The sequence below is a fragment of the Tenebrio molitor genome, chromosome 3 (assembly GCF_963966145.1).
Source record: "Tenebrio molitor chromosome 3, icTenMoli1.1, whole genome shotgun sequence".
Lineage (NCBI taxonomy): Eukaryota > Metazoa > Arthropoda > Insecta > Coleoptera > Tenebrionidae > Tenebrio > Tenebrio molitor.
Window position 1 is genome coordinate 9,050,321 of NC_091048.1, and position 265,326 is coordinate 9,315,646.

Sequence of the window (265,326 nt, forward strand, 5' to 3'; positions counted from 1 at the left end):
TATTTAATCTCTTTTCAATACAAATTACTTTTATTTTGTGTTGAAAGCCTTTAAAATGTGCTGGTTCGTCTGCTTGCTTATTGATTCTTTACTCCGTTTTGGAAATTCATTCATTTTGGCAGTGACAATAATAATGTAATAATAATTTTTTTAACAACTTAAATCATTGCTAACTGTCTAATTTTCATTTATTTTGTAAAATTTTTTTTCCGAAAATAGTCTAGGAAACAACATTTTCCTGCTTATTTACGCGCAAGAAAATTGAATTTTCCGGACTAGTACCTACTGCAGACTTTACAAGACGCAAAATAAATTTTTTCGATGTTTTTTACCTTGTAACTATAGTTGCCAACAAAATTGACAAACTTGATTTTTGTGGAATTTGTAAAAAATGTTTCTAAAATTTGTAAATTTCGTCTTTTTACGACTTCCGAAAAAATTTAATACAAAACACGTCAGTAAAATCTCTTACTTGACTCGGAGCTTTAAAATACTCGGCACAAGTGCCTCGTATTTCAATTTAGCTCCTCTTCAGTAATGTGAGATTTTCCTGACTTTTATGTAAATAACTATAACAAAAAAAAGTTCCAGTTAGTTCGTCATTACAAAAATGAATGCATTCTATTTTTTTTCTCTATACAACTGAATAAAAAGGTTCTAATTTTCTTGTGCATTGTTAAATGTTAAAGAGGAGGCAAAATGTCGATATCGCTAACAGAAAAAACCTAAAATATATGATCTTTCAATTTTAAAAAAATACATAGTAACGAACGTTAACTGTTTAGCACAGAAAAGCAAGTATCTAATCTGGTAAAACATAAAAACATAACTTACAATATCTTATGTTGTTTATTATTTTAAATTTAATTATATGTTCTTGGTTCATAATTCCCAGTTCAGTAATCTAGTTAAAGTTAAGTCAGTAGGAACATTTACTTATTTGTAAACAATTAAATAAATCCCCATCTAAATAAGATCCAAAATTAATTTATTCTCTGCCTCTACCTACACATAACTGATTTAATTCACATCAATCTAGGGAGTTAATTTTTTAACCTTTATCACTGATTTATACAGGGTCATTAAAAATGATTGTCCCATCGCAGTTGGCGTTGAAAACTTACACAAATTTTGGATGTGTGGATGTGTCGCCAGCCTCGCAACGTTACACAAACTAGTAGACAGATTTCCAATACCGGCGGTAGCGCCACCTATCGGCGATACTGGTCTCACTCATGTTATGAGGCTTGCGGCACATTAAACTACGTTACTAACGCCTACTACGATGGGACAATCATTTATAATGGACCCACTTAAAGGGTGGAGATTAATCTCGCGTTAGTCAAGTACTTCCAATTTCAAAAACGCCATTTTAACTCCCTTTATTTGTGAATTAAATCGTTTAGAGTTTATACTAAACTTGGAGAACAACAATAAACAATGACTTCCGCAAACATTCCTAAAGGCAGTCATACTACAAGAAAAAGAGGAAAAAATCGTGTTAATTTTCAAAAAGTATTACATAATTAAAATGCGCATATCCATGAAACAAATTAGCTTCACTGTGAAATTTTGGAGATTCCTGCAATTCCTTTTCAAATGTAGTATAAAAAATTTGCCTAGATGCATTTTTCCAAACGAAACCTAAAATTATTGCTAATGTTTTGCAACATATTTGCATTTATGGAAGTAAAGGCTTGCCAAATTTAAATTAATCGGGTATTTTATTACCAATCATTTATTCTTCATTCACTAAAATACCTATCTTCCAAAAATTGGTCCATAAATAACAGAGATATAAGACTTGAAAGTCTTAGGTGGGACATCCTGTATGTAAAATTAATTAAAATTAAATTGAAATTGAAATTATTTCCATTTGTGTTTCAATAAAAGAATAAGTGTATCTAAATTAACATCAATATATGATTGCTTCTGAATCGAAAAATCCATGTATTTATTTATTTATTCTTCAGGTGCTCGGCAGTAAAACGAAAAAAACTGATGCATGCACATGTTGACATGAAAACAATTTGAAGCATGTAGTCATAAAAACGCTTCCGTTTATCGTCCGATAACGTCTCCACAAATTTATACATGGCAATTATGCACGGTGTGAGGGCCAACTCCAAATAATAACACTACACCTTATTATTCCTATTTACACTTCCTGTAGACTATCACAGAAGAAGAATAATGTGGGCATTGTGCACGACCAGCTGTGTGATTAATCTTAAATTAGGCATTTGATATCTTTATTGCGGATACTATGAGAGACACCGTAAAAAAAAATACGACGACAACAAACAAAAGGTGCGAACTTTTACAAGACCACGTCTTCCGGTGATTTGGAGAACCTTCCACCACATAAAGACGACGATCAAATTATCTCAGGTAGGGTACGATAGAACTAATTTCATTAACGAAAGCGTGACACGTAATTGGAAGTATCGTTTTCCATTGGTGGTACCACTGCCACCTGTTTAAAGTGTGAAAATTTGACGGTACGTCGCCAGAAATTAAGTCATCAAGTTATTATTACTCATGTGTTCACAGCTTAATAGGCGAGAGTAGCTTAAAACGGGTACTCTTCAAAGTCATAATCAGTCAAGACACTTTAATATTTTAATTAATTTGGTGTCTGGTAAAGATAGCCAAAAGGTGAAGCGTTGATGACGTAGATGATACGTCAGGAACGGTGTCCAGAAGAGGAAATTGATAACAATTAAATATGCATTGAAATTAAGATTAAATTAAATTAAGACGCTGTTTGATTATGTCAAGTGTCAGTGGTCTAATATATAGCTATAGAGAAGGTCACGAAAACCTGCACCAGATGCAGTAAGAGTTTCTTCTGTTTCAAAATACGTACCTACTACGTTGATAAAAATTTCAAGCAATAACTTTTATACTTATTTAATCAATTACTTTATGTCGAGAAGGAAAAGTGGCTATGTATAAAATAAAGTTGGTCTTGGTTGAGCAAGTACCACTTTAAACTTCAACCCTTGTATAATTTTTGGAGTAGGTGCTTCTCCCAAGTAATGGAAGTCTAAAATTTTTGTTGAATAATCTGTTGACACCTACTTTTGTTAGCGAAATTCAAGAAATCTTAAAACAGTTCTTATTTGACTTTAGAATTAATTACAATATTTTTTTGGAAAAATCCGCGAAATTAAATTATTTAACATTTTAGAAAATTCAATAAAACTAACAGTTTGTTAACTTTTGATTTATTGCTAAAATACTTGCACATGTCAGACTTTTCGTGTTTTGGGTTTTTAAGATCAAAAATTACTGGAAACGAATTGCCTTTTACTTGTTGTGGCAACTGTCGCCAAAAAATATTTTTTCTGAGAAATAATTTCACTAATGTTGTAATTGTTGTTTATGAAACATTAAAGGCAAGAAATGTCAAAGATCGTAACAGAAACACATGCAAACGCGAAGTACCCTAAATTAATAAAAATAGTCTGGATCAAGTCTTCTTTGACAAATTCTAATTATTCAGAATTATTTAGCACTAATCATTCTTCAAATTACGAAGGTATTTGTTCTTGTGTCAATTTTGTCTCATTAAATAGTGACCTCATTTTTTACACTTGCACAGACATAAATTAAGCTGACATCCCATACAAATAACACCACGATCTTGGCATCTGTGTGTTAAAAAATGAAAGAAGCCACAGCAATAATTTCTAATTTAAATTAATTTGTTTTTTAATTAGCAAATTCTATGATATATTCTTTCCATCCATCATCGTTTTCTGTCAAGTCATCAATTACACAATTACGCCATTACTTAAGAGCAAGTTAGACGTATTCATTTAACTGCTTCATTAAATATGACATATTTTACCTAAACTATGCACATTAGCCTTAATTTCAGGCGATTTTAAATAATTTAAGAAATTTTATTTTTGGAGTTTTGATATTTAAATAGCCGGAGGCACGAATTATTAATGTTTTATCTAAAATTATACACATCAAAAAATCAAGATCGACAGCATTTTTTTCCACCACTCGGAGTAAAAGCCACTGGGGCATAATTTGTAACAAATCACTACTAATAAATTATGCATCACTTACCTGCTTTCTATTCAACTTATGAGATGACACTTTTACCTGTCAGATAATAAAACTATTTTTTCTAAAGATTTGTTTGTAGTTGACTTCTTACTGCTCAAATCGAGTTGTAGCTTCCATACTCACCCTTCTTTATTAGCATTAAACTTAGATTTTTTTTACTCGATCGTACTATAGTTCGAGCGTTCAGATAGAAGTGAAAGTTTGCGGAAATGATACACATACAGTTCATAACATATATTTATTTGAGCCTTCATTGCGTTCAAATACAACAAAATATTAAATAAAGTTTAAAAATTTTCAATAACATAAAGGAGCTTTGCCATGAATATCAGCTAATGCGTATACATCTTTTGTATTATTCAGTATAGTATAATTATTGATAAATATTTATTTAAAAACTTTCTTGGAAGATGAGATATTTACGATATACGTATACGTAGTGTTTGTGTAATTTCATTTGAAACTTTTACAATATTCGTACTTAATAAATATTTTTTTTCATGATGAATGAAATCAATGGTACCACAACTACATTTTTTTAATACGAATTTTCAATACTCCCAAAAGTACGATTTAATTTTTTTACCAACAACTAATTTAGGTTCTTTTAAATGTCTAAACGTCAAAGGGCCGAACCCGCACCGGTCCGATACCACCGCCCATCGAAACTACCTTGAAACATTGACAACCTTTTCACAACTAGTAATGTAAATAAATTGTTGGCAAAAACTGAATGACGGTGGCTGCCCCCAGCGAAAGTATACATCTTACAATACTGACTTACTCGATAGTATTTACAGGATTTTTGTGACTTAAAATTCGTATAACAATCATAATCACTTGAGAATTTGTAGTTCCGCTATGAATTTACAATGTAATATCACTATAGCTACCGTTATTACTATGGTTGACGATATGATAACATCACAATATTAAACCGCTCAAAGCGGCATGCCTTCGAGACTATACTTTACAAAATAGGAATGTTCTGCACACGCACAATATTTACACATACTTGCTAGACAGCTGCTTGGCCAACTCCGTGTACTTGAGAAACTTCGAATGGGGACTCTCCTCGAAACCCGGAGGAACTGGCGGACTCTTGCTCCCGGTGGAGCCCGGGCCGCTGGACCCGCTCGGCGGCGCCACCGAGGTACCCTTCAGCGGTACTCCTTCGCTGGACGTACTCGAGCCCTGGTGCGACGACTTGAGGGCGATCGGGTCCGGAATCACCCCGTCCTTGACGAAGTGCATCTTTGACAAGTGGTGCCTGTACGCGCCCTTCGAGATGAAGGGCGTATCGCAAAAGGCGCATTTCATTATAGAATCCGACGTCATCACTGCATCGTTGCACGCCCAGCTGAAGGCCAGAATCGCCCCGGGCGTCGTCCCGGCATTCGATGGAATATTATTCGTGTTGGCGTTGACACTAGAATTTGATGTCGAAGAATGTGTTCGGTTGTTTGTGTGGGTTTCAGTCTTATCACATAGTTTTTGTAAGGCTGCTAACGGATGACTCGAGCCCCTTTTGCCGCCTGACGGCTGCAGTGCGTCGCTGGTGGAGTTGTTGCCGGACAAGTTGTCGAACATCGAGCTCAACGCCCCCAAACTACCACCCGGTTTTCTGTCCCCGTTGGTACTCCGGGGAGTACCGGAACGGTCGCTGCTTGCTGGACTCGTGCTGTTCCGACAAGGACTACTCGCGTGAGCTTCGGCCGCTTGTCGGGGACTCGCCAACGGAGTCCCCGATCGTTTGTCGTCGTCGTCTTCCTTTGCGCAGTTGCTGTGAAAGCTTCGCTCATCCTCATCGCGCTCTTCAGCCTCACGCTTTATATTAACATTATGGTTATCTAACCTTTCTTCGTCGTCGATTTCCTTTTTCACTACGACGTCGCCGTCGTGGTCGTGAGCTTTGTCGGAAGTCGGTGATTTCTCTCGCTTGTCGGGAGTAGACCTGGGAGTACTGTTCATGGGAATTCCAGGCGGTTCCATTTTGCGTTCGGGTGTTAACGAGTCTACACGACTGCTACCTCGTTCTGATATTGAGCTCGATTCGCTGCCGCTCCTCTCTCGTCTACCGTAATGATGGCTCTGTTGCTGATGGTAGCTTCTCAACAAGTTCATCGTCTGAGCGTCTACTAAGGGTTTAGTATAGTCGACGCTCTCGTCGATTCCTAATCGTTTCAAGATGCTGGAACCCATGGGAGCTGCTGTAGGACCGTGACCGGGAAAAGACGAGTTTTGGCGAGATCTCGAGTCAAAACTCTTCTCGATTAGTTTTTCTATAGCGTTTAGAACGGATGGTGAAGATCCGTTGTTGCTTTCAGGAACATTGGTACCATCCTTGTTGGTACTGAGATCAGTGACGGAAGGCGAACGCTGTTGCGGCGACGGAGATTTGTCGCAATTTTGTTTGGACTTCTCTCTGGTAGGACTCTCCGGTGGTAAAATATTATTAGACATGAGCGCATTCTTCAGGAAATTTCTCTGATTACTTCCGATAGTACCCCCTCCAACGCACTGTCTTATGTGATCTACAAACAAAGAAGTCTCAATTTTGTTGCCGCATTTTTCGCAAGTTATTCGACCCGCCCCCGAGGGATCGCGCATCTTCTCGATCAAACTTGCGCTGTCGCAGTTTTTGAATTCATGCTGAGCCCTCTCCAGTTCTAAAAGTTTGCGCACGGGAAGGGATTTCTTGCGTTTTTCCCGCGTCTGTCTTCGTCGACCTCCACTTTCTGTGATCGACCTCATTATGTGTTCTTTGTAGTGCGAGTTTTTGACCATGTGATTGCTGAGTTCTTTCAACGAACTGAAAGCTTGATCGCAGACCTTGCAGGTGAGGACGGCGCTCACGTGGCTACTGGGACCTCCGGGTGGTTGGTTATTACCGGAGCCGCTCCCGCCCCCGCCACCTTTGGCGTCGTCAGTAGATCGCCACGAAATAATCTGTTCTTGAGAGATGATGTTCGTGTAGTGTTGAGTCTGTTGCATGTGGCTCGTCATCTCGGCTAGTGACCTAAAGCTTTGACCACACCACATGCACTTCAAAATTTGTCTGGTCTGCTCGGCTCCCTTGCCCAGCCAAACATCTTGTCCCCTCACTAGTTTTCGTGGAAGGGGCATCGTTTCTTTGATTAACATGTTGAGATCTGATGAATTAGGTTTGCTCGAGTTTGTCGAAGAGGTACTCGTGTTTGTGTTCGAAGGCGACGTTATTTGTGGTTGGGGATTAATAATTTGTGATTGCATCGGAGGGACGGGAACGTTTACTCCACAGTGTTTGGCTTCTTTCATATGGGTGGTCATAGCGGCCAGACTGGGAAAGCTTTGTTTGCACCACACGCACTTTAGCACGTCTTTTGCTTGCTCTGCACCCTTGTTTAACCAGTGCGATTGCCAGGCGCTATGTCTATTGCTGGCGGAATTTCCGGGGGCGGCGTTCGCCATACTGCGGAATAGATCCTCACCTCCGAGCTTGCTCAACTCGCTCATCTTTTCGAGAGCTTTGGTGGCATCGCTCGGAGTCGGTCCCCCGTGTTTCAGCTTACCGTTCCACAAGTCCGGCGAGTTGTTAGTCTTCGGCGATAAGTTGGACGCCGCCGCCACCGCCGCGGCGAAGTACGGCAGATGCGAAGCACCGATAGGCGACGGCCACTGGGGTAATACTTGTTGCGGTTTGAAGTCAGTCCTCGGTTTGCGATTTGGCGGTTGCGAAGCGGAGTCTTCAGAGGTGCGCTTCCGACTGCTCACGCTCAAATCCAGGGGACCATTCCCCGGCTCGCCTGCCGGCGGCGTGCTCGGCTTGCTCAAGTTCACAACGTCAGAGTCACTGTCAGCGTCACTTTTTTGGCCACGTTTACTAAAGTCTAAGATACCGTCACCGGGGGGCGAATGCATCGGCGCGTCCACCTGGTGGAGGGCTCCCGGAGGCGAAGACGAAGACGACACCAGAGGCGACACCGCCGCTCTGTTGTACCCGGACGGCGAGGTCATCATGAGCCGGTGGGACTGCTGGGCCGCTGCCGCGACTGCCGCCGCGTTGAGGTACGCTGCCATGGCGGCCGTCTGGGGGGGCAGCAACGCGGCGGCCGCCGCCGCCGGAAGGGTCGCCGGGAGAGTTACCCCGACCGGACTGAGGGCCGAGGCGGCGATGGGGACTCCCCGCAAGAGGGCGGCGCGTTCCGACAACATCGACTCGCCGGATGGACAGCGAGGCTGCACTAGTGAATCGGATGACTCGCGGGAGTTGCACCGGGAGTTGGCTAAATCCCTGCAAACAAAACGATCGGTTAACACTGCAAGGACGCCGGAACGCGACTGGCTACGAGAGCGGAAACGCATCACTATCAAACCGCGGCTCCATTGAGATGTTAGATAAACAGCGGTAATTTATGACAGGATTGCCGAAGATGTTAGAGGTGTCGCAATTATGTACCTGCAGTTGAGGGGATCTTCGCTGACGGAGCGCGGACTGGAGGGCGTGGGGACGTCGCCGGGCGTCGGCGAAGCTGCGTCCTCCTCCGGCGGTGGCGGAGAGGCCGCCGAGTTGGGCGTCATGGAGCCGGTGTCCTCGTCGCCCTCCAATTTATCGCCTTCTTCCGGTGAGCCTTCCTCGCCGCCTTCCCCTGCAACGAATATTTCCGTTATTTGGAGAAAGAATTCCGAACGGGAGAGATAGGATCGCCGTGGAACCGGCATATAATAACCTTTATACAGTGGAACAGATGTTGAATTGCAACTGCAACTTTCGAACCGAATAGGTATATCTGGAAATGAGATCGCATCATCACGAGTTTTCGAAACAATATCGTAATCAAATGTCGTGTTGGTCTGTATTTTCGAGGCGTGCACACTACTTATTTTAATTTATCACTGGTCTGGATCACATTGTTTCCTCTTTCTGTTGCAAGTTTCTTAATGAAGTCGCCCCCGGTTTGATTGACAACCGCTCGGAATTTTGACTCGCGCAATCAAAAGCCCATTGTCTCAACTTTGATTAAATTGCTTTCATGCTAAGTTTTTAATCATTTCAATTATCAGAAATCAATTTTTGGCATCCACGTATTATTAATGTTGTCAAGTCTTGCTTGGGGCCTGTTTTTATCCAACATCTACACAAGTTCAAACGTGAACACTACGCGCGACTTTCCTTCCATGAGAAATGACTTTAATCAAACGTAACACATTAATAAAGATTAATTTATTGCGGCACTTCCATTAAATCATTCAAGAAATGACATCTGCAGTTTGCCTTGAACTATCACGTTTTTCATCGTCTCCGTATATACCAGGTGTTACTCGTAATTGATGGGTCAGTTCACATTCATGTTTGCATTTCTTTTTCGCCGTACTGGAAAGAAATACCCAGGCCGGTGCAAACGTTACGGCTAGAGATTTATTACCACCTTAATACGCGAATGCAAATACGAAAATTACACACCACCAAACAGCTAACGGCGGCCGACTTGCATGCGGGACATAGGTGAACGATCTGTTCTAATAAAGACCTCGTAATTCACAAAAGACGAAAAATGCTAACCCAAACTGTCATCAGTCAACTGAAATTGCTACCTAAGCTGCCACATTACACAGGTGTTCTGTAATTAAGCTCTCAAATTTCAACACCACTTATCTTGACTACAAAATACCATCATTTTTACACATTTTTAAACATGAGTAATCAACTGAACCTTGATATACTTTGTTTCTGAGTCCGATGCCGCTAAGCCATGAAACGACCGAAGCGCTGACAGATTCCAGTGCGTCCAAAACATTTCATGAATAATTAATTAATATAAGCAGAATGATTAATATTTCTTCCTGCTCTAAAGTACTATTCCAAACATCATGTTTTCTCACTCTTACGCCCGCACACAGCTTTCAGAACGAAGATGGCCAATTTGTTAACGTGAGCCGAGCGCAAGTATCTCCCGACAAAAGAAATTTGCACGTGCGTGTGTTAAGCGGTGATTGTTATTGATTTATGACGACCCGGTTTAACGACATACCGGCATCGAACTCAGAAACGGAGTATATCTAGGTTTTCGCTTAAAAATTCTAAACGACCAGCTTTTGTGGCCATCGGCCATTGAAAGTGGCAGTCTGCGTGCCTTTGTGCGATGTTTTGAAGACGAGGGGTGTTTGATCACGTTAGGGAAATTTTTCGGTAATTCAGCTAGGTCGGTGGTTTTATCGGTGTGGTGTTGTTAGTGAATACCCGTGTGTGGACAAAGCCAAATGGGGTTGTAAATTCTGTCTGGCATCAAGTAACAATGTAATATGGACGTCGTAAGCTGGACCAGGGACGTGCAGGAAGAACGGGAGTGTTAGTAATGGCTCGATTAAATTGCTAAGGGACGCTAAAGAACGACATCATGTTATTGCATCAAATCTTCCGAGAGATATTGTCCATCATCAACTGTTTGTTTCTATTATTTTTCCCACAAGCTTATACCTACATTAATAACGGTCGTGTGTGCACGATACGAGCCGAATAACTATGGAAATAGGAAAGCTTAATGAACGGCGAAAACGTTACGTCGTGCTTTTATTAGATTGTTACTGCTGCGGGACCGTTTCTTGTTTCTTGCCGTCTTCTTCCAATCCGGAAGTGCAGTCGTTTTTTCCGCGCCGTGGTCAACTCCCAACCCGTCCCGTGCCCGAACAATGGCCGGCATGGTCCGCCGAGGTCGCCTGATTTATGCACCATTGTCTTTCATTTGAGCGCATATTTCTCGTATAAGGCATTCGTTGTGTGAGCAGCCGTATCTCACGAAGAGGAACGCCGTCCCGTATTTCCTCGCGGTCGCTCGCTATCTAATGCCCGCCTTATCAGCACCGTGTCCGTCTGTCACGCGCACCTGCAGCTTGCGCAGGATAGCGCGCAATTAATTCCGGGAATCCTTAAAAAGCTCCACGCTCGCGCTACCAACACACGGGCTCTCCTTTCGATCCTACTCCAATATCTTTCGTTCCGTTGGATATCTGATTGCTGTTAATGAATGTGAGACGAACGAATGTGTGATCTGATCTTTTGCCAATTTATAGAATCGCCAGGACACGGCGGACTCGCCTAAGTGTAACTGCCCCTTAACATGAACAATTCTGTGATAACATCGTTGACGTTGAAACAGAGGGCACTGCACAACGCAATTAATGGCGCTGGTTCAGGTGCGACCGAAGACGGCCGACATTGTGACAGCCACGTCGAAGATGCGAAAGACTCTGCGAAGAGCTTCAAACGCGATCTCGATTGGTCGCAACTTGCACATGTTGCATTTCTATTACCGCAAATTGGAACGTACAGTGTGTTCAATAAATACTCAAACCAGTAAACAGAGAAATCATCTTCAGGAAACTTTAACTTACTTAATACATCGATATTTTCTAGATTTTTTTTAGAAATTGACAAAAACCCAAATTGAGAAGGTGATCACGACCACGATGTATTACTTAAGTTGGAACTTTCCAAAACTAAGTAATTCATCAAATCCGGACATGTTTCAATGTGACGTGGGCTCGCCATTTATAACTGTACATAAATTTAATAAATGACGACTGCCTATAAATAATTATTGTATGTAAAATACCTGCAAAATCGTAACGTCAATGTTGCCCATAACTTCGACTCTACCTACGACTCATAAAACAATAGTCCGTCAAAATTTAATTGCTTTGGTACGTTCGTTTTAATGTCGATTGAACCGGAGATCTGCTGATGGTAATACTGTGTGGCCAAATAAATTGCATGCTGGCTATAACAAACGACAATCAACCGACTGACTCATAGGGGTTAACTGTCATCGACACCCAGATTAATCGAATAAGGGAAAAAATTGCAAAATGGAGTCATTCCGTAAATTTTTCTTCATGGCAAAGACAACTAGCTTTCTTCAACACATTTCTTTACTACTGTAAAAGAAAAGCTGCAGAGAGGCAACTCCCACGCAAAGGTATTTTTTCCTTCAAATGGTAACTCTTTTAATTCTTAAGAAATTAGAAACCATATTGTAGAAAGCTGTTGTGAATACCTGAAGAGATTTTTTAAGCCCCTTATTGTTCGTTAAATAAGTTGCAGGTTAATGTATGAAGTCTTTGCTTGGCAGGAAGACAAAAAGTGTGCAGCACTCTGGAGGAGTCAACACGTTAACTCCTCCTGTGTCGTAAATTTGGTGGTGCTTCCCGCGCAAGTATTTAGCCATGCGTGGAGTACTGAGAGTAGTTTTAAATTTGGGATGCGTTTTCAGTGGAAGAAGGTCCGGCCCTGGACGGCGCGGGGCCTGGCCGTCCGTCGAGGGCGTGCACGTATGTCTCCGACCTGTCCAAACACGGCCCAACAATGAACAATGGCAACATAAATCAGCGTAATTAGTTTGCAGCAAAGCTGCTGTATCTACATATCCTGAGTAGTCGTCGAACGAGGAGGAACATCGGCGAACCCATTGGTCAACGGATATGTGTCCTAGTCGACTTTACTCCGCCTTTCTCTCCTGCAATCGAATCCTGTTGCGTTCCTCCGCATATCGTTGACAACAATTATAGCCGTGTTTGCACTACGGATCGGCTGCTAAGCGGCGTAATGCCCCATGTTGGTACTCGTGTTCGCACTATCGCCAGCCGGCATCGCACCGGCTCCCGCCCCCCGTCCTGCCGCCACGGAACGGCATTCCTGCAGCATCTTTAATCCATAATCGGGTGCTTTTTGGCCGATCCGGAGACGTCCGGGGATGCGTGAGTTGTTTAAGGAGCGACTTGTACGAATAATTGATAATTAGTATGCACGGGGGTCAACACATGCCAATCAAGCGGCCACTGAGGCCAACAGGATCTATCGCAGACTCGTGAGGCATGGCTCACGTAGTGGACGGCGCCTCCGCGATTCCACTCGCAATTATTGCGCCTCCTCCCACGCATTTTAATGTCGCATTAACGTTACAGTGCGATGCAACAGTGCTGTCACACGTGACGAGCCAGTACGATGGTGGACGTCATGCGACCAAGACAATCGCGGGTGGGTACTTCCGCATTGGTGACCCTTTCTTCAAAGTCTCTCTCAGAGAGGAAAGTGAGAAAATAATTCACTTTCTTTCCTTTTCTTGGAACAATTAAGTCATCTATGTTCAGGATTCAGGATTCTCTAAAAAAGTAAACACAGTTGCCAACAGTCTGCTAATCAGTTTTCTTGTACTTCAAGATTTACAAAATTTTTAATTAAATTAAATTTGATTCAATGAAAAAGGCATAATGAATTCGTTCGTCGAAGATAAGCTTTTGCTAAAAAATAGACCCTCTGGTGCCAGTTGCACGAGTCAAATGTAGTATTCTACTCGCCTACGGCTCGTCACAAAATAATCCTCATCATTGTTTAGTTCTCTACCAAAAGAATTTTAACTTCTAAAATCGGGTTGAGGCTTGACCTACTACATAATATTGTTTAAAGAAATTGTATGTGTTTTTGCTTTTAACCCATGCTGTACAGAATCCTTTCAAATTGAGACGCAGTCACACTCTTCCCATGCTTGTAGCATTCTTCGCAAGGTTGGTAAGCAAGTTATGTCTTAGTCTGCGAGACCGAGAAGGGGAGACCAAAATTAGCAGTATCGATTAAAGAAGACTGCGCTTTTTGGTAAACAGCGTTTCCACCAGAAGAAATAATCCAAAGGAAAGAATCGCAGTGCAGGGATCGCCGTGTATCCTGACGAGGTGATGAGAGTGGCGAACGAGCAAACTTCATTAGACGTGTCTAGGTTCGATTACTGCGGTGTTGAAATAAGATTTCTCACCTATGACCGCCGTGGGGAGCAGGAAACAGTCGTATCCGGCGCTGTCCGACACTCTATATCCAGATCCAGAAGCAAAGCTCCCCCAGGATCTGAGCTCAGCTCGGGCGATAATCAGGTGGCGGCGCACACACGGCATATCAACCACCAAGAACGGCCCCCGATTCCGCCCTCATTAACCGAAATATACGTCTTAGTATTCATCTTTATGAGCCGGCCGGGGTGGAAAAAATATGGAGCGAAAGCCGGGAGTTAATTTCCTCACGTTCGTCCCTGATGCGCGTTCTCTTCCCCACCTGTCTGCTAAAACAAGCGATTCAGCCGTCATTCACCGCGGCCACAATGAGTCCTGTCACTCATCCATCTCTTTCCTCTTGCTTCAGACCGCAGTTTCCTTTGTTCATTTTCTTGTCTCCTTATTACTTCTCTCCGCCGTACGCCCCCTCGTCAACGCCAGACTTTTATAAAACTAAATTATTTCGCTTCTTTAACTGCCTCTTCTTTGACTGACGTGTGTGATTTACTGGCCAACAACTCCACACGTCATACGGCTTTTATTGTGTTAGTTCGGAACGCGAATGTTACTTACTTTGTTACAGGACGGGCCATAAAAATGCGCCGCCAACTGACGCTCAACAGCAAGACGTTTTTTTTTTTTTTGCCTCGTTCTCCACACATTTATAATAAAGACAAAACAACTAATGCAGCTATATCATATCTGACCAAAAAAAAGTATGTAACAGAAACCACCAAATGAGAGATGCAACGACAAGAAGAAAAATGACCGATACAACGAAACAAATTGAAAATGCTAATTTGGACAATATCACATTCAGAGCAAAATAAATTAATGAAAGGTGCATAATTTTCGTACATAATTGCTTTCATCACGCACTATATGAAGCAGCTTTCTTTAATGGACAACCTAAGAAGTTATAACGAAAAAAATATTGTCAACAAAGCAATGAATTAAGTCAGACATACCTATTTATATTTAAATCCTATTTTAAACATAGGAATATCGAGCAACAAGACAATACCAATCAATCTCTTAAATATTTTATACAGTGCATTTTTTTTAACTGTTGCCATAGGGAATTGCATGGTAAAACTTATACCCGCTGTTAACTTTTGTTCTGATGAAAATATTCAAACCATTTTTGGAACAAATTTGGAAGATTTTTTAAACTATCGGATAGATTACAATTCAATATCCTAAACTGTCGAAAAAATTGTGAAAAAAATATTTTCTAGCGCGCCGGAATAATAGTATGTCGAGCGGCCGCCAGAATAGCGCCCCTGTCGGCTCAACCAGCAGCTGACCATCTCCACTTTTGACTTTTGTCACTTTCATTTAAAAAATAGCGAGATCTCCGGGAGGCAGTGATTAAATTAGCTTTTGGAAGGCAGAACATGTAAACATTTATTTATGCGTTTTTTTAACTGTTGCCGTAGGGAATTGCATGGTAAAAATTATACCCTCTGTTAACTTATGATCCACTGCAGATTTGGTGCAAATTTTTATTTTTTGTAATAAATCATTAATAAGACTATGTAATACATACTGTTTAACAACGAACGACAAGCAGTTTTATTTTACTAATTTTACTCTTCAAAGTTGAAATTAATGAACGTAAATAATTTGACAAAAAACGTAGTAGGCGATATGGGAACAAAAATTAGGTTTTATATTTTTATTTATTATTTATTTTAATCATAGCCTCGAGGAGATCTGACTATTTATTTTTGAAATGAAAGTGACAAAAGTCAAAAGTGGAGATGGTCAGGTCTCAGGTGCTAGTTGAGCCGACAGGGACGCTATTCTGGCGGCCGCTCGACGTACTATTATTCCGGCGCGCTAGAAATATTTTTTCACAACTTTTTCGACAGTTTAGGATATTGAATTGTAATCTATCCGATAGTTAAAAAAATCTTCCAACTTTGTTCCAAAAATGGTTTGAATATTTTCATCAGAACAAAAGTTAACAGGGGGTACAAGTTTTACCATGCAATTCCCTATGGCAACAGTTAAAAAAAAATGCACTGTATAAATATGGAACATGATAGTTATTTGTGTATCAAGACCAAAAAGTGAATCTTTTTCGTCCGAGTCTTAGTGTTCTGGCCGAGGCGTAGCCGAGGCTTGAAAACAGGCAGAGGTGCACATTAAATTTTTCACGCGACCTCACGAACTAAACTACAAAGCAAAAGACATCATTGGAAAAATTACAAATTTATTTTGTATCAACCGTTTTCAAACAGAAAAATGTATTAAAATACATTAACAATTGTCTTTATAGTATTTTTTTATCAGCGTGTCAACAAAACGAGAAATTTACTATTTGGAATACAATTACTTATTACAATTATCGGTTTTGTCGGTTGCGTTGTAAATTACCAAACAGACCAACAGATGGCGCCATGGTCAGCGTCCGAAAAAGAGTTACTTTTCGTCCGTTTGCGAGTACGTAAAATTATCGTTTTCATTATTACCTAGAAAGGACCTTAAATGACTGTACTGGGAAACCCCGCTCTATGCCAACGTCATTATTAATCTTAATATATACGACAACAATATACATATTTGTTAATAAAATGAATACTTTGGCTAATTTTTTTACCGATTTTTTTAATGAGTTTAGTGTTTATTAAATAGTCGAGGCTATACAAGACTTTACTAATCAAGTTTTCTCTTGATTTAGAAAAGAATTCCGATAAATTAATTGGTTGGAGGGAGTGTTAGTATCGGTGAAAAATCCTTGTTAAAATGAAGATAAAATCGATTTGAAAGATGAAGATAAAATTTGTAAGTTACATGTTTCATAAATAACAAAACAGCGGGAACCCTAAATTATTACCTTGTGTAACGCCACCATATACATAAGTTATTTTGATCCTAAAACATAATCATCTGTTAATAAAATGAGAAGAGATACATTTATGATAACCACCACGTTTTTATATCAGATTTATAGGTCATTAACAAGTTGACGCGACAAAAAAACTTAACAAATTAAGTCTTGTCTTTTGCTGACATGACATCAATAAGTAATTTGAACAATTAATAAATGGCTAAAAATATTGCTTGGAAGATTAGAAAACAATCTCTGTTGAAACAGAAATATCTCGCAATCAATTGAAAAAAATTCAAAAACTTATATGGACATTTTTTCAACATCTTGGACAGATACCAAATGATTTTTTTAAACTCTTTAACAAAGCGTCAAAAAAGCGTTTTAAGAAAGTAAGAAATTTAAATATTATTGACATTTATTTTTTAACAAACTGTTTTTTTTTATTTTTAGCAGAAACATTTAAAAACTTTCAAAAATATGTAATAATATTATTCTGAACCATTAATTATGATTTGTAATGCCCTTAGCAAAAATTTAAAACACCCTTTCTTGATTTTTTTAATTTAAAATACCGGGTGACTTTTAATGATTGAGACAAATTTGTTGGGTTGGCACTCTCGAATAATTGGTATCCCAGTCATTTGTCAAAGAGTTCTCTGTTGATTCCTTTTCTAGGTTAAGATTCTACAATTAAAGACGGACAATTTGATTCATTTTGATTTTTCAAATGTTATATTTGAACTTGATAGTCAAGTGTACCAACATAAAATTGTAAATATGTTGTTGAACAAAAATAATCATTAAAAGTCACCCGGTATGTAAATCTAATAAGTATAAAAAATATTTGAAAAATAAGATTTGAGACACGCCGCCATTTTTATGAAAAAAATTATCCAAAGTACATATTCTGCACAGGCAGTCGATACAAAGCTTTTTAATAAGGAATTTAGTTTTAATAATTAAAATATGTACTCCCATTTTGAAAATTTTTGTTTCTCGAAAGTCATTTTAACTGTGTATATTTAAAATTACTGTAATTTATTTTTGACATGTTTTAAGTAGGATCTAAAATATATTTTCAATTATGGAATTGAATTTTACAAGAACAATTTTTTCACTGAAAACCAAGCTGGAAATTAAAGACATATTGATAACATAAATAAATAATTCCTGATCATTATTTAAATTTATATTGTGAAAAAAATAACAATGATTCCAAAAATGTTTAATAATAGCTTGAGAGAGTTTCAGAAATATTTATTGTATGAATTGTGAAAATGTTGTTTTAATATTCCTGTTTAAAAATTTCGAGTTTCCCCCTTGCGCCGCCACTGAGTATAAAAGAATGGAATAGTTATATCGCGCGTTCAAATGAAATCCTGGGCTGGGAAGGCGTTGGAAACCGTCAATTGTTGTGCTTTTTTAAAGCGTAGATTAATTGGAGTATGTTGACAGCTAACCTAAAATTTAAAGCTAAAAAATCTTTCTTTTTTTTCTCTTTGCAATGTATTACATTAAAAATAGAATAACTTAACGTTTCCTATTCTCGAAGCAAATATCTAAGGGCACCCTTTGCTGAAAACGAATATGTTCAATTATCTCCCGATTAAACATAAACAAATGTCTTTCGTATTAAACGGCGGGAAATTCAAACTTTACACTGTTCTGGACGGTTTAATTTTTCCGACGCCTACTCAGCCCAGGATTTCATTTGAACGCCCGATAGAATAGCAATTAATGACAGAAATAAACGAGATAAATTTAAGTAATTTTCCTTACTTCACATTCACGCTGTATTTTAACAACTGGTTAATAATTTAGCTTTTAATTATATTGTTTGCTTTTTGGGAGCACTAACAACTCAGTTGATACTCAGCTTTTGTAGTGATACTTCTCGTTGTAACTTTGAGGAGAGTACGAAAGAAACCATGATTCATTTAACGGAATCGAAGAGTGGTTAGTTTCCGAAACAAACAGGGAAACGACAAACCTCATCAACTTCATTATTTATTTAACAACGTTGGCGGACAGGGTTATTAATGAATATTGAATAGACCACAATTAAGGGACATCGCTAGACTTTTATTAGATGATTTTGCTACTATTAATTATCTGCCTTGAGCTTGATAAATAATTCCAAAGGCCCATGAATTATTCAACCTCCCATCGATTAACGAAAAATTCCCTTCCTTATCAGCACTTCCCTCATTGTCTCATCCAATAACACTAATTTACATTTTCGAGAACACTCGAACATCACACGAGACGTCGACGATTACTCCTCATTCTTCGATGATCGAAATGACCAAGTCGACATCCCAACACCATCATCCCTCGTCTCTTTCCCCCGATCGGGAAACGACAAGGAGGGACGAAGTCGACGTTCTTTCGACAGTTGATTAGCGCAATCTAAGAGTGATGGGTGGTGATTGACGTTGTGTATGTTTGAAAGACGACGACGCCTGTCTTTCGCCAACATGACTAGACAACTATTCCGGCTTTGTTGGTCGATGCAGGTAAAAGTCGGAGGCCCCGATGGAGATTGTCGACTGTTGAGGATGATGGATGTCAGGTGGCCGTGAAACAAACGTGATGATTGATTGAATCGCATTTAATTATACCGGGAATTGTGGCCATTATAATTAGTATGCAGGCTGCAACTCGCCGGGAGTGATGCTGACGCCTATCACTACCATTTCCAGATTCTTTGCTACAAGGTGGCTCCGGTGGAGGAGTTATGGTTTTGCGAATTTTGGAATAAGTGGTCATTATAGGTTATAGCACCCACAATGTTTTAATTCTTCTTATACTGTGCGTCACTAAAATAAAAAATTTGAAATTCAATGCATACAGCCAAAAACGGTTCCAAGTATGTACTTTAAAAAAATGTAACAGTAACTGTTAACATTTCAATAATTCGCAGTTTAGACGTTTAAATTGTATGTATAAAGAATTGTGAGATGTTTAGGGTTGTCTCGCAAATCCTGTTTTATTTATCAAAATTGAAAAGGGGAAATTAAGCCGTGTCCAAGCACGTTTCACACCGCTGGCAAAAAATAGGTGTGATTAATTTATTTTTTAAGGCACCCTTAATGTAACGGTAATTTTACATACTCACAAGCGGACGAAAAGTAACTCTTTTTCGGACGCACTTTGTCGGACGCTGACCGTGGCGCCATCTGTTAGTATATTTAGTAAGTTAACAACGAGACCGACAAAACTGATAGTCCACTAGTGCTTTATTACCGCACTAATGCCGTAAAAACTGCCATTACGACACTACAAATATTGTGAAAAATGGTACATTACACTAATACATAGCTCCATAATGTTCCAACGGAAACAGTTAGTTATTTTAACTGCGCCTAGTTATCATAAAAAAATTCAGATTCTTGAAATTGTAATATGATACTTATCTAAATTTAATTTACACCAAATGACTTGTAATTTAGTGATAATTGTGTAGAGAATTCCTTGATCAGATTTATTAAAATACTTCAGCAACTATGCGACATTTTGATCACGAAGAATATTTTATAATGGTCACAAAATTTCAAAAATTTTCTCCAATGTCATCTTTGGGTAGTTTACGCTTCCAAGAGACTCCGGAAAGAATCGTAGATGAGTCTACCGTCGTGATAATCCGGTTTCTTAAGTGATTTTCTCACAATTTCTTCGGCGGCTCTTGTATCTTCCGACCACCGCAGGTGCCTCACCTAGACGTAATGAGCCGCCTTGTTAGCAACGTCTATCATTCGGTTTCACGATAGTGGGCAAGTATATGGGCAGCGTCTAAAAGTTGTGGACAACGTGTCTGCACTTTTATCCGTGGAGATGCAGGTAGGTGCTCCTCCCGGCGTAAATACGCACGAGAAATATAATACGTGAAATATATTGACAGGCAGGACATAAAGTTAATGGACGCAATATCGTGGCAAATTATTTATTTATAAAAATTTCCATTTAATGGCGAAATGGTTCTCTATAAATTCCTAACTGATTAAAGATATTGCAAATAAACGTTCAACGTCCCGCTGCGGTCGAATCAGAAAAGTAATAGACCGAGCTGAATAAAACAAACGCAAATGAACTCTCCCGACACATTTGCGCAAAATTTTTGATCGGAAAAAGGCGGCAATAAAGTCGACCTCATTACGCGCCATAAATTATCCTCCTTGAAATCGATAGGGACGTTTCAATTGGGGAAAACTATTGTTAAAGTTGACTCATTGCGAACGTTTCATAAACTGTCATCAAAATGTTTTATTAGGCCCCGTGTATCTATCATATATCACGTATACTGCACACAAATAACAGGGGACTGGAAATCGGTTGGTGTTGTTATAATATTGCCATGCAATATAACCGAGTGTGTCAGTCGACATAAATCTGTCAATCGAATTTGTAATCGCCATTGATTCCGTGCATGACTCAGTGGTCCCCCTTTCCCGCCACTTTTGACATTTGATAGACTGACGTCCCATCTTTATGCCCGGGGGAGGCCCGCACGTCATTATTACCTTAATTTCCCGGATGATTTTCCGGATGGGAAACCAAACCGGCGCACCGACTGTTTTACCATAACCGTAAAATAGAAAGTATTTCTACATAATTAGCCATTTACTTGAATTAACCTCGACAGATGGATCGGTGGGGCGGCACGAAGGGGGCGACAACCACCGCACGGGTGCGGTTCTCATGAGAAGATTTACTGTTTTGTCAATTGGGACAGCTAATACCGATAATTCCACGTCATCTGCATACGACATGTGGGCAGGTTCTAAACTTCCCCCCGCAAAAAAATTTCTCGAAATTTTTTAAATTGGTCGCAAGTTCTTCAGTTCTACGTGACACCACGTCAATACGAACCATTCTTACGTGAATCAACTTTAAAATATGAATAAATACACCGACAGAATATTATTCCGGAGTTGCAACGACTCATTCCAGTAGACGTTTGTGATTAATGTCCACTAACTAACGATCGTAAAATTTCAGTGTGTAGTAAAGGGTACAAATTGAAATTGATATTTCTTTTTAATTTGTAGTTCTTTCAGTTGTTACCTTTTTCTGTACGATGTTGAACAGCTTTGACATGCAATGCGTCCAGGAAAATTATTAAACCTACATCCCTTACATAAATTAATAAACGAAGAGAATTCGTTAGGGGATTATTTATCAAAATGCTCGTCAAAATTCTTTCTTAAATGGACATCGACAAAGTCATGTGCGTATTCTTTCTCGACATTTTTGGAAGTTATTTGATGATTTTTATTAATGGATTTTATTCTTCAAAAATGTCGTGTTTTTTTTTAATAGTCAGGAAAAGAGAAGATTTCTAAAAGTTGTTCCCAAATTTGAAAATGCCATTAAATCGCGTCGAGGAAAATGTTTAAGAAAAACAAAAATCAAGTGAACATGTAACAACAGCAGAGTGAGTAATAAAAAGCAAAGATAAAATAGCCGAAGTTTTTCCTAATAAAGGCTTGTTAAACCAGTCTGTTTGAAGTATGTAGAAAATACAAAACCGTTTGGTTTTGTTAATTAAAAATAAATAATGAAAGAACAACAAAATATTATTTAACAATGGAAGAATCTTATATAAATAAAAAATGAATGGTAAAACTAAAATGGATGAAAACTTAGAAAGACTCCAGAGGTTGGAATATTATTTCAGAAAGAAGAAAGTGAAAATCTGATAAAGTGGAAAATAAATTTGAACGAAACAAGATACTCCTACTTTGGAGATTAAAAGTTTTCATTCAAAACTGAATAGAGAAGCTTTTAATTATATTCTATTAGACAGATAGATATTTAACAAAATTGATCGTAAAGTAACCGAGCAAAAGTTGGAAGAAGAAGGAACATCGTGATCTATAATTGGATTTAGACGTGTGGAGAATTAAAAATTACAAGAAAAAAGATATCTACGTAGTTAATATAAGATAACAAAAACAGAAACATTACAGGAATTACCTAAATGAAATGGTTGTACCGGGTGAGTCAAGTTTCACCGCCCGAGCAAAATAGGTATTTTTGTATTAGGGGCGTGAAGGAGGCGATTCTGGCCCGCGGCGGAATTATAAGCACGAGGCCCGAAAGGCCGAGGGATTATAAGACGCTAAAGGGCCAAAACCGCCGTTCACGCCCGAAATGCAAACATTATTTTTTGTAAAATCATTTAAATCCACTTTAAAGCTTTGAAAAAATAAATGACATGATACGTTCTCAAAAATCAAGAGTTATGTTGTTGGTTGCCAATGTGATGCAACAAATAAAATAGCTATTAAGGCTATTTATTAGGCCTTAGAGGGCAAAAGGCATTATTTACGCCCGCAAATTACTGTATAAATGACTTCATTTTGATAGGATTTTACAAAAACACCTTTTTCCAATCGATTTAAAATTCTCAAAGAAATTAGGAATGATTGTGTATCGTTGTAGAACAGTCTGTCAACATTTCAAATTTTTTAATGAAACAGGTAAATATTTCGTTTAATTCAATAGTCGCTGCATTAATTTACGTAATTTTTCACTGAGAGTCCTTTCAAACATTTAGGAAAAATTTGGTCTCATTGAAATCATGAAAACATCACTGGTTTTTGAAACAAATGGAATTTTATATTAAAGTGAAACATTTAGCTATGATTTATTATTAAATTGGGAGGTCACTTCCACAAAAGCAGTTGACGTAGGTTGTTTATAAGAATTACTAGAAAAGTTTTCAACAGATGTTTACCAACAATGAGGTATTTATTTATGACACTGTAGTTGCAAATCTTGGTCATTTTTTGTTAATGTTAAAATTGGAATATGTAATTTAAAAATTAATCATTTACTTTTGATTCATATTTCATAAATGTGTTCTTTAAGGAATTAATTGTGAATTATGAAAAAAATATAAAAAAAATTTTTTTTTGCTCAAAATCGATTTTTTTCAATTTTATGGCTCTGAATGAAGTGATAATGGAAATTGATTGCACACATTTGAAACCTTATTTCAAGGGAATGTAACTCTAAAATTTCGTAATTTGTATTAATTTTTTAATAGGGTTAATCGTGCGGGCGGTAAAGCTTGACTCACCCGGTACATTTAAGTAAAAGAATGACTGCGATACTAGAGAAAATGATTTTATTAAAAAAAATAAAAAGACCTTTTATTCTGAATGATGTATAAGTATTTACTATTTTATCTTCAAGCGGATCAAAGAAAAGTCATTTTGGTTAAAAATTTCGCTTAAATAGAAAAATTTCGCTTAAATAGAAAAATTTAAATTGATCTTTTCCGTAAAATAACAAAGATGTGAAGATTTATTACATACTCGTACATTCTCTCATTTCCGTATTAGGTATTAGATATCAATTAACGTCTTCCTATACGACGACAGTATCAGAATAAGGTCAAGACTTTTTCTTAGTCAATTAACTTTTACATTAGCAAAAACAGTTCCGAAAAATTTTGACGTTACGAAATCCTTAGATGGCTTTTATTCAATACCGATCATACACAAAAATGTGTTTTCTTCCCAAATCTGTAAATTAGCCACATTCCTTCCAGATGACTGTAGGTAGCTTCCCAGGTTTCCGTCTAAACCACCCAAAGCGTATTAATAGCTCGTAAAATGTCACTAATTTTTGTGTCAAGTTTTAGAATGTAGATCATCGCACTGCTCGCGTTCCAAAGGTTTTATTAAGATGATTTGTCAGGAATATGTTTTGGCTGCACGAGCTACATTGTTTGCTAAATTTACCTCGGCTGTGTACAGCGTATCGGTTTCGATTAAGTGTTGTTTATGAAAGTAATAACTTGGCCAATATTTTTTCTAAATAGTTGTAAAGTCATTTGCGTCCGGATAGGTTTACGGCACAATTTACGGTAGTCGTGTCCGTATTTCCCGTAAACATTCCGCAGCCTACTTTGACGTTGGTTATTTAATAAAATTCCATTAGGGAATCCAAATGTTTGCCCAGTCAAAGCACAACAGATGCTAACAATTATCTGTGCAGCATATTTACAATCCATAAAGTACAATAAAGCCGCTCTAAACGTCGGCCAAGAAGATCAGTTGGTACGTTATTTACACTGAGCACTCTTATTATGTACAGAGATCTGCAGCCGCTGCTCCTCTGATGTCTAATAGGGAATAAATCACAACAAATAATGAACAACAAACAGACGTTCATATTTATTGGTCATAAACGTTTGGCAATAAAATGGCAACACCACTTACAAAGTTAAATACGCTCCACTACCGGTACACCACCCGGTTGGTTTGTTTGCGCCGCCATCTACCGGCTACCGTCCAGATTTAAAGGAGCGCAAGGAGCGAAAGGAATCCCAGACCACCCATTTCACCGTCCGTTCCATCATCGTGTGTCATTTAGCTGAAGTGGTGGGAGCCATCCTAAGTCAATAACAACATTTAATATACATACGCAGAGGTCGTTCCGTGGTCCTACACAAATGTCCAGAGCACCTTTGTTGCCTGTCCACCTGCCCACTTACCATTGATTTATTGTAATTATGCGTTATCATGGGACCATCCATCTATCTCGGCTCCATACGTCACTGTCAACCGCTTGACCGGATCACGGACATAAACTTTACGTAATTAATAAATGGGCCTGGCTCCAAACCTGAGCTTGATTCGCACGAGACGCAATAATTATTTATTTTGGGAAGATCGCGTGGATAGGTCACATCAACGCACTCCACACGTTTTCACATTAACAGAAATTGTCCATACTACGAACTACAACAAATTTGGAAGCGTCAGGTACTCGACTCGAGAAGAAAAAAAAGTTCCAACACCTACGCTCGTACCATCAAAGCCAAACGTTTTGACAAGAGTAGCACAGGCTGCTTTTGTCGCTATTTTGTTTTTTTGAATTTTCTTCTGCTATGACAATGTGGTATGGTCATTCGATCAGTGGAGTTAAGAAATGTCGAGCGCGGTCAGTGTTTGGATGGGTCCCAGTCAAGGGAGACCGCATTGCGTTGTAACGTCAATTGCTCTATTTCAATGTTATCTGTAATCGGCAATGTATAAACAAATTTTGACGTGACGTAGTGCAAAAAGTAAATATGTAATATAATAAATAGTGCTTGATAAAAATATCCCTTATAACAAATCAATTCGGTCTGAATGCCATGTCTGCTTTTTTAATAATAATTTCCTAAATTGCTTTTCCACAAATGTAACCATTAAAAGAAGAAGAAAGGTAACGACAGACAGCATTCAGGTGGAAGATTAATTATTTAATCAGTAATTGGTACATGACAGCTGGGTTTAATTGGATTAAAGATCATAAAGATTAACAAAAAATTATGAAACAGTTGAAATTTGTTTAAATTATAAATTGAGGAGTAGACAGAGAAAATTTTTGTTATTATCGTTGCAAAATTTTATAGAAAAATGCGTATATTTGGTATCGGAAACAATATGTATAGGGTCCATGTAGACTCCCTGAGGGATAATTCAAAAAGTATTAATTTGGGAGAGGGCTAGCATTAAATCAAAAGGGAATTTTTTGTATCAAGTTCAAAATTTGGTTGGGTACGTTCCTTGAAGTCAATTCCTTCTGAAAAAATTGCTGAGGAAAACGTCAATATTGTGAAGAAAGATGTTTTGGAAGTGATTGCTAAATACCCAAAAAATCAGATACAACAAATATGCTTTTTTAAAAACAGACTTCTGCAGTTTGGAAAGAGTTTTGACTTTTGCGACGACAAAAATACCAGTGACTTCACAATTACCAAAGATTAAAGTTTCTTTTTTTGTAAAGAACAATCTTGACCAGCGGGTGCCATCTGAATTCATCACGTCTCAGAAAATCAATAACGACACCCCCACAATCCTCATTTGGCCCCAAGCGACTAGCATTTGTTTTAGAAATTAAAAGGAATCTGCGAAGAAGAATTAATAGATGACTAATGAAGAAATGTTTTTGTATTTAATGATTTTTTATCATGTCCGCATTCAAAATTTTGTTATAAAATGCAAAACAAAATCTGAACTTTAACGTAAGGATAAAACGCATTATTTATAATACTCGTATGTATTTTGGAACAGCCTGTATATGCGACAAAATAAAAATAAAAACCAAACGTTTGCTATGTAGAAAGTCATAAAATAAGTATTCAATAATAAATTTCAATTATGTTTATAATTTATTGTAAAAATTTTCGGAAAAAAAACTGTTTTAATATTAAACAAATATCTATAACTATTATTATTTACAAATCGGGTGTTCATTTAAATTTATTCTTAGAGTAGGCGTTGAAGAGTCGATTGTGAACGCACCACGGATTGCAGATCACAGATCTTCTGTTTAAATCTAACCTCACTTTTTGCATTATTTGTGTTTTACTCTACAGACTGACGAGTTGTGCGTTCACAATCGACTCTTCAACGCCAACTTTGAGGATAAATTTAAATAAACACGATATACCAATTTTTATCAGAAAATAATATTGTCAATAAATTTTCTATTTTTTAGATCGATAATTAAATTACATTTATCGACATTTTGCTCCAGCTGTATTCAAAATACAACAATAAGTGTCAGCCTGAAGCTTTGACTTAAATATTTAAATTCTGACTTACTAATGATACACGACCCAATCTCTCCTGTCGAAAGCGCTTACAACAGCGACATTTTCACATCGTTTGAGTCTACACAATAAATTTATTGCAAAATTTCTTTGTCCTTTCTCTCAACCAGAAATGTGCAATTAAAACCGAGTAAAGATCACGGATTTTGTTAAAAAGAAAAAACGTTGTCACCTAATTTGTGAATCGAAAACTATGTATGTAAATGAATAAAGCAACGGATCTACACTAGCACCTTGCGGGACTCAAACAGTCCCACGAGGAAAAAATATTGAAGTCGTGGTGGTTTGTCAATCACGGTGAGGGTATCTTTACTGGTAGTAAGCAATGGTGTTCATTGTCCGCTCGATAAATTAAGGCGCATTCACATCTCGGCCCGTCCTGCTGACATTATATAAAACGAGGTTAAGACGTAAATCACGTGAGAGCAGGGGGTTTGTGCACTGCAGAACGGGGGCTGTCAGTGCTGACCACAGCTAGGCTGGCACAATGAAGGACCCGGCCGGGCAGGCTCGCCTCTCTCTTCTAATTTACTAACGTTCGTTAACGTGATTCGAATTAATTTAAGCCCAGCACCGCCGACGCTACTGTGCTGATTATGTATTTGCTACATGTCTTGGAAATTTATTGCCTTCTGGCGCCGCCGTTGGGGCCGAGTTTCGGATGTTTCAGCGAATTTCGGAAGCCGTGCTGGATTTTTCGCCCGGTCCGGGTGGCCGCGTGATGGAATGAGTGGCAGGTGTTGACGTCCAGCTGTCTCTGGCATCGAGACCGTCCCCGTGGCTGCCAACTCGACCCGGAGACATTCCTGGACGGTGCTCCGTTCGCAATGGAATTAACATATCAAGTGATTTGCATTTTTGATCGGCGTCGAAAGAACCCCGAGGCATTCTTCCACTAGCACAATATTAACATTCTTGGTCGGGTCCGGTCGCCATATTTCACCTGAAATACAATAGTTGGCACACATACAATGGACGACCGATGCATAGCGCTCGCGTATTTTTCGCTGGCTGCACCAGGACTGTGACCTTTCGGTAGACTTGGGGGCAGCTTCCACGCCGCACGGTATGTTAAGTGTGACGTTAAACGAGCACACATTGTAAATCTAAATGTGTAATTACGCCGTGATACAACACTACCAAACCGAACCGTAATTGGTGCAATTACCATACTATAATCGAATTAAGACCACAATAAACACACCATAAATCCGCGACACGTCGCCACCGCGAGAAAATTTTCTTAAGCCAGATCCAGATAATGACATTATTTATGTCGCCGGGGTACGCGCCGTGAGAATCACAGCACCGAATAATTATCACAGATGAGAATCCCACTCTATGGGTGCCCATAATGCTAGACTTGCACTTTAACACAACAGCTTCTGGTTCTCAACATTCTTCAACGAAAGAGAAAGTAATTTCTTCAAACGCGATAGAATTCTGCATTTTCTTTCAACACACTATTTTGTACTGATCGACATCAAAACCTTCCCGCGCCAAAAACCACGTGGTGGTCTTAAGAGTGGACTGAATCCAAATATTGAAGTGAAATTACTTCATTACTAACCATTTTCGCGAGATATCGAACTTTGTAAAATAGTAGATTATATCATTAAGAGTAGAAGTGAGTCTTTTTGTGCTAAGCCCAGAGATTGAAGACCGAAACGAAGTCGAGGTCACCAACTGGGCGAAGCACAAAAGACTTTCTATACCTTGAATGATATGACCATTTATCTTTAAGGGGATCACAAAAAAAAAATCGTACACACGACAATGACAATTTTCAAATTTTAAGGTACCAGTAATTCCTAGTTCTCTTGTTGCAATATTACCTACTTGAAGGTTCAATAATATTACTAAAGTTTACTTTTTAACGTTGAACGGCCATCTTGCTATTTTTGATTTTGACATCTGTCATTCATGCACATGGGCGATTCATGTTACATTACAGTGTAATAAATTAATAACTTCGTTTTTTTAATAAGGATAATTTAATTATTAAATATTTCATGTAATTACTGATAAATAAATCGTGAGAAATGCTTCAAATGACCTATACATTTGACTCGGTCAAGCCGCCTGTGGATATTTCAACTCCTAGGATTTGAAGTGTTTCAAGTATGGTTACAAAATCTTGAGATTTCTCAACATCAGATTTTTCCAAATCTTAAGAAAAAAAATTAGACGTTCAACGAGAAAGTTATATGATTTACATAATCACTTATAAATAGCTAAAGATTGGGTATCTCGACAGGATATTGATTATTTGATTTTCGTGATGTCAAGACTTATCTGATAATTGCATAAAACTGTTGTTATAAATTACAAAATGTGTTATTTATTACTTTAAATAAATTTTTTTCTAAAATCACAAAGTTCACAGTTCAAAGAATAGGAACACGTGGTAGAATAATATTAAAAAGATGTGAATGAGAGACGACAAATCTCACAAATATTTTCACTAAGAAGCGAGGGAAAACACTTATGTTCTGCACAGATGTAACATTACTCTCTCCGATTGTTGTAAATTTTTCCCGGTAGTTATAAATAAGTTTTCACAACAATTTAAAAAAAATACATATTTCAGGAAATGAATTGATTCTCTTTTTGGCGCATTTTTGTAAAAAGAAATATTTTTTATGTGGTGCAGTTTAGGAGATAAATCGAAGAATTTGTCGTCCACCCTCTGCATATTTGATACCCGACCCGTCTTCGCTGTTGGCAATTCGTAGCCGTTATCCAGAGACGGATTCGGCAGAGCAATGAGTGACAACAGAGGCGGCCGTCCACCTGCCCGCAATATGTCATGTCAGTAGTAAATGTCGAGATGGGGATCAATTATTAAACTGGAAGCACTATTAGTAGACGTTGTGTAACGTCTAGTGCCAACAGGACAAATAATTTTAACACCACTTGTCAACCTCCATCGACGATTTATACAAAGACCACGGCTCCACTCAAAGTCTATTTGTGATTAAATTTACTCGAAGCAGGCTGAGACGAATCTGAATGCAATAAATCTCTCAGGCGGATTCGCAGAAGACACAGAAATGAAAATATAACTACACAGTTCTTCATCTGATTCGCGTTTATATCTTGAGGTGGCAAGTGAAGCTTTCGCTCAAAGAAAAGCTGCAATACAGTTAAAAACTTTGAAAAGAAAATTTTGAAGAGGTGGTTGAAATGGGACCGTTCCGTGACCATCTCCGCGGCATCCTTTCAGTACGATTTTATAGAAAGCTCAATTTTTGGCTCATAAATCTGAACTGGAATAAAATTTAATGGCCGCGATGATGGTTTGCGGTTTATGTTCGATATAGCCACATCTGCGTGGATCAAAATATAGATCGACATCCTTTACAAAATAATATTCCTGTCCGGATTGTGTACTAGTCAAATCAAAGTTGGAACCGAACCGTTGGTGGTGGTGGCGGTTTTGCAGCGGCGACCTCTATATTTGGTCGGGACGAACGGCCTTATGACATACACAACTCATAAACACTCCGACTGTGACACAATTTATTTGATTCAATGAAATACCGCATATATCATGGCGGTTTAGAGTGGCTGAAAGCGTCAGACGGAAATAATTCAGCGGGTTTATCATGCGCTTGCCAAAGACGAACGGATAAAAGCCCGTCAAATGACGGCTAATTATACGCGTATCTATGTCGCACAACTCTCGACCATCCAAAAAAATACATAACACAAGCTAGATTAGAAAAAATTCCAAAATTATTTTCATTTTCAACTTATTTTGTTCGATACCTCCCTAGGAAGTGAGTCTGCATCCATAGTTACCAGCGGGTGAAGGTTTCTCTTTCGTTCACTTCACTTTCGCTCATCGTTTTTCGCTCACTGTCTTAAAACTCACTGAATTTTTGATAACGCCTCTTCCAGGACATCATCAGGAACATATAACTCTTCATCATCCATTTCCACAATTTCCACAACGTGCACACAACCACTTTATTGACGTTACAGAACTTTGTTTATTTTGTATTTTTTTCCAAAAATGTGATTTATTTTTATTTAAAATTTTGAGTACAAAGTTACAGACTCACTGTCTAAGGAGGTATCGAACAACACCAAATACAGCACTCGAGAGTAACGCCGCTTTCGTTCACTTAAATTGCATCGTTCACTCAGTTGCGCTTCGCGTGAACGAAAGCTTTGCCTTCGTCACTCTTACTGTAAATAACTATTAATTACAATCAATGTGAACAGTCCGTTAATAGATTATTCTTAAACAATTGATACTACTCCTTTTTTCAAAAAACATTAAAAAAAGTGTGTAGGGTTTTCTCAAAGTAAAGAAGCGGTTCAGGAAAGAGTCGGAATAATGTATACCCTTTTATACTATTTTCGTGAAATTAGATGTCATTTAGTTAGTGAGAGATTGCAGAGAAGATACATCAGTTGTGCGATGAAATGCAATTAAAAAATAATCATTTCGTTTTAGTTTGGATGACAAAGTGTCAACGATCAAGTCCTGACAGATGCCGGTGAACCGCCAAGCGTCCGCTTATGCGTGCCTCGTCGGCGGTAAAAGTTAAGGACGAGTTTCCGGCGCAATTACCGTCCCTTCCGTGTTAGTTAGCCGGACCGATCCTGGAACACGTCTCGGCCGCGTATTGTTCTCATTTCGGGAATGATTCAATTTTATTTAATTCGTCTCCGTAGTACCACAAAACATTCGAAAACAGAGCGAGAGAGGGTAGGGCGCGGACGGAGGCACAAAGGGAGATAAAGAAAAGGAAACTCCGGGGCCGGAGAATAATGCATAATTCGGTCATAAAATATGTCGGGGTCTGTAGAATTGAACGCTATCCTTCAAAGAGGGCAGGTGGGGGGACGGAGGACCGGTAGATTTATTGGGCAATAAAGTATTATAATTAAACGCGCACAGAACCCGCGATGTCACTCGGGCAACGTCTATAAATCTAAAGGGCGCTCCACGCCACAGCCCGGACGGACACTCATGCAGAGCAAAGGTGAGCCGGCGGGGCCCGAACGCCCCTCGACGGCCATGTCGATGCTTTATTGAAACAATTCGGGCATAAATCACACCGATAAAACACGCACTGACCGCTTATGAACTTTGCAGGACCGAACGCCAAAGAAAATTCCAACAGAGGAGACGCACCAGCCGGACGACAGGTGGCGCTGCCCGGAAACGAAGATCCTACACCGGCAAAGATGCTTACCTGAAACAAAAGAAAAATCATTACTACACGAGAACCTAAATCACATGTGTCTTCTAAGTTTCACCGATTTACAAAAAAGCAAAAACGATTTCACGCGGAAATTTAAACTGCGCGCCGTGATGTGACGTCATTCTTAACTAAGATAACCTACAAATGTTTACATAAGTTTTCAAAATATTCCATCTCTCTTGGTCTACATTTTTACAGGAATTCTACGAGATGTTACAATGAGATTAGTCTGCCAAAGTATTATAATATAAGTAAGAAATTGTCTATTTCTTGCAGTTTTGAGATGTTTCCTTCTTGATGCAATTTGAGCAGTCGCAACGGTGCAATCTGAAATCTTTCAAGCCATCCAGCGCAACTTGATGCAGAATCTCCACATCCATGTTGACTCAAAGTATTGGCAAAACGGGATGCAATCGCAATATTGATATTACCGCCGTGAATAGAAGCAACCCCATCCCTCCCGGTCGTTAAAGTTCGCCGAAACCGTTCGAAGAATCACTCCCCTTGTATTATTAAGCTGATAATAAGAGTCCAAGACGGAAAGAGTGCAACGGGTTATCAGGAAACGCTGTCGTTCATTATCGATTAAAACTGACCGGAAACAAATTTATAACCGTCCAGAGCGAGTTCCCGGAGCGCGTGCTGCCATCGTATAAATGAAGATGATGAGAAATTGTCGCGTTGTTCACTCATGGCAGACAGTGTCGTTTATTGATTGGTAAGCGAGGTTAGCAAGCGTCTCTGTCCAAGAGTTGTCGCTCCAGACGTCTCCGAGAGTGACAGCGATGTCCGAGTGACATTTCATACACCCCCGACGTCTCCGCCGCCCTCACCCTCAAGTCCTGTCCAACAGATCAATGTTGGTGAGCTTAAAAAGAGACGGACTCTGACGAATGTGTCACCTGTACGTCAGGTCGCCGGAGGAGGAGAACGGCCTTAGGTGGCGGCTAACTCCCACAACTCGATATTTCTCAACAGGGTTTTTCACAAAACTACGAATACTCGCGGCCAGAGCGAGTACTCAAATTGTCGTAGGGCTAAGAAGGCTGATGACTTAAGCCGAGCTCGCTTTTGAGATCCAAAATATTAGTTATTGTAAGACCTGCCACACTACTGAACGTTGGTATACATTTACAAATAGTGCAGCTATAGACAATTAATGAAAAACAAAAAATTTGTCTACATTAGCTTTATATCGGGCGTTCAAATCTTGAGCTGGGTAGGCATTGGAAACCGTCAATTATTTTGCTTTTTTAAAGTGTAAATTGACAGTTGTAATTAGAGCATGTTGACGTCTAACCTAAAATTTATAAACCAGAAATCTTTTTGTTTTTTCTATCTTTGCAGTGTTTTACATTGAAAATAGAATAAAACTAACGATTCCTGTTTTCGAAGCAAATTTCTAAGAACACCCTTTGCTGAAAACAAGCATGTTCATTTATGTGCCAATTAAACATGAACAAATGTCATTAGTGTCAAACGGCGGGAAATTCAAACGTTACACTGTTCCAAATGGTTTACTTTTTGAACGCATGATACCTTATTATCAATTAGCGAATATAGATAGCAATTTTATTGTATTATATCTTGCAATAACAGAATTTATTTCAAACATTATATTTATACTTTCAAATAAACCTATGGTGTGGTAGATTCTTATAAAGGTGTGTCTTCGACGACATTTGAAAAATCAGAATAATCTAGGACTCCACTTTTGTTGTTAATGACATCCAGGTAAGGTAGTTGGTATCGCTTCTTCTTCGCATAATTTTTTTATCATTGGAGAACTGGCTCGAGTTATTGGAGTGGAGCTACTCATCGTCTGTAAGTGTCGGAATAATCATCTTCCCGCCTAGTGGATATTTTCCATAAATCGAATTAACATAACTCGCAGTCTTCCTCAATTAATTCCGTCGCTCGAGGACCAACCGATAATTCTTATTAATGATGTCACTTTTAATTGGATTAGGAGTTGATGTTTTTGCTAGTTGATTGAGTTACAATGACGGAACGCAGTGCTAGTGTGTGAATGTGGTGGAACCCCCGGGGTACGACAAATGATTCGGTGTCAAAGGGTCGGCACGCGCTGCCTGTCCGCCCGTCTACTCCTTACATCACTTCTGGGCTTCCTTTGCCTTCCTCGCCACATAACTACAATAACCCCATTGTGATATTGTGGGGTTCACGTGGCACCGATCGCTCCTTCAATACCCTTCCTGGCGTGGTTAATTGTTGCGGGGTCAGGTCGGAGAATCGACGAGGAATTCGCACCCCTTCGACGGTATCCATCACGACCGATGATTGACTTGCAGCAGGTAGGCCAGCGTGCCATCTATTAGAGGCGGCGGGAGGCTGTGGGAACTCTCGTTCCTCCATCACCTGGACTCCCCGGTGATGATGGAGCACCTCTCGCCCACGCCGTTAAACCCACGTGTTACCAATTAAGAATTAACACATGAATTATTGCCGCGATTAACCATAACACGCCTTATTTACAAATGCAAGCGGAACGCTCTGGGACTAGACCAACTGGGTCATCAGGAGGAATCGGATTTTGGGACAAATTTTTAGAGAAATACAAACAGGATTATAATAATTTTAACGCAAGCCAACGTCTTCTTTGAAGGTGCTGATAATTCGATCCGTGGCCACGAGAGGCAAAAGCGTGGGGGACGACCCATCTCGTAGGTGTTCCCCGGGTATCTGGGCGACATTTGTCAAAAGTTGATATTAAATTCCAAATGGGGTCATATGTCTTTCACAAAACGGTTCTGAATCTTTCGGTCGTGTAATTTAGTGGCCCTTATAAATCACCACGGCCATTGATTAATGAGACGAGAAGTTTGGAAGTTTGTTTGGTGACGGCCCTGTTCCGATTTGGTTTTTAATAATCCCCCATAAAAAAAATCTCGCCCGACGGACGTTCCCGACACGCGAAAAAAGACAAATAAAGGCGCTGCGGTCGTCTAAAATTTTCAATAAACGTCCCGCTCAACTCCTAGTCCTGTTTAATATACCGCAGTTCCTTCAACTCCTTTACATGTCCGCTGGATGTTGCTATCTGAAAGGACAAATACTTTTCTGCTTAAATAGACATTTGAAAAACATTGCATATGCAATGAACTGTTTAGACGTAAATGTCCCTAGCGGATGTCAAAAGAGATAAGGGTTGGACGAATTTTCCACCAACACACATAAAGTCGATGTAAAATCAGCCTTTACGGTCGCTGGCTTGGATCAAAACGGCCGTTTGCATTTTTCACACACCTCCGATGTGGCTAAAAGGACGGCATGATTCTCGACTCAAGGACCACCCCATAGATCACATTATGGGGTAAATAGGGTGCCAGCGGCCTCGATACTTTACGATTTTTTGCGATTTTTTTCCGCCGCAAACACTGAGCGGAAAATTTATTGAACTACGACAATGGTCATTTGCAAAACGATTTGTATGAACAAAACTCGGAAATGTATAAATTTCTAAAAATATTTCCACACATGAAAATAAATATCGTTGTGTGTGAAATAGTCGGCTCGAATATCCCATAAACTAGTAATACAAAAATTTTGCATCAAATTGTACCTTCTAGTGATTTTCAAAGCTTTGTTACGCCACTGCGTCCTAGAAATCACTCTGGACAAGTTTTTATAATAATTCTTTATTATTCACTTAGCCTTCGTTTTTTTGAATTATTGAACAAATAAATATTCCTGAACATGTAAATTTTGATTTTTGTCAAATGTATCTAAAATTTTCCAAAACACTCCCTTTTGTTGTTTTGATAGCAAGAAAAATGACAAACTCTGTTTAGTGTAAGGTTGTTAGAGGTGTTGGATTCTCTCATGGGCTGTGACCTTGGAAATATCTGCGCGAAGCGGAGCGATAAACCAGTGAAAAATCTGTAAAAGAAAACTGAAAACGTCGACTACTAGACGACACTAACGATGATGTTTTCCGGTCGGTTTGTAGCGCCGATATTCGTCGTTTGCGAGGATGTGACTCACAGCCCATGAGAAAATCCAACACGTCTAAATCTGTTCGATCTTTGGTGGAAAATCCTGGAACGCGTCCCGGCATCTCGGGAGTGTCCGAATAAGGATAACAGACAGAGGATATTGCATTTATACATGCGTCGGTTCTCCTCGCACGTAATAAAATCTTAAATTCGCAAATGTCAGTCAAAACATTCATCGATGTTGACTTGAAGATCTGTGGTGGCTGCATCAATAAATCTTATTGTTTAGCTCCGGATACTTATCCGTAAAACCTTCGTCACTTTTGTTACAACTGACATCATTAAAATCTCGAAAGCAATTAAAACGCGACCGTTGAGACTTCTGCCTGTGAATATCTCTCCAACGTCCTGAGATTAATGACGAGTTTCGACACTTTGTTCTTCAGACGGAGACAGATTAATTGGCGGCGATGGACGGAAATGGCGCCCCGATCAACTATCTGACCATTTTCATGGAAACAAGGCCGTCTGTTTGTGATTACGCAATTAATTCAATGCTTTAAGTCAACACCTTGTTGATTTATGAGTGAAGTTGACTTTTTGAAAAAGAGATTGTGGGAAAAATTTCCAGTTAGCATATTCATACCTAAATATCTATGGTAAAATAGCTCATCAGTCATCTAATAATAATAATAATAATAATGTGTCTTTCTTCAAATTAAATGAGATACAGAAACTAGTCATTCGTCAAAGTCTAGCCTACAGCTATCCCAATTAAAACAGCAACAATTTTGTCACAAAAAAATCAAAATATGTAATTATTAAAAATTATTGTTTTTTAAATAGCAAAGCACTGCATGTACTTTGTAGCCCAATTAACCTGCAGTACGTTTCTAAATAATAAATTATTTTTGTGTAGATGATTGACAGCCAGTACAAATGATTTTAGAAATTATTTTGTGAATTTTATCGTTAATTAAATATTTATCACAATACAAATTAAACAAAAAAAGGAAATATTTGCATTGAAATTGTAGACTGCAACGTAGATGCGCTAATATTTTTTGGCACGGAACTGAATAGTGCATTTCTTGTTCTTGATGAATCACAGACTTGTTTAAAATCTTCAGCGAGACGAACGGAGACAAGGCGAGAAAACAGTTAATACCGAAAAATTTGGCGAAAGTTCAGAAAAATTTGTTTGGATGTAATAAAAGTTCTTTAAATAAGTGATTCCGTATGTCCTCACGACTGACAGCTCATTTTAGTCAGCTTTTGCGCACAATGTCATAATAAATCGTTTCCAGTGGTCGCAATTTATGGAATTACGAAAACTGAACGGAACATTTAGAGGGATTAAAAAAATTCTAACTTCTAACAAACCGGTACAGGCGAAATACTTATTTCAAGTTTTGTTTTAGCGTAGGGGATTTGATTTTGTGTGTGGTGAGACCTTTTCCGAAATGTAAATTAGGAGGAAAGAACACAGAAAAGTACGAACCTTTCTCATCCATCAATCCTCGCCGAGTCCTATCATGGAGAGTCGTCTGGTTCGGGCGAAATAACGCACATGACGTTCACGGAACAACCCCGAGATTCACACTGTTTACAAAGGGCTGCAGAGGCCCCGTAGTCGCCACCCTCCCTACCCTATCCTCGGAGAAAGACCAGTCAAAAGTCAGTATATGAGTGGTTGTGACGCGTGCCCCCCTCGACCCTCTTTCGGGTCGGAAAGAAGACACGGGACAGAACTACGTTGACAAGATCCTGCAGATTCATCTATCTGTCCGTGGCAGGAGTTGTTCGGACATGTCATGTCAACGGAGAGGAGGCGGCGGCCATCCCCCGAAACGCCACCCTTAGACTGAGTGACGGTCTGTCTGGTGCAATATAGGAAAAAAGATTTTATTACCGACCGGGCTACGACGGCAAAGTTATGGTAAAAACGCTTTTAATTAGAGGATGCAGGATGCTAATCGGGACGATTTAGGAGGCGCATGCTACACTTATTACCAATTAAAGGTAAATAAACGGCAATCGTTAAGGATAACCGCGGGATCCCTACCTGGGACCCATTTAGCGAAACCGTTCGAAATGACACAAGATGCAATAACGTAATACAGGCAGCGGATTGTTATGAGTGGCTCTATCATAATTATAGAGCAGAGTAGAGCGGTGGAACTATTAGTGGAATGTGATCGTAAACATGAACTGCTTACTCGCAGCCCGAGTGTCTCACGTAAAAAGTCCACGTGGGACGAGGACATAACACGCAACATTACGCACGACCATGATTATTCTAATGCGGAATATTCTTCTGCCACTTCGGTTTCGTTTCGAACTGGTCGATTAGATCGATCAGGTGTAAAAGTGGTGATCGCTATCCGTAAAATTATAGATCGATACACGCCTCATTTAACTGACCAATGTTGTAAAATACTAATTCTTCTCCGATGGGAAAAACAGAGCTGAGAGGAAATGGTAATGGGTACATTTCCATTTTATGTTTTTGCAACTGCGGACGATGACTACTTTTTACACTCCCATCGAGTGCTTGGTCAAGGTGACGGTGGTTATGGGATACAGCACTTCGATTTTTGATTGGAAATCACTTAATAGATTACCATTGATGTTTAAAATATTACAATAAGAAGTGACAAACATCCACGGTGCAGTTTGAACATATCGGGCGTTCAAATGATATCATGGGCTGGGAAGCCGTTGGAAACCGTCAATTGTTTTCCTTTTTTAAAGTGTAGATAGATTGACAGTCATGTTGACAGCTAACCTAAAATTGTTTACATTAAAAATAGAATAACTAACGATTCCCATTCTCAGGGCACCCCTTGCTGAAAACAAGCATGTTCAATCATGTGCCGATTAAACATAAACAAATGTCCTTCGTGTCAAACGGCGGCAAATTCAAACTTTACACTGTTCCAAATGGTTTACTTTTTTCAATGCCTGCTCAGCCCAGGTTCTCATTTGAACGCATAATATGATTATTTAATTTTACTGTTCTTGTGATTGATATTTTAATTATAAATTTGTTTTTTCGAAAGAATAAGTGAGACCAGGCACAAGATAAAACGTCATAAAAGACGTTTTCAGGAGGTGAAACTTTTATAAAATCATATAGTGCGTGATTAAATTTAAAATGTAAAGTTTTTAACAATGATGGTGCAAGAAAGCTTTAGATATAGACAGGTATATGTACGGTACGATCAATTAAAAAATAAATCGAGTCGGTGTGTTACCTATGGCAACCCATGCTATAGCATAGACTCCAAAGCAAACTCGATTTATTTTTTAAATGATCGCTCGGTACTACAAAATTCAGCAAATTGCCTCAACAGAACTACAATGTGTTTTATTTTGTTACTGCGTTCCCAAGTGTAAAAAATTACATTTATTCTTACGATAACTGTAAAATTATTCTCTTTTTTTGCATCCCCTACTTGACAGAAACTTGACATTACGTACGGGCAGTTTAGATGCAAATTGATGTAAGAAATAACCTAACATACTTGTATTTGTTTGTTTGACGCTGAAAAAATGCCAGAATAAGAAGTTTTCTCAGCCAAGATTATTTTTGGTCCAAAGAAAAATATTAAAAAGCTTTTAATGTCATCATCGTCAACATTTGTTTATTCGTAACAACAAATAATTTATTTACAAAAAAATACATAAAAAAATCAAAAGTGAAATTTCTAAGAAATCTTGTTTTTGTGTATTTTTTAAATGACTGTCCACTCTATGATGGGATTTTTGCAAAGATTATTACGTTATTGTTCTTTCCAAATCTCGCTGTTAGTAGGATGTAGATTGCACCGAAAGTTTCTACATTCTAATACATAGGTGCAATAAATTTAATTAAAAAGAAATATATATCTACTTTCATTTTTGTCATCCAAAATATCATTCAATTCAACACAATCCAAATAATAATTAAATTCTGTTGAAGTTATTGCACAAACAATAAAAACAAAAAACAAAAAACAGTCACATGGTGTCCGATCAAGACTGTAAGGTGGATATCTTAATAGTTTTTAATCCTGAGGCCTTGAAAGAGGCCTCAGAGTCAGACAAGGCATTAGAGTGGTGTAAAACAAGCTTACTTTTGGAAGCTGTAAACTACACTTTTCAAACACCTTTAGGGGTCTTCCTGTATTATGCAAGAATTGCAAGGGGTTTACATTTCGAGAAAAAAAAGCAATTATAAGTACTTCTAAATTGCTTAACTTTCACTAGATTTGGCTTTTGCTGATTCTGTCAGGGCAGGCTCCAACCTTTCCAGTCGACGAGGCCAAGTTTTTCTGAAGCCAAAGTGGCCGAACAAGATGTTAATAGGAATTACTCCAATCTCCGAAATTCAAATTGGTCATTCTTCATATCCATCTTCACTGAGTGAAACCCTTTCAAAATAACATTCATTGCTCTTATACTGTTCTTTCAGAAGATGTTTCATTGTTAAAAGCAAAACGGAACATTTGGAAACATTGTTTCGACGTAAGAAATCTTTTTGAATCACTATAAATCATGGTATCGGGTGTTCATTTAAATTTCTCCTCAAGGTTGGTGCCGAAGAGTCGATTGTGAATGCACCACGGATTACGGATCACGGATCAGCTATTTAAATCTAACCCCACTTTTTGTGTTGTTTGTATTTTTACTGTGCAGACTGAGTGGTGCGTTCACAATCGGCTCCTCAAAGTTTAATTCTATAGATGCAATTGATATATTGGTTTATAGAAATTCTTTGCAAAATTTATCCTGTACAATTTATATTAATTACAATACATTAAAATAGGAATTCTGTTGCAAAATAATTTTTCAAAATATTCTTAATAGAAAAATATTTCTTAGAAATTATTTATATGATACTTGGACGAGTTGGACGATATTTCTACCTAGAGATAAAATATGTGCAAAGTTACACATATTTCCAAAACAGCATCGAAGTAATAGGTCTTGCATTTTTGCAACAGTTATCATGAATGAAAAAATATTCCATAAAAACTGTCACACAGAAGGCCACTTTTTTAAAAGTTTTGAGAATAATACTGTCAGAATTAATTTATTTCGAACAAGATTTTCCGACCTCTTCACTATACTGCCTTATGGAAAATGGCAGAAAAAAGAGAAAGGAAAAAATGTATAAACAATATTTATTACATATTTTTTATAATTATAACTTCCTTGACTTATTTATCTTCATTGTTTTCTTTATTTAAAACTAACTTTTATGACGAATTTGCATTAGTGATAAATTTGTCATGACTTCTTCAAAACCATAAATAAAAGCACATTAAATGAGTCAACTAAAATTAATCAACTTTGGAAGACACATAAAGGTGACTAATTCTTGTAATTTCAAAACCAACAACGTTCAATGATCAGAAGTAGTAAAGGAGTCCTCTGTGGGTATTAGTTAGAAAAAAATCAAACATAGATAAATGTGCTGTCATTTATTTTTGTGACCCTTATTACGTACGTCCATTAAATTTTACGTCAATTGACGCAATAAATTACGGGATTATCCGAGGAAAATCAAAAACGCCAACGATATTTCGTATGATTAACACCCAAGTCTCACCGGACAGCTGTCATCTTCCCGGAGTTAAAATTATTTTCAACAGTGGAACCGATCGTCGACCAATTAAAGCGACGATTTTCCACCGGGCCAATTTAATCAAAGTAATTCGAGTCTGACAGGTTGGACCCTTGGAGTCGACCAGTGCCCATTGTTCTCGTCACGTGATACCGTAATGGTCGTAAACAAATCCGACTGGAGAATAAAAATCCAGATTAATTCTATAAATTTCGAGATGGTTAAAATTACAGAGCGGTTGTGTTCCAACTCGGCTGACAAAACGTCTGGCTACGCCCATACCGCAAACTCCGAACGGCCACGGATTTACGAAAGCAGGACTCCGTAGACGTCAATCTGCGAATGCATCACCTCCACTTCTCCATTACCGATGCAGCTTTCAGGAATGGAAGTTTGCCAACGGCGCTGCAGAATGAAACTGTGCGATATTTCGCGTATTTTTATTATTAAGACGATTTCCCCGCTTCTTTATTGAGGAGGCAAATTTCCATCGAGCGGGAACTTCGACGAACTCACCATCGACGAAACAGACGAAAGGTGAGAGGCGGAACAGTTTATAGTTGGCAATTTCGCCGCTATAGTTGAGGTAGTTCAAGTAGGTACACATTGTCACCGAATGAACAGACAGGTGTCGGGAGATTCCTCCCCTTATTATCTCCCAGTTTTATGAGCCAACTAACTTGGGGGCTCCAGACGTGTAATTAGACGTTGGTTTGTCGTGATTTGCCGCGAATTGAGGCCAATCCTGATGAGGAAAAATCGCCTCCGGACGCACGATACGGAATCCAAAGAAAATCTAGCTAAAAATAGTAGATACCGGGCTTATTTGAGGTGGCGGAAACGTGTTAAAAATTATGGTTTTAGAAATTACTAAAGCGTCTTGAAAATGGCATTTGCGTGCCTTGGCAAGAAAATCGAAACAGGAATTTTTAATGAAAGATTTTAGGTTGGCGGCACTGAGTGTCAAAGTCATGTAGAGGCTGAGGGGGTTATCAGACTTACGGGCGGGCGGCCACCAGGTCGACAACTCTCATGGACAACTGGTGACGGTTTAGGAATAACAGCGACGACGGATCTTTTATGTTGGCAATGCAAAAAAAGCAAAGAAAAATAAATTCCCTATCCGTTAATATTTTAACAAAAATTATTGTCTTTTGCTTTAAATAAATTCTCAGCCGAATTTTTTTTGTGTATTTCAAGGCCAGAAACTGTTTTGCAAGTGCTCGCGCCTGTGGCGCCTCGGCTAACGCCTCTGCATGTGCAGTAATTGCCGAAAATGTTTTTTTTTTATATTATCTTAGTAGCTGCAATGTTTTATCTCCATTTTTATTCCCCTAAGGGTGAAAGTAATTGTAGTTTAAATATGTGGCGTATGTGAACGTTAAATAAATATTTAAACGAGCCCATATCTTAGTGTGTGGAAGTCAAAAAAGCGTTGGATGATTTCACGGCGTTTGACATTCCGTGCTTGTGGGAGGACCGGGTAGGGGGAACCCAGAGGGCGCCAAGGCCTCATTTACTATACATTAAGCCGATATATTGTTCCTCCTGCGAATATATTCCCTCACCGGCCGATTGTATCTCAGCTATCTGGGATTCCTGCAGCATACAGATCGCCTGTTCTGTTCAGGAGTCGATTTTTTATGGGCACAGGTAATGTTCCGACGTGGATATTGCCGCAGAATAAACCCCACCTATTTGCATCCAGACGGATCTCGGGAGACATTTGGAAAATATGCAATTAAACCGAAACGATAGTTAAAACGATTATTATGTTACATTAAAAATCGTTAATGTGGTAGCAGAACCGGTATCCGATTAGTGGGATTTCTAAAATTTTTTTCGTACCGTGATTTATTTCGGTATTTCTCAAAGTGGTATTTTAAATACTGATTTATGGACTTGTTGGATTTCCAACGTCAAACTGATGGACGAGTCATCGATTTTAATTAATAAACCAGACGAATAAATCTCGTAAACATCACGGGTCGCGTCAAGAAACAAACACCAACGTATCCTCCTCGATGTCCTACAAAAAGTTCAAAATGCCCGTGGAAAACTTTCTGGAAAACGCTCCAACCTTCCACCGTCATCGTCGACAATGTGGATCGATCGTGAGTCGTTCAATTAAATCGGTCCTCCACCGGAAATTGTCAAAAATCAATCACGACTCGTCCTTCGATTGAATGATTTATATCAATTATTATAACAGCTCTGTCAATTAAGAAATTGACACGGTCCCGCTGAAGATCAATTAAAATTATTGTTAACCATCACCTCTAACGAACGTTGGAAAAACGGTGTGTCGGGGACTTGGTGATGAATGACCCTATATACACCTGTGTGAATATCAAGCGCTTTCGCTGGAATGGCCGTAATTTATATAGCCATTTCCATCAAACAATGCTTCTTCATATTGGATTGATTTACCGTGGATTGACCATATGATCGCTCCGGTTTACGTGGATAAATGGGATCATTACTTCGCCATTTTAACTCGAAAACAATTCAAATTGGGACGTCCCAGCCTTGATCTCCTATAATGCCACCAGCTATAACCGACCGGCCAAAATATCACTGGAACTCGTCGAGATTTAAGCGAACCAGATCTGAGCAAAGATCACAGATCGATCACTTCTCAAGCGAAATTACCTCAACACTCCACCAAGAAACATAAGCGTTAACAGGTGCCTCTTGTTTAACTCTCTTTTACGACCTCATTAATGTCCACACTCAAAATTTCAAAGTGAAACGTCTTCATTTTTGGTAAACGGTAGTTAACTTTTAATTGCCAATTACCACATCACAAGTTGCCCAAATGTTGTTCAATTTTCAAAAAAATCTCAAAGGACACTACTGAAAAGATAAATAATCTGCGTTGGTAGTTGTTACTTAAAAATACATCTGGATAACTTTGTTACGCACAATATTAGGTAAAAAGGACTTTAGTAAAAGTTTTGGCCCACGCTATGTCAGAACCAGTGGTAATTAAAACGGTAATTCAGTTATCTCGTAGAGCTAATGATATTAATTAAGCAACTGTTAGACCATAACATAAATCGGCGATGATAAATTTGGAAAAGCTCGATTTAACAAATTTATCCATTTTCTAGATACTAAATCAACAGTAAAGAAATCATAAAATTGTCTATTGCTTTTCTATAGTATTATCTTATGATTTGCAAACGAATTTAATGTCTCCAGATGGTAACGCTCATCTACATCATCTTACCCTAGCCATAAAGCTTGCCATACCTCAAACCAATCCATAACGAATCAGATGTGGAAAGAAAACATCGCAACTGAATAAACAGAAAAACCTAAAATATTCTACCTCGAACCTAAACCTAAAATTGGATTATTTTCCACTGTACTAAATTTGATAAATTTAGAAAGAGAAGAAATCAGAAGGATCATTTACATTGCATTTTGTATTAAAATTTGGCACAATGTTGCAAACAGATTTATTAAAATTATTGATCAAAATTACTGCTCGTTTCTCATGATGCTTCAGAGCGATGACATCTTAAAATGTGCAGTAAAGTAAACCGCCAATAATTATAGAACGGAAGACACATTATTTTTAGAGGTCCTAAAGTAGTCCAATGCACAAATTGTACATTTTTCCCATCAAATAAGAAAAATTGTCAAGTAATAACTTAGTCCCCGTGCAGCGACCGGGGATCTTGTTCAGATATTTACGATGCAGCAAACGACTTACACCTGTTTTATTAAATGAGATTATTATTGAGGAAGCACAATATTATAAATTCAACATATTCAGATTAAACTCAGTAAGTTAGAAAGTTGGCGACATATTTCTCTGATAAATAATGTGGGACCGTATTTAATTCTGACTTGCGCCGCGTTTCGGTGGGACTTACAGAGGGAAAATCGAACATGCTACATTTGGGCAGGTGATGCTATTTTGACCAACCGAAATAGTATATTAAGTATAAAGAACGGTAATGACAATGTACGGATCGAAGACAATTGTTTGGAGGAGGAGCTTGCGACGACTCCAATATTGTCTGAGATCCGTACATTGTCATTAACGTTCGTCATGCTTATGAGATTTTTTGCGCGATTGAATATTTATTACAAAACATTCCTAACTAGAATGCAATGCGATACGACGCCCTTCACATCGTGTTGCCACAATGTCGATTTTTGTATCGCGTTTCTAAGGGAATCTGCAAACAACTACCGCCATTGCAGTTTTTGTGCGCAGATATCGTCAGTTGTGTTGAAAAACAAGCAGTAAAATGAGTGATATTAGTGATTCCGAAAACGAAGTGGATATTGTAGAAGAAACTTTGAATGTGGGGTGCGTCACAAATAAAGAATTTTTGAAACTAACGACCTCAACGTGTAATTATGAAGACAAGGAAAATTTGGGGTATGAAAATTTTGATAATACTAATGTCGCGGCAAGTTCGCTAATATTATTTTATTACAGCGGCAAGGAATGCCGACCACAAGAGCCATGTGAGTTTCCAGAAAGTGCTAACATCTTGTCTTCAACTTCTGTCTACATAAATCAAGAATTTTCGAAACCAGCGAACTCAATATGTATTCAAGAAGACAAGTAAAATCCGGGGTATGAACATTTTGACAATTCTAATGTCACGGCAAGTCTGTTAACAAAATTATTTCATTGCAGCGGCAAGGTAGGCCGACTACAAGAGCCGTGCGAGTTTCCAGATAGTGCTAACATCTTGTCTTCAACTTCCGTCTACATAAATGAAGAATTATTTTCGAAACCAACAACCTCAATGTGTACCTAATCAAGAAGACAAGGAAAATGCGGGGTATGAAAATTTTGACAATGCCAATGTCGCGGCAAGTTTGCTAATGCTTTTTCATTGCAGCGCCAAGGAAAGCCGACTACAAGAGCTCTATGAGTTTCCAGAAAGTGCCCCCACATCTTGGCTTCAACTTCTGTCTACATAAAAATTATCTTCCTATCCCACCTCCACCCGGCGGCACGGCAATTTTGCCGGAGTACATACACTATTACGGATAATACTATCAAGTAATAGTGCAGTGCTTATCAACATAATTACCGGCGTCTCGCCTCCGCATTTTGACTTTTTTGTGTTTTATGTTCTGTGTCAATGTTAAGGAATTTCCTCACGATGTGACATGAGTATAATAATATACCTTTTTGAATTTCAACCACCAATGTGTTCTCTAAGTCCAAAATTTTTAAATTTTTAAAAAGAGATTGGGGTACTATTCCTGTTGCTGAAATTATAAATGGTAAAATCGAAAGTTTTTCTAAACACCAAAGATTTCTCATTATAATAATCGATTAATTTTGAATAAACTTTGCTTACCGTTCTAGAACACCAAAAATTACTTACCATCGAGTTTATCGTTAGCAACGAGTAAACAGAGCTTACCATCTTGGAAACAGACGTGGTAAACAACCAAATAGAGTACAATCGCGCAAAAAAGTTTATTCGAGACCCCTTCAACAAGTTGCAAAAAAATATCAATTTCTTTTTTTTTGACCAAAGTAACTACGTTAAAAATTCTAGGTGCTATTGGGTCCTTTAATAGTAATATGTAATGGTTAAATTGTGAAGCCAAGCAACGTTGGCAGTGTTCAGAATTTAAATGGGTGACCGCGGGGAGTTATTGCGTTCTGTGGTGTCACAGCTTCATTAAATACACTCTGATGTGGATGTCATGTGAAAAGTGGGCATAATGCGAAATAAATGATAATTTAAAAAGTAGTGTTTTCAAATCAATTATCATTACATCCGGCCTCGACGCTGTGCCCCCTTTTCTTTACCTTTATTATGTAACTGGGGCCACTAAATGGCATTTAAAAAAATTTGACCTAGTGACGTTTGTTTTTGCTTCCGTTACCGTATGGCGTAGCTTTATCAGCTGGTAAACTATAAATGACAAACGTCATTATTCAGCAATTGAAATTATTTTTTGTAAAAGGAGTTCTTTTAGAACTAACCATTGAGTTTTCCAGATTTTCTTTGTGTTGCATGATGGGTTTTACGAGTGCTTTAAATTAATGATTTCATTTAAAATGAAGCGATGATTAAAATTAGGTTATATAAATGAAGGAACTGAGAAAGGATACCAACTAAAAAGACGACCTACGTTTGTAATAGTGAGAGAGACCACGACCAGCTTGACCACTCGATGGTTTGAAACACTGTGCCGTGCAAACCTTACTACGCCACTGATTCTAACGCTAGATATTAGTGTTAAATATGCTTCAGCTAATGGGAGTTGGTTTTATGTAAATTTCTATATAACAGATAATTTATTTTGACAGATTATTTGAATGTGTTGAATGTGTTAAATTAGTGATTAAATTATTTTTGAAACTCTTATCAATATCGTTAGGTTTGTGAGTAAGATAATTTTTAGAAGAAAACAATTAAACATCAGAAAGAGTGTGTTCCGTGAGAAGTCAGTTGACAACCTGAAGGAGTAAAAAGTCCGAAATGTTGCGCGTCATCCTGACAAAGTGTCGACTTGGTCGCCATTAAATCGTCGTACCCACACGCTGAGCTTGATAGTTCCAGAACAATAAAATTGATAAAATACTTAAGACCATTAGTGTCACCGGCGTATGAAATGGTACCCTGTGTATGTGTGTGCGCGCCGAAGGTCTTTATTATTAGTTGGAGCGGTGGCGGAGTTATGGGTGACGGTTTCCGCCCCGGCCGCCTTGATCTATGTGACTATCCGTAATAACGCACCACCGCCGACGTGATTGTCTGGGAGACGGAGGCGACTATCAATAACAACTTTTACAGTAAAAATGTCACACCGGCGCTCCGTCTCATCCCTGCCATCGGATAACTTCAACCACACGTGCTCAGGCCGCCGCACCGCCGCCGCCACTCAATCTGGCGAGCGATGTGTTTATAGGACGTTCGGGAGCGACGCCGACTCAGCCACCCCCGCACTATCTGCCGCTCCCGAGACTTAATGCGAAAATCCGATACGATTCCGGAAGCATTAACCCCTCTAATACACGTGTTTCGAACGCACCACCGAAAAAATAACGGCCGCTCGCGAGGGGTCCCTGCTCGCCGGGCCATAAAAAAATATGTTTGGAGAACGGTTTTTCCGTAGCGCTGCTACACCTACAACAAGTAATTCCCCGGGAGCGGCACGAGTTGGCGGCCGGTTTTCATTATTAGACCTGCGGAATCATATCCAGTTAAAACGCCGACCACTACACAACTTACTAAATTGTAAAAACGGGAAGGTCAGTTTTGTTTCCAGTTTCAACACTTTGTACTCAATAAAAATATATGAAAACAATATCTTTATTCATTTTGGAAATATGAAAGAAAAACTAAACATTTTATGAGTAACAAGCGATTTAAAAAATCTTTTTTAAGCACCCTTAATTAAAACGGTAATTTTACGTACTCAGAAGCCGACGAAAAGTAACTCTTTTTCGGATGCTGACCATGGTCCTATCTGTTGGTCTGTTTAGTAAGTTAGCAACGAAACCGACAAAACCGATAATTGTCCTGTCACCATAAATTATGTAAATAAGTAATTGTATTGCAAATAGTAAATTTCTAGTTTTGTTGGCAAGCTGATAACAAATACTATTAAAAAAATTGTTAACATGTATTAATAAATTTATCTATTTAAAAAAGTAGATAGAAAATAAATTTGTAATTTTTACAATGAGATCTTTTGCTTTGAAGTTCGTGCGGTCGCCTAAAAAATTTAATCTGCACGGCTGCCAAAAAGTGACTTTTGTCCTCGCCTGTTTTCAAGCCTCGGCTGCACCTCGGCCAGAAAACACAGACTCCGACGAAAAAGATGCACTTTTTGGCCTTGATACACAAATTATGAGTGGCATTTTTTTGAATATTTATAACATTACGACAAAAAAAGCCTAAATGGGACTCAAATTATAAATAACGACTACCTATAAGACATAACACAATTTACCTTTATCTATAAATCAACACAAGGAAGTCATAAATTCATCATACAGAGGTAGCATGGTCATAATTGTGTTAAATTTTGGTACGGTCTGTTAGAAACAAATTACCCATAAATATTATTAATTAGAGTAAAAAAAAAGAATAAATTGAAGTTTTTTGTGTGCAATTAAAAGTTTTCTTTTTTGTCAGATTAGAGCTTACTTTTCCTAAATATATTTCTCAAGAAATACAGTACGACTACTACGTTGAAAGATATGAATTTTATTCGTTATTCCTTCTTTTACTTTCTGGAATTTAAAATTAGAAGTCAACCTGTTTTTTAAAATGTTAAAGTAAGCGAGAACTTCCATGTTCAACTTTTTACAACAACACTCTTAATTATTAAAAATGATCGTATTTTTTGTCATAAAAAAAATTCCAATTGAAACTGAAGATTTTTTTGGACTTGACACGATCTAAACTGTTAGATTTGAAAGCAGTTCACGAATTGTAGAACCTTTCAGTAGAAAAACACTAGAAAATGAAATTACCTTTGCGTGACACGGTTGATGAAGCAGTTCCACACTGTCCAAAAGAACTCCAATGACAATAATATATTCAATCCGGAATAAACATGAACTCTGCTTATAGAATAAAACCGAAGTTATGTTTCGTAATAAAATGAAAAGCGTTATCTAAATTTTATTGAACATCATGTTTTATGGAGATGGGAACCGTTGTACAGGTTCAAGCCTATAGGTTTACTGCAGGCCTTATAAGATTTTTATTGATGAGTCCGTAAAAGCCAAATCGGTTCTAAATTATCGACTGCCCTCCACAATTGGACAGTTCCGATCGTTTGCAAAATTCTCCAATTTTTATCGAACATGAAACGTTGATGTATCGTCCACCTACTCCTTGATTAAATTTGCACGAGCGTAAACAAGGACCCAATTCCGATAATATCAACTTCTTCATCTCGTCGCGATGCAGTTGAAATCGAGCCGCTCCAACAATTTGGCAACGAACGAAACGGTCGTCTCTTGGAGATAATAAACGCGCGGATTGCGGTGCATAGTTCCGTGCGGCCGCGGAGGCGGCGTCGGTGTCTCGTGCAGGTCCGTCTCGGGGCCGCGAGATGCTGTGACAGAATGCATGGCCCATAAAACCGGCGCGAGATGACTTAATACGATAGCAGGGCCACGCTTTAGTTAGCGCCGAGTCAAGGAGAAGGGACACCGGCAAGACGGTGCTGTCGCTGACAGTTTATCACGGGAGACGCGGAGCATATATAACTAGGATCTGGGGGCGACGCCGCCACTTCGCCGAGAAGTCTTGCTCCGCCGGGGACGAGGAGGAGATGGATGAGTGCGCCCCCGGCGACGCGACCAATGCTGTATCGGCCACGTCTGCAACCTGTCCACATAAATCTGTCATCAGTCGACACACACACCGCCCCTCTCCGCCGCCGCCAAGTGATGGCTGAACTCGGGAACTTTCAGATCTATCTCGCTATTTATACCCGACACGAGACGTACACTCTGTTTTCTTCGGGCCGTCTCTCATGGTTACATGTTGCCGATAACGAGACGACAAATTCGCCAGAAGAGGCTTCCATTGTTACACGATACGTAACATGCGGGTTTGATGGTTGGCCCTTTGTTACTCTAATTTCGACCGACCAGGCCGATCCATCAAAATCAACGGAGAGGAGTGTGGATGGAATTTTTACGACGGTGATGGTCGCCATAGGACCCGGTTTTGAGCACCACGAGCGCCCGCATCAAGCGCTACGGATTCTCCCCCATGGCATTGGGAGATTAATTAGTGCCTGGATCAACAGGTAATTCGATAGAAAGTTTTTTCTTTGCAAACAATGGATAGTTGCTGGTTGGATGTTTCTGAACAGAGCATTCCACATGATGAGGTGCAATTATTCTCCCTCTATTATCAATGATCAGAGTTTCAAAAAATTACCAACATACATATATTATTTTCAGATCCCTTTATTGTCATTACAAACAAATTCTGCTGAATTTTCATTACTTATTAAGGCCAAATCATTAACTGTAGAAGTGAGTCTTTTTCTGCTAAGCCCAGAAATTGAAGACCGAGACGAAGTAGACATCTGAGTCATCTGACATCCATGGATACGCCCACACAGGGCGACTCGTGTTAGACCTCAGCGAAACTCGTAAATACTGAGTAATAATTTCGTTATTTCCCTTTTTTATAGGCTTTTTTTTAATGGCGATAATTTTATTATTAAATATTTCTTGCAACTGATAATTGATAAATAAATCATTTGACTCGACCGAGCCGTCTGTGCACACTTTTACTCCTAGGACTTGAAGTACACTGACCGGCACAAAAAACGACTCATTATGATTTCTTTAATAAATGATCTTGAAATTATATTTGTGCTTATTTTTCTTTATTATAGTTAATTTGGGATATTTTCAATGATCGGGAGTGCTATGGTCACCATGGCAACCGAAGTGTTTTGTTTAAATGAATTATTAGAAAATTTGCGCTACTTCCATGTTGTGTTTTTGTCGGTTGATTTACGTGTTAAAATATTTAATTTGAGAATAGGAGATACTAATTCAAAATGCTGTTCAAATTTTGGCAATTTTTCATAACATCATTTTTTTTAAATTAAGTACTTTTATTTTTTTTCCATTAAAATTTTATTTGCTGTATTTAATGTTTTGTTTGTCGGATATTCTTTGGCAAAGAATAACTTAAATAACACTTATCAATACAACATGACATCAAAATTTTTTTCTAAGACAATGAATTACTTAATTATATTAATAAAATTCAAAGTGAGTTGTTTTTTGTGCCGGTCAGTGTATTTCTACTCCGCTCACAAAAAAAAAAGCCACTTTAACCGTTTCTATGGAGATACAGAAAGGCGCGATTTTCGAATGCAAGTTATATAATATGTACATACAATTAAATAGTTATGTGAAGAATAATTGTATCTATATACGAGATTTTCTAAAGCAACTTACGAGTATTACCTGTTTGGCCATTAAGGATGCAGAATACTTCAGGTGGGAGTCAAAATTGGCCCAAAAACAATTCAGCTTCCCAAAACATTGACATTGAGCCCTTAACTAAACATTGATGTTAATTTTTTTAATGCCATCAGTTTATTCCTAGTTATTGATAATCTGTGAATTCTGTGGTAATCATAAAAATATTTCGCGATGGACCTATCCAGAGAAAAAGTGCAATAAGTACCTAGGTCTAGGTACTTTTTTATGGTAACGATAGCAGTTCGACAAAAATAACTTCGCTTTGGTTTTTGTTTTCTCTTGATCAGTGCGGCTACCTTGTCTGTTATTAAAGAGTCACCGTGTATATTATTACAATTTTCAGTTTGTTTTTTTAAATTTATGTATCGTTCATTTAAGTGCCCCTGTATTTTTAGACACTCGAATGGTGCGCGGTCGGGTCGTAACTTGATCCAGTGCTGGTGGAAATTGACTGACAGGAACTCCGGACCTGAATCCCGTTGGGTATTTTTGGGTCAGCGTTAGGTGTAAAATGTAGAACGATACGATAACGATACCAGGGTCGTACAGAAAGCGGTACTTTTTTAACGAACTTGGGGATTCAGTATTTTAAGTCGGCAATTTCCACTTCATTCTTGATTTTGCTTGTGGTTTGCGAATTGTGTAGTTCGTAAATCGCCGTCTAATCTTGATCGCGGCGAGACAAGTCTAGTAAATCACTCGAATAAAATTATAAAGAGCAAAACAAAAAAGGTAATATCGAAAAGATCCAGCAATTAGTTCGGTATCCCCGTTTAAATGGAAGTTGTTTGTCTCTTCTGGCGGGACGTTTGTTCTTTTTATCCGTTCTTTTCCTTATGATTAATTAAAACATCTTCATAAATTCCAGGTTATTATCCTGTGGGGAGCTGCGAGAGGTCCCCTCGGCTTATAAATACCACCCTGCCCTTCCCCTTGCTGTAACGCCGTCCGCATCCATCGTAACTTAGACACAGTGACATATGTTAATAGTCAATTTTAATCATAGCGTTTTTATCCGAAGTGATGTGAGCTCGCCGGTAATTTACGGTGATGTTGTGTTTTATTTCAGTATCTTATAGAGTCGGCCTCTGGTGTCGTCTCTGTCTTCGGTACGAGGTGCCGTATCGTTACGTTCTTGTTTTGACTATAACCTGAACATAATTTGTGTAAAATACGTCCTGGAGACGTTTTAAATTCGTCTCCTTTACCTGTAAGTATAATTACATTTGCATGTGTCGACGATAAACTAAGCCTCCGTCGCGGCCTTTTCCCTCGTTCGCTCTCCACCAGGTCGTGGTGGTACCGCAAAAATTTCCGATAACCAGGTGGTGGAAGAGCGTTCATAAAACGCCATAAAGTAGTACTTTGCATGTCCATATAGTACGCGCAATACAAGACAGCCGAGCCGTCACATAAACAAGACATCTCGTACGCGTTTTTACGGTACGTCTCCGCATAACGAGTACATAAACCTGTGTATAAATAGTGCTTAACTTGTCCTTAAGTGTCCATAAAGCATCGGACTCATGTCAGATTATGTTGGTTTATGACGTGTGTCCAGCTTTAGACTTGCTAATGGTGCTCGGATGCGACCGAATCAATCTAGAAGAAGGAGAGGACGTGGGCCGGAGTGACGATTTATGGAAGGTGGACGCGCTCACTTCAGCCATTCTCCGACCAATATGTCATAGCGATGGTAAAAACAGAAACCATAAATAATTGCCATTAGAAATTCCATGATCGCTATCGAGTTTTATTCCTGCAGAGATTGCAAGATGCAACAAAGAGATGGAAAGGTTATTAGGAGAAGCGGAAGGACGAAAGGTCAGACCAAAAGCTAGAGGTTAACTTGTTATGATTTTATAAATATCACATCACACGGAAATTCGGAACAATGGAAAGTAGAGTTGATGGGATGGTCTCTTTCATATACGGTGTGGCCTCAAAATGCCCACATCACACTCATTTCTCAACAGTACGAAAACCTCGGGTGCTACAAGTTCATGGAAATCACCGTGAATCACTCTATAAATTACCAAGAATGTTTATATCAAGGTGAGCAATAACCTTGCGTCAAGAGTAAAATAGAGACAAAATAGCAAACTCTTAAAAAATGTGAAAATTGAATTATTTTAAGACTTTGGTCAAAACCCAAGGGCCTAAAGAAGATTTTACTAAAACACTTTAAAAAACCTCTGTAGACAGGCAACTTCCACAAAGGCAATAAAATTTTAAATTGTCCATTGTCTAAGGAGGCGTGAATGGAGAACATAATTTGAATAAGTATTCTGAATTCTTATTTATTGTTACAACTTGTCACCAGCTACTATTTCAGTTCAAAAACTAGCACTGGACCAGTTTCCTAAACACACATCAAGTCATCTTTTCCAAATATGTAACCTCTTCAAAAAAGCAAATTACACAATAAGAAAAAAGTGTTTGCAACCAGTGAATAAGTGTTTACTTCGGAAAAACCGGCAACGTAAGATCTGACAGCGTCACACGATTTTGACGTCGTCGAAATTCCAACAAAAATGTAGATCTAGTTGACTAATTTTCGATTTAAAAAAGTCTTCAAATTTTGGTTTCAAGGTTATGGGGTTCTTGTAAAATAGAAATTACAAACAAGTTTACGGGAATTTTCTGAACTGTAACAAACAACCTAAACTTTGGCACGTTTATGAAAATAGTATAAAAATTTGATTAATGTGGAAACCACATGACTAATTTGTTTTGAATTTTTTTTAGATTTGTGACAATAAAGTTGTTTGCTAAAATTATTTGTCACTGTATCAAATGAAAGGAGTTTGCCAACTAACGCAAATCATTGTGAGGAGCTGGATGTACAGAGTGTTTAAAATAAAATTACTCTACAGAGCCAAAAAGACGAAACAAAACTGTAATAGTTTGAAAGGAATGTTTTGTTAAGAATCTTATAACTCAAGACATCTGCAAGTCGTTTGGTAAATATTTTCGCGGTGTCCTGATGTCCTCTGACAGAAATCCGTCGAGTTATGGCATCCTGACCGTTATCACCTCGATTTAATCGTCTGCCCAAATAAATCGACCATTTAAATAAATTAATAGACACTCGAAGCCGCAGTCGGACTCGTTAAATTACCCGATCGGATCGGCTTGCAAAAAACAAATTAATCAACTTCTTCTCCTCGAGGCCAAAAAAAACGAGAAATAAATTGACAGAATGTGGTAGGTTGTGTGATAACTGCATTAGCCTACGGTCGCTTCTTCAACTTTTATCGGTCGTTATACCGACGTGACGAGTGAGAAACAGTTGAAAGATGACGAGTCCTTGAAAAGTCCCCAGGTAATATGATGAAGGAGTCGCGGGCGGCCGACCATGTCATCTCGCTAATCTGACGTACGCGAGACATGACACAGACGACTATGCTGAATACCTGACTTGAAAAAAATTAAAATTAAGACAGGTTATTTTCACAGTGGACGCGTTCCGATGCCGGGGGAAAAAAACGAAAGATGAACCGTCACGACCCGGACGAGGAATGCAACCCCAAAAGGGGGAGAGGAGTATTGTAATCGGGACATTTGCAATATGGTTGGTCCGAGCAGCTTGAAATCATTTTGTTTCGATTAACAATTTGCATTTACAATATGGGGTCGTTAGATGCACCATGGGGGACGCCACTTAAATTGCCTAAATTTACGTTAAGTAAGTCGAGAAAGTATCAATAAAAATTCATAATTATGGCCGAGTTAAGTAGTGATATTCTTCAAATTTTTAATTGATAAAGCTGTTGTGTCAAAATTTATCCACGCCATCGTGAACGATACAAACCTGAAGAATCTTCGGTACTATTGGCACAGTTTTTAGAGTCTTTACAACAAAAAAAATATACATTTTCGGGGAGAAGTACCTAGATTATTCGTTTGTAGATCTAGATTATAAAATGTGTTACATATTATTTTTCCAAAGCAACAACATAATTTAAGATTGCATCATCATGCAAGTGTCAAATGATTTCTCAAAGTGAAAGTGCTTGTGGACTGATGTTTCTTCTCATTGAATTTTTTTAAAATAAAATTTTTCTCTACCAAGAATATTTCGGACATTTTGGTTATCATCACAACATCTTGATTCTTAGAAGGTTAACAAAAGGTCGACAGTTCTTACTGTTACCTCATTTAATATATTAAATATTCCAGCACCATTTGCATTTCCGAAAGCAAAACTTTACTATTATGTCTTCCACAACTGACGTTAAGATGTTTTAAGTAACTAAAAAGAAACTTGAAGGACACTAACCGAATACTGGAGAAAAATACTATCAGAGAAACGGGTATGGCAGTGAAAAAGTGGAAATATTAAGAGCAAAAGGAAGACGGACGAATGTAGAGCTGAGTGAAATGGACAAAGACACAGACAAGCAAGAAAGAAGGGAAAGAATCAAAGAATCCAGATATCACAGGAAGTATGAGAGGTGTATGACAGAGGAAATTCCAGAATACCTGGGGAGAGAAAGACCGTAAAAGAAAGAAAAATGATGGCGAAATTTTTAGATGTGGGAACGAGAAGAGAAAAAACAGGTTTTGGGTGGAAAGAGAGAAAAGAAGGTAGAGAATATGCTATGAGGAGAGAGAAACAATTGAGCACATGTGGAATGGATGTAGGACTGAGAGAAAGGAACGGGGAGAAACAGAATGAAGACGGAAGGGAGATAAGATGGATGAAAAAAATATGGAAGAGGAGGGAAAGAATAGAAAAAGAAAGGGGTGGGGGATAAGAAAAAATGTTTCCTTTTTGGAATTGTATTTTTATGTTTGTAATCAGGAATTCGAAAGCCCGGAGGGCAAATAAAGCCTTATTTTTTAAGTCACTAAAAAGAAGTTTTAATTTCAAAAACTTATACCTATAGTAACTGTTGACTTGTTTTTTGATTTTTGTTTGATAAAAATCGACAATCTTTTTAACCAAATATCTCTTGAAAAACTAATATGTAATAATAAAAATAATAATACGTTGGCATTGTTCGATCTGTGAGGTGCAACAACATTGGAGGCGGTCACTGTTTGGATGGGTGGTCAGCAGGGAAATCGCCTTTCGTTGTAATTTCACATGCAAAAACTCCAATTTGAAAAAAAAAATAAAATGGTGTCTTTAGAATTTTTAAAAGTACGTGAAGAATATCAGAAATACAATTTAGAAGCAGAAATGTTGTGGTTTGAGACAGTGTAAACACTTTTAAGATACTTCTGTACCCACAGAGGCAGAAATGTTGTAGTACGACCGGAAAAATAATCGTGCCAAGTATCGCTCGTGCATGCACAATATGTGGTAAAAGTAGGTATTTTGTACATTCTTGAATTAAAACACTGCAGTTCAAGTACTCTTCGTCCCTAAGCAGACCATTTTAAGATAGTTTGGTATAAAAATGAAAAATTAATCTGTCGTGACACTTATTGTTTTTTATAATGAATAAATTAAAACTGATCGATTGAATAATATGGAAGGCGCCAAAATTCCGGCTTAAGCCTGTCTCGACTTTGAAACATTTTTGATCAGACTATTCCCAGATACACTTTTAACTCTGTTACGGTCTGTTGGCGTTCGAGCAACTTAAATAACCTGTCAATCGTAGTCAGGAAACGTGAGTGAAGTGAAGAAACCTTCATGTCCCGCCGAAAATCCGACGTTTTGATGATGTGACCATCAAATGCGACACGCTGTCGATAAAATTGGAAGAAACGTCGTATAAATACCGTTCCGATTTTACTATCGGATCGAACGGAGATGGCCGCTTCTTTCTGCATTTACGACCACCGACGAGCTAGTGCGTGAACCCGTTAGGACTTGATAAAATTGGAAGAGGTTTTTGAAAATCTGGTGCGAGAGACGAGGGGCCATCACGTGCAAGGATCATTACCACATGAATCCATTTAATTAATTCGGCGTCGATCTGTCAGGGGTGGCGACGGGGTGTCATCTCGTCGCTCCCCTTCCGTCCCTTATCACCTGACAGGTGCGGCCCCGTCTCCGGCGAGGATCGGCGTGGGTATTGATATATGGCCGCTCGCGACGAGGAAACATCAACATTTGTCTTGTCTTTTTGAGAAATCAGCAGTACCAGTGACATATTAATGACGTTATATATGATAAAGAATATGAAAGTTGCCGGGGATAAACAAATCTATAAATAATAAATTCCACGGAAAGTTGTACTGACGGCGAACACACTCATCGATCGTAACTTTACTTCTTGATGTCTGTTGTTCTTTGTGGAATCGAGAGGATAAGTTCGACGGAGACCGCGGCGCGGCGTGCATTCTTTCTATTATTTATTGCGTTTTCGGAAAACACATGTTAAAAAATATGCTGCACGACGACGACACATGGGATGAAGACGACACGACAAGGATGCATCATCGGTTCTGATGCAATCGGACCAGACTCACCTTCAGCTCTTCAAAATACACCAACGAAAACTAAACTGGATCGCGCAAGTTCAACCGTTGCGTATCGGACACTCTCCTCTTCGGCGCACCAAGAAAAATTCACTTCTCCTTACAGCTGATTCTTATCTATTAAAGTAAATTATGATAGTACCTCCCACATGGTGGTTACTTATAATATTGCGTGTCCATAAATAAATAATTAATTACGTCGATTGGTAGGTGTATGGCATAAAATTGACGATACAGGTGATTGAATGGTTGTAATGACCGTAAAAGTAATTTTCTTTATGCAATTGCAATTGTAAATTAATGACACATAATCAGTCAAACTGTAATTTATGAAAAATCTTTTTAAAAAGTAGCCAACCAAATGGGCTGTTTGCCGAATTACGGTACTGCTTGCGAAGAAAATTCTAATATTAAATAGTAACAGTATGTTTTGGTTCAGTGTCATTAGTAATCAACATTTTCAGAAAACTTCTAGAAAATCTCTAACTGGAGATTTTACATTTGCTCTTTATATTGTCAGATCTGTCACCAATTGAACGTACATGGTGAAGGACCAGCACGCGCCAGTCCTTAAACGATAAGTTTAATTAATTGCATATTACTTAAAATAACCCAGAAAAATCAACCTAGACATTTTCTTCCTTAAGATTATGGTCAAACTGGTAAGTAAACCAATTAACTTAAATTAAAGATAACTATTTCTTTAAGTATGTGAAAATGAAGGAACGAGTTATGATTATGTAGAGGTGTTGGATTTTCTCATGGGCTACGAGCCATATATGAGCAAACGACGAATATCGGTCTCTAGTATGTGCTACAAACCGACCGGAAAACATCGTAATTTGTTATTAGTTTCCTCTCTTTCTTGCCTATTTGCACGTATTTAAATTTGAAAGTGGTCGATGTTTTCAGTTTTCATTTACAGATTTTTCACTGGTTTATCGCTCCGCCTTCGCGCAGATATTTCCACAGCCCATGAAAGAATCCAACACTTTACCGAAAATACTAAAATGGTAAAAACAACCCTTTTACAAGTCATCCGAGAAGAAAACTGAAACTTACCAAATAAATAGACACTGGGCCAATTATGAACACTTACCTGAAACAGAAAACAAACATTTAAACAAATGTTAAAATGGCAAAAGATGTTATTAAGATCAGTCTGCTACGAAAATAGAGGAAAACTGATATTCTTGTGCATAGTGTCGGCGATGATGGTCATATGTGTTTATTAGAATAATTACTGGCCTATTGACAGTTCTAAAGCAACATAATTAATGTTTGGAATTTACATGTGGAAAAAGTATTGTAATAACAACCACATTGCATCATGATATCACTAGCACTGCAGTTGTTGGTTAAATGTTAAATGAGGTCATATTGTAATAATAAATTTCCACAAACAGTGTTTTTAAAGAAATTATCTTAAGCAACACAACCGCAGACGCTTCAAAAATTAAAATCAATTTGATGTCACCGGAAAAATTGGAATTCTAATTATTCATTAAAATGGCAAAAATTTACATACATGTTGAGGATCTACAATACAGTTTGCAATTTGGAAATATCGATTTAAAAATAAGATGGGAGAACAACGCTTGTTATTACCTCTTGGGTTCAAAAATCCTAGAATCTTCCAAAGAACAAAAGTTTCTCGCTTCATGCCGGCAATTAAACCTTAATCGCGATACAACTCCACTCATCCATGATAATTCTTTCAGTTGTCAATCGATATCAAAATTGCCGTTACATCGAGCGCGATTACTCGATTAAATTTGATTGGCGGATTCTCACTCACGACACTTCTTCCTTCCATCTTTCTTGACAATCAATCACGCGTATAAAATTAATGAAATTTCATCAATAAGTATAGTGCGCGCTATAGAAATATCGACCTAAGAGTGGAGACTAAGCGTCACGTGATATTGACTTAGGGCTTATATTTATGGGCAATTCAGTGTCGTTTCATGGGGTACCAATATTGGTTTGATAACCGCCTGGCCATATATCAAATTAATGTCCCATTATTGCAATGTCGGCGAAAATGGCAGCTAGTCAAGCCTCCATCCACGTTACATTATATTATGTGTTTTAAAGTGCACTCTACTGTTAGAATAATAGCCAGAAATAGCACCGGTAGCTGGTCAATACGCTAGATATTGAGAAATTCCGAAAAAATGTCCGTGGAAATACGCAAGGTGGGGTAAAGTACATCACGCAAATGTTTTCAGAATAAGATTGATCGAAACGTACCAGTGGTACTTGCCTTGTTGATTTTAATTTTATTACCTCTTTGGAATGATGTAATTACAAGGTCATGTATGTAAATTTCTATATAACTAAAACTAATTTAATTTTATATTGTTACAGACCAACGAACACTACGAGAATCACAGAAGGATATAGAGAAGTAGCAGTTAATACTAAAATTTAAGAACGAGACAATCTTATGAGATAAGAGAGCTGAAAAGATCCAAAAAGAAGACAAACACTGTAAGGATTTGAGTGAAGGATTTTTGCAAAGAATAATGTAAAGAAATGACCTCAGAGCGAAGCTAAACATATTTTACAAACTCAAGAGGAAAAAAATATCACTACAAAATTTAAGACCTACTTTACTGTTAAAATTTTAAGCTCCACGCATTGAATTAGGAACCTTTTTAATTATTTCGTTTCTTATAGCTCTTAAGATTTCATTTAAAAATAGTTTCAGGTGTAGGACACGGAAACCTAATCGTTTGCAGAAGTACTTATTAATTAATGGCACGAAATTAACTGAGCTCTTTCGTAGAAGTACTTATTACTTAATGTCGCGACATTCATTGGGCTTTTTTCTGACCATTTTTATACTTTTGGTAGCTTTGTTCAGATTGTAGGCATTTCTTATGAGTTCATTTATAATTCATGAAAATGTCTTAATTAATCAACTTTTGACAACTTTCTAATACGAATTAAAAGAAGAACATTTTCCGTCTAAACACCTATCTATACGAAATCTTGCACTATAATTAGTTTCGTTGCAGTAGTAGGTATCATACGTTCAAATGAAATCCTGGGCAGAGTAGGCGTTGAAAAAAATAAACCATTTGGAAGAGTGTAAAGTTTGAATTTCCCGCCGTTTGACACCAATGACATTTGTTTATGTTTAATAGGCACATGATTGTTTTCAGCAATAGATACATATTCTTAAATCGTTATTCTATTTTTAATGTAGAACATAGCAAAGAAAAAAAAAAGATTTCTAAAAATTAATTTTAGGTTAACTGTCAACATGCTCTACTTACAACTGTCAATTTACACTTTAAAAAACAAAACAATTGACGGTTTCCAACGCCTTTCCAGCCCAGGATTTCAGTCGAACCCCCGATAATTATTGCACTACAAGACTTTTCAAAAAACTTGTACCTAGTAAGTATCTTCAGAATAATTTTTTTCGAAAATATTGGATTCAACAATTAGAAGAATCCAATAACATTTTGAGTTGTGCAGAGTTCTATCCTGAGACACCTGTTTTTAGCCTCATATCTAGGTATCCAAGCAGATAATACCATAAAATCAGTTTTATTAAAACTTAAACAAAGTAGGATACGATTAAAAAGTTAGGTTAGTTAGTGGCATTTTTTTAATTAAAAAAATGGTATAATATGTTAATGCCAGCCAAAAAATTATCGTTATCGATTGACCACACTTCTATCTCTCGGTGAAACTCCCTGCCCCCGCCTCAGCCCACGCAATCGTGCACGCGTCTTACTCAACACCGCACACCCCATAAAATGGGTCAGTACGGCCCCCGCAAGCTGCACATTATGCACAACCGATGCATCCAAAATCGCTGCACAATTATCGCTCTCACTTCGCGACACTTCGGTGGGGTTCCGATCGCGCGCCTCTTCCTCCGGGGGGTGTACCGCCCCCGAGTCGAGCCAGCGCCCGCTGCCCTGATTTATGTGATTCCGGAATCATGGCTCTCGTCGTGGCGCATACAGCGCGGATATTTATTTTATACATCTGTTCCCCTTGACATAATGTCCCTCTATATATCGCGTGCATGCTTTTAGAGTGAAGGCTGTTAAAGAAAAGGAGGGAGACGGCCGTCGCGGCGACACAGACGAAGACGGCGCGAATCTCCGATGGATGGATCGTGTCTAGGGTGGTGGGAGCTAGCCATTGAGAAAAGATCTACGAGTATGAGTTTGTTGTACTGACTGCACAGGTGCTTTATCGAGGAGACGGGCCGAGTCGCCACTTCGCCCCCGAGGGTGGGCCCGACCCCTGCACCGACCCGCACCTGACGTATCACTGCATATTACAACCCTCGATTTTTACGCGCTCCTGTCGGGGGACGTAAAACTTATTTTCGGGAAATTTTGGCTATTTATGGGGCGAAAATTCTCTCGGAGAGGGCTGGTCCCTTTGCGCACCGACACCCAAAGGCACCTCCAAAACCATCATCTACCGGGAAATATATACCCCATATGTGAAAAGTCAACTGAAAACACTTGTGCAATTTATTTTAATACTTGTTCTCTTCTTTTTTGGAAAATCCAATAAGTACAAACCACTTATAACAGAACGATGATTGACTGCACTTTCCTTAATGTTATACAGGGTGTATTAAAAATGGCGCATAATATTTATGTCACGTGAATCTACGTTGAATACCAAACAAAAAATTCGAAATATAATTAGGTCAATGATGATTTTACTTATCGAATTATGTGTTATTGATACTAATTAAATGTATTTTCCATTACAATAGAAGCAAATTTCCAAGTTTGACTGTTAATAACTCCATTAGCTGAGGGTTAACAGTAAATTGGTACTAGAGTTTTTTGCTTCTATTTCATCATAGAATCTTGTGATGTAAATATTGTGCGCCATTTTTAATACACCCTGTATAATTGAGAAGGTCCATCGCACTTAAAGTTCGTACATCAGCTGACCTTGTCTAAGAAACATGTGTAAAAATAAATGACGACAAAATTATCACCTTCGTTGTTGAATCGTAAAAACAAAGGCAAATAAATTATAGTTGGTCGATTTGTGTCGGAATTTCGTTGCGGTTTCGGTTCCGAAAGAAATCTGGTGTCCAGAACTGTACCTGCAACAGCAGCGACCGTACAAAAGTAGAAAAAACTAAATTGATTCTCTCTTGTCATTCACAGTCAATCCATTCGGTGCGTCCGTCATGTCTTGTGTGATGCGAGAGTGGCAGAACATCGCAACCACAAGGATAACAAAAAACTCTTTCCCGTTACAAAACAATTACCAGTCGGGAACGTACGGCGAGGAGACGGGAGTGTGCGCCAGTTAGCCCTAAACAAAGACGGGTAGCAGAATGCACGTCTCCCATTAAATGATGAATCGACTATCGAGACTGAATTAAAATTCCACTCTGTTTCGGGACAAAGCTGTCACTCTGGCTGTCACTTAGAACAAAGATGGCAGATGAGATGGTGATGGACGTTGTTCTGCAGACTTTATAAAACCGCTTGTCAACTTATCAACTCACTGTTAAAACCGTACTCCAGACAAAGACACGCACGTTTGCATCACAGCGCGAGCGAAAAGGCTGAGGAGAGCACCGTACGCTGCCACTCTCCCGGTATGCTTTATATGGAAATTATGATTACCGTCATGGGGATGTAGCGGGCTATAATTGAGAACAGTCGATTAAAATTTTTGCCCGCTCTGGAAAGAGAAGGAATTCATGAATATGATAAACATTAAGGGCATCAACACGTGTCCGGCGGAGACGGCGTCGAAGCCGGCAGGACCAGCAGGACGGGCGGAGATGGGCGTGCACTTGTTCCCGCGACCATTGCAGATCTCCTGATATTGTGCATTTCTGAACGTCGCAGCGAAGGTCAACTCGATCGTTGTCGTTAATTTATTGAACATATTGCAGACTGCAGAAGTGCAGCACCGTGGCTGGACGGCCTTTCTCCGTCTCCGAATGCCAACAAACATATGGAATAAATCACCGACCAACGTCGGACCCGAATCATCCAACCACGCACTGAATTATTTTCGTTTCTGCTGGTTTGGGGAATGTTATTCTTTCTACTTATTCGGATGGTTTCTCTGTATATGCGGAAAGTTTATTTATTGGAATTGCAAGAAGAAACGGAATTGTCTCGTTCGAAATGAGACGAGCAGACGTGAGTCACGGAAAAAATCCGACCTCCTTGATCAATAATCCCAAAAACTCGATGCGAATTACCAAGTGCACGGATCAAGACGCCTCCAAATCACACCGACTCAAATTAATTTCTTCGCAGTCTTAAAACGTTCGAAATAAAAAAGGGTATTAGGATACATAAAATTCAATATATCTAAACTAAAACACAATGTAGATGTCAGATTTGGTTGTCCACCTGTCAGATTAAGGTAAATAGGGATCAAAAAGTCCTGTTTTATGCTTTTTCTAAATTTTGGTGTCATGTTAATACGGAAATGAGATTCTTGAAGCTGCTCCAATGGTCAGTACCAGAACTCGTCCAATAGCCACTCTATGGGTTTCTATTAATCACTGAATCACGAAAGAAGTTCACTATTACTAATCGGGACTCACAACTATTAGTAGTATCTTGAAATTCATCAAGATAATTAGATTTTAAAATAGGGAAAATTTATTTAAATAACGAAATTTCATAGCATATCATTCAAAGAGCGTGTAATGGTAGCGAGCGGTAAACGACTGTTGCTATCATTTGACTGAGTATCTCAATCTCCACTACACGCGAGTAGATTAGAATACTTTTTCTAAGTAGTACCTACAAATTTCATCATTTTCACTGTCAGAATTAATGTATTACTTATTTCTAATAAATAAACGTATGGGGTGAGCGAAACTCGATGTCTCAGCTCTATTAAAAGAAAAGAAAAGACGATAGAAAAAATTGGAAAAGAGGTTCTTAAATGGGATTGAGTAAGGTCCATTTTAAATCAAATTTGCATGTTTTTCCATATTTGGAAAGTAATGACGTCATCGATTTTTTTTCCCCAGAAACATACATACCTATATTTTGGCGTATTTAAGAAGAGCTAATTTTTCTGAACAAATTATGCAAAGAAAAAAATTTGCTACCTTGTTTAAATTGTGACGATTGCGAATTTTTGATACTTTTTTTTACAAATTTGCTTAACATTTTTTAACGGAAAAAGATAGCAAATTTTTTTCTTTACAAAATGTGTTCAGAAAAATTAGTTATTTTTAAATATGTATGCCAAAACATAGATATATTTCTGGGAAAAAAATTCGATGAATAGAGCTGAGATATCGAGTTTCGCTCACCCTGTACAATCACGAAGTATCACATGTCAAAATATGTACCTAAATATGACATACATATTGCGTTAGCAATTTTATCGTCTATGCGACAATTTGCAAATGCTATTTTGTGATTGGTCACCATCTGATCAGTAATAAGGAATTATTCACGGTCGTGGGTAATATATTACTTAACACTAAACGCATAGGTAGGTAATTCATGCGTGTAGAAAAATAAATTAAGCCGAATGTAATACATAATATGTAAAATTCTAAACTATAAAATGTCAGTTTCAAATTTCAAAAAAGTGTAGCACTGGCATCAAGGTTTCGCAAAATGTTTAAAATTTGTCATTTTTCATCTTATTAAACTGTTTGGCTTGGTACGTTGATATTTTTTGATGGAGTAAAGTTATGTGGTCCTATCTAATCTATAGACTTAGTAGAAGACATAGCAAATACTTCGGATGGTGCTTTCTGAACTCTGCAGAAGGTCATAAAATGAATTTCTACGTTTGCAATTTTAATTGCGACGGTCTTTTCTTTGTGGTCTCACTCGTGACTTCACGACCCAGTTTAAAAACACAAATTTTTCTCTATTTTATCAGTTGCTTTGTTTCCACAACAAAACTATAAAACAGAAAATTTATACACTTCGTAGACCTTCGCAATCAATCGTAGCTGGCGCTTATAAATTTCCGGGCCCTTTGGCACCACACTTTTTCTATTTATAAATTTGGAAGACGCCTGAACCGTTGTGTTTTTTTGCCGAATCCTAAACTCCGTCAGCCATCAACAAGATTGTCCCGCAGGAGCTGGGACGCGTATGCATATCCCACCGCAATTTCTCTCTTTAATTGACAGTGAAATAATTCGTCGCTTATAAATAGTGTCAAAACAGGGTGTTGGCCGGTCGTCAGACGGCGGATGATTAGGTTAGATTAATACGATGTTATTAACAATCGCGGCCGAGTCGTCAACTTAGACCGGCGGGCCAAAAGTGTCTCTCTCGCTGGGTCTATTCTGGGTGCCTTCCTGTATGTTCTTTCCACGTGTTGGCCATGAATCAATCAGACGAAACAACATACAGGCATCTTGATCAAAGCGCGCCATGATTGACGGCCAACGCATGGAGAAAGATGATTTTTTGTCCGTCCACGATTTATTGCCAACGTTGGGCAAGTTATATCCATGCAATAGCGCCAATTAAAGGTTGCCTAACAGCAGGAGCGGAGACACATTAATACGCTCGGGATGAAAGCAGTGGCGTAACCGACAAGAACAATTGCCAAAAGGAAAAGATAGATCTTACACGAGAAAAACCTGCACTGAAGAAGTCTGTCAATCTGCAATATAATAACGGAAGCACGAAAACTACAGGCTGCAGAAACACAATCTTTCTAAGAAGATACTCAAGACTAAAGTACATAATTGGAAAAAAAAAACAAAAGTCAGATTCCACTTATTTGCGGAGGAGTTTACACATGGAAACTAACTACCGATGGAGTTTACAAATGTGTTTTACCAAAGGTACATTCTGAGATTGATTACACTATCTAGCCTTACCTCATTTGGAACAATTAAACGAATCACTTAAATAACTTGTCTTAAATCTTTACTTACCCTAATATGACTTCACAGTTTATTTGACATTTAGCAAAAATATTTATGTTTCATACTGAATCCTGCAAAAGAAACAAACTTAAGCTAATTCCTAGATTTTCCAAAAGTAGTCAAAATATTTGATTTTTTGTTAAAAACTGTGAGAATTAAGCAATTTCAATAAATAAAGAAAATGTTTTCAATACAAGAAAAAGTCGAGATTCAATAAAAAAAAAATGCGAATTATGAAAACAAATTTTTCGTAAAATAAATGAATAAATGACTGGGCGATCTAATCAACGACTTCCTTTCAGTTTCTCATCAAAAGCAGCGAAGCATCTTTTTTTCATGGGCCGCACAAAAAATTTCAACAGCTACCTTCGAAAGGCCTTAGCGTGAAGAACCAGGTTTAACACCCGTCACCTTATGCTGCTTTTTGCAATGTGTCGGAGTCAGGTTCGAGCCAGAACTGTGAGCCTAATGCAGTAATTTGATCTTAAATTGAAAAATAAAAATGGTAATTTCTTCCTAACAGTACATTATCTCGGAAAAAATCGACGCACGAGAAATATTTCGCGTGATTATACCTACTCCAGTTCCCAGTTCCGTTATCGTTTGATTAAATTCGGATCTATTTTAAATATTCGGCGCCGTCGACTCCAACCTTATAACACCTAAATATCGGCAAAAAACGTCAACACGGAACAGTATTTGGAATTTTATGAGGCGTTCCGCCAGGGTCGGCTCTAGTGTTGGGTTTGGACTGTCAGATAATTTACGCAAATAATTTTAAAAAAATTATATTTCAGGGACTGCAGTACCTATGCATCATTATAAAAGAATAACAATGTTTAATAAAGCAACTGAATCAAACCCCTCATAAAAATTAAATTTAAATCACTCAGGACTCAGGTATTTATCAAGTGAACAAATAATAGTTATTTATGTGACGCGCTAAGTAAATTAATTTTTACGGGCGAGCTGGAATTGGTGGGACGAGCGACGAAGGAGCGAGTCTCCATAATCCAGTGAGGTCTCTTCTACGAGCCTGTAAAATATTACAGAGCTCTACCCGTAACGACTCATTTACTTAGTTACCACAATGCCTGTAAATTGTCACTTACTTGGAAGGTGGAAATAAACATTTTTACTGAATTTATAACAAGAAAACATGATTGATATAAAAGAAAGAAAGCAAGAAAGGGAAAAGTATTAGGAGTACCGAGTACTTATAAGGTTTTCCTATTGAACAAGAAAAGGAAGAAGAAGATAAGAAGATTTTGAACCACAAATCATTGACATTGAGAATTTTGGTTTAGCTGTTGATAATAACGTCAACATAATAATAATATTAATAGTGATGTTTGTTTTCTGTTTGGAGTCGCTTTGGTGGAGCCCAGATCCGGCTCTGCTTCCCACCCCTGGCCGGGGGAGGCAAAAAATTCATCCGCTCTTGAACTTGAACGAATTTTTTCCCGTCGATTATTTATTATCGACATGAAAACCGACCAAACGCCACATTCGCTTCCTCGTAGAGGGTCTCGTTCACATAATGGCCGTAGGTATTTAGGCGTATGCGAACATGCATCTAGGCAGTTACCTTATGGGGGCAGAGGAGAGTTATGGTGGGCCACGTGAGCGACTACACGCTATTCAGTTCACACACAATTTACTGTGACCGACATAAATCACTCAACCGGGGCGATTCATCAGCTTCATTGTACGAAGTTCGTCGGGCACGGCCACTCACACACACAGTCAGACCTTTCAAATCGAAACGCCAATAATTTACAAGTTTTTGACAAGGCCCGATGGCTTTTCCGTCCGCACCGCACCGCCATCGACGCCGCCGACAGAGCCGGACACCTGTGCCGTTCGCACACCGGAAACTTTCTCCGAGGAGCTGATGGAGCAGAATCGCGACCGGGGTAAGCGCAGGGAGGATGGAGGAGGTCCTCGAGGGACCCTTACGGTTTCCTGGGGGTTGCTAAAGAGATCACCAGAAAGGGGTGTCTAGTTAATTATTGACATAATAAGATGTCCCGGAGAGACTCCGACTTCAAGCGTTGGTGCTGGAGCAGATCAACATTTCAGTTCCCCCTAATTAGTGTCCAGGGGGTAATACCATTATTAGTATAACATTATTGTGCCGTAAAAAATAATAAAATATTTTGTCTACGACCATTAAATAATACGTTTATTATTTACGTAACTATAGATAAATTGTGCTAGTCATAAATTACACCCGTGACTTTATTATAAGTCACTTGTGATTTATCATAAGTCACAGATCTTAAAATTTTTGTAAGCTGTGTTTTATGAAAAAAAGTCGTAGGTGAATAATGCCTATAATCCACTCTGCTGATTAAAAAACTCGCCTGCGGCTCGTTTTTTAACCTTCACCCTCGTGGATTATGATCGGCATTATTAGCGCGTCAAATAATATACTACAATTTCATTTTCAGCTAAAACATTATAAATCAAAGACCATATATTTATGATTAAATAATAATAATTTAATCAAAATATAAAAATTAATAACATTAGATAATTGTACAGTGAAACTAAGAACTGATGTCTCACCTTTTCACACCTCCACAATAATCTGTGTATAGGGATATAGTCCCTATTGTCTGAATTACAATAGAAGTGGTTAGAATACAAATAGGTTATTTTTCACCAACAGGTAGAAAGTCACACTATAAACAGTTTCATTCTATGTATCTTGTACGATTTTTGAAATTTTTCAAAATTCTGAGAATTTTCAGTATGATTAATCATTAAGAAAACAATGATTATAACAAATAATTGTTTTTTAAATTAAGTGTCAGCCACCTTACAATATTTACTAGAATTCAGATATTTAGCAAAACAAAATTTGAATGACCGCGCGTAAAACAAAACACACCTAAGAAACCAATAATATGTCAGAGAACAATAATTTATCATTAGTTGATCAAACTGTTTTCATAACATTTATCCAACACCTCATGTATAATAGGACAATTACTATGGTGATTTTAAACAAATAACGTGGCATGTAAGTCACTAGTGATCTAATAGTTATTTACGAAAGGAGTGCGAGAAGACATTTTTCGCGCATGAGCGCATTATTTGCGGCACGAGCGACGAAGGAACGAGTGCTTCATTTGCGCGAATGTATCGAATGTGTCTTCACGTATCAAAGTTTGTACAATATTTTTTGAAACGAACATTATGTCTGATTTGTCGTGTAGCCTTTGTGAATAGATGGCGCTTGTTCATGCACTTGCCAAAGTGTCAATCGAATTAATAGTGATTTATTTTCACTCTTTCGAAATTTTCAACATCCAAATTGGTGAAATGACGTTTTGAAAACCAGATTTTATTATTTTCAAGTCAAATTATTTTCAGAATGCTCAAAAGGGCCAATGCATTTTGGATGATTTTGAAGCACTAGTGCGCGAAATCTACGTTCGCGGTTAACTGTTGCGGTCGCGAAATGTCATTTTGAAGGAATTCAAAAACTATTTTTTTAAATATACCTGTTTACAAATGTGTTTTGCTTATTGGAATATTTTTAGTTTTACATATTTCTTAAATATCATTCAACGATTAATAGACCAAATAAATTGAGTAAGGTCCATTGATGGCTTTAAACATCCTTACGAACATCTAAAAGAGTGGTTTCTCCCTTATATTAGCACCTCCGAAACTCTTTGGGGTTGTTTAACATGGAGACATTTTCTCGAAAAAAATTGTGCTGAGGGAGGAAAGCTTAAGTCCGCCCCTGTCCGGCGATTATTCCGCAGGTCCACTTCGGTCCAATCTCCTTGGAGAGTATTATTACGAGCAAGTGAGCTTTATATAGTGTTATGTAGCCCCATTTTCCCTGAAATACAATGCAGTGTTTTATAATGAAGAGTAGAAAAGCACATTCAAGCATTTCAAGTGGTCGTGCTTGCTGTAAAACCAAACGAGATGGACTTCAATAAGACAAAGTGCTAACTCTACTAACGTTTTGTATAGGCGAGAACCGGTGAAAAAATACAGCCACATAGTCAAGTTTATCTCGTTTCTTTTTCCACCGTTTAATGCCGCCCCCAACAGCCGTTCCGGCGCAGATTTCGGCGTGCGACGCGCACCTATTCATTATTTTCCGGATGCATTCATCCAACTGAGAAGATCTCCCAACAAATTTATGTTTTTCGCCTTCCCCTTTACCATGAATTATGGGATTATTCGTAACTATTTGCCGGAATGACCGTTCGATGATTTCGCTTTGTTTCGTTGTTAATAACGTCATGATTTATGGCAGACTGCCGACGCTGCATCAACGTTTCTATTTTTCGAATGGGATTTTTGTCAAGGTAATGGTGGCGGCTAATTGCCGTCCACAATTAAACACCACCACGCTACATATAGAATTGCTGGTACAAATTGGTAATACGAACCCACCTGGTGTGGCATTTCATAATTTCTTGTGAATATTGGCGTGACCAATAACGTGCGTCTTGATATGCTGTTATTATGTACGCTTCAGCACATAAGGGGAAACACCATACCACCACCGGGACAAAGCGAAAACCCAAACAGGTATCAAACCGATTCCCTAGTAACACCATACCTAACGTCCAACCTGCGTTACTCGCTCATTAAACACAATAAACTGACACGTTCTCCTTACAAGAAACTTCTAACTCCGTCAAACACTGCGGTACAATTCCTGCAGACCTACAAAAATTCCGTGTACCGCATGGAACACCTTAGAGTCCAATTCTATGCAGTAGATAATAGTAGACGTAGGAACTGGACACTTTTTTAGAGCAGGACTTTTTACTGCAGTGCATGGTGAATGTTGGCAGCCTGTAAAAGAGCAACTGTGTCAAGAAGTGCGTCCGGCTCATTACGACTGCCAGCATAAATCTATCAGATCAGGCATTAGGTTTTGCAATAAAAATCTAAATAATAAGCCCTGTTGGCAATTAAGTCTGACTGTAACTGTCGTTGCTATTAGCGGACAATACCCAACTGTCATAGTAATTAATAATTAAATACTATAAATATTCGCGGCTACGCATACAAGGTGTGCAATAAATAATTGTTTACGACACATGAGTCTGTCACGGCAGGGCCGAACAGTTTATTTAAATAGAGGACATGATGGACAGTCGTGTTGCGATATCATTATATTCCCTGCTCTCTGCACAATGCTAATTTGGATTTTATGATTTACTCCTCTTTCGATTTCCGGCCTCCGATGTTTTATACTCTGTATTTGGTCTGTTGCAAATGCAAACAAGGGACCTGATTTACACATCCCTATATAGGGTGTCCGCTTTACATACTTGTTTTGCTAGTTATCTCTTCATCAAGTAATTAGAAGCAAATAAAACTTGGTGACGGATCAATAAACCAGTGACATTCTATTTAAATAATCTCTTTTTATACAGAAGATTTAATGATCACTGACGAAGATTATTTAAAATACATATATGCAGTTGTGTTAAAAAATCAAAGAAGAATAGTGCATTCCTCAAGATGATGAAAATTGCAACACGAGCCGTAAGCGAATGGTGGAATCATCCGAGTGAATAATACCCATTATACGCGAGTTGAAGACGAGAAGTTCCACGACTATACCAAGAAAAAACAATTTTTAAGAATTCAGTTTAATTTGATTTTTAATATTTGACAATAAAAATTGTGCCTCGTTTAGCGATTGCTACGCGATACGCCACTTATCGTTTACAAACGCATCCGATTGGTGATCTGCCGTTGTAGAACGAAAATACGAGGGACCTGATTGGCCAAAAGCCGTAGATTTCAGTAAGGGGCGTGGAATTGATATTATTCTTTCATTGAATATCCAACAAGAATGCATTTATTCATTAATAGTCGTAGAAAATAGTATATTATTCAATGAGCCGATAATGATGGCTATTACTCGTGAGGATGATTTTGTGTCACGAGCCGCAGGCGAGTGGTGTAATTCATCCGAGCGAGTAGTACCCATTATCCGCGAATAGAATTCTATACTATTCATAAACTAGTTGCTATGGTGTTTGCAGTGTGTTTTAAAATTATTATTCAACGGGCCGTGGGTAATGAATGCTGTTATCCAATGAAAAACACTTTAATAATTACAGTAGGTATTATCCAACAGGAGTAGAAAAAACATTTTACAATTTTGATCAATCCCATTAAAACCCACACACCATTTTGTTTTAAAGTGCATCATAACAGATAACTTAGTGATATAAAAAGAATTAAATAATGATGGATGTATTCTGTAGAGATCCACACAACACCCTGTATGTGCAGCATTTGTGTTGAAGCACAGACAAATTGATGATATTAGCGGTATAAACTTCCAATTGTAAAGTATCACATTTTCCTTCGGTTTTCCATAGATGCATCAAAGATACCGCCGTTGAATGATTTAAATATCCCCTTTTGATTATAATGTTATTAAATGTGATTGATTCGCACGCAATGTTAATAATGCAGAGTTGGCGACGGTTGTTTGTCCGTGGATAGGTTTCTTGGGCGACAGTGATTGATGTTTAAATATACGCGGTCGGAAACAATCGACCGCCACCAAGAGCAACCCCCATATGGTCGGAATGACGAGATTGAAAATTCCCGAATCAAATATACCTGGCTGGTACCTGACGTGGACCGTGTGCGATGGGCAATTCCCTTCCGGCTAGGGCCGAATATTGTCAGGAGGTTAAGTGACGTGGCCATCTCACATGCAAAGTGCACGAGGGAAGAAGGAAAGAATAAACAAAGCGGTAATCCTAAACAAATACGAGGCCGGGCGAGGCACTTTGGTATTGTGTGTGCCGTTTGGACGAACACCAATACGTGTATTGCGGGTATCAGCATCCAAATGACGCAATTACCCGGTAAATGGCCCGGCCAGGACCCTCCATAGCCATCCCTATCGCGCCACTGCCACCACCTACGCTGATGTGGCACCGACCAAGCCACTCTTGATGCTATTGTTATGTTTACGAACCACTTTATTATATCGAAGGAGCCAGCGTCGCCGGACGGATACGGATTATTGTTTGGGGTCCGACATTTAACGCGAGCCCCTTCTTTTTTCCTACACCTAATTTCATTTTAGAAAACAGCGACACTTATGTATCTTACCGGAGGACCACCAAATTGCAACTTGTCTGAGATTTTAACCAAGTTTCAGGGATTTACCGCATCACTTCAACGAGTCGCTCAACACGTTACCAACTGCTCGAAGACTGACACTTCCAGTCAGTTTTTAACAATGAACTGTCACGATTTTGATGCAAGAAACACGACAGGTAATTTGGATCCGAATTTTTACCGAGTAAGTTCAGATTTCAAGAGTCTTCCAAGAAAAGGTCACTGTACTGCAATGAATTATGGTAGGTACAGCACCACTTTCACTTTGCGAACTCTTCAAGAACTAATACATTCTGGTCTAGTTCGTCATTTCCAACAATCAACGCGAGGAACGCACCATTGATTACGTACTTATTATTTTTATTATCATCATCGATCGAGTTGCAGAGCTGCTCCGGGTTCACGAGTCATATCGTCGATTATTAATCATACCACGAGTTTATGTTTGATGAGAAAAGATTACGAATTATATGAATTGCTCTTTGATAACTAAATTTTTTCGGATCGAGTTACTGTATATGATATCACCAACATCTCCCCATTTTGTTCCTGTTTTTAATCATGCATATTCTGTATCTACATCTCGCTCCATTTTTTTCAAGTCAAAACTTATTTTTCTTGTCTCTTGTGTATGCCAATATCCTTATCAATCACACTCAATACATCCTTCATTAATCTAGCTCCGTTTAATCTGTCAAATCATCTTTCTTTTTTTTTCCTTCAGCACCCAATATTTTGCTCTTAATTACTCCTCATTTTCTCATCGTACTTTGTGTACATATTCTTTACTGTTTCTCTTTTCTCTTATAACATCATTTGTTGATGATATTTACACCGTTAACTCTGCTTTCCATACATCAATACTAAATTATATCCTCCTTGTTCCATTACGAAGAAAATTTAAGAAAAGGTGAAACTAAAATAATGCAGAACAAAACAAAAATCATCGGCGGTTTCTTTGTCCAATTTAATTTAAAACTTCTCCCGGGTTTTTCATTTTGATTTGATAAATCCAAGTTTTATCAAATTCCATCGGAATTATCCTTAGAAATTCCAAAAATTTGTTTATGATAGATTCAAATTTGACAGTCTTCCTTTCTAGGTACAGCTTGTGCCATGTGCCAAGCTGTTTTGTCGACCTGTACTTAAACATTATTTCGTATCTTTCTTTCTACTTTCCGAAGATTAGAAATTTTTCTGATCTTTTGTATTTGTATAAAAGAAACTTCACTTTGAGAACTGAAGAAATGCCGGCACCTACAACGTTTGAGAACCACTGTGACAAAGCCATGATTGTTATGACTGCATTTGCAGTGAAACACGGTTCATTCAATTCCACCATTAAAATGAACAAAGTCTGTTCCTCTTAATTAGTATTTTCTTTAGTGTTCATGCAAAAATGAATGACATTCACAATTTCAATAATGATCACTGGCACAAATAATAATTTAAAAAATGAGAAAAGAGGATAAAATAATGAGATAAAGAAGAATTTAGTAACAAAAAAATGTATTTGAGAAACACATTTTTATAACATGCAAGTTGTGAATATTTTTTTTAATGCAATAAACTATTATGGGAGTTTCACCCTGTTATTGGTGGAATTTTTTTAATGGTGTAATCGTTTTTTTTTTAATGGAAATAAAAGAATTGACTACTCCAACCATAAACGTCGTTGGTGGTCCAGTCATCCTAAGGAAATTAGAAGAGGTGAGATTATGAATACGAAAAAAAGGACATACATCAAGCCTCGATTATTCTATTAGAGAAATATAATTAAAATTCACAAGTTTCTTGTGGCTTCAGTGAATTAAGTCATTATTCAAAATATATTTAGCAAACTAAACACCAACTGTGCTGAAATGATTTTATAACGCCCACAATTAGAATCACCGCTGTTATTAATTGCAGGTCAAATAACGGTCGGATGTGATAAAAGTTGCTAAAATACACATAAATCATACGAGAACATTTTTTCACTTTGCACTTCGTACGGAATTTGTGGATGTCCACACAAAGAACTGGTGAATTTCCCTCCGATTTGTTCACCGAAAACAAAATCCTTTAATGCCATCCTGAAAAACTCAGCACACGTCGATACAGCTGAGAAAGGACAACAGTCAGGACTCACCATTTTCGGTAAATGATACGGTAAGCTCCACAATGGTCAGGTACACCTTGATTAGTGCGTTCCATTTGACGGACAGATGTGGTTCGATCGTGGAACAATTAACGTACAAATGGCGTTCGTGCAAGTCATCCCGTCAAACGTAGACGTTCTTCTGGAGGACTCATGACAAGCCAGCAATCGAATCACTCCACGATCACAAATCACCGACAAGTCCGATAGTTGATGATGTCATTCGCTTATTAACATCTGAAAGACCGCCACAGGATACTGAACCTGCTTTGATATCAGAAACAACCCGATCACTCAACGAGTCAGGATGTCAACCGTGACGACGGCATTGTCCATGATGATTATTACTGTGAAAGAAACAATTTCGGAATTCTTCGGCGTACCGGGAGGCGTATTGTCGAAGCGGAACGTCGTCCGTCCGTCGAGAGCTCTCGACTTTGATAATAGGTAACCGGGTAGACGTCAAGCGTCATGACTAGCGACTACTTGATTGATAGATTGTCCATCATAATGGTTGCGCAGAACCATCCATCTAAACGGTGACGCGCTGCCCTTGCCTGTCACACCAGGTAAATGGAAACTCGTTCGATATAACCAAGAAAAAAGAAACAGATGGCTAAAAATATATCAGCGCCGTCCAACTCGGAATATTTACACGCGACGACGTAACGAAATGAATAAAATTTAGAGAGGCGCCGAAAACAGGAAACACTCTATTAATTGAGGCGAGGTGCGTCTTCTGGGAGGATCTCAAGAAGCAGTAACAAAAGCACAAGTGAGCAGTAGGCAACAAAAAAATAAATAAAACTCGCAGGATAAGCTTGATCTGGGGTACATTGTAACTTCGATATAGCTTTGAAAGATGAAGAACGAGGACTCCCTTTAGTTATCTTTTAGGTAGCAACATCACTTGAAACCGTTTGAAACTCACTCACATTTTTCAAATTAAAATCAATCAATTTCTTGTGGTTTTAGATCATTTTATACTTCGCAAGAGTGCTACGAACAACTTCAAAAACTTTCGGATACGAAGCCCCATGAAGCAAGTATCTACTACCGCTTTTACTAATTTGTTTGAGAGTTTTTTGGGTTAGTGCCAACTCATATACTTTCTACTTGGAAAACATGCAACCAGTTATATCGGGTGATTTTTTTAAACTTCACTTCCCATTATATCGAGTGTTCAATTGAAAAGTTCAAGTAGCCTTTGAATTTTTCACAAGATTGTGAAGTATGTCTTAGAAAAGCAATGACAAAAGCTAGGTTAGGACCACGTTAAGAAGTGACATTTTTGACTAAATTTATTTTATATGTAATGTGAGTGCCAGGTTATCAAAAAAGTTTATAATTAGAGCAGGGCATGTCTCTAGCTACATGTTAGGTAACAATGAATACAAAACCTCTTAATTTGACGAAAATCGCGGCAACACAACTGACATCTGTCAAAGAAAGCATCATGCCTTTTTCTTTCATCAAAAAGTCATAACCAACTTGATGAACTTTTCTTTTGAACACCCGTTATTATAATAGAGACATAGGCGGCTAGACTTGAAATTGTAAAAATCACCAGGTATTATCTCATATTAAAGAATTAGTTCATCACACATTATTTATGAGAAACAGACGACTATACTTAATCTAGACTTAAGTTTTTCACTTTTATACTATCAAATTTGTGTTTTTCCTAAATTTATACACTTCTAGTGAATATTATGATGAGAGATATAATTATTATTTGATATTCAGGTTTATCTATTTTGCCGTCCTATTGAAATTTCTTTTGTCTTCGAATGAAGCAATGTCAGTTGCGGTGTCTATTTTAGATGGATTTTATCTCATAAAAATCTATGAAAGCTTGTCCTTTTTTTCAGGGATAAACTTAAAACTTCTTCCGACAGTTTCATAATCGACTATTCGCGTGATGGCATCTTCACCATTATCTTCAAGGATCTCTTGTTCCAAAAATGACTATCCCTTTCTTTCATTCATCAATGATCAATGATGTTAATATTTTTAATGACATCTTTCATTGAAGTGTTTTTTATATAGCAAATATCTACTTTTCATCTGATGAAAGATCATGCTTCAACATTCCTTATTAAAAATGTACTGTAAACACAAACGAAGCTTAATTAGCAGCATGTTTTTCATGAAAAAAATTGTCACACTTTTTTTCAGAGAAAATCTTGTTCCAAAACGTAGGTTTTAACAATTTTGTTAATCAATCCTTGCAGTTTATCTTAAGTATAGGGCAGAATTGAATAGAACTTAAATTTAAAAATCCATTTTAAATATAGGTTCAAATGAAATTTGATGAACCACGTTTGGTGTTGTGTTATTTCTTAAACAAATACACATTTCTGTAAAAGCTGATGCGCGTTTCAACAACAAAGCTGTCATCACTAGAGCGATTATACTAGTTAATTATGGTACTAGTGAGTTAGAAGGCATATAAGTCACGCCAAAAAAATAGGTAAACCACTAGTTGAAAATTAGTGGTTTAGTTTTTTCAAGCGACTTATAGCCGCTAACACACGTGTGCCATACATAACTTTATCCACGATGAAAGAATCAGTTCAAACTTTGATTCCAGAGAAAAAAAATGTTTAGATCATTAGTGACTTATGTGACTTATATGGCTTTTAGATCACTAGTGAATTATATGCCACTTTATTTGTTTAAAATCATCATAGTTATTGTTCTACCGTGAGATCGAAAAAAAAAATAGAGTTGGCTGACCAAAAATTTCAGTTGGCAATTTGTTAAAAATTCAATTATCAGATGTCAGTCTTAAAAGTTAGGTTAGTGATTTTTAGAACATTGAAATCTTCATTTTCACAAAGGGGTGCATTATGTGTGACCTGTCGGTTGTAAAAGAATCATGAGGAGTTCCAATCGTATTTACGAACTAGAGTAAATTGTGCCAGGTCTGTTTTTTAACACGTTGTTTTTCACGATATTATATATGAGATGTTAGATAAAAACTGTTTTTATAAATCTGTACAGGTATTTTGCAAAATGACGTTCAATACATTAAAAAATTATTATTTTGTATTAATTAAAAAATCAGGTTTTACCTTGGACTCCATGAAATTAAAATTAATTTCGGAAATCCAAATCAAGGATAATATTTTCTTCCAGGTTTACTTCATAAGCCAATTACATTAGTGCACACTTAGTACATAGTGGCCAAAAGCTTTGAAATTCTGGTGGTGTCCCCTTTAGGTTGTGTGTCCCCGTCTTAAGCGTCTATTTTCTAGTATTTCGTCGGTTCGAATTTTGTTGGTAAGAAATCGGTGGAAAGTAGCCACTAGTCTTGTTATCATTCGCTTTGAAGTCTATTATGTGACATCTCCGATCCAACCCTTGGGCCATTATCGGGGACCAAACGAACTGTCTGGACTATCTCTCAGGCCTCTGAGTATGACTGAATGCATCGGTTCGCGAATTCTTACAAGACGATGTCACTTGCAGATGACAACAACGCATTGAAGTCATGTCCAGTCAAGCTCTCCTTACACTCCAATAATTAGGCCGACATGTATAATATTACATAACCCAACTTCTTCGACTGCAAATTTTCTCTCCTTGTGGTGGGATTTTAGCACTCGTGAACTGTAATTATGTACATTTATTGCTTACATGATAGAGCGTTGACTTTAACTGTTTTTCATTTTTCCGTATTGATTAAATCGAGAGCCTTTCAAACCGTAATGGTTTAATCGATAGTTGTGGCTCTCCTAAAGCCGGTTAATTAAACAGACAACAAGCAACAAGGCCCCATCTACTCAAATACCCAATACCAACGAGTTAACAACTTGACGTAATATTTTAACAGTGTTGTGAGGTGTTTACGGCTCCAGCAATGTTTGCAGTAAAGCAGGAATACAAACTTCAAACAATAATAAGAATTACTAGAGCTTTAAGAGTCAGAGATGTAAAAGATTTCACTATTACAGGTGAGCTGTGTGAATATTACTTAGCACTGCTGTGCCAACAAGGAAGACCAGCGACGTCATTGTCCGCACAACTAATAAGTTGACAGGTGGAGGCGGAGCCACTGGCAAAAGTGTCAAGTGAAATCTTTTTAAAACTAAGATTTTGTAAATATCTTAGCCTTAGTTTTGGAGAAAAACGCGTTAACTTCTTCGGATGGAGGACCGAGAATGCAGCACCGAGTGCAGTTATCAGGATGCATTTACAATTCCAACAGGTGTCACTTATCAGCGAAAACGTGCATCTATGTGTGTGGCTGCTTGCAATGTTGGTAGCCCTGTTGATTTATTTTACGTGCGGCATTGTATTTTGATATATGGACGAGTGGACGTGCCGTCCGTACAAAATATTCATGTTTCTCAGAAAACAAACTAAAACAATGGGGCAAAAATATTGTAAAAAAAAATTCGTCATCGATCAATCCCGAAAGTTAAGTGGTGGTAGCATCATTATCAGTGTAGCGGTTATGGCCAATAAATTAAAACAAAATCCATTGGCAAGTCCATCAAACAATAATAAAAGGGACCATAAAATATTTTCCAATTATTGTATTGAATCGCATTGGATATGGTAGCCATAAATCACATTTGGTCATATTTCTCACGTGGACAGGTGGCAATGAAAAGAATAATTTAATCAAGCGCGTTACGTCACGCTTCCTTACACGCCCATTAACGTATCAGAACGGCCCTGCGTGCTGATAATTTTAATTAAGCCAAATTGGAAATGGCCACACGAAGACAACCCCGAGGCGAAGGATTTCTCGCCTTACCTTCACGTACGCTCGAATTTCACTTTGGACGGCTTTGCGCCACTCGCATCAACTGTAACAAGTGGGCGACAAAACAAACACAACCAAATTACATGGTGGTTCACTGAAGTCATTATACAGGTGGACAGTTCTTCGGAGAAATATTTAACAAATGTACCCGCAGGAGGTTCAGGAAGAAAAAGAATAACACATTTCGCAACGACAGATACGTCTCATTTTCATTTCTTTAAATGGACTAGATACACATGTCGTCAGAGGTATAATATACTCATTTCATTTTATTAAATATAAATATTTAATAGAAAATATTCATTTTTCTTGAAGTTTAGAAAATTCATTCCAAAAAAGTTTTGTGCATAGCTGGCAACAAATTGTAGACAATTAATAATTGCCATATTTCCTTAAACAAGAATTCGTGAGTTTTATTAAATTTTACATGAGAATAAGGTTTTCCTTTATTAATTCGTCATAAAATAAACTGACATCAAATTATTTTTTCATTTGTCAAAATCTTAGAAACAAAACATTTTTGCGACAGATTTTGCGCTTTTCTCGGATCTCAACTTTTGAAAAATTGAGAATTGTTTTTTGGACAAAATGTCATTTTTAGACAATTTTTTCTTGAAAATTGTCAGTTTTCAACGACTGTAATATACATATTTGCAGAAAAATGGTGTCACACTTTTCAAAATAGTAGAGAGAATTTTCAAAAATTAAAAGTAATTTTTCTCAAATATAACAACTAAAATATTTACAATGGGTAACTGGTATGAAAATCGATTTTACTTTATTTTTTCAGTAGTACAAGTTCTCAAAAACAGTGCCTTGTGAATTAACACTTGCCGAATTTGTATTCTTAAAATTAAGACACCCTATAGAAATTCCTAAATATTTCGAAAAATATTAAAACTAAATTTTCGTGGCCCTCAGATTTTCTGTATTTTTTTAAGTTTTTAAATAACCAAACTTATTAAGGTATCTTACTCAACAATAAGAGCCCTACATAATTTTATACTCGATACATGTAGAGTTTTTGAGGAGGTAGAACATCGCGCCTCTTTTTATCAATCAAATTCTTCATTAAAGTATGTTTCACTTTTTTTAAGTGATTCGTTTTAAGGAAATGCTTTTGCAAAAAGAATAACAGAAAGAATGTACTCACCAAATGCTATGAAAAATTTCTGGAAGTATTTATCTAGAAACAACAATGCAATCAAAATAAAATCATCTATAAAATCAGAATATCAAATTTAATTATGTACTTCCAAAGTTTGAATTAACCTTTCATACTCATTATTCACCCATAAGATAACTCGGCCTATTTGTATCTTAAAATTCAAGAGGTTAATACGAAACACCTGTATGCAAAAAAGTGTTTTTATTTACCCTGAAGGTTCTATAACATGTTAAACGTACAAGGACATTATTTTCTCATGCTTTCATTAACACTTTTATCGTTTATTGTTTTTGACCAACAAAATAAATACAGAGTACTCTACTCGGGTGTAATAATAATCTTCATTTTAATACATAATTGAAAACTGAAAAAAAAGAACAAAAGAGTTACCTTAAACTACTCTGCGATTAAAAAAATAGTAGATTATATCATTAAGAGTAGAAATGAGTGTTTTTGTGCTAAGTCCAGACATTGAAGATCGAGATGGAGTCGAGGTCCCAACTGGGCGAAGCACAAAAAGACCTTCTACTCTGAATGATATACTATTTTATCTTCGAGCGGATCACAAAAAAAAATTCGAACATATACTCATTTATTTATTCTCTTTTACTGCAGTTCCTGTAAAATGACAATTTTCGAACTTACAATTTTCACCAGTAATTCCTAGTTCTCTGGTTGTGATATTATTAGTACTTGGAGGTTCAAAATTAATTTACTAAGTCAAAAGTTTACTTTTTAACGTTGAACGGCCATCTCGCTATTTTTTATTTTGACATCTGTCATCCGTGCACATGGGCGACTCGTGTTACACCACAGTGGCATCGGTTAAATATTGGATAATAATTTCGTTATTTGGTTTAGAGGCTTTTTTTTTAAATAGGGATAATTTAATTATTAAATAATTCGTGTAATTATTGATAAATAAATCGTGAGAAATGCTTCAAATGGCCTTAGATTTGACTCGGTGGCCTGTGGACATTTCAACTCCTAGGATTTGAAGTATGTATTTCAAGTCCGGTTAAAAAAAAAGCCACTTCAACCGTTTCTATAGATATACACAAAGGGATGATTTTCGACCGCTTGAAAATTTTTGTCTGGCAACATATCAAAATCAAACAAAAAAAATTACAATGAATTTCCACCCATACTGAGAATGTAATGATTGTAAATATGTAAATAGATTTCAATCGTGTTGAAGAAGGGAATGCGCAAAATCCTCTATTTTGACATTGAGGGCGCTGTAACAATTGAATCTTATGAAGACTCTAGGCGCAGAGACTTGACTTCTGGTAATTAGTCATTGAAGAAAGGTGTTTTTGTGACCACGCCGAGTGGGCCCTCGTTAGTTGTTCAATTTGATTATTAGGACCTTCGGCGTGTTGTCCGTAGAGACTCGTCGTCAGTCTTAAACAATGCATATAAGTTGGCGAATGAATGATCGATGCCAAAGTACGTGATCCATCTTGTCATGAGCACTACCTAGGTTATATCAGTCACTGTCCGATGTCTCGTCAGCCGTCAGGACACATCTCGTCTCTCGCTCCCATAATCAATACAGTGTGACGGACAAGCTCGCAGATTGGCATTCTTCTCTTTTCTTCTCTCCATCATCCGGTTTCATCTCATTAGCCCCTAATATTCGGTTACAATTCACGATTTTTACGAGACGCGTATCATCATTATGTCGAGCTGGCAGATTTCGCAAACCACCTTGTGAGGTCTCAGAGGAACTCCAAAGTAGCCAGAGGTGGAGGATCCGCGGGGTTGCCTCGGGTGGTCATTTTCAATTTAGATGTTTTAAAATTATCGGCACGCAGCCACGTTTTCATACGATAAATAGGCGTGACGTAACTTGCTTGATTAAATTATTCTCCACATTTCTTATGTATGCATGTAAAGACGCTCGCAGAGATAAATAATACAACCATTTTCGCAAGTTTCAAAATATTAAACGACCGTTCGTCCTTAAAATACCTCAAACACCTTAAAACAGATATTATGTGTATCAACTTGAACTATTTTAATTCTGTTTTGAAAATTACGACAAATAATGGTTAAAGAAAAATCTCTTGTACCTACCATCTTTGGAGTGCCAAAAAAATTTTGCAAACGGCATCAACCAAGAGTTTCCAAAAAAAGAATAAAACAAGAAAATGAGGCGACAAATGTAAAAAGCAATAAAAACATGAGAGAATTCTCACATAGGTACCTCAAAGATCTGTTCTAGGTCCTATTTTAATTCCTGTCCTGTGTTACTAATTGATGATGTTGTATCACACGATAAAATAATAATATATTGTACCTAATGCAGATGATAATATTAGCATTGGCTAAAAATGGCCTTGTTATACATTTAATAACACGAAAACAAATATGCAGATCTTAATTGAAAACTGGTTTATTGACAACAGGCTCAATTTAAATAACTTGTAAATCTGCCAATAGGTTGTTTATACGATAAACAAGATCTCGCAATTTTTCAGTTTATGGGCGATCCTAAATCTAAATTAAATACATACATACAAGTACAACAAACAAGATGAAGTTGTTGAAAAAGTTGACATCTTAAAAGGTTTTAAACAGTTTATTTTGTTTCGATCTGAGGTAATTTTCAAAACGAAGATTTAAAGTGAGAACATTTTCTTCATTAAACAAAAATAATGTTTGTATTAATACCCCGGCCACAATAATGGTATTTTTCTAATCTATTTTTATACAGGGTGTATTAACAATAGTCCATAATATTTATTACACGCAAATCTACGTCGAATACCAAATAAAAAATTCTAAATCGAATTTGATCTTTGAACGAATATTTTTTAAAATTATTATTATCAAAAATGACATTAATGAGAATCCTTTTTATTTTTCATTCTCGTCCCTACGAAAGTGAAACTTTCTATTTTAATAAAGCGATTGAAAGCGAAAGTAAAACATGCAAGGGAATCGGTTGCTAGCTATGAAAAACCTTTGTGCCCTGGACCACAAGAAAGGAAAAATATCAAAAACATCATTCGTTGCACACCATTTAATGAAATTTTCATAAGCTTGATTGTACCTACCGGTCTTTGGAATTGTCCGGCAACACACTTCTGCACGCAATATATGCAGCTTCTTCAATGAAATGCATTTTAAACTAAATTATGACCAAGTATTCAACGACAACGATATTTCATAAATGTTTTAAAATAGCGTTTTTGTATTGTTACTAAAGTAACGTTAACAACAAGCCAGCTTTTACTAATTTTATCATAATCACTGAATCATTGTATTTTAGTAAATGTCGATGGGAGAATGAAAAGTTTAATACAATACTCGGCTGCGCTTACGCTTCGCCTCGGCCATTTAAAAACACCTCGCACATAAAAGTAAACTTTCGCAGCTTGTAATGTAAATAACTATTCTGAATTTACTCAAGTCCGAAAAATCACTCTAGCTTAGTTGCGATGTTAGATTCAAAATTTATTAATAGCATTCTTAAAAGTGAAATTACAAACAAATCAAAATGGTAAAATTAGTGCTGGAATATTTATTTTGCTTGTTGAGTTATGTACGTATTACTGTACACTTACATTACAAACGAGGCAAATTTCCAAGTTTCACTGTTAATTACTCTATGAGCGGGGGGGGGGGGGAGTGTAAATTGGTACTAGAGTTTTTTTGCTTCTATTTCATCACAGAATCATGTGATGTAAATATTACGCGCCATTTTTAGTACAACCTGTACAGTAGGTATACATTTTTTAAAATATAACATTACATAAGTATGTCAAATAACAAGGTAATTATTGTCACCTAAATAAAAAGAATTACACTTATATCAAAATTAATCAAATAATATTTTGAAACATTTTTCGAAAGTTTCCCAAAATAGCAACAGTTATTCCCTGCAAAGAAAGAAATTCCATTCTCATTGATAATTCTCATTTTTAACATTTATCTATACCTTAAAAAAATTTGTCTCATCTTGTTAACATAATTTATTGAAAGCAACATGTATATCTGAAGTATTAAGATTAATTTTAAAAAACAAGAACTTCAGAGATGAGAGTAGAGTAAATACCGTTATCTATTGAACATACTAATCCATTTACTTCGCTTGTTACTTAACCAATATACAAAACCATTTTCATTGTAACACTTGGTGTTGTGGAGTACTATGTGATGCCGTAAGTAATCTATTATTTTTTGTTGTAGATACAATAATTACATTTACTACGAGATAGAACTATGTTCTAAAATCGATCATTTGAAAAGCTGTCATAAAATGTAACACTACTTAACTGTTTGATTTATTATTGTAACAGAAACTAGGTAGTAATTAGGTAACAATTAACATACTTAATGTATGTAAGTTACAATGTACAATCGCTAATTAATATTATGTTAATGTTACAAACACTGTTATTATCTGATCTCGATGTACTATCTGACATATTATTTATATTATTAATATTATTTATCTGTCATACAAATTTTATAACAGAGTTGTTAAATAGGAGATTGGACTATCATTAGGAATTTCTAGAAAGTAAAGTTTAAAAATTTTAGAAAATAACTGTGTACCACCTTCTGCAAAAACCAACATTAACTAAACTAGCTTCTCTTGTTAATTGGTCTTAATTAATCCGTAGTATTGTGAACGTCCCTTGCTTATTAAAAACGAATTTTTATTTTTCTACAGTTAATTTTTCGTGAAGATTCTGAAGAGTCGCAATTTATAAAGTATGTACTTATGTATCAAGTTATTATGAATTACTTCAGATTTCTTTGAATTAGCAATGTCTTTTAATTTTGTACTTTCGCATCAACGTATTTTCTGCTAAAGAACAAACATATCGGGTTTTTTTTAAATTTCACCTCGTAACAGGTGTTGAAGAGTCGATTGTGAACGCACCACTCGTGCTAAACGTAAGATTTAAACAGCTGATCCGTGATCCGTAACCTGTATAGTGAAATTTAAAAAAACACCCGATATATCACCATTAAAGCGTAATTACATATTTAATATTTCATTGTTCTATGTTCATATTTGCAATTGTGTTTAGTAAAAAAAAAATCAATAGATATTTTGATGAGTCCGAAAATGTCGAATTCTCAAAAATACATTAGTTACAAGATATGCTTAAGTATTGCTTGTTAAACACACGACTACTATTATAGATTACTGTTGACACACTGACAAGAAGAAACTTCTAAGTTTCTGTCAGTATTTATTTAGTATCCAGTACGTCACGTTGGACTTTTATAGATCAAATCAATTTTATATCAAGATAAATCAATCTAACAACAACATGGACACGATCAAATTTCGTTCTGTCCCACGTAATTATGTAAACGACACTGCTGAGTTTTGTACTGCATAATCAAAGCAGGCTTTGATTCGTCCCTAGGATTTATTAAATCCTAGCCTCGACAATTTCATAAAACGGGAATGACAAATAGTGCGATTATATCGAATTATTGCCGATGCACTTTAATACATCCGCAATATATCTGGAAGAAAACAAAATTAAAACCGTTCTCTCAATTCCCAGACGCTTTATTATGTCGCCTGTGGTGCACTTCCACCAACTTATTTCCTAGTTGTCTCGTCCTCGTCTTTATCGGACACGTCACTTTTTCGGTCTGTCAAGAAAAGTGACATGAGATGGCGCTCGTGTAATAATGTTCGTTGACACTTGTCATTCGGCTCGGTTCTATATAATAGAGAAAAGTTTTGTTTTAGTCCAGTACATGACGTTGCAATCGCAATCGTCTTCCGACAGGCAATGAGGCAATGACAGGACCAGCTCAAACTTTCCGACAGGGAGGTTTTTTCAGGGGGGCGAGGATTCGATAATGAACAGGACCGGACTTGGGATTGTGCAACAGGCGACAGCTGCGATTCTATCGATCAAAAAGGCTCACAAAAAATTTGCAAAAAAAAAAATACAAATAGGTAAATTTCAAGAAGTAACCTGCGTTCAAAAAATAATTCAACTGGAGTAAACTGTTCCTTTGGCTGGTTTGTCTGCCTCACTTCGTTCGGCAGCCTCTGCACATAAAACCTCACTTTTGCTCTTAATAACATAATATACTATTTTATAAGTAATAAATCATGAGTGCCCTTATATTTTAGTAAAAAATCTTTATAGCATAGTCATTAGTAAAGATAAATTACTGAAGCATTTTATTTTTTCAAATCAAGTTCATTTTCTCCGATTTTCTTGTGGGGGGGGGAGGTTATCCATTAACTTAATATTTAATTATTTCAAACTATGTAACGGATGACTATTAAAATGTTCACTTAGGGTTGGCTATGGATCACTCTTTGTTTTCCGTTGCACCTTAGACACTGACAAGTTTCAATTGTACTGACTGACATTTGTCGTTCGTTCTTGCGTGTGTCTAAAGTAACAGAAAAAATAAAAACTCGTTCAAAGCCAACTCCAAGTGAAAATTTTAATAGTCACCCGTTATAATGAAATAAGAGTGTTCAATACTGTTTAAAACAAACGATGGAAAAATGCAGATATTTCCAAAATATTTATTCTTTAACAATACTTTTATTATAAAAGGATTTTGCAGATATAGTGACACTAAAATATCATTTTATTGTCGGCCATAACAAGCACGTCATATCTACTAATAAAATTTTATAACACAATTTTGTAAAATTTTATGATCTGGAAGCAAAACGAAAATACTATATGTTTACCACACCTCAATTTATCTACTTCATAGTGGTAATGTTATTTCGCAAATATTTTATTTTTAACAAAAAAAAAATTAAATCTCCATTCGCATAAACTAAAATTCACCTTTCTTGATATGAACATTTTGTCCATAATTTTTTCTTCACAATTTTGGCACAAATCTATCTGGCGAATCCCAGAATCGAAAGAGAAAATAGACATAATTTCGTAATTCAATTGAATAATCCTCCTTACTTTAATATAAAAGTAAACAACTTTCTAAGTTATATTTAACACGAAAATAATTTAACATAATTGCAAAACATAAATTTATTACTGGTATATCAGTCAATATAATGAACCACCTACGAACTTAAATTATTGACCGTTTCTTCAAATGGTATAATTATCGCCAAGAATTTCTTAACAACACTCATTAATACTAAACGAGTCTATTACATTTTCATTAAATTAAAAAAATTAGACGTACCTACCTATTTATTATTTTGTCATGTATTTTTCACGTTATGTGTATCATTATCGATCTAAGCCACATGCGGGCATACTTACGGAATCAATTTATTAGAATTAATTTTACGTTTAACATTTTTATTGCCACATTAAAACGTATTTTTTACAGATAGTATGTGGTCTAAAAAACGTATGTCTTTGATAACGTGGAAATTCAGCACCACTAGTGGCGCCTTTAGCGGCCGCTTGTCAAACATGACAGTTCGAGATTTACAGGCCGCCATTTCGATTTTTTAATCGTCAGGTAAATAAACCGCAAAACGGTCGCCAGCTTTGCCAGTTTCCATTAAAAATCCAATCTCGACTAACACACGATCATTGTTAGTCGTCATCAGAAGTGGGATGCGTCGAGTCCCACACCTCCGTTTTTCCTTGTTCCCTTTCGAATTCGCCTAATTTTTCCCGTTCGCTGCGGTGCACTTTCACGCAGACCTTTCTGCCATTAGTCGACGTGAGTTCAGTGTAAGATTATCTGGACCGTTGATCTTGCCTTGTGTAATGCCCACTATTATTACTCTTCATTCACGGACCGGTATCTTCCGAGATCAACAGATTACATTTAATATTGTTTGGGCCTCTCATCTTTGTAGTTTGCGCTTCAACAGATCTCAATCCGGCCATCTGTCCCGTCTGTCATTCAAGACCACCTCCCGACGCCTAATTCGATTTTAATTATTGTGATGCCGAAGCGTTCAAATCAAATTCGGACGGCGCGCTTTCCTGGATCTCCGTGATCCAGTCCTGTTGGCGTTATTTATGGGAGGCTGCGGAGCAACTGTTCTCCGACTGTTGTTGCATATTTCGAGGGGTGTAAAGTACAAATGCGCCCAAATTGTCCTATAGGATTTATCTGCAGCTCTTTGATTTATGGAGCGACATTGTTGTCCGTCTTTTGGCAGCAAAGGGCTACAATGGCGCGACATTCATCATACACACCACTCACAAAACTCTGCACTACTTTATATAATATCAGGCGCAGTTGTCGGATCATAAATATGTCCCGCGATTGCGAAAAATCGACTACACAGTAAAAACGTCAATGTTAATTTGTTCATGCGAAACGAACCAGATGCCTTGCTTTATTAAATTTCTAACCTGTAATTTATTGACGCTGAATGATCGCATTGAATGTTTGCGTTTGTTGCTGATTGTTCTTGGCGCACAAAGGGCGCGAGTGGACTTTTTCGCACAATTTTGGCGCCACCAGCGATGAATTATGGTGCCAGAGGACCACCTGCACCCTCAAACGACGCCATCCACCTAACGGAGAAAGTTTTTCGAATTTTCTAATTTCTAAACCACAGCAGTGGTGGGAGAATCTTGGTACCTTGGTAACCGATAAGTAGACTGGCAATAAAATTAATCTAAGAGAAACTGTAATAAACTTAGTATTACTTATATCTTAAGATTGCAGAAAGACAAGAAGTGCAACTACGACACTACGATTGATGCAACCTCCTTCTCGTGCAAAGAACAAGAGTCATGGGTCCAGGTGTTTTGCGTCAAAAAATATCAATACAGGAGTGTGCATTTTTAGTGATAATTTCAATCCAATGAAAGTTGTGTTTCGTAAGGGAAAAATATTTACTTGGCTGTTTTCTTTGAATGGGAAGTGAACCGTTAATGGATAAACGGGTGAATCAGCATTTGAATAAGTTCTTCAACGGACAAGCGTTGTAAAAGGTTTGAATGCAAGTGTAAAGTAACAGGGGTGGCAGTAAATTAATGAACCCAATGGGTGTTGGTTACAGGTGGTCAGATCCATAAAAGTGTTTCTTTGGTAGGTATAGACAGCAATTAGTGGTCAGATCATTGAATAGATGGTAAATTCGACTCGCTCAGCTACTTTTGGTCCCCTTTCTTGCTTTTCTTTTTTACTTCAAGTTTTTCTTAATTTTTGTTATTGTTGGTTCTACTTATTGATCTACCAAAAAGTGTATACTGAAGGTAGAATACTCAGCAATGTTTTTAATGGGTCTAATATTAAGAGGCACTTTCATTGTTTTCTAATACCTAGCTATATAATTAATATTTTCTAATTTTTGAAACATCAGTTATAGAGATGAAAAAACAAAAACTAATTTAATGATTTACGTAACATCAGATAACACCATCCCACCTACATTAGATCCAAGATTTCAAGTAACAATTTGTTCTCTTTTACTTTCACTAATTTAATATCGAATGATCCATTTTTGTGAATGAATTTGGCCTAAATCTACCTTGCTAGATGTAGATTCTATTGTTTATTATTTGACAAAATTTGTAGGTAAAGACCGTGGGAGCTCCGCGTCCAGCCTGAAGTGTTAATTCGCCCTTTTACCCACAATTAGCGACTTCTTGGGGCTGCCGCCACCGTCGTCGGTCGCGCCCTCCGCCTGCGGCCACGATGAAAAATTTATGATCGTTAGGCGCGGTTCCCACCGGTCGTCGCGTTTTCTGTCGCCACCTCGACCAAGATTGATTCGTCTCATCAATCGGGTCAGGCATAAAAACCTCATATCTGTTGAGCGATGCCCGTCATTTACCCCTTGCGGTAGCCGCTAAGTGGCATCGCGGGCGGCTGTGAAACGTACGGTAGCTCCCGGTGATCGTTCACCTCTGGCCTAACGGTGACTCATGTCTGTATGATGGTGATTGAATGACTTGATGGATATCTGCCATTAGCAGTGACAGTTTTAAGACCTGGGTCCCCCCGCCGCCGGCCCCGCCCGACTCCGGGGCACCCACACACTCACACATCTGCCCGAATCGTCGTCATGATGCCGTCAACCAACTGCCAGATCGTTCGTCTTTTTAATGCTGACAGGCGACTGCGATAGTGCGTTCGCCGCCATAAAGTGGATATTGCGGAGGGTAGGTATCAGCGGCGGTGCGTACCGGATGACCCGAATAAAACCCAACCACCGAAATTCAAGTCGACGACGTTTCTCTAATAGAAAGAAAACGTACCGTGCGATCAGATAAATTTTAAACACCAGCTGCTCGTGACAAACCAAATACGAGTCGCAGATTGTTTCGTACTATATTTACTTAGCTCCTATCAACTGACAAATAGACGTATTTCGAATTTTTAGGTTACTTTAGATCAGTTAACTTATTATGTTGCCACTGGAATCACTTGTCAAAACTGGTTCTACCCACATGTTTGCTGCTCACTTTTTGAACTTTCATGCATCTCTTGATAAATGACGAGTGATTGCTGCTTGTCACGATGTTCAACATTCATAATGTAGGGGATACCGGAGACATCTGCACCCCTATAATATACACTAAAACAAATTTCAAGTTTTATAATTAAGGGGTAAATATGAAGACTCCATCACGTTGAATTCAGGTTGAAATTCGAGCTGAATAATACAAAATGCTTAATTGTAAAGCTGCATTAAAAAAATGGATGGGTAAATAAAATTTACTGCACCTTATGTAAGGAAGATGATGTTATGTAACGGGCCTTCAAATAAATTAATATTTAGAGCAGCCTATGGAAATTCAATTGTTTGCAACATTTTTCCAGCGTAGAAAAAGACACAAGAAACGTCTGACATTTAACGAAATAAAATTAGGTTAGAAAATATTTTTTATTTTTGTAGTGCATTCTCCCTATTCTTCCTCCACGGAATATGACAATATGAAATTGGGATAAGCTTACTATGAACTCCGAAAAATAATTGGTTACCTACAAAAATTATCTTTATACTGTCAACAGAATTAGAATGTCGCCGACGCCTACTCTAAATATATATTTATTTGAAGGCCCGATATAACAAGTATCGAGTGTTCATTTAAACTTCTAAACATTTTTTTTTTACTTCTAGGTCAAAATAAGAAGATTTAAAATACTAAACTACCATAGCTGTAACCACACGTTTGTTGACCTTCACTGAAGAAAGTTACCGAGCTTTGACTTCCGACTTATATAGTATTTCCTATGTTACAACTGTAACTGCAGGAAGATCAAATGAATCAAAAATCGGAAAGGCTACCTGAAACGTGACTAAAGTTTTTTTTTTAATTTTTGAAAATTACAATCCATTAGCTCACTGCCTTTTCTGGAAATAAAAAAGAACAAACCCCCAATAATCCTTTTCTGTTGGTGAGCGGCTCCGTTACGTGATTAGAATCACCTTGGTTAATGACCAACTGCACCTGCACATCATCCATTTTTATGGCCCACAAATCTCGCGCAAGTAGAATTTTTGTGACTTTCACTGCCACCACTTTTCATTATCACCGTGAATTGGAACAACGATTCCCACCTATTTTAAACTAATACTCCGACGTTAACAAAGATCGTGAAAGAGTCCCGCGACACGTATTGTACGCCTGTAATATCCTTAAAAGCCCCGAGGAGATATGAATAATGGCGTCTCTCTTTTCCCCGATGTTGCCAAATGACAGTGAGTGGCCGATGTCCGAGTGATGGATTGATGAGAGCATTAAGACCGAGTGTGGAAATGGAAGAAATATCTCTCCATTTGCGTATGGCTCTCAGCGGTTCTCCGGCTGGAATGCTCCGGGGACTCGCCTCGGCTAATACGTGAGCCATCATTGTCGAAGGAAGCGTCCATCCCTCACCAATCTTTCAGTCGCGACGCCATTTTACAGAAACTAATTTTTTCAATTGAATCTTTTCATAAATGATAGTCAAAGCGAAAATTGGTCGATTCGACAGTCACTGATCTACAGGTGGGAAAAATTGATCAAAAATTTACAATGTAAAGTCAGGCTGTGAGGGGAACAATATTATAAAAAAAATTTAGGCACCCTTAATGAAAACGGTAATTTTACGTACTCACAAGCGGACGAAAACTAACTCATTTTCGGACGCACTTTTTCGGATGCTGACCGTGGCGCCATCTGTTGGTCTATTTAGTAAGCTAGCAACGAAACCGACAAAACCGATAATTGTCCTGTCACCAATTATGTAAATAAACAATTGTATTGCAAATAGTAAATTTCTAGTTTTGTTCGCAAGCTAATAATAACAAATACATGCTAGGAAGAAGATGGTTAATATGTATTAATAAATGTATCTGTGTATTTGAAAAAGGTAGACACAAATTAAATTTGTAATTTTTCCAATGATGTCTTTTGCTTTGTAGTTCGTGCGGTCGCCTAAAAAATTTAATGTGCACCTCTGCCAAAAAGTGCCTTTTGGCCTCACCGGTTTTGAAGCCTCGGCTGCGCCTCGGCCAGAAAACTCAGACTCAGACGAAAAAGTTGCACTTTTTTGCCTTGATACACAATAATAATTATTTTTTAACCTTCCATAGGTATGATTTTTTAAAATTCGTATTTGTGTTATAATCTAATTTCCTTCAATGTCTCTGGAGATAGGAGATAGAAAATGTTGATTGAAAAAGCGTTCACATTCGTATTTTTTCAAAAAAACTTGCAGTAAAATTGAAGCTCATTAAAACACATTCTGACCATCAAAAGAATTTTGTTATTAATAAAACTGTTTTAGAATGGTGTAAACAATTGGTTTGCTTCTAATCAAGGTATTTATTGGTAGATAAATAAATATTCGTTGATAAAACATAATTCATTGCACTATTAAAATTTTCTGATTTATTATTTAATTGAAACTAATAGCTTTTTAGGATAGGAAATATGGCTCTAGGCCAAGACATCAGTGAGTATCTTATATTTAAAATAATCTTTTAATCATCATAATAACATCAATGTTTTAGGGACCTGTCTTATTGTGCTTAAATCTCCATAACAGTTTGACAGAAACAATAAATACTGTTTGGGTAACGGAAGCACGGTGGATGGCCAATGGTCAAGCTGGATTGAGGTTTGAGGGATGTCACTCCTGCACATAATTATCAATTTGCTCATTATTACTTGATAGCCAATACCCATATTGACGAATGCAGCATCAGTTGTGAAAATGAATAATAACAATAAACTTTTAAGTGGGTTTGAAGGAAGCACATATTCTTGTTATGATTTCCTCATAGTATAATGTGTCAAATTAAGCTTTCGATTGACAGGTTAATTACCAATGCTGTAAAAATCTGATTTCTTAATTGGCTTAAGCAGTATATGTCAATAAAGTTAAAGTTGTTCCAAATTACTTAAAGATAGACAAGGAAATACCTCAAGGCTGTATTTCACAGTTCACTTAATTATGTTATGTAGTGACGTTTATACCGTGTTAGTTCATATAGCTTTAAAAACCCAATGCTACAGTAAGCAAAAAATTACATTTTGAACTAATAATGTAAATTAAATCGTTACACAAATGATCTGTTCATTATAGAGTAAAAACTACCTGGTTCAGAGATTTTTCGGAAAAAGAAAACTTCTGTAAAGCCGTTAATGGCTATTTAAGATGAAAAGAAGACTGTTTTTTTCAAAACAGTAAACAATTATTCTAAAATTATCTAGTGTCCTGTGGAAAATTGCCATTTAGACATATTGTACCTAAATTAAAAAATTACATGTGATTAATTGGTTGTCTATAAATAAGGGGCTTCTAGATAATTTCATCTGAAATAAAAATTTGTCACAAATAACATCTCTGTTATGAAAAAGGTAGTATTGAAAGAGATTCGTTTACTGGCTTAATTAACTCAGAACACTGTAATTTACACTTTGAAAAATGATAAACAATAAAAGCTACGAAGTGACAAGTGTGAAGTGTCAAATGTCAAAATTCCAAATCCAGTAGGCGGCATATTTACACCCATACATGTAAATAGCAGCCAACGTTCAACATCGCTGTACTAGTTGTAAACAGTTCTTTCAGAATATGCAAAAAACAGAACGAAGCCTTTGACGCATTGCGTCGACGTGAATGAATCTGTAAAGTGTGTAGGAGTAATTGATACATGTATTAACAAATTATATTAGTTTGCGGAAACCTTGTCTGCAAGCCCCGTATTTACCAGTAAAATAAAAAATTTGGTTCCATCTTCAGCTGTCCGCCTTAGGCGGACCATCCCCGTTAAAAATTAGCAACAACGTAGCTGTTTGATGTGATTGCCGATGCACTGGGGCGGCCATTGTTTTTGACACATCGAATTTCAAAGATATAGTCGAGAGATGTGTTATTAAAATGTTCAAAGACCGGGCACGAATATCGATGATGAAGCCGTCAGCTCTGAGCAGTGAGCTCACAAAGACTTCGCCTCGGGCCAGTTCAGTTATTTTTGACCTGTCATTAATAAATTGGGGTGGATTAACATTTACAAGAGACGCGCCGTGATGCGCGATGCCTCAGGGTGACTATCTGCTCGAGATGGATTCGTACAATTCCCTTTCTGTTAACGTTTTATGCGCTGATATCCATATTCGCTCTCTGCTGACTTAGACAACTCGCGTTCACGTCAAAAACCTCGGAATTATAATTGGTATTGCCACAAAGAGAACGTTTTCAATTAAAAAAAACGCCGCAAAAACGAACACCGACGACCCAAGGCTCGCACGAAATTTTCGAGTACGCTCCTGCTTGATGGGGCAACGTCACGGGCGACTAATTCCATCAATTACAGACAGATGGTCTCATTATTTTCAGACAGTGCAGTATTGTTTCTAAATTTATTGCCCACTTTCATAATTAGAAGTTTAAATATTATACGGACAATATCCCATAAATTTTTCGGCTGTGGGAGGAACAGAAAAAAACAAAAGGAGTTTGGGAAATTAACAAGATTTTGACAGCGGCCCGAAAGGAAAGCGATATTTATACGGAGCGGCTTCGTTTGCGATCGTTATTCGATCAGACTGTAATCGCCTGTCCGGACAGAGAGCCGTGCAAGTTGGCCACGACAAAATTTTAATTATCCACTCATACACCTGCAGCGCTGTCATCGACCAAATTATTACCTCTGGTGGCAAAATCAAAAATTACGCGCCGGACCTAGCTCTAGTTTTGTTTTACGTCAAACTAAATACAATTTATTGCATAAATGCTCAAACAGGTGACTTGATTTTAATTAAACTTTCTTCGGCTTACGCTCCTTCTGGACCAACGGCGCAATTAATAACGTTTTACCTGGTCGCATAATTAAATATTTTTTTCTGAATTTGTTCGCACTTTCTGACGCACTTAAGTCTTTGACTCAACACGTAAGTATCTTACCTGGAAAAGCAGTTCCAAGCGTGACATTAATGTACGAACGATGTGAAAAAGCGAGTGCCCTCTATGCACATTTGTGATCTCATGGTCGGCGTCACAACTGCGTTAATTATCAACTCTGCCTCATTTTGTTTGACCAGCTGATACTGCAGTGAAATACACATTTCTTAATTGGATTAAGCACTAAGTGTCGACAAGGTTAAGTCAAATAAAGGTACAAATACCCCAAGGTTCTATTTCAGAGCCGAATTTATTTAATTTATGTACATACAATGACATCAGAATTTGAAACTTGCAGGTTAATATTCTAGTCAGTGATTATTTTGTGACCTGAACGTCATAATTAAGAATAAAACAATACATATATACAGTTAAAAATAACTACCTAATTTCGCATGTTTAAAATAATGTCGTCTCTTAATATCTAAGTAGCATTTCATGTATAAGGCGCTATATTTATCTACAGCATTCTGTTGATGTATGTTGGTACTATTTTTCAAACAAAGCAATCAAATGAATAAAAATATACACAGGAAAAATAAAAGAAATCAGACACCCATTTAAACAGAATCTTCTCAAAAGTAACCAAAACGTCTAGATAGCTCTACGAGTACAAATGTTCTAACGATGAATTTCTAACGATGTTTAACGATGGATTTAAAAAGTTAAAACTCCGCACAAATTACTACTACATACTAAATTGTGAACGACTACTAAAAGAGAAAAGATATTGTTTAAAAACAAATTGTTTCTGTTATTCTCTGCTTCCTACATTTATTTCGTGCATATCACCGCAAACTAAATGTTTTTCCAATTTTGAAATATTTCTTTAGATAGATTGAAAAGCTTTATTTGCCCTACGGGCTTTCGGAGTCCTGATTACAATTGTATGTAAAGATAAAAATACCAATTCCCAAAAATAACATTTTTTAAATTTCTATCGCCCATCCCTTCTTCTATTCTTTCCCTCCTCTTCCATCATCCATCTTATCTCCCTTCCGTCTTCTTTCAGTATTTCTCCCCGTGTCTTTCTCTCCCTCTCACATTTCGCTACATCATCCATTCCACGTGTGCTCAATTGTCTCTCTTCCCTCTCTCTCCAGGTACCTCCAGGTACTCAGGAATTTCGTCTATCATACACCTCTCATAGTTCCTGTTGGATTTGGATTATTTGATTCTTTCCCTTCTTTCTTGCTTGTCTGTGTCTTTGTCCCTTTCGCTCAGCTCTACATTCATCCATCTTCCTTTTGCTCTTAATATTTCCACTTCTTCACTGGCAACCCGTTTCTCTGGTAATATTTCCCCCTCTCTCTCTTCTTCTCTGTGTTTTTTCTTTTCTCTCCAGCATTCGGTTAATATCCATCCATTTTGTCTTCAAATTTTGCCGCTCTTTTTCCCGCTTTCACTCTCAGGCTATTCCTCTTACACCCTTCTCTCACTTTGTAACCTGGTGTTTCTCTGTCTACTCCTAGCACCCCTCTCAAATATTCTTCTTGCACTTTCTATATCTCTTCTTGATCCTTCCATCCCCAGATCTCTGCCTCGTATATAAATACAGTGCATTTTTTTTAACTGTGGCCATAGGGAATTGCATGGTAAAACGTATACCCCCTGTTAACTTTTGTTCTGATGAAAATATTCAAACCATTTTTGGAACAAAGTTTGAAGATTTTTTAAACTATCGGATAGATAACAATTCAATATCCTAAACTGTCGAAAAAGTTGTGAAAAAAATATTTTCTAGCGCGCCGGAATGATAGTACGTCGAGCGGGCGCCAGAATAGCGTCACTGTCGGCTCAACCAGCACCTGACCATCTCCACTTTTGACTTTTGTCACTTTCATTTAAAAAATAGCGAGATCTCCTCGAGCCTATGATTAAATTAGCTTTTGGATGGCAGATCATCTAAACATTTATTTGTTAAAAAAAAAACAGAATGTAAAAACGTTAACGCACAAGTAACTCAACAAATTAACAGAAATTGTCAAAGGAATTGTTCAGTGTTTTCCTTCGACTGCTGGACAATGTCCGAAGCGATCTTGAAAATTTCTTCGCGTGTTTTGTAAATGTTGCACTGTAATGGAATTCCAAGCTTCAGTTATTCTTGCCCTTAATTTCTCCACAGTTTCTGGTTGACCTCTTATGCGTTTTTTTACTGTTGCCATAGGTAATTACATAATTGCATGGTAAAAATAATATCCTCTGTTAACTTTTTATCCACTGCAGGTTTGGTGCTAATTTTTATTTTTGTAATAGATCATTAATAAGACTACGTAATGCATATTGTTTGAACAACGACAAGCAGTTTTATTTTACTAATTTTACTCTTCAAACTGAAATTAATGAACGTAAATAATTTGACAAAAACGTAGTAGACGATATGGGAACAAAAATTAGATTTTATATTTTATTTTGTTATTTATTTTAATCATAGCCTCGAGGAGATCTCGCTACTTATTTTTTAAATGAAAGTAACAAAAGTCATAATTGGAGATGGTCAGGTGCTGGCTGGTTGAGCCGACAGGGACGCTATTCTGGCGACCGCTCGACGTACTATCATTCCGGCGCGCTAGAAAATATTTTTTTCACAACTTTTTCGACAGTTTAGGATATTGAATTGTATTCTGTCCGATAGTTTAAAAAATCTTCAAACCTTGTTCCAAAATTGGTTTGAATATTTTCATCAGAACAAAAGTTAACAGGGGGTATAAGTTTTACCATGCAATTCCCTATGGCAACAGTTAAAAAAAATGCACTGTATACTCTCTATTATGCTCTCAAACATCATCATTCTCCTCCTGAAATCACCTCACTTTCTCTCTCCTATTCCCCAAACACATCCCACCACCTTATTTGCTTTCCTCACTAATCTCTCTGATATGTGCCTTATCCGTGGCTCTTTCATTGAATGTAGAAGGTGTTTCAAAATTCGCGAATTCCGAATTCCGAGCGTGGTAGGAAAGGATCCAGTGGAGCTCGAAAAAAAAATGTATCTTTGTGGGGGGAGTCCCGATTTTTTTTTATTTCCATATTTGCACTAGTGCAGTGATCCCCTACAACGCTCTGAATTCGGAACTCGCGAATTTTAAGACACCCTGTATAACCCAAGTATTTGAACTCGTTCATTTCTTTAGAAAATTTTTAGTTAAAATTACAACAGATGTTTAAGTCTTTTTAAATTTGCCAAGATCCTATAATTTTCGCTTAGTGTAGTCTAGTCTTCCTTGAAGAAACAAAACTTCTGGAAAACCAAACATGTCGGGAAACAATCTTAGTTAATAAAACCACATTAATTTTGATTTTACAGTTAAATAAAAGTCGAATAAGCAAAGATTATGGCAACAGAAATGATATTACGGTGTTTTTCTTTTGCTTTTCCTTTTTTGTCAATTGTATTTCACTATTTCTCAAAATCATTTCCTATCTCTATTAAATGTCAAAAATATTGATTCTAACGACCATCTAATAAAATAATAAAATAATAAATAGTAAAAAACATCATATGTATTACAGAAATTCACTTTTCACTATTTTAAACACATATTTAAAATAATTTTTTTAGAAATATTTCTTACCAAATTCATAGTTCCACAGAAATAAAAAAACTGTGCCTTTTTAAATTGTAAATTTAAACGATTCCGTTGGAACATCTTTTCAGTCGTAACAAATTGAAGAAGTAGCTGATAAAATCCATGTACAACCAGTTATTATATTAATGGTTTGATGCACCTGACGATATCTTATAATAATAGTCATCAAAAAATCTAAACGGCGAATAAACTGAATTTTTAAAAATCATAAAATTTGGAATGTCTCTGTTTTAAGCTTTTCTTTCTTGACGGTCTATCGTTGATAGACTGATTAATATTGTTAAAACATTAATTTCAAATTGTTATTGTACAAATAATCTTACTCGTAGATATTTAAATCATGGCAACAATTCTAAAATTTTCTAATAGTTTCTAACTCAACATTAATCGAGGTAGTAACAATGCGAAGATATTGTGGTTATTTAACATCCCTCAATGTGTTTTAAGTTATGACAATTATTTCCTATTGTTAAAGAACGTAAAACGATTCAAGATGTTGTCTGCGTTAGTGTCACTCTAGAGGTCTACGTTCCTGTAAAGTGTAAACCGTTACAATTTAAGACACTTCTTAACTTCATTTTGTTGGGAGAGAGTTATGCGAAGCAGTTTAGCATCATATTCTTTAGTCCAAAAAAACCCAAGTCACCCAACCTTAACATCGAAAGTATAGCCAGTTCAAATTTGGCGCCAAAAATTCGTGGACAACAGCGCCACCGGTGTTTGCTTAGTCGATTACAAGCGACGCGCCGTGTGGGGCGTCGTCCCGATTTCGTCCAGCGTGATCTGTCACGTGCGATCATTAAATTAGTGACAGTTATGACATCACGTGCCCGAAATATCAAAGGTGGAATGCCGCGACGGTTCTTCGGCGGTCCTCTTGGACTGTGAATTAAATTTAAATTTTAAGTGTTCTGTGTGAGTTATTCGTCCGACGTTGTGCTTTCCAATTACATAGAGTGTTGTTGTATTTCTTGCTGGGGCAGGGGGGCAGCCCGTCGAGATGCCGGTCTCCATGCATCACTCGGTTGACACCCGGTGCCCCATATATCACAGGGCCGGCTGGTGCTCCCTCCCCGCCGGCTCGCCACTTATTTGCATACAGTTCTGTTTTTTTCCTCCCCGAGCCAGATTTATGGCGCGACTAATGCGCGCCTTCAAATTTCCAAAATTTTGATCCGCGGCCCCCACAGCGGAAACATAAATCGCCGCCGCCATCAATTACCATCGGCGAAAAACCAGTCGCGATTAGCGAGTCCGTGTGAATTCCTCCACGGTCATTATAACGAAATTAAATTGGAGGTTTAATGATGTCGAAAAAAATGTCGGCAATTATTGTCTTCGGCCGAGTTTCGGTGGATTTCTCGGTGTAATACGGTTAATCGGTTTTTGAAATACATGACTAATGGAGTGTCGTAATGAGTGTACAGCATTTTTCAATCAGTGTCGTTAATAAAATATGGCGCTATCAGGGAACGATGCCCACGTCAACATATTTATCACGACCAATAATCTGCATGAATCATGATTGACGGTCAATCATTATTTCAATATCGACAACGCCGGCGACGGCACTTCCGAATCCGGGGACGGGGAAATGCACCGGTTTGCGCCAATTTGGCATCGAATTCCACCAAGATCTGCACTTCTTGAACCGACCACACTGGGCATTTTCCAACTCCAATCGCTACAAGTTCCTTGCCCTCAACTCTAATTTATTAATTAGTTCCGATCGATCACTATCAACTTTTAATTGTTGATGCACTCACACATCTTGAGCCACGTCCGGTTCAGGCTTAAGGCAGGCGTTCACTAGTCCCAGTTCTCGCTAGATCGCTCGAGACGGCAAATTCTATGATTCGTGCGACAAACGCGGATGACGTGCTATTCAGAAATGTGAAACTTGATACTTGAATAGTTAAGTTATTGGATTCACAGGTAGCCAACCTCCACAATTTAATTAATAATTAATTCGAAACGCTGAATTTGAAAAAATCCAATCCGTTCCTTTGATGCGTACGATGCGAACTAGTGAACCTTTAAACAAGCTCCAGGCAATGATCTTTACCTCTACGCAGCACCCAGTTCTTTGTTACGTTGTGTAGGTACTGTCTTTAAAGAAAAGATAAAAATACAAAAGAAATTGCACGGAATATCTAACTGTGAACGTTTATTTGAAAGAAAACAAAAAACATTTCTTCAACTGTGGAAAAAAACCTGGACTGGATAAGGACCTACTTGCGACTAGTACTTTTTTCAAATAAAGTTAGCCACGTGCGTTTTTATTTTCGTAGATTTTTAATTAATTTACGAATCGTATAATATAATGAGGTTATTGCTTTCTACTGATAGTAAGAATATGTTGGCAATAGTTATTTATGGAATATGGGTATAGAACACTACATTTTTTTTTCACGTTGGAAGTTTACAGACACGAGCGCAGCGAGGGTCGTCATCCTACGTGTAAAAAAGTGCTTTATACACAAGTTGCATAAGTACATATTTTTTTGACGTCCATTATTAAATGTACAGATTTTTTCATTCATTTGCATTCATAAAATACGTGATTTTTGAATCGGTCCAGAAGCGTTAAAAAAGGTGCCATTGCGGTTCATTTTTTCACGTATTTGCATTAAAAAAAGTGCCGTAGCGTGTCATTTTTTTAACGCAATTATAACATTTTTTATATAAATTATGATACACATGTGTAAACAATTTTTGGGGTTCCGCGAAATAAAACTCGGCTTCTTTTTACACAAGCTTTATTTTGCGCATCCGTTACTTGGGCTAATTTTGCAAAAGAATTCACGTGACTTCCCCAGCCAAGAACCACACCTCCAATGCCCTTTTCCCGCTCTTCTCTCTCTCCTTCCTCTCCTCCCCCCAACGGCTTCGTCAGCCGTTGGATCTTCCGAGAACTTAATCTGGAGTAGACTGGTTACCAGGGCAAATTCCCGACAACACGGCCATTCCTGACCCTGAGAGTGTCCTCACTCGGAGGATTCCCGGTCTGAGGGCTGAAACTCGAAAGAGCGTATAAGTCACAGTCCGAGACAAGATACAATGATTGGGAAATTTCGTTATTAAACGCCAATTCACCGCGGATGCCTTCCCTACCGGGACTCTAGCCGTACTCGCTTTTATACCTAACCTAAAAGATAAAACACACAACTACCAATGGAATGAAACAATTAATACACATACATAACGATACCGCTTAACTCTAAGTACAAATTCCTAAATTATGGCGGATAGCTGCAGACTATCCCCGCGTGTACTGCCCTTGCCACCCTGGTCCGTCACCTCAAGCAACGTACCCAGGCCCAGCAGCCACCCTACTCTACCTCTGCCGGGGAGGGAACACTCACTCCCCGATCCGATTCGTCCACCAGCTATGCGAAGACGACCCAGGGCCGGAGATTGTCCACGGCAGCCACTCCGCGATATCGAAATTTGGTGCGTCTCGCGCCTGGAATGTCCTCAACGCGATATCGCTCGTTCGGCAGCACCTCCGTTATCCTGAAGGGACCACGCCATTTTGGTAGCAGCTTCTTACTTTGACCGGTCGCCGGATGACTGACGATCTTTGTCATTACTAGATCGCCCTCGCTGTAAGATCTTGATAGTGCTCGTTTGGAATCGAATTGTAGTTTCTGTGCTGCTTGGTAACTGGTCGTCTTTTCAGCGATCGCCTCTCGGACTTTTGTCACATCCACCACGGGGTCAACTCCTGGTTCTAACATTCTATTCGCCGACACTCGAATTCCCATCAAGGCTTCACTAGGGGTCACCCCACTTGCTCGATTGATGGTTCCATTCATTCCTAATTGAATATTATCAATGTTTTCGTCCCACTGATCATCGTCAACATCCGCCCCCATGGTAGCTAATGCGCTTAAAAGGGTGCGATTATATCGTTCCACTTGCCCATTGGCCCGCGGCACTGATGGGGCGTTTACGTAGTGGTGGATTTTTCTTTTCCGGCAGAAATTCGTAAATACCTTGCCAACAAACGATTTTGCGCCGTCGCTGATAATCCTATGAGGGGCGCCGAAATTTTTCGTGAGGTCCTTTAGGGCCCTCACCACGTGCTTAGCCCGCGTGGTTTTCACCGGGTAGAGCAAGACGAACTTGGTGAATGCATCTACGGCGACTAGGACTTCAGTGTTACCCTGCCTCGATTTTACGAATGGACCCACGTGGTCGATATGAACTGTATGGAAGGGAACTGCGATTTTGGGGATCGGATGAAGGGAACCTTGGGGTTTGCCGGCCGGCGTCTTGAAATATATACAATTCAAGCAATTATCAATGTATTTCTTTATAAATCGGCGCATGCGCGGAAACCAGTACTGGCGTGAAATCAATTCATAGGTTTTATCAAACGCGAAGTGGCCTGCATCATCGTGCGCCATCCGTAATATTTGAAATTTTGCCGCTTTGGGCACTACCCAGCGGAGTCCGTAATTGGTTATTTTGCAAACCTTTCCCCCTTTCAACGCGTAATCTCTAAAGATATTTTTATTATCTTCCCATTCACCAGATTCCAAAATTTCTCTAACTCGATGCAATTCCTTATCGCCCTGCTGCGCCGCCAGGAGCCAATCCTCTTCTGAAATTGTCACCACGTGGACCGCTGGTTCGGGGGTCGGAGGATTGCGGCTCAGGGCGTCCACGTGGCGCATTTGCTGATTGCCCCGATGAATAATGGTAAAGTTGTATTCGTTTAGCTCAAGAACCCATCTACCCACGCGAGGATTCACTTCGCTTTTGGAAAATGTTGCCCGCACTGCCGCGCAGTCCGTTATAATAGTGAAAGGGCGACCTAGCAGATATTGTCGAAAGCGCTTCACGGAACTGACTATAGCTAACGTTTCCAGCTCGAACGAATGGTACTTATGTTCGTTAAGGGTCGTGTGTCGGCTAAAATATGCTACAACATTTTCCCGGTTGTCCCTGACTTGTACCAGAATACCGGCAATCCCTATCGCGCTTGCATCCGTATAAAGTCGCGTTTCTAGATTTTGATCGTATAATGCTAATATTGGCTTAGAAACAAGGTAGTCTTTTAGGGTCTTGAATGCTTCGATTTGCTTTTCTCCCCACAACCACGGCACGTCCTTTTTTAACAGTTCCGTTAGGGGTTTTGACTTAACCGCGTAGTTAGAAATAAAGCGACGGAAGTAACTGGTCAAACCTATAAACTGACGCAGCTGATGGACGGTTGTGGGCACTGGGAATTCGCTCACCGCTTCTATTTGCCGATTCGTCGGTTGAATACCTGACTCTGAAACCTCAAATCCCAGATACTCGATTTTTGTTTTTAGGAAATAACATTTCGATAACCTTAGAGTCAGCCCACTTCTTTTAAAAATGTTTAAAACCTCCTTAAGAGTCTCTAACGATTCTTGCCAAGAGCGAGCCAAAATCAGTACATCATCAATAAAAATTAACACCTTGGTGAACCTCAAATTTCCCAGCAGAGTATTGATCATTCTTTGGAAGACCGCGGGTGCATTAGTGAGCCCAAAAGGGACTCGGAGGAATTCGTAGTGTCCGTCTTGCGTGACAAAGGCTGTCATCGGTATCGAGTCTCTGGCCATCGGGATTTGATGATAACCGGAGTACAGATCTAAACTGGTGAACCAACTGTATCCCGCCAGCCTACTCAAATGATCTTCGATGAGAGGAATTGGGTATTTATCTTTTATCGTTATTTTGTTTAACGCCCTATAGTCCACGCAGAGTCTTTGCTCGCCGTTTTTCTTGCCCACTAGGAGCACTGGACTAGCATACGGAGAAGTGGATTCTTGGATGATACCACTTCGTAAATACTTGTCAACAATCTTACGAATGTTGATCCGTTCGCTATCAGAGTAGCGACGTGGCCGATAGGCAATCGGTTGCGTGGTTGTTAATTTTATGTGCATTTCGGTCGTAGAAGTTTTGCCGACTTCCGACATATCGTTGGCAATGCACATTGAAAATTCGTCGAGAAGGGCTAATAATTGCTGAGTGGCTTTAGGGTCGTTGGTACCAACGTTTACTTTCCTGTGTTCCTCGACACTTTGACTAGCGCGACTTAGTTCCCGGAAAAGCAAGGAATCACCCTGTTTTTTGTAATAAATTTCGGGAAGTTCCGTGAAATTTTGCCCGACGAGGATCTCGACACCCATGACACATTTGTCAACAATGTACAAGTCTATTTCTTTGGCGATATCATCAATAGAAATAAGCGCAGTGACCTTGTACTCCACCGGTATAGTTGAGTCATGTAACGTCTTCAAACTGACGGGAACGCCGACTCTGACAGGCTCCAGACCCAATTTGTCTACTAAGGCTTTTGTTATCAAGGAGACTGAACTGCCAAGGTCAAGGAAGCATATTTCCGTGCACCCAGACAATTCAATAGGTTTAAAAAATTTATTGTTCGGCTTATCTCCGATGTAATTAACATTATATTCAATAGCGCGTTGTCGTTGATTTCGTGAGGACGTCTCACCTCCCGTTTGCGTGCAGTCTTTGCGCTTATGCCCTGGCCGACCGCATTGAAAACAAGTTAGGCGCTGCGGCCTTTGTGAATCTGTTTTTCCGCGAAACGTGGGTCGTAACTGCGGCGCATCGGTTCGATTTGATTGCGTTTCTTTCTTATCTAGCGTTTTGAAATGCATCGCCAATACGTTTGGGTCCGTGATTCCCGACGCTTCTATTGCGAACTTTAGATGTTCATCTTGAATCGCGCCTATGATTAAACTAACTTGGTCCTCACCATTCATGGGAATTTTTAAACGATTAATAAGGGCCATTTTTTGAAAACAATATTCATATAGTGTTTCAAACTGATCTGGCTCACAGGCCATCATTTCACGCATTGCATCGAACAAATTTCGTTTGATTTTGAACGTCGCCAAAAGCTTTCCGCGCCACTGGTCCCAACTAAATACTCTACTGGGTAGGCCTCGATACCAAACTTCAGCCGGACCTGATAATTTATTTAGAGCTAAATGACTGGTGGTGCGATCGTCCCAGTCGTATATTGCTTTGAACTCGTCGACTGCATCGAGCCACTCTTCAATGTTGTGGTGGCGCGGGTCGAACGGCTCGATCACATTTTGTACCAGAGAAGTACTCACCTTTGGGACACGACTCGATTCACTACGTACCAGCAGTCTATCGATACCTTCCACGATGGCGCCGCTAAGTCGTGACAATGAGCTGTCTGCTCCTCTGGAACGACTCCGGGTCCGGGAGCGGACATCCCGCTCCGAAGAGTCGGATCTGGAACGTCTGTGTCGGTGTCTTTTCAGTTTTAGTCGTCCTGACCGATGTCTCGAAGATCTGGGTTCCTCCATTCTCTTGAACCCCCAAAGGGCGCCTCCAGCCCCGTTGGCTTGGTTGTCGCCCCCTAGCACACAACCCCACCAGTAGGCACTATCACTGTTTTGCACTACGTTTTTCAGATCCCACTCCTGATGTAAACAATTTTTGGGGTTCCGCGAAATAAAACTCGGCTTCTTTTTACACAAGCTTTATTTTGCGCATCCGTTACTTGGGCTAATTTTGCAAAAGAATTCACGTGACTTCCCCAGCCAAGAACCACACCTCCAATGCCCTTTTCCCGCTCTTCTCTCTCTCCTTCCTCTCCTCCCCCCAACGGCTTCGTCAGCCGTTGGATCTTCCGAGAACTTAATCTGGAGTAGACTGGTTACCAGGGCAAATTCCCGACAACACATGTTGTCAAATTAAATTTAAACTTACGGGCGCCAAAAATTTTTTGTATGCAACTCGTTAGTAAATTATCTTTTTTTTTACTCGGCGGATTTGCTCACTCGCTTTGCTCGTGCGGCAAATTTTCTTCTGGTAAAAAAACCATTACTTAACTCACTTGTTTCATAAATAACTATATTGTTCAAGTATGAGTCATTCTGGATCAAATATTGTGTAATTAAGCTTTAAAAAAATATAATGTATTTGAAATGCAAAAATTAGTTTAGTGAAAATCAACAGCTCCGCGCGATAAATTAGGTAAAAAATTAAATTTAATAAAATATGCCGTTTTTCTCATCAGCAAATGCATTTTTATACAACACAACTATTTCCGATGGTAACTATGTAGACGCGTGACGTTTCAAATGCAGGAAGTACGTAATAACTCAAGAGGGGGGTCTTTGAAGGAGACACCCCGTATAATGAACGTTTAATTTTTGTTTCAGTTGACTTGTCGTATGTTAGAGTAACGTGACACACAGGTAACCCTTGAAAGCATACATAATAGATAGTTAACGCCTATTATGGCGCATTCAAAACATTTCTAACTGCTTTCGCTGCTCAGAATATTCGATAATCTGCGAACCCGATCGGTTGTACATAAAATTACATCCTCCTTCCGTTATCAATATAAATATCTCAAATTTCTAATAAATATTTAACGGTTGTAAAATTTATTACAAATTTTATAATGTTATAGACAGGCAATTAAGTTTAAAGTCAATTTGTTCTGTAATTATTTTAGTATATAATTAGTCTATCTTGTGGATCTTTTACTTTACTCTTCATAAATTAACCGCTGGTTTATTGCATCTTTATTCCGTTGTTTACTTTTTTTAATAACGAAGGAATCCGACCGGACCGAAGCGAACCCAGGAAAATTGAAACGGATTAACGTGATATTACGCCGAAAGCCGAAATAAAATAAGAAACGTATTTTCTTATAATTAAAGGTAGAGGGACATCAAAGCAACAATAGAAAAATGTTTTGTACATTTGGGTTATTGAGATGTCAGCAGAAATAAACACACAAAATGCTGATGAAGTTTAAGAAATACATTTCGCATTCAATTATTTTCTTTGAATATCAAATGTTTCAGTTTCTTTGAGATGAAATGCCAAGGGCTAAACAGAAGTTCGCCTTTTATGTCTCGTAGATTACGAAATTATTAATTCCAAATAGGGAAATTTCTTAAATTAATTTTATTCAAGAACAAAAGGAACCCTCTCTTAGTTTTTTCCCTCCTGTCGGCGACTACCTGTTATTAGTCGGTGCTGTTTTTGACAATCTCGCGATCGGTTCAAAATTTATTGGTACTTCTTTGATATTTTGAGCGGATTTGACGAGCCAATGAACAAAATATCACCTGCGTCTGTTCCACCCGAACTGCACTCGTACATGGTGGTTGTTGCATGTCATTTCAACGATTTAAACAATGCAATTTTATGCGTCGACGATCAAACCGGCAGACTAATGGTTAATTACAGAACCAAATCACAGTGCACGTTCCATACACGAAATATTATTAAATTATTAATTATGTAATTTGTTATTGTAGCCCACAGAATCATTATTGCACCGATGAAAACCCAAATGAACATCAAAAAACACGTTACACTAACTACAGATGCACTTGTTTCATTAGTTATTTATCAACAATGAACTAATTACGGGGTGCACCGATACCCAAAAGATGCCACTTGCAGTTTTCCACGTAAAAGCGTTGAATTTATGTTTACGCCATTAGAAAGCTGAAACCGTAACCGGGCGGAATTTGTGCAAAACGGGCACCCAAACGTGAGCCTTTGTTCTATTTGTGTCAAAAGAAAAATGAATTATTAGTAAAGTAAACGAGCAATAAATCTCGATTCCTGTCAGTCATTGTGATTTGGCGTGAAGCGAGGCCCGAACACAGAACTAAAATTGCGGAGAGAGCCGAAACAAAACACTCACGACCAACGCCGACTTCCTCCCGTGAATGCTTACCTGCAACAAAAAAACAACATCAGTTTTAGGGCACAACATGCGTTACAGAATGAATTCAGCACAAATCTCCGAGACGAGCTGTCATTCTTGTCACTTCCACAGAATGTAATTTTTGCAGCGCCACAAGACACGTTTTGTAGGTCAATACGGTGTACAAAGAGGCTAAAATTGTGACGGTAATGAGTCCTTCAAGCGCTCGCCCCATCCACCACTATTTCCAATTTTTATGCCTTTGAGGTAATAACTCTATGCCACTTTACTTCAGTGTATGACGTGTCAATCCGAGTTTCCAGAAGAAAAGCATGCAATATGTTCTTGTCAAAAGCAGAAACGTTTAGAACCGCGGCGGCTAATAACTTTTAGTTTGTATTTTTAATAAAGAAAGCTTCTTGATAAAAAGTGTGCCGGATGGTGGCGTTAATGATGTTGTAATTACGTGGAAAAAAACTAGGATGTTGGTTTTTGTCAGAGATCTAGAGTTTTCTAATTCTGTGACGAGTCTAAGCTGCACAAAAGGCTGAATGTATCGATGAACATAAGCAAGAGGGTAAGGAGCGTGCTGTAACAAACGGTTTCAAGAATTACCTCTCTTTACAATTCGATTCAGGTACATGCAAAAAAAGCAACAAGGGGAACACAAAAGGCGAATTAAAAAGATTATAAATCTTCAATTTGTGCCCATTTTTTCAACGTTCATGGCAATGTTCGCACTGGGTGTGATCTGTTGTCTTAGGGCGTGTAAGGTTGTCATGTAATCTCTCCAAAAATCCGTTACAAATAAGCAGAGCAGTTCTATAGTTTCTAAAATGTATCCTATGATTATTTTAGACACCGAACTTAAAATACAAATGTCATATTGTTCTAATTGTTACTATTATTAAGTTTTGATATTCAGTTCTAGGATCTGTGACAAGCCAACACATACTTTACGTATCTACATAAAAACGTTTCAAAATATTCGTTCGAAATTTTTAGTAGATACATACATAGTTACTAAAAAAGTAATTAAATAAATCAGACACACTGTCACTGCCTACTTAAAAGCGTTGATACATGAACTTTCTGTTATATTTAGTAAGCAAATATTTTAGGATGAGACCTGAGGAAAAAACTAAAATAAGATTGAGAAAACCGAGCTATTATTAAAAACAAATCAAAATATCTTTTAAAAAATGAAGTATTTGACAATTATCATCCATTAGTTACCTTAGTCCCATTTAACAGTAATTGGGAGAACTATTAAACCTGTTTTACCTGTTTAGAAGCTGAAAAAATTTCCAAGCATCAATCAACTCAAAGTTTTGGCAACACATCTGAGTCGCAAAAAGCTGTAGCTTTTAAAAACTCGGTTGTTACTATAAGCTGTACCTACCACTAAATCGCACTAGTAATATATGTATGTCTTGATTTTAATTATTGTGTCCCATTAAGTCTATTAAAAAAGGATGATTCGCCAAGTAACTCTAAAAGCGCACTTTATAACGGATGCTCTTTTTAATTTGGCGTCGAAGTTGGCGTTGAAGAGTCGATTGTGAGCGCACCACCGGATTACAACTCTGATCAGCTGTTTAAATCTAACCTCACTTTTTGCGTTGTTTATGTTTTTAATCTGCAGTTTGAAAAAATCAATGTTTTGAGACTATTTAACGCCAACTTCGATGCCAAATTTTAAAAACACCCTTTATAATGTTATTCTTCAACAAAAAAATTAACTCTCCTTTAATAAAAATATAAAAAAATAATTTTTATTAAGTATAAAGATATCTTTGAATTTTCTTTTCGACCTACCGAAGTGTAAATTGTGGCATCGAGTTCTTCACACATTTTTTTAAAATTTATTTGCAATTGTGAAGCAGAATTTGTAGTATATCACACGGCCAGAAACAATTTTGCGAGCTTTCGTACGGAGGACTCGGCTGCGCCTCGTACTGCAAACCGTACTCATGCTCCAAACGTGCAGTTTCTGGACTAGTGATATATTTTAAATTAGAAAAAGCTATGACAGCATACGGGATGTCCCAGAACTCCCTGCTCAGAGAAAAAAGGGACTATGTATTTGGGTAAATGTAATAATCTGAATTTTAAAGCAAAAAAAAGTCCTATCTCAAGCGATAACCAGAAAATACATCCTAAACTTGACCAATCAGAGTGGAGCACGATCAAGGTAGGATGACCGCAATTTTGCGTTGCCGAGGTTTCGAAGTTAAAATTCCAAGTAAACTTTTCGCTGATTGTTGCGATATCAATACATAATTATTTTTGCTGTATGATTTTTTTTAGTAATACCTGAGGACGAGCTTCTGAGATTGGTGCAATTGAAAACTTTATGTGAGCTATAGGAAAATTTATTTTAGCGATCTTGAAATCTCTTTTGCTGCTGGCACATGCCTGTTCTCTATGGGGAGGCAGTTCTGGGTCAGGCTGTATATTATTCAGCTAGGCTACAATAACTATGGTTGAACTATACGACAATCTTTTTGTAAAACTTTATCACCCATTGATTTATTTATTCCTCTCATAAAACACTTTAAAAAAACTTTTCTCTCAGCAAATCCTCATGAAAACATTAATTTTGAAGAAATGCATTGAATTAAACATTAATTTATTTTATTGCAATCTTTTTAGATACAGAATTTTGATTCGGGTTTTTCAAAACGGTAAAAAGTTTGCTAATATAGAAGTTGTTATGATTTCAACTTTTAATAAATATTCTTCTAAAGAAAAAATTGCAAATCTGTCAAAGATACTGTTCGCTGTAATTTTGAAGATAAGTTTTGTAAAATTTTCTAGAGAAATTAACTTTTTCCATGTAGTTTTTCCTCGTTTAAATTTTCTAAGTTAAATTACTCTATTTAAACTACAGGGTAGCCATGCATGCTCATTACCATAAATGTTGTTCCTTTTAAGTACATAATTCTACGAAGTCTTTGTTTTATTTTTCCATGATTACGGCAGAAAATTATTTTTAATTACAGTCCATTTAAATTAATTGTAGTTCAATTTCCGAACGAAGATAAACATCTATGAGAAAGTTTATTTTTTCCGTGAAACTAGTGGTTTTATGATAAAATCTTCAAAGTAATAAATGCGTTATTTGAAATATCCTTCACAGTGAATTGTACAGGTGACAATTATTACCTACTTGGTGCTTTTTATCTATTTTTATAATCATGTATGTATTAATGAAATTTTTTAAAAATACACTTGATTTTAAGTACGGAAGAATATTCTTCAAAGCGCACAATTAAAAGTAGGTTTCTTTTTACTGTTGTTATGTCATCTTTTTTGTAGGAGTACTGTAAAAAATTGAGTCTTTTCAATACTAATATATTAAAATATAAGTTGCAGAAAGGCATCTATTCAAGCACGAATTTGAAATTTCGAAACGAGCCGCGTAGCGGCGAGTTGAGGAATAAATGAGTGCTTGAAGGACCTTCTGCAAAGAATCTTTTATACTATTTTTTCTATTTTGCCGCTTTACATCATTTTATAAACAAAAAATAAAAATTTTAAATGTAGGGAATTTTGCGCTGGTTGGTGACATTTTTTATGTGGCATAATTTTAGCCGGCTGTGAAAAAAATTTATTTAAAACGTCAAATTTTTTTTATTTTCGCTTTTGATGTTTGAAAATAAATGCTGAAGGAAGTTTATCACTAACGCCGCCGCAAATTAGGCAAATTGCACAAAAGTCGTTAGAAAATTTACTGCCGGAGATGTCCCAATCCCAGAATGAAAATTATTGTTATTTATTAATTTGCTTTGTTCTCCGCGAGATTTATTTTTTGACGTCTGTCAGTTGACACTTCACGCTACCAACATCAATACAGTAAATTTTACTAGTCTATTCTAACACGCCAACGACTTATTAAAACACTCAAATGATTTGGGTGCTAGAATAGACTTATTCTAAACGCAAAATAGAAAAAATATTTTTTAAGTTTAGAACTGTCTGGTGGTCTAGTTTTAAAACGAGGCAGCCCTGCCTGTAGGTAAAAATCGCTCCATATAAATGATGAGAACGGTGCCAGTTGGGAAAGTGCCTTTGGAACGTGTTACGTGGGTACGAGATGTCCCTTTCCGACGTAAATCACTCAAGTCGCTGTCTTACTCGCTGACTTCGGAAGATTTGCGACTAAGCAAATGTCACAGATCAGCAAGAAAAAACCTTTATCTGCACGGCCTGGATCCTGTCTAACAATCTGCCACTGGACCGTGTTGCACGTTTCGAAGAAGCTCCCATCCCTGAATAATCGCCGAATAGTTGTCCCCACTTTTATTCCCAATCTCCCGTAGAATTCGGTGCGAATTCGTCATAAAAGTGTTATTCGACAGGAACCGACTCATTCCGCCGAATAAAACGGAAAATAGGGGCACGGTTAAACGGTAACAAATATTTTATTGTTTATAGATCGATTTACGTTCGGGAAATATATAACATGGAGTGAAAGTGTAATAAAAACAAAAGTAAATAAAATTGAATATGTCATAAAAGATTTTATAGACGTGCTCGAACTGACGAGATCCAACACTCTTTGGCACTCTTTGCCGAATTGAATTTGCTTAATCCGGACCGTAAAAGTATTTTTAGAGTGTCGAAGGTGAGGAAAAAAACGACTCTGCTCCCTTTACCGATAACTGCCTACGCCTCTGCGTCCGCAATTAAAACGTCACAGACACACATCAAGAAAATTTCTCGGTTACGAAAGGGGACATAATTTATGGTATTATTTAAAATATTTAATGACATCAAGACGATGTCAATGTTTTATAGGACATCTGTGTCATAACTCTGAATTTAGACGTGACTTATAGCTGGAAAATCACACAATACTCGTTTTTAATTAATGGCTGGATTTACGACAGAGGGACACGCGGAAATGCTAATTATAATATTTATTAAAATGAGTGTCGCCGCTGGATTGATGGATTTTTTCCAGAGAAGCCAGAAGTGTCAATCCGGATTTTACACGCGATGCGACCTTCGATCTTTGGCCTCGTCTTGCCGATGCTCGTTAATGAATAATTTAATTTTTCCAGAAGAAATCGCCGGCACCGGCGAATTACACAATCGCACAAAACAATAAATTAATCGGGCTCCGTCCCCCACGCGAAATCGGATATTAAACCTCCTCCTCACCGGCGTAGAAAGCGACAACTGAAACATTCTTCAAACAAAAGATCATTGATAACTGGACAAAATCGACCAGTTTACACGCACACCAACCAAATTATCTGACTGGTAATGTTTGCCGTTCGAATTAACACGACTCTCTTCGGTACCTACAACACCGAAGAAAGCTGCATTCTTCTGTGACGGGCGCAACCCAGGACACAGCTTCCCAGAAGGTGCAGACAAAATTTCATTTTTCATTAGTTATTAACATGCCCATAGCGCGTAATTAATGAATCATGAAATGCAGGAAATGTTTGCCTCTCCCGTTGACAATTTCTGATTTACGATAAATAGTTCTGTTGGACTTTATAGGATTTTCATGTTACCACACAAGTTTGAACTTTCTCTTAACGTGCCCATAAAATTAAACAAACAAACGGTCAAATTAAACAATGGATTCCAATTGATTAACATTTACCTAAATTTGAATTTGACCAGGTGTGCTGCACTCACTCGGACAAGGGTCAGGAAACGTTGCTCAGCCTGTGGGGTCATTTGTTTAAGCGAAATTAATCGAACGCCAGTAATTTACATAAAAACTAAAAACAGTCATCCGAAACAAAACTGGAGTCTTTGATTGGACCGGATAATTTACGAAGCGGCCTGTCATTACTGTCACTTTGCAATCGTCAAGGTTCGCTTGTAAATTGTCGCCTTCAGATGTTGCAGATTATGTATTCCGAGTGTTCGTTCTGTCTTGAAAGATGCGGAGCTTGAGAGCAAAAATAAGAAATCTGCGCCGGATCCGTATTTGTTGGCCGACGAATTGATGAGGTGTTAGGTTTTGTTGAGGTTATGTGATTAAATGCAAGTAAACTGACTGCTCAATTACTTGATTTACTTTATCAAAATTTATTCATAAACATGTCCGTCCCAGTCAAAATAAAGCTTACAAGGTCTTAATTATTCAACGTAGTTATATGCTCCGGGCAAAAATATTTTCATCAGTACACGTCATCTTGAAAGCTTCACGAAAAAATAAGAACTGGTTCAAGACATGTGAAATTGGGAGCGAAAATCGTACGGTAAAAAGAGAAATGAAGGTTTTATTAGAGTCAAGAACTGTATGAAATGTGGAACTGTGGTGTGCAAGTTGTACCAAAAAATTATGCTAGAACAGCACAGGGGTGCTTCTGAATTATTTAATATTAATGAATATTTTTTTTAACTTCTGGAGGAAATAAATTAAATACATTTTAAGATTGAAAACTTTGTAGGTTTTGGAATCTCTCATGGGCTATGACCTTGGAAATATCTGCGCGAAGGCGGAGCGATACACCAGTGAAAAATCTGTAAATGAAAACGTCGACTACTTTCAAATTCATACATACAAATAGAAGAGAGAGAGACGAAACTGACGTAACGAATGACGATGTTTTTCGGTCGGTCGCCTACTTGAAACAGATATTCAGATATGTATGACTCATAGCCCATGAGAAAATCCAACACCTCTACATAATCAAAACATATTAATATTCAAAAATCAACTGCCTTTAAAAATCCAATATCGGTATTCACTCCATGATACTCCAACATAAAAGGATTAATAGTTTCTGCGAATAATAATAAATATCTTGTATGTATTGCAAAAATGTATAAAGATTCTTTTATAAATGAAATAAAGTTCACTCATAAAGAATTTTTATAAAAAATTATAATCACCCTCACTTTCTGTTTTAAGATAACATCCTGTATAGTAATTACAGCGTAACAAAAAAAAAGAGACGGTTGACTATTTTAAACTCACTTGTATAAAATCTTATGGTAATATTTTTCAAAATTTCAGAATTATACAATTTATTTTGATTTTTATTGTGCCACTTTCATCCGAAACGACATTCCAATTTTTATCAATAAATATTACATCACCATGATTTTTACACAGCTAAACAATATAATTATGTACTTAATGTAGCTTTGGCATTTGAAAATCGGTACCTAAGGTATCATGCGTTCAAATGAAAACCTTGGATGAGTAGGCGTTGACAAAAGTAGACCATTTGCAACAGTGTAAAGTTTGAATTTCCCGCCATTCGACATTTGTTTATGTTTAATCGGCACATAATTGAACATGTTTTTAGCAAAGGGTGGCCCTTAGATATTTGCTTCGAGAATAGGAAACGTTAATTATGCTATTTTTAATGTAAAACATTGCAAAAAAAGAAAAAAATGGAAATATTTTTTATTTATAAATTTTAGGTTAGCTGTCAACATGCTCTTACACCTGTCAATTTCCACTTTAAAAAAGCAAAACAACTGATGGTTTCCAATGCCTTCTCTGCTCAGGATTTTATTTGTATATATGTACTATTTTGCATATTATATTTCAGGACGATTTTAAAAATCACCGCTTTACAAATAAAAATATAAATTCTTCTTTTCTATTTTTTTCCAGATTGAATTACAAATACATATCAATTAAGCGGTAAAATGGAGAAGGTAATGGATAATTGGCAAGTAAAAAAATTATAATTAATGAACAGCAGAAACAGTCGTTCGGATATTATAATTAAGAGATAAACCAATAATTGTACAATCCAGTTATTATAAACTATTAAAGCGTGAAATATGAAATGTAGAATTGCTCCAATAATTATTAATTAATATGCTTGTAATGACCGGTTATTGGAGTTGATTGGTCAAGGAGCAGCGACCACACCGATGACGACGAAACGTACGTTACAGGCGCCACTAAGCGTGTCTAAAATAAGCCGAAAAAAAACCTGGCCGGGTTAATTTAATCGCGTGTTAAGTTAGGTTAGTTACTCGTCCATTATCCTCCCGTAAAAAGTCCAAATTCCCCGTGATCCCATTAGCGGTGTGCCAAAAAAGCGGCGCGTCATTGATAACCCTAGGTAGTGAACGTCGTCTCCTCAGCGTAGAAGACCGTGTCCACAGCGAAGACAGAGAGACCGGTTTGTTGCGGCTATCGCACCAGACGAATATTAATTAACAGTAGAAAATTTACAACACAATGCGTTTGATTTGTTTACAGAGATCACCTCATCAAAACAGTTTAGTCTTATGGTAATTAGTTGACGCACCGTTTGCTCTATTGTTGGGCAAAACTTGTTGAAAAATGTGTCCGGTGTCGTTTACGACTCGGCTAATATTGTTTACGAAAGGACCGAATGACAGGAAAAGAAAAAAAGGGTCGACATAAAATTAGCATGAACGGATTTATGGATGACGTTTTAAGGTGCAATTTATGTTGATACGTCAATATTGATTTTTGGTAGACGATGAATAAACAAATGACCGTTGGAAAAACGTGCCAAAATAAGAAGAGGACCGAATTTCGGAGACGGAACTTCCAAGGTGACGCCAGCGATCCTTCCAAACTGGGACGTTATTTATCGAATTTAACGGACAGACAAACAACGATTACTGTTATTCATTCACTCTTCGGTCTTGCTAAATTCACGAAACACAATACAGGCGTGTATGGATAGTTAGTTGTCCTCGAATGCTTTCAAAAGGATTTAACCGCAATATTTTAGGTTCTAGCGTTGCCAATTTTATAGGTCAACTTTAACAAAGCTTTAACAGGCTGGAACCCGAACTGATTTTTTAATCGTTGTTTCAATCTGTCAATGAAAATGAGTGGATCTATTAATTCTTCTGACAGCATAACCACAGCCATGACGACAGTTATTTTTAAACAAAACCAGGAAAAACACAACAAATGTTGACAATATCGCAGTTTTTAATTAGTCAACGCGTTCCTATCTGCTTGGTAAGTAAAATCAGATCAGAAAATTTAAAAATGCAACTTTATAAGACAATCTGACAAGTAGATTATATCATTAAGAGTGGAAGTGAGTCTTTTTGTGCTAAGCCCAGAGATTGAAGACCGAGACGAAGTCGAGGTCGGCAACTGGGCGAAGCGCAAAAAGACCTTCTACTCTGAATGATATACAGGCTGATTCAGGTAGCCCGTTCGTTAGAAACTTTCTGATTTCCCAAAATCGTATCAATGTGAAAATTGCTCTAGGTTCAAATAAAATATTTTCAGAATGGCGACACTTCTGGAAATGGACGCCATCTTTGATTTTGATTTCATATTTGGATTCTACGTTTGAGTTTTTTAGAACGTTCTTTTATCAACATTTATTTGTCATCGTTTTTGACCCATGTCATCTTTTTCGCAAAAAGGAGGGGTTGCATGGCTCCATTAAAAAATGCAGAACTCGTGAACCATCACAAACAAATAATTGTTTTTTTTATTGAGTTTCCAAAGGTTTGGCCGATAATTTGTGCTATTAGTGAGATTTTTTGTATGTTTCATGCGCCTACTACAATTTTTCAAAGTTGATAATCCAAAAATGTCGAAAACTTCATTTTTTTAAATGGCAACTACTCGTACCATTTCTGACACTAGATATAAATGCAAAATTTAATTTTAAGGCCACTTTTACTGACATTATGTATGTCTTTTGCCGTTTTGGCAATTTCAATTTTTTGATGAAATATCCTTTTTTTGATCAAATACTTGTATTTGAATTTTTATTCAAAAATCGCATTGCAATAAATAGTAGATAACAACATTTTTTCCAAAACGTAGGTACTAAAATTAAAATAAACATTGTTGACTGTCTCGATGAAAACGGTGCACACATTTAGCTTTGCATTAAAATATTCTTTGTTAATTTGCTTCTTTTTAATTATTTTGTTGTTACCTAATATGTATTAATTTTTTGATTTATGCAATTACAGTTGGAAAAAATTACTCAATCTATCCTTCTTTAACCAGGTCACAGTGTGACCCGATTACTCCATGAAATTTTTAAGTGGGGACGTTGTGTGAAAAGAACCGACAAAAGCCAATTGAATTGTTGACGAGATCGCTTCTCTAAGAAGTCGACAAAGCTGAAGTTTACTCGACATCTACGGCTCCAATAGTTTCCGCTATTCGCCTCAAAACACGATAGAATCTGAATCTGAAATTCTGAAATCAAAAATCTATAAATCAACACCGCAGGATGACTCTTTTGTATTTGAAACGACCATGAGTAAGACAGTGTTTGTTACATTCCGACACTGTATTACATTTCAAATAACAAATTGTCTGTCAAGCCACATCGACAATACAAAACAAATTGTCACCTTCAAGGTTTGAATATTCAGTTGCTCGGTGCATTGTGATAATGGTTAGTTTATGTAAACAAATTCCAATTGTGATTAATTTAGCAATGTTGAAGCGATTGTGTTCGCCGAAGTGTTATTTATGTATGTTTAGAGACGAATGCGTTTGGTGTCTCGAGGAAGTCTACATTCGAGGAAATTTCCTGAGCAGAAAATTCTTTTTTAATTTAACTACTGTGGAAATAAATTCTTTGCGTCCAAATCAAGCACTCAAGTAATAAAATACGGGGCGGCGCTATTTACAATCCCGATTGGTCTTTTGGAAAGAGGTGATTTTTTAAGATCATTGAACATCGATGGCCTCATCGCTACACTTAAACCTGAAAGGCAACACCATTCGTATTGTTTTATTATTCCACGAAACGGAATTTTTGATTCTCGAGCAAATTTAACGAGCGGCGGTCCCGTTAGGTCGCGATCTTCTCCACCCTTGGTCTCTTTAATGGATTATCTGGAACCGTGATAAAATTTTCGGTTGTTCGTTGGTTTCTTGGCGGTTTTCCCTCCGCGAGAGCCGATAGATATTTTACTGCCGTTTTCCGTATCTTATGTGGTGTTAGAGTTGAGTAATACCAAATCGTAACTCGAAGTTACGACCTGGTAACGGCCGAGTTATAGCCGCCCAAAGTCCTGTCTTATTGCGCCTGACCTGCAAGGATTAATAAGAAATGAGGGCCGGTTGTGGGAAAAAAGACGACAAGGCGTAATCCCGTTGTGAATTATTGAAATTCGCCGGGAGTGGGTGGAATTTTTCTATGGATGGTTATCTCGATTGGACATCGTCATTTTATATTTTCATTTGAAGGCATTATCGCGATATTGGTAGCGCCCGCACAGTTGACTCGCGTGTTATGCACGCCCTGTGAAAAGCACCAGCATTATCTGTAAATGTGTCAAAAGTATTATTTTCCACGGGCGGAATAAAATGTAACGACGAAGACCATTATCATTCAACAATGAGCTGGATGACGAGTTCTATGCCTGTCGATAGTTGGACATCTATCGAACCCTTTGTTGCGATATTTTTAGAAAATCTACTTCATTTTTCTATTAACTTTGCATAACTGCAATTTGCTGCCGCAACGGCCAAAGACAAGCCGAATAATATACCACGCGATGGTACCACAACAGAATGGGGCCACCTACATATTCTGAATACTTCATGTCACACTAGGAGCTGAAATATACAGCAGTTTTACAATAAACCTATTGTAAAGACTTTTTTCGAGCTTTCAAAATATAAACTGCAAAAGTAATTTCCAATCTCTAATAATAGGGTCGAAAAAACTAAAAATATGACATAATAAACACAAGACCAAGTACTATCAGCATGCAAAGTCACTTCATACAACAGGCCCTCTAGAATTACAACATTCTATGTGAAAACATGTTTCAGAAATCACTATACGACAAATCTTAAAAGCGATTTCGTTGAGATAATTATGAATCTGAAAGATAATAGCTATTTATTATACAAGTGTCTTATAAGGCAAATAAGACTTATTTGCTGTTAAGACACGAATTTAATACATAGTTTTATCCAACACCTCCTTCTGTAACAGTTCTTATTCTTTTTGATGTTCAATAAACTGTTCGATTCTCTCTAAACTCATTAATTATAAAAACAGTTTAATTATGGGTTCGTAAGTCCACTAGTGCTTTATAGATCTCATAATATATTCAAAATCGGCATTATTATATAAACAGGTGTTGGATAAAAATAAAAGTGTTACACATACCTAATATAATTTGATTATCCAAAATCATTGAAGCGCTAGGCAAATTACTACTGGGTGCCCCAAAATTCGCGGAACAACTCAATGGGGCAATGTCAACTCATGTTAGAAAATAATGAGAAAAATAATTAAAATATTCTATACCTCTTAAATTTGAAGATATGGGGGCTCAAAAGGTGCTGCCTTGATCTCATTTATTTTAAATATTAAAAAAGATTTTCATTATTTGTCTTTTCCTAGCCATTGGCATAATAATTCTGAAAGATTGTGATCAGGTTTGCAATTATTTTCTTCATTACTTCCAGCATTTCCAAATAGTAATTTTATGTCCGTTTTACCTAAAATAACGTACGGCAATATGGCTTTGAATTTTCTTCACCATTTCCATGGATACTACAAAAATGAAATATTTGCAGACTATTGGGATACATTGAATGTTTTTAAATGTTGCCACATTTAGTGTAACGAATAGGTCCATATCTTCGGCAAAAACGAAGATTGATTTTTTTAAACATTTTTACCAGATAATTTAATGACAACTTATCAAGGTACTGCTAAGTTGTTCCGCGAATTTTGGGGCACCCAGTATATTCTAAAGAGAAAAATTAATCTAAAAAAAAAAAATTACCAACCGTAACAGAGTTCGTGGATTTTAAATTTAAATTGTGAAACTGATGATTTTACAAAAAAAAAATAAATACATACATGTTTTAGGTATATACCTAATCTTTCTAGATGAAAATAAACAAACTAAACAGAGTATGTAGTTTTACTTACGTTATTTAAAGCACAAAAGATATTTGGATCAGATATTTCTTCTCACGTGGATTGCTAGATGGAATCCGTACAATAACCAGTCGGGTATCCGGATTTAACACCACCTGATTTTTTTTTTTGAAGTCATAAAAACTCCAACAGTAAAACAATAAAAGTTGCTTGTTGCGCAGCAATATTTATTTTTGTCGTTTTATATCTAGTTTTTACATCTTCTGTATTTAACTTTCCTGTTACCGAATATGTATGTCATAAAACCTAATAATAATGGAAAAAAAAGATGCTACACTGATAAAAGACTCAAGAGAAATATACTAATAACATGACATTTAGGTTGGCAGTAAAAGTAACATCGGCATTTTATATTTGACAATTCAAGATTATATGTCATTTTAACAAATACAAAAATTCGGAAATGTTGCCCAAATTTTTCTGTAGCAAAGAAAAGGACCGTTCTCCACTTTCGAAATTTACAGCATTTCAAAAGTAACTTGCGTTCAATATTAAACATTCTGTAAAAGTTAGGTGATTCTGTAAAAATTGTATAAGTTTTAAGTTACTTAAGTATTAGTAACTTACTTAAGTATTAGTAACTTACTTAAGTATTAAGTACCTTGACTCATCACTGCTAACATAAATTTTTAAAAAATCAGAGCCTTCTAAAGGATAAAAGTATTCGATCAATGGTGGTATCGGCTGCCTAATAAAAATTTGACAAATGCCTGTCCCCAGCATAATATGTTAGACGTGTTGGATTCGCTCATGGGCTGTGACCTTGGAAATATTTGCGCGAAAGCGGAGCGATAAACCAGTAAAAAATCTGTAAATGAAAACTAAAAACGTCGACTACTTTCAAGTACATACACACAAATAGACGAAAGGGAGACGAAACTAACTTAACGTATAACGATGTTTTCCTGTCAGTTTATAACGCCTACTTGAGACCGATAATCGTCGTTTACGCAGATATGTATAACTCATAGCCCATGAGAAAATCTAAGACCTCTACATTTGACTCAGTGACAAACCATTAATTTGTTTCTGTCATAAATGCTCAAAAAAGTGTTTAATCAATGTAGAGCATAAAATGATAAACAAAGACAGTTTTAATCACAAACTGAAGGTTAATCTTGACAAGAGTGATAGTTCATAACCTACAAGCTACGACTTACTGGAAATAAATAGATTTTGTAACAAAGTATGTACTATTGATCAGATTTTTATTTAGATATCCAATAGGTATACCAAAAACCAAGATATCTAAGTTTGTGACAGAAAAAAAAAGAAAGTGAAAAGAGAATACGCTAATACGAAATAAAGCTGCACCTACAGATGATCTGAATCATGTACTCAGTAAAAAAGAACTCTGTAGCACAAATAGAGAAAAACAGGATATGTGTATCAACATATTAAACAGAGAACAAGAAACAAATACAAAATGTAAGTCTGATAAGGATTGTTATTTAATAGAAAAAAACAGGGACAAATATGCCGTTAATGTAGTTATACATACAGATAAGCGTGAAAATAGTTATCCAGTAAGAGTGAGGAAGGCAAAGCTTTCGTTCACGCGAATTGCGTGTTCGCCCACGAAGCGTAGCTGAGTGAACGAAAACGGCCTTACTCTCGAGTGCTGTATTTGGTTTTGTTTGATACCTCCTTAGAAAGTGACTTTGTATTCAAAATTTTAAATAAAAATAAATCACATTTTTGGACGGATCTGTTGGGAGGTATGGAACAAACTTTTTTTTGAGTCTCCCGAGAAATAATTTTTTTACTATCTTTAGTTTTTGAGTTGTTACTAAAATTTGGACTTGCATATGACTCATATGAGCCTTAGACAAAAATCATTTCTTGAAGCTTATCTCGTGAGGAATCACGTAGCGTGGAGCTTGTCCGGTCGAATCCGGACATTGTGTTACTAGTTCCACAATGGTCGTTTCGAAGTCTTTCGAGATTAAAAGAATACAAAACAAATTGGACTATGTATTTTGCGTCGACACGTTATATGTTTTAGTCCAGGATTTAATAATGTATCGGGTTTAATTGCGCAAATTGTTTATAATATGTTTATAATAGGTGTGCTCTAGAGACTTTATCAACGTTTAAACTAATCGTGATGAAAAACCAATAATTGTTTATGAGCCAACCAGTTCTTAAACGCGAGCCAATAAAGCTACACGTACAATGCCACCCACTCTTTGTCGATTAAATTTTTGTCGCGTGAAAAAAGCTCCGTTTAACGATGTGTGCGCTATAATAATATAAATACCACAATAACGATGCGTGCAAAATAATAATATCAAATAAAGCCGACAATCACTCTACGGAAATGTGATTTCGTATAATACCAATAACAGCCTTGCGTCTGATTAAGAGCGTCGAGCGTGATCGGTTAAACGTCCGTTTAAAAAATTTTCTGACCAATTAACTGGCGCGCGATCAACCCCGGCTGACCCGTTCATAAAACTCAAATCACCATTCAATCACCAATAAAAAAATGATTCAGGCACAAAAAAAAGAAAAAGAGCGAAAGCAAATTTCGGAAACATGACATCGACTCTATCTTGTAGCTATATGTAAGTGCTCGACGATAAATTCGCCTCTCCAGGACATCCTGACGCCGAGTACGTCCGTAAAAATGCAAAGGATTCAGTGAATTTAGCGCGATTCACACAATGGACTCCGAAAACGGGGATGAATATAATTTATGGTTTATCTCGATCTGATTTTTTCAGTCAGGGCCGGAATTAGCTATTAAAATTGGAGGCTGCGAAATATCGGGGTCCTCAACCCGGCGGCCGGGCCTGAAACGGGCTGAAAGTGCTGCGTCACGCCGATGATGGGGCATCAGTCAAATTAATCGTGTATCATTGTCGTCAATCAGTCGTCACAGTCGGATCAATTCGGCTCGTTCGCTAATCCCCATCCATAGTCTATTGAAAATGAACAGGCAGATATCGATTCCCCATTACTGACAATATTACGCGCACGAGACCAAAAGAACCGTACGAATTATAATCCAATTGTATTCAACCGAAATAATAAATAATAACACATTACATGCTATTACAATATATAATCAGACTATTACTACGATAAAATTTTATGATTGTGGGGGAAAAATGGATTTGTTGTTATCATTGTGTTATATTGCATTAAATTTCGTCAAATTTATTCCCTTCCATGATAGAATGGCGGCAATAAAAAATATATAAGCCATTTTTACCAATATTAATATCGTATTGCGTGGCGAATTTATTAAAACTAACAAAACTTGTTATGGCCACACGTAATATAGTTGTTAAATATTTTACGCTAGCATCAAATAAATGTATCAGCGCAAAACATTACCCTTCCCTTTCAACATGCTCCAATTCAAATTTTACAAGCAATTCTGATGCTCTTGCTTTTTACCACTATCAACACAATTATGCTCTCTTTGTAAATAAATCACTTGACTACTACTTCGTTTAGACTCTCGAGACAAGACTTGTTAGTATCTACATATTGTTTTGAAAACATTTTTTTTTCTTCAAACGTCTGCTGCACTGATAATGCGAAAGTGCCACTTCATGGACGTAGCATCTCACGAGCCGGCGAGCGGCAGATAATGTTATTATCTCCGCTGAGGAGCGGCACATAAAACTTGATTTTTGCTCCTCATAACATAATATACTATTATTAAACAAAAATTTTCTGTTTCAGTTGCAAAGACAACGATATAAATAGAGGAGAGACTTTAAAGAATAGTAGTGGCAAAGGTAGGAAGAAGAAGGATGGGAGTTTGAACTTAAAACAAGATTATTCCTGTATATGCTTTAGTAAATGTCACTCGAAAATAACAAAGGAAAACGTGCGAACAAAACAAAAAGAATTAAAAGCAGAATATAGCAGAGGAAGTGTTAAAAAACTGTAGAAATAAAATTGACGACATGAAATTCTACACAATTTTAAAGAAACAAATGAAATTTTATAGAATTATGCCAAGTACAAGACACATATCTAACAAAACGTCAAGAGAAAAAAGCAAAGACCGAAATTACAATAAGTAATTCTTGATTCGTCATGGTTGCATGCTGAATACCGAACAAAAAATAGTAAAGTTGTTCATCATTCTGTTTCTAAGTAAAATGCTGTGGTTGATACACTGCGAACTATTATTCCCGAACCAAAATTTTTTTTTTTTTTTTTTTGTTCGACACTGTCAGAATTTGAGAATTTTCTCCTATGTGCACGGATTTTGATAAATGTCACAACTTGGCAAAACGAAACGTCAAGCTAATTTTAAAGATTTTAAGCGATTTGGAGCCTTTAAGGGGCTCGTCGAACAAAAAATCGTTGGATTCAACTCGTTCGTGTGTAAATTGGGCCTTTTTTGGCACTCGTGGGCCTTCAAAACGCTCGTTTCACTCGCGTTTTAAAATGGCCTACTCGTCCCAAAAAAGGTCCAATTTACACACGAACTCATTAAATAAATTACTATTAATGCCTTATTTGATCCTTTGCAAAAATTATCACATCTAGTTTTTAATTAGAATGAGTACCATTGATCTGGATGTGTACTTTAACTACTCCTCCTAATTTTAAAATATGTCTACTATGCTAAATGAATAAGGTAGCAAAAAAGAGATCCAAATAATCTGTGCTTCAAAGAGTGTGTTTACGTTTTCTCGAAGAACCAGATTTGTCGCGATATCGTATCCGGCTCGAAGGACCAAAATCTTCGCGTTTTCTCGAAGGACCAGATTTCTCGCGATATCGTTTTCAGCTCGAAATGGTAAGACTTGTTTACTTGATGCTTGCTGGTTTATTTCGTGTTATTGCTTACAGGTACTGCCTGAACAGAGGGGTTGAAACCTTAAAACATTATGGCATCACTTGCACCTTCTTAAAACTAAGCTTACTTAATCTTTCTTTTAGATATAACCCATTTGGTACACTAAATGTAGTTTGGACTATACCACTTAACAATTCTTATCCATTTCATTTCCAAATACCCAACTCCAGTTTTTCTCACCTTCTCACGTTGTTTTTTTGTTTTCAGCACTTAAGCCATATTGAAGTGTTCTATATGTGCTTAGCTCCATAGTTCTGGTTCTATTCTAAAGAAACAGATCTACTCATATTTAGCTTTTAGACCCTTCCCAAACGTGATGCCTATGACAAGAAAGGAGAGAAAATGATTGCAGAATATAGTACCGGATACGAATGATGTGAATGAATGAATTTATGAGCAGAAATTAACACATTAACTTATGTGAACTGCCTCTACTAAGTCTGAAGTGATAGTGGTAATGTGTACTGTCAGCATGTGGTTGCGGAAATAACATACCTATTTCATTTAATTTCCTGCTAGTAGATTATTGAGCAGATCGGAATCTGCAGAATGAGCCTACAAATCACCATTCCCACCTCCTCCCTGATTTTTTCAGTAGAATAGAATTAAAAATAGAGACCACAAAAGTCTGAAGATTTCAAGGCAGGTACCCGGCATTAAATTCAGCAAATACCAAACGCAGCCTTGGAAAATTCGATTAAAAAAATTCCAAGAAAAATTTGCTCATTGGAATAGATAATAGACACTTTTTATTCTGTAAATGTGCCGAGGACATTTCTAGACTTCTCCATTGAAACAAATAATAATTCATTTACATGGGCAAACACTTTTCGTCGAATACATTTTACATCGATCTCTTCTACAATTTCAGAAAATTAATGTCTCCAGAAATTGATTTATTTAACAAATGCGAAGTAGTCGTACATTACCACCAAAACAAAACAAAAATTAGGTATTTCAAAGGTTCTTAAATGTACCAAACACCTTTTCTGAAGACTTCTGCAAGCTCGGTGGCTTTTACACAGATTCTTTTGGAATATTTAATTCTATTATCTCTCTTTGTAACTTATTTTATTAAGATTGTTCCTAGTATCCATTAAAATAAATCATTATGAATTCTGCATAGTTCCTCGCCGAATACTAAAAGTGAATAGTGCTTCGCTCTATAAAAATATTTATGACACTATACATATCTAAGCTAAATGTAATCACTAACATGTGAAGAATTTCTAATCAGATTCTTGGTTAGAAAATAAAATATGTATTTAAATTTTTCAATTGTTATTAAAATTAGAGCCATTTCAGATGTTACTGAAAATCTACAATTTATTGTAACAAAGCTCGTGCCAAAAGAGAATGAATACAACTGCTATTCTTATCAGTCACCAAGACGTAATCGCAAATCTGAGATATTTTAAAACTTGAATCTTCTAGTACTTATTATAGTAAAATATGTACTAGTTATTTTTTTCTATATCTTATATCAACTACAGTACTGAAATAGTTATTTACGAACCGAGTGCGAGAAGACATTTTTCACACATGAGCGAATTATTTGAGGCACGAGCGACGACGCGAGTGCTTCATTTGCGCGAATGTGCCGAATACGTCTTCGCGCATCGAAGTTTGTACAATATTTTTTAAAAGGAACATTGTGTCTGATTTGTCGTGTACTCTTCCTAAATAGATGGCGATTGTGTCAATAATTATGTAATAGCGATTTATTTTCACTTTTTCTAAATATCCAAATTGGAGAAATTGCGTTTTATAAACCAGATTTTATTATCAAGTCAAATTTTTAGAATGCTCAAAAATGCGAATGCTTTTTGGAAGATTTTGAAGCACAAGTGCGCGAAATCTACGTTCGCGGTTGACTGTTGCGGTCTCGAAATGTTAAATATAGTAGGTCTACAATCTAGGTACAATAAAACTTTGTCTTGCAGTGATTTCTGCCACAAGTCTACCAAATTTAACGAAAGGTTAGCAAAAATAAAAGAACGACTTAAGAGGTCGATTTATAAATTTGTCTTCGACACTCAAGTCAGAGACGTCAGATTCCTTCAAAATACCGTGACAATAAATAAAACCGAAAAAACTTCCCGTGTAAATTTTGTAATTACAGTGTAGATATATGGTCTTGTTTTGGTACCGTTAGTCTGGGACAGCGGATGCTGTTGTGGGTAGATACGAGTAAATGCATAAAATACATTTTTGAGCATCTTTTATTGATTCGTAAACTGTTTGCCCTTTATCGACTTGTTTGTGTTTGCGTAGGTAAATATTTGACCCGGCGGTGCTCTGTAAAGTTGTTTTCGATTAAAAAACAGTCCCGGCCCTGTTTTCGCTGAAAACTGCAAGTGCAATGATGACATCGAAGCTCGAGTAACCGGTCGGATGCAAAGTACGTGCAGAGAGGACGTCACTCTTGTAAATAAGGAGTCGGCAGAGGCTGAGGAGAAAAGTTGCAGGATCGGAGAGGCGATCGGCTCATTATGTCAGGTTTTTGTATTAAAGACGACCGGAGTAAAGCGAGAGCAGCCCGGGGCATCCTCATATGTTATGACAATAGCATTTACTCGCCTATATAACGACTGTATTTACTTAAACGGTCAGCTCATTTAGTTCACCGACGCCGACAACTAACAGAGTGGTACCGGTTTTTGAGGAACGCCAACCAGAATTTATTTAAATAATTAGGTAAACGATGAGCGATACCCATTTAGAAGGAATTCGTCGACAACCTGATGGCTCGTTTAGAGGACCACTCTGCGGTTTTTTCATTTTTTCGGCTTTATATAATTATGGCACATTTTTCGGCTGTATCTTCGCGTTCTTGGCCGCGGCTAATTTTCCCCGCCCAAACCAGTACCACTTCATTCGCTCCAAGAAATCTGGGCTAATTTCGAGCGAACGCACAAGTTGCTGCTACCACAACACCTCTTTGATATTCCGGCCGTATCATACAAATTATGACATTCATAAAGAAAGAATTTGACCCTCGTTAAACGTGAAGGTGTGAAGTGCTATCGTGGGTGATTTAAACCTCTCAAAAACCGATAGTATCCAGCCGCAATCACGCCGTAATGAAACGTGCCGACAGCTTTAATTGGCGGATGCTGACTTTCTTCGTAAACATTCAAAAAATCTTGGCTTATTATTTAAGCGAAGCTCGTGCTGCTATCACTGAATAGAATGGTACTCGGAGGTTCGTTGCGTCCGCAAAATAACTTCTAGTGGTGTTGTAATGGGCAGATTCGCGCAGGAAATGTTAATGCGAGAAAAATAACAATACAAATGGGCATTGTAAGACAAAATCGTGACTCCCATCAGTTCTCAACATAACACGCCGCCTGATGATTCTTGGGCGAGCATAGCGCGCTTCTCAAAAAAAGGTAAAACGATACTGCGTTTTCACTTTTATTGGTAGTAAAGATATGGCTATGGAGGTACAAAAACAACCACACAAATAAAATTCGCAAATTCACACGCTCTGTGTGGCTCTCCAATCGCAAATAAATTTTACTCAATCTTCTCAACAGAAATCATTTGCGGGAGCAACCGTTCCGGAAAAAAAAATAATTTGTTCTTTATCAGTTTATTTCAACTTAAAAATTAAAATTTAATTGGTTCTGTATAGATATTTTTAGATTTGCTTTTTTTGGAAAAGCTCTACAGATACTCGTAATAATAATCAGAGAGTCATTCTCAAATCATCTTTTACAAATGTCAGGTATTAAAAATGGATTTGTATTCTTTAATCCGGCAAAAGACAGAATTGCAGTGTTTAGAAATTTTAAAACGAGTATAGTATATAGTCATTCAGGTACATACGGCGGTGCGTGGTCATTAAGTCTCTTTGTGAATCAGCCTTTATCATAAACACACAGACAGAGTACACTCAGAACGGTAATTAATAGAATCTGACATGGATTATTAAAATCCAACTAATTATCGTCAAACTTCCGTTGTATTTTAAATGAGCTTGTCAGTCTTTGACGTATTCGTCGGGAGCGTATTCTTTCCTCCGCTGATTTTTAATTATACCACACAGTCCACGATGGAAAAATATGACGGAGCATATCCGCTTACTATACATCTAGATCTTCCTCAAGATTTAGACATCTAGACGTCAGTAACGATAAGGTAAAACCCTTTAATGATCCATTCATATACCGCACTTCCTTTAAGAGAATAATCGTTCAATTTTAGTTGGAAATAGTACATACAGAGTTTGCGAAAATGCATTTTATTCATTTAAAAATAATAGAATTAAAATGCTTAAATTGTTACTTCCATCATTAAAATTCCAAAAAACAAAGACTGGTTTTTGAGGAATATACTCATTAATAACAAAGAGAATGATAAATAACAAGACACTAGAACAAGTCAACAATTTTAGATACTTTGCATGGAATACAAGGTGATCAAAAAGAAAACACATCAGAGCAGGCGTTGCAAGTTATCGGTCATGTCGTAGCGGAATTTTATGAAAATAAGCGTTCAATGCATGGACGTAGACAATTTGTGGCGACTTTATAATAAATCATACCTCATGAATTTTAACGTTGGAATTATAATTGTGCATTTTATAATAATTATCATTTGATAATGGAGAAAAGTTATAAAATAAACAAGAGTAACAGTTTACATCATTCGTAAGAACGGGTAATTCAGCTCAATTGTCAAATGCGACGCTACTGGTATGGAGATTTTTCGGTGAAATGTCAAAGAAACGTCAATGGTGTGCTGTGTTAACCTAGAAAACAACTTTTCTATTTCGGCAACGTCTACGAACGTTTACTGTAATTATAAGCAACAATTAACAAAGATGAGGTAGCACTCTTGATTTGTTTTGTTTTTGATCACTCGGTATGTCGCATAACTGTAATGTAAACAGATTTACAAGAATTGCGGCACATCAAATAAAACAAGAAAAGACACGCAACTGAAATTCTACAGGGCTTGCATAAATGACTCATGCATCAGAGGTGTGTTGTGACTCCACATATTACAATGGGGACACAGCCTTCTTGTGACACGAATCATTTATGAAAGCCCTGTATAAACCTAATGACGTCCCAACCCTCATATGTGGAAGTAGAACATAGACGAAAAGAGAACAACGAATACAAAGACAAAAAATGAAATTTTTCAGAAGAGTAAAAGGATCTACTAGACATTATAGATATGAAAGAATTAAAGAAAACGGAAAGATAATCTAAATAGAATGGATGGCCTACCTCTTAAAGTACTGAATTATAAATGTAGAGGAAGAAGAAGTTGGATCCTGTGATAGATCTACGAATATTTGCCAAATACCTGAAGCGAATAAAAAGAAGAAGACGAAGAGGAAGGTTACCACGATTTCTATTTTTGATTTTGAGAAAAATCTATTATTGCCAAATATGCAAAATCCTGCCTGTGTGTATTTTTTTTTTGTTGTACTTTACTAGAAAGTGCTAAGAAAAAGTTATAAAAAAAAAAAAAATCAAAAGAAACTGTTTAATACACAAGTTGAGTTCAAATTGTCTGAATCGTATAATGATATTAGTTCTCGTCTTCTCAATAAAGTTAACTTAGAAAAAATACAAAACTGGTATATCGGGTATTCACACTAGAATAAAACCTTACAATTACACAAGGAAATTTTATGTTGTAGAGTTAACAACAATCAAATCACTTTGCACAGGTACTTCATTGTGTCAGTACGTTTTCTAAAATATTTTTTGTTCGACACTGTCAGAATTTGAGAATTTTCTCCCATGTGAACGGATTTTGATAAATGTCACAACTTGTCAAAACGAAATATTGTTATTATTTATTATTAAATAATAAATTAACACTAGAATTTTGTACGTGCATTTCTGTAACACCTTCCACTTACTTCAAAAATATAGGTACAAATATGGTAATAAATAACTCGAGGATTTGAGAGAGTACTTTTCGAACAAATAATCACGAATAAAACCCTAATGCGTTTTTACCAATTAAATGAGGTTATAGATATTTGCGCGAGGACATTTTACGCGCATGAGCGCATTATTTGAGGCACGAGCGACGAGTGCTTCATTTGCGCCAATGTGCCGAATACGTCGTCTCGCATCGAAGTTTGAACAATATTTTTTGAAACAAACATTATGTCTGATTTGTCGTGTACCCCTTGTGAATAGATGGCGCTTGCCAAAATGTCAACGAATTAATAGCAACTTATTTTCGCTCTTTCGAAATTTTGCACATCCAAATTGGAGAAATGACATTTGTAAACCAGAGTCTATCATTATCAAGTCAAATTATTTTCACAATGCTCAAAAATGCGAATGCTTTTTGGATGATTTTGAAGCACTAGTGCGCGAAATCGACGTTCGCAGTTGACTGTTGCGGTCGCGAAATGTCATTTTGAAAGTAGCGAGTTCAAAAAAATATTTCTGTAAGTGAATAAATAGTATGTCGCCGCAAGCACACATCTCCTTTACTGCTGTCTAAAGCCGGTCCTGGCAAGGTTCATGAAAGTGACACTTTTATTTGGAGCTTGTACAATATGTAAGTAGTACCCAAACATGGGACAGCGTTATTTCACTGTTCTTTTAGTTACAACGCCACAAAAATACCTCGTCCTTTGGTTTCACACGAAGAATTCTGTCAGCGCAAGCATTCCCGAAAGGTATAAAACAATTTATTTTTACTTAATTGTTGTGTGCAAATGTTATTCGTCGTTATTACTTAAATTTAATTTTTTAAGAGGCGGTTGTCGACAAGGGCAACTCCGTTCCAGCACAAAATAAAGAGGTCCTGTTTTTATTTTAATTTGGCGCGGTTTTAAATATGTGCAGGAAAAATTCCTGCAGGACCATATAGTGGTCTGATCGTCGGATTGGCGAGTCGATCGAGGAACTCCCCCGCGTCTAATGAACCGTCCTCGCCCCCAACCCCGACCGTCATCTACCCGTGGCAAATATACTGCATATTGAGGTATTAACATTTATCGAGTCCCGGCCCATCAAGCCTGCTTTCACGCCGTTTCTTCGACACGTAGTCCATTCCCGGACAGCTATCGGGATAAATTGGGACCCGGGGCCGTCGCCTTGCCTCCCCCGTCACGCATGTGGAGGTCACCCTTAATTAGAGCGATCGTCTTCCGATCAAGATTAAAAACGCGCCGGTCGGCGGATGATTTAAGGCCGCGTTTGGGTCCTTTCACAATACTAAACGTAATTTATGTGATGCGAGAGAGGCAACATTTTAAGCAGTTTATGGACGTACCAGCCGGGTATCTGCATGCTGGGTCCGGATGATGTATCAACCGAACCGACCAATAATTTAAACACTATAATGTGCCACGGCTGAAAGGGATGGACTTCTTGTAAACCAGTCGTGGACCCAGACAACGACCGTCACCGCTTTTAAAACGCTTCTTCATCCCAAATTTATCAACGGTCAAGAAGTTATTCGACTTATCGGGGGGGCACTCGTGAAGTCGTAAACATCGGGTGTTATTGCGAACGAAAAGCGCACTGACAGATACGCCGACACTCTTAACAACGATAATCATAACAATTAATGTATCCGAAAAAATTCATTTGCATTTAGACCTTTCAGGTGATCTTTTAAACACGTCAAGCCTACAACCGATTTTACTAATTGGATCAATAAGGAAAATTTGCACATTCTCTTCTAACAATGGTCAAATAAAGTATGTAATTTGTTCTGAAGAAGTTAATGTAAAAGGAATTGTTGTATCTTGCGATTACTTATTATTAAAGGAACTTCAAACGGAATATTACTCAGTAATTCAAAGCAGTTAATTATCCATTTACACTTTTGAATAGAATGGAAATGGAAATGAAATGAAATATTTTGCAAAATTCTATTACCCGATTTAATTTACAATTATTAAGAAAATTATCCCAATTAGGATTTTTGTGTATCTATATATCGGGTGTTCATTTAAATTTATTATTATTATTGGCATGAACCTGTTTTGTTCCCAGAAATTTACTCAGGAAACTTTAGTATTGTAGGATTTATTTTTATTTTATTCATCCTAAAAGTTGGCGTTGAAGAGTCGGTTGTGAACGCACCACTCTACCGTCTGTAGAGTAAAAACACAAACAACGTAAAAAGTAAGGTTAGATTTAATTGTATCCATGGTGCGTTCACAATCGACTCTTCAACGCCAACTTTGAGTTTTAGTAAAAATTAATTACAGTCATAAATCAAGTACAGTGGAACAAAATTCATAGTAGCGTTATGTGATATTTTTTGGAAAATCGCTCGGACAGGTCGATTTTATTTTGAAAAATGCCATCCTGTGACGTACAACTTGTTTAAATGACGTCATCACCAATTTTTTCAAATGGCAACCCCCAATTTTTTCATCTCTTTCTGATAGACCTTCCTGGCAAATTTTATTTAAAAAAATTAATTTAATTTTTAATGTAAAAACTCGTGTAAAAATTTTAATTGACCTCAAACAAATACAAACAACCACCTAGGGTTAACAATAAAGTTTAACGCAAATGTTGAAATTATTCCCTGCCAACCATTTGGCACTTACCAACACTTTGTACACTGCGCTCAATAATGTCAGGGCTTTTCGTTCCATTTTAGAGCGAATTCGCTGCAATAAATCTTCTAAATTGTTTGGTCGATTAAAATAAACCTTCTGTTTTAAATAAACCCATACAAAAAAAAAAAAAATTTAAATAAAAATTGCCATTTTTTCAAAAAAATTGTTATGTAAGGTACCAATTTTTTTCATTCGTCGTTTAGGTAGTAGAAAAGTCTATCAAAAAGAGAAGAAAAAAGTGGGGGTTGTCATTTAAGAAAATTGGTGATGACGTCATTGCGCAAAAACCAATTAAACAAGTTGTACGTCACAGGATGGCATTTTTCAAAATAAAATCGACCTGTCCGAGCAATTTTCCAAAAAACATCACATAACGTTACTATGAATTTTGTTCCAAACTTTATGTTCACACTGTATATTTGTATTTCTCTTTATGAAAACGCATTTCTTAATTCCACAAAAACCGTTGAGGAAGCTAAGATATTAACTTTATGTATAAATATAAATTTTAAGCATCAGCATAATAAGAATAAACATGGTAAAATATGTTCACCAATATTTGGGAATTCCTTTCCACAAGTTTTTTTATGCAATTCTTGACAGTTTGAAATTATAAAGAAGTAGTATTTTTTATGTCTAGTGATGAGAAAAAAAATTATACAAAGAGGAGATAATATAAAAGTCATCACTGTAAACCGTAGCTGCATAGCGTACCCTCAAGGTCTTTGCTTAGCCCTTTGTTGTTTAACAAAACGACTACAAATAATATTTTTTATTGACGCCTTATGCAACGTTCGTGTCAGAATCACTAGTAGAGAAGTTTTTATTTTGGGAGGCTCGTTAGCAATGTCAAGTGAAAACTGGTCACGGTTTTTTCTTGACCGGCGTCTAGGAAAACACCCCTCGCATGTAGGACCTAATCAACGTTGAGGATCTGCACAATCCAGGTCCGTATGGTGATTAGGCCGCAATTATGCGGCATATGTCTCTATTATCGAGACAGTTGGACCTTGTAGTATGTCTCAGGTGCGTCTGATTTACGAGCGTACTGGTCTGTCTGTCAAAGCAAGTGAGTGATGGTGTGACGTTTGCATGTCCTGGACAAACGCTCCCTTTCCTCCCTATCTTCGCCATCTGCTGAATTATGAAGCGACCGTCCACCGCCCAATAAAGACCTGTTCTGTTTAAATTCACCGCGAGTAAATATTTCTATTCCGAAGCAGAATAATTAATCTCGGCTCTTATAAATAAAAAGAATCAAATCGGATGCAACAGAGCTATTGAATAACAAACACTTTGGCAAAAGCGACGTTCCAGATGCGTATTGTAGATTAATTGTCGGTAGCGGAAGTCGCGCCGTGTCCGCCATGAAAAATAACGCGAAGAAAACTTCTCAGTGGTCGGAATGGCGAGAATAGCTGACGATTTCCCGATAATTTGTCAAGCACTTGTAGGCTTCCTTATGTCGGCCATAAAAACCTAGTACAACGGCTTAGTAGGCCTTCTGCGGTGTGTGCGGCGACCCTATTGATATGGAGATGCGTCTTATAGCCTCATAATGCGCCTGAATGGGTACAGCACGAGCTCCCGGTTTCTACGAGTAGATCAACAAAACCAGGGACGGAGCATTCAAAAGGGAAAAAAACACTGAACGCTCCCCACAACGCTTCATTAAACAACTCCACACAACCGCACGGTTATTTCACTGATTCTCTATCTAATCGAATCGCAATTTGCAAATCTCAATTAGCGAATATTGCGGATCTAACAACATTCACGCAGCCGATCCGTAACCAACAGCAACACACGTCAACCGTCAAAAAACTCAACAGGGTTGCACTTCGTGGGTCGTAAGAAGAAAGTCATGAATCCAGGTTGCGTTGTAGAAACATCTCAAAAAGAAATTCCAACCAGTTTTTTGACCACGACGAGATCGTCAAGTGTTTTTTATCATACAAGTAAACCTTAATGATAAAATCAGATGTCCGCAGAATCTCCAGATTTTATTCTATAAAGTTGGGTATTCACTAAATAATTGAAGTATAATAAAGTCATTGTTGGAAAAATATTTTGACAATTTTCGTCAGAATCATTAGAAAGTTTAATCAATCGATTGGAAAAGTGCCAAGTTGTCGACAATAGGCATTTCAAACAGACTTAAATTAGTTAATTAATTTGTCAACGATTCAAACGTGTTGCTTCAAACAGTTCTTATTTATTTAATTTATTTTTAGAACAATACCTAGTTCCTAAGAATGCAGTGAAAATCTGTTTGGGTTTAAAATAAAATACTTTTCGCCACACCAAATATGAGAAAAAAATGCTGTTTTTCTCATCTAAAAGAATGTCAGCGTCATTTTTGATAAGTGCAAAAAATGCAAAAATTAATACAATTATTATAGAGTAATAAATTGGTCTTCACGTAATTTTCGAGGGCTGGTTTCCTATTGGGCGCGCGTTAAGAAGTATGGTGCAGCTCACTGCACGCAGCCGAAATTTCCATCCATTCTTAAAGTAGTAAGATTTAAATTTACCGCACAAAATTCAAATTTGACGAGGCAGTGTAAATCAGACTTTTCATGACATCGGTTCGAACTATCACATTAATACCTCGTGACTACTCCACTGGTTCGCCGCGCCAACTATAATTAGAAAACTAATGTAAACTGATCAAATATAACAATTTTGAATTCACTTCCACTCGTTTTTGTTTGCTTCTTTTTTTTACTTACTTTTAATGCAAGTTATCACAACTTTATTTTCACATGGAACGCCCTAAATATTATTTTAAACCATGCAGATCAGTTGAAAAGATTTCACAAGGACAGCATCATGGAATCAGTACATTCGAAATTGAAATTAATTGTAATCGACCCAACTTTCTAGAAAGATAAGGTCATAAAAAACTTATATCAATTTGTTACAAACTAAAACAAAATTTCCTTGTAATCGTTGGCCAAAAAGACAATAAGCTGTGTAGCAATCTTGTTATTTGCCTCATTTAATACAACCCATTTGTAAAACTGATTTTCAGATTGTTGCAAAAAATTTTAAGATGACCATTTACTTGGATTTATATAAATTACTGGTAGCTTAATGAGGTAATTAAGCATAAGAGATAACTTGTTTGGTGTAAAGTAGCTGTAAAGCTCCTCATTTGACTAATGCCAAGAGCTACTGGTGCATGATTCCGTTATTTCGATTAACTACACCTGAATGTTCTTCAAAATGAAATATGTCTGAAACTGAAAATAATTGTTTTCAACGAAACATGTAGCAGCTAGTTCTTAAGATCGGGTAAAATAGTTAGCTCTTAAAAGAATAAAACTTATACAACAGTAGATTTCTACATAAAAATACGAACATTTTTGAGCAGCAGCCAAACATAAATAATGTCAAGATAATTCTAATTGATCATGGCGTAGGGATTGTTTGAAGATTTGACTAAAAAAAATCGGTTTAGTTTTTCCTCACATTAAGAAAATTGGCTGAAACTAGTTCCAACATCTCTGCTGACACGCCGAATAAATAATCGTGATTAAGTACCAAAATTAATACAGCTGTCCTTCCACAACAGTTAAGAATTTTTTCTGGGGTGTCCACAGGTGAAAAATCTTATTATTTATGGCATATTGTATTTCACGTATTAATATTAATATTTTTTAATTTTTGGAAAGCCAGTTCTCCTTATGCGTAATCAGATGTTGTAAAACGACATTTATTGACTAGAAACCATCTAAATAAATAATTCTGGGTGCCTCGTCTTATTACCAACATTAAACGTTATTACCGTAATGGTCATTGCACTGGAAATATTAAACAATGGATATCTATTCGTTAAAAATTGCTAGAATGGCTAATTCGTGTTGTTCGTTGAAAATGATCGAGAGAGAGCGACGTCTTCTGCTGGCGATTTGTTTCTGGTGACACATCCTGCCATCCACGAAACCAAGGAAGTCCTTACGAGCTCGTCAATTTTTCCACCGTCGAATTGCTAACTGTGCCCATCAACGGAATCCATCGATTAAATCGTTCAAAGCCGGAAATTCACAAGAAATTAATTGATACTGAAATATGTGTCACTCACACAGTAATTAAGTGCTATCCATCATGTCACTCCTTTTCATGTAAATGATGATTTCCTACTGTAAAAGTGTCTTGGGAACTGCAATGGCGGAACAGTCCGCGATCGCTGCTGATAACTTATATCCCGCGTGCATTTTTGCATCGAAACTGGTTCCACGGTACGGAGGAGGCAACACGCTAGAGCGAACAAGAGATGGTACCGTCCTCTCCTCTTTGTTCCTACATGTGATCCTTCACTCACCTAACTGCCAATTAACCGAACCTGTCGCCAAAAGCAACTCCGCAGACGCGGCGATTAGTTCGGTGGTACCTCGTGATGGACACACAAAAACTTCCAATCAACGAAAACGACTAATTAAATGAATACGGGTGCGAGCACCCGACCCACGCACCAAGATGGTACTGGACAATGAAGTGGGCAGCGAAGACCCGTCAGAATCCATCATCGCCGCCGCCGCCTATGATTATTCCGAATAGTAATCGGGTTCGTCTCTTTCGATCGGCGTCGATTTTCGGTGTTTTGTTTGTCCTACAGGGTACAAACTGGCAATTCAGCCCCATTAAGGCCAATCAAGGTGGCATTTACTCAAGCAATAAAAACCGATCCGTATCCTCAAATTACACGTCAAACTAATCAACATTCGCCTTGGAGCGAGCCAGCCGATGAGATGGACACCCTCCACGAGGATATCCCTCAATATTCCTTTGGCTAAATCCTCATGAACGACATAAAATTGCGGCAACGGCGGGTTTTATATCGGACTATCGGGCCAATTTGCCAAATCACATGCTTGGGCCGAATTAAAAATTTCAAGACAACATCAGCTTGGATATTGGCCTGGTGTTGTACCCTGTCATTTAAGAGATGATCGGTACGGACGATGTGCTATTATTGAGTAATAAAATCGTTTTATGACGGCGCGGACGCTTAAGAAGAGGACGAGAGCGATATAGGTGGCGGGAAAGCTTTCGAAAGTAAAAGCGCCAATCGATAAGTGCACACAGCTGAATTTCCTTGCACAGACTAAATTTTAATAATGTCGACGACAGATTCACACTCTCTGCTTGTCAACGTCATTAAAAGTACCATCACGACGCGGAAGACAAGTCCTGGAGGGCAAATGCAGTGGAAGATGGACATGTCAAGCAACATCCAACATTAAACAGAATGTTAGATGCGATTTTAATTTATTCAAACAGCTCTAGTAGACCTATCGACTTTGTAAACATCCTCAAACTATTTACTAACATTAAGCGAAATAATTTTATTGCCGAAAAGCTTTTAACAAGAGTTCTCCAGCCTTGCCTACTCAAAATTAAACCGTCAAGAGATGGACACGTACCACGTCTCTATTGAAAAATAGCCACATATTGTAGGAGAGCCATGTTTTAAAAGTGTACGTAAAGTCAAATTACTACAATTTTCTGAGGTGACAAATTCGTACCTACATATGTAGAAAATTTTATAAATAAGTGAGTTATTCTGTGGGGAGTGGAAATTTTATATTATGGATTTTCTACAACAATGTGCTCATCATGATTGATGCAACTCTAAGAAATACAACATCTTTTATACATAAACAATCAATAAAACAAATTTAAAAGTGTTGCTAGCAAATAGCACAAAGTGTCCATAAATGAACGTAAGTATATCAAGAGTCTTGTGGAATTCTGAGGCGCTATAATTTTATTGTGTCGGACTATGTCGTTGTTCTGTGACTATGTCGAACCATTGAAGCCGTCAAATCAGATGTCAACAGTGAAATGTCAAACTATTAAGTTTTAGCGTCATTTATGAGTCTTTTCTTTGTGATTTTCTTCAGCTTTTCTGTATTCTAATTACTTTTCATCTTACAACAGTCTTTAGTGAAAACCTGTCATTAATGGCTTTACATAACCTCTGTTTTTATATTTGGTACCACAATATGCTACAGAGCGGCGAAAATCAAACGTACAGGACTCTTGATATACCTACATTCTTTTATAGACGCTTTGTATATATTTACTGAATTTTATGAAAAATATGCTGATTACGAAAAGCTGGAACAAGAAAATTATTTTACAGAAATATAAGAATATCCACTGATAGGTACTGCAATTTGTAGTTAAAGTTATATTCCGTGAAAAAATATTTAAAAAAGCAAATTCTACTTTACTCCCTTGTTTTCCAGACTTATACATAGAAAGCACAGATTGCATTTGTTTTTTTTTGCACATCCTAAACTAAATAATAATTAAGATATTGATTAGGTACTTCGTTTTCGTTATAATTCAAGTGACACTTAATAAAAACGTAGTTAACTGAAGAAGTAGTAAAATAAAAGACAATAGTAATGGCATTTCTGGTCGTAATTGGTGTCCTTGCCATTTTTACTCCCCAGCCAAACTTCACTAATATTAGAAAAAGAGTAATTTTTATTAAATTCAGAATTCAAGAATTTCCTCAACATGTGATAAAATGTGTGTAAAATTTTTGATATGCACAAAGGGAAAAAGATTATTGCATTGTTTAACCAACCAAATAAATGTCCATTTTGATTTTTTAACCGCGAAATCTATTACAAAGTGCAAAACCATACATTTTAACTAACTGGAACAATAGCTGGAACTGATAAGCTTGTACAATTGCAATCGGTTGTTTTGTAAATAAAGTATAGTGAATTTCTGATAAGATTTGAAAAACATTAAACATCCAACTCTTACAGAGTTGAGGCGTTCCAAATTAAAACTATGTTATTATTTTTGACAAGCATTTTTATAAGTATAAGTAAGAGTTCGGGGCTTAATAGGGGACATCCTGTTGACCAAGTAAAAATGTAAAAAAAAAGATTGCTGTTACTTTGAAAAAAATATCAAAGTTGCCAATATTTGTTCAAAAGTACCTGATTAATATTCTAGCTATGTTGTACTTCCCTTTTGAACAAAAATTGGAAAAATAAAACTTTTATTTTTTCGAGATAAAGTTATTTTTTCGAGATAAAGTTGTTTTTTCAAGAAATGTCTTTTCATTTATATTTTAATATTTAACATAATCATCCTCACCATATTTCAAAATGAATGTTAACCATTTATATTTTTTATTTGAAGAAAACATTATGAAAAGTTCAGACCCATATATCTTTGTAAAGACCCCCCCCCCCCTATATTTTTTATTTTATTTTTTCGAGATTCCTGAGATTTTTCCCTACAAGACCCCCGACTTGGAATACGTTAATTTTGCCACACCCTGTAGAAGAGAGTTAATAGGAAAAATTTAAAAATGAATGAATCCAAGGAACTCCTCCGAATGGTGTACAGTTGCGCATAAAAACACTTATTCTGCGAAAGATGTGTTAATTGTAAGAAATGCTTGTAGATTACCTCTGCAAAAATGATTCAAGATGATTAAGACCTGGAAAGCGCCGTGGCGTGATGAGGTCACATCCGGGGAACTCCCCGGCAAGGTGCGTATTTGCGCATTCCACACAACGTCCGAATCGCGACCCCAAAACGGAAACAAATGGGGCAACTGGCATCTCGTCAACCTGGCCGCCCGTGCCACCAGCAGCCCTCACCGCGAGGCGAAAGACGAAAACTAATTAAAACATCAAAGATGTCCAATCTCGCCGGAGGCGGCGGCGGACGTCGGAGATTGAAATGTCGTGTGACGTGCTGTCCGTCCGTCAAGTCCAGAACCGTGAGGGAATGGGGGCAACGAGGGGGGCGGCGTGGCAAGCAGGGTGTTGTCGCTGCCCGGGCAGACGTCTTTTGACCTGAGCGTGCATTGCTTTGAGCCACAGACTGATCGATCGGAGGCACTGACGCTGACGGGAGACGGACAGCTCAGAAGTGGGATACTTACGGGGCGACGTCGGGGACGGCGGACGACGCCGCTCCCGCGACCCGGCGAACTACAGTTGACTAGGTCTGGATGGCAGTTCTGCGACGATGGCGATCGCATGCAACAACCGAAAGGATATTTTTAGAGGCGGCTGGGATGTCGTCGCAAAAAGAAACCCTTTACTACACCAGAGCAAAAGAATAGAGTGGACGAGGGTAATGAACTGGGATGAGGGGTGGGATTCGCAATAATCAATTTCCGGTATACACACGGTTAACAACTTGACTAAAGTAAGACTTCATCTCGAGTTTTTCCACTGGAGTTCTTATAAACTGCAAAAGCGTGATAGATAGAGGTCTGTTGAGACCCTTGAGCATCCATAAACTCGAATATCTTCAAAATTTCAAAGTTGGTTTAGAAAATACACTTGGCTTGTACGGTAATCAACAAAGAATATCGAAAATTAGTTCAGTTAATTTTTAGCAAATTCAGAGGGAATAATTCGACAAATGTTTAGTCTCTCGCCAAAAATTATCTTAGTGGACCTCATAAAATATAAATATAATTTTATATAAAATGATTTTAATTAATCACTGTCTTCTAGTTTGTCAAGGCATAATTTATAAACCCTATTCAGCCTTTTCTCCACACAGACAATAAAAATGTATTTTTAAAGATATTATTTACGTAGGGCAGTAGGTACGACACTTGCTAGCAGATGTGCGTAGATCTGTTCTTACCTTGAAAACGCTTTCAGCTTTCTATTAGAAAAATATAGATTAATTACTTTTCCTAATAATAAATTATTCAGATCCGGAAAAGCAATACATTACTGAGAAAAAAGTGTATTTCATTATTTAACGCTCCAATAGTGAAAACAAAAAAACCATTTTGACTTTTTGATCAGAAGTAGTACTACATGATAAGTACCTCAGTGAGTTCTAGAAGTTCAATTATCATCTCAATAAAAGTAAAATATTTGAATAGGATTTACCACTTATTTTATTATCAACAGCGGGAATGTATGAAAGAATTGTTAGAAGTAACAACGAAAATATGAAGATATTTCCAAAAAAAAAGGTTTCAATGCCTGGAAACTACCATCGTTGTTACAGATTTTTTTTATAAACCAAGTGAAACCTTCATTAAAAATATATCTAGGAGTGTTCATTAAATGCGTTGAAGAGTCGATTGTGAACGCACCACTCGTCAGTCTGCAGAGTAAAAACACAAACAACGCAGAAAGTGAGGTTAGATTTAAACAGCTGGTCCGGGATCTGTCATTCGTGGTACGTTCACAATCTACTCTTCAACGCGCACTACTTTGGGGACAAATTTAAATGAACACCCGATATTTCATTCCACTTAAACTTGAGTCAAACTAACGAATGGATATTAAAATAGTCTTATTTTTGCTAATTATTATTAAAAGTAACACTGAGTATAGCTGGAGGTACAGGAGACACAGTAAATAATACTACCCACTTCAAGTAGGCCTTGACATTTAAATTATTTTTGTTATGTTATATTAAAAATTGTAGTACTGCAGGAGTACCTAATCAGGGCTGACAGTACTGATTACAACATGCAAAAAATCAAAATGTTCCTATTCTTTACTTGGCCTTAAAGTCGCACCAGATTAAAGGTTAACGTTTAATTAAATTCCGCGTAAACTAATGTTGTAACAATTGTACTGAAACCAATTAATTTTCCTTGAATGTTAATGACAAATCGCAGAAACACAGCTTGGAGGCGTTAATTTTCACACTAATGTAGTAACTACTAATTTCCATTTGACTATTTTGTTTTCATTTACGCACAAGTCGCGTGTACATTCTTCAATAAAAATAAATTATTTAACTCCCAATTGTCATGTCACGGTATTAATTATTAACAAATAAAAATCGAACAGAACTAGGTACCTTATACTTTGATAATTAAGTTAATGGAAGTCTTCGACAAATGCACAGGCTCGGGGAAAAATCCGGTTCTTCATAAATTTTGAAGAAGCGCTTTTCACATAAAATGGCCGCACTAAAAAATTAAAACCACTTAAAAAAAATTAAATTTAAAAAATTATTTTTCCCACCTTGTATATGTGAGAAGTTCTAGGCGGAAACTAGTTGCATGATAATAGTAAAATAAAAATAGTTTCTAGGGAAGTGGAAGCATTTTTAAAATTTTCTTATTTAAAAGTGTTTGGTATTGATTTTCTGTTTTCCTGGCAGAATCATGCCCGTTTTCGTGGAATCCCGAAAACAAATATATTAACCGTTTAAAGGTAAATATGAGTCGGTGAGTCATCGATAAGTATCGTCTATCTGGCGTGCATTTAGCTCGGGGGGTATAATTAGTAGGCTAAAAAATTCGTAGTTTGTTACATGAATAACGAGTGTGCATACATTAGGCTACTGCTGGTGCATCCTAGCCTATATTTATAGCGGGGTCACTCTAACAATGGGTGAAAATAACGTTAGCAGTCTGGGTCTTGATAGTAGGTTGCTTGCAGTTGTTACAAAATGTCACGCGACCACGACTGATGACCATTGTCATGCTGACACCTGATAAATTAGCTCTATCATACATACTGGTAGTCCTTTATGGAATAAAGAGGGAGTTAGTGTGGCGGCGGCGCGATAGAAGAGGACGACCGGAGGGTGCAGCAAGGTGTATTCAATATGAAACAATCGAGAGTAAAAAATGACAGATGATTGATTGTCCGGTCGGTTAGCGACGGAAGCACCGGTGGCACGTCAAATATTAAAAATACACCCTCCGCCGCCGAATAAAAGCCCGAATAATTAATAAACATTCCCGATCAAGTTGGCAGGAGCAAAACATTTCACGCACACACGCACCACAGACACCAGTAAACACATCACGATGCATGACAGTGTGTGCGCGTTCCGGGAGAGAAAGGAGGGAGATAATTGAGTTCTCCAACAATTCCAGCAGTTGTTTTGATACAATACGTCTGCCGAGGTTTTTCAGAGCTGTTTTCAGGCGTGCTGAAGGCAGGCCAGGACCGCGTGCTCCGGGTCGATATCAGCCCGGAGCGTGTGCGTGAGACATGGTTGTACTCTATGTACCCCATTCATCCTCCAAACACCATTCATACTAACTTCACAGATGATGTCTATTTGTGCTCCACCGTGATAGGTATTCGGAAATTTTATACGCCGTCTAGACTTAACTCGGGAAATTTACACACCCCTAATAAACTTCAGCTTTACAACACCCACGATAAAGTTTGTGTGATTTTCACATAGGTTGCCTCGACGACCGTGAGAAACACCACCTTTCATACGTGATGGATTTGTGATAGGAATACTCGACACGACGCGTTCTCAACTTACAACCCTTATCGCGACCTATTTGTTTATTACCTGCAGCGAAATGCCGCACACACCTCCCAGAGGGAAAAACATGAAGCACCAAATCAAAACACGATAGAATATCTCAGATAAATCAAGAGCTTTCGTCAAATCAGACATAAACTTTTCGCTCACAAGTGCACAAGTAAATAGAGTATATTTTATAAACAGCAAGAAAAAAAAAAGATTTTACCGTAATGGCAGCCCATTCATATTTTTATTTTAATGAAAATAAAAACTCGGTTCTTGATACATAACTGTGATATTTTTGGAATACTGAAGATTCTATGATTTCCATTAAACGGTTTTTACAGTAGTCCAACTGGTTCAGTTTAGTATGCCATTTTTTATTAGTAACAATTTTGTTCTTCTCTCAACCGTGTCTTAAATAAACGATTCATCTAAGAACAAATTCAACTTTTCTTCAAAATATTTAAGAAAAGTTTTTTTTATGTCAGACCCTCCAAAAAATGTGCCTCACGTTTGTTTTGATGATAATTCGGATCAACCTTGCCAAAAAATTTTCTTTGACTTGGTCAAATATTTTAAACGTCTTCCTGAACGTAAACTAAAATGACCGCCATTTCTGGAGCGCTCCCGGATTTTAGCAAATTGAACCGCATACAAAAATAATCAAAAAAAATTAAAATCCCACTGTTTCTACGTTTATATTTTTTATTTATTTTCCATATTTGCATCATAAATTTTGAAGGCTACTCAATATTTGTTATACGAGGATTTATGTACAACAGAGACATTATTCAAATTATGTCACCGTTCATTATTTTATTCCTCCATGGTATCAGTTTAAGACGAAGAGAAAATGGTGCCCCCCTTTTCCGAGCTTCTGTATGTTTAGTCCACTACATCCAATAACATTCTACCAATAAATTCTCACGAATTGAAGACAAAACAAATACACTGCAAAAGAGCAACCCACCCTACCATTTCAGACCTCTGAATTTACATATTGTTTATCAATACCAAAAAACACCTGTTACTAAGATTAAATTCTTTAAAATATTCTGGGTCAACATATTTTTGATTCCTTGCCATCTTCCGATTATTTTTGTTTGGAAAGAGAATTCTTCAGCTATTTTATTTCAGTTATAATAAATAATATTGGATCGAATGACAGCTCATATACTTCTGCATTCTGAAATACTAAATAAAAACCACTTTCTGCAGGACGTAGTTCCCTCAGGAACAATTTCCGACGTGTTCGTGACACGTTACTTCACATTTTTTATTTTACTGCACTACATAACGAATTTTTTGAGAAATTGTTATGTAAGAATTGACAAATATGTATTGTACAAAGTGTCTCTAAAAGAACGTACATCAAGAGTCCTGTGGAATTCTGATAAGTATATTTCATTAAAAAAAAAACAGAGGTTATGTAAGTCCATTTAATAATGACAGGTTTTTCATAGACTGTTGTAAGATGAAAAGTAATTAGAAAATACAAAATTAAACAAAATCACAAGCAAAACAACTAAGACGTTCAATTCACAACTGATACTATGATTTAATAATTTTACATTTGACAATTGACATCTGATTTGACAGTCAACGGTTGGCCATAGTTCGATACAATAAAATTATAGAGCCGAACAATTCCACAGAACTCTTGATCTACGTTCTTTTATAGACACATCATATTGTGCAAACATGAACTACAGGATGAAGCTTAAAAATAGAAGTTTCAATTTTTTTTTACTGTATCAGTTCCAACAACAGTCTTTGGATATTAGATCGAATTTCAAGTTTTCCATGTTATCACTCCTGCACTCCGGGGGGGATTCTCCCGGAATTGCAGTACAACAAACGCAAATTTATCGAATAAATTCTCGATTTATTTATCTGCAAAATAATGCGGCTATCGTAAGTCTTGCCGATATAAAGCGCAAGCTTTCAATAATCGGATTACTTATGTTACCCTACTTAAAATTATGTTTTACTTTCTATTACGTCGGATGATAAATTCCGTTCGCAACAAGTTTAACGTCGATTTTGATTTTTGAAAAATGTGATTATATTGCACCCACAAGTATGATTAAATTTATTAATGGTTGGGAAAAGTGGCATATTAACTGTAGATTTATCAACGGGTTTAACGCTTATTTCCATAATTTCTTGCACTAGGGCGCATTGCGCACGCAAGATCCTATCAAAAATCTTTATGTGTCCGGCCAGTGCAATCTTGCCAAAATCTCTAGGCTTGTTTAAAATTAACACAAAGCCGGAATTTCCTGCACCCTGGCCGAACACCGGAGTAAATTTAAATAATGCGTTGAGCCTTAAAAAATCGCAGATTAAGTAAGTACAGCAGAGCTGTCAAAGATGACGATAAATTCCGGTTAAAAATACTCGGAAAATAAAATAATAATTTCGCCCATATTTCACGGAGCTTCGCGCTTTGAATAATATCTCCAAACAAATTTGATTAAATCAGATATATGCTAAGAAGACTCAAACTGTCATAAATTATGCTTAATTTTATTAAATTCGTGTTGCGGCTTCCCCGCCGTCAAACGCCGCCGTCCTCGCCCCCGCAATTATCAGGTGGAGGAAACGAACGATTTTTATTTGGAAATTCGTGACGGGAAGCGAGTGTTTGATGTCTTTAAAAAACTACTCTGCTATAAAATCGAACATATCGAGGGTAAATTAAGTGGAAACTGTGGGGACCAAGATCGAGCAAGAACTGTGTGGCGTTTCGGAGAAAGTTGAAGAAATTTCTGGCTCATGAATGTTCCTGAAAAATCTTGAAGGTCGAGATTTTAATATAAATGTTCGTGCGAGCCATAACGGGAAAGGAAATGAATCTATTAGTGTTAATTGTGTGACAGTCGACAGTATTGAGAAAATTTGCGATGAAATGTTCAGTGGCGACAAGTCGACAAATTATGTTGATTGCGAGCGTTGTCAAGAAATTGGTTTTTATGGATTTTGCAAAAATTGGTAGTTATTGATGCCCGGTCTGGCACAGAGCAATAATAAATATGTATAAATAACTAACAAGGATTGCATGGCAATATAAAACGTGGAATATCGTGAGTCACAGTTGAGAAATCGATATGAACAAATAGCCAGTTTTAATAAATCGGGAGATTAAATAGAGACATATTTATAAATTGGATCTTACAATAAACAGAAAATTGTCTGCCAATAAATTCCAATAAAATCGCTGTATTTGTAAACCGTGGGCGACTAATATCTATAAGAAGATAATTAAGAGAAACTGGATTTATTTAATTCGACTCGATTGTTATTAAGACAATATACGAGGATAACACTTAATATATCCAGTCAGAAAATAAAAAATTTCTTGTGGGCACTATAAAAATACACGGGGAGTTTTGGTCGTGTTGTTTAGGAAATGCTTTTGATTTATTGTCATTTTTATAGTGCCAACGCTGGGACGTCTCTATTTTTATAATCATTTTCCAGTGTTTTATTAATAATACCGAAAGCATAATGGCAGCACAACAACTGTTTGACGAAATTTATTGTATTTAGATTCATCGTCTCGTTTTATCGTGGAACCAGAAAGACAAACGTTAGACACTAAATCAACGGCTATTTCTAGAAATGGCTGACTTGAGGATAATTTATTTATTTTTCAAGGACGGCGATCGTATCACATCACATTAACTTAATTGGATCAGGCTTCGGGTAGGCCAATGCCCTGACCAATTTTCAGTTTTTTTCAAATTTTCGCTCGTCGACAATCGAAGATTCGTTTTCCGATTTCCACCCCCTTCAAAATAGGATTTTCTGTGATGCAGTGCTCATAATTTTATTGATGCAAATTCCGACCATGCGATATTTCCCAACCAACTAGAAACGGAAAAAATTCAAATTACATGGTAAGTTCCAGTAGATTTATGACGGCAATTTAAATTAACATGTTTGATTTCATCTTTTTTACTGAGCAAGGACTTTGATAAGTCCACTTTACAATCGAACTTTTTTCAGCGAAAACATAAATCACACTCACTTCAATTAGAAGTGGAGTTTCCTTGAGGTGCAAATTCCTCCGCATTAATTGGAATTAGCGTAAAATACGATAAGAAAATATTTCAGTTAAGTGCACCGAGACACAGAAGGACATCCATGTTGAATTAATTAAGGCGAAGTGGTCGTCCGAATCGGAATCGCGTCTTTTAAGAGGAATTTTTGAATTTGAGGGAAAAGGGGAGAGTGTCGTCGCACTTTGGTGCCACGTGATTTAAGCGCGTCCTGGGAAGAGGTGTAAATCGGTTCGATTTTGTTTTTTCAGTTTATTAAGCCAGTTTGATAGATTTTTGTTTTTTATTTACCGACTGAAAGATTAATAAACGCGGCGCACTTTTCGCTTTTGAAGTTTTCAGCGCGGGGAATATTTTTCAGGAGTGATTAATTTCCCGGTGAAAAGCCGGTGGATGCGGCGCGAGAATCGCCGGTTTCAGCGAATTTCGAGAGCCGTGCGTATTATCCTGGAAAGCACATGTTCACCACGCCGTCCTGATTTTGCGCATCATCACGAAACTCTTGTCGGAAACGGCAACACTTACATTTCATCCTTTTTGGGCAATCCTGCTTGCGTCTCGGCATTTTGCCCGATCCTGTCGACGATTTTCGCAAAATCTTGACGGACTTGGGGAAAATCGCAGCAGCCCACTAGTTCATGGTCGAACCAACAAACACCACTAACATCTCTCCCAGAAAAATAAACAGAAAAGAAAACGAAACAACGTGTGGTAACAACAATCAGAAGTGGTACACTGCACAGCACAGAAATCTCGTATACGTTGTTAGGGGGTGTCGGGGAAGCATGGTGCCGCGGACCGGTGTCGGTTAATCCGAGTAGGTCTTGCACTTATGTCACCGTTCACCGTCAATTATCCTGCCACCGGCGGCACACCGCGATAAGTTGGCGCGAATGTCAACGCACGGAACAAGTGAAGAGCGTCCTTCTCAGAAGCAGGGCCTCCGTTGACTGAGTGACTGACAACACGGAGCGCGGTTTTACCCCCACTACCGCGACGGAACGAACAAACGACAATCGGCGCAACGTTTCGTCAGGTTGTAAGCGCCGGCGTCTCTCGGCGTCGCTCTTCTCTCGCCGTCCTCGCTCTCTGTCTGTTTTTCAGGATGTCATCTCTCGTCACTAGCCCGAACACATCTCTCAACCTCCTCTTCGGGACCGCTCTCTGTGCTGTTAGAGCCAGAGCCGGAGCAGCGCTAATGCGCAACTTCATGGTCAGTTTGACAGGTGGGCGAGGTCTAGCTCCGGTGACGCCTACTTTATGATCTCGGCCTCTCGCCGAGGCTAGCCTCGCACGGAGGCTGCGAGCTGTCGATGGACTTGCACGCGTGCTTTATTGTTGCGGGGACGGGTTCACCTGTTGTTGCCGTTGTTATCGTCGTCGTCGTCGTCGTTGTTGTTGTTATTGGTGGTGGTAGTGGTGCGGGTGGAGGACGGGTTTTTCGGGTCTCCCCGTAGGAGACGACTGGAGCGATGAAGTTATTTATGGCGGGCTCGCCATGGTACACGGATCTCGTGGAAAAAGTCGCTTAGAAAAAGCGTTTGTCCGGCATACATAATACATGGTCCGGCCGACACATGTATCTACTTCAAACAGGAATCTTAACAAAACTACTTATCTCGAGGCGACATCGAGATGTGCCCGTTAAGATCTCGATCGGTGCGTTTTAGATACAGATCCGATCAAGCTCTATTGTCACTTTGAAATTCATTCGTTTTTTGCGACACGTGAGTATATTTGTCAGACAAAATTTAAGCTAACAATTATAACAAAAGCCAATAAATTAAAAAACGTACATTCGCTTAGATAAAATATGTAAATTCAAATACCTAAGTATTCGATCTTTCAATATACACTTTACAAATGCATAATAACAATAATAATAATAATAATAACGAAATATGTATTGTATGTATAATTGCAAAATCAGAATTAAAGGAAAACAAGGAGGCCTTATGTTATATCTACATAATTTTGGGATGAATATTTTGTCTATCAAATAATCTGATACGGTTCTTGTCAGTATACCTATCAGATAGTTAATACAATTATCAGTCATAAATGAATTTCTTCAGGTGGGTCTGTTCTTTCTGTAGCCATATTCAGAAAAAAAAAATAAGATAATAAGCACACTTAAGTAGATATATGTAAGTACATATAACCAACGCAATTATCTCATGTCGTAGGACCGAAAAGACCTAATGTAGGTACTTGCTTTGTTTTGATAATTAAACATCTTATAATTAGCTTCAATTGAAGCAACAAAAAATTAATGAAGAAGAAACAACGAAAATTGTTGCCATGGCTAAAATGGCGTAGATTTCTAAAATTTAAACATTGCGTTTTATTGTAGGGACCTCTACATACTTATACAGGATTATTCACGTAGGATGACGACCTTGACCAGGTAAAAATGCAACCCAAAATACTATTTATAAAGCTCGATCACTATTAGGTATACATATTATCATAATAAGCAATTAAAATCACAAAAGTAGGGTACATAAGGATCATGTCGGTTCTGTCATCGTTCGAAAAGATTTTCAAATATCTACTAAATATGAACGAAAAATGCAATGACAGATATACTATCCGTTTATTAAACTCCCGCACTGTCAGTGTCAAAATTTTGAATTTTCTTTGGAGTGTACCTATGGTGACATACCTTTTCAGTTGCCTGTACACAAAATCTAGTTATAAGAACGTCAACAACAAAAGTGTGGTTATATTAATGGAGTTAATTCTCCTCTTTCCAAACAATAATTAACAATATTCTGCTTCTCTCTGGCCGTTAACAGTATTCTTTTACATTCCATACCTTCTTCTTGTGCAGCCACTTCGTGTAAGTAATATTTTGAATGAAAGAAACAGAATTTATTAAACATAACTTCAAATTTGAAATTTCTAATTTTTGCACCAACGTTAACGTAAAAATTACTAGTCTCTGAACGACAGTGCGGCAACTTGCAAACACTTTGACAGTGCGGGAGTTTAGTAAATGGACAATATGTACCTATCAAATTAATAGAATACCTACTTGGATTCCTGATTTAATTTTTAAATACCAAAACACAGTGAATGCTTTGTAAAATATATTTTGGGTTGCATTTTTACCTGGTCAGGCTCGTCATCTTACATGAATAGCCCTGTATATTTTTAGTATATATTACAAGAAAAGTGTGCTTACCTACTAAGTTTAAATTTTTGTCATTAGTAATAAATACTAGGTATTGTGTATTTAACTTAGTCAATCTACATTGAAAAGTAAATTGAACACAATTACTTTTAGTCCAATTAGGTATGTACCTGGATAATTACAAGGTGTCCCACCTAAGGCTTTCAGGTTTTATATCTCTATTATTTGTGGACCGATTTTTGTGAAATTTAGAAGATAGGTATTCTAATGAATGAAGAATAAATTACTGGTAATAAAATGCCTGATTAATTTTAATTCAATATACCTTTACGTCCATAAATGCAAATATGTTGCAAAACGTTAGCAATAATTTTAGGTTTTGTTTGGAAAAATGCATTGACGCAAATGGTGGTACATTTAAACAGGAATTGCAGGAATCTCCAAAATTTCACAATAATGCCCATTTGTTTCATGGATATGCGCGTTTTAATACCTTTTGAAAAATTAACACGGTTTTTTCCGCTTTTTCTTGTAGTACGACTACATTTAGGGGACCAATTTTTGCGGAAGTCAATGTTTATTGTTGTTCTACAGTTTAGTATAAACCTTAAACGATTTAATTCACAAATAAAGGGAGTTTAAATTTAACTACAGATTAAAACATACGAAAACATTGTTAGAACAATAGGTAACTAAAGTAACGAAGCATTTTAACCTACAGTTAACTTTAACTAGCGTTGGGGCAACCGGCCATTAGTGTTATGTTATTAATTTTTTTTTGTACAAAAAGTAGGAATAAACAATGGTTTTGAAAATTTTTAAATTTCAACTAACAAAAGTAGAGAAGCAAAATCATCTTTTTTACTAATAATTGTAACACTTAGTTCATCCTGTGTTAAGTACGTAAAGGTAACGTTTATTAGGTGGTTACTGTCAATAACAGTTTTTATTAGTTCAACTGTATGAAAATACCTACGTGCAGGTAAAAGAATCTGTTGACAGAGTAGGTACGCTTCAGTTGGTAACACGTAAAAATTTAATTCAAATGTCAATACAATGGTAATTGTCATTATTAATTATTGACTATTAAAATTTGCGATTACTATTAATACGTTCACTTTAGAGCAAAAAGTTTTCATTGTAGAGTGTTACTTCAGAAATGGAGAAAGACGTGCGAACGGCGAATGGTCCTATTCGACACCTCGAGTTTTTGAGGAATTTCAACAAAAGTTTCCGGACTTTCAAAGCACTTACCAACAACTTGCCCAGAAAACCTACAAATGCGTAAACATGTTTTGGAAACAGGTAGTGTTCTGCGCAAAAAAAGCAGTGGATGACCGACAAAAAGAAGAGCTGGAAATACTGAAGAGGTTGAACAAACAATTCCAGAGATTAACCCAAGAAACTAACCTATCATTTGGTAGAGTTCAGCATATCCTTAAAAAAGATTTGCACTCTTTTCCCTATCGTGTGTCTGTTCTGCATGAAATACCCCTTGACAATAACAGCCCCCACAACATAACCTCTCTGAATATTGATCGTTGGATCGATTTATAAACAAGCGGCGTGCTGACCGTTGAATAAAGTCTCGGGAGTTTTTTCATTGCACTAGGCGAGGTCCACACATAATTCACACCTTTATGAAAATCAAGATTTAAACGTTCTCAAAATCATTAACTTAACTTGTAAGATTAACACCTGATAATTGAAATCTTGCCAACTGAAATTTTGGTCAGAGCCTACTCTAATTTTTTTTCCGTCTCACGGTTTAATATGGAAATGTATATCTAAACAATTTGGGCAATTTAACAACAGAAAACTCGTTGGAAAAGTAAGATATAAAGATTATATTTTTATGTTCACCAGAGGACGATTTAGGAATTTAATAACACAAATGATCACTTTCTGTGTTGAGTGCTAATTTCGTTAAATAAGTTTCGATTATTTAAATGTCAACTTTATAAAATGGATTCAACTTTTTACATACAAATAATAATTTTGCTTCGCCATTCGGAGGACATACGAAATGACAAGAAATTTAATCGTTCTTTGTCCAGTCTATGTGATTATATGTCTGTCCTAATATGTACATGTATGTACATAAAACTAAAATAAATAGCCACCAGCTTTTGACAAAATTTCTCCTTCGTTTTATTTAACTGTTCATAACATAGAGAACGATGACCTTAGAAACACTTCGTGTTTTCTGATTAAGTTTAAGAAACATAAATTTTAAACTGTCACTTATTGATATGTGGCTTCAAAATTTTATGCGTCTTAGGTGTTATAAGTATCATAGCGAACGCTATCAATAGTTTTTTTTTACAGGTTACCAACTTATAAAAGTCATGTTAGAAAAACATGAAATTTTATTGAGATATTTCAACATAAGTGTTATTTTTAATTTATTAAGGTCGTCTGAGAAATAAATGCATTAGTAAACTGGTTGTTAATGTTATTCCACCGATCTGAAATATTTCAACTCGATATTATTAAACTATTAAACAAATGTAGATGTAGAGCTGTTAAAATACATGTTGATGTACTTACAGTTGGTTCGATTTTATTGTGCGAAAATCAAATATATGCATTTCAGAATTCAGGTCTTGGTCTCCGGCTAAAGTCGATCTATTTATTCAAAATGTAAAATTTAGAGTGTGCTGAAACCGGTCGAATTTACTTCGATCTAAATATTCCAACACCACCAACAACATTATTTATACAGGATGGCTCACCTAATTCTGTTATTATTAATTATATGTCCACTAATTTTAATATGTACAAACCCTACGTGTAGCAGTAATACATATGTGACCAATAAATAAATATAACCTTCACCATTGCTGTTACACCAGTTAGCACTATTCGCGTTCTGATTGTTAGCTCACATTATCAAATTACCCAAAAGGTTTGCCAAATTATTGACACTTGTCTCAATAATTTTTGCACCGAAAGTGACCCATTAATTTAGTCTACAAGGTTACCGTGGAAATTTATGGTACCACGTAAGTCAATCTGGCAGTTAAAGAAGTGGTACCTACGACCACGTAGGTGTTGATAATTTATGTTACTTGTTTAAGTTAAGACTTCTCCAATAGATAAAGTGTTGCAATTGGAAGAATAAGGTTCTAACCAGTAATTAGTACTTTTTGCTGCACTTATAGAAAGTAAGTTGTGTAAGTAACGTTTGGTGAGACTATTATAACACCCACACCGACCCAATACCAAACTCTAGAGATGCAATAATACTACAGTACAAAAACGTGTACCAGTAAGATAACACAACATCATTTTACCTAGTTTGGACGTACCAGTTTAGGTCTATTTGTTTACTATTGTTATTTTGCAAATATATTTCATGACATTGGTTCTATTTGTCAACTTGTCATAATTACGTTGTCAGCTCATTTCAATAATTAATTTATAGGTACTAGGTGGCCCTGATATTTACTAAAACTCTGATTTATTTCGTCTGGTTCGACGATTACTTCTAAAATGCACCCAATTACAAACTGACATTGATATGAATATTAACCTCTTTATTAATTAAAACCGACCATTAAAATATGTCTGATGAAAGCAATAATAATGTTGGTGTCTGTGGAAGCAATTTTTTAACACTTTCCATTTAATAAATTATCCATGCCTACTTTTTCCACAAGGACTTCTTTTTAATTCATGAGATACTAGTTCCATTATACAAATTTATATAAATGAGATACTAAATTCATTTAGCGTCGATAAATTTGGTAGTCGATTATAATGGTTCGAGATGATAAATTTTAAACACATGTATCGTTATGTTAAAAGAAATAATTACAATAAAACTGAATAATTCGATAATCTAACCTTGACTCTTGCCGATTTAGTTCCAGTAGCACCCACTTAAGATACAGAAACAAGAGTAGTATTTTTATTTATATGGTTAAACAATTAAATAAAAGGCGAAATTTCGTGCCAATATTGATACCTACATGACCGACGTTCATGAAACAATGAGGTATTAGTACTATAGCCGTACTGCATGCATTCAGTGAAGCGAATCTTCGCAGTTGCATGGAAATAAAATATCTACTCCTACTTGTTCTATTTTGTTCTACTTATCATTGTCATTTGCTTGTGTGAGTAATAAAATGTGTATCCTCTTCTTCTTTTTCATCTTCCGTTGTTAATTGCTATTGTTTACTATGGAAATGATATTAAACAGTACCTATTGTCCTTCAACGGGGACTTTGTTAGGAGCAAACACTAAATGTTAAAATTGTTCCAGTTCCTACCAACTTTAGGTTTCATAAAATACCACTGCTCAAAATACAGTTATTTTACAGATCTTCTAAAGCATTGGTGCTCTTCTCTGGACTAATTTACAATATGTTTCCAAAAAAGCGTACTAAAGTAAAGATGGTTTAAGCAAAGACTTTTTCTTGTAGATTCTTACGGTAGCTGCTACTCTGTTTGGCTCTGTGTGTTTGAAAGATCTCTGTTGTACGTGTTACTGTTTAATGAATGAATAATTGATGATTCTCTTAATTAAATGATTTCATCGACAGTAATTATTTTATTTTCCGTTGACCGCTTGTTAATTTCAATATTAATGAATTATTTTGTCTAAAATATAGTGTATTAATGGACCTCATTAATACACTATTTTTCATTAATCAACGATTCTTGCGATTTTGATGTATGAACAACCGACCTTTTTGGTTATAATTAGCATGTCATATTTTTCAAAGGTAACTAGGCTTTCTAAGCAACCGTGATTTTTACGTGAAATTGAATGTAAATGGAGTTGACGTCTTCTGACATTCTTTGTGGAAAAGTGAATAGAAAGTGTTGAAAAGGTCTCATCTTTATCGAAAAAGATGAAATTGGTTTTGATTTGGGTTTAATTTGAAATTTTGTCACAAAAAAAAAGTTTGCGGTCAACGAAAAATTTTTGTAATCAACTCGTTTGTTAATGGGCGATTAATAATCTCAACTATTAAAGGCACTCACTTGCTACACTCGTTCGTGCTTTAAACAGTTTCGATTATTAATCGCCTTCATTAACAAACTAGTTTATTAAATAACTATAACTTAATTATTATTAATTAGTAAAGAATTAAAAGCGTTTCTTTACTTTTACTAGTTTTACTTAACGATTTTTAGTAGTTATGTAGAATTACAAATTTGAATCAAATTTGCTTTTTACTTCTCAAGAAGATACATAATAGGTATGTACCTAAGTATGTATGTACAATAATTGTCCTATAGATTTACCTTAAATATTTTCACAATTTATAAGATTATTAAAATGAAAAATTAGTTTTCCAATCACTCATTTCTGTTAATGGCCAAATTATTAAACTTCAATTTACATAATACATATTGATTGCATGCAGTGTTCCTAAGAGTTTTAATTGACGTTTTTATATTTTGTCTCTTATGGTCAAGTTAAGGAAGGTGATTATTTTGTAACAACAGTAATATGTATTTAGAAATATTTGCGTAATAGACATCTACAGATAATATGTATACAGGGTGAATTTGAAATGTATCACAATCTTAAAACCCTAGGATCTTCAAACAAATTTACGCTAAAGATCCACATGAGGGCAGCAATGCCAGGTAAAGTTCAAGCACAAAAGTTGAGTACGCCACTGGTATCACATTAGGATAAATAGTAAGATTAAATGATCGAGTGCAACGCAAAAAAAATGTAAAAAGTTTTGTTACCCGATATAAATTTAAAAATACTGCCTACATAGAATAGGTCTAAAGATAGATTATTGTAGATTTTACCCACATCAAATTTCAACTACATATTTAAATTTAACGGCTAGGCTAGTACACCTATCGTATGTATAAATAAATTGTAATTAAAACTACAGACTGAGATTCACATAAACTAACTAAATTTGTCAATTACAGTGTTATTGGACCGTTTGTACGGAATAGCGACTCATTAAAATGTTTGTAACGGTGATTCATCATCGAGGAGCCTTTCTCAAACCAAAACAATTTTTGATCTTCGTTCATGACAACTATCGGAATAGTGACATTTACGACATACATATTATTTCAGTAAAATTCATACATTTTCAAGTCTATTGTTTTTCACAACAGCTGATGGTCATTTCAAATTTTTGAAACATGTGGTAGGTAGGTATTTTAAATAACTTGAATTTCTCTTATTTTGTATTTGACGATATTTAATTACTTAATGTAGTAGTATGTAGTAGTAGTAGTATGTACACTTCTGCTCACTGAAAAAGCATAGGTACACATACATTTTGCTTGTGTAAATTAGATTTTGTCCGAACTATTGATAAGTTATGTAAAAAGTACTGGACGCATTATTTCTCTACTACTTCACAGAAGTAGTAGAATATTTCAAAAATAAATGTTGTTGCTTCACTTATTTTTGATAGTGTATATGGAATATGGTGGAGTGACATGGCGCCGATACACTGTAAAAGACACAAATTTATTAAAATCTGTTTAACGCCCAACCCCTGAACTTGTACTAACTATAAATTCGTTAACTATGTAAATATGTATACAGAGTATCTCAGCTAAGACTTTTGAGCCTAATATCTCGGTTATTTTTAGGAAATTTAAAATACAAATATTTTAGACGGGAAAGGTTCAATTAGTAATATCTGTTCACGTTGGAATGAACATCAGTGGTGCAAATAACCTGACCTGTTACTATGGCAACTCATATGAAAGTTAATGCCAAATGTGTGCGATTTGCACCACTGATGTTCAATCGAACGTGAACAGGATATAATAATAAAATTATCTCAAGTTAAAAAATGTACTTTTAACACATATTTCCTTTATTGAAAATTAAGCGCAGTTATTATTAGATTGTTAAACATTAAAAAATGGGTGTCTCCACAAACAATTAACTAAATCACTCGTCTGATTCAACGAAAAGATTAGATTTTGTTGTTACAAATGTAATCTAAATGAAACAATTGGTGAAAAGTTGCCAACAACATTTTGTGCACCCCTTAAAATCTGTCAAAAGTGGGCATGCTTTACAAATTGTGTAAATTTATTTAAAATACTCTAAAAATAGACCACAATGGCAGAAATTTCAATATTGTTGAAAAAGGAAACAATTTTTACCTTTGGAGAGTCTCGTAAGAACTTCAATAACACAGTTCGTTTTCTCGTGGAATATTATCCAAATGTAGACTTTACAAAATGTAAGGTTCAGAGAGTTGTGAATTTATTTGGAGACCCAGGAAGCGTACGTGAACTAAATTACCTTATTAAAATATCCCGATCGTGTTTTAGTCCTTTATGGAAGAATTAAAGCATCCAGTATTTACCTTTGTAAGTGTTTGTAAGGTTAGAAAAACAAACGTCAAATATGTCAGCTGCGTTTGTGCGAAGAGGGGTGACCAAAATTCGGCGATAGTGCGCGTCTACGTTTTTGGACATGCAGCCACGTTTAACACCATTCTTTTCTTTTTTCTTGCAAACCACACGTCTTTCAAGGACGAGTTTCTACTGACAGCATTTTTTATTGACGATCCATTTTTTAATATAAATCTTAAGTGATTCAACATCTTAAAATTGCATGTAAAAATTACTTTTTTAAGACGGGTTATTGCTTTAATGGGATTTTACTCTTCGCCGTCTAAAATATCTGCATTTTAAATTTCACAAAAATCCGTTGGAAAATAACCGAGATATTAGGCTCGAAAATCTTAGTTGAGACACCTTGTATAAGTAAAAAAATTTTTGAAAGTATGAAAGTTTTGTAAAAAAAATACGTAGGTAGCCTGAATAAAGTTTACTAATTTTATTATTCTAAGATCTGAGGTTGGTTGAATTTGACAAGAAAATTTTCAAGACATAGTTACTAACATTGCATTAAATTTTGTAACCGCTCCAGCTAAGATAATGGTAAGTATTTTTATTTATATGTATTGCTTTATCTTTCTGTGTGTTTTAGGTGTCTGTTTCCAATAAGATGTATTAAATTTTTGCAAATGATTCCACAAAAAGGTTCAAAGAGAAAAACAATATATGTATGTACCTAGTGAAAAATTTATAATGTTATTGTCGCAGACATTTTGTCATGTATGTATCGTTATTTTAAAAGATTAAAAGGGGCAGTTTACAGAAAGGGAATTAAATATTTAATTCGGATTAAATTTTAATGCGGGATTAACCCATGAATCCGAAACTTTGATTGGTTCAATCTGATCACGTGTTCAGTTAATCTCGCATTTGATTGCGATTAACTTAATTTGGCTTCTGTAAACTGGCTCTTAGGGCATTTCTGTAAACTGGCCCTAAGAGCACATTAAAATTTAATTCGAATTAAATATGTATTTATTTCCTTTTCTGTAAGCTAGCCCTAGGTGAGACTAAAAAATATTCACATTTGTAGCCATATCTTTGTTGTGTTATCAGTTTTATTGCCAATAACATACATTTCTGTAAACACTATCAAAAGTCGTCTACTAATAAATCATGTCTTTGTCGGTAATATTTTGGTATTCTAGCTACAAATTTTAATGAACAAGCTTCTGGTTTTAATCAGAAAAAAATAACTATACTAGCCAAATGCACTTATAATCTGCAAGCATTGCCAATATTGATCTTAATCATTCTAACACACATTTTACTAAAACAAACAACGAACAAATTTCACATAATTGGAACACTCCATCATTTCTCTTATTTCTTCTCGTGACACTTTCCTGTTACCACAGAATCGCCTAATTTGTACCCAGTTCCATTAATTATCTCCTTTCGATCTAATGGCGGTAATTATGAATCTTTAACGTCAATTAATTTTCGATTGACGTTTTTCATAATTTTTACTACAAACACGCTTAAACGATTTTTACGAAACATTAAAATTGTGCTTTACAACACATTAACACGTCTTAAATTCGAAACCATTAGCGTTGAAAAAAAAATCTCCGGTGCTACCTATTTTCTTCAAACGCCGCCGTGTGGCACCACTGTAACGTACCTCGATGACAAGTCTAGCGTGGTTTGTGTTGTTGTGTTCGTAATTATATCCATTTCTCCTACTGAAATCAATCGGTAAGTATTGATTTAACACAAACACTACGTATATTTGTTGAATTATCGGTTCTAACAATCTAGATGTCGGTTTACGAACGCAACTCGCGAATTTTGAAACTTAACCTCAAAACTATTCATCGCACGGCCGTAGTTTATTTATGCGTAATAACTGTAAAGATTTATTGCAATAAAGTCTAGATTTGCATTAATTTATTGCATGATACAGTTTCTGCCTTTTTTCAGTTTTGTGTTTTTGCCGTGACTGGTTAATAAATTATTAAATATGTTGTTTAATTTCGGTTGCACGGTCGACTCGATCGATTTAATTTTATTGCCTTTACGATTAGTTTTTTCGCGATCAATAATTCAGGTATTGATTTGATTATTGCGATTTTTCGGCAGTTAGCGAGGTGGAACACCCGGTGAGAGATTAATGCCGTGTAGTTGAGACGTTACGGTAAGGTGGCAGCACTTGTCAAGACCCAGACCCGACCCTCTAAATAGTGTGGGTGGAGCTTATCTCTATCAGTTGTGCATTTAATGCACCATTTAATTATTTCCCATCGGAGTGTTATGATGGGAATGTGGATGAGGGGCGCATTTTGAAGGAAACGATTCTCGAGGTGGTTGTGCGTTGTTGTTTTTTTTTTTGGGTATTTGTTGCGCCTGACGAAAAGTGGAACAGGGAGACAAGACTATTGTCGGAACTTGGTTCGTTCGATCAGTTTGTCGAACATCTTTTTTCAATTAGTGTAGAAATTACAACAATTTAAGCAGCTTCGCTGAATGAAGTAATATGTGTTCTTAATTATAAAGTGAGTACCTATGAAGAATAAAAAATATATCATATCTCGATTTTGTTCGTTCATCTACATAAAATAAGGCGACTTTATATTTATTAGAACTTAATTGATAAAAACTTTATAGTTTAGCAAGACAATAACAGTTGAACCTGATATCTGTGCCTAAGTAAGTACCTACTTATCTACCTAAGTGGAAATTCAGATATCTATCCAAATATGTATGAACATCGAAAAATCAAAAGCTGAAATGCATGAAACAGTGTAATTCAACATTGGTACCCTGGATGGTATGTGAGGACCCCATAAGGTATTCCTACTTAGATAAAAAAAACTAGCCAGAATATCTCGAACTATGTAAGACATAAATTTGTGATTGGGAAAAAGATATCTTTTGTACTCATAGATGGCCTTCTAAACAACTTGCTAGACGTTACGGACATTTTGATCTTTGTTGTGGATGTATTTTTGTTTGAAATAGGCTTCGTTGGAAAAGAAGGAGATCTTGGGGGATACATAAATAAAGAAAATGAACAAATCCAAGTTTCACAACACAAATTAAAACAAATAAATACTGTATAAATAAGAACAGATAGGTTGATATTTAATATTTATTTATGATATAAGCATCGCACCTGAATACGAATGTCGTATGACATTTTATCATAAGAAATAATTAGTCAACAAGAACACATAATATTACACAAACCAAATAGTACGCTTTGAGATATTTTTTATTTCTGTCACGCTTCTGCCACCATTCGGAGAATACAGATGATACAGATTACGGAGCAAGAAAGTATGTATTCTCTTTGACATCGAAGCTGTAACACAATAATACAATTGCAACTTTTATACCAACGAAAACAGTACAAAAGTAAGTACAAATATTTTACCTTGAAGTTTTCCGCACTAGTGCAGTCATTTGAATGTTTGACGTTATACAGGGTGTCTCAGCTAAGACTTTCGAGCCTAATAACTCAGTTATTTTCCAGCGGATTTTTGTGAAATTTAAAATGCAGATATTTTAGACGGTGAAGAAGAAAATCCCATTAATGCAATCACCCAAGTCTTGAAAACGTAATTTTTACATGCCTTTTTAAAATGTTGAATCAATTAAGATTTATATCAAAAAATTGATCGTCAATTAAAAATGCTGTAAGGAGAAACTCGTCCTTGAAAGACGTCTGGTTTGCAAGAAAAAAGAAAAAAACGTGGCTGCAGATGCAAAAACGTAGACGCGTATGAAACAAACGCGCACTATCGCCGAATTTTGGTCACCCCTTTTCGTACAAATGCATTTGACGTTTATTTTGCTAACCTTATAAACACTTACTAAGTTAAAGACAACATTTGGACGTAATTTATTATACTGGATGCTTTAATTCTTCCATAAAGGACTAAAACACGATCGGGATATTTTAGCAAGGTAATTTAGTTCACGTACGCTTCCTGTCACTTCAAATAAATTGACGACTCTCTTAACCTTACATTTTGTAAAGCCTACATTTGGATAGTGTTCCACGAGAAAACGAACTGTGTCATTGAAGTATTTACGACACTCTCCATTGGCAATTTTTTTTTCCTTTTTCAACAATACTGAAATTTCTGCCGCTGTAGTCTATTTTTATTTTCAATAAATTTACACAATTTGTAAAGCATGCCCACTTTTGACAGATTTTAAGGGGTGCACAAAATGTTGATTGGCAACTTTTCACCAATTGTTTCATTTAGATTACATTTGTAACAACAAAATCTAATCTTTTCGTTGAATCAGACGAGTGATTTAGTTAATTGTTTGTGGAGACACCCATTTTTTAATGTTTAACAATCTAATAATAACTGCGCTTAATTTTCAATAAAGGAAATATGTGTTAAAAGTACATTTTTTAACTTGAGATAATTTTATTATTATATCCTGTTCACGTTCGATTGAACATCAGTGGTGCAAATCGCACACATTTGGCATTAACTTTCATATGAGTTGTCATAGTAACAGGTCAGGTCATTTGCACCACTGATGTTCATTCCAACGTGAACAGATATTACTAATTGAACCTTCCCCGTCTAAAATATCTGCATTTTAAATTTCATAAAAATCCGTTGGCAAATAATAATAGGCTCGAAAGTCTTAGCTGAGACACCTGTATATTGATAGTAGATGAAAAAGTACAGAATTTATGTTTTATGAAAGAAATTGTAATGAAAAGAGATTTTTTGAAGAGAAAAACAAATTTCAAGTCGGAAAAACTGTAACAGTTTTTCAATTTTGAGATCACCGTTTTCAGCTGTATCACCTTCTAGAGTTAGACTAAAAAAAAGTAACGTAAGTAAAGTATCAAAATAGCTTGTCCAATATGGGCCCTAATGCATCTTATTGATTCTATTGACGATCTGACCAGTTCTGAATTCTCTGAAAATTTAGAAATAATTTCAATTAATATTCATTTACCTAAGCCTTGTTCTGTTAAAGTAAATAAGTACGTAGGTAATTATTCCTGGAATAAAATTCCTACGTCTCATTTTTCCCACCTTGCTGTTCTCCCCAATAGTGAACCTAAATGATATTACTTTTACCACTAAAATAGGCACATTTGTGTTTCAAAATAAATATACAGGGTGTCCCAGAACTGCCTCCCCAGGGAACAAAGGGAGTATTTGGGTAAATGTGATAATCGAATTTTAAAGAAAAAAAATCATATCTCAAGCGATTATCGAGAAAAGACATCCTAAACTTGACCAATCAGAGTTGAGCACCATCAAGGCAGGATGACCGCAATTTTGGTTTCGAAGTCAAAATTCCAAGTAAACTTTTCGCTGATTGTTGCGATACCAATAATTATTTTTGCTGTTTAGCAACCTGTTCGACTTTTTAGTAATACCTGAGGACGAACTTCTGAGATTGGTGAAATTGAAAACTTTATAACTCGGTTATGTGAGTTACAGGAAAATTTATTTTAGTCATCTTGGAGTCTCTTTTGCTGTCGGCACATATGGGGAGGCTGTATATTTGCTTCAACTGTAACCTCCTTATTCTTATCTTCCCATTAAAAATTGTTTAACGCTTGGAAAAAGATAAAAAAGGCTGTAGTGTCCAAATCAAGAGAATAGAAGAAATTCACAAGAAAACAATAGAATATACCGATGATTGCCATGGGGAAAGAGAATTCGTTTCTTCTCACTTCTTCGACTTCCATATTAGGTTCTCAATAACTCCAGAATGTTTGTAGCAATGGTATTGCCCTTTTCAAATGCTCAAAGAAGATGTTTTATTTTGAATTTCAATAAATCAGCGCCGCTATCTTTTCAATGATGTCAACATAATCGTTTTTTTTCGGTGACAGAGAATTGCTATCTTTGCTGTACTTCCACTTTTCTCTTATGTCAGAGAACTTTGTAAGGAAGTTAGGTATAAAGAGCGTCCAAAAAATGGTGGTAAAATGACCTGGTGTTTTGCGTGTGGCGTAGCTTAATCAGTGAATTATTTGTTTTCCAAAAAATTGTTTTGTTATTCTTAGGGCAGCCTGATGGTTTTTACTTAATCTACATTGAAATTATAAATAAAGTGACGTTATGTACCTATCTGAAGAAAATGCCAAAGCTACCAACTAAATAGCTTATCTGTGTTAGTGTGTTTGTAATAGAGAGAAAACGACGACCTTCTTGTCCACAAAAATCACCTCCAGCCGTTCGACACGCCAAATTCATTGAGTAGGATGTGATATTAGGTAGGCCCTCGATCATTGGCCTAGGTATATGTAATAAAATATGAAGACGTTCCCAAAACTATCAGTATACAATTTTTAATGTCCTTGAACAAATTAAGGTTTAAAATGTACTAGATTTATGTCCATCTGAGCGATTCCGAAAGCTTTTGAAATTTCATTTGTACAAAATGACGTAATGATTATGAATAACAAGTGGAAGCACAAATGCACATTTAATTTCAGGTAGGTAGTTTCAGCATGCCAAATCCAACAAAAATGTAGTCGAAGCTAAACAAAATATTCAAAATTAATTCTACTCGTATAATAATAAATAATATTTAAAAATAATTCTTTAAATGCTCCAGTCCAGACTAATCTCCCAAACAAACTGTTTTCTTACTTTATCTTGCGTTGAGTGCACCAGCACCGAAATTAATTAAGTAGGTACCACCTGTACAAATCCAAATTAATGTAAGCATATTTTAAAAATTTCGGTACCCTGAAGTATGTAAGATACGGATCGTAGTGGTCAGGTACTAAGTAAATCAACATTAAAAGATAATCTTGTTTTTGCTTGACCGTAATTCCGTGATAAATTAAAAACGTGATTAACAAGAACAAATCAAAGCAAGTTTTCTTCGACTTTACACGCCATTCAATAACTAATATTTAAATAAATCCATTACGCAGAATAACTCAATAAACATATCCTGAATGTAGACATAATTCATAGTCGTGGTAGCGCCGCAGGCTAATGTTGCTCAGTTACCAGAAGACGGAGCCATCTTTATCACAGGTAAACAAAACAGTAAAGCTTGTAGCCCACTGTAGCTGAATCGAACGCGATCGAAATTATTTTAACGAACTGACTCAGATCTCCCTATGCACACCTCCAAATATTCCTGTAGTCACGGAATCGAGTTTTTATCGTTGATGGTTGCTCTAGCGAGAAGATTTTTGTCGTAGCACTACTATTATTTAGCATTAATTAAGTACTTAACAAGAATAAACGAAAATTTTGGAACTATTCTATGACCGAAAAAAAGCAAAACTTTTGTAGATTTGACTTATTCCCAGATTTACCGAAAGTCGAAATAGTAATTTATGCAACAAGTGCACTTTTTCATGAACGGGAAACTCACTACCTTCAAAGTGATGTTTCGCGACCGCATAGCGGTGCGCGAACATAGATTTCGCGCACTAGTGCTTCAAAACCAGCCAAAAGCATTCGCCTTTTTGAGCATTCTGAAGATAATTTGACTCGATAAGCGCCATCTATTCACAAAGGTACACGACAAATCAGACAAAATATTCGTTTCAAACAATATTGTACAAACTTTGATGCGCGAAGACGCATCGACACATTCGCGCAAATGAAGCACTCGCTACTTCGTCGCTCATCCCTCAAATAATGCGCTCTTGCGCGAAAGATGTCTTCTCACACTCATTTCGTAAAGAACTATTTGCGGATCCATAAATCAGATTTGTTTGTCTCTTGCCAATCTTTGAAATAAAATATGTCTTTGATATTAGCATTTTTTATTGAAGACTCTAAAAACTAAAAATATAATGTATTCTATTTACTCAAACATATTTTTAACAAGATCTAGATAAATGGATAGTTTTGCTCCTAGCAGACATTTCTAGTGCGTAACAAACTACTTAGTTCTTTTTCTTATGTTGTCATTTTCTAGTTGAGATAAACAATAAAAAGCTCTTTGTTTGTTGTGTATTATTTCATTTTTAACGTACTTACTTGAATACTGAGAACGGTAACAAAGTAAGCGCGTACAAAAAGAATGTTTCCACAAGTTTTCGGTTAAATTTTTGAAACCGCGTCCATCCCGCCCGTCTTTTACATCAAGCAGCTGTTTGAATTCGAACCAGTCGTCAGAGACTAAATTACGCTTCGGATTATATTTGGTTCCTGTCCATAAGTCATATTAAGACTACACAAAACTCGCAATAAATCTGTCAAACGCTGAGGGGGGCATGGCAGCCATCACTGGGTTTTGATCCTCTCTCTCGCCTCTCCCCTTCTTCTGGTGCTTCTGCTGATGAGTCGATGGATAAAAGCGAGCAGGCCGCAGTCACAACATACCTCCTTCATTCCTCCCATGCAACGCAGATATCTTGCATAAATTCGGATCGGGCAAAATCCATAAAAATCGATAGAAAAAAATTTGTATGGACCAGTTCTCGTCCGGGGCCGGTTGTTCTCTGGCCCGGCCGTGATTTACGGTGGACAGGCCTTTTGTGCCCGTCAACTTCTTCACCGGGGACAGGTCTGGATTTAAGGTTTTATGTGATTTTTATGCTAATTGGTAATTTAGTTGATATGTGATTTTGGAATGTTGTGTACGATTCGGCTCGTCTTTTTATTGTGTGAGTTGGAAATAATGGGATTTATGAACCGATCTGATGTATTTATTGAGGATTTGGATTTTATAATTTACTGTAATAGTTGCCAACACACTAAATATTATAGATTGATATTTATCACCGCATTAACATGATCGATGGAAATGACTAATTATTAAAGTGGTTCGCTTATGTATATTTTCGACTTTTAATGGAGAGATTAATTGACCAAATCGCTGCAATTTCATTTGCATACACTTCCGATTTTAATTCAACCTAAAACTCCTTTCCACACTATGCCTGTTTAGGTAAATCGAGTTTCAATTACCTCGACGAATCGTACTGCATAATTACAACATATTTATTAAGTCATTCGAACACTAATGAGAATGTTATAATATAAAAATGAAAATTAATGCAAAAAGAACCGGTTGGCCGGGAGGTTGTTGAAAGTTCTTACTATTTATTGTAAATGAGACAATCAAGTATTTTGCACTGGCGGTGTACCTACCGCTAGTCTACAAACAAGAACTAATTTTTTTTTTTATTATTATCATTATTAATATGTATTATCTTTATTTAATATACACGTAAATATATAAATGTACTCCTACGTGAATATATGGAGTGGTCACAAAATGTGTTTGATAGTGCTAACAAGCTATAAAATGGGTCGATGTATCGAGGATGTACAAATAAAAACATACGGGTATTCCGTTTCTGAGTTCGATGCCGGTAAGTTACAAAACCGGGTTGTCATAAATCAATAATAATCAGTAATCACGGCTTAACACACGCACATGCAATTTTTTTTTGGCGGGAAGATACTTGCGCTCGGCTCACGTTAACAAATTAAAAGTGAGAAAACATGATGTTTGGAAGATGCCAGGTAAGGGATAGTACTTTAGAGCAGGAAATCCAAAAAGTTGAATTGTAACATTTTATTACCAGTAGAATTGCCTAAGCTGCTTATCATTAATTATTCATGAAATCTTTTGGACGCACTGGAATCTGTCAGCGCTTCGGTCGTTTTATGGCTTAGCGGCATCGGGCTCAGAAACAGAGGTGGAGGTGGTAACACTGAAGCTAACAAAGCTTTCTGGGTAGTCTTGGCAAAAAAAACATTTCTTTTTGATAATTTCGGGTCTATTGACGATGATAAACTTTATTTCATTGGTAGTTTTTATTATTTGCTTTAAATTCTATTTTGCCAATTGGCAAGAAACTTGTTGGTGTCTCATGAAATTTTAATCTTTGGTCCTTTGATCCAACTCAGTACACAATTGTATCAATTCAACTGATGCTTCGTCATTGTGAAGATTATCTTCAGGGGTCTCACAGTCTGTTTTTACGTATGAAACGAGCTGGCAACAGTGTACTAATGTTAATGCCTACTGGATGATCAATTATCAAATTAAATTAAATTAACTTAAAAAATGTTGAAAAAAAACCTGAAATTGTTTTACCGTACCTACATAATAATAACGTCTGTTAATAACAACATGTTCCGAAGATGAGATAAATACAGGTTACATATCATTAAAAGTAATGGAACATACTAACAATAAATCAAAATTAATTATAATTATATAGGAAATTCCAGGCAAAGTTGGGAATTCATCAGCGTAAACAATTTATTGTTGTTAATATGTCATTCGCCAACGATTTTTCTTGGTTAATTTGTATTTCATAACTTGAAAAATATGTTTATTACATTAGATAAATTCATATGCATGACAAAACGTCATAAATAACGTCGTCTATCGAGCCTGCCAATTTGGCCGATTTTTTGCAATATTTTTGTTGTAATTTGCGGCCGATATAACAGCGAAATAAAATTGTTCAACTATTTGATTTACAGCTCGAGTCACGACTGCATTTATCTCACCACCGATAAATCAAATTTTCTTTTAGTGTTAATTGGGATCTTGCTAATATCTAATTGGAATTATTCTAATGCGGTGTGATCATTTGCCACAACAAATTAAATAATGGTCTATTAATAATGATAATTGTTAACATCTCTCGTTTAGATTTTTACACAGATGGAGATAAATCATCCTGAGGACACATTAGTGATAGCATACGACATACGGCCTTTCCTTTATATTATATGAATACAAATTGTTGAGTATGCGGCAAACAAGAGTTCTCACATGGTAATACCGAGCAAAGTTGTTTAGTGAGTCCGAACGCGGCTATAATTCACCTTTTGCATTGCTTAGTTTGTAATTAGCACATGTAAATACCATACAGAGTGATCAATCTATGTGCATAACTTAACTACGTGACTGTTTCAACTTCTCGAATCGTTTCCATCATTTCCTCTTCCCTTCGGTCAAAGGATGAATGATTGCGCTGTGCCGTCACATAATTTGCAATCTTTTGCATTTTTCCAGCATTCTGGAAATCACAAACGGCTGAATAAATCTCGAAGGTGAAACGAAACAAACCGAAACAACTTGGTCTTTGTTATGTTTTCTATCGTGTGTTCAAATGAAAACCTGGGCTGAGTAGGCGTTGAAAAAAGTAATCCATTTGGAATAGTGTAAAGTTTGAATTTGGCGCCGTTTGACACGAATGACATTTATTTATGTTTAATCGAGACATAATTGAACATGTTTGTTTTTAGTAAAAGGTGCTTTTAGACATTTGCTTCGAGAATAGGAATCACTAGTTATTCTATTTTTATTTTTTATGCAAAGAAAAAAAACAAAAAGATTTTTTGTTTATAATTTTTAGGTTAGCTGTCAACATGCTCTAATTACAACTGTCAATATACACTTTAAAAAAGCAAAATAATTGAGGGTTTTCCAACCCAGGATTTCATTTGAACGCTCGATTCAACTGACCAAAAGGATACAATTTAGATTTTTTTTCAATAATTCAGTTACAACTTAGAATTCTTAAATGATGTAAGTTCTGGGAAGTTTTTCAAACACTACAGTTAAATAGTTAGCCAAATAATAATTTGATTATTTTGGAGGGTTAAGACAATGGTCAACATTTGTTTTTTCTTAATAAATTCTCTTCACTATGTCTTAGTTATTTCTTTTTGACTAGTCAAAATTATGTACAGTCGTTCACCAAAATAAAATAGGACACAGTGTTACCTTAGACAGTTTCACAATTCAAAGATGTGTGTAGGGTAACTGAGGCTTATGTGTCTCACATTACAACTTGATTTGACTTGACGATTGATTTACAAAAAGTTAGGTTGTGGTTTTTCACTTGTCATCTCGTCACTGTCAGTATGTTCAATTGAATGATTGTGAGTTTTTGAAATATTGTCGAATGATGACACTTATCAGAATTGTTTTTTTTATTTTTGACACTTTTGTTTCCTAAGAGATGGATTTCGCAAAAATATCGAATTACACAATCGAAATTTACTTTGTCCTATTTTATTTTGGTCAACGACTGTACACAATCGATATTTTACAGAGTTCTGTTCTTTCTAAATTGGTTTGGTGATGTTGTATCCATTACTTCCAAGACTGTTGTTATCTTAAAAGAAAAATATTGTTTATTATTATTCAGTTCAGTTTGTAACATAATTACAACTAGAAGATTTATAGAATTGAGCTTGTTATCAATATCACTTGTACAAATTGATTTCATTGTTGTGTTGTTCATAAAACCTAAGAATTACATTGCAATAACTTGATTCCAAGGCCACAAAGACAGTCTATTTCATTGGTATGGTATTCGTAGCAATACTTTCTAGGAACATATATAGTCCATTTTTTTTATTATAGTCCGATGAGTTTAGTCCGAATCAAGAAGTCAACATGACCTGCGTCTGCTTTCGACATTTGACAGCAGTGCATGGTTCTACCAATATTTGAAAATTTATTTAGGCAACATGAGACAGATATTGTGTTCTTTCGTGCTTTCTTGGTTTTTGTGCAAATTCATTCCTTCGATTTAATTTTGTCTTTCAAAAAACCGCTCCCTTCAGAACTCTTTTGATAACTATTTACATATCAACTAATAGGTCAGATATATTAAAAATTGTTGAAAACTGCACAAAACAACCACGTTTAGACTGTTTTTCTTTCTTCCTAGATTTTGTTTCAGCAACGCCATGAACACAGAACAACAATCTATGAATTAGTTTACCCCCTTACCTGTTAACTTTCAGTCTTGCAAGTTTCCGCGCAATTCCAATATTATTTTTGCAATTTACAAATTCTGTAAATGAATCTGTCCACATGCTTTTCGTTGGCATCATACGGAGGACATTTCAAGCAAAATTAAACAAAATTATCACAAATAATGTGGTTAAAACGTAACCTAAAAATTTGACGTCGCTAATGTAATAAACGTACAACTCGTGTCTTGCTCGAATCACACATGCTAAAGCGAGATGCATAGTGGGACACGCTTAATACGTACAAGAATCCAATAGTTTGTTTACATTATGTTGAAAAGAGATAGCAATATGACAGTTGTTTTGCTTTTTAATTGATACATCGGACTATAATTAAAAAATGGACTATACCTACAAGTGGCCAAATAAAAAAAAATATAAATAAAAATTCTGTAAAATTACACCATAATTAGACAAAATAGATAATAATACTACAACAAAGTTAAAACATAAAATTGTTTTTTTGAAGCAAAACTGTGTTTGGTCAAATTGATAAAACATTTTAAATTTCTTGTTGATAAAATGCAGAATGCAGCATAATTTCAAGAAAAACCTTCTTCCGCAGTATGATAATATAATAAATAATTTGATGTACATATATCAAAGTTTAACGGCAATAATAATAATTATTTCCGGCACTATTTTATTTTCTCATGATGAGTATCAAAGCACAGCAAGAACTTATTGAAAACAACTTTAGTACCGTGGATTAAAGGTCAACCTTTGGTTTGGGACGTTACTGTTGTAGATACACTTGCAGACAGTTACGTATTGAAATCATCTGAAGTTTAAGGTTTTGCCGCTGAAATGGCTTGCAAACGCAAACATAGCAGATACATATAGTTCAATCGTTTCGTCAAACTACGTGTTTAAAGGTTTAGCATTTGAAACCTTAGGCCCTTGGTGCAAAGAAGCCATCGATTTCATTAATGTCATCGGAAACTGACTTATCGCGGAATCAGGCGATTCAAAATCAAAGAGATGATTTCCCTTGCCATTCAACGTGGAAACGCTGCAAGCATTCGGGGCACTTTTCCAGATTCCGCAATATTATCGAAAATTTTTGTATAATAAATGTTATGTAATTATGTTATTAATATAAAGTTTCATAACTGTAGACATTTGTTTCTTTTTTTCCTTCTTTTATTATTCCTTATTATTCCTTCTATTATGACAACCTGTTACATTTTTTTTTTTTGTTCACATAAGATAAAATTTTAGAAAAAACAACCGTCTTAAGTAGACATCTGTAGTTTTAAGAGTGCCAAAAAAATTTGTGTCATGATTATTATCGATTACAGAAACTCTGTTTATTTTCTTCCATTCCCTTCTTATTCTTCTTTTTATTCTTATCATAATAAAACTAAATTGTATCAGTCCAGAAAAAAATTTGAAGCCTGCAATAACTGTAAGTACTTAAGAACATACCGTGTAATAAGTGCAGAACAGTGTCAATTTCTCACGGACATGAAGAATCACACGAGTGAGAAATACGCGTTTTCGCACGTGTTGACGTGTTGCACACTATTCTGCGATCATGAGGAAGTAAAATAATTTAAATAAATGCTTTATTTGCCCTCCGGGCTTTCGATTTCCTGATTAGTACAAATATAAAAATACAATTCCGAAAATGAATATTTTTTCCTATCCCCCACCCTTTTCTTTTTTTATCCTTCCCTCCTCTTCCATATCTCTTTCGTCCATCTTATCTCCCTTCCGTCTTCATTCAGTATTTCTCCCCGTTCCTTTCTCTCCTTCTCTCTCATTTCGCTACATCCATTCCACATGTGTTCAATTGTCTCTCTCTCCTCATAGCACATTCTGCACCTTCTTTGCCCTGCTTCCATCTAATACCTGTTTTCTCTCTTTTCGTTCCCATATCTAAATCTCGCCATCATTCTTTTTTCTCCTGGCACTCTCTCTCCGGAATTTCCTCTGTCATATACCTCTCATACTTCCTGTCGTATCTTTCCCTTCTTTCTTGCTTGTCCGTGTCTTCTGCCTTTCACTCAGCTCTACATTCATCCATCTTCCTTTTGCTCTTAATGTTTCCATGTCACTGGCATACCCGTTTCTCTAGTATTTCTCTCTCTCATTCTTCTCCGTGTTTCTTTTCTTTTTGTTCCAGCATTACATTAGCATCCTGTACTCTTCCCTTCGATCCATTTTGTCTTCAAATTCTGTCTCTTTCACTCTCAGCCTATTCCTCTTGCACTCTTCCCTCACTATGTAACGTGGCGTTTCTCTGTCCACTCTCAACACCCCTCTCAAATATTTTTCTTGCACCTTCTCTACCTCTTGTTGTTCCTTCCATCCCCAGATCTCTGCCCCGTACATCAATATACTCTCTATCATGCTCTCAAACATCATCATTCTCCTCCTGAAATCACCTCCCCACTTTCTCTCTCCTATTCCCCAAACACATCCCACCAGCATATTTGCTTTCCTCACTATCTCTCTGATAGTAAAGTAAAATGAACGATGAGGTAAAAGCGGATTGACTTTGAGATGAACAAAAATGATAGTTAATTTGTTACTCGACAAGTACGAAATGCGCATGCGCAGAATGAGCCATTTTTACCTACCGCGTGAGCAATTAGCAAGTTTGCCTTCAATACACCCTACTGGTCGGTTTTGAAGAGTCAAAGGGTTTATGGGGGCTATCCATGAGGAATAGCATAACTGCATTGCTCAGGCTGTTCAACTGATTCAAGCTTCAAAGAAAACCTTTTCTGTGGTATAACAAGAGGATGATCTTAACGGATCTGAACATGTGAGATCAAAACATAAAGACAACACCCAGTTTCGACGTAATTCTGTAAGAAGTATCAGAAAGCACAAACAATATAATTGCGAATTCTGTTGTTGTAAAAAACAAATAACGTAAGATCTAGACAAATTTATGTAACTCCACTGACAAAGAATGTTTTGTGTAGATTATTTTAATGTTATCTACTATGCTATGAGAGATCACTCAGTTGAATTTTGTTAACATTACAAAATCCAAAACACAATGTAGAAAGACAATACAGACAATCAGTGAATGTTTGCCACAAGAACGGTGTCAGTATTTGGTAAAAATAGTAAGTTTTCCTGTATTTATTTGTTTGTGCCATCAGCAGTCGCGCAAATAACCCGTGTTGCATCCCTTCCGTCTTGCATCAGTTCTCCTCGGCGCTGATCCTCGAATTTCGAACCCGTATGTAGCAATGAATCCCGGTGGTGGAAGAGGAAGGCCGGCTAAACTGTCGGCCTGGTAATAATAATGAGGTGATAAAGGGGGTGCGCGACTGATGTAATGGTAAAATCGTTACGGGGGGCACGGGGACGATCTTAAGCGGCACTTATCGGCGGCGGCGGCGACGGCGGCGGGGGGAAACAAAACAGCGACAGACTGTGTGCTGCTGTGGCCGAACGGGGCCCATTAAGGTGCGTAATGGCCGGTCGGGTAAGACGGGGCGCGCAGAAATGCATCGATTAGACATAACGTCGCGAGACGACTCTCTGTTCTCTATACTGTACTGTACTGTGTGTTCGGGGGCCCAGGGACGCCCCTTTTCCGAACTCTCTGTATGCAGAAGGCGATGTGGACGCTGGCCACGGCTCCACGTCGCGGACTCGGATTCCTCAAAAATTCCCGATCTGTCTTATCATATCTTCCACATTCCGGGACCGGAGGCGGAATAAGAGAACTAAACTAATTTCCGAGATAAGAATAAATATTCGTGGAATTTTTGGTTTTGTTTCGTGACGACCAAGGAGGGAAAGTCTTTTTTTACACGTGTGTGATTATACTGATTCATGTGGTGTTTTTCACGTTTTTTCCGAACTAATCAGCATTTTAATTTCTCCTAAATAATTTTATTACCCTAAAGAAGCAATTAACTAAACCATTAATTAAAGTTATTGTGTAGATAGCCATGTCCGAGGCCAATCAAATTATTATCATTAGGACCTGTAAATCTAATCTTCAACTTAACAGATGCTGGTCCGTGGCCGAGGCAAACTGGTAGTAGTAATTCATAAATATAAGCAATTGTGCATTTAGGATTCTATTCAGAAGGTGTTTAATCAGCACTTCTCGCTCATTCATTTCCTGACCCACTTTCTGCTCTTTTAGTCTATTCCTACTTCTCGCAACACGTTATGCTCTCTTTGATTAATTCTAACAATGGGTGGAAGTATCCAGTTTTCATTGACATTTTAAAAGAAACAAAAAAATATACACTCTCCTTGGGACAATATAGCTACAAAATTAAGCTCTAAGGCGATCTCCGGGTTGTCGCAGTTCTTTGTAAGAGCTTACGTCAGCTTGCAGTTCGTTTTCTTAAAATACCGATGCGCTACATCGGGTGACTCAGAAATCAAATTCTGTTTTTGTGGAAATTTTTCCCGTAAAAATATTGAGTTGCAGGATTTGTCAGAAGCCAATGCTGTTTTCGACACAACTTTTTTCAAAACACCGTTTTTCTAACAGAATTTCTTACACTTAATCAAGAAAAGTAGAATAATGAAAATTTTCTTCCGCTTCTTCCATTTTCTATTTTGTTGTGTAAATAGCAAACAAAGGTATTATATCGTGTGTTTTTTTTAAATATCACCTCGAAATAGGCGTTGAGGAGTCGATTGTGAACGCACCACGGATTACAGGTCAGCTATTTTAAGCTAACCTAACTTTTTGCGTGGTTTGTGACTGACGAGTGGTGCGTTCACAATCGACTCTTCAATGCCAACTTTGAGGTGACATTTAAAAAACACCCGATATCACATTTCTTAAAAAATTATAACATTCTTAAAACTGAAAGATTTTTATTTTTACAGATAGATGCGTCATAATTAATTTATAGATCTACAATTTTGTTATTTATTTCTCGTTGTTTTATTTCGTCTTGTTGCTCGACACACCTTTATGCATCTTTCACAAATCCCGCTCTGTTGTCTCATTTGCGAGCCCACTTTATCCTCCTTATCAAATTTGTATCGTCGTGCAGGCTTGATTAAAAATTATTATTTAGGGTCCAGTCTGGAACCCACCACCGTTCTATCAAGTTCCAAGTCGGCACTGCACTGCAGGTTCGTTAATTTACCAGATTGATTTACGTCACCGCTTACATTCCTCACTCACCATAAAATCAAGATATATTACAAACCAGCCAGGATTATGGAAAATTTACTTCAACCGCATACATAACTCTAAATTTTCAATTTACGCTTCACCTTCCCGGATCATGTTGTAATAATAATGATAATAACAAAAAAAAAACTCGTCAAGCTTGAATTTTAATTGAAATCTCGGTGGGCAATCATCGGGGGCAAAGTTTACGCAACACAAACAATTCCGGTGGTTAGATAAAAGCCAAGCTTCGCAGCGGCTCTTATTCGAATTAAAATTTAATCCAATAAGACAAATTATTAAAAATGAAATAGGCATTAAGAGATCAATAAAAAAGCGGGTATTAAACAGCAATTATGCGGCAAATTTTAAACATCCCGATACAAATCAAGATATTTGTGAAATTACGAGACCAGTCCTCCCACTTTTTTTAATTAAGCAGTGTATTCGCGAAATCTGGCGGTTTAACGAACTTTGAGTGGTTCTGGCAGAAATTTTCTGCAAATAGAGTCTTCTCGCAACTTGGCGCTCCGCACCTGTAATTTAAACATAGATTGATGCCCCGAGGACGCCCTCTCAGGACGATGATGGATCTCTCGATGCGTTGAAGAGGCGAGAGTCTCCTGGAAGTCCTCTTCGTCGCCGCTGCAATCTAGGCCTGGTGTAGCGCAAGCCGTCCGTTCAATCATCTTCAATTAGACGGGCGGTAACTTCACAATAATTAGCGGCCAGTTCTGTAGCTTTCTAGTCTGCAGGTCCGCCGCACTCTGACGACCTAAAGTAATGGATCCATCATCCCTGTGGACAGCGATGTTCCTCGCAAAAACATCACCTCATCTCATTCCACACGAATTAGAGGATTACTTTAGCTTGTTTGTCATCACTCATATCCGCAATTGATTTATTACTCTTAACTAACGGACCTGATACATAACAACGGAAACTTTCTTGCCAGTCGGAATGGTAAGCCACAACCTGTCATTGCTCCTGAAAAAACTTCTTTGTAGAAGTGGAACGTTCGAGGGCATCGATTCGTGAAGGGTGGACAGGAAAGTTTCGGCTTGTAGAAGCGATCAACAGGGTCCGAGATCACCTGATTCTATCTTTTATCTTAGTAACATAAAAAATTGAATAAATACTCGGTTGGCAGTATATGTGTTGGATTCTCTCATGGGCTATGAGTCATATCTGCGCAAACGACCAATATCGGTCTCAAGTATGCGCTACTAACCGACCGGAAAACATCGTCATTCGTTACGTTAGTTAGTTAGTCTTCGCGCAGATATTTCCAAGGTCACAGCTCATGAGAGAATCCGAAACCTTTAGTATTTTGCGAATACATCACTTAAACCTACTTTTCCAAAAACACCATTCTTGCAGGTTTGATGGTAACCCAGTTTGGAAACATTTTTCCGTTACTATGACCAGGGTGAGCGAAACTATCTGCTATCTTTTTCCGTTAAAAAATTATAAGCAAATTTGTAAAAAAATGTGTTATCAAAAATTCGCAATCGTCACTATTTAAACAAGATAGGAAATTTTTTTCTTAACAAAATTTGTTCAGAAAAATTAGCTCTTTTTAAATATGCTAAAATATAGGTATGTTTCTGGGGAAAAAAAATCGATGACGTCATTACTTCAATGCCATTTAAGAACCTCTTTTCAGATTTTTTTCTATCGTCTTTCCTTTTCTTTTAATAGAACTGAGACATCGAGTTTCGCTCACCCTGTACAATGTACATTCTGTTACTGGTATGAGTACTCGTATAAAGAAAGCAACAATTTTTTTGCGAGTAATGATTTAAATAATTAAGAAAAGTTCCAGTATTCGAGTGACCACGATAGAGTTAAAAAACTTTAGATTTTACAGCAGCCTAAATTTTTCTATTCAGGAAACTATACTCCGTTTCTGAGTTCGATGCCGGTAAGTCGTAAACAGGGTTGTCACAAATCAATAATAATCGCCGCTTAATACACGTAGATACAAATTTCTTTTGTGGGCTCACTTTAACAAATTGGGCATCCTCGTTCTGAAAGCTGTGTGCGGTGGTAAGAGTGAGAAAACATGATGTTTGGAAGATGGGATAGTACTTTAGAGCAGGAAATCCAAAAAGTTCAATGTAACATTTTAATACCAGTATAATTGCTTAGACTGCTTATAATTAATTATTCATTATATGTTTTGGACGCACTGGAATCTGTCAGCGCCTCGGTCGTTTTATGGTTTAGCGGCATCGGGCTCAGAAACAGAGTATACTCGTAGGTATGTAATAATTTGGGGAGTCGTGTTTTCCGGTTTCGAGCAAGATCCGTTGTATATTCATTCCTCTTCGCTTTCGACGAGTTAATAAAAACCGTTCGTAGCAGCGCCTCACATGCTGTTAATCAATTATTAATCCAAACTTTACGTTTCTCTCCCATCATCTCATACATGCAAGTTCTGCATTCATTTAAGACTCCCATCCCGAAGTCAGCTCCAGCTATGAGACATTCCTATCACGGAGAGCGTCATAACAAGTTCAGACTGAAGCTATTACTCGGTCGCCGTCAAGTTTCGGGTCTCTGGATTGCGATGTTGCAAGTCGCGGACGTACGATTGACATTTTATGCAAATATCTTATCGTCTCCTCTCAACTTCCACGAAGAACAGCGCTGAACTCGATCACATCCATCTTGTCGAAGGTGTGTCGATGATCTCACCGTGCAAACCTTTTAATCAAATGGTGACGTGTCAGTGACGAGCCTCTCTGGAGGCAGTTATGTTGGGGCTGTCGTCCGAATAACTGCTTCCCCATCGATCCGCCGCCACCTCGGCTAACCCTTCAGCGCCGCCACCGTTTCTCTCCTACTTAATTATTATTTATAATGCTAGTTCGCACCGTACACTGGTCTCGTTCGATCCCACTTCTGGATTTTATTTGCATGTCTCGAGACCCTTCCCGAGGGCATCCATCACGTTATTTATTGTAACAGGCGAGCATTCATACGTTGACGTACCTGATCTAAACCAGACATAGTTGTCTCAGCAATTACGAAGAACTACTGCATGCAGTCACGCCATTTCTACAGATTTATTCACAACACATCCCACAAAAATCAATCTTTTTGCTTGCAGATATGATAGCGGACTACGACGACGACACACACTTCTGTCTCAAGTGTCACTCCACCATCCTCGGACTCGACAACTACGTCAACCATCGCAAAACAGGCTGCTCCAAGAATGTCGTCGATCTACCTAAATCTCCCCTACCCAGTCAACTCCTACCACCTGATGACTCTTTCAATCTCAAAGCTGACGATTTCTTCTCGTCACTTGAATTGCAAAGCAGCACCAAGAAACTGGCTCCCTCCAGTTCCGGCAAGAACTTTAGCGGAATCTTAACCAGAAGCAAAACCACAGCTGCTATTCAAGCTTCAACTCCGCAGAAAGACAACCAAGAGATACCACAGTCAAAATCAGGCAAGAACGTGTGGATTGGAGGTCATCAACTGAAGCTAGGTTATGGTGACAATCAGTCGAAACTGATAAAAGCCGTGGATAACCTAGAAAGACGCAAGGAAGATCCTCCCAAGATTGGGGTCTACGAAGAGAGCGACGTTGACTCCGAAGACTACGATTTCGACGTCGATGAATCGTCTGAAGATGACAATCACGACGCACCACCAAGAAATCATACCGGAGGAAAGTGGAAACCGTCATCTCCTATTCAGTGGAATCGTCCACAAGACTGGAGTGTTCCTCCACCGACGTATACGGGAGGGAAATGGAAACCGTCTACGAAGAGAGCGTCACCTCCACCCTCACATACCAAAGGCAAATGGAAACCTTCGTATCCACTCTCGCCCAAAGATACTTACGACTTTCCTCCTCCAACTTTCACTGGGAGTAAGTGGAGTCAGTCGAAAGCGAGACACGAGTATGACGTTCCTCCATCAAACCACACTAAGGGTAAATGGAAACCTGAGGACGAACCCAAGGAAGATCCAGTAAAATTAAAAGCGAAAACAAAGAAAGACAGCGATAATGTACCACCTCCATATAGTAGCGGAAAGTGGAAACCTGCTAGTCTCGATGGTCCTTCGCCTAGTTATACCAAAGGTAAATGGATACCTGAAGAAATTAAGAAGAACGCAACCAAAATCACAGACGATTCCCCGTTTCGAAAATCTAGCGGTACCGTTCAGTATTGGTGCAGACCTTGCAACCGCAGATTGGCCTCGAAAGTGGTCTACGAGAGACATCTCAAGTCAGAACTACACTTTAAAAGAACTTTGCATGACAAGGATTTTGATGATAATTTAGGACTGACTGCGGAAAAGCGCAACAAGAAGAAAATCAATCATGAATCGATCTTACCTGATGAAGATTCAAAAACCGTCGATGTCAAGAAACGCAAGAGAAAGAAGATTTTCGTCAAATGCCAAGTATGCAACTCCAAAGTTAACAGGAATCTGATGGGAAAACATTTGATCTCGCATTATCATTGTCGAAAGGGTGACATCTCAACTCTAGTTGCTCAAAATATGGTTCTCGAAAATATTTTTGAGATCATTCTCCAAAGTCCGTTTCAGTGTGGCATTTGTAAATTTTATTTCAACCATCACAAAGATTTTCTGCAACATTGGCTGTCCGACTATCATTTGTCTAAAACGGAATCACGTGATGGGTACTACTGGTGTTCGCTGTGCAAATTCAAAGATACAGATAGTGGAGTCATGTACAACCATCTAATTTCAGAAGAACATGAAGTTGTGGTTTCTGTTATTAACAGATCTGTACCAATCATTATCAAAAAAATTAATCCAGTCAAGTGTGAGGAATGCAACGAAGAATTTCTCTTAAATGTTGCTTTGATGAGGCACTGCCACACTGAAGGACACAAGTCTGAAAATTTAATTTCAAATCTGAACAATTTTATTTGCTTGACTTGTCAACAAGTCTTTAGATCCAACATTTCTCTAAAACGACACAAGCAAACGGTTCATGGAGACACGGTTTTCATTTGTACAATTTGCGACAAGAACTTCCTTAACAAGGAAGAGGCCAGAGTTCATAGAAATACATCCGAACATAGATACAAAATTCTTGCCACGAGAAGTGTTGAACGAAAATGTGACTATTGCACTGAGACTTTCCGGAACTTGCAAGAACTGAAAGAGCATCTCGGGAGCAAGCACAAAGAATTCAGTCCGAGGTACGTTTTCTCCGTTGTATCAGTCACGGGTTAGTTTTGATTTCTTGCAGATGTGTTCACTGTGGTGCTACTTTTACTCTGCCGCAAGAGCTCACTGTACATTTGCGCAACAAATCGTGTTCTTACGAGGAAAACTTCAACGGTGCCAATTCTTGTGACAAGTGTCCCTTCTCTTCGGACTCCACCTCAGAACTTCTGTTCCACAAGGTACTTCACACAGAACCGCTGATGATATTGCCTGTGGAAAGTGATTCGAAGAAGAAACCTGTAGCGCAGTACAAGTGTCCTCTTTGTGACAAATTCTTCGTTAAAGCTTCGTTGCAGCCGCATTTGAGGTTGCACACAAAAGAGAGACCTTTCGTTTGCTCGATTTGTAGCAAAGGTTTTGTAAGGAAGAATAACTGGATGCTACACGTGCGAAACCACGAGAGAAAAAAAGAGAAAAAACAGAAGCGGACAGAGAAGAAGAGTGAAGTTTGCGGAGATCGTCCTTTCCTTTGTTCGACTTGCGGGGCGAGCTTCAAAAAAAAGTAAGTAGGAGTAGGTGCTTGAAGGTGGTAAGCTTGAGGATAATAACTTAAAAGTGCAGTTACGGTGCACATAAAGTGGAGCTATCATTGTTCTGTAATTTATGGTGCTTTCAACAAGTTGTTGAGGATGCGTCAGGACAATTTCAGAGTGAATAAACAAATCGCCAACTATATAGTAAAGAAATCTGTTCGTTCGTCTAATATATTGGGTTATGTTGCCATCGAGAGCCGACGAGTTCCCTGCTGCGCTAATGGATAAACAATATGACTGGAAACTGAAACTTTTCCCGGTGTATAAATCTCGGGTTTTCCCCCGAATGAGACGACCCCCATCTGCCAGTAAATAACTTAAGTACACATTAGACCGTGGCTCCCTCTATATATCAAAGGGCGAGTCCGGCGGCGCGCAACTTAAACACAACTCGGGGAATTATGAGATAATACGTTAGGCAAATGTCTACTTAGGGCACCCGTCGAAGACGTGTGGATGCTCGGCGAAGGGATGACGTTCTCGTTCTGGTCTAGGTCGATGATAAGGAGGACGTGGGGCCTGTTTTATGGGGAAGCATTTATAAACGGTCGGCTGCAAATCATGGCTATGTCACGGCGTGTCCTCGTGGTCGCTAATGCGTGCGAAATGGCCCTGCACAGGTGCCGACCTGACAACGGCTTTGCTTTTCTGGGGACGGTGTGGTAGCACGGACGCCACTGCGCGTGTAAACGATCTCACAAAAATTCACTTCCCTTTTCTTCCCATTGTTTATACTTAATTCATGCAAATTGTCTACTAAAGAGAACTGAAAAATTATATCGTTATTTTAATACTTTGACATGACGCATCTGATGTCCTGCCGAAAACAATTTCTTCGGTAAGGCCATAAACTTTGCAGACAATTTTGACTTGAAAAGATTTATGGCGATTACATCGGTAAAATGCATCAACTTAAGGGTTTAAATGGCTTGAGGGCTGAAGCAGAACTAATTTTAAATTGTAACTGTTTTAATTAGTTTTTTATTAAAATTTATAGGCCCTAGACCAGATTAGTGTCTTGGATTTGTTAACAAATGGAGTGACTTGCATTTAGCACTGACGAACAAGAAGTTTTATACTCTAAAAAGGTTTTAAGTATCTGAACTTTGAAAAACATATTTTTATCTGCGATTTTTATAGAAAAATGTAGATGGCAATATTATCGCCATAGGAAAATTATGTTTGATTTGTTTTCAAATTACATATGCACAAATTATAAAAAATCTAGCTTAATTTGCGCATTACATATGTATGAGTATGTCATCAAAATATAGTTAAATTCGAGCTAAATTTGTCTAAGCAAGAAATTTCACCTTAGAATTTACTCCTAATAAACATCAGCTCTTAATTACAAAATCAAAAATAGCAAGATGGCCGTTCAACGTTAAAAAGTAAACTTTAGTCTTTAGTAGACTTTACTAACATTATTGAACCTTTAAATGCTAATAATATTGCAACAAGAGAACTAGGAATTACTGATGCCTTAAAATTTGAATATTGTAAGTTTGAAAATTATCATTTTACTGTAACTGTAGCAAAAAAAAGAATTAATGTCCATTTTTTTTGTGATGCGCTTGAAGATAAAATAGTATATATGTATCATTCAGAGTACGTCTTTTTGTGCTTCACCCAGTTGCTGACCTCCACTTCCTCTCGGTCTTCAATCTCGGGGCTTAGCACAAAAAGACGCACTTCTACTCTTAATGACATAATCTACTATTAGAAGAAATTTTAATGATTCTGTTTATTTTTTTTATTATAATTTCAACCATGATGATGTTGTAGTGGTTGATGGATCTACAGTAGTATACAAAGCAACAAACAGTTTTTGAAATTAGTCTTTGTCAAAGCACAATATCAGAAAATTGAATTTTACGAAATTCTGGATATCTAATGAAAGATAATCCGGTGTTCCGTACACTAATACAAATGTTATCTTCGTTTCGAGACATCTTGAGACACAGAAACATTTCAAGTATACATTGGAATTACTATTTCCTCAGATTGCGGGTAACACCGGACAAGCAGTGGAGCAATTTTGTACATCAGGTCAAATAAAGGATCTCAATTTGAAGATTGAAAAGAGCTATCTTGAAATATACATATCCGTTATATTAAAAAAATTAAAGTACACAAATGTTGCAAATAAGGAGAAAAAATGTAATTAATGAAGGAACAGGTGCCAAATGTAAATTTTGCCTTGGATTACATATTTGTGCACTTTTGTGGTACCACTTTTCACAAGTACAATTAATTTCAAAATTATAGAGTACACCTAATTTTTCACAGTGTAAAATGCACTTACATTTTTTTGTCAATGATCAATGTCAATTTTGACAAATAAAATGCCTAATCTAACCGAAAACGCGAAAGTGCTCATTCTTTCCAAATTAGAATCCGGAGGGTAGCCCAGTATTATGTTATAACATCGCGAAGAGCACCGTGTGGAGGATAAAACAGACAATATTATGGTGCTTTACAGTATCAGCGATATTTTATGTTGTCAAACTTACCTAACCTATATAAAAAATATCTTCAAAAAGGCATCTTTACATGTGGAGAAAACTGTAGTAAATCGACTTCTTGTTTTTTTGAAGTGTATTCTATAATTTTGAAATTAACTGTTTTTAACTGTTGCTTTCATGATGATCCTTTTCTTCCTTTATCTTTAATCCTGACCTCATTTTACACTTACAATATCCGGAGTTTTTCTAAGAGGAAGTACAAGGTCATTCATAATAAATGATTGTCCCATCGCAGTTGGCGTTGAAAACCCACACAAATTTTGGATGTGCCGCCAGCCTCGCAACGTTAGACAAACTAATAGACAGATTTACACTACCGTCGGTAACGCCACCTATCGGCGATACTAGTCTCACTCATGTTATGAAGCTTGCGGCGCATTCAACTACGTCACCAACGCGCAACGCCTACTGCGATGGGACAATAATTTAAATGACTGTATTTTCTCAAATCTATTTGACCACTGTTGTTAGGATTCAGGTCGCTTCCGTGGGTTATGCCAGATGTTTTTCTCTAAGAAAAGAATGTCGTCACTGCTGAACAGTATATTGACGATTTTTTTCTGAGTAGAAGTTAATAGACAGTTTCCAGAAGGCCTTTGCGGAGAAGGCTCTTGCCTCTGTCTTACCTACAGAGGGACATTTTCATCCATTTGCATTAAAAGAAACGATTCTCATACTTTTAGAACCATTTAACACTACAGTTATTGTAGCTATTGTTTGCAAGCTTTTTCAAAAGAATTTCGTCACATACAACTGTACAATGCAATATTTGTTAATTTGTCAACTGATTGTCCAATAGAAGCAGAATCTTTGACTGGAAAATGTATAATCCTTCGTGAATTGGATCAATTTATACAATATGTCCTCATTTGCTCACACAGATTCAGACACGACATAAGACACCCTTGCAGGACCTCCTTTCATTAGGAGGTGAATTTTTCTTGGCGACAAAGAGTAGTGCAACATAGGTGTCACCTACTATAGCATATAACAGAAGTAAAAAGTCTTCTTAATTGACTGAATAGTTTGCCACCGATACTTCTATATAACAATATTTTAGGTTTTTATATGGTACTAACATAAGTACGCCTACGAGTAGTAGGTTGTCAGACAAAATACTCACTTCTTCCTCGTTAAAAACTTTCATTCTGTTCATATCTACAATCCCAGGTGAATTTACTAATTGCAAGGTATAGAGGTCACCTATGTGAATTATACAGGGTTTTTCTAAATGATTGTAGTCCAAGCAGGCTTGAAAACTGAATATAAAATTTATGGTTGCCGCTCCGTATAAAAAACATCAAAATTATGTGAATAAGTGAGTATACACCGTTTACACACAGGAGTTAAAATGGATGCAAAATAACTCAATATTTTTAGAATTGGTCGCAAAACAACTCAATATTTTTGGATTCAATCGTTAATTTAAAAATATTAAATAAAATCCTCATCACCGCACTTTTCACCTAAAAAATGACAGTGACAGCGACAAAAATTGACAGTTCACATGAAAGCGGCAAAAAAGTCGTAACATGGGCATGGCTTGCTTCGACTACAATCATTTAGGATAACCCTGTACATCCAATCCACTCCTTCCGTTTTCTGGAACTTGTCGAAACTCGTTTGTTCTGTGAAGGAAGAGGTGAGCTTTCTGATTTTCAACGTATGTCGTTTCAGATTTTCTTCCATTTCTTCGTTAACGTCTGGCTTTCTGTGGAGTTGAGATTGTATAAAAACCTGTTTATCATGTTCTTCCTTTTGAACTGACGAAATGGATTTTTTTTTTTATAATATCAGAAGTGACTATTTGATAATTCGAGATCAAACATATTCATATTAACTACCTTAACAAGCTAACGAAATCTGAATATATCAATTTTTTCAACACAGAAAATGTTTTTTTGGATATCGTAATGAAAGTGGCACTTTTTTAAAAAATAGTTATTTGTACAAATATTTTGACATGCAAAGTGTTTCATCTTCGATTTGCTTCAAATAGTTATTTACAGTATAAGTATACTAATGTCATGTTTATATGTTTTTCTACAATAGTGGTATGATTTTAGTGTAACATAAATTTCAACGTTTTCTAATCACTTTACAAAAAAATTCATGAAACCTAATTAAAGACGACTTCTATGGGCAATATAAAAAATACATCTTTCGTCTTCCAAATAAATCACACTGTATATGATGTTAATTTTTTAAGCAATATTTCATGCTGGGTCTAAATCATAAGTCAAAAGATTTAAATTTAAATAATTATTAATAATAGATATGTTATGTAAATTACCAAATTAGATTTACAAATCACGCGGTTTTGGGCACGTTTATGTTTTTTGTTTTGTCTAATTTATTTGCTAAAATATTGTTGGGCGATTTTTTTTTCTTTTAAACGGGTGAAATAGAAGTTGATGTCAGGTTCCAGAGATCAGAAGCAAAACTAGAAGGGCACTTTATTCGATAGGACGACTGCAATATATTTTAATTACGTTCGTGCACCAATGTGGTTGTGCCTTCAACAAAACCATCATTACCTACTGCGACTGTTCTAACAAGATTTTACAACCCTTCCGGTAGTCGTCCCGGAATATAAGAGAGCCAATTAAAGAAAAAGCAATGTCTTCATACACATTATTAGCACATAATTTTTGAGCTGCAATCTAATTAAGGCTCTCGCGTTGTTGGCGGGGGTGGTGTGCCGAGTTCGCCGCCACCATCCCACTATCTCGTGCACCCCGAGGCAATGCAGTCACAGCACCCATAAACATCCCCAACCCTTCACCTATATTTCACGCACACCACAATTCTCTAATTACAGCACGTTTAGTACGAAATATGAGACATAAATAACTGGCGCAAATGCTCACTGTCCGATTTATACTGCCATTGTGTTCGCTACTGTCTGCCAAGTCGCTTCTCTGAATTTTTATCTAGGAAAATAAGTTACAGATTGGTTTTGGAATTTATTTAAAATTTCAACTGGTACGAAACAACCAGAATAACATATTACTCCACATTCGTTGAATTTATGTAAAAAACTAAACTTGCAAAGTTCGACGATTGTTCCTCGACAAATGGTAAGAAGTTTACAACGACTATAGTGTCCAGTGTTCTTCGGTTATTATCACAAAACGCACACCATAAGATACTGATGAACTTGTGCAAATCTAACGAACTCCTTCCCCTGAAATTTGACTATTTATTTTATTCACTTTCTTGTGGATATCAGGCTATCAACTGAAACTTGGTTGTAGAGAAGGTTAGTTTGAGCTATTAGAAGCAAGCAGTTGATAACATCAACAGACAAAAGAGAATAATCTCAACGTTGATCTAAACATCACAATTACGACGGCAAACTCACCTGAAGACACTCACTGTACTCAACTAGAGGAGGGGTTCTCTGATTCAGTGGAATCCATTACAAGACTAAATTAATTACATTTTTTCCAGAAGCAAAAATCATTTATACAGCAAAGATTTTGCCGCCACGTTCTGAAAGCAATGGAAACTTGCTTGCCCAAGAAGTCTTATTATTTTTTACCGTAGATATAGCCTTCTCTGGGTAACTACAGTAATTTCAAAATAAAGCAATTGTACGATGTTCATCCATCAAACCACACTCAAGACAAAAGAAGGCTTATAGGTGATTTTGAGGAGCAATCACTGAAATTAAAAACAAAACGAAAACGTAAGAGAGACGTCATATTCTTACTAAGTGGAAAGTGGAAATTATCCAGTCTCAATGATTCATCTTCTAGTGTACTATTAGAGGTACTCGTAAATTGAAAATTTTCATGGAGAATTTTTTGAACGAAAAATGTGGGCAAATATTTTAATATGTATTGATGAAGACACTTGGAGGTCAATGTTGAAAGTTGACCAGGAAAGATATTATAAATCAGAACTATACCTCAGAAGAAAAGGAAATAATTTTTGATTGAATGTGACATTGATCATTCCAGAATAAAAGCGTTACATTAGGTTCCGTAATTGTCAGAATAAGCTTTAACTTTAGGAAAAATGGTTCTCATAATTTTACATGAGACAACGGAGGTTAATTAAGATCTATATCTAGAACTACACACTCTGAAAATATGTTTTCTATTATTTTCTTTTGAATTTAAGGACAAAGTATCTGGTATCAAGTAATAAGCAAACAGAACAAGGTTAACAATAATCTAATAAGAAAATGCTTAACCCTTGTGATTACTGTCAACGAAGGATGACATTTTAAATTCATTTCTCCAAATCTGTATAAAAAAATAGCTTCAGCATCACTTATTTTTTGATTTATATTATCATTAAATTCACTAAGACAACTGCCCAGGAAGACTTATATTTTCGTGTTGAAAAATGAGGAAGGAATTAATTTTGACATTTTTTTGAAAACCACGTAGAACGATGTAGAAGAGTCTCTCAAATCAGAAATTTTGAAAAAGAGAAACATTTGAGCTTCATTACTAATCTACGAGTAAAATAACCAAAGTTGGCAATATAATAACATAATTACATAACATTTTTTATTTACAATGCAAAAATATCCGATAATAATGCGGAATCTGGAAAAGTGCCCCGAATGCTTGCAGCGTTTCCACGTTGAATGGCAAAGGAAATCCTCTCAAAAAGGAATTTCTTCGATTTTGAATCGCCTGATTCCGCGATAAGTCGGTTTCCCATGACATTAATGAAATCGATGGTTTCTTTGCACCAAGGGCCTAAGGTTTCAAAGGCTAAACCTTTAAATATGAGTTAGAATTAAGATGATAATAATTATTAATTACAATGCTCCTCCAAGGGATGATAGGTAAAGATTTTGATATTAGTGTAGGAGTGACTGCTTAAAGTAAATACTATCTAGTCTTGGTGGTCTATCTTCTGATAATATTAAAGATGATTGGAAAAAATCTGTAGGACAACAATAGTAGATTACCCTCTGAGTGATCCAAAAGAAAGCTGAAATTTAAAATGAACGTTAAAGAAACGTACGAGTACCTATTAGTTTAGTTTACATTGGTCGAGTAAAATAGGCAACTAGGACGATTATTCACCCCAGTAACCAACTCGCCTATTTTTAATGTATCCCATTCACAAAAGCGAACAAGTAGGTTGATGGGGTGAATACGCTGCCGAATTGGCAAAAGACGAATAGGCGAGCTACTCTACTGCGGAGTTGACCACTTGACTCAATTCGACCAACCACTCGACTAGAGTTCACACAAGTTGTCATTTTTTCAATTTATCAATAAAAAATAGAAAATTAATTTCACTTGGTGAAGAACATTTTATATTAAATTTTGGACATCTCATTATCGTTGTCAGCAGTAATGTAATTGTAGATTTTTTTTTCAGTTTGCCTACCAGGAGATAAGAAGAATAAATAACTGACAGCAATGCTCACTGTCCAATTTATACTGTCGTTGTGTTTGCTACTGTCTGCCAAATCTCTCTTCAGAATTTTTATCTGGTAAAAATAAGTAAGGAATTGGTTTTGAAATTTATTTTTATTAAAAATTTCAAGTGAGGCGAAACAAACAGAATAATATTTTGCTGTTCATTCATTAAATTAGTGGAAAAAACTAAACTTCCAAAGTTTAACGATTGTTTCCCAGACACAAGTGGCAAACTCCACGCCATCCCCATAAAAGTCGGTCCTCTAGCCTCGTCACGGCTTTTATGCGTTTTACGTCCAAATTAAAACGAAAGTAAGATTAAAATTTAACTGGAAACTTTATTTATTACATAATATATTCCCAGGGTCCAATAAAAATGATGCGGACCCAGATTATTAATAAACTACTTATGCATAATGAGAACTGTGAGAGAGCGGTAAACATTGTCTTATATAGGCATGAGTCACGGTAATAGCTTCTCTCCCCGAGTATCAAAATAATTACCAATAAATTAGCGTCGATTTACAGACACATCTTTTTTGAGGCGTCTTAATCCAATCAAATTAAATGCAGAATTTATGTTTATACGACGAAAATTTTAAAGGCAATGTCGGTCGGCGAGAGCAGAATGCGCACAACCATAATCGTCATGCGAAATATGGATGCGATAATATGCGATCGGTTGGATCCTTACTTACGGATATAATTAACGTAAACGGCCGTTTATACCAATTAGCTGTATTTTTAACGGTGGCACCAAGTCGCCTGTGAAATTTGTTTCGTTTGCGTTTGTTTTGAACAATAATTGGGGGCGCGACTGCCCCGGTTTCATTATCTTTTTTCCTAAATTTAATTAATTGAAACCGGGCGATAATTATCCCAAATGTAATTTGCTAAATTCGTCTTAATTGACGTTGCTTTACGATGTACTGATGTAATTAAATTTTCCAACCCGAATCATGTTAATGAATTTTACAAATCTATATCCCACACTTTTCACTTTTTAATAACAGAATGTAGTAGGTACACTGTTATTATAAAGGTTTTATTATTTAAAAAACGTTTGTTTTTTATTTACTAAGTATACCGAACAATTTTTAATTTTACTTCTATATGTCAGGGTAAGATTTCTACAATATATCGTGCGTTCAAATGAAACCTGGGCTGAGTAGGCGTTGAAAAAAGTAAACCATTTGGAACAGTGGAAAGTTTGAATTTCCCGTCCTTTGCCACGAATGAGATTTGTTTATGTTTAATCGGCACATAATTAAACATGTTTGTGTTTAGCAAAGGGTGCCCTTTGATATTTACTTCGATAATAGTTAGTTATTCTATTTTTAATGTAAAACATTGCAATGAAAGAAAAAAATCAGAAAGATTTTTTATTTATAAATTTTAGGTTAGCTGTCAACATGATTTAATTATAATTACCGAAACAGGGCACTAAAAATTCAACTTTACAATGAAATTTTTACAAAAAGTAATTTCTTTAATAAGAAATAATGATATTTTACTGAATTTCGATATTTCAATATCAGCACATTGTAAAAAACAAATGTAGTTCACTCTTTATTATCAAAGTGACGGACATTTAAAATTATTTTTTCTTCAAACGTCCATAAATTATGACACTCACTGCCTTCGGTAGCGAAACTACCAGCCGCAGCACATAAAGCTCCATTTTTGCTCCACATAACATAATATACAATGTGTCTATAAAAGAACATATATCAAGAGTCCTGTGGAATTATGCGGCTCTATATTTTTTTTGGCCCAACTATGTCAAGCCATTGAAGCCGGCAAATTAGATGTCAAATGACAAATGTCAAATTATTAATTAAATGTTAGCGTCAATTGTGAGTTCGGCATCTTAGTTGTTTTGCTTGTGATTTTCTTCAATAGTCTTTATCAAAACTAAAACGTTTTTTCGCATAAGTGTGAACTGTGAATACCAAAAACTAGTTACGAAGTAGGAAGGTACGACATTTATTTTCGTACGTTTACAGTAAGTAATAAGCAATCTTTTCAGTAAACCGCAATGGTTTTATTGCTAGAGCAAAACACCTTCATTGTGGTGTCGTATTCCCGAAATGGTACCCTGCAGAATGGAGACTGGGCTTATTCTAATAAACGCTTGCAAGGAAGAATTTTTCAGAAAATTTCCAAATGATAACATGCGGAAGCAAATTTAATTCCACATGTTAGAAGGATTGTGGATATAGATTTGTGGCAACTAGAAGTATCGAAAAAGGTAAAACTGTAGGAAGACCGCCAGTGAATGACGAAATTGTTGAGGATTTACGCCAACGAATGGAACAAAACTCAAAAAAATCCCTTAGGAAGTTATCACTTCAGACTGATGTACAGTCGATGGACAAATAAAACTGGGACAAAAATGACAATTACATAAGTCAAAATTTACAAATTTGCATCGTTTAAATACGGCTTTGTCACAAATAGGTTAACTTATTCTATAGATACTGACAAATATATTGACAATTCAATGGTCTGATTTACATAGATTAAATTTTAAGTGTCCCAGTTTTATTTGTCCACCGACCGTACTATGGCGGCCAAAAAATTTTGGCCGTCACTTTCTTGACATTCAAGTAAAGTGTAAATAAACCTTAAGGAATCGTAACCCCACTTTCGATTCTTGTCATTTTGACAATCAATTTAAACTGTTTGAATCTCAGATATTCCAAAAATCCGACATGAATAAACAAAATTAGAGTAATCGTACATAGATTACCTGAGGTAAACGTTCTGTGAAGTAGAAATGACAAAATAATTTTGAGTTTTGAAATTTACCACCCAAAAAATAACGTTCATAATCAAGACGGTAATCATGATGACAATAAAGTACGGATTACAATTTTTTTTTTTTTGAATTGACAGACAATGACGGCCAAAATTTTTTGGCCGGCATAGTACTACTCTCCACTTGTCAGAAAATTGTTAGGAAAAAATCCCGATGACATCCTATAAAGGTTGGAGTATGGATTGCTGCCTCACGAAGGAGTTTAATTGCTTTTATTGTAAAAATCAAAGAACCTGTCATTAATGAAGTTACATAACCTCTGTTTTTCTATTTGGTACCACAATATGCGACAAAGCGGCAAAAATCAAATATATTCGAATTCCACAGGACTCTTGATAACACTCTGTACTATTTTGACTATTTTTTTTTCCGAAAAAATACCTCCAATACAGGGTGGTCCCGATATAACCTGCCAAAAAAATTCTGAGTCATTAGAAGGATCTAACAAGTCCAAATAACCCCCCTTCGTTAGGTCCAAAATAATGGGGATAAATTAACCCCTATCCACACCCATTCGACGCTGCTGACCACAAAAATACGTACCTACTCACGAATTAATTGTTGGTGTTTGTAAGGATGACAGTATCTAAGCAACATAGGTACCTGAATCGTTTATGACAAATCTCAAATCTGACAAACTAAATCAAATTAATGACATTTATTGAAACGCTGTGTACACTGTGTGCGTTAATTCACCAGCTTATTTAGGTACAAAAGCTGATTTTGTAGACTGAGATGAATGAGTAATAATTAATAAATAAAGTGGTGTTCCTCAATGTGTAAATAAATGTAGAGGTAGTGTGTGCAAAATTGTGGAAGAACTGTGTAATAAAAGTATCGTCTTAATCGTGGTTAAATAGCCAAAATAATGTATTGAATAAATTTATTTACACTTTACATATTCGTACTTTCAACTCTAACTGAGAATATCTACTAACTAATGAAAGGTAGGTAAACTAGACTAGAAAAATTATTTTATAATAAATGTTCTGTGTGCCTTCCGTTGGCATTTAAGCACATTTGAGTACGCTGGTACCAATTTTCATAAACAGAATTCAGCATTTCTGGGTTTTTACGAATCTGTTACGCGTTTCTGGAGTTGGCCTTTTGTATTTATTTCAACTTCGTATATCAAATCTTTCGTGTGGTCCCAAAAATTAAAATCCAGAGGGGTTAAATGGAGGATCGGGGACGCCATCGTATTGGAATCAGTCAGAACCAACCTCACATAAATGCAGATATAGCTCCACAAAAGTACAATGAGACGGAAGGACTCCTTCAGGAAAACGCTCGCCGTATGGTCGCCTTGCCGGTCTTGAATCACCACGTGTTTCGCCATAGAGTAAATGCAAATCGGCGTATTCTTGTTTTGTGAGTTTCATAACTTTTTGAAGGATTCGCAAATTTAAAATTAAACTTGACAAATGTCATAAGCATAAGTGTTGCAGGTACCGTTGCTAAAGAAATTGCAGCCAAGTAACCAGAATTACCTTTTTAAAACCGATTAACTCATTAGCGTACAGCAAATTTTGACCAGATTTTCAATTATTTTTATCTCGAAAACGAAAAGACTTTTATTAGAATTTTTTTTTTGTGTATGAGTTCTACTCATCGTCACCTATTACTGGATTTCTTCTGGCAGGTTATATCGGGACCACCCTGTATATTACTTTGACAAAGTTAAGGTAATGACCCTTATGGAGAACAGAATGTCCCACAGACATTAAACAACTACAATTCAAAAATTGGCGAAGTGGAACTGTTGACAAGTCAAAAAAAAATTGAGGTTAAGAAACTCTAAAGCCTATTTTACAGGTAACGTCAATTGATTGACAGAAGGTGAGCAAAATTTTATGCCCGGAACTGTACGTGGCCATAAATAAGAATTTAATATGTTACCGGAGGAAAAGAAATGAGACCTTTTTTATAGGTAATTTCTTAATGGATATATTTGATAATAACAGTTTTAGTCGTAGAAGCACATATGAAGAGATATTTACTGAAAACTCAGTTTTGATATTTTTATAGGCTTTAAAAGTTTTTCCTTACTATGGATACTTTTGATAAACTATTTATAACTACTAATAATTGAAAATATAAGTACCAAATTCAGCTAGCTGGTTGAAAATTCTAGTTGAAGTATCTATCCAGCCAATTTTAGATTATTCTTTGTCATTTTAGTTCTAAAGTCAAGATTTTCAAAAATTTCATAATACAAAATAATGTTTGATAACGTTTTATTATTGTCAGTTTTTGTAGAAAAAAATATTGAGGTCCGATATACGAATGAAATGCTCAAATGCAGTTTGTTAATGACCATAAAATTTCCAATTTGCTCGAAAAAATTCGCAGGAAAAAAACCGTTTTACTCTATCATGTGCACATTCCAGGAAAAATTAAAAGAGTCTTGCTTAATCGCATAAGACTGATTTATGTTAGTTTTATGTGAAAATGACCTGAACGTTTTTTATACCTTGTTATATTCTAAACAAATTTATTTCCGTGCAAAATTTCGGTAGGACTAATATTGTTCACGATAATGTCGTTAAAATGTTCGATTGGACGAAACCACACGCTACTAAGCAATCCAAATGTTGCTTGCGCATGAAATTGCCTGTTGCTAAACTGATAATTCCATTTTAAATTTCTGAACTACCGTTTTGCATTGAATAAAATGTTCTTTAAAACGGTGGAAGAAAATTTGAAATGGCTCAATAATTACAAGTTATATTCGTTCAAATTTGATACTTAACACTCATGTCTGTTGAAATTCTTCCTGTAATACTTGTTCCCGGGAATCCTTTATTGTCACTCCAAATAAAAAAAAAAAAAAACACCATGGAATGTATTAATAAAGGAAATCTTCGGTAAATGATGTCTCAATAATTAAATTACATATCAAATATAATCTCCGTAGTGCATGCATTATTTTCGAATAATTTTCCCCGGCCACCGAGCTACCTTCATTTTTGTAAGGTTTTATAGTACATAATTTTGATAACTCTTTTAAAGTCCATTCACGTTGGATTTTCCTAGTCAAGGTCAAATAATTCAATATTGTAGCGGTGTGATTTTTAGTTCAAAAATGCTTTAGCTGTGTATGTCACCAATACGGGCTGATAAAGTAACCAAGTCATTCGTAGACTGTAGAGGTTATGTTATTCGCTGTCAGCAAAGAAACAGTCATTTTTCAAATATTGTTATTAAACTTTCTAGAGGATAACAATAGGTAATAATACATCCATTTTGTTATCACTTGCACTAAAAATAGTGTCAGTTGGTGTTGTATTTTTCTGCTTGCGTTGTTGATTAAGTGAAAAAACCCTTAATGACTACATTTACTTAACCTTCTGCGACTAACATGATGACTGATGAGGAACCAGAATAAGTTAGGTATAAAAAATGAACCCAATAGGAAATTGTGTGAAGTTTCTTTCATTGGAAGCGATGGAAGTAAGGATTGCATCTAAATGATGGAACAAATTTGGCAATAAAATTTTAGTTATTCAGAGACACATATACGTTTTGATTGTGGTTGTGACGTTTCAAGAATGTATTGTTACAATTGCATACCACAAAAGAAAGGTGTATTTTGATTTTTAATGATTTTTTTTCTAATTTAAGTTTTTTCGATGTACATATTACCTTTAAAATAACGTTGTATTGTTAAAACTGCTCAATAAAGGTCGTAAATAGATTATAATCATGTTAATACATACAATACATTAAATATTAAAGGATTCTAACTAATTAATTTTCGAAATAAAGCTATTTTTTCTTGAGTCCGTATTAGCTTGCGGGTTTCGTCACATTACCTCAGTTGTGGAAGGTTAACGCAATTTTAAAATTAACCTTTTTTCTTTTCGCCATAGTAAAATCATCCAGGAATAGAATTTTATTAAAAAACTAACATTCAAAATTAAAGACGTCAAATCGCTCTATCACGAATAAAACACGATAATGTAAAAATTACTAGGAAAGGAGGCGCAGGCTTGCAACCTGACAACAATTTGGCAGGGAAAATCCAACGTGAATGGACTTTAGATATTTAGATAGTACCACAGATAAATTAAAGCCTATTGGGTGTTACAGGACTTTTGAAATCCCAAATTTTATTAATTTTTATATAGTTTAGGTTCGTTGGACCGATTGGTATTATTATCACACTGGTCAGCATAATAATTGACTGCAATTTATCGTCCTCTTTATCAATACATTATTTTCTGGGGAATTTAATTTTTAATAGATTCCACGATAGTTTTTTTACATTTTCTAGTAATAATAAAATATTGCTGGACAAAAACCTCACAAAAGTAATTTCAACAGACATGACATACAGTATCAAATTTAAACATCTATAAATTTTGCAATTATTCAGCAATTCCAATTTTTCTCTCAGCACAGTTCATTATACAACCATATATCACAAATTCAACATCTAACCAATAGTTTAGCAATAGACTGGCCCACTCATGGCAAAAAAAGCTCAATTTACAGAAGAACTCGTTAAATAAACTACTATTCTATCCCCTTAGACTTTAGAGGAAGTGTCAGGTAAAGTTAAATTGCAAATTTCAAACTTTATTGACTAAACTACAGGCTGTCCCTGAAATGCACGAACAAATTTTAACCACGAGCAACTGGCTTCATGTAGAAGTCAGAAAAAATATGTATTTAAAAAATTCTATAAAAAAAAGACATTTAATTTTTGAGGTACAATTTTTTTAAATAGCTTTTATTCTTCTACGTTGTCCCACAACCTCGTGGGTAAAATTTCGGCACATTTTAAAAATACATACAGGTGTCCCAGAACTCGCGGATCAAAGTTAGAGTGCGTTTTCCTTGATGGTAATGAAGGTAAAAAATGTTTAGAAAAATATTCAGGGTGCAACAGCTTTTTAGTTATGAATTAATCAAATGGACCAATAGAGCTCGATCTAATTTTCCCTTTACGAGAAAATTGAGTACCTTCCCTCAATTGCCAAGCAACGTGTAATTCGTATGAATAATAAAATAATTTTCAATATTTATCTGGTCGACTTGTCGGAACAGACGTCAAAAGACTTTTGAAATAACCAAAAATGGGATCATTTTGCCAAAGGCAGGCGAACAAATGTATAGAATCTTCATCAGGGAACGCAAGAAGTTTCTTCTTCCGGCAATGAATGAGAAATATGGTTTGTTAAGTTATGAGTGAAAATTTCCAGAGAAATTGACGGGAGGGATTGAGTTGTTGCTAGGTGATCACTTCACGACACTTTAAATTCAAAACTTACAATTGTTCGTCTATTTGTCAGGATTATGTTTTGAACTTTTTTTAAATTTAAGGGGCAAAATAGAAAAAATATATTACACTCGTTTGCTTTATAGCACTCGTCGCTGAGCTTCTCGTGCTCTAAAAAACGCGTGCGACAAAATTATGTCTTATAAAACTCGTATAATAAATTACAATTTTGTAATGACGAACTAGAGTTACTAAATTTAGTAACTTTTGTCTTGTGAACACACCTTTTTACCGCGAATTTGGGCTTTTAAAATGTTAGGTTATGGGTCACGTGATTTGCTTCTACAATTTTGTACTTTTTCCATTACGTTTCTCCATTATCTCCTTCAGTAATTTCTTTTATTTTTTTGAAAGCATTTAAAATGTGCTGCTTCGTCTGCTTACTTATTGATGCTCTACTCCGTTTTGGATATTCATTCATTATGGCAGCGCCAATAATATGACAACTTAAATTACTCCCAACTGTCCAATTTTTATTTATTTTGTAAAAAAATCTGACAAAAAAAAGTTCCAGCTAGTTCGTTATTACAAAAATGAATTTACTATACCTTTTATCAGGCGTTCACGATCTGTTTAGGATCGAGTTGGCTATGATTTTTTCTTGTCATATTGGAATACTGAAAACAACCTAACCTAGCGCAAAAAGTGTCAATTTCTTTTGGGAATTTAGTTACTACCGAGGTACTGCCAACAAAATCACTAGATGGTCATAGCCAACTCGGTCCCAAAAAGATCGTAAACGCCTAATACATGAGCAATAAATTACTCAAGATTATTTGTCTTTCAAGATATCAATCATTCCAGAGGAACAAGTTAGAAATAATTAAATATTTCAAATTATTTTGCTGTTTGATGATTTGTAGAATATAAAAGTTTTAAATGTTATCTACCTTTAATTGTGTTAGCAATAGTTAAGAACTACTAATTGCAAACTTTTGGTGATCACTCATATTACATAAATTTTTACTAATTCTTATCTACATTTATTCGTGTTATTATGTAAAGCAATGCCACAGGTTTCCGATGTTTTTGTTTTTCAAAGAGCCGCCCTTAACCATTTTTTTAAACAATGTGGTTGTGGAAAACAAAACTTTTAAAACGTGCGGCGTAGCTTCAGTCACACTAACAAGGCTGTGCCGAAACTCCAAGCAACAAGGTTGCACTCCCTGCAATAACCCAATCACCATATTCTTCGTTTCCATTTTAAAAATGCGACTGTCATGAACGGTTTTTGTTTGCGAGTGAAAATCATTTCTTAAATAAAATTCACATAAATGACACAATTGACAAGTGACAGCGTATTGAGTTACGCGACATGTTTTCAGAAATTTTGATTTCCAGAGCCACCCCTTGTTTCTTTTTTTGTTGATCATATTATAAATTATTCAGTAAGAATTCTTACTTTCTGTGCTTGGATAATTTTTCTTTAATTTAAAATTGTTAACGTGACATTTTAAAACTTTAATTTTTTGTGAATTCCTAATCTAGGTATTAGAAACCATAAAAAATTATACTACAATAGTATATTAAAGAACGAGTTTTATAATGGTTGATTTGGCGCACGAGTCCCAAGTGTAGAAAACGACCCGTAGGGGAGTTTTGTATGGGACGAGTGCGCCAATGCCCTTATAAAGCGAGTTTTTTATGTGATTTTTTCGAATTTGCACACTTGTTTTAATTTTTAAATAAAAAAAGTAAATTTTCAAATTCTAGGGAATTTTGTATTAATTGGTAATTCAAGGTAACGGATGCAACTACATCTGCAACAGATGTTAAAAAGTAGAATTTGAACATTAATATTGGAAATTTTTTGGTGAAAATGACAATAATACACTGAAATATTGATAACAATTTTCTTAGAGATCTATTAAACTGCGAGTGCTTTAAGAGGTAGCCATAAACGACTCCAAATTGAATACAATAATAGACCTATTAAAGACACAGATTCTAAAAAGTAGGTATATAGCTTTTTTGTAGACATTAGATAGATTTGTTCTAAATTTTTATGAGAGAAATGATTTGGTCAATACGTGTAATCTTCGTGGTCTACAAGATTGTTGTGCACACAATGATACGTTACCTGTTCACAGGGTATCGCGTGTTCGGGTCGCAAGACATACGTTGCCGTCATTAGAGGCCGTTATTAACGCCAAGATATTGATAAGTTTGTGAAGTTTTTTCCAGTCCCTATAAATTACGTTTATTTCTTTAGTTTGACAACCAGTTAATCATTCTGTTTATGCGAGTGACTCGGCCTGCTCCGCTCCGGGATTCTGTAAATCATCTCTGATGCGATCTCAGCCGGAACTTGGCTCATAATTAATCGACGGAGTTTAATTGAGATTTTTCTTCGATCGTTTATTCGATAGCATAATTTATTGGTGTTTTTGTAAAGTTGCCCTATGTATTTGCAATCATATCAAGCCGACGCTGATTTAAAGAAATGGGCGGCGGCGGATCTCTTGTACGGCCCTGCCGACTTTATTGCCGTCTACGACGACCAAGGATGCGACCTTAAGGATAGGTTGCATTCCGACCACTCAGAATCCTCGCCGAACACTGATGGAAGAATCACCAAAATAAAATGTCCAACGGTTCAACGATTTGTAAAGTCTGACCAGATCTGAGTCCCACAGAAAACGTTTGGGAGAGAAGGCAAGGAACGAGCTTTTATAAGTACGAACTCCTCGGCCAGAGAGAATCGATGTGATAATTTTCCGGTCAATGTGAAGACGAGGACGGATATTTACGTTGTGCAAGGCGTAATCATTTTCGTGACGTAATTAAGCTCGGTATAATGGTTAAAACGCGAGGCGTCTGACTAGCAGCGCTAACTGAGATATACCCGTAATGAGAAAGAAATATAATAAGAGATATAAATACCTTTTAGATACTGTTTCATTTACAATAAATTTGTAGTGTGGTTATTACGGCAGGTAAGCGGTGAGCGAAGCGCGTTGTGTAGCTTTGCAGATAAATAGTCGCGAGTTAAAAAGCCGCCATCCCCATCGTTTCGTCTCTTTTCACGTCTTATAAATTACCATGTGGGCGTCTCACTCGGATTAGACGACCTCAGAGCCGTCGTGCACTTGCTAACACAAATGACTTCCATAAAACATAACGTTTCATAAGCGTATTCAGACAGAAACCGGGCCTGGAATGGGAGGCCGACGTCGCTGGATGAGAATATCGGCTCCTGGAAGCTTCGCGTCCTCAATAGCGTACTTAATAACTTCGCAACTGGAAAACCAAGAAACAATTCGTTTCGGAGTTTTCTGGAGTTTTGGCTCTTGGTCCAGTGGTGTAAAGGGTTTTGGCAAGGAGACTCCAATAAAAAGCCGCATTTTGGAGAAGATTTTCTTTGAAGAAAAACTTTGGACACAGATTTGGTTGGCATTTAGATGAACATAATTGTATGCTAGATCGAAGGGGAATAAATCTACTTGAGACAAAGAACTAATAAGGAAATGGATCCTGATCTGAGTTATTAACGTTTAGAAGAACTGATGAAGTTAGAAGACAAGAGAAACAGACTAAACTAGTTGAAACAGAAAATGAAACCGAAGGAATAGTAAAAAATGGAATAAGTAAATATCTAGTGACGAAAAAAGTAAAACAAGTGAGAAAGATTGAAGATGATAATATTTAACATGCGCAAAGAAAAACTAGAAAGAAGAGATTGTAGAATGCAAATATAAGAATTCAATACGTCTAAATCTGCGTCCATCACAATAACGACGAAGAGGATTATCTAAAGAAATGTAAAAAAGTTGAAATACGAGGGAAGATTTTTATATTATCTGCTGTGACATTTGATGCTTACTGACCAAATTGGGTTCACATCCAAAGAGTTTTGTTGTTTTGTGTAACTAACAGAAAATGGGTGAAATTCAGAACATAGAAGTGTAATCAAATTCTTGACGAGGGAAAGAAATAATGGACCCAAGAATATTCTCCAGGGGATGATAAATCTGTACAGGGAAGATGCGCCGATGAAGTAAGAATATCGGAAGCTACAGTATTAAAAATTTTGCACGAAGATTTAGGAATGAATAAGGTCTCAGCACGTTGGATTCCGAAATTGCCTTGCCCGAAGAAAAGCAGTATCGGCAACACATTTGCGAAGAAAACTTAGGGGCTTAGGCTGGCGACCAAGAGCTTTTTTCGAAAATTAAAACATGTGGTGAAACGTGTATCCCTGGGATCCACCGACAAAATAAGAATCTATCCACCGTCAAAAAATGCACGAACGCAGAATTCATCAGGAAAGCTGATGGCGGCGGTGTTTTGGGATATGGAAGGAATATTACTGATTGAATACATGAAAAAAGGCTCTACTATAACAGTTCACAAAGCTCGCCAAATGCGTGAAGTAATCGACGAGCGCGGCTTTGTATAAATGAAGCATCCACCTTACAGCCCAGATTTGGCACCAAGTGACTATTATCTCTTTCCTAAATTAAAAAAGCACTTGAGGGGACGTCATTGTTCTCGGATGATGCCTGAAAGAACCGGTGAGGGAATTTTTGAGCTTTATTGGAAAAACGTTCTTCTCATTTCGTCTTTGCATTTAAAATTTTCAATTTTTATTTTTGGTCCATGCAGTACCTATAATACATTTTTTTTGGTTGGACAACTTCTGATACAAATTTGTCTTAAATGAAAGGTTGGAAAGAGAGTGTCTTAAGTAGTCTGTCGTGAGGGAATTTAATTCGGGGTTTATTTAAAAAAAATTATTCGGCACCCTACCGGCAGGATTCAGAGACGGTTATTCGGTATCGGATATCCCCTTGGGGGCGATAATTCGGCGTCGTTATCAATCGATTTGCATCGGAGGTGTCGGTGACGTGTGTTGAAGACGAAAGGGGCGGTAAGTGCGGGGGGGCCATTAGCGCTCGGCCCATCCATGCATCACGGGGTGACGCCGCAAAAAGGAGACTTCAAATTTACGGCCGCCAGAGGCTTAAAAGTATGCAATAAATCCCGGGTCCCGGCTTAAAAATCCGACCAGCGCGAGATTGGCATGATTCGATATAGCATAGCGGCGGCACCGAGAGGGACTCTTCCACCTTCAACCGTTCGCTTCTTTTCTTTTACTCGTGCACCGCCACCGTGACGTGATAAATAGTAATTACTCCGAGGACGCCTCCGCGACCTGGACCTCACCCACACGAAACACCAGGAAGCGATAACGCGAACGGTAATTAACCGGCGAGAGCTTATTGTTTAACACACTCTTTTCCATACGTTCACACCTGCGATCTTCGCACTCCATATCTGTCCGTTTCAAATTATAATAAGTCTGAAAAATTAAAAATGGAGTAACACTTCCATGCCCATGTAAAACCTTCAAGTTCGAATTCGACTCTTGCAGAACGTTTTTAGCCATAAATGGCATTCTAAACTTTATGTTTTCTGAAGTCTTCTTGATTTAAGTGAAGAACAATGACAGCATGGAAAAGAACTCAGCGTGTCGCTGTACAGTCGATTGCAAAAAAATCGAGTAGGTACATCAAATTTTCTACCGCGCGTTCAAATGAAATCCTGGGCTGGGAAGGCGTTGGAAACCGTCAATTGGTGTGCTTTTTTAAAGCGTAGATTAATTGGAGCATGTTGACAGCTAACCTACAATTTAGAGCCAAAAAAGTTTTCTCGTTTTTTCATTTCTTTGCATTGCTTTACATTAAAAATAGAATAACGTAACGATTCCTATTCTCGAAGCAACAAACTGAAAACAAACATTTTCAAACGGCGGGAAATTTAAACTTTACACTGTTCTAAACGGTTTAATTTTTCCAACGCCTACTCAGTCCAGGATTTTATTGGATATAAGTACCGAGCGATCCAAAAGTCTTTCTATCAAGTGAGCCATGACATTATTATAATTCCACCATAAAATTAAAAAATGTTAAATTAAAAATAGCAAAGGACACACTAATAAAACATATTTTTAATTTTCATTTAAATATGCGCCAAATATGCTGCAGTACTGCAGCCCAACGGCATTCGTTCCCACTGTCATGAGAAAGACTTTTGGATCGCACGGTAGTTTAATTCATCCTTCTTGTTGTCAATTTTGATGTTACCGAAACAAGCAAAATGTCAAAACTTTTCATTTCTTACGTTACACATAATAACATTTCTTGTATCAGACATAACCTGTTTGAAAAAGCGTGCCATTAAAAGTCAGAAAAGACTGATTTACATGTGTTAAAAATAAGAAAATTCAGTGCTCTTGATTTTTATGATATACTCGATTTTTTTGCAATCCACTGTACCATTTCATAATTTTACATTTTAGAGATGATACAAATCAAGAAACACCAAATCTTTGCAAAACAGCAAAGAAAATGTGTACTTTTGAACTCAGAAAATACCACTGCCTTCAGTTCTTTGTTTGTCATAAATTCGTACGCTTCTAGATAGTTTATTTAAAAAAAAAGTACTAAATACCATTTTAGTTCGTTTCCACACATTTTAGCCAATTGTTGTTGAATTGTTGCTGAATAGATTGGAAAGTTTTCTCCGTAAGAGAATTGTAAAATAACCTAAGGCAACATATGTGACAGAACTTCTTCAATGTCGTTCATCGTAATTTATGTAAAGTAAAGCATAAATTACGGAAATATCACTTTAAAGATAGTGTAAAAACTACTTTTTAAAATAATAACCTTTTTTACAATTTGCGTCTCTAATAGGTCTATTATTGTATTCAGTTTGGAGTCGTTTATAGCTATCTATTAAACCACCAGTGCTTTAATGGATCTCTAAGAAAATTTTTACCAATATTTCAGTGTACGTATTATTGTCATTTACACCAAAAGACTTCCAATATTAATGTTCAAACTCTACTTTTTAACATCTGTTGCAGATGTAGTTGCATCCGTTACCTTGAATTTCCAATTAATTAATACAAAATTACCTAGAATTTGAAAATTTAATTATTTTATTTAAAAATTATAACAAGGGTGCAAATTCAAAAAAATAACACAAAAAACTCGTTTTATAAGGGCATTGGCGCACTCGTCACATACAAACCTCCCCTACGGCTCGTTTTCTACACTTGGGACTCGTGCGCCAAATCAACCCTTTTAAAACTCGTTCTTTAACATACTATTAAAGTATTAGCAATATTTCTCGCTGTAGCAAGGGGCAAGTATCGAGATTCTCTCGATATTATTCTCTAAATTTTTCTTTATTTTATTTCACACCTTCAATTTGTTGCCTCTTTATTTATGAAATTGTTGAAATTCAACACCTCTCCCTAGATCTGGATGCTGAACTTGGAAGTCTTTTTCATTTCTAGTGCTTTTTTAATTCCTTTATTTAAGCTTGTTCTGTTGATATTAATACTCACTTATAATTGCAGCTAATATGTTTTTTTAAATATATTAATTTGTCAAACAAAAGCCTTCTCTTCATGCCACTAACTTGTACAAAGTCAGTCAGTTAACTAAGTTTATCAATTTAGATTACTAAACTAAGTTTAAAAAATGGGGCCGCTGGCACTGTGTACTTTGAAATTTTAATAGCAATGGATGTGATACATCATATGAAAGGTTTTTCAATTCTCCATCCAATATCTGCTTGATTTTTCACTTCCATCACTGGTTTCATAGGGATGCTGAATAAATTGTTTCTTTCGCGTTCGGATTTAAGGCAATTTTCGAGCCATTTGGGAACATAATTTAAGAGGGAGGAGAAGATTTTGCAGATTTGTTGAAGTGACCACATCTATTTAATTTACTCTTCTCTCCCTACGTTTCAACAATTATGATATTATTGCTTTATTATTTACATATTTATTATTCTTGTTCATTTCTTCCAATTGCATCTTACTCAATGACGTTCCCGAATGGCATTTTTGTTCTAAAATGACTTTAAATAAGTGAAACAATTTATTCACAATGTATTATTGTATCGATCCATCAAATTAATTTATAATCGAGTCATCCATGGATTTGAATCCGTATGTCTTTTGCGGTTGATATGTCGAGATCTAACCTGTGTTTCAAGCTGTGTTTATTGGAGTCCAAGTAACGACATACTATTTCGGATTCATGGATAACTCGATTACAAATTAATTTGATCGCTCTTTATACAGGGTGTCCCAGAACTGGCTCCCCAGAGAAAACAGGCATGTGCCGACAACAAAAGAGACTCTAAATCGACTAAAATACATTTTCTCCTAGCTCAAATTACCGAGTTATAAAGTTGTTAATTTCACCAATCCCGGAAGCTCAGGTATTACTAAAAAATCCGATCGGTTGCTAAACAACAACAAAAAATCTCTGATATCGTACAAATCAATAAAATGTTTGGGCAACTGGAATTTTGACGTTTTCCGATATAAAAATCCGTTGACGTTTATCTGTCATCATCATCAACATCAAGACTTGACAATTGCAAAAGATAATAACTTCGAAATAAAACAATAAAAATGGCGATTCTAAAAAGAACTACATATTTATTTAAATAGGTAATAATGTTAAAGCAGATGTTCGAAATGACCACCATTCATTTGTATGCACAATTGTGCTCTACGTAACAAACTTCTTGAAGTTTGTTACGTTCCTGAATTCGAACTCTCAGATCAGCCTCTGAATTTATGGGCCGCCGATAAATGATTCAGATCTGGAGACCTGGCAGGCCAATGATGCGGTCCTCCTCGACCGATCCAGCGCTGTGGATATTGGTTATCCAAAAATTCCCGAACGTTTCTGCTAACATTTGGTGGAGCACCATCATGTTGGAACCAGTCATTTATGCGATAAGCAAGAGGTACAATTTCAAGTAAATCAGGTAGCTCTGTGCCAATGAACTGAGCATATCTTGCCCCCGTTAATCTTGCGGGGAATTCAAACGGTCCAATCTAGAACGGGAGATTCGGAATTTTAACAAATGGAAGGATCCACCACACTTATACTTGCCAAACGATCGCCCAATAGCCCAGTCCACAAATTAACAGAAAACCTATGTTGAAAACCTTTGGGAAATAATTCTCTTGGATTTTCCTCTGCCCAGATATGAAGGTTGTGATAATTGGAACAACCTTCCCGGCAAAATAGCGACTCATCAGAAAACAGTATCCGTGACAAGAAGTGTGGATCAGCATCGTTTTGGTTTATTAACCATAGACAAAATTCTCCCCTAATTGGATAATCCTCTGGCAGAAGATGTTGTACTCGTGTATAGTGGTACGGATGCCTCCTATTATCAGCTAGAACTCTCTGCACCGAACTCTTGGATAAACCCATTTCACGAGAAACTGTTCGAATACTCCGGGTGCCGTCTTCCTCAAAGACATTCAATACGGCTTCCTCGTGTTCGACAGTCCTTACATTTCTTGGAGCACCCCCAACTTTTCTTCGAACCGGCTGCATCTAACCCGTTTCTCGACTCCGAGCGATTAATTTCAGGATTGTTTTATGATCCGGATGACTTTGTCTTTGCGGAAATTGTTCACGGTACAACCTTACTGCTTCACATGCATTGTTCCCACATCGTGCAAAAGTAAGAATCATACGTACTCAGAGGAAGAATACATGTTAAATGATACACTTGAATTAAATATCGCAGCGAAATTGTATAACAAATGTCAAACTGGCGTAAACAATCATTCTAATAAATATAGTGGACCAAATCTAATGGACAGAATTATAGAGGTTTACGGATAAAAAGGAAACCTAGGCAACGCAAAATTGCGATTATTCCACCTTAATGGTGCTCAACTCTGATTGGTCAACTTCAGAATGTCTTTTCTCGGTTATCATTTGAGATAGGACTTTTTTTATTCCAAATACACGTTAATATATTCGCTCGAGGCTCCCTTTTTTCTCTGGGGAGCCAGTTCTGGGACACCTGTATGAAACCACATTCAAAAGATCGCAGTTCTAGACCGATTTTTTTAATTTTTCTGTACCAAACTTTCTAACAGGACAATCAAGGAAAGTCAGAAAAAAGATGTAGGTAGTTAATTGTATGTAACTTTGAATGACAATTCCGTTTTTTACTACAAAATGATGACATTTATGGAAGAAAAATCTCATCAAAGTAAAATTTTTTGTGTTGATCAAATTCAGATAATTTATCTGGTTTGGGATTTACTGAGGATATTATAGTTACCTATTAACTTATAGTCGTTTTCAACGACATCCGTGCTGTCAGTGTCATTTTTAATATGTTTGTGCAGATTGTACATAGAAATTCATAACCAGGATTCAGAGTATAAGCAAATCCTAGTTAAAAAAATGTCAAACAAGAAATTGAGGTTATGGTAAAAGAAAATTGCTATTTCGTCAAACATCAACAACAAATAAAAAAACTCAGTCTTCAACATGGTGTAAAACATGGTTAAACCATCAGGTCATCCTCAGAATCCAAATCAGACTACATGGTTTCTTTGATTTGTTTGAAATTATAGAAAATAATTTGAATTTGTCAATTTGCGGCGTCAAGCTAAATTGCTAAATTAGGAAATTCAAAATTACTAAACTGAAACAGCAAATAATGCCAACATACTGTCATAGTGACAGCACGGATGTCACTGAAAACGACTATACAGAGTGATCAACAAGAAACCAAATCAAGAGTGCTACCTCATCTTTTGTTTTATCGAAACGTATTTCTATCATGGATCAGCCGCTTTTATTTACTTGTTGTGGACACTCGTTTTGTTGGTTGCCTACCTCTCAAAAATCTATCATTAATAGCCTTTATAAATTTTTTGTAATTCATGAATAATAGATTTAAAAGCAAGTTATAATTAATTATTTATTATTGATTAACGAAAAAACACACAGTTACACAAAATTCCTTCATAAGGCACAATCTTGAGTTACAAAATTTTAATAAATATTATACACCAAGTGAATTAAACATCCGTTTATTCACGAAAAGATGTTGATCTCACGAGCACGTAGTGCGAGTGAGATCATATCTTTGAGTGAATAACAATGTTTAATTCACGAGTCGTATATATGTTTTTATTCAATTTTGACGATATTTTGAACAAAAAATAGAATGATATTCAAATCACACGAATTAGTCTAGAACAATAATGTAGACGGCGTAAAACATTTCCGTGACAACAAGTTGTTTACATTTTTCCAAACTTGTGGTACTTGTGACGTTTGTGCGAAAAATGGCTGGAATCGTAGAATATCAAGACAAAACGGAAGTTTTTGTACCCCCGGCAGTTCTACATGAAGCATTGGATGCCTTGAATAAAGTGGTACCAGCCAAATCAAAACATTCATATGAAAAAGAATATGCGATTTTTTGTGAATGGAGGAAGCGAAAGCAGGCAAGGGGAGTAGATGAAAACATAATGTTGGCTTATATTTCGGAACGATCCAAAAATGCAAAACCTTCGTCACTGTGGTCCTATTATTCCCAACTTAAAAAAATGTTATCTGTGAAAGAAAATATGGTAATTGTTCACTTTAACTACTTCTGGAATTTTCGCGTTTTTTCCGGCTAGACAGCCTCAGAACGTCCTCCTACATCGTTTCCCACCAGTCAAACCTTGTGCAAATGAAAATTTTCCTTACCCTTTAGTTATACTAAGACTTGGCGCGACCTTGACGCGACCTTGAAACACAACAAGAGAGAGAAAAAAAGGCATTTGCACAAGGTTTGAATGGTGGGACACGATCTAGGAGGACGCCCTGAGACTGTCTAGCCAGAAAAAACGCGAAAATTCCAGAAGTAGTTAAAGTGAACAATTACCGAAAATATTGATATAAGCAGGTTTGTGACACCGTAATTATTATTTATGAGTTTTAAAGTAGTAATTGTTGTAGATTTCATCAAGTGTCAGCTTTCCTAAAACAACAGTCTGTCGGTCACAGACCAAAGAAGTCAAAGGTGTTCACACTCGAAGAAATGGAAAGGTTCTTGGATACTGCTTCTGATGATGAATATTTACTGCTAAAGGTGGTTTTAATCGTGGGAGTTTTTGGAGGTTGTAGAATTGGTGAATTGGTGTCCATGTTAGTTGATCATGTTGATGACAGAGGCAGCGTAATTGTAGTCGAAATTCCGGACACGAAGACTCATAAGCCCAGAAGGTTTACTATCATCAATGGAAATAACACTGTTCATGCTGTTGACGTTTTTCGGAAGTACAAAATGTTACGACCTGAAAATATTTCACACAAACGGTTGTTCATCAATTACAGAAACAAAAAATGCACGGTGCAACCCGTAGGAGTGAATACTTTGTCAAAATTTCCTCAAAAAATTGCACAATTTATTGGTCTTCAAAATCCAGAAGAATATACGGGCCATAGCTTCAGACGTTCGAGTGCAACTCTACTGGCAGACTCTGGGGCAGATATAACAGTTGTAAAGAGACACGGTGGCTGGCGCTCGAATAGTGTTGTGGAAGGATACATAGAGGATTCTCTCAATAATAAAATTGAAATTTCAAGAAAAATCATTAACCAATCATCAACAATTATTCAGAATGAATCGGCCTTGGATTTGGCAGCATGCTCGTCTGGGTCAAACGCGGCGTCAAGTATGGAAATCAACCATCAAGACATAAATTTGCCCGTTCATCGTCGATTTGGTATAAATTTTAGTAATGTACATAATTGTAAGTTTTATATTACAGACACCAAAGAAAAAGAATAATTGAATGTTAATGTATTTACAAATAATAAAATATGTTCTCCATTGAAACTTTTTTTAATCCACTAGTGAATTAAAAAAATTTTAATTCACTAGTGAATCAAATCCATAAAATTTCACTAGTGAATCATTGCCTGCTTATGACGGTTGTTATGGAGTTAATAAAGTCACTTTAAACTGTCAAAATTGAATAAAAATAATTATTTTTCACAATTCTTTGTTTTGTTGTTTTCTGTAAGAAAAATGTAAAAGTTATTATTCTCTAAATTTTGGGTAATTGAGAACTTACTCGTATCTTTTCTAGCAGTGTTTAAAACATTTAAATTATTCCAAGGTCAAAAAATAAGTTTTCACAAAAACTGCTCAAAATGTTCTCCATTGTGGTCCAGACAGAATCAAACTCACCTCTCATAATTTCAAAAACCCTTATGAAGCTGTCAATTTGTTTAGGGTAATGTGTGGGTTTTATTTCTTGCAACACACAAAGGGAAACAAATTAATATCCTTCTTAAAAAATTTCTGATAAGTGCCATAACACAATTTAACTTGTTGTCTTAAACGCCTTATGGAAGTTGAGGGATGTTCCTTGATAATTTGTTGAACATTTTGCACCATTTCTAAAATTTGAACTAAGGACTGACCTGACTTCTTCTTAATGATGGGTTATGATTTGCTAAAAATTCTTCGGTATAAGGGGGTACAAAGTAAGGCCAGTCTTCATTTTCTTGTTTCACCCTCTTTCGAAAATAATCTAATAAAAATGCCTTCTCTTTAATGGTAAAACCCATTTTACAACTTATTCTGGGGTAATTATTGCTTACAACTTCAATAAACGTCTGTAAACTTTGCCGAAATCGAAGATTTGTTTTCTAGGTTAAATCACTTAAATTGTCAACAACAACAACCTTGAATTTTGAAATGTGACATTTCAACGAAGCATCTTCGTACCAGTAGCGTCGCGTTTGGCAATAAAGATGATAATTTACTTACTCTTACAAATGTAAAATGTTGCTCTTGTTAATCTTATAAATTGTTTCCCTTATCTTATAATAATAATAAAATGCACAATTATAATTCCAACGTCTAAAATTCATAAAGTATCATTTTTATTAAGTAGCGTTTGAGACCATAAATTGTCTACGCCCATGTTTTGACTGCTTATGTGCATATGATTTTGCTACGACGTGACCGATAATTTGCAACGCTTGCTCTGATTTGGATTCTTGTTGATCACTCTGTACAATTAATTTACCAACATGACCAGGTTTTTTTTTGTAATTTGTAAAATCATGAGTTTTCTACATTTGCTTATTTAAGTACGAAATATTTCCTTCATCTGCTGGATACTTTCATAGTTAGTAGAGTGTCTTTCATTCTCACTTCTGTCTTATCTTTGGATTCTTTTAATATTTTCTTTACAATACTAGTAAAGTTTCACCCAAAGGCGCCACATTCAGTCCCTACCAGAACTAGAATCAGGAACGTCATCTGCAGTGCTAGCAATTTGTTTTTCACTATGTGTATCACTTGACAAACCATTTAAGCTCCTCTGTTATTTTTCTCTTTCTCCTTTGATTTATACACTGCCCCAAAAAAGTTAAGGATATTCTCGATATGTGAATGATAACGCTCGTCTGCACAGGATACGATTGATTTTGGAAACCTTAGGTTTGCAGGAAATTCGACATTTTCAGCTACCTGCACGATCTCCGGACTTCAACCCCATTGAACCCGCCTGAGACCTTGGAAACACTCTCGCAGAATATTTGCCTTATCCAGAGAATATTCGGGAATTGAGTGACTTGTTCCCTATTTTGTGGCAACAGACCCCCCAGGAAGAGATTGACAACTTAATTCGTCGTATTAGAGAAGTTATACGGGTACGAGGACGAAATACCGATTATTTGAAATTAAAACAAAAATTATTTAATTTAATGTAATTTTAATTTTATTTAATTTCAAAGGTTTTACTTTTTTTTAGTTCCATTCTGTATTGATTTGGCTGAAAATGAATGGAATTACACATGTGTATCGATTATGATCCCTGTTCTTCCTTTCTTGTTCACAAACAGCAATATCCTTAACTTTTTTGGGGCAGTGTATTTTAATTAGATGGACTAATTTAATTTAATATTTAGTTTGATATAGGTATTGTTACGTTATAAATTACGTTCCCGAAACTGGGCGGCAACCCTGTTACCGGTTACAAATCCGGAATGTTCAGGGGTATAACGAACAAGTCGTGGCTTCGACTCGGTTTACATTGCGAACCACGAGAAACGCCGACTGAAGCTGAAAAATTGGTGAGAACAGCCCGGAGTACGGGAAATGATACACAATCTTCCAACTAATCGTTTATTCAGATGTCAAACAATGAAAATAATGATATAATGAAAAAGAAAAACAACGAAGCCTGACTAGCCCTATGGCGTGTACAAAATTGAATAACCCTAACTCCTCGGAGGGTCCTCCGGGTCCCAGATATTCAACGAACGAGTACCGGCGAAACAGTAAAAAAAATTCCCTTATTTAGCGAAGGAGGAAGGCCGACTGATCCTACGTAACGTCGCTATTCGGCTACGCCGCCCGCATAAGCGGAGAGGTCCTCCAAGTCTTCCTTCGCTCCAAAAAAAAAAAATTGAAGTTAAGATGTTTTTCTCCGGTACGGACCGGTGAAGAACCACGCGCAAAAAAATGTTCGGTGAGCGCGATACACAATTCCTGGCGAGGTCGCTCACGGATTGATAATCGTTCGTGAATATAAAAACCCGACGGACTTGATAAGGAAATTTTTTCTTAAGTTAGTACGATTAATGAAATGACGCGCCTTATGACAAAACTGCAACTTTAACAGTGGAACAAATTATAAATCCTAAACGCGATATACAAATTAAATGAATTTGATAGAACTTTTCACCCGTCGAAATAATGAGTGACAATGGAAATTTGACTATAGTTAAATACAAACGCTCAATTAGTTCGACGGAGTGACAAAATACAACCGAAAACTTTGAGAAGCTACGGCCTGTAAAAATTGAGGTGTCACCACTGCTCCGGACTTGCTGGTGGGTAAATCCGGCACCTTCCGGTGAGTCCGGGGACGACCTGGACTGACAGGACTCGACGAGATCCTGATCCGCAAAAGCGTTCGGTTTGGAACCTTCCGTAGTGAAGTCCGTGATCCGCTTGGCGATGTGGGCGGTGGTACTTAGACGAATCGTCTCCAACGGCCCTCGTGAACTCCACTACGTCGTCTCGTCGGCCCTGCAAATTCACTTGATCACTGTCCCCTTGACTCTCCCCCGGCACTGACAACACCACCGGCAAAAGGTCGTGAAAATCCTCCGTTCCGTCTCTGGTTCCCCCGATTTATAGCTTCCACCCCCTCTATGCGCAGATTTTTCGGCGGAAGTCCGAGTACGTTTCCGTCGCGATGGATTCTAGAACATTCTAGAAAAATCGCGAAGATTTACAATCGCGCGGCGATTTAAATCGTAACAGTATATACTCAAAAAAGTACAGAACCTATACATATAATCAATTCAAATTCAGTTCAAATTGAAAACCAAAATAAGTGTTCAGAAAATATGTAAATACAACTACGCGTTTTCTGAGAACATAGAGAGAAGTGTAAATAAAATTTGGAAATTTTTGTAATTTTTCTGAAATCTAAAAATATCAAAAAAAGATCTACCTACTCAGAAGATTTATAAATGACGTTTTAATTACGACAATCCATGAATTTCGTGTAGTTTTAATATTGTCCACAATCAGATTTTTTTATCGTTTCAATTATTTTTAAATAGTTAACCAATAATAATTATCCTAAAAATTAAGCAAATCCATCACGTCATGGTTTAGAGAGGTTGATTTGATGTGAAGTGACGGTGATATGTAAAATTTTGTTGAAACTAAATCCCGTATTACCGATTTGAAGCTGTAACCTCATTTTAGATTTTACTGCTTTTAATTTCTTTTGTGGTTTCAGAAACGTGTTTTATTTTGGCAAGTCGGTGGTGTCGGCGGTGTCGGCCATCTCTCCGACTAATTTTTGCGTGAAATATAATTTTCCCAATTTCCCGTTGTGGCGATAAATCACCTTATATATCATAAACTCGCCCAGTAATTATCAATAAGCAACGGCGCTCCGTCTCGTGCGTGCCCTTAATGTCTGGCCATTAACAATATTCGTGTTCGAGTCTGAAATGCAAAAACAATTTCAGGAAGCGTTCCATCCGTCCATAAATCCCGAAAGAGATTTATTCGCTAAAAATACCGAACAGACTTCGGCGGTGGTGATTTGCTAAGCCGACGGATGATGACGCCGCTGTCTGCTTTGCATGATCGGACCATTCCGGGTGTCATACCCGCCAGATATATGATAATTGTACTCGCAATGAATGGCCAAAGTTTCGCTGTATCGTTACGTCGAAGGAAACTATTAGTGGAAATGTCATACGAGAGCATTCGTCCAAGAAACTCGATGCACGTCAAAGTTCGAAATGACCCCCGTTTCCGGTCCATATCGATCTCTTCTTCGCCGCAACAACAAATCCGAGGCGCTCCTCCGGTTTTTGTCCAATTTCGAAAAACGTCGCTGGAGTCTTGTGGGCGTTACATTAACATTATTTATTGTCCTGTGCCTGATTAACTAATCGCCGCATCGATGGACTGGATCGTAAAATAAACAAGTCGTCGGCTTTTTTTCTACTGCCTAAACGTCTCATAATTTGATTCGAGTTTAATTAATTTTAATAATTCGAGAGAGAAACAACCAACTAATTACCAAGAACAAAATCGTCTTCCGGTCAAGACTACAAGAATTTCACTGATGTACCAAGCAAGATGCAGAAAGTCGCGTATTAATTAGTCGAGTCAATCGTACACCCATACTATATTACCGATGAGTATTCGTTTCAACAAATTTTATAGATGAGTTACAATTGGCTAAGCGAGCGAGGTGGCTTCGTAACCAGTTTTTACAGTTTAAGTATGGTAATTAATTATGAAATGCTGGAGATAACCAAGATAACCTAGTAAATAAGAATAAATCGTCAAAGCTGTCAACGTTCAAAGAATTCTTTGGCGTCATCAGTATTTTTGCTCTGAAAAAAGACACATTCTCAAAAATAAAGTTGGTTCGTAATTGTACCAGGTATAATACATATGAGCAAAAATAAAAGAAACAGATGAATAAAAAAGTTGTCACTGTTTGTTTTAAGCGTCATGTTGTGTAGTCTAAAAAACTACTTTAGAGCGATTGCTGCAAATTAAATTAACATAAAGTTAAAAAAATTACATGTGAAAAGGTGATAAAAGTATTAAAATCTGAATTTTATCTACATTAGAAGCGCAAAAAATTAAAGAGATTCGTTAAAAAAAGTTGTAGTGTTCAACTATACTAAACGAGATGGCAGCTGAAGCAGTCTTTTTCAAGGTTGGTAGAACTGACCAATTTGTATTGTAGGTTGCCTCGTTGCCATTTGAAACAATAGTTTGAATTTTTTCCTCCCGCAAAAGATACAAATCAATCAGTTCTACCAACCATGGTCTTTTTCTTGAAACATGTTGTACAAGTAAGGCAGAACTTATTCAATAGAAATAGAAGACAACAATAAATACTAAAGCAATTGCTAAGTAATTATGCTACATTGTGAAATTTTAGATTGCTTTGTGTGAATGAGGCATTATTATTTGAAGTGAAAATGGTACAAATCATAGATAAAAAGATCTTAGCAACTAAAAAATTTCAAGATGGGCGCAGTTTTTTGAACGAATTTTGAGAAGCACTATAAAGAAAGCATTGCAGTACCCACCACGATATAAGTAACGAAACGAATGACGATGTTTTCCGGTCGGTTTGTAGCGCCTACTTGAGACCGATATCATCGTTTACGCAGATAGCCCATGAGAAAATCCAAGACAGTGATTCATCTTCGAGCAAGCAGCGCAAAATCCTTTGTAAGTCGAAATTTTAACGAAAAAATTCTCTTTGGCAGCAGGGTATTTTGGATGATCGCTCACTTATTATTACTTATTTTTTGATAATTCAGCAACAAGTGGTCGCATGATAACAACGCATAGAACTGCTAACCTTATTTTTCTTTTTTTTTGTGCCATTCCTACTCATATTTCATTATTATTTTTCAACTGTAAATCCTATTTTTTATGTTTTATTATGATATTTCTCAATTCTAGATATTTTTATAGCGCAAATAATCAATTAGACAAAAAACAATTATTTTAAATCTGATGTTGATGTAAGTCTTTGCAAATACTGTGTAGAAATATTTTTAAGCAACACAATAATTTCCACAATGAAGTGTTTACCTTTGTTACTTACTGATTATCTTCCCATTTTTTTATTAAGATATGGAAGCAATAAATGACAATTTTAAGAGGTAGTAATGTTTTATAGGGATCTAAATGTCAAATTTAAAAGTATAAATTTTATATTCGCTGAGTGATACTCAAATCCAGTTTATTTCATATTGATTAAAGTATGTGAGTAAACTTGAACCAAACTGATAAGATTTTTGCAGTAAATAAATATCTTCACTTTTTTTTTTTATTTTAAAATATGTAACGTATTATATCTGGTGTTCATTTAAATTTACCCTCAAATTAGGCGTTGAAGAGTCGATTGTGAACGCGCCACGGATTACATATCACGGATCAGCTGTTTAAATCTTACCTCACTTTTTGCGTTGTTTGTGTTTTAACTTTGCAGACTGACAAATGGTGCGTTCACAATCGACTTTTCAACGCCAACTTTGAGGATAAATTTAAATGAACACACGATAGTACGAATATGTTTTTGAGGGAAACCAAAAGTTCTCAAAATAGTCGAAACAATGGAAACTTTAGCATGTCTTAAATCTACAAGAGTTTTTTTAATTGCAACAAGTTAGATTAAAAAACTAAGAATAATTAGTGGGTCACCCGGTATATAAACGGTAAAACTGAATAAATTTTCGTTTTTAATGTTCGCATGTACCCACATGCAGAGGTATTTTACAAGTAAATATCTTTTTTTTTTCAATATTTTCACTAATTTTTTAATTGATCGATTTCATTTTTCAAGCAATATTATGCGCTCAGAAATAATTAAATTCCTGGTGGGTCACTGGTATCTAGTTGATCGATTTGTGTGTAGTTATAATTCCGATCTAAGTTAATCCCGATCATAGATTTTCGCTTTTTCTTGCAAGCCGTAACTCTGTACGAGTAAATTAAAAAAAGAACTTACCACGGTCCCGGTCATATTTTAATAAAGTTTCTAATAATTATCAAGAACCGCAGCACTAGCAATGAAGGGCAAGCAAGTAATAAAATGATGCATCTAATAGATGGGAGTCGCAACGTGGCAAATGGTATCTGTCTGTAATTTCCTCTCGGATTCATTCGTAATTTACGGCGGCTGATGGGCGTTCTACTCAAAAATCTGGACACGGGGCGGCATCTCTGCCGCGTATAAATCTGTCAAAGCGATATTGTATTGCTGTTATTTATGTAGAAATCAACTGTTCACTTCATTCTCATCAATCTAGCTTGCCATGACCGCCAGAACATGGATTCTCCATCTCTCTTCCTCTCCCTCCCTCCTTCCAGCATTTTATTACAAATCGAAACTCTATTAATTTCGAATAGGTAGATATTATACATAGATATCGGTGTTAAAAAAATGATCGGGCCAAGTTTGACGCAGGCATTTATCATGTTTTTTTTTCTAGTTGCAATAGATATCTAGATTTTGTAAATAGACCAGACAAAAAAAAAAAGATTATTTTTAATAACACAAATGGTAGCAGGAAGAAAAGTGATTAAAACTGTTCCAAAATTATATTTACAGTTTTTTAAAACGTCGCCGTTGATAAATGCGATTTTGTATAAATGCGCATTCATTAAGTGGTTTAAAAAATAATTTCTAAAGATCATTTTGTTCACTTTACCGAAAAAATCTTTATTTCGAAAAAATATAGGTATCTTTCGTCATGTACTGTTCCCAATAAAACAAAAGATTAGAAAAAGGCAAACCTTTTTTTTTGTGAACTTAGGACATCACTTAGGACATCCTTAGGTCGTCTACCTGGCCCCTGGTCCTTTTACCTTTCTCTGCCAGCGCATCAGAGCAGTTCACAACAGTTCGTCACCACAGTCATTTCGCGAATCGAATGTTCTAGTCGATCTGTTCGTCACCAAATGTTTCTCAGTCAAATATTGATCAAATAAATAAGTGTTTTGTTGATCTCACCAGCCACAGTTGGCACATTGGTGACCTCGATGAACAGGAGAAACCACGAAAAACGAGTCAATGACAACCGTAGCAGCAGCGCCGCCCATTGCAAATTTCTGGTCGACGCATACAGATCTATAGTTTGCTGTGGCAGAAGCAAAATTTCACTTAGCGGTTTCAAAGACCACCAAAGAAGAAACCAAGTTCTACCAAGTGCTGACATAGTATACTTTACAAACGGAGGTCTTAGGAACCACCAGTCGAAAGATCACACATAATACATGAGCGTAAATGAGAATCGAATAGTTCATAGAAAAATTGGTGGAAGTAGAAAAGTGTTTGTTTTAGATGAATAAAACTAACCATTTCATTATCCAAACGTGCGGCTCTCACTGTAATCAATTAACAAATTCTGCTCCTGATTTCGATAGAATGAAATTTGATTAACTTCTGATGAAGAAGTCAGAATTTGGTCTCGTTTTTGGAAACACTGCAATGTTCCATATTAGGAACGAGGCCACTGCCAAAAAATACATATTTTTAGCGTGAATATTTTTCTTCTCTCCACTGGACGTCCATGGAATCTGCACACAAGAGCACAGTGGCTGCTGAATATGCGGAAAGGAAGAGACATTTCAAGCAACAACCCTTGCCCATTTCCTTAGATATGTGACTAATCCATACAAAGAGCGTTTTCCATAATCTGGTCATTTTATCTACTATAACTTGTTGTCTCGATCTCACTATGAGATTAAATATCAAGTTGTCATTAGATTCCGATTACATCACAAAATAACGGAAAACGGAGTCCACTGCAGATAAATACACCCTAAAAGCATCTTTTACCAAGGTAAACATTATTACTGAGAACAGCAAAGTATTGAGACACCAGTGGCCAAGGAGTTGATAGCATACTTTTAAAAACTACAATATTTCAAAGCTACACCAACATATTATGACAAAATCAGTGAATGCCAAAAATGCTTTCAAGGTTCAGAAAAGAGAACATATGTGCGAAGACCAAGAGAATGATGAGTTGAATTTAGCTTTATCGAAGACGAAACTATGGGTGTCTACAAGTCTACCGTGGTTTTCTATCAAGGACATGGTTAATGAATGTCATCTGAACTTATTTGTCTCAAAGAAAACAAGGCAACACAATGCCAAAAGACGATAATAGCTGATTTATGCGATTATGATAGTTCCTAAACGTATCCAGTGAGAGTCAACAAGACTCTCAAATATGTTTTGTTTTCTTTGCCCCCGAAACTGTTTCTTGAGTGAGCTGCGCCTCCGTCCCTCTCAACAATAGAATTTGGATAAAGCCAAGAAAGCTTTATGCGTGAATCTTGTCCAGGTCGAGGTGGTGCAAACGACCTCCGGTGACATTGCGCGTTCATTGTGATAGCACAGAAGGGAACGACTGCAAATCCAACCCTTAAATCAGGATCGGATTCGGTCTGGTTTGTTGAGATTATAAACAACATTCGTTCGTATTTTAGTTTAATCCCGTTCTCATCCGTATACCTACCTGTTAAATACGCGACATATTTAATACCGAATTAATAACACCAATTAGCGACATAGCAGTGACATTTCAGTAATGGCCGTCCGCGGCCATCGTCTGATTCATTGGTCTTGTGACAAACCCACGGGGCTTATTAAACAAAAGTCACCGTCGGTTATTTATATAATAATTTGTTATTAACGACATGAGATATGCGAGTGGTCAGGTGACAGAGTATGGGAGCCGGCCCACTACCGAGCAAGATTACCGGACCATAATGAGTGACTTATGATGGGGAGATGCTAAGTGTATTCAAGAACCTGTTTATAAATACGCACTGCGACAATATATGTGCACGGCGAGCTAAATGCGCCATCCGATGTATAAACAAGGCCGTATTCACCTTGTTATTTACCGAATGCATTCAAGAGATTCGCCAGAATCCACCAGATACCAGGGTTCACGGTTACCCACTCATCCTTTTCCATAGGTCTCAATTTCAAACACTTGCATCCGTAATCACTATAACTCTCGAGTTTGTTTTCCCTCTAAATCCTGCTCCGATGCTGGAAGTGACCAAAAATAAAAACACAAGATTCAGGTATGATCGAGCAACCACAGACCGGTTTCGTCCTACTGGAATTCGTCAATATGGTTCAGTGAACAGCTTAACCTTCTTCGAAAATCCTGTGAATGTAAACAGTCCCCTATTACGAATTTTTGAAAATGATGTTTTGACAATGACATGTACCATTGCTGTTAAAAAATAAAAATCTAACTTTGTACCTGTTTTTATTTTTCAGCTTTATTTAAATTCATTCAGTTTTTTAATCCTTTTGAAGGAAAATGCCCAAAAGATTCAAATTAGGAGATACAAGTAACGCCCAATAGGTCTGCTAATCTTTATTTAAATAATTCGGAAGTTACAAATGGAATGAGGTGAAGTTTTATCTTGCTGAAATTAGCCACATGTCAATTATTGTATATTTCAAAAGTAGTTCTCTTTGTCTTTTATTTACTTTACTTTCAGATTACTAGTTCATAAGTCAACTACTTCCGGTAGTATTTTTTACCACTGTCTAAAGCAAGGCTTCTGAGTTGACCATTCTTAAACAGAAGACGAAATTATATTACCTTCAGGACTTCAAATTTTTCTCTCAATAGCCTTAGTACTAAATCTAACCTCGTGTGTTTCTTATCCTTCCATTATACTTTTGCGATCAAAAAAAAATCAAGTAATTCATTAGTCATTACTATCATGGTTCAGTTGCCAGCCCTAGTTTAAATATTACTGTTGTCAAAGAAACATACTCATTTCGTTTAAGCTCCTAGAAAAACTTGACACTTGCCAAATAGAGCAAACTAGCTCTACCAACTGGCCCATGGCTTATTTATTAAGTAGTTTTATTAATACCACTTAATATTAGTATTAATTGTTGTATTTTTTAGCGATAAAGTAGCCTTTGATGAAAAATAACGGGCCTTCAAATAAATTTATATTTAGAGCAACCTATGGAAATTCAATTGTTTGCATCATTTTTCCAGCGTAGAAAATGACACAAAAAACGTCTGACATTTTAACGAAATAAAATTAGGTTAGAAAATATTTTTAATTTTTATAGTGCATTCTCCCTATTCCCCCTCCACGGAATATGACAATCTGAAATTGGGAAAAAGCTTACTATGTAACCTGTGTAACTCCGGAGATTAATTGGTTACCTACAAAAATTACTTTACACTGTTAGGTAACAGAATTAGAATGTCGCTTACGCCTACTCTAAATATATATTTATTTGAAGGCCCGATATATGTACTACTTTTAGAGCAAATTTTGAAAATACAAATTTATTTCTTGTACCACTTTTAGCACTCTAAAAACTCTTTAAAGGAAAAAATTGTCTGTGTCAAAGAGCAAATTTTATAATAACTGAAACCAAGTCTAACAAATTGAAAAATAAGTATGAAATCTGAAGAAATTTTGTAATATTACTTTTCAAAAAAAGGGCGAAATTATAGAGATTGAATTTTTTGTGGATTGATGTCGTGACAGAGTACTTACAAGATAAATCCATAAATCTGTGTCTCCTAAGTCATGCAACAACAGTTTCTAATTTCTCTTAATAATTTCCATGTCAAGATTGTTTAATGTTTCAGCTTATTCCATCTACTTAATTAAATTGTGTAGAAAATTTCCCACAAATCTCTGAAACGCAACTATGTGATTGTACGTAATAATTTAAGAAGTGCAATAAATAAGTGTTGCAGCTTTATTACTAAGCAAATGTTACTCAGAACTCATTACAATTACGTGACTTATAAAATCCTTATAAATTAAATCTAAGTCCTTACTTTCCTTCGAGATTTGTATCCGTAACGCTACTTCAGCGATTATGATTTACAAATAAAAGTCGCTCCTAATGGACATGACTAATTGATTTACGTTTCCAGATCGATCCTGCAACAACACATGACCACGCATTCCGGTAAATTGTGCAAATGTCCCAAGCTGGGATGCGTTTTCGCCGCCAGAAGTATGGCGGAGTTGCAGCAACACTTCAAGACGCACTCTGACGTCAAGAATTACGTCTGCAACATCTGCGACTACAGGGGGAAAACGAAACAACAACTGAGATGGTAATTTTATCAAATTTTTATTTGGAAAGGAAGTCACATCGCAGTTATTCGTTGTTTATATCTACCTGCATGCTTAAGAATTAAATGCGATCATAAATGTATCGTCAGAGAGGAAGGGTGTCAGGTGGGAAATTATTATACAAAATAATACCTCTTTTAAGGACATAAAGAAATTATACTTTTCTACTCTTTGCGTAGAGGGTGTGTACGTTAATTAACATGGATTATTAACATTAATGATATTATAAACAATAAGCGCAATTTCTCTTAAATAAATACACCATAGTAGATTATGTCATTAAGAGACCGAGACGGAGTTGAGGTCGCCAACTGGGCGAAACCCAAAAAGACCTTCTACTGGATGAATGAATGAAAACCAAAAACTTTGTGCACCTATTTTGCGTTACACGCGATAACTTTTTAATCTTTTATTCTTCCTCACGTGACATCAGTGGCGTACTCAATTTTGGGCTTAAACTGTACATGGGATTTCTGCCCTTATGAAGAGGTACCTATACTCGTAGTGCAAAACTGAATTCACGTGATTTTCACAAATGGTCTGACGATCCTAGAGTTTCAATATTCTGATGTATATCGATTTCACCCTGTATATTAACATCAGTCACAAGAACTTTTCTTGCGTTTTCTTTTTTTTTTCTTCTTGATTTCCTTAATCTCCACGTGATGACAACAAAGCTATTGCCTTTGCAGTTTCTTTACGTTTTTTAAAGTTCTGCTTCGACATCAATGTTTTTTTCTGTTCTCTTCTGTTCTGTTTTGTTCTGTCTTTTGATCCTCCCTATATTTTTGTTATAACACACTTCCACTACAACATTTTTTGTTTATTCTTTTATACAGTTTTCCTGAAATTTAATTTATGTTTCTCACGTTTTCTGACGTCTGCTTTCATTATACAGTTTTCATGAAAAATGTTCAAAAGCTGCTTTATAATAATTATTCTTTTTGATCACTTGACATTTCTCCAAATATACCTCCAACTTAACATGCATCTTATCTTTTCATATTTCCCATTTTATTGTTTTTTTTTCATTCAGATTATGTATTATCATTATTTACAATAATTTACATCAACAAACAGTATTGGACTATTAAATATCATCACCTTTCTTTTTATGTAATTTAATTTAATGAAAACTGTCTTCACCTCCATCGAATATCTCCACCCAATATCTCATTCTATTAAAGAATTATTCGTTTCCACTAAAAATCTGGTATGTTTAAGTAATTGACTCACAAATGATTTTTTTACTTGATATGACTTCTAAAATTCGTTAAAAAACATTTTCTAAGACTCTGTCTTCAAGTATTTAGCGCAGAAATAATGTTGCTGCTCTGGTTTCGTTTTAATATCGAGCGTAATGGCACGTTTCACGCCGGAGACCAAGAGAGATATCAACAGGACAGCAGCACACCAACCTACCTAAGATGACGAATTCAAAGCGATCGTGACAAAGTTTACGGCAAAAATAATTTGAATAAACTCACAGTAAATAAAGTTTTTCCGTGAAGTAAATAATTGAAAGAGTCGGGCTTCCAAGATAAACCGTCGATTTCGTCCAATATATTCCATTACCTTTGAAATACCTGCGCCAATAAAGTATAGCGAGCAGCGACAAGCAGTGTTTAGCAATGAGTTCCAGCTTCGATTTCGGGTTAGATAAGGGCATTAATTACAGCTCGAACTCACCAAAATGTCAATTAATGCGAGCATAACCACACCGGCCGCCTGTTCAAAGTGTTTGCTTAATTTATTTATTCAACTGGATGGTATTCGATCCAAATGCGTTGCTGACCATAAATTTAAAACGAAAACCGCTACCACTACTGTTCTTAATTGATCGAATGCGTAATTTTATCACCGACTGACTTTTTTCAGCCATTTAACAGTCCACAGTGAGACGAAGAAGTACTCCTGTTCGAAGTGCTCGTTTTCGACGAGGACTGTGTCTCATCTGAAGCGACACATTCGCCTACACACGGGTTCTAAACCGTACAGTTGCCCACACTGCAGCTACAAGTGCAACTCTTTGGTAATATATTACGTTGATATGACAGAAGAATTTCAAACATTCATTTCAGGAGAACCTGCGAAAACATGTCCTGCAGACGAACAAACACCGAGGCAAATGCATCTACGAGTGTAAATTCTGTACGGATTCCACATTCCAAAGCAACTTCGCCAAAGAGTTTAAGGCCCATCTGGTCACCCAGCACCCAGAAATTTTCAAAACCGGAAGGGAAGCAGCATCTTTCGTCGCAGGAATATACGACGGACAAGACGACTGCACCGAATTTCCGGTCAGCTCGGAAGAAGACGAAGATGAAGCAAAACCGGAAGAGAAACAGCGGTAGGGTTTTTTAAAATTTTGTTGTGTTTGTTTTGTATTGTAGTTTCTAGGGGCCAACCTAAAATTATTGTTTTGCAAAACTTACCAATTCCAACTGGTAAAGATCCGGTGGTCACGGCGTCCACTACCAAGGACACCATAGAAGAAGGCAGTCCAGACGAGATCTTCCCTATGTTTATTGTGTCGAAAGACGAGACAGTTCCTATTGATAATATGACAGAGACTTGGAATGTGGTTGGGAGTTATGACGTCGAAGAGTCCGGCGCGTTGGTTCCCTTCAACAGCGACAATGTTCTCTTTCAGGGCCATTTCTAACAGTTCAATAAGAATTAAAAGTTTGTAATTTAAATAAAGACGTTTGAGAAGTGTGTTGTGTTAATTGATGGTTCGACGAACGCTGGGATATTTGCTTGCAAATGGCCTCACTAGCACAGCCGCAAACTCTTAAAATATGGAAACGAACCATTAGTAAAATAATGAGAGAAGAGATAACGCTCCCTCCAAGAAGCATATTGCATATCTGTTAAGTTTACGGCTGTGTAAACATCGCTCATAGTTTCCATTAATTAAATTTTATGTGTATTTATGTCTTTAGCGCTGCAGTTAGTGCGATGGAACAAGGTTCGCGTAATCAGGTCGCCTGGATTCTTATGACAAAAGACGATTGACAGCGACAGTTACGTCGAGTGTGGCTCTAAAACAGTCGGACTTTTAGTGCAGAATTATGCAAACTATTTCTGTTCGTTCGTATCGATTATGTATAATACGCCACAGCTCTCTTTGCCGTCCAGATCTTGTTGCATACGCTCAAGAATGCGAAAAGAAGATAATGACAGCGAGCGCCACTGAACCAGCGAAATAATGACGTACTCGGCCATTGGTTGAAGGGTTAAGTTCGGTTTGTTTCGTTGGTGGAATCAACAGCCTCTATTGTTATGTATATCTTGGTGGCGGGGGTCCAGCTTTGAGCACATAAATAACCAACCGAGCTTCACGCTACACACATAAAATATTTGATTCTTATTCGCCGATTGTTGTTCTGTTGTTCTGTCAATCAGGTTGAGGCGCTCGGATTCCTCTCCAACTGAGACGTACAGCCGAGAAAATGGTGGACGAGGCTGAGGGCCGATCGCCACAAGGGAACACATTAATTTAACCCACGTTTCTGGGTATTGCACCTTATGCTAATCAGCTTCTTGAAAAAGCTTCACAGTTTTTTTTTCTGGTAAAGCTTAAAAATCGACAACTGGTTTTGCCTCTTCAGGTTGTTACCTACGTTTTGTAATTGTCTTTAATGTTTCACTTCTTTTAATTCTTCATCATTTGAGATAAACCATTTTATTTATTAAGTGCGATAGGTACAACAAAAAAATGTAACAAAAATGTTTAAAAATAAAAACAAAACAAAAAACACTGTTTAAGATTACGTTGTTACCGGGTGACTTTTAATGATTGAAATCATTTTTGTTCTGTTGGCAACACATTTACAATTTTACACTTGACCGTCAAATATGACAGTTCAAAAGCCAAAATAAATGAAATTGTCATTACATATTTATTTCTAGAATCTTAACCTAGAAAGCGCATCAACTGACAACTTTTTGACAAATGACTAGGCGTACCAATTATTCGGGAGTGCCACTAAATTTGTCTGAATCATTAAAAGCATAGACAACACAGTAAACCTATAGAACGCAAACTCCTATGCATTTTATCGGTTTTTTTGGAAACGCACCCACCACAAGCCGTCAGGGGACGCTGCCGTCTAATAAAAATAAAAATCGCGGCAACTTATGCCAAAATTGAAAAAAAATATATATTTTGACATATTAAGTCATAAATAATAAATCTACTGTTACGAGAATTTGCAGAGTGCAAAGGTATTTAAACCATGTGGAACTGGCCATAGATTTTCAAATCCAATTAAATATCCTGGGCATTTTATGGAATGGATTAAAAACACGGGTAACAAGCAGTTATCAACTTTGTAGCCTATTAAAGTGTAGGTATAACAGCTACACTGTGTGTGGACTTCATTTTACCAGCAAATACTTCGGCACGAACAATAGATTGCTGAATGTGGCCGTACCCTCGACTCAATACAACTTCCCTCCTTTTCCAGTCCAGACTTACTTCCAGTAATAGTAAAAAAATACTGATAATTATATTTTAACTGAAAACTATTTTTTACAGAATTTTCATCCGATCTACTGATCTACGAGATTTCTACTGAAGACGCTATAAGTAAATTGTGTAAATCCTGTTTTATGTAGTAATGAAGATATAAATTCTTGTGAAAGTTTCAAAAAGAAAATAAGAACAGCTGAGCATAATCAAAATTATAAAAAGCCAGAATGTTAATCCAAAATTCGGGCTGCAATGTACCGAAAACGTTACATGCAAAATTCGATGTCAAAATAAAGAGCAAAATTTTGAAGGTGAGGAAGCTATAAATCTCTGTTTGTCGCAATTGAGGAAAAGAAACACCAGATCAAAATTTATAAAAATGCAATGGAAATGTATCGAAAAAAATTGAAAATAAAGCTTCAAAATAAATGTAGTCTTTTAATTTCATAAATAAATTATTTTGAAAATTAAAATAAATAAAAAAGCCAGGATATCCAGCTGGCTGTGTCTTATTTTGCACCTACCACAAGCCAGTAGATGGCGTCGAGACACAAAAAACTATGGGAGTTTGCGTTCTATAGGTTTACTGTGTTGTCTATGATTAAAAGTCATGCTAAACTCCATCCATTTTCAATATACATAACTAAATCTAGTGATTTTAGTAACTTTTGTGGTGTAATCGGATACAACTTTTTTCTATTGTAAATGCAATGTCACAAATAATAATTCAGGTTATGTGTATTTTGAAGAGGTTATAATGTACGATTATTGTCATTTTTTACAAATCTCTAATCGAGTCCCGCAATCAAGCAAAGTAAACTAGTTTTGAATATTTTACTTAAAATATGGTATTCTACAGGTTAATATTAAATACCGGCATTGAAACCAGCAAGTAGGTGTACCTAATAAACATAAACAGATTTTAACGAAAAGATTTCAGAGCAGGACACAGAGTGAAAGCATGATACATTAGAAATGAATAGTGCTCAGGAACAAACCCTGTCAAGTCAAGTCTGGAGCCCGGCGGTCTTGTAATTAAAAAAAGCGCACAACGGCGCAAATATTTCTTCACTATTCCATCGTGCGTCGTTTCCATTCGTGCCCCCGACCCAGAAATTACTCCGTACTTTTCCTTTAGATATCTGTAGGAGATTGAAGCTAACATTTTAAATAGATCAATTTAAATTAAAAGTGGATTTATCAACTTACGGCAAAAATCTCCCCAACATTCGGTAAACTGGCTTCGTCCCCAAATTTGGACCATTAACTTCCCAAATGTTTTTTTGTACTCATAGCCTTGAAAGCAACGCTTCCAACATCCAACGCTCGCTCCGAAACGAGTGCTTCCCGGTCGACTCGAATGTAAAAATTGCAAAAAACACTGGCCCTTTGAGGCATTCAAAAAAAAAATCTGTCTTGATAATAATAAAATTTAGTTCATAAAATACAACTTCCCTGGGTTTTCCTCCATTAGAAAATTACGGAAAGATTTATAATCGTTGAAAATTGTTCCTACAAAATTCACAAATTATTGCAAAAATTGAAATATCAAGTGAAGCAATTGTTTCCAACAACCAAAGATCCACTGCCTACTTGGTTTTATGTTCATTTATGTTTAATGTATTAAAACAAAAAAATTTAATTTAATTTTCGTACAAAAAATATTGTACGAACCACTTGCGTGAAGACATCTTCAGTTCATTCGCGCATTAATTAAAGGCACGTCGCTCGTGCTTTAAAAAATGCGCTCATGCGGGAACATCGTCTTCCCGCACTTGGTTCGTAAATAAATATTAAAACACCGGTGAACACTTTGTTTTTTCTCCAAAGTGAGACATTTTCTCTTTATAACTCTGCCTGTGGCCTACATGATATCGCTACTTAATCGTATTTTTTCCAATAATTATAATCTGACAGTGTCAAATTTTTTGACAAATTCAAAACGTCTGCTTTGAATGTTCAATATTAGAAAAAATAAAACACTTTCATTGCAATACAAAAAAAGAAAATTCCCTAACAGTAATGTATATTGAAAATGGATGGAGTTTATACGCATTACGACTGTATAGAGCCATTTTATTTTATTACAGAATTTTCAAGAACATATTGCATAATTTGACAAACAGTATAGTACTATTGCGGACACGGAATCGTGGACGATTAATATAAAAAAATATAAAAAACTGGCTTTAGGTGCACCTAACCTCACTTTCGATTTTTGTAATTTTTATCATGCCGAAAATAAACTTTCAAATGTCGAATAATTTCAAACGTCAATCATAATGACAACAAAGCGTGGCTTACATTCACATTTTTTGAATTGACATAAATTTGACGTCTAAAATTCCGTGTCCGCAACTCTAGGTACTTATGTATTACTTTGCAACATTTTACAACTATTAGGCATTCACGATCTTTTTGGGACCGAGTTGGCTATGACCATCTAGTGATTTTGCAGGCAGTACCTCGGTGATAACTATATTCCCTAAAGGAAATTGACACTTTTTGTGTTAGGTTAGGTTGTTTTCAAATTAAGGTTATATTATCTGAATAGGTACATTGTTGCCGGATCTCTTAAATCTGGTCTATTCTTTTTAAATTGGAAGTAACATCGTTTAATGGAAATTTTTTGTCGTAACAAAATTATTTTGTCAATTTTCACTTTTCCTTTGGCCAAAATTAATTATTTTTACACACTTAATACATTATTTACTTTTTTACGAATATTATAATAATAAATCTGGCAATACGGTGCCAAGAAAATGTCGAACAGACACTGACAGAAAAAAAAGTTGCATTCGTTGCATCACTGAATCAGTTAGTCCAACATGAAAAGAAAAAATCATAGCCAACTCGGTCCCAAAAAGATCGTGAATATCTTATACGTACATATTTTAAAAATTATGAATTAATTTTTACATCATTAAAATATGTACATAATACTTTAATATAGCAATTTTAAATTAAACGAAGTGTCTATTAGATAGTAAAGCCAAGAAACATTACGGAGATATGTTGTTCTATATTTTAAACATCCGGTCACGCAGACCTAAGTAAACTGCAAACAAGCAGAGTAAAATCTGTGTTCTTAAACAAAGATCAACATAATCTTTAATTGAATTAAACATTAATTAATAAAATTTGAAAAAGTAAAAAAGTAATGACAAAAGTATAAAAAAGATTTGTAATTGTGATGAAAAACTTTAAGTTGCAAAACTTTTTAATTAATTTTTCGGACCTTGAACTGATTTTTAGTTGATACAGTGTGAATAGCTGTTCAGAGTAATCAGCAAGACAACAAATCAAGGGTGCTACGTCATCTTTTGTTTTATCGAAACGTCTGTCTTAGCTTAATCGTACACATATGTACACTTGCTATAAACAGTCGTTTTATAAGTTAGCTACCTCTCCAAAAATCTATTATTAATTAATCATTTAGTTATTAATTGTTAATGCTTTACCTTCAATGGTAAAACTCATTTTATCACTTATTCTGGGATAATTGTTGCTTACAATTACAGGAAACGTCCGGAAACTTCGCCGAAATCGAAAACTATATTCATTTTCAAGGTTAACATCAACACCATTGCTTTAAAATTTCTTTGATATTTCACCGAAAAATCTGCTTACCAGTGGCGTCGCGTTTGGCAATAAAGCTGGTAAATTACCTATCAGATAATAATAGTGTTGCAAAATGTCCGGTCATTTATTTTTTGTGACATGACCGTCCAATGTGACCGAGAAATGAGCAGTCACTTATTGATCATTTATAGAATAACTTTAGAGTGACGTCATTTTATTGGTCTCATCAAGACCTTTAATTCGATATAGGTACGAATTTTATGATTTGCTAGGGTTAAGACATTCGAAAACCCATATTAATAAATACACAACAGAAAAATAAAAAATATCCAAACTCTGATACGAATATGAGAATTATGAATAATTTCATGACTTTTTTTAATTATAAACGTATTTTATAAATAGAACTAAACAGTAAAACACAATTAACAAACATGTAAGCAGAAAAACAAAAAAATATAATGTTATATTGCCCATTGGGCGCACATTCATAAATGTCCGGACATTTATATGACATGTCCGATAAATGACCATGACCAGTCATTTATTGGACGGACATTTAAATGACCGACAACACTAGATAATAATAACAAAATGCACAATTATAATTTTAACGTCTAAAATTCATGAAATATGTATGATTTATATGTATTATAAAGTAGCGTTTGAGACCACAAATTGTCTATGCCCATGTATTGAACGCTTATTTGCATAGGATTCCGCTACGACGTGACCGATAATTTGCAACCCCCGCTCTGATTTGTTTTCTTTTTGATCACTTTGTATTTTGAGTCAGGTGTAGAAATATTGAGAGTTGTTTCGTTCACTACTGTGGTTTGGAAGAAATGAATATTGATGAAAGAAATAATAAGATATGAGAAAATCTCAGAATGATCTGTGCACAACTAGAAAATATCAGTTCAACTACTTATAACGAAAAGGCAGTAAATAAAAAGAAAACAATATTACGAAGAATAGAACAAGATGACGTGTAAGCCCAATAAAAACTCAACACTTGGGCATAGTGTTCTGGTATAGTTCTCCCAGAGCTGCAGCGATTTTATGGCAGGGTACTATTGTATAAACGTTAACAACACCGACAATAGGTTTAAACCACAAGTACAACCCCTAATCGTAAATTCGTCCAAGTACTACCCTCTAAAATGACAGGTATAGAACGAAAATGATGATTGACAGGGGTCTGTTTATGTCGCTTATCGGCATCTCAACAGGCGTAATAATTACTATTGCCCTGCCATAAAATCGCTGCAGCTCTGGGAGAACTATACTATTGGGGACAAATTACTTTGGTCGTCAAAGTCAGTTGACTGTCATAAAGTTGTAAAGCAAGCATTAGGACGGTTAACCTTATTTTTTACTACTGTCAACCACTGTCACTGTCAAACTCATCATTGCAAAATGTTAAATACCGAAAAATGGACAACTGAAGGAGATATTCCTAGGAGGAAAAATTGAAAAGGTTTCCACAAGGTAATTTGGCCCATGGACAATCCCCCAGAAACAAGGGAGATGATTCTAAATTTTTGAATGGTGGAAGGTGCCATATTTTTGACAAGAGAAAAGTCAATAATTTGAAATTGTCATCACTATTGACTTGACGTTAATGCTTGGTTTACATTAATTTGTTTTGAAGTGACAGAAAAATGACGACCAAAGTATTTTGTCCCCAATAGTACGGAGTGATCAAGGATGACTGAGTCTGTTGGTAACAATGAAATTTGGCAAATTTAAAATTTACCAACGTAGGTTAATTTTTGTAATAGTATAAACATAACCTGCATAACCAAGAATGTTTTTAATGTCATCTCAAGTTAAAAAATCCGGTCAGTGCCAATTACTAGACAAAAATCACCAGTATTTTCAATTGTTTCATTGCCAACAGACTCAGTCATTGTTGATCACGCTGTATTAAGGAGTACATATAACTATGAAATAACTTAGCAAAAGTGGCATAATACACAGAAGACTGGCAAATTCGTGAGATTACTCTGAAATGTAAATTTAAAAATATATTTCTTTTACTCTCATAATAAGCGAGGAAATACATTGCGAAGTTGACCAATCAGGCAAGAATACCACCGAAGACTTAATTGGTCGCTACGCAATCGAATATTACTGACCCGCGCGAAATGTTTTAGATATAACCAAATGGGGCACTGCTTTTTTTGAAAGATGTTTGTGTCATCTTGACGATTTAAACATTTTAATTTGTCATTGTGTTTTCTCAAGATCTGAAATCGTGTTGTAAAACTTTGCCGAGATGTATTCAGTTGTCGATTATGTTGAGCTGTTGATTATCTTTGGAGAATGCGGGCGGAACGCTAGGGAGGCAGCAATAGTTTTCTCTGATCGTTTCCCTGACCGACCTTCTCCTGATCCCAAAACAATTTTGAAAGTACTTGCTAGGGCTCAAGAAACAGGGAAAGTTTTGCCGAATCGGAATGAAATTGGAGATGCACGAACCGCACGGACCTTGGCTAATGAAGAGGCAATACTGAATATCGTTGAGGCAGATGGAACTAGGAGTATTGGAGAAATTGCCCAAGAGTTGGATGTCTCCAGTAGATCAGTACATCGCGTTTTGAAGGAGAACAGACTTCATTCTTTCCACTATATTCGTGTGCAACACCTCGAACCAGAAGATTACCCTCTTCGACGAAATTTTTGTGTTTGGTTGCTTAATAAAGCGGCAGAAGACGAACATTTTATTTCGCGGGTCTTGTTTTCGAACGAATCAAGTTTTGGTCGGCAGGGATGTTTCAGCCATCGAAATTTGCAAGTCTGGTCGTGATAATCCAAGGGCTATTTATCTGCGTACATTTCAGCGTATATTTTCCGTAAATTTGTGGGCAGGACTAGTGGGAGATGCAGTGGTAAGTCAAAACTGTAAAAAAATAAAGAAAGCGTTTTTAGATATTCTTTATTTTCAGATCGGACCTTTTGAATTCCCTATGCGTTGTACGCAAACTTTTTAAACATGGAACTGCCTCATTTACTTGAAGATATTCCACTGATTTTTCGCATAAATCAGTGATTACAACATGACGAGGCTCCCCCATTTCAGTCACAATATGCAATCGTTGGATTGGACGACGTAGTCCACGCCACTGGCCGGCACGATTTCCGGACCTCAATCCTCTGGATTTTTTCTTATGAGGGCACGTACAAAACGTTGTTTACAACAATTACAACCGACCCATTCATAACGAGGAGGATCCTTAAAACAGATTACAATACAAGAAACTTTTGGAACAACTACACCTGAAATTGTCAGAACCTCTAAATAGTCTAAATTAAGCTTACTATGGCGTGCACAACGATGTCTCGAAAAATGAATAGTGGACATTTTCAGCATCTCCTTTAATTTTTTCTTCTTTCTTTGAGTTTTGTTGGTGTTTCGGTTTCTTATTATTTGCTTTAGTTCTATTAAACTTGGTTCTTTTTAGAACCACCATTTGTTGTTTACGACTACCGCTCAATAATAAATTTGTATTAAATTAATACAATTAATTATTAATATTAATTATTAATTATTATTAATACAATTAATAAGAGTTGCGGGCTATACACGATGACAACTTTTATTAAATTTGTTGACATTATTCTTAACCTAAGTTTTTTGACAATAATATGCCAAATTTAACAATAAAATACAGTCGATCGGATATTTCGAGTAGAATGAATGTATTTTTGGAAACCAAGCAACGGCCCCATTCGTTCTGTTCTTCCCGCTTGATTAACGGGATTGGTGGATTTGATATGGTTATAACTCGATTAAAAAAACAGATAAGAAAAAAGAATCAATCGTTCCTGTAATGTTATTGCTGTTGGCACAAGTCAGTTTCCTCTAGGGCGTGAGTTGTGCCACACCCTGTATACGACACCCCTAAAGATCAGGATAGGGAGAATTTGAATCTGCAGATACCTGAAGAATAGTCTAGTTATAGTTGTTAAATGAAAGTGTCTTTAAAGCGCCCTCTTTCTGCGGCACTGTTTTACAAATATATTGGAATTTCTCTGACATTTTGCTGCTGTGTCGGAAAAAATAAATGATGAACGACCCTCGTACAACATTGCATCTGAAACTCCTGTAAGAACAGGAAATGGTCCATAAAAATTATTCTTTGCAAAATGTAGTCTAATTAGTGGTGACAAGACGTTTCATTACCAAATGTCACTATCTTTCGGAAATGAGAACGCGATTAGTTAATCGTCCGTTGTTGATAGGGGGCATGTGTGCATGTGTTTGGGAGGCATCCATCAGCAGGGCATCACCTGACCGAGTGCACCCATACAAATTGCCTCATTTCGAGCCCGAACAACAGCCCGCAAGACAGACAGACACATTGGACATATTTATGGCGCTCCACCGGTGCTGACTTATTCTTTCTGCTCCCCACGGCCGTACATCCGTCCTGCAAGAACCCTTTGCTCCGAAATTTGTGGAAAAGTCTTTCGTTTCCACCAAAAGCCACAACCTGCCACCGGATTCCGGTTCTCGGGCCGCAAACAAAAAAAAAATGACTTTCTTCGTCATACCTCTCAGCATTCTTGTGTCGATTTTAGGTATTTCTTATTAACTTCGGCATCTGGTTTCGCTCTAAATCAATTTAGCTCCTGACAAATGCTAAGTGGTGCGTTTGCGTCCGATCGCGGGCTAATAAAATGCGCGATAAAGGACGTCGTTGGTTGTGCGTCTCCGTCTCGCCGAGGATGGCGTTCTGTTCGTTCTTCTTCTTCATTTTCGTAGGAAGCCGGCGACGAGAAAGTCGCGGAATGCCGGTCGAGTACATTATGCAGTGCCCACTTCAGCCCAATTACAAGCACGACATTCACCGGTGTCATCTTAAATAAGTCCACTCTCTGATACAGCACCACACCTTGCCACATACGTTCTGCTCTTTACTGCCCCTTTTTACCGCACGCATTGTTTGATAACCACCTGCACCACACATTTTAATATGACACCATAATCATGGGCCAAGCTCGAATTATATTGTTTGCATGGAAATGTCTCCTTAACTTTACACTTGATGGTTCTATTACCAGCGCGAAACGTGGTGATGTTATCATCAAAACTCTTAGGAGTTATTATTTTTTAGCAGCTAACTAAACTTAAACTCACACAATTTTCCTCGTTGTTGCACACTTTTTCTCTCATAAAAAGGGGCAATTTATGAGTTTCACTATGCCCTTAAAACTGAAACATTGCTTAAAACAAATTGAAACCAGTTTTGATTCCTTATTATTAATTACTAAAACAATGATATAATCAAAGAAGTTTAATAATTTAAAAAAATAAAAACCCGACTACGAATAATTCATAAAACTTTACCCCACTTGCTACATTCAAATTTGATCGGAATTTTGCTAATGTTAAAAAGTGTGTCGTACGTTTTGCAGTTTATTGTTTCGGGTGAAAAAGAAATTCGAAATCCGAACAGAAATTAGATGATAAGCCCCAAAAACAAAATGTTATTGATAAAACTCCACCTTCGCGAAACACCTCCACGAGTGCATTTATAGTGATGATTCGTTCAATGCTTTCAAATAAGTATGTATCGTGTTACAAAGAACGCACCTAAACACCGTTCACGTTGTTTTGGCAGAATGGGAGGCCATGTTTTATTTTTTTAACGTTGGACACGCTGTTTGATTTCAGTCTCTAAAGTCTCTCAAAACAAACATAACATATTGCTGAATTTTCCGCGATGCCCGAGTATTCTTCTATTGCAAACTAGTAAAATCGACAAGGCACTATGTAGACATTGATGCTATTTGTAACCTCAAACTTAGAAAAACGTAACCTAATTCAACGGACAGCTTTTCTACCAAATTAAATGCAAAATTTCCATGGCCTCCCATTATGCCAAAACAACGTGAATGCATTTTAGGAATAATTAAAGGTAAAGGGTAATTGTTCACTTTAACTACTTCTGGAATGTTCGCGTTTTTTCTGGCTAGACAGCCTCAGGGCGTCCTCCTAGATCGTTTTCCACCATTCGAACCTTGTGCAAATGCCTTTTTTTTCTCTCTTGTTGTGTTTCAAGGTTGCGTCAAGGTCGCGGCAATGTCTTAGTGTAACTAAAGGGTAAGGAAAATTCATTTGCACAAGGTTTGAGTGGTGGAAAACGATGTAGGAGGACGCCCTGAGACTGTCTAGCCAAAAAAAACGCGAAAATTTCAGAAGTAGTTAAAGTGAACAATGACCAAGTTTTTTTTTGTTATTCCTTTGCCTATTCAATCCCTACAAATCAAAAAGAACGAAGATCAAAAATCTTTCTACATCTAGAGAAAAACAAAATTTTGGAAATCAAGACAAATTTTACCCAGTTCATGTTTGACTGGAACTTAATAATAAGTAACAAGAGATTTAAACTTGCTTAGGCTTTTGAATCAATTAAATTGTTGCCAGAGCTTTGAGCAATCGATCATCCTATTCTTCTAAAGTATTCACTGGTATTATCCGTAAACAAAATACTTCTTGTATTTGTTTTTGCAAGAACCATTTACAAAATTGCAATCTAAGAGAAAGACTTTCAGACAAAAGATTTTGCACAAGCGTATAATGTCTTCGATTATCTCTTGGAATTTAATGCATTGTGCTTTTTGAAATATTCAACATATTAGCAACGCTTCTAATATTTTCAGTCTATCATTTATTGCTATTAAAATATCATGCTGCAGATCTGGGAGAGCTTATGAGGATAATTTGGTTTTTTAATAAGACGATTGCTTTACTCATACAGCTAACCATTATTAGGGAATGATTGGCGACCAATAACGTGTAAGTACTATTCTGGCCATCCAGCAGTCCGAACTTGAACCTAATAGAAAATGTCTGGGGCTTACTTGTGAAAAAAAAAATTAGACCTCAAGATGAGAATGAACTCTGCATCAATTGCAATGTGCTGGGAAGAGTCAAGCCAAAATCAAATTTATATCAGAACCTAATTTATTCCATGCCCCGAAGGCTTAATAAAGTGCTTGAAAGTAACAGCGCTGACAACATACTGATTGCTTGTTAGGGTTGGGTCTTTTTTCTATTTTATAAAAATAAACATAATCATTTCTCGAATAGAAGTTTATTTATTTTGTAAACGTATAAAAAATTATTTGTAGCGTTACTAATGGTATTTCTATTGTTAAACATAACTTCCTTAAATAGTTATTTATTTAACGAGTTCGTGTGTAATTTTGGCTTTTTTTGGCATGAGTGGACCAGTTTAAAACTCGAGTGAAACGAGAGTTTTAAAGGTCCACGAGTGCCAAAAAAAGTCAAAATTACACAAGAACGAGTTGAATACAACGTTTTTTTGTTCGACGAGCTCCTTAAAGGCTCCAAATCGCTAAAAATCTGTTAAATTAGCTTTACGTTTCGTTTTGACAAGTTGTCAACTTTATCAAAATCCGTTCACACAGGAGAAAATTCTCAAATTCTGTCAGTGTCGAACAAAAAAATAATTAGTTTAAAAACCCAAAAAGGAAGAAGATAAATAAATGAAATCCTCTCCTAGAAGAGAATTTAAGGTTTCGATGTTTCCTACACTGAAGTGTGCCACAATCAAAACACGCAATAACGCATTCACTCATGTCAATATTTAACAGACAGTTTCATACATAAAAATAAAACAAGAAGTAGATTTTCACAATCCCTCACCTTCCCTTGAAAAGTTCTGGGAAGAGTACGACAACTATTAAGACACACTACAGCTAACAAACATCTGTTAAGGACCTGTCTTATTGTCCTTGAGTCTCCTTGACGGTTTGACAGTAACAAATATTACATATTTGAGTAACAGCAGAAACGTGATTGATGGACGGGGGTTCAGGGATTGTCACTGCTTCACATATCTACAAATATCAATTTATTGTTTGTTAGCAATAGCCATAATGACAAAGTTCAGCCTGAATGCCGGTTAACTGCCGGGTCATTGGTGGGTCAAGATAATAAATATAAATAATGTTGTAAGGTGATAGGTGAAAATGAAAACTTCAACAATACTGTGATTAGAGATTAGTGATTACTGTATCTCAGGTTTTGTAGTAAATACTTTTTTGTATCTGAAGTTCCTATAATCTTCACAGGCAAATACACCTACTGTATAGTTAACCAGGGTTCTTCCTGGTTTTCTTCATTACTTAAAATTGGTTCTTTAATTTATATTAAGAGGGTGATTAAAGTGATGTTACATATCTAAAGCAAATGTCAAAGCACACCAAATAAAAAGGCGACTTGTCTTTATAAAAAAGGGAAAAAAACCTGCTTGAATAAAGGTAATATAATTGGTAAAATACATGGTCATTTTAAATGATTGTCCCATCGCAGTTGGCTTTGAAAACCCACACAAATTGTTGATGTGCCGCCAGCCTCGCAACGTTAGACAAACTAGTAGACAGATTTCCACTAGCGCCGGTAGCGCCACCTATCGGCGATACTAGTCTCACTTATGTCATGAGGCTTGCGGCACATTCAACTACGTCACCAACGCCAACTGCGATGGGACAATCATTTATAATGACTGTAGAATGAAGTGTCATTCATAACACATACTTATTTCTTTGTTTAGTTTTGAATTATTTTTTTCTCGAACATGTAACAGTAACAAAATTTCCCTACTCATATTAGAAAACTATCACCATAAAAAATTCGGAATATTATGTTTTGGCTTTTTTACATTTTTTACGGCATTCACCGCTCTACATATTTAAGATTCGATATTTAAGTTTCGCATCTGTCATTTATCCAATTTACGATTTATCAATTCAATTTATAAATGAGGTAGTAATTCGTAAAAAAAAACGGTTATATTGTTAACTAATTCACGTAAAAATCTCCCTTAGTGGGTCATACAATCGATTGTTGAAAAATACAATTATATTTTTTAATTTTGATCAAACAATTTTTCTTTTGCTAAATTTGCTTTTTAAAAATATATTTCTCTTTACTGCGCTACATTAAACTCTGTTTGATATGTCGCCTCAAGGAATGTATGTAAAAGATAAAAGAAAAATGTTATGATTAAATTAAAAGATTAAATCCATGTGTTGACAACACTCATCCCCTTTTAAGTCTCCAAACAATCTAAATTAGGTACAGTATCAAATTTAATCAATATTCAATTTGTTGTGTGTTTTTTTTTAATGTACTTATTAAATCTTTTGCTATGACTGGGCTTGAGTGTTGGGTGTTGTGTTTCGAAAAGAATACATCGTAGGTGAGAAAATGCACCCTTGTTCGACTAGCATTAACCACACATTCATGTTCTTGATGGTTAGTTCAATCAACTTGTCCCGAAGAGGAACTTGCAGATTTGTTGTGGTTTTTAAACTGATCGTTTTTTTCTAGAGCGCAGACTTAAAATTTGTTAGGAGAATTGTATTCAAATAAAAAATGAATCAATCGAAAAATACTGTACACTCAGTTAAGAATAGAAATTGTTACTGCTAAACCACACACATTTTTTTCTCAATCGCCTTTAAAATAAAATTTTTAATTAAAGCAAATAAAACTTCATAAACACACGAAGCTAATTAAAGCTCAGTTCACGGTTAGTTTCATGTAACGGTCATCAGATTGGTTTAAGGCAGAATCCAATATTAAATCATAAATGCTTATCGTGTGTCAACAGAGGTCTTAATAATAATTTTCACGGATAGTAAATATAATAATTTTAAACAACATAAAACGTGTATATTTGCTTATTGTTTAAATGCTATAATGAAAGTAATGCAAAAATTATTTATAAAAAATGAAATAAAACAATGGCATAACTGAATAATATGAAACACAATAGCAATTTAACAATTCCAAATGTTTCGTAGCTTAATTAAAAAAAAAACATTAGTCTGTAAAGAAACAATCAATTGATTAAATTACAAAATAAGAATGATAATCTCAAGAATGAATACAGAGTGATCAAGAAGAAAACAAATCAAGAGTGCTACCTCATCTTTTGTTTATTCGAAATGTCTGTCTTAGCTTATAGTAAACATATGTGTACTTGCTATACACCGTCATTTTATTGGTTGCCTACCTCTCAAAAAATCCATTATTAATTAATCTTTAGTAATAATTAATGCTTTATCTTCAATGGTAAAACTCATTTTACCACTTATTCTGACATCATTGTTGCTCAAAATTACAGGAAAGGTCCGTAAACTTTGCCGAAATCGTAAACATTTTTTCAAGGTTAACATTAACACCGTTACTTTAAAACTGACGTTACTTTGACATTTCACCGAAAAATCTGCTTACCAGTGGCTTTGCGTTTGGCAATAAACCTGGTAAATTACCCATTCTTACAAATATAAAATGTTACTTTATGAGGTACGATTATATTATAAAGTAACGTTTGAGACCACAAATTGTCTACACCCATGCATTGAACGCTTATTTGCATAGGATTTCGCTGCGACATGACCGATAATTTGCAACGCCTGCTCTGATTTGTTTTATTTTTGATCACTTTGTATAATTAAAGATCAATACTGAAGATATCAGTCAATGTTAGAAGTTAGATTGTTTTAACTTTTTGTTTGGATGCATTTGTTTCTGATGCTTTGCAGTTTACTACAGTTAATTATCACGTCATTGCTCCCAGCCATCCCCGCTTCAAGATATTAAACTAGGTACATCCTATATTTTTTATTATGGATTATGAAAGAAAACATCTTTTTTAGTATGTCTATACAAGGTGATGAAAAAAAAAGTGCCCACGACTGAAACTTAAATGTCCTTTTCTGTCGAACGATTGTGAAAATCAACACAAAAATGGTCTAAAAACATTCTTTTAAAAGTTAAACAGTTTTCCTAACAGTACAAATTGGCAACGTTGCACTTTTTTCTTCTAAAAAATATTATATTCAAGTACTTCGCCGTATCTAAGAAACCAATACTGATGACAGATACGGTCACCTCCATAAAAATAAAGCTGTCATGTGGATATGAATCAAAATTTTAATTTACAATAAATTGAACAAAAAGGTAAATGTTTCAATTAAACAAAACGTATAGATTACAGAGGAAAATTTTTGAGAAGTTTTACTTTAAAATTTAAAAAGATTAAATACATATTTTTACCGACTAGAAAAATCAATTTATCCCGAATTAAGGCCAGAATATTTTAAAAATATTGCAAGTGCAAAAAGTGAATGATTATTGCACGCGACGTGAATCAAGTGCAATAACACTTTTTGCACGTGTTGCATACAACATTTTTTCTACAATCGAACAAAGGAACGAGAAAAAAACAACGATAAACAACAGGTCGGTCCTGTGCGTCGTGTGTGAAAAATGCAATGAACACTCACTTTTTGCGCGATCGTAGACAGACTGTTGACAGATGCGTGCAATAAAGACTTTATTGCACTAGTGCAATTAAGAGGCACCTTTTCCACTAAAAACAATGCAATGAACACTCACTTTTTGCACGATCGTAGAAGAAAATTATTAACTAATAAGTTAAACATTGATTACTTCATTATTTTGCAATTCTAATGAAAATAGTATTATTTTGTATTGCAATTTATAATGCAATAATTAATAATTTTCCGCCCGATTTAGCTCTTTGAATCCATTCATCGGTTTGCGTTGCTCTAACCAGATCAACTTAATTTTTCTAATAGATAAAACTGTTCCATTTTTTAAACTTCTAAGGGGCGGTTGCACCAACGCCAATTAAATTAACTGTGTGTTAAAATGCTTCGTTACTTTAGTTATCTATTGTTATAACAATGTTTTCCTATATTTTTATCTGTAGTTAAATTTAACTCACGTTGGTGCAACCGGCCCTTAGTCAAATATCTCAGAAAATTTCTTTCATAAACTGTCACTTTTTTTTAGGGCGTACTAAAAAACATATCTTCGTTTACAATCAGTCATTGAAAATATAATGTATCATTTAAAATTTTGAAACGGGGGTGGCTAAGGACAACTTAGAACGGAGCTATGACGTAATATCTAATATAAAACAACAGTAACTAGGTACCTGCATTGTTTAATTAATCCCAATACAAATTATACTAAATACAAATACATTTGAAATCTTCAAAGAGCCCCTAACCTAACACTTTGGTATGATACGATTTCATTTTTTAATAAAAAATAATAGCGATATGTGATTACAAGATTTTAGACATTTTTTATTGATTGAATGTTACATAGAAGTTATCTGAGTTTACTTTTTACATTTACGAGTATCTCAAGTAAATCTATGACATTTAATAAATCTGTTAAAAATGACTGTTTACTGAATCCTCATGAATGCTACTGTAGTGCTCTCTGTTATGTACATAAATATTCATACATGAATAATAAAATCTGAATGAATATGTCAACAAAACATCTGTTTCCATAATCAGTAGGTTCCAGATCTTTAATGTTTTTCTGCCGTGTTCCAAAATACTAATAAAAATTTTCTTTGTGACAAAATTTTTTTAAAAGCTAATGCTTTAAAGGAAAGTGAAGATTCGACATCAGCAACTAATTCATTGTCCCCAAGTTAACACTCAATCAAGTTTTTCACAACAAGGAGCAAGAAGTTTCTAATGGATGTCATGAATGTAAAGAACTTAGGTAACCTGAAGGTACTCCGATTTTAATCGGTTCTTGGTCATATTGAAGAAGCTGATGCTATTACAAAAATGTCGCAGTTAGAGGCTGTATGTAAAAAGAAAGGGTTCAAGATTTGTTTAGGCAGCTTGCACCTAATTACAAACTTTGCAGGTCTGTTGACTTAAAGGAATCGAAAGAAGGAATGACACCGAAATAAAAAAATGTCTAGTAAAGACAATTCCTACGGATTTGTAATATGGTCAGCTCTACTAGACAATTATCATCCTGAGGAGTAATAAAAGATGTGTGTTTTTAAGTATCTCCTTAACAAAACTTTGCATTTCAGAGTATTACAGCGCGTACAAATTAGGCGAGCCGAGCCTATACTGTAACGTTTTGGTCTAGTTTGGACTGGTTCGGCTCGCCTAATCTGTACGCACTCTTACAAGTCGGGCATCGTATGGGTAAATAAAACCTTCTTGAACAGTTTTTTCAGTGTCCCTTTTTGTCAATTTATTTTAATAACATTTTTTTTTTCAATTGTTATTCGTCTCACTGGTAACCTCTCTTTAACAAACATACATTTAAATATATGCATACTGGCAATAAAACTGACGGGCCTTCAAATAAATTTATATTTAGAGCAACCTATGGAAATTCAATTGTTTGCAACATTTTTCCAGCGTAGAAAATGACACAAGAAACGACTGAAATTTTAACGAAATAAAATTAAGTTAGAAAATATTTTTAATTTTTGTAGTGCATTCTCCCTATTCTCCCTCCACGGAATATGACAATATGAAATTGGGAAAAAGCTTACTATGCATACTATGCAAATCCGGAGAATAATTGGTTACCTACAAAAATTACTTTACACTGTTAAAAGAATTAGAATGTCTCCTACGCCTACTCTAAATATATATTTATTTGAAGGCCCGATATTTGGTATCTACCTCATAAAATTTAATAAGACAACGGAAAAAAAATTGTAAATTGACTCAAGCACACGTTTGTTTTGCTGGTACCTTGATCCGGTCCTGGTGTCATGCATGACAATTAAACAACTTCGAATGCAATTGATGTTGCACTGGCGAAAAGTAATTGAAAGAATTTCGAAGATGTGACTCGTGATCCCCAAGCTTCCGCTTTATTTTATGGACGTTAATTCTCTCCACCTGATTGCAATCGTACTGCGTGAAAAATATCTTAAAATGTCAACTCATTAAGACAGTTATATATCTAAAATAAATTGTAATTATTGATCAAAGAATTATGCAAAGTACTTTTGTTCATTGCACCACACACCGACCGACAACGAACAGGTATTGGCATTTGATTCAGACGGATATAGCAGGAATGTTGATAATAATTTAATATAATATTCTCGGTTCGCGTTATTTATGTTGCATTTATAAAGAGAAACAAACATTATTTATCGTCTTGACATTAATCACTTGTCACAGACTGAAATTTATTGTCTTCAAGAATGTTCCATTGGACGCATGTTGTACTGTACGAGAACACGACGTTAACACCTTTTTATCGGCGAGGTTGTAAAATATAATTATATTTACTGTGTTATTTAATTTAATACGTTTCGAAATCCGCTATCTGCACGAGGTGCAAGATATCCATATTTTACCGCGAGTAGGAAGGCATCAATGGAGCATAAAGCCTGAACAGGTAGACGTGTCGGACTGGTCGCGGTTTGTTTTATTTTTTCACGTTTTCAGCTTTCTCTCAAAATCAATCAGTGAAGCAGTGGCGGGTCGGCAGGCTCAGCTGGACGGTATTTATGGGGGGTGATTACAGGTTAGGAATGATTTAAGGAGACGGGAGGACGCCATCTTGCCGCCTGGTGATATACTGGCCGTCGACACGCCATCTGACAACTCCTAATCACAAATCAAACCTTAACAGTCCGATGCTTCCTAATGGCTCGGAAGAAGATTTGGAAATATTCTATAACTATAATGTTAGCTATCGATTATTACTTTATTCGGCTCGTAAAATTGAAAAATGTTATTGAAATACGTCTGCGTTGAGCTTTAGCTGCTCCAGGTAGCTAGGTAGTGTTCGCATTATCGCATTCATTTTGTGATGCAGACGTTTGTGACAAGACGATATTACTGAGAGCGAATTACAAAAAACATGTCAATTCAATCTGTTTACAGGAACTAGGTTGATGCTCTCCAGGGACTACAATTTAAATTAAAGCAGTAATAAATTCCAAAATCTGTTTTTATATTCACAAGAGAATAAAACATCATCGCCCGCTATAAAAAGACTCCAAAATGTCTACCGAAGATGTAGGCAGCCTGGAGTTTGACCATATTTTATGTTAAAAAGTGTAAAGTGTACCTACTTATGATATGAATCCTGATTCCTGAATTCTATTGAGTTCAGCAATTCAATATTCAGGAATAAATAAATAAAAATTTTGTTTAGATGAATAATCGTCAAAAACATGGAATGATTGCTACAAACATGAAAAAACATCCAATTTTTGATAGTAAAGTGGAAAATAAAAATACGTATATAGTGATAAATAAGTAGTGCATATAATGAGTGGAAACTACTTATGGAGTAAATTCAGTAATTTCAAAATTAATGACTTCTTTATTATACCTGAATCATAATTTATAATCCCTGTTTTTGACACTAAAATGCGTGCGAAAAAGGGCCTTTAAAACACTAAAGCTTTAAGGGTTGCTTAGGTAACAAGAAATTCACCTAGATTTTGAACAATAGACATTTATACACAATTTATGATAGCAACGAAACAACAACAATTGACCATTTCTATATCAACGATTAATGACACAGATTACTTCGGAAAAGGTATTTCAATTTACTTTTTTTGTTATAATTTTCAGATTGTAGTGCAGTTATAATAAAAAATAGCGTATGATACACGTTTATAAGGACCTTTAAAGCACTTGCGACGTTAAAAGCAGTCCGCTACGGGTCGTGCTATTAAACTCGTCGCGCGTGCTTTAAAGGCTTCCTTATAAACTTGTATCATAATATACTATTATCGAAAACGATTGCCCAAGTTCAAATGAAATATTTTCAAAATGGTGGCACTTTCGGAAATACAGGAAATCGACGCCATCTTAATTTTTTTAAATCGAAAGGCCTCATTTTAACTTCACATTTCGATTTTACGTTAAATTTTGAGTTTAGAGCGTCTTTTTGTCAACACTTATCTGTCATCGTTTTTGACCGATGTCATCTTTTTTGCAAAAAAGCGAGGTTGCAGGGCTTTATTAACAAATTTATAACTCTTGAACCATCTGAAATAAATAATAGATTTTTTTAAGTTGAATTCCTAAAGACCTGGCCGATCTTTTCCGCTATTAGTGAAATTTTTTTAATGTTTCATACGCCTACTGAAATTTTTCAAAATTGCTAATCAAAAAATGTCAAAAACTTCATTTTTTTAAATGGCAACCACCATTTGTGACACTAGATATAAACGTAAAATTTAATTCTAAGCCTACTTTTATTAACATTATGTATGCCTATTCCCAGCCGTTTTGGCGTCATTTCGAGTTTTTGAGTAAAATATTTTTTTTTATCAAACAATTGTTTTATTTGAATTTTTATTCAAAAATCACATGCAATAAACAGTAGATAACAACGAAATAATAAAAAATAAGCAAATTAACAAAAAAATATTTTCAATGAATTCATTTACATTAAAATATTTTTTTGTTAATTTGCTTATTTTTTATTGTTTTGATGTCATCTAATATTTATTGCAATGCTATTTTTGAATAAAAATTCAAATAAAACAATTGATTATAAAAAATAATATTTTATTCAAAAAATTAAAATTACGCCTAAACGGCTGCAAATAGGCATACATGATGTTAGGGTAAGTGGGGGAGAGATGGACCACTTTTTAGAAAATGTACTGCAAAATTATTATACTTGAGAAAATTCAAATTATAAAATTTATTTAAAATAATACATAGTTTAAGCCTACTTATAAACGTAACAAAATATAAATGCATTCTTTTGAACATACGTAAAAAAAATAATATATTCTGATGTGTAAAAGTCCATCTCTCCTCCACTGTGTAGGTGAGATGGACCAATGAGGGGAGGAGAGTTGGACTGGAATAAATAACAAACTTATAATCAATATTTTTTCTTGCGACCATGTTTTCCACATTGTTGGCACAAATCTGTATACGTAGTACATCCTTCCTGCATCCAACGGCCGCAAATAGTATAGTGGCGGCCGGGAAAAATGGGAATGACTTAAATTACTTTGGGCTGTATTTAAATAAATCTGTAATGGTTATCATTATAAAGATTTACCACCGGGACCGATTTCTTTGAATACCTGTGTTCTTAGAAGGAACGATTTAAGAATGGTTTTGTTTGCAGGTGGTGACAGGCAAAAATTTAGCTCTATCGTAAATCGTTATAATGATAACCATTACAGTTTTATTTGAATACAGCCCAGAATGATTTAAGTCATTCTCATTTTCCCCGGCCGCCACTATACATTTTATCCAATCTTCTGTTTTTTAGTCTTCCGCTAGTCTTCTTTGCACCCCACACATTCATTTTCATAATCTGCTGCTTCTTCGTTGTTATCAGCATCTGATGAATCATTTGGCGCACTTTTCTTCCGAATATAAAATGTAGGCATATCTGAAATGAAAAATACATAAGAAACCCTTGGTCCATCTCTCCTCTGTAAAGGTGGTCCATCTGTCCTCGATGCAGAGGGGAGATGGACCACTTAATTACAGCTAATTCTGCTTGAATATAACCACATTTTTAGGTTATAATATGTTTTAAACATTGAATTGTTACGTTGGAGTATGAATAATAAGTGTAAACTTACCGGATTTTTTTTAACATTTATGTTCATGTAAGGCACCAAAAATTATTCACTGCTTTTTCCCAATATTATTTATTATTTCACTTAAACGGAACACTCTTTCCACGCGGTTATTTGTAGGAACTGGGATCATTATAATTAACATTCGTTAGGAGAGGGGGCGCTCTGACATACTTTTAAGACCAATAGTCCATCTCTCCTACCGGTCCATCTCTCCCCCCCTTACCCTAATAAAAGTGGCCTTAAAATGTAATTTTACATTTATATCTAATATCAGAAATGGTAGTTGTGATTTAAAAAAATGAAGTTTTCGACATTTTTTGATTATCAATTTTAAAAAATTGTAGTAGGCGTATGAAACATTAAAAAAATGTCGTTGATAGCGCAAAAAAGCGGCCAAATCTTTGGCAAGTCAGTAAAGTAAAAATAAATTATTTATTTCTGATGGTTCAGGAATTATAAATTTTTTAATGAAGCCCTGCAACTTCACTTTTTGCAAAAAAAAAATGACAGGTCAAAAACGATGACAAATAAGTATTGACAAAAAGACGTACTAAACTCAAAAGTTAACGTAGAATCGAAATGTGAAGTCAAAATGGGGCCTTTCTATTTAAAAAAACAAAGATGGCATCGATTTCCGGTATTTCCGGAAGTGCCGCCATTTTGAAAATATTTCATTTTAACTTGGAGTAGTCGGTTATAGTCAACTGCCAATTTTCACATTAATATGATTTTGGGAAATCAAAAAGTTTCTAATGAACGGGCTACGTGAATCAGCCTGTATAGATGACGATTTGACAAACGAAGAAAGGCAACGCAAAAGAAGAGTTAAGAGAAGTGGCTAGAGAAGAGAGAGATAGAGGGAAAATGGTGAAAATAGGAAGATACAGATAAACGGGGAATGGTTTATACGCGATGAGAGCGAGGAGAAACTGAAGAATAAATTGTTAGAAGAAGGAGAGAAGAAGAGTATAAGAGTATAAAGAAAAGGTGATTAAAAAGGTAGATGGACAAAGAAAAAGAAAACTGGAAAAGAAGCACAAAGGGGAAAGTCGTTACCAAAAGAGTAGAAATGAGAATGTGAAGGGGCGAAAAGGGAAAAGAAAAAGGGAAGAGCTACCGGGGAAATAATAACAGGGGTGAAATTGGCGATTAAAGAAAAGCGTCAAGAAATGGGAGAAGAAGAAGGATGCTTGGAAAGAAAAATTTATAGAGGCAATAAATGGTGGAAAATAATGACAATATACAGTAAAGAGATGAAGACAACAAGAAGATTTGTCGAAGACGCAATACAGGGTTATTCACGAGAGGGGTATTTCTGAACTTCTTTTTGCCGCAACCCATTATACACATTCCAACAATATCTTGATTTCAAATTTTGAAAATAATTATAACTGAATCCGCGATGGCTCTTAGTCCTGTCTCTTTGACGTTAAAGCAAAAAATCTTTGTGATTTCGAAAAATTTGTTTTTACAATAACGACGAAAAGACCAACATGCCCCTATTTATGGAGTGTGGAAAGAATTCTGTCGCCGCTGCGGATGTTTAGAAGCCGATGGTAGACACTTCGAACGCCTTTTACATTAACTTAATTTGTTTATTTATTTGTTGAATTTTGATTAAATACAGGTTATCTGCCAATCTGACATTTCTCACAAATCTATCCAACTTACTTTGATACTAATTTAATAGCTATTAACATACCTAGCAATATTATGACTATCATAACTACCGCAGATGTCGGTTTGAAATCCGAGCTCGTAGAGCGAGGATTTTAAGACATCTAAGGTTGTTATGATTCATAACATCCGCGGTTTGTTCAATAGTTTATTTCATTCTGTGTCAAATTTCAATACTTTACGTCATCAGTTTGAATCCGGGAAAACGCAAAAAACGGCCAGACGCCGGTTAAGTGTTGCTACTGGAAACACAAAAGTAACAATCGCAATAATTATTCAGGTTTAAGAAATGTTTTATTCAAAACTACATCTAAATACAAACTAACAATTTAACTATTTCGGCCAGAAAGAAGATGCACTTACTTTCTCAGACTAAAAACGTTAGTTCACAAATAAAAGAATACAACCATTTAAACCAAATCTAAAAAATTGGCCAGCCAATATAACCTCTTCCGTAATTTTCTTCACATTATTTTCTGATTTCCATTTACAAAAATGGCTGAATTGTTTTTGATACCTTTCACCAGACTTGCTAGGTATTAATTCAGCACAGGCTTCTGCAGATTTTCTTACAATTTCTGCAGGATTTGCTTTACAAGTCATTTTGACGCACAAAATTATTTCAACAAAGTAAACATTTGCCAAACAGCCGTTGCTAATCATGTTCCAAAAATGTGACTAGATTTGGAGCTTTTGTTGAATTATTTTGAAATTAATTTCAATGTTTCTTTCAAACGAAATTTGAGGCAGGATGAAATAAAATACATAACGACATTCGTCCGTGAACTCTTTTTACAGTACTCGTTTCGAGTTTCAAGACTCGGCTCCTTCGTCGTCTAACTCGTACTGTAAACTATGAGTTCCCGGACTTATAACGTTAATTACTATTACCGGTTTCAGAATAAGCCGAAGAGAATTTAAAACAATTAAATCCCAACACTCGTCTTAAAATAGATTGAGTTGATCGCGTTTGCATGATATCTTCGAGTGTCATAGTTACATTTGGTTGTTTATACAAACAGACATTTCGCAAAATGAGTTTGAATGATAGTGTTTTACCGGAAAACGTCTTAAATGAAGAAAAACAAGCTTTAAATAGCTTAATACCGGAAAAATCGAAAGGCAGGAGGTACTTATCTGAAATCATAGAGACACTCAAACAAGGGCAGGATCTAAATAAGGTTACAAGTGTAAATGAGAGTGATGTTGGCGTATTTTCATGAACTGGTAAGTGCTCGTAGTGTTAGTTCCGTAGCGTATTTATCTTTTTGTTTATAGAGTCGAAGAAATATAGCCCCTCTGCCCCTCATCATTATGGATGTAGGTACTACCCGATGCCCCATGCTATGAAGTGCAGTTCATTTTTACTATGGCAGAGTTCCGTCTATTTAAGTAATTATTGTTGTTTTTAGTTCCGTCTGTTTGAATTAATAAATGAATAAAGTTAGATATTGTCTTCATTTGTTGATTGTTGTTGACATGTCACTATGGCAATATTACCCTACAGCATAACTGTACTAGTACAGTTATGACTCACCTACCATCCAACTTTTGTGAATGTAAATCAAGGCTTCCTATACTGAAACCGGTAAAAGAAATAACATTTGATTTAGTAGTTACTGCCATTGGTATTGTTGGTTGCGGCAAAATAAAAATTCAGAAGTACCCCTCTCGTGAATAACCCTGTATAAAGAAAACCGGGAAGATCGTATACTCTTGGGAGGGGACTTCAACGGGAGAATAGGAGAAAGAGGAGAGAAAGGAGAGGGGGGATGGGAAAAGAAAATCCAAAGACAAGGTGGGAAACGTAGAAGGGAAGAGATTGAAGGAATGGATCGCAGGAATTGGATGAATGGTATTGAATGGGAACAAACAAGGGGAGGGGACGAAGAAGGAGAATGGACCTATATAGCTAGGAAGGGGACACAGTGATAGATTGAGGAATAGTGAACAAAGAAGCATGGGAAAGAATAGAAGAATTTAAAGTAGGAGAGAGAGTAGAGTCGGACCATCACGAAATAGCTTTGAGGAGGCGAAGGAGAGGGAAAAAACAGAGAAAGAAAAGCGTGGGGGATAGAAATAATAGTAACTATATTATGTTATGAGGAGCAAAAATGAAGTTTTATGTGCTGCGGCTAGTAGATTGGCTGCCGAACGCAGTGAGGCAGACAATCCAGCCAAAGCACATAAAACCATTTTTGCTCCGAATAACATATACTATTTTTTCTTCAAACCTTCATAACAAATTAATTAAGACATGTTAAGAAACCAGGTAGGAATTTCAAATGATTTAGCTAGTTTAATTTACAGCCGCTCATCAGCGGAGATAATAACTTCACGAACGCCCTCAGCGGAGATAATAACTTCACGGGCGCTCCTCAGTGGAGATAATAACTTCACGGACGCTGGTCAGCTCGTTAGATGCCATGACAATGAAGTGACACTTTAGCATTATCAATGCAGCAGTGCAATGTCACATTTTTCGAACGTTTGAAAAAAAAAGTGTTTTTTTTAAATGCTATTTTATGTTTAAAGAAAATGTAATCACGAATCGGAAAGCCTGTAGGGCAAAATAAAGCCTACTTTAAGTTGTTCCACTTGTTCATGACGTTACCGTTTTTGAGCTATAAGTATTGGATGATTCAAAACGATTGTAGATAAGTATGGCAACTATGTACGAAAATGTATGTGGCAACTGTGTGGGTATGATAGAGTTGACATTTCTTTGACAGTTCATAGTCGCCCAATTTTGAAAATTGTCAAATCAATGTGCGTGCCTGTGGTGCGTGCAATGGTATAAAAAAAATCAAATGCACGCTTATGAAATGTCATACAAATGTCAACTCTACCCCACCCACACAGTTGCCACATAAATTTTCGTACATAGTTGTCATACTTATCCACAATCATTTTGAATCACCCAATAATTTAAAACCAGCGCACTTTAGTTGACGTGTTTTACCGTTTTACAAAAATATCATTCGTTATTAAATTACTGAATTTATTCCATAAGTAGTTTCCACACTGTATATTGAAAAAAGTTACCTTAAACCAACTGTGGTCAATCCGTGTGACGCGTTCCACGCTTTAAATCTTAAGAGAAAAACTGAAAAGACTTCGATAATCCTATAAAATAAATAAATCAACTGAGCTGACATGAGTCTTGATAACTGTCCTTCCATGTCAGTAGAAGCAACATTACCTTCTTTCCTTCTTACTTGTCAGTTACATCAACACGCCTGTGTATTGTGCTGCATCTGTGCATAATTAAATATACATCGCCGTAAAAACAACCTAACCTGTTAAACTCATGTGTTCAACATTACAATTACTAAAATTACTTATTTTCGAAATGTCTCTAAATAAGTTATTTGCTTCAAATTCGAAAAGGAAGTACAAAGATGATATTGCTCTTCGAGAATTTAATAGCAAACGGGAAGAAGAATTCTTGTTTGTAAAAGGAGTTGCTTGTACTTACATACTATCTGTAGAGTTTGTGTAACAGTCTCTAAAAAAATAGAATAGCATTTTATATAAATACATCTTGATTTCAACACAAAATACCCCTCTGAAATTACTGTTGAGGGAAGGTTAAAAAAAAAAGAAATCAACAAATGTTCTTCAAAAAGAATAGTATGTACTCAGCAAGAAACTATGGTCAAAGCCCTTATTAAATTTCGCTGCTCTTGGCCACCTCTGCCTCAAGAGATAAAAATTTGTTTCAACTTTAAATCATTAAAATCTATCTTAGAATATATGAATAGCACACTATGTTGAACTAGACCTTGAAAGTTCTGTAAGGAATATAACGTCAGGTTTCATTCAATAAAATTAATCTAGGATATGTATCAAGAAATAACTTACGAATAACTTACCACAAACCAAAACATCTTCGATGTAAGAATTTTCTTCATTTTTTTTACTGTATTTATTGCTCAGTATATTAGAATTTTTTATTGTGATCAATATTACACTACTACATCAGCAGTAATATAAGTAATTTTCTGTAATACAATTATCTGATATCTTGCATTCCTTCAACTTTGTACAATAAAAGGTCGTCATTTTTTTTTATAGGTTGGTGATCCTTTTGAAATATTGCCTTGGCGAAGCTGATGTTTTTTGTGACATTTACTATTAATTAATATCTGAAAATAATTTTCACAGTTCACCACAACAAATTTATTGCAATATGTTTTAATAACTTTCCGAAGAGATTTTGTAATGAAAATGGTTATTGGGAATATTAGTAACAATCGGTACATAATAAGTTTCATGTTTTATATTCAGAAAAAGTGGATTATCGTGTTTTCTCACAGCATTGTGGAAAAGTATGTATGTAGTTGAACACTTTTTAAATACTGCCAGTGTAAGACTAGGTAAGTCTGCTGTACACGCTTACAACTATTCCTTCTACTTCTACTTCCTGATTTATTTTCCACGAATCCAATTTTGCCATTAGCAAACAATAATTTACTAAATAATCATATGCTACCTACCTTCTTTTTTTTATAAGATTTGGTTTCACCTTTCTAATTTCGTTAACTTTCAGAATTATAGAACCTGGTCATCGTATAGTTAAAACCCACAATGTTTGTGAGATGCCATTGCATCCAATTAATATTGGTGTTGGGTTTGCAATGTCTGGAAGGCGAATTATTGGCCCAATCTTGTTTAATGCAACTATTACGCTATTAAGATCCCAAAGATTCCTATTGGACCATTTATGAATCAACTGGATGATGTGGTACTTACAAATGGCTATTTCCAACAAGATTCAACTACGGCTCAGAAGACACGATTTATAAGTGTAGGATTGTGGTCAAGACCTACCATACTCCTCTTGGTTTCTTTTTGTTTCATCATTTAAAAACGTAGTGCTTAGACATTCAATTAACAATTTGCAATAATTGCAACAAGCAATCGAAGATGCCATAGCAAGTGCGGTACCCGCAAAATCCTGACCCATGTTTTTAATAATTTAAAAAGAAGACTTCGATGTTGCTTGCAGCAAGGAGGACATCATTTTGAACATTTTCTCTAATATCTTACTTTTATTCGTTTGTTTGTTAAAATATACTGTTTCTTCTATTTTCAATTGATCCAGGGAATTCACATTTTTCATCACCTTCTGTGCCTATTGTCAAACACAGAATTGTCATCAGAATGACCAACATTTACATTGCCAAGAAGTGAAGAAATGAGAAAGAATTTAGGTTGGAATCGAATCCTAAAGTGAAAGAGTATCGAAAAAGACCGACTGTCTGTGATGGTCAATCCGCCTGCAATTCCTCCTTGTGGATGAAATTATTAACCTTTATAAATCACTGGATATGGGCTCTTCAGGAAAGCATTTTCAGGCACGTGTGTTTCCTGAGTTGGGCATTGTTAGGTAAATCTTAACATTCGTCATGCACATACAAATCTAAACAAAAGTAGGAGAGCCACTATATCAATCCAAATCTTCCGGCGTAGGTTGAGAGATAAATGGGCTTTTTCACGACGCCTTCTCTTTCTCCATTATTGCACATTCCATGCCGAAACCGAAATTACTGAAACAAATCCGGGCAGGTTATCGTTTACCTAAATATGGGGGGGTGCAGTTTTTTCACGGTGAAGTCTCTTTACGAGACGTCGCTGTTCGACGTCGCTCCGGTTAATGTATATTTCCGGTATCAGACCATCGCTCGTTGCGCTCGATTTTAAACGGTTCATTCGGGGGGTAGTTTCTTTCTCCCTTGACGAGAACGCGAGTGTTTGCAACGTTATCTCGCGTCCCTTCTTGTCTATTTCGGTTGTAAAGCAGCTGAGTTATTGTTTCAGAGTGTCACAACTTTGATATACGGGCCATCAAGAGCGTCGCTAGCTTTTTAGTTCGCCCGTTCCGGCCCCCTCGGAGTGTCCCAACCCCGACGTCCCGGTGATATATGCTTCATTACTCATTGTTGTGTGCCGCCTCAGACACGACTCCATATTGTGCATACCTCCTGCTTAATTACAAATTCTGATAAAGAACAGATTTCAATAAACTTATTCAAAAATGACAAACAAAAAATCTTTTCAACTGTGACAAACTTTTTTAACACGAAGTACGGAGACAACTTAGTATCCATCAACTTCCGATTCCCACTCGCAAATCGATAAATAAAAAAGAAATAATCTGTTATTCAATTTGTTGAAATATCTGAAATTACTTACTTTAAATATGGAATGTGTTATACTTAAAAAAAAATTATAGAAGATTGGGGATAAAAAGAAACAGTGATTGTGAAAGGATTAAAAATGGATAGAATGAAGATTAAAATAGTGTTATTGCAAAAAAAAATGACAAAAAAAAATATAATTTAAAATAGAGAATATTAAAGACGGTATTAAGATTATATAAATAGTAAATGTGACAAAAAATAACAACAAACAAAAAAGTTCCAAAAAATAAAGAAAATACAGAAAATGTCAAATGCAAAATACTATAACTATTGGGTGATTCAAAATGATTGTGGATAAGTATGGAAACTATGTCCGAAAATTTATGTGGCAACTGGGTGGGGTAGAGTTGACATTTGTATGACATTTCATAAGCGTGCATTTGATTTTTTTTTATATCATTGCACGTTGACTTGACAATTTTAAAAATTGCGCGACTATGAACTGTCAAAGAAATGTCAACTCTATCCTACCCACCGTACTACCCACACAGTTGCCACATAAATTTTCGTACATAGTTGCCATACTTATCCACAATCATTTTGAATCACCCAATAGTTATCATCAGAGATCTAGAAAGGAACGTAACATTCTTATGCAATAGGGTTTTTAAGAATCCAGATAAATATCTAAATAAAATATAGGAACAAAACAAAAACGCCCTAAGAAAAAATATAACAAAATAAAACATTATTTAAAAACCGGAGGCCATGTTTTCTTAGGGCATGGACTCTGCTTGATGGAAACAGTTTACTACATACTAAGTGTTGCTCCAGATTCTCAGTGGCCTCAGGAGCCACCAACGCCAACTACCACCAATCCAGTAAAGCTCTTCTCTAGGCACTGTCGCGAGTGTTGTGATAAAAATTTAAAAATCTCGTAAAAAAGCAAATAAAAAGCACTAAAGCGCCCAATTAAGCAAAAAAAGCAAAACAAAATGTGTCTCAAATGTTGCTAAATGTGATGAAACATCCAGATTGTGGATCAATTTCTTCTGCATACATTACAGACAAATCAGCAAAATGCCAGAGATTGCGCTCTACTGATAAGTGATAACAGAAAATTTGTATTTTTTATAACAATAATAACAAGATGCTAAGATGCATATTAATGGTTAAAATACAAAGGAAGCACAATACAAATACAAGTACAAGTACAAGAATTGAAATGTTCTTCAACAGAATAGAAAACTATTTTAAATAATAATATGTATTTAAATTTAAATGAACATCCTACAAACAACTTCTAAAATTATATGCAACAGTTTTTGCTACTTATTTTTTAATTGTGCATGCATCTGCATAAAGTTTTGCCAAAAAGTATACTAAAGCATTTATCTAAATGCTAAATAAAACAAGATTCTTTCTTGAGGTACCTATACCATTAGCAATGATACAATCATTGGAAAAGGTAATCTCTAAAACTGTTTGATCAATTAAGAAGTAGGTACTTAATTCACACTTTTAGAATGAAAATGATAAAATTAAATTGTTTCTTGCAAAATTAAATGCAAAACATTAAACAGTCAAAAGCTTTGTATAAGATCTGCTGAAGATACCATGAAATATTATTATACAGTGTGGAACTTTAATTGGAATTAAATTCGTAACTTGGACATAGGTGATTTTTGTAAAACATTGCGAAACAATTACTGTTTTACCTGCCCACATTTTGGCGGATATATCTGCTCCCGGAAGTGCGCAAAGATATGTCAAGTGACACCTCGTTTGAAAAGCCACTTCACAAGGAATACAACGCATTGTTGTTTCCTGAATGTTTTCAAACCTACGTGCTAAAAAAAATTAAATAAATTTTATAAACTGAATACTAGGTATTTAATGCAACAAATGTTCAAAATGGGCACCGTTTCTTTCTTGACAAATTGCAAATCTATAGTAACATGCACCCCTTACGTTTTACAACATTTCCGGTGTAATTTGTCTAATTTCATGCCTTATTAAAGTCCTCATTGTTGTTCGGTTTTGTTACATAGACCTTACTGTTGAGATCCCCATAAAAAAAAGTCGAGGGGAGTAAGATCTGAAGATCTCGCCGGACATTCAATTTGAACCCTTCTTCCAACCCATCGATTGGGAAAAACTTTGTCTAAATATTTACGAAAGATTACGCCATAATGGGGTGGAGCTCCGTCATATTCTTTCATCATCATCAGGTAAGTCTGGATCTAACGCATTTGGAAATAAGGCTGCTAAACCAAGAACGAGGGCTTCTTGAAGAAAGGTGAGATACATTGGTACATTAAGGTTATCATTGAAAAACACTGGCCCTACAATTCGATGACCGATTATTATTTACTTTTTGTAAGCGCTGTGTATGTGTTTCTCGTATCCAGTGAGGGTTATGGTCAGCCCAATAAAGACAATTGTGGAGATTAACTTCACCATGTAAGGTGAAATACATAATTTCGTCTGAAAAAACTATGGATGCAAATAACATCTGGTCATTATCGATTAAAATCATCATTTAGTCGCAAAATTGGGTTCAGCGGTGTAGGTCATCCTAGGCTAATTCTTGGACCATCTGCATCTTGTAAGGGTGCAGCTTTGCAGATCTAAGGATTCTCAGGACAGTAGCATGACTGATGATATCGTTGTCACGGGCCAGTTGTCGGGCTGGAGTCACCGGATTTTCTTGAAGAGTTAAAAACACGTTTACCGTAGTATCCTTTCCAACAGTGGGTTCTTGCTGTCTGAGCACAACCCTTACATATGACTCAAGTTCTGGTAAAGTCCTCGTCAAGAAATAGTCAATAGTAGAGAAAACCCTCTTATATTTATTGCCCCTTTGTTGTGCAGTGCCGAAGCAAGGAAAATATTGCACAGGTACCTAAATATTCCTTTTTGCTGTGATCTAATACTCACTTTCTTATTATTTATGGTACCTAGTTATAATACGGTTTCCTCTACTATTGTCAAAATTGACTATTTCTTGACGACAACTTGCTCTTGCGTATGGTACTTTGGCTAA

At 36.3% G+C, this 265,326-nt stretch overlaps 2 protein-coding genes and 2 long non-coding RNA genes across 6 annotated transcripts; 3 read left to right on the plus strand and 1 right to left on the minus strand.

The window, feature by feature from the left end:
* Nucleotides 1-4,309: 4,309 nt before the first annotated feature.
* tio (tiptop) lies at nucleotides 4,310-154,998 on the minus strand. 3 transcript variants are annotated; one of them, XM_069041743.1, is made up of 4 exons: nucleotides 154,360-154,998; nucleotides 83,629-83,661; nucleotides 8,525-8,714; nucleotides 4,310-8,359 (listed from the first exon to the last, which is right to left on the minus strand). In XM_069041743.1, the coding sequence occupies exons 1-4, from the start codon at nucleotides 154,397-154,399 to the stop codon at nucleotides 5,092-5,094; spliced, it is 3,531 nt and encodes a 1,176-aa protein (XP_068897844.1). In that variant the 5' UTR covers nucleotides 154,400-154,998; the 3' UTR covers nucleotides 4,310-5,091. The 3 variants fall into 3 exon arrangements, with proteins under 3 accessions (XP_068897844.1, XP_068897846.1, XP_068897847.1); XM_069041745.1 differs by lacking the exon at nucleotides 83,629-83,661 and having other exon boundaries at nucleotides 154,360-154,997; XM_069041746.1 differs by lacking the exons at nucleotides 83,629-83,661; nucleotides 154,360-154,998 and adding an exon at nucleotides 60,597-60,680.
* On the plus strand, nucleotides 46,058-47,362 carry LOC138126668 (uncharacterized). The gene is made up of 4 exons (XR_011157913.1): nucleotides 46,058-46,523; nucleotides 46,584-46,724; nucleotides 46,788-46,935; nucleotides 46,996-47,362. It is a non-coding gene; the product is annotated as an uncharacterized lncRNA (long non-coding RNA).
* Nucleotides 154,999-165,917: 10,919 nt separating the features above from the next.
* LOC138126524 (uncharacterized) lies at nucleotides 165,918-231,673 on the plus strand. Its single transcript, XM_069042293.1, has 7 exons — nucleotides 165,918-166,027; nucleotides 185,259-187,341; nucleotides 187,392-187,871; nucleotides 228,753-228,938; nucleotides 230,836-230,989; nucleotides 231,039-231,307; nucleotides 231,358-231,673. Exons 2-7 carry the CDS (start codon nucleotides 185,261-185,263, stop codon nucleotides 231,620-231,622), a joined length of 3,435 nt encoding a protein of 1,144 aa, XP_068898394.1. The 5' UTR covers nucleotides 165,918-166,027; nucleotides 185,259-185,260; the 3' UTR covers nucleotides 231,623-231,673.
* A 25,455-nt stretch (nucleotides 231,674-257,128) lies between these two features.
* Nucleotides 257,129-257,594, plus strand: LOC138126642 (uncharacterized). Its single transcript, XR_011157887.1, has 2 exons — nucleotides 257,129-257,361; nucleotides 257,413-257,594. It is a non-coding gene; the product is annotated as an uncharacterized lncRNA (long non-coding RNA).
* The last annotated feature ends 7,732 nt before the right edge of the window (nucleotides 257,595-265,326 follow it).

Excerpts from the sequence above, each read along its gene's own strand:
- LOC138126524 (XM_069042293.1), top strand. The coding sequence starts at position 185,261 with ATGATAGCGGACTACGACGACGACACACACTTCTGTCTCAAGTGTCAC. Across the intron at positions 228,939-230,835 it reads ACGAAACAACAACTGAGATG|CCATTTAACAGTCCACAGTG; the intron begins GTAATTTTATCA and ends GACTTTTTTCAG. Across the intron at positions 231,308-231,357 it reads AAACCGGAAGAGAAACAGCG|GGGCCAACCTAAAATTATTG; the intron begins GTAGGGTTTTTT and ends TGTAGTTTCTAG.
- tio (XM_069041743.1), bottom strand. The coding sequence starts at position 154,399 with ATGCCGAGACGCAAGCAGGATTGCCCAAAAAGGATGAAAT. Across the intron at positions 83,662-154,359 it reads TTGCCCAAAAAGGATGAAAT|ATAAATACTTCCAGAAATTT; the intron begins GTAAGTGTTGCC and ends TGTTGTTTCTAG. Across the intron at positions 8,715-83,628 it reads GAAATTTTTCATAGCATTTG|GGGAAGGCGGCGAGGAAGGC; the intron begins GTGAGTACATTC and ends TATTCGTTGCAG.